The sequence below is a fragment of the Camelus bactrianus genome, chromosome 35 (assembly GCF_048773025.1).
Source record: "Camelus bactrianus isolate YW-2024 breed Bactrian camel chromosome 35, ASM4877302v1, whole genome shotgun sequence".
NCBI lineage: Eukaryota > Metazoa > Chordata > Mammalia > Artiodactyla > Camelidae > Camelus > Camelus bactrianus.
Window position 1 is genome coordinate 20,841,716 of NC_133573.1, and position 288,358 is coordinate 21,130,073.

At 42.1% G+C, this 288,358-nt stretch overlaps 1 protein-coding gene and 2 pseudogenes across 2 annotated transcripts; 2 read left to right on the forward strand and 1 right to left on the reverse strand.

The window, feature by feature from the left end:
• The first annotated feature begins 13,568 nt into the window (after positions 1–13,568).
• Positions 13,569–15,068, forward strand: LOC105079283 (interferon regulatory factor 7-like; annotated as a pseudogene).
• A 57,953-nt stretch (positions 15,069–73,021) lies between these two features.
• PIP4K2A (phosphatidylinositol-5-phosphate 4-kinase type 2 alpha) lies at positions 73,022–231,955 on the forward strand. 2 transcript variants are annotated; one of them, XM_074358485.1, is made up of 10 exons: positions 73,024–73,463; positions 169,648–169,745; positions 171,046–171,142; positions 185,161–185,313; positions 197,832–197,978; positions 202,386–202,424; positions 216,630–216,743; positions 225,365–225,608; positions 227,106–227,209; positions 229,737–231,955. In XM_074358485.1, the coding sequence occupies exons 1-10, from the start codon at positions 73,320–73,322 to the stop codon at positions 229,815–229,817; spliced, it is 1,221 nt and encodes a 406-aa protein (XP_074214586.1). In that variant the 5' UTR covers positions 73,024–73,319; the 3' UTR covers positions 229,818–231,955. The 2 variants fall into 2 exon arrangements, with proteins under 2 accessions (XP_074214587.1, XP_074214586.1); XM_074358486.1 differs by lacking the exon at positions 185,161–185,313 and having other exon boundaries at positions 73,022–73,463.
• A 17,995-nt stretch (positions 231,956–249,950) lies between these two features.
• On the reverse strand, positions 249,951–251,632 carry LOC105063391 (importin subunit alpha-1 pseudogene; annotated as a pseudogene).
• Between the last annotated feature and the right edge of the window lie 36,726 nt (positions 251,633–288,358).

The window sequence follows — 288,358 nt, forward strand, 5'->3', positions numbered from 1 at the left end:
AGGTTGTTCTAAAAGTCCTTAGCAACTTTTTTTTACGAGAATTAGTTAATACCCTGCACCTCTGGTTCTTTATTCAACTTCGTTCAGCCTGAATCATCAATTCCATATATTATCTGAAATCTGAATTAACATTTTTGCTGCCTCTTCATCTGAGGCAATGTAAACTGTAGAGTCCTCAAGAGCAATGGTTACCCCTTATTTTAATTTTTTTAATTGAAGGATAGTCGATTTACAATGTTGTGTTAATTTCTGGTGTATGGCAAAGTGATTCAATTGTATATATACATACATTCTTTTTCATATTCTTTTTTATTATAGGCTATTACAAGATATTGAATATGATCACCTGTCCTATACAGTAGGACCTTGTTGTTTGTCTATTTTATATATATGGTGGTTAGTATTTGCAAATCCCGAACTCCCAATTTATCCCTCCCTACCCCCTTTCCCACTCTGGTAACCATAAGTTTGTTTTCTATGTCTGTGAGTCTTTCTGTTTTGTAAATAAGTTCATTTGTGTCATTTTTTAGATTCCACATATAAGTGATATCATGTCCTTCTGGCTTACTTCACTTAGTATGACAATCTCGAGGTCCATCCATGTTTCTGCAAATGGCATTATTTCATTCTTTTTTATGGCTGAGTAGTATTCCATTGTGTACATATACCACAGTTTCTTTATCCAATTATCCATTAATGGACATTTAGGTTGCTTCCATGTCTTGGTTATTGTATATAGTGCTGCTGTGAACATTGGGGTGTATCTTTTTGAATTAGAGTTTCCTCCAGATATATGCCCAGGAGTCAGATCGCTGGTTCATATGGTAATTCTATTTTTAGTTTTCTAAGGATGCTTCATACTGTTTTCCATAATGCCTGCACCAAACTGCATTCCCACCATTTACTCTACTTAGTTTTTTTCATAACAATAGTTTATAAATTGGCAGGTCTCCATAACTGCCTCTTTATTCAAATTTTTTTGCTTCAGAAGAAAACATAGAAGAATTAACTTTGTGACTTAGAGTTAGGCAAAGATTTCTTAGATGAGGTATAAAAAGCACAAACTATAAAAGAAAAATTTGATAAATTGAACTCCATCAAAATAATGTTTGTTTCTTGGAAAGTAACATTAAAAAAGGAAAGGATACAACATTTACCCACAAAGGACTTGTAGCTGGAATATTAAAGAACTCTTAAAATTCAATAAGAAGAAGACACACAGTCTGACTGAAAATGGACACAGAAGTTTGACTAGACATTGGCAAAAGGAGAATACTTGAATGGGCAACAGGCAGATGGAAAGATGTTTAGCATCATTGGTCAGTAGGGAAATACAAATTAAATCCAAAATGAGATGCCACTACCTAGCCACTAGTATGGCTAAAATTTAAATGACTGATAATACCAAGTGTCAGTGAGGATGTGGTACCAGCTGGAATCCTCGTGTTGTTGGTGAGGATGTAACATAGTGCAGCCCTTTTGAAAACAGTTTGACAGTTTCTTTAAAAGTTAGGTATACAATTACCATATATATGTACCAACTTACCAATGTATGTACCAACATTTTCATTTCTAGGTGCCTAAGAAAAATGAAAACCCGTGTCCATGTTTCACTGTTATGTGAATTCTATGTGAATGCTCATAGTAACATTATTCATAATAACCCCCAAAATGGAAACCACAGAAATGTTTATCTATGGATAAACACAACGTGGAATGTCCATACAAGGGATCCAGCCATCAAAGAAATGAATGATTGAAATACACAATAGCATGAATGAATGAAAAACATCATGCTAAGTGAAAGAAGCCAGACACAAAACAGTATATACTATAAGATTCCATTCATAAACATTTCTATGAAAGGCAAAAACTAGGATGACAGAAAGCTGATCTGTGGTTCCCTGGGACTAGGGGCTGAGGCGGGCACGGAGATTGAGTACAAAGGGGCACAAAGAAGGTCTTGGGGTGATAAAAATGTTCTACAACCTGAGTGTGATTGCACACCTGTGTCCATTTACAACAGCCATCAAACTGCATGCCTACCATGGGCAGGCAATTTTATTGTGTGTAAATTATATCTCAGTGATGCTGTAAAAAAAAAAAATTTCCTTCACATCCTTAAGCTAGTCACCTACACGGGGTTCAATTTTCTACAGTGTTAGCTAGAACTACACTTTTTATTGCTTTCAGTTAAAGTTTTATTCCAGTTGTGTGTATGTGTTTATTCCAAATATCCTTTTTTATTGAGAACTAAGGAAATATTAGTCTTCTGTTTCATGAGCAAGTCTATTTCATGGGGATGTGGGGGGAGATTCTTCTCATAGCATTTATAAATTATATTTATAAACAGCATATATAAATTATAAATTTGCTGGTGAACTTGTTCACAGTTCCATTTATTTTTGGCTGCCTTATTTCAGAGTGATTTGTTGGTCTTTGATGGATATGTTGGGAAGCCTGGCAGACTGGATGGGAAGGCTCAGGATGGGTGGAGAAGAGGGTCTGTGGGACTTGGATCTCCAAGCAGAAAGCTGGAGAGGGCTGGGGCTTGCCCACCACCCCCTGCATGTGGAGGGCAGAACTCTGTGGCCCAAGAACAGGGAAGTGGGACAGTTATGTCCAGGTCCTGATCATCAGGCATACAGTGCAGAGCCTGGAGGCCAGCTGAGGAGATCTGGGGCTGCAGGAGAAGGCCAGCGCAGGGGCTAGGTGGGTGGAGCTGCCTCTTGTCTTCCCCTAAGGGCGGAGAATTACCTACATAATTTGGCCCAGCTCCAACTCTGATTCTCACAGTGGCTCCTGGGAATTCTCTCCTTTACAGATGTACAGATGGGAGGATGGGAGAAGAGGCTCAGAGCTCCTATGCCTCACCCCCCTCCTCCAAGGCCTCCAGGTACTCCCCATGGTGGCCCCTGACTCCCTAAGTCACACTGGTTCCTCCTGAGCTCTCAAGATGCCCACAGGCTTCAGGAACATATATATTCTTTCAAAGGAAAGAAAATGTAAAAGCTTCCTTAGGTCTCCAAAGGTAACGTGCCTCTGGTTCTCTCCAGGTGTGCTATGTATTTTTTTTTTTACCTTTTTTATTGAGTTATGTATTCTTAACAGACAATGAAACGATTAATTTACCAAGTTGCACCTTTGGAGCAACTGCTTTTAGAAAAGGCTTGTTAAAATCCAATTCTTCTCATATAAATTCCATCCTCATCCTCCCTCCACCCCCTTCCTCCTTTCTCTTTTCTTACACCAAACAGCCGCATGCCTGCACCCCACTACGGGTCTGTCCACTGAGATGTCCCCTCTGCAGAACGCGGACCGCATTAAAGAGCAGGTTTGTGTTTCCAGTGGTCTTTAGGACTGCCTTGCCCTTAGTGATTGCTGTGGCACTGTTGTTCAATTACATTTAATTGAGCTGGAATTAATACCGTTTGGGAAGAGGCAGTGGGGTGTTGGAGATGCAGAAGCTTCTCAGTAGACCTTCAAATGGAGGTGGGAAGGGAGAAAAAGGAATGTATTAGAGGATAATTCCAGAAAGCAGGAGGGAGCAAAGGACTTGAAGAACAGATAGGCTCTGAGAGAGTCTTATGAGAACAGTGGCATCCATGGATTGCTGCAGAAAGGAAGAGATGGTTATTATCTGAAGACTCAGAAAGACTGGCATCTTGTTCTGGCCCAGTGCCAAGCACACACGATGCTCTGGCGAGGATTATCAGTGCTTTTCTGTTAAAGCGTGGAGCACATGTGTGCTGAAAATGTGTTCTTTCTCTGGGTTTGAGGTGACAGACAGCCACATCACACACCATCCCTTTTTCCATCCCGGTTCCAGCCAAGCAATAAACCCAATCATCACCCAGTCTGTCTCAACCATGTGGTTTCCCCAGCCAGCTGAACAAAATATTTTCAGAATGTGGAATGTAAACAAGGTTCCCACTGTTAGCAATTCTGTGTCATTTACTTGTGGTTATTTTATTTTACTTTAAGTCACATTTAAATTCAAAAGATTGCCAGCCCTCACGGTGCATGTAAACAAATCAGAAATATAGATTAGAATTGCAACTGATTAGTTAGCTGTGAAAGCGTCTGTGTAAATGTAAGGAGAGGGGGAAGAAAATCTATTATGCCCCTGGGATATTGCTTCACCACAGGAAATTCAATTGTGAAAAGGGCTTTAAAAGCAATGACTTTAGTCATCTGGGCTTTCTACACACTGGTTACAGTAAATGCTAATAGAATACCCAGGCAGATGCTCCGCCAGTGATCACGTGACACAGCTTCACAAAGGAAAACAGGGAGTGATTCTGAGAAGGAAAAAAAAAAGTCCTGGGAATCTGCCTTAGCAGACGGTGATCACAAAATATGTGTCTCTCAAGCTATTGAAGGTGTTTTTCAAGAAAACGCAATTTCCCAGGTCCATTATTTCCTGTTTGAAAGTCTATGTCTGCAGTGTCTGCTTTTCAGTGATAAAGATGGTGTGAACCTCCTGCTACTCACGGAGAATCCAAATCAAGACTTGCCTTCATTTGTACATTTCCTCTGAAACATACTCTGTCTTCCAAATCGACAGGGAGCTAAATGAGGCATAGCAATTTCCTTACTTACCCACAGGCCTACAGGAGTGATGTTTTCCAGGAACAGTGCTGTGAATACTACATTTTCTAAGATTTTGCTGACCCTCTAGGTTTACATTACCCACCTTTCTGGTATTATTTGGGAGCTGCTAAGCTAACATGAACATTAGCTAAAAAAAGACATTTCTTTGAATTTTTCAGGGTACCTTCTGAATTGTGGTAGCAACCCAGGGGTCACAGATCAGTCAGGCAGCGGCAGACACACCCCTGCGAGCTCACTGTATCCATCTTCCCTGGCTGCTTCCTCCTTCACGCAAAAGTAATTGATTTCCAGTTCACCCAATTAGTCTCATCACACTTTCTCAAGTGATACCAGCCGTATCATGACTCGCAGAATAATCTGCCTCTGAATAAAGCCCCATGGAATAAGGTTGTATGCCTTGTAAGATTAGCACCTGGAGGATTGGAGGAACAATCGCCTTGAACCACACATTATTTGGATCATTTGGCAAAAGGAAAAGCAACTTCCTCTAACAGGTGAGGTTTGAAAAAGTTTTCACCTGAGAAGGAGAAGTGGATAGCTGGAGAATGGGGACTGAAGGCTCGCTGGGAGATATGGGGAGAGGATAATCCATGTTTTGAGTTGAGTGGCTCTACAGATAGATTTTTGGTCCCACACCTGAGCACTCTGACAAAGACGTGTGAAAGTTCATTGTTATCAAATAAAGCCCAGAAACCTCCCCCTCCCATGGGACACATGGAAGTTTAATCTTCCCATTCATTTCTGGTTCCTTTAAAAAAATTTTTTTTAATTGAAGTATAGTCGATTTACAATGTTGTGTTAGTTTCTGGTGTACAGTATGATGATTCAGTTATATCTCTCTATATATTCCTTTTCATACTCTTTTTCAATACAAGTTATTATGAGATATTGAATATAGTTCCCTGTGCTGTGCCGTATGACGTTATCTGTTTTATATATGGTAGTTAGTATCTGCAAATCCCCAAATCCCAATTTATCCCTCCTCACCCTCTTTCCCCCTCTGGTTCCTTTTAGAAACATAAATTTCAACTCAATCTCTCATTCACTTGTTCTGAAAACAAATCATTTATGACCAGTTATGGAATCATGACTGTCAATCTCGCTGGAGTACTGTGCTACACTTTCCTATGTTTTCTGTGTCTTGAACCTCCTATTTTTCCACTGCATGTGCCCCTTCTAATTCCTTCCAGCACACTCATGGACAATATGGAAGCCTGGCTTTAATTAGGCATCTGCTTAAAAGCCACATCTTGAGCATTTTTGTGAGAAACTGTTTTCATTGTGAGTAATTCTCACTGGGAGGAGAATCTTTCTTCATCTCACTTGACTCTCCTTGATCTAAATTAAAACCATGCCTGCCCATTTTATTATGGGGAGAAATATTTATTATCCCCACTCATAATTCCAATTTGGCCCATGGAGGAAAGGACATCTACTTGCATCCTTAAAGGGGTGTTGGGGGGAACCCTGGAGAGCTTGGCATCCATCAGCCATGCTGGACTCATTTGAAGGGTCCCTGTGTCCTGTCTGGCCTGAATCCTCCCTTCCTGGATGGATGAGAAGGACCAGTGCTCTCCTCTGCTTCCAGTCCCCCGAGGGTCCCTATGTGTGCTGAAGCCCACCCTCTGCCCTTCTCCCCAAAGGTACTCTAGGGCCTGAAAATCTTCAAGGAAAGGAGTCAGGATCCCTACTTTAGCCCCATATTGTAATCCCATTCTGTCACATAGCTTTCCTGTGTTGAGGTGGTGGGGAAGTACGAGAGAGGAGGATCTTTGATCTGACCATTTTTAAAAAATGTACCTATTGGTCCCCATAAAATAGGTCTTAATTAAGGGCATCTGCCAGAAGCTGGAGGAGACAGTGGTCCTAGGCCATGCTATGGTCTGAGTGTTTGTGTCCCTGCCAAACTTTGGATGTTGAAATCTTCATGCCCAATGTGGTGCTGTTACAAGGTGGGGTCTTTGGAAGGTGCTAAGTCAGGAGGGTGGAGCCCTCATGAATGGCATTAGTGCTCTTACAAAAGAGGCTCCAGACTCTCCTTGATCTAGATTTAAAACCACGCCTTCCCATTTTATTATGTGAGGACACAGCAGGAAACCTGCAACCTGAAAGGGGACCCTCACCAATCTTGCTGGCACCCTGATCTCAGACTTCCAGCCTCCAGAACTGTGAGAAATAAATTTCTATTGTTTATAAGCCACCTAGTAGGTGGTATTTTTGTTTTAACATCCTGAATGGAGTAAAACTGCCCCAACACCTAATATTAGTGTATTCTCTGTAGAGATTATTGTTCTTATAACTGTGTCAAATGCAAAACAAGTCCTTGGAGTGACCAAAAAGGAACATGCCCTGATCTCCATTCTCAAGAAGTTATCATATTTGAGTCTGTTGGATGAATGATTCCAGGATTCCTCCCATTTCCTGTAGGTCTTATTTTGTAAGATATTAATAATTATATAGCTTCTCTTCTGGACATTTCTAGGTTCTTTTTTTTTTTTAATTGAAGTGCAGTCAGTTACAGTGTGTCAATTTCTGGTGTACAGTACAATGCCCCAGTCAAGTATATACATACATGTATTTGTTTTCATGTTACATTCCTAGTTTCTAAACTGTGATTTCCTGAGAAGGCACAGAGCATGCTATTGGGGTCCCATCAAAATGAAAAACTACTTTCTGATCTTGCAGAGTCAAAGCTTTGCGTTTGTGTTAAGCATTAAAAATAGCATCCTTGTCTAAACAAGGGGCACCACTCTGGCTGTTCACGGAGCATCTGTGAATGTGTTGTGCTTTCTGCCAGGCTCACACTTCTAGTGTAATCCAGCTGGGAGCAGCTCTAAAAAATTCACACATATGCCACACGCATTTTTGCACTCAGCCATTCTCTCTTGGTGTGTAGTTCAAGAACAGCACCCAGGTCAGGGAGCCAAATTACCCAAGGAGTTAAATTAAACGTCATTGGCCAGTTCAAACCTTAGTGCTATAGAGAAGTTTGGTCATTACAGTGTCCCCAGATTTTGTCTTTCAGTTTTTGGTAAAAATGGCTCAAAGTTATATTGATAGTACACTGTGGTACTACCCTGTTCCAGCTTTCTGAACCCTATTCTTAAAATTTGATTTGTTACTTCTATTAGTTTATCATTGGGTAGTGTTCTCTCAAGCTGAACTAATAGTGTTTAGGATGATGTAGGAAAATTATTTTTCCTTCTCAAAGGCAATTGACAGTTGCCAAAAAAAAAAAAAAAATTCTATCAAGGGACTCATAAAGAAAATTTATGTTATTTTTTTATTTGAAAGGGAGCACATGCTATTCACACAGTGTTTAAATTAGGAAGAGAATAAAGTACTTTATTCATAATAACAACAAACAATTAAAATGTATACATTGATTCTATATTATAGACTAATTAAAAGACCCAAAGACAGAAGAAGCATAGAAAGAGTCCTTTTCCTTTTTCTATTTCTATTGACTTGGGAGAACCAATTATTAAAGTTGCAGGAATTGTGCCAACTGATTGCTGAACACAACCATTATTAAAAATCAAATGATACAAATGCACAAGTAAATTATATGAAAATCAATAGGTATAAATACTCAAAACTCATCATTTCCCAGTGATTTTCCTACCGTTTACTTTTGCCTCTGCTCGTGTGGTCAGGTCTTCGCTGTACCTGTGTGGTGGCAATACGGTCATGGTGTGCACTTCTCTCCCCAGTTGCACACTTAGCGAGTCACATTGGTAGCTTGAACTCAGCCACGTGTGAGTATTCACACCCCGGAAAGCAGCAAATGCTGCACATCAGGGCTTTGTGTTTTTCAGAGAACTAGTCATTGAACGTTTACCAACACACCGCTGGATGGAAGGCAGAGTCAAATGCCATTGCCAGATTTCCCAGAGAAACCTAAAGTTCTGGAACTACTGAAATGTACTGGAATGGTCAAAAACTATTATATAAAAACAACTACACACACACACACACACACACACACTATATAATGTACCATATATAGTATACTATATAAAATTTACTGTATACTATATGTGTCATAACATATAGCATGCATACTATAGTATAGTATATACTATATTGTATATAATACATACATTATAACATATACTATAGTATACTGTATATATTATGTATACTATATACTAGTATACAATATACTGTGTATTCTGTATTAAAACAATTACTAAGTTATGAGTATAAATCAGTTTCATTTGTTCTACCACAAATGTAGAAGTTGCTATTTTGTGTGAAGATAGAAAATAAGGGACAAAAAGGAAAAGACGAGAGTTAGCAGTGTCCCAGGTCTGCGTTAATGGCTTTCGCTGTGACTGCTGCATCGTGTTGGCCACTGAGCCACTGGTCAAAATAAGTCACATTGCTGCCAAGCCCAGAGCGAACACGGGTTAGATGTGAGCACCTTGGAACCATTCCTGACATCAACCCACTGCCCAACCAAACCAGAAGTGCTAACATCTTGATGTTTCCTCCATAGAACTTATCCAGTATCCTCCATCTGTGCAATGATAACAGCTGTGAACTTTAAAAAGGAAATCAACCATAAAAATCAATATGGTGTTCGTGTGTGTGTGTGTGTTTTACAAATAGATGGATTCTGATATTAAAAAAAACCACATAGAATGCTAGTTTAAAATAGATACTACAAGATAATTAGGCACATTTTGCCAATTACACATATCAGCCATTTCTTCTCGACACACACTATCTTTTTTTTCAGTGTTTCTCCTTTCTTTATTACTCAGCCTTTAAGCATATCTCTGTAAAGCTACAGTTGATTGGATTGATAGACAGATGATATAGCTAGATGGATAATAGGTAGGTAGGTAGATAGATAGATATTCTCCTGGAATATAACATTTTGTACTCAGTTTATCCCAATAGACTCTTAAGTTCTCAAGGAATATTTTCCCCTTTCTTAAAAACTAAACACTTAAAAACACTGGACCCAGTAGCTCATGTATATATGGGGCTATGAGAAGGACACCACCTGCTATATGATGTATTATGAAGGGGACCAGGAAACCCTCTTTACTGCCCAAAGACTCCCTCACTTCCCTGAAACACAGGATACTTGTTTAATAATTCTAAGTAAAACTCTTATGAGTAATGGTTGGGCTAACTGGAAGCCCAACAAAATGATGTACGCCTAGGTACTTGGAGTAGGGCAAAAAAGATGAGGGGTATCAGAAGCAGAGAGAAAATCTTTGAAAAGAGATGGGAAGAGATTGTTTTAAGGCATCCTTTGATTATTTTAAAATGTAGCTGAAGTTCATTTAAAAATTAACTAAGTAATCTGTTGACTGATGTGGATTTTCCTGGGGTGTAACTTGAAGCCTGCAGTATCCCCAGGTGCCACGTGGGTGACATCCTATCTGGGGTCTGCCATAAAGTGTGCTTTGGTTCTCAAGAGGCTACAGTTCTATCTAGTCATGTTCTGAGTCATTGCAACATATTAAGGAAGCTCAACATGGTAGGGGGAGAGGTATCACCTATCACAGGAGCGCCGGAGCCAGCTTGAGGGGCTCCACTGGCCAAAGCAGGGGCAATTTGAGCATGATTACAATTACAGCTGTGAATTATAAATCATTGAAAAAAATAGGTTTTCATGAGCCCATACCTATAATAAATACATAAAGAAAGAAAAGAAAAAAAGAAAGAAAGAAAAAAAAAGAGACCCAGAAAATTGTTCCCCTTAATAGGGAATGGGAAGATATAGATGACATTATTAAGGGAAAGATTTTCTAGCCTCACCTCAAGCTCTTCTTCCCAGGAGTAGGTCAGTGTTAACAGTTCTGTATGTATATTTCTAGATCCATTTCTATGCATTTTTTATTATATACACATAACATAAAATTTACTATATTAACCATTTTTAAGTGTATAGTTCAGTGTATTAAGTACAAAAAAGTGGAGTGCTTCTGGACTTGTGTGTCATCCTTGCACAGGGCCCATGCCAGTCTCCTCTGGGCGGTCCATGTGCTGCCAAAGCAAGCACACTATGCATCTCTAAATGTGCATGTTCCAGCGTTATAAGTGTAATCAGACTACAAAAAAAGGAAAAAAGGAAGGTGAAAGATAGGCTTTCCTGGCAAAACAAAAACAAAACATTTGTGGCCAGCAGAGCTGCAGGAATGTTAAAGGAACTCTTCAGGCAGAACAAAAATGATAACACACAGAAATTTTAATCCACATAGAGGAATAAAAATGCCAGAAATGGTAAATATGTGAGTAAATACAAAAACGTTCTTTCACCTACTTAATCTCTTTAAAAGATATTTGACTATTTAAAGTAAACATAATTGAGATGAGTGGGGTGTATAACATATGTAGAAGGGAAATGTGTGATAAATGCACAAGGGACGAGAGGAGGAAACTAGAAGTATGCTGTTGTAAGCTTCTTACACGTCACATGAAGTGATAAAGTATTATTTAAAGGTAGGGTATAATTGGTTATGATTAAATAACCCTACAGAAAAATACTAAAAAAAAAAGTTTAAAAGCGGTATAGCTGGTAAGCCAATAGTGGAGATAAAATGGAATCATAAAAAGATGAGATGACTACAAATGAATAAATAAACAAAGGAAAAAGAGAACAAAGAATAGACTGGGGACCAATGGAAAACAAGTACCAAAATGGTAAATATATGGTCTAAATACTCCATTATTACATCGACCAAATCATTATGTTGTACACCTGAAACTCATACAATGTTATCTATCAAGTATAATGCATTTTTTTTTAAAGCACTCCATGAAAAGACAGAGATTGTCAGATTGGATAAGAAAAATCAAGACCCAACTCTATGCTGTCTACAAGAAACTGACTTTAAAGACATGAGCAGGTTAAAAACAAAAGTATAATTTTAAAATTAACCAAAAAGTCTACAACATAGAGTAAAAAGATAAAGATATCTGCACAAGCTCTATGCAAAAGAAAGGGATTGACTATATTAGCATTAGACAAAGTAGATTTTAAGCAAGGGATCATAAAAATAAATGGATTGATTCATCAGGAAGGCAGCAGTGCTGGCAGAGCTTCAAATACATGAAGCAAAACCGATAGACGTCAAAGAAGAAACAGACAAAATATAATTGTAGATTTCAACACTCCACTCTCAAAAATTATTAAAATATGTGGGCAAAAAATCAGTAAGGATACAAACAACTTGAATAACATATCAACCAAGTTAAATTAACTGGCATTTACAAAACATTCCATCTAACAACAGCAGAATAAACATTGTTTTCAAGTGTGCATGGAACATTTATCAAGATAGACCATAGCTGTGGCCATAGAACAAGGCTCAATGAATTTTATAGGACTGAAATCATTCATACCATATTCTCTGACAACAATGGGGTTAATTAGAAATCAGTAATAGAAAGACATCTGGAAACACTCCTCTGGAAATTAAACAGCAAACTTCTAAATATACATAGACTATTTATATATTAAAAAAAAAAGGAACACATCATGACCAAGTGGGATTTATCTCAGGAATGCGATATTGATTCAACACCCCAAAAATTAATAAATGTAATTTGCCATATTAACAGACTAAAAAGAAGCTTTTTTGATCAGCTCAGTAGATGCAGAATAACATATGACAACTTTTAACACCCAATCATGATTTAAAAGTCTCAGCAAGCTAGAAATAGAAGGAAATTTTCTCAGTCTGGTAGAGGAAATCTGCCAAAACCTACAGCTAAAACCATACTTAATTATTTAAAACTTAATTATTTCCCCCTAAGATTGGGAAGAAAGCAAGAAGAGGTCCTCTCTTGCCATTTCTATTCAACAGGAGTTCCTAGTCCATGTTATAAGGCAAGAAACCAAAATAAAAGCCGTGCTGTTTGGAAAGGAAGAAATGAAAGTGTCATTATCCACTGGCTCTGTGGTTGTATGTATAGAAAATTCTAAAGAATCTACCAAAAAGTAACTACAACTTAGAACTAAATTTAACAAGGTCACAGGATACAAGGTCAACATATGAAAGTAATTGTATTTCTACACAGTGGCAACAAACAATTGGAAACTGACATTTTAAAAATATATTATTTACAATGGCATCACAAAGCATGAATCAGGGATAAATTTAACAACATATGTGTTGTATATTGAAAGCTCCAAGACTTTCCTGACATAAATTAAAGAAGATCTAAATAAACAATGAGATATATTTTGTTCCTAGTACAATATCATTAAGATGTCAATTCTCCCTTAATTGATCTATTAATGCAATGTCGATCCAAGTTCCAGCAGGATTTTTGTTTTTGCAGAAATTTATACAGAAGTGCAAAAAAACTAGAATAGCCAAAACAACTTTGGAAAAGAAGAACAATCACTATTTGAATTCAAGACTTACTATAAAGTGAAAATAATCGAGACAGTGTGATGTCTGTGTAAGAATAGACATATTGGTCCATGAAACTCAATCAAGAAATAGGCTCACAGATAAATGGTCAATTGGTTTTCAATAAAAGTGCCAAGATATCAACAAGGAAAAGATGATCTTTGTAACAAATGGTTGAAATCAAATCAGAAAAAGGTCTCTTCAGCAAATGGTTCTGGAAAATAACTGGATTTTCATAAGCAAAAAAGAAAAAGAAGGGGACGAGATTTCCTGCTCCACCTGTTCCTGCACCCGCTCCGTAGCGGCCCCGCAAAGCCTGCCCAGAGGCCGGCTCTGCACCTGTCGCCCCTTGTGCGCGCGCTCGCAGCATCTGTAGTCACACCTATCACCGCCTTGGCCAGGACTCACACCTGGACAACGTCATGGCCATCAGCCCTCAATTCCCATCTGTAGCCCTCAACACCGGTGACATTTGGCCACACTCGCAACCTTCTTCTCACCTGCGGTAATTCCTGACTCTGCGCCCGTGACCACAACCCTCACCCCACCCCGCCCAGCCCCTGCAGAGGGAGCATGGCCATGGCTCAGGACAGTGGGGCCCCACGTGTGCTCCTCGGAGACTGGCTTCTGGCCGAGGTCAGCAGTGGCCGCTGCGAGGGGCTGCGGTGGCTGGACGCGGCCTGAACGCGCTTCTGCGTCCCCTGGAAGCACTTCGTGCGAAAGGACCTGGGTGAGGCGGACTCTCGCATCTTTAAGGCCTGGGCCGTGGCCCGCGGCAGCTGGCCGCCCTGCAGCAGCGGTGCCCAGCCAACCAACGAGCGTGCGCTCCGAGCCTCCTGGAAAACCAACTTCCACTGCGCCTTGCAAAGCACTCGTGATGTTGCAAGACAACTGAGCAGACCCTACCAGCCCGCATAAGGTGTACGTGATCAGCCCTGAGGTGGGGTGAGGAGAAGGCCCAGGCATTAACCAGGAGGAGGACAAAACCCTTGAAGATGCCCCACCCACAAGGGATGGGCTTCCTGGGCCATGCTTGGCAACAGGTAACTGGTGAGAGGCCAGGGCATGAACTGGCCTGGCTAAGCCCTGAATCCTGCACCGCAAACCCAGCTGGACATGCTGGGGATCTCTTGCTCCAGGCTTTACAGCAGAGCTCCCTGGAGGACCATCTGTTGAAAGCTGTATTGGGGGCAGATCCGATCCCCCTAGAGGCTCCTGCTGCAGGCCCACCCCTGGCCCCAGAGCTCTGGCAGCTCCCAGAGGTGGAGCTTGTCACCACATCCTCCCCTGGTGCCTGCACCCCAACGGCAGGTGAGCAGCCGGCTGGTCCCAGCTGCTCACAGCTCTGTCTGCATGCAGAGCCCGGCCTGGAGGCCCTGACTTGACCATCATGTACAAGGGCCGAACAGTGCTGCAGGAGGTGGTGGGGCGCCCGGGCTGTGTGCTCCTGTGTGGCTCCCCCAGCCTGGCCACTGAGGCTGCAGAGCCCCAGCATGTGGCCTTCCCCAGCCCCACTGAGCTGCCCGACCAGAAGCAGCTGCACTACACAGAGAAGCTGCTGCAGCACGTGGCCCCTGGCCTGCAGCTGGAGCTCCAGGGGCCCTGGCTGTGGGCCCTGTGCCAGGGGAAGTGCAAAGTCTACTGGGAAGTGGGTGGGCCCCTGGGCTCTGCCAGCCCCTCCACCCCAGCTGGCCTGCTGCCCAGGGACTGCAACACCCCCATCTTTGACTTGGGTGCCTTCTTTCAAGAGCTGGGGGAGTTCTGTGTCTGCCAGCGCTGAGGCTCCCCACAGTACACCATCTACCTGGGCTTTGGCCAGGACCTGTCAGAGGGGAGGCCCAAGGAGAAGAACCTGGTCCTCAGGAAGCTGGAGCCGTGGCTGTGACGGGCATACCTGGAGGGCGTGCAGCGTGAAGGCATGTCCTCCCTGGACAGCTGCAGCCTCGGCCCCTGCCTGTCCAGCTCCCACAGCCTCTGTGACGACCTGGAGCACTTCCTGGAGCACTTCCTGATGGAGTGGCACAGCCCACCTAGGGCGGACCCCAGCCCCTTTGGGGTCCAGTAAAAACCCAAGAGCCAGCGTGGTGTCCTGACCAGAGGTGGGCTTGGGGCTGGGGCTCAGTGGAGGCACCGTGGACTGAAGCTCACCCCACTTCCTGGGGTCCCATGGATGGAGCACCCTGCTCTCCTCACAGTGAAGAAACTCAGGCCCCACTTTAGAGCCAACAAACTCTACTCAAAGATCCCAAGTGTCCCTCAGGACACAGACACTGCTTTCCCTGCCAGGTGGCAGCTGGGGCCCCTCCATCAGGAACAGGGCCTCTGTGCTGCACCTGAGGGGCTGTCCCTGGCCTTTGAAATCTGCCAACACTGCTCTGCCTCAGTGGAGCTGAGTATAGGCTTCAGCAACTCTTTACAGAGCGTAACAGGGACAGTACAAGGGCTCCCTGGACAAGGGCCAGGCACGCAGATGGCCACCTGGGGGAGGCTGTCTGTGAGGGGGGTCAAGGAAACCTCCTGCACCTCTGGCCCAGAACCTTCCTTGGTCACAAAGTTCACCTTTCAAGTACTGAGCCAATCGAGACATCTCTAAAGATAATCTATTTTTGATAAATTAGAACACAGTGGGAACAGTGTGTATCTATAATGCACAAATAAAAAAGTCTAGTTTAAAAAAAAAAAGAAAAGAAAGAAAATGAAGAACTTCAATTCTTATACCACATAAGAAAATTAACTTAAAATGTATTCTAGACTCTAATGGAAAATCTAAAACCACAAAACTTCTAGAACACAACAGGAGAAAAATCTCTGTGATTTGGGGCTAGACAAAATATCTCAGCACACAAAGCACAAACCATGAAGAAAAATAAATAAATTGGAGATATCATCAAAATTTAAAACTTTGGCTACTGAAAATACATTGGTGAGAAATTGAAAAGGCAAGCCACAGACTGCAAAATATACGTCTGCTAAAGGACTTGGATCCAGAATTTGTAAAGAATTCATAAAACAATAATAGGTCAAACAACCTGATTTTTCAAATGGGCAAAAGATTTGAAGAGACTTCAGCAAAGATGTTCTGATGGCAAATAAGCACATGGGAAAGAAAACACTCAACATTATCAATCATAAGGGAAGTAGATGAAAAGAAAACGCCAGTGGACTACCATTATGCATCCTTCACAATGACTAGAATTTTTTTAGATAGGCAACATCAAATGTGGACAAGGATGTGAAGCAGTTAAGAACTTCATACACAGCTGATAAGAATGCAAACTGGTACAGCCACTCTGGAAACCACTTTGTCTGTTTCTCGTGAAGTTATATATACATTTACCATATGATACCACAAGCCACTTCTAGATATTAACCCAAGAGAAATGAAAATGGGCATCCATGTGAAGATACGAATGTTCATAACAGCTGTCTTCATAATAGACCAAAACTGGAAACACACCACACGTCATCAACAGAGGACAAGAAGAACAAATTATAGGTCACTCCCTGGCAGTATAAAGGAACAAACTTCTGAGACGTGCAACGACGTGCCACACTGAAATTGTTCTGAGTCTTTCACTCCCTTAGCTGTGTACCACACACACACACACACACACACACACACACACACACACCGGCCACTGTGTACCCCTTAAGATCAGGAACTGTTTCCTCTTTTCCTTCATATTCCCAGTGCCTAGCACACATGGTGAGTGCTGAGGAATTATGTACTGAACAAAGGAAAGTTATTGCTTTTCAACATGCATGATGTTCGTATTGATCTTGCATGTTCTGGGGCACTGGGCTCTTTTCTCATGGACTCTGTTTGGTGGCGCACACCCTCCCCTTTGGCTTCGGGATGACAGGTCAGCCAAGTTAAGAAGGGCAGTAATGGAAGCTCCTGCACTCCCATTCTGGTCTTTCTTCTTCATCCTCAAGGGGTTTGAGCCAAGGTTTCTTCCATCCCTCCTGTGGGCTCAGGCACAGCGCCAGTCTCAGCCCCAGTGTTTGAATCATATGCTCCTTTGGCCAGATTTTAAGAGCCAACTTGCAATTTGGCTGTTGCAATATGTTCTGGCTCCTTCGTGTGTGGTTTGGGCTCATTTATATTCATGAACTTGCAAACAGGAGACCCATCTCACCAGGGAGGCTGGGCCATGGATGAAGGGCCCTTTCCTGGTCTCCCTGTGACATTGGCCAGGCTACTGTCCCCATTGAGAATATTCTAGATGCCTCTAGAGGAATTCCTTAAGTTCCTGTCCAGATGGAGCAGATCTTTCATTCTCGAGTTTTGAGTGTTTTGGCCTCCAGAGATGTGTACCTAGGTGTCCATGTCACCCTGGAAGACAGTGACTACATTTTCACCTCTTGGGGACCCTGATGCATATTTGATTCAGTTAAAAAATGTGTTCCCAGATCCAGTGTCCCACAGCAGCTATGAAGGAATGCCAGAGCAGAGAGTAATGTCCACGGTGGCACAGGTCACTGCCATCCTGTGGGTCAGCAGCCAAGGAGATTGCTTTTTCTTGGAATAGGTTACTATTTCTGCTCTTTTTTTTTTTTTTTTCTAGTTAGGTCATGGGCTCATAATACAAGCATGCCTTTGCCATTAACTGGTGTATGCACATGTGTGCATATGTGTATATGTGTGTGTGTGCAAACACAGGGGCCTCACCTATATGACCCACACGTTTGAGGGCTTCCAGCACATGAGGGCCTCCTGCTAGCTGTAGTAAAATCTTAGTACTGGAATTTTTATATTCAGATTTATAGTACATGTGACGTGCCAGGCATTGCGTTCAATACTTTTCAAGGTTTATCTCCTTAAATCCTTATGGTGGCTATGTGAGTTGGCCAGTCACAGCCCCACTTCACAAATGAGGGAACTGAGGTGTACCAAGGTGAAGTAATTTGCCCAAAGTCCCATCTCCAGAAGTGATGGAACTGATTTTCAGTGCCAGCAATCTGACTTCAGAACCATGCTTTTTATCTCCACGTGTTGAGATTGATGGGTTAGCCCTTGGAATAACACCATCAAATATAAAGCAGATGAACAGTTGCCAACTCTCATTTTATAGCATTGGCTGTAAATGGACCACCTTCTGCTCAAAGGTAAGGGCTGAAGTGTCTGGGCTCTGACTTACAGCGCTGGTTAACGTTTTGCAAAAAAGACTGTTTGGTGTTTCTTCAACATTTTCTAACCTAGACCGACAGGAACTTGACTGAGGTTCCTTGAGGTGGGAAGAGGGTTGTGATTTTCTGGGAGCCTGTTAAGAACTGTAACTCTGGTGGGAAGAGAGCCCTCCCAGCTTCTGAGAAAGCAATGGAAGGAGCCATTCCTTCATGTCTTCATACAACATTTTTAAGCACCTCTTTGTTGGGGGAGAAAGGCAGCCACAGACCTGCCTTCAAAGAGCTTACAGTCTGGCAGGGAAGATGACGATGAGCAATTACAATAAGGTGCCTTGAGAGCAATGTTTGTGGACATGCTGGGAGGGGTGATGGACGCGTGGGCCGTGGAGGACACTGTCTCCCATTAAGAAGTAACTTCAAGGTCCAGGTCGGGAGCCATAGAAGGACATGAAAACAAACATTAGAATCAGCCCAACAATGAGGAAACACAGATTAAGACCACAGAGGACTGAGAAGAGCCTCATTGGAGCTTATCCCCAGATGTTTTAAGTGACCATCAAAGACATTGTGTTAGCCCTCAGGGCACCAGAGCAAAAGGCATGGGGAGTTTCAGGGTTCTATTGTTTCTGCTGGCGGCAGGCAGAGCCAAAACATTTCTTGTCCTCATTGCTAATGTCAACTGCTCTGCTGACTGGCTCTGATCTCTAGAAGCTTGATGACATCCAGCCGTTGCTAAAAGAAGTTTCTTTTTTTCCCTGAATATCTTTTTTTTTTTTCTTCACATATTGGCTTTGCCATCCTCCCAGGGAGATTAATTCATTTTCCAAAGTTGATTTTTCTAAGAAGTAAATTCTCATTGACTTTGAAAGCCTACCACGAAGGGACTTGGCAAATCCCAGGGAACAATTGCAAGAATCAAAGAGAACACCCCAGGGTTTCTCCAACTTTTCATCAAGCACCCCTACAACAGAGAAGAGCCAAACCCTGCCCCTAGGAAGTTTAGAACATCCCTACAGCTCTCAGGAATTTCTTCGAAGTTTGTTGTTTTGTTTTAAAATGTTATACGAACAATAATGAATTTTGCATTAACTGTGTAACATATAAGAGATTATTTTAATATGGAAAAAGTATATTGCAGGTGAAATCCTGCCATTTGTGACAATAGTGGATGGACCTTAAAGGTATGATGCTAAGTGAAATAGACAGAGAAAGACAAATGCCATGTGATTTCATCCATATGTGGAATATAAAAAACAAACAACATAAATGAACAAAGCAAACCAAATGAAAACAAACATATAGATACAGAGAACAGAGTAGTAGAGAGGATGGGGTGGTGGGGAGGGTGAAAGGGATAAAAGAGATCAACTGTGTGGTAATTGACAGAAACTCAGCTTTGGGTGGTGAGCATGCTGCAGTGTATACGGAAGTAGAAATATAATGTTGTACATGTGAAACTTACACAATGTCATAAATCAACATTGCCTCAAGAAAAGAAAAGATAACTGTGTTTGCCTCCAAATTATTGAGTAATTGATGCTCCAGGAAAATGAGCAGGCTGCATGCCCTAGAGCAAGAAAATCCTTTTCACTACTTCTCATTATGAAGTGCCTTCTTTTTTTAACCATAAAAACCAGTAAGTACAAAAAAATTATAGTAAAATTTGAAAATATTCCACAACACTTAACAGTGGTTTCCTCCCCACTTTGGGCTGGTGATCCCAAATCTAAACCAGAAGGCTGCAATTCATCCTAGATCTCTTGGAATCTGTTTTTGTGTTTAATCTGTAAAATAGGGACAAAAACATTTGCCACACAGGAATGACATAAGGACTAATATTTACATGCATTTATTCAATAATGGATTCCCCATAGAAATCTGTTTCTTTCTCAAAGGTGCATCTCAGTGCAGTTTAGAAATACTGCAAAGAAAAAAAAAATCAGTCTTGCTAAATCAAGACAGAATTCTTCATAGAATTATCTGAAAGTCAAAATTATGTTTTAAATGGATGATCAAGATTGCAGAACTTCTAAACAACTTTCTACTTCATAGCCAAGAAAAAAAAGAAGAAGAAGATGGGAAAAAAAAAAAAAAAAAAGATTGTGGAACTTTCACTTCTGCTTTCAACTCCCCTGCTGACTTTAGAAATTCATTAATTCTTTCTATGCTGCAGTCTTACTTACCATCCAAAAGTTACATTGCTGATACTGGCTCCTCAGGGAAGTCATAAATGGGATGGAAGACACATAAAACATACATCAGTGACTGCTCTGGTACCATCTTGCTCAGGGTACCATCCTTGACGGTGGTTTTCTAAGTGCATTTCAGAAGTTTGATGAGCACCATCCTGACAGAATGAGAACTACTCTTTTCCTAGGAGCAGATGACAAATATGAGGAAAGGGGATGAGCAGACTTGCCCCAGGTGATGTCATAACACTGAGCTGGCCATTATTAGAACATCAATGGTCCTGACTTCCACACATCCCAGAGACCAGCACATCTCTAAAGTTATTCTGCTCAGCTGATGTTAGGCTGACAATTTGGAAGAGATGATCAAAGACTCCCTGAGTGTCTTTTTTCAAATTACTGCACAAGAAGACTGAAAAAGGGAAAGGAAAAAATGTCCCTGGCCGCAAATCTATAATTTGTTTTTAAAGTCACAATATGGAATTCTGTACCATCAAATGACATTTAAATGGAGAATCAGTGGTCATGTATTATTAAATTATATATATGTAGTCTATTTTTTAAAAGCACAATGAGATCTAACATGAGCTATGTAATGTGAGAAATAAATTTGGTAGGAATATAAACTAGAATATATGAATGAGAGTAACCTTCATGTTAAATTTTTGCCCAGTAAGTTGCAATGTGTTGTTATTTCCTTATAAACAACAAAAGAATTTTTAAACATTTAGGTATAAGTCACTAAGAATTATTTTTATAGCCGTATTCCTTTAAAAGTAAATGTGTTAACTTTAATCATCTTAAATAAAGGACTGTTGCAAAAGATTTGTTAGACAGTATTAAAAATAAATAAAACCCTATTACTAAGGCAAATTCCCCTCGCCTTGATAAAGAGAGGAAAATATTGCATAAATTACTATGAAACCCTGAAGAATGATTACATTTCTTTGATAACTATGATAGATAGAAATGGCCTAGGAAACAATAAGCTAGATATACAGGGTGACATTTTATTGTGCACATAGAATTCTCATTAGTTACGTGTTAGATGTGTTTAGATCATACAACTATCATTGGCATTTTCCTTAATCTATTTTGTTCATTTACTGCCTTTATAATAACCACTGTGCCCTGCAAGTAGTCTCACAAATTTAATCTTTTCCTATTTGATTGCATTTTCATATTTACAAAGCTATTTGGAGAAAAAGAAGACCAGAGGAAAACCTGGATGCCAGATTGTCACACGAAATTAAATCTATGTCCTTAAAAATGAAATGGTGCACTCAGCACATGGCTGTGCTCTTTGCAGAATCAGATCTAGCATTGTTTCTGGTTTTGCATGTTGCCAAGAACTATTTCTCACTGTCTGGAAAATTCCTTTCTGAAATGATCTATGCCATGTTTCATTTAAATTGCAAGATAGGATAATCTTCTGCATTTCACCAACGTTTCTAGAATGACTGTGTACATAGATACATCAGCCTAAAGACAGAACACTAGCTGATGAATAGTAAGAGAGGCATAAATAGAAAGAGCACTGTGTTTCTGTGTAGCCGTCGAAGGCTAATTATAAAGGACAATCTTTTGTCTTGATTTGAGCTGTTAACACTTGAAAATCTATTTCCTGAAATTGTCTTCTTGTTGTGAATATCAAGGCATGTGAATTTCAGATAAACGAGGAGGAGGCAGAACCATTTTCATTTCCTAAGAGTTTCAATCAGATGCCTTTATATATGTGTATGTTTATATCATATTAACATAAAAGAATGTTAGTAATAGCAGCAATGATGTGAGTTTGTCGAACTCCCTCTGTGTGCCAGGCCTTGTGCTCAGTATTTTTCATGACTTGATCTCCTTTAATCTACAAAATTCTATGAAGTAAACACTCTCATCCCCATTTCACAGATGAGGAAACTGAGGTTTCGTGCTATTAAATAACTTGCCCAAGGTTGTATATGGTCAGTAAGTGGTGAAGCAAGGATTTGAAATGAGACATTTTAACTCTAGCTCCTATGTCCTTAAACTACTATTCTTCCTCAAATAAAAAAAAAAAAAAAATAGGGTAGCTTTGAAAGATACATACTTCATATTAGAAGTACATGAATTTGGAGCAAATGAAAAAGAGAACAGAGAAGAGGGCTGTCAGTGGGGCCAGGAATTAGGCCAGTGATTGAAATGGGCAGGATTTGCTTAACTTGAACCACAGATTTATTCTAAGCTTCCTGGCAATCTTTGCAGAGACCAAAGATGGAACCTCTATTATAAAGTCATACCATTTTATCAAGAAAACACAACTATTCTTTATAGTAAGACAATAAAGACAGCCTCTTAAAGATCCTCACAAACAGAACACCATGTAATGTAATGAAGCCCATTTTCAACAATACCCCGACAGCAGATGTGACGGTGAATTTCCTAGGGCCGGTTTGTACTGCTCTGCCAACACTGGCAAATAGCACAATTCATTTAAAGCAGTTCTCCAGAAGGCCAGTACCACATGGTTCAGATATCCAAGGGCCATAAGCAAGACCGAGGGCTTTCATGAAGCCAAGCAATTGCTTTTGAAATAGAAAGCTAAATTGAAACACAAATAATAAATTTACTGCCGAGTTTTCCTTCACTAAAGATAACAACTCCACTTTTGTCTGTAGTCGTGACATAACTACAATATTTTTCAAGAAGTAATGAAACATAGAACTTACATCTTAAGCGAGAGGGAATTAAAAATTAAAATAGGTGTTTGCCTTTACAGCTATCTATGACTTAGAAACAAACACCTGATTTTTACATCCACTGCTACCCATTCCCTGCTTGTTTTATCCATCTCTTCTGTGCTACTGTGACAAGAAATATTGTGGAAAAGCACATGGAGCTTCTAGAAAACATGAAGATACAAAGAAGGAAAAAAAAGTTATAAAGATCAGTTTTAAAAAAACCTGCTTACAAGAATCATACCATAAAGTCAGATTTCAAGACAAAGCTGACTTTCTGTATAATCTTTATCCTCAGATTATCTTGCCCCATACTATCTAAATTGTTTTATTTCATTTGTTAAGACTGCAAAATATACCCAGAAGAAATGGTTTGGGGCTAGCAAGCACCCTCTTTTTGAAATGATGGTTTCTTCTGGCTGAGTTAATAATCTCTGAGTCATTCCTACCTAAGTAGGAATTAGTTGAGTCAACTGCTGTTCTTCTATCCCTTAGCCCAGGAAATTTTCCTGGGGAAATGCAGACACACATGGTGAGCCCTTTCCATACCCCAGAGACTTCAACCTTTATAACAACTCAGTGAGCAAGACATAGTACTCTCCCCATTTCACAGGTGAAGGAATTGAGGTACCAAAGGTAAAACGGCTGGCCCAGTGTCCCACAGAGAGCAAGTGTCAGAGCAAATGACAGCATTTCCATTGCAGTCAGTATTATAAGTGACCTAGAGATGATTTAAGTGTATGAGAGGATGTATGTAGGTTACATGCAATACTAGGCCATGTTATATGAGAGACTTGAGCATCTGTGGAGCCTGGTGTCCTCAGGGGGGGTCCTGGAGCCAATCCCCCATGGGGACCAAGGACCAACTGTACACTCACAGTGGTCACCAATGACCTGAAGGTTCTCAGCTCAGGAAGACATTTTCTGTCTTTTCCTGACTTCTAGGTTGTATCAGCAACTCCTGACCCCTCTCTCCCTCTGGAAACAATCCCTTCCCTTGGGTTTCTGTTTCTCTTTCTCTCTTGTTGGCTGCTCCCTCATCTCCTTAGTTTTCTATCTGCCTTCATCCTCCTTCCACCCACCCCACCCCCTGCCCCAGTTCAGTTCCTAACATTCTTCTCTTTTCCCTCGAGGCCTTTTCCTAGGGCGTCTCCTCCACTCCCAATTATTTCTTTCCAGCCTAGATACTACTTTTGACCTCAACACCCACATAACCAGGGGTTCCTGCCCCCTCCTTCTGTCCTTCTGTGTAGACCTTTATCATAGCACTTCTCTTTTATTTTTTTCTTACAGCAGGTGTTCCATAATTTTTTTTAAATATGAGAACTTACATAAAACAAGGTTGGAGGGTGTTTTGGTAAATTAGGCCAAAGTGATTATGCTATAAACTGTAAAACTCTCCTGGAGAAGAAACTGGATTTAAAGACAGAACAGGCTGGCCTTGGGGCTGATTAAATACTGAGCCAGGAGCAGGAGTCAAACGGAGCTTCCAGGTATCTCAGTGTCATGTGTGCAAAGAGAGAAGGTTGGCCCGCTTCTTTGATCAACGTTCCAGATAATTGCCAGTGTTTCCTTTTATTTCATTTTGTGCTGTGTAAGATAGAGCCAAGGGAGGAAGATCTCCCTGGGCCATTAGTTAACTGCACCCGTTCCACCAGCTTATGAGAACAGAGACCCTGTCTGTTTTGTCCTCAGTGCCTTGCTCAGTGACCAATACATCCTAGCCGTGTAACAAATATGTATCATCTTCTATTGAGCTTCTTCTCTGTACCAGGAACTGTGTATACTACATGCCTTTGCATATATTTTCTCCTTTAATACTCACTAAGATTCTGACATCAGGTTCTGATGCGTGGGGTTTTCACCCAACACCAAGCAATTCTTGGACCCTAGCAGGGTGTTCCCACAATTCATCTCAGTTCTGACACTATGTGGAGACAGTGTCAGATTCAGTAGGTGAAGGGCTTAGTCCTACAAGGCTGTTCCCTGCTTCAGATGCCAATTTCAAGCCCAGATTGTCACCTCTGCTTCTATTGGATCTGCTATGGAACCATGCTCCCCACAACCCACACTTTGGTCTGATGAGTTTCCTAGAGCAGCTTACAGAACTCGGAGAAACATTTCACTCACTAGATGACCAGTTTGTTATAAAGGGGTGTGACTCAAAAGAAACAGGTGGTAGAGATGCGTAGGGCAGGGAATGGGGAAAGGGCACAGAGATTCCAATGTTCTCCCTGAATCCCCAGTGTGTTCACCAACCTGGAAGCTGTCCAAATTCCAACCTTCAGAGTTTTTATAGTGGCCTCATTACTTCAGCATGATTGATTAAATCATTGGCCACCAGCAATTGATTTGACTTCCAGCCCCAATCCCCTCAGGGGTAAGACTGAAAGTTCCAAATTTCCAATCATGTGGTTGCTTCTGGCAATGAGCCTCCACTCTTAAGTGCAGTCCAAAAATCACCTCATTAACATAACAAAAGACACCTTTGTTGCTCTCCTCAGGAAATTCCACAGGTTTTAGGTGCTCTGTGCCAGGAACTGGACAATAACCAAATACAGGTATATTTTATTAAATATCACAGTATCACATGCACCAAAAAAATAAAAAAAGAAAAAGAAAAAGACTCATTTTAAGAGTGAACATGCTAAGGTTTGGAAAAGTTAAGTGTTTTGTTCAAGTTTATATTGCAAGTTAAGTAGCTAAGTTGGGAGTTAAACCTAAATGGGTCTAAACTATACTTCAATTTTTTAAAAATAATAAATTTTCTTAAATGTGGAGAAAAAAACCTACATGGGTCTGATACCAAAGGCTTCCTTTTATTATGATGCTATCTATGTATCTTTCCTATATGTAGTTAAAATTTCCAGGGGATAACATTATGTAATAGGGAAGAAATTTTGTAGTCTATTACAAGTTTTTTTTTAATAGGTTTATTTTACTTTTTTTTTTTTTTAGGTTTTTTTTGGAGGGGGAGGGAGGTAACTAGGTTTATTTATTTACTTTTTTTTTTTTTTAAGAGGAGGTACTGGGGATTGAACCCGGGACCTCATACATGCTAAGCTTGCACTCTACCACAATGAGCTATACCCTTCCCCCTTATTACAAGTTAATCACTAAAAGGATGTAGGCTGTAAATTTAAATTATACATAATAGCACATCTTTGGGAACCTTGCCTCCCAGGTAATGAGTATTAAGTGAAAGTACCTTTGTTTAATTCCCAGGAAACATCCTGGCCAGCCCAACTGTGAATGGCTGCAGGCAGAAAGTAATGAACACACCCCTTCCAGAGGCTGACTGGAAGCAGGACTTGATCCCCGCCCCTTCTGGTATAAAGAAGCCTGAGCTGTAACTCGGGAAAGATGCTTCTTGAGGACGGTACTCAGCTGTCTTCTTGGTCTGCTGGCTTTTGGAATAATGTCACTGATTTTCACCCCAATGCCTCACCTCGCAATTGATTGACCTGTCATGAGAAAAGCAGCTTGGACTTGGAAACAAGTTTTGGAGAAGCCAGCCAGGAGTTTTGCTGCTCATGGCCAGCTGGCCCCAGATAGGAGGATTTTTGAGTAAGGCCCTCGCAGCTGCTGGGACCACTTGTCCTGAGGGTCTGCCCTTCAGAATTCCCCCAGGTGGCACTGGCTGCCCCAGCACTTGGCAGTTGGAGAAAGGAATCAACATCTGGGGGCAGATGGATTCCATACAGTAGGATAAGTCACTCCCATGTGTACAGCTGAAAACTTTATTTCCTCTCTGTTTGGGAGGGTTTTTTTGTTTTTTTTCTCTGAACGAAGCCAATTTGTTTTGTAATTGAGTAGGGTACACTGGTGGAGAGAGGAAATAAGCTGAACTTTTACCCAATTTGTCAACTGGTTGGTTTTTCCTTGGGATGCTAGCATTTGTGTGCACTGTTTGTGTTTTGTTTTTCTGGTATTTAACAACGTGTGGCCACAGTACCTGTTGGGATCTCCACAAGGGGTGTAGGCAGGGTTATCTTGAGACCCAGTACACCATGTCTTGTCACTCTTACTGTGTTAATTATGTCCTTTGCAGTCTCCTGTGTCGTTGGTCTAGATCTGACAGCTCTCCAGGGACTCACATGGCATGGGGGCTGAGATGATGGTTCTTGTGATGTGTAAAACCCCAGGACCAAATTTGAGGGTTTATTTAAGGTTTTTGGTTTGTTCTTTGAGTTTTTCACTTCATTTTGTTTTGGTACCATTTCTTCCTTTACAGACTCATGTCAAATGGAGACAACCAAGAAACCTGTCTGTTCTTGTCCAAAAGTGGGACACTCCCAGGGAGAAGAGAAAGGCTACACTTGGTTCCTAAAGTCACCAAAAGCTCCAGCCCAGGATTCAGTCTGGTTGGTTGCTGCCAAGGCAAAAAGGCATCCTTTTAATGGTTAGAGATGATCAATTGCTATTTATGGTTTTACAGTGGACTTTGAATGGCTCTATAGCTATTCTGTGAAGAAACCGGGGAGAATGATGAAATCCTCTCTGTGCAGGCCTTTGTGCTATTACATCAGGGTGGCACAAAGTCAGACAGTTGTCACCTTGTGGTAAAAGGAAAACTCCGTCCTGTGGGAAGAAGCGAAAGGGAGCGAGGATGAGGCTATGTCACTTTATCCTCCAGCCGAGCTGGCTGTCCCAGGTGCTCCAGCCATTTTGCCAGTATATCCACCCCTTCCACTGCCGCCCGTTCCTATCCAGCCCCCATCCAGACCCTGGGGCTCAGGGAGTGTTCCTACCGGCTCCCCCTCCTTATAGGGACCAATTTGAAAATCTTGTGTTAGTTTCTGAGGCACAGGGACCTGGTCTGGTATTGCCACTTAAGACCCAACAGAAGCCACTCCCAGGGCAGGGCAATTTCCCTTAAGCCATCATCCAGTAGGGAGCCTAAATGCAGATGGCCAGCCAGCTGGGTTTCTCTGGATGCAGAGTCCTTTCTCCACCTCAGACGTGTCTAATTGGAAAGATCACAATCCTCATTATAGGGAGAATCCTCTCCAACTGACAGAATTGTTCACTTCAACTTCTGCTACCCACCACCCTTTGTGAGCAGACACATACGTTCTTCTCAATATGATGCCTACAGGAGATGAGGGTAGAAAGGTCACTGAGAAGGTCAGGGAAGAAGCACACCAGCCCCACCTAACAGACCCACATGCTACACTGAAGCCCACTTGGCAGGACCCACAACTGAACCCAAATGGGACCCCAGTGAGGGAGGAAGGCCCTTATTAGAGCACTACTGAAAGTGCATCTTGGCAGGGCTTTGACAAGGGGAACCAAAGCAAAACAGTTTGAACAAAATTCAAGAAATTCAGGGGTGGGGTGGGGGGAGAAACGAAGACCCCTTTGAATTTTTGGAAAGGATTTATCCAGTCTGCAGACATTTTACTAATGCCAATACCAAGGCCCCTCAAAATACTAGAATGGTAATCTTGGCCTTTGGGTAGAGTGCCTCAGGTATCAGGAGAAGGCTGCAAAAATGAGATGCTGCATTTGGAATGAACTCTTCTCAATTGGTAGATGTTGCTTTTAAAATGTTCAACAACAGGGGACAAGGACAGGAGAAGGAAGATGCAAAGCAGAATGCCATTTTTCTGGCTGGGGCATCAGATTCCCAAAAGGCAAGTCACCCAACAAGAGGTAAGCCACTCTTGGAGAAGGAGCAACGTGCTTACTATTAGGAGGAACAGCTTCAGAAAAATGATTGCCCTAGACTGAACAGGAAGGAAAAGAAAAGAAAGATGGGCGCCTCTGGTGTGATGAAAAGAGAGGAACACTCTGATGAATGAAGAGGCCCAGGGGTGACCTTGGACTTGAGGTGCCCAGTTCAATTTCCCCACCAGCGCCCTGGATGAAATTGACAGCAGGGAATAAACTGGATTAACTTTCTGATAGATGCAGGAGCAACAGACACTGTGCTAAAGACCAAGGGGGCACGGAAAACATCTCAGTCCATCCCCATCATGGGAGTCTCTGGAGGAGTACAAAATCATTCATTCTTGCAACCTCCAGAATGCCAGCTAGGGGACCTCACCCAGAAACATAGATTCTTATATATGTCAGAGTGTCCAATCCCTCTTGTGAGTCAGGATCTCCTTTGTAGAAAAAAACAAAGAGAGGGCCAAAGAGTGGGGTTTCACTCTTGATCGCACCTCTCCTGGCTGGAAATGGAGCAGATAAGGACCTGTTTTGACCCCTGAGTTACTCTTAGATGCTGTGCAGGAAAGATGTCACCTTAAAATGGATTCAAAAATATATAATAGGGCCTAGCCTACACAAGACCATGCAGAGAGTCACTCAGAATTGTGTGATTTGTGCTAAAAATAACACAGACAGCTGTCAGACCTCCCCAGGTGCAGGGGTGGGGGGACTCAACACAGAGGAACCTGGCCCAAGTACTGGTAAATAGACTTTGCTCAAATGCCTCGAGCTGCAGGCAATTCCAGATGCCTGCTAGTGTTGGCTCCCACCCAGCCTGGAAAGGTGTCCACATATCCCACCCAGACAGGAAAAGCCTCCCAGGTGGTGAAAGTCCTCCTTAAGGAAGTTAGGCCCTGATTTGATTGCACTGCAAACTACCTAATTCTGATGTGTTTTTCATTGAAAGAGCAATTTCTAAGAATGGGCCCATGAGAGGAAAACACATTTTTATCCTAGAAGAGTGAAACTGGAGAGCCTCCTAGGTCATTTCCTCTTTAAATGATCTCCTCCCTACCTTAAAAAAAAAAAAAAAAAGAAAGAAAAACAAAAACAAAAAAACCCTGTTGTTTAATGTCCCAGAAAGTTTTTTTTTTTTTAAACAAGCAGTTTGTCCCTTTTTCCTAAGCACAAGGCCAAAAATAGGAATTATTTGGCTTTCTCTTCTGAGGCAGATCAGTGTAAGCCCAGCCTGAAAAACTCCTCCTTGCCCATTGACTGAGGGAGCTGTCATGGAGGAATTCTGGGAGTCGTGATACACATTTCTACACAGACCGTCCAAATGGGAAACAAAGCGTGACCTGGTTTCCTTCAGAACCAGACCACACTTCTTTTTCTGTCCCTTTAGGGATGAGGCAGGGAAAACAGCTTCAGACCAACACTGCTATCTTCTTGATGCTGTCAACTTGAGTCACCCAACTTGGTCAGCTATTGGGTATAATCTGATTTTGTACATATTTTGCATCTTGATTGAGTAAAAACAGGTTGCTTATCAAGACATTTACTAATAACAGCTCATCTTTGGGTGCTTCCCATGCGCCTGGCTCTCCTGCCGAGCCCTGCGTGTGCTGTCTCATTCTCACACTTACTGACAATATTAAACCCAAGCAGTGGGACTAAGCCATCACTCTTGACCATGGGGCTCTAAACTTACAACTCAGTTATGGATCCAGGACAAGAACCTACAAATGCATTTTTAAAATTTTTTAAATTGAAGTATAGTTGATGGACAGTAATATATAAGTTACAGATGTACCATATAGTGGTACACAATATTTAAAGGTTATAATCCTTTTGTCGCTATAAAATATTGGCTGCATTCCTCATGCTGTACAATATGCCCTTGTAGCTTATTTTATATTGAGTAGTTTGCACCACTAACTCCCCTTCCCCTACATTGCCCCCACTGCACGCCTTCCCTCTCCCCCCTGGTAACCACTAGTTTGTTCTCTATATCTGTGAGTCTGCTTCTTTTTTGTTATATTCACTGATTTGTAATTTTTAGAGTCCACATATATGTGATATCAACAGTATTTGTCTTTCTGTCCCACTTATTTCACTAAGCACAAAACCCCCCAAATCCATCCATGTTGTTGTAAATGGTAAAGAAAAACCTACAAATGTTTACTAACACCAGTTGGTATGTGATTTATGCCAAATAAATGGAATGAACCACTATTTATATGGAGTCCAGAAAAGGGATGTTTTCAGCGCAGTGGAGACCAAAGACCAGAACGCAGGACTGGAGGGAAGGCTGGTGTTGACTAGAGTGGAGGTACTGATGCCTGTCCTCTGTGGACAGAGGAACAGTATTGAAACTATCTTTGGCAGACTAGGAGGGAGGTCATTTTTTCTAGAAACACTTTACGTTGTTCTTTACATTTGAAATGAGCTCAAAGAACAGACATTCAATCCCAGAAAATGTGTGTAGAGAAGCCCGTCAGTTTGCTGTTTGAAATCTCTCTAATTCTCCCCTTTCTTGCCACAAAAGGGTCAGGTTCTTGGATTTCAGGACCCTTCCACCAGGGCCATGAGTTTTCCAGGCTGTCAGTTTCTAGTGAAGGAAAGCCCAGAATAAATGTGACTGATTATATTTTGAAGAAGGATGAAAAGGTCTCCCTACCCCCCTTAAAATTGTCATGACCTCTCTGCAATTTTGGGCAGATCTTTCAGGAAATATTAAGTGAGGCTGAAAATTCAGAGATCCCAGTCACTTTCTGGGCTACTTTAAAACATCCACAGTATTATGAATACAGTCTAAAAGATCATGGAACCATTGATTCCACTTGTGTTAGTAAATACAGCAGCTGCCTAGAATCAGAATGAAGAAAAATAATCAACTGAGAAAAAAGGATGAATTTTTATGGGAGCTAAAATGTCTTATGTGATATATTTTAATAGCTGCTAAGCACCTCACCCCACACAAATATTGACTTCAAAGAAGACGTCACAGCATTAAAATTTGTTTTTACTTCCTCCTCGGTGTCCTACACAGAATATAAGACTTAACTCAAGGACAGCTGAATAAAAAGTTTACCACTTAACACAGCAACTACCCAGCCTGAGCTGCAAATAAGCACTTCCTCTGGGGGTGCATGGATAGCCTGCCTTCGGAGGACAGATTTGGAACAAAAGAAAAGGAAGTGGTGAAGACAACTTCAACCTCAGATGTAGCAACAGTGTGTAACCAACATGGAAACTTGAAGGGGTCTTGTATTTTACACAATATATCGCTCTTTGCTTTTCTGGGTCCATTTCAACAAGAATTACAGACAATTCACGTGAGAGATTTCTCTCACACCTAAATTCAAGCCTATGCCAATTGCACCCTGCTTCTTATCTCACCATTGATGGAATTCTTTGCCAGTCACTAAACTGCGACAAAGTGTGTCCTGTATTGAAATAACATGTTAGCATTTCATAAATGAGTCCCAAATATTCACAAACTATTTTCAGACATTGTTATTTATGAAACTGTTAAAAACTCATTACTCTTGCTGTCCCTTTCATGCGTTGAGTAGAAAATACAGTTTATTTCATGGCCCAGGGATACTGGTAATTTTGGAAGATATTTGCATTTAAGATGCATCACATAATGGGCATCAGTTTGTTTATTTAACATTATGTTTATGCACTTATCTGTTGGTAGTAATTCTAGTTGGTTCTTTTAAAGGGCTGTGTAGAGGGAACATATTTTGTGTTTATTTGATGAATATAGTTGAAGTGTCTTATGCTTAGAACTGAGAATGGAGTCATCCCAGGAAAAATCTTAGTTGGACATTTACTGTCTTTCCATTAAACTGAACCAGGAGGGAAACAGGACTGACCCCAGGACAAAAATTACCCTGAGTCCTTTCCCTCCGTAAAGTGTCTGACTTCCCATTCCGTGTGGAATTGATGGAGAACATGTTAGAACTGACATGTCCACATCACTGACAGAAAAAGAAACATCTTTCTGCACCCGAGGCCCCTGAGTGTGAGAACAACACCTAGTCCCTCTGGTTCTTATACACACTTTTTTTCCTACCAGTTAACTTCAAATGACACATCCTTGTGTGCGTGTGTGTATGCGTATGTGTGTGTGCACACGAGATGCCAGCCCTGTCCTTCGGAGGGGCTGAATGATCCTAATTTCCCTCTCCATGGGTCTGCTGTCTTATTTTTCAGAAGCTCTTGCCTGAGACTGGGTTTGAGCAGCAGCCAGAGTATGGGAAGGGGTTATGCTGACTAGTGCACAGCTATCTTAAAAACAGTCCGGGGTGAGGTGGACAGTGCTGGGCAGAACTGGTAGGAACCCCCAGTCTCGGCAGCCTGAGTCCCCTGTTCCTGGTGCCCTGGTTGTCTTCCTTGGTTCCTGACCCTCAGAACCTGATCCCTCTCTGTCCTGGATCATGGCCTGCAGCCATCACCTTGGACATCCTTAGGCTTCTTTGTCCATGTTATTGTTTTGATTTGCTAAGTAGGTCAAACCTGGCAATAACAGAGTGAATCCTAAATATTAAAACTGAATTATACAAATGACCCTAGACCTCTTTTTTTCCCCACCTGTCACATCCAGTTATCACCACGTCCTCCCAGTTCTACTTCCTGAGCGAGTGCGGGATCTGTCCCCTCCTCCCCCAGGGCTGCACTGTCACCATCACCTCACCTTAGGATCTTGGGGCCCTTTACTTGGGTAACTGCTCAGGGTACATCCGGCAGTCTCTGTCTGCGGCCCCTCCAGCCCCTCCTCCCCAGAATGCCAAAGGATGGATGCTCTGAAGCAGAACCACAATCACAGCTGTGCCCTGATAGGATACAGAGCTCTTCCTTGTTTTCCCATACCTTGCGAAGGATGTCAGCGCAGCTGGCTGGGCCCTTCAACCTCTTTCCAGTATCCCAGCCCCGCCCTGCCCTGTCAGCCCCCCAGCCACACCCACACAAATCACCACCTGCCTGGGCTCCTGTCCACACAGGCTCTGAGCTCTTTTTTCAGTAGGTCGCTTGCTCTTCTGTATGTGATATTCCCTGAGCCCTGGGACCCCTGCTCCCCGGAGTGGGGGGGGGGGGGGGATGTGCCTAGCTGCTGTAACTGTCAGGAATTCTGAGGAAAACACAGGCCACCATCAAAATCTCACCAGAAAGTGATGGTGTTATTGTTTCAAGCAAGGAAAAGAATAAAAATAAGGTGTTCAAAGACTTGAGTGTTTGAATTCTAGCCTCAAAAATAGTTTTCTGCTCAAACAAGTGACTGCTGTAATACCTCTCTGGCTGGTTCTCACCCCTGGAAGTACCTCTCTGAGCCCCTAATAACTACAAGATAACAATGAGTAAGAATTTTTTTCTTCCTGTCCTCAATCAACTTGGGTTTTACATGCACAGTGAGGCTACAGTCCCAGCTTTTATGTGGCCAGAATGAATTCAGGATGGACAGATCTTCTCCCTAGATATATAATCAGTTGATATCCACACAATCAATCAGATTGAAGGGCAGAAGAAGGGACAAAGGGTGATGTTCGGAGGCATGATGTTGAGGAAATGTCTATGTGACAAGGCAGATAGATACTCTGGCATTTCCATCTCTCACCTTCTGAAGGATTTGATTTCAGTACCTCCTTTGCCTTCAACCCTATCTCTCAATTTAGATGGAAGCAATGAAGAGATGGAAAGATCAAACAAATAGATCTTTGTGAAATGACAAAGAAGAAGCAGAGGAACAGTGGGGTCTTGGGGTGGGAGGAGGGGGCAGAGACTGGCTTGCCTTCCTGGCTGGTGGGGTTGTGTGGTGGGGTGGTTAAAGAAGAGATGTGGCAGCTCACAGGAGTTGGAGGAGGTCTGCCTACCTCCCCATCATCCCCTAGTCCCAGCCCGTGGTGATGGACTGCTCTTTAAATACAAGAGCGTTCAATTTAGAGAATCTTCTGCTGACATAGCAGAGTGACTCTGGAACCAGACAGCTCAGTGGGTCCTGGCACATCCATCTCCCAGCTACGTGATCCTGGACCAGTTTCTTAACCTTCCTGAACCTCAGTCTCCTTGTCTTTAAGATGGACATTTAAATTGCACCAACTTCCCAGGATTGCTCCGAGGATATAGATGAGTTAAGATAAACATAAAGTATGCGGGAGATTAAGTTTCAACAAATGTTAGATATTATTAAGTTAAGCCAGTTGCTTAATTGTCTTGTGCCTTGGTTTTTCAATGTGTAAACTTGAAAGGTCATTAAAAAAAATTAAGAATATTGTGAAAAAGCTGGAAAAATATGAACTAGCATGTCAACTTGGGAGACATATTTAGAAAGACTTCATTAACAAACAAGAAAAAAAAAAAACCTGTCCACACTTAGTCTTATTTCTTTTAAACACTTCTCCCTAAGGTATCATTAATTCTAGCTGCTCAGCACATCAGCAGGCAGACAAGAAAACTATCTGCCTTGAGGGGATAAAAATGGAGTTTCTTCATCGACTCTCCAAGTCCCTGTGAAATTCCAGTCCAGATGAGGCTGAGTTTCTGTTCTTTTGGGCAAACTGTCTGAAAATGTAGAAATTAAAAAATTAACTAGAATTTGTTAAGTATAGACGGTCCCCAAGTAAAGATGGTTTGACTTTACCATGGTGCAAAAGCGACCCAAATTCAGTAGAAACCATACTTCAAATTTTGAATTGTGACCTTTTCCAGGGCTAGTGGTACATGATCCAATCTGCTTTCAGGAGGCTGGGCAGTGGCCACAGCTCCCAGTCAGCCATGTGATCACGAGGGTGAACAGCCGATACATTTACAATAATTCTGGACCCAGACAACCATTCTGTTTTTCACTGTCAGTGCAGCGATCAATACGTTACATGAGATTTTCAACACTTTATTATAAAACAGGCTTTGTATTAGATGATTTTGCCCAACTGTTGGCTAAAATTTGTTCTCAGCGTGTTTAAGGTAGGCTAGATTAAATGCATTTTCAACTTAATGGTACTTTCAATTTATGATGGATTTATTGGAAAATGACTCCATTGTAAGTCGAGGAATTCTGTACATTTTACGTGCCAGATAATGGATTAGCTGCATTTCATGTCCACTGACAGGAACCTCGTGAGTAGAGCTATGGTTATTTCATCTTACAGAGCAAAGACCAAGGTGCAGAGAAAGCTGAGTAAATAGTCAGGTCTGTCTGACTCCAGACCCTATTGGCTCAACCACTGTATTATTCTACCTTGTTTGATCCCAAGCTTACTGGATAATGTTATTTTTCACCAAGTAAGTGTGTTGGGAGGGGCAAATTTTCCCCTCTACCCTTCTTGAGTTCTTGTGGCTAGATTAATAATACAATTGACACAAGACAGATTAACAGGAGAAAAAACAACAAATTTTCATTCACACACAAGGAGGACTCATAAAAATAGGACCTAAGAAGTGGTCAAAGCAGACAGATTTATACTTCTTAGACAAACAATAAATTTCTGAAGAACTGCTGACACAAAGAAACTTAGGTTTTAGGTGTTCAGTCAATAAAGAATCCAAACATTTTGGTCTTGGGGTCCTAAATAAAAGAAGTTTGTTTATACAAGCTTCTCAGCCTGAATCTCCTATCTTTACATCCAGATGCAGGGAGAGCACCTTTCTTATGGGAGGTTTATTTCCTGCTTTCAGGGAAACAGGAAGGAAGGTCACAGTGCCCCTCTTGCTTTGGTCATTTCGTAAGTAACTTTAATTCAAAGTAATCAATATGCTATTGTGGCATATTTTGGAGTGGGCCACCCTAAGTTCCAACAAGTGCAACATTTAACATGACTAATGTTGAAATATTTTTCAGTTATCAAATCCATATTCTTAGAAACATTTACAGATTTACTAAAATGTGTCTTCCTGGGAAGGCCTGTCATTCTGAGATGACATCTTTCCTCCATTTGTGGATTAATTGCCCTTCTGAAAATTAAATAATGGTCTCAGGCTGCACTATAGTCTGAGGGTTTCTGTCCCTTCAAAATTCCTATATTAAAATCCTAATCCCAACAGAATGCTCTCAGGAAGTGGGACCTCTGGGAGTGATGAGGTCGTGAGGGTGGAGCCCACATGAATGGGATTAGTGCCCTCATAAAAGAGGCCCCACCTCCAAATACCATCACATTAGGGGTTAAGTTCCAACATGTGAATCTTAAGAGGAAACAACCATTCAGTTCATAACATGGCCGTTAATAGATGGTAAATTTTCCTTCTTTTTGAAGAGCAAAACACAACCGAAAAAATAACTTCTCATGGATCTCGCCAATGATTTATTTTAATTGATAGACTAGAAAACTTGAGAACATTGCAGACTGCTTTGCAGAATCTTCACTAGTTATATAGGCTGAAGACCTTGTCTCTCTAACATTGCTCTGCTTTCTGGAATTGCAAGAACTTATGCAGTCATCTTATTAAAAATCATGCTCATAATTTGATTTGAATAAGCAAGTAAAGAAGATGTTTTTAAGTTAATTAAGGAAACTAATGATGGACTGACTCATATGATACCAATGAATTATTGTTACTTTATAAGGCATGATAATAGCATTGCTGATATTTTTAGAGACAGATACTGACATATGTAGATATAAAATGAGACACCCAGGGAGTTCCCTTCAAAATACTTCAGCAAATTGAAAAAGTTAAAAAAAAAAAAAAAAAAAGGAAGAGATGAAGCCAATACAACAGTCTTGATAATGTTTAATCAGGTTGATAGGGACATTTATAGTTATTTGAAATTTTTCATAATAAAGATGTATGCAATCATATGTAATATTCAAATCCTTTTGTCAAAGACCAGTCTGTTCTTTCTATCATTAACTATGTAGACTTGAATGATTTCCTCTTCTATAAAAATGTAGTTAGAATATCCAGTTTGCAGGTTGTTTGGGGGGTTAAATGAGATGCCTGGCCCAAAAGAGGTCATCAGTCAATGTTACTGCCCTACCCTCCAAATTGTCTCCCCCTCCCCCACACAGTGTACAATTTCAGAGCTGTAAACTTATATTTAGGTAGTAGTTATTCACATTTTACCAAATGAGATACCATGGAGTCTTAAAAACAACACACTTTTCTAGTGCAACTGTATGACTTCACTTACAACAAAACATAAAGACAACTTTTCAGAAACATAATTTGTATGAATTTAAGATATAGTCAGAACAAGAAATGACAATCACTTGACATGGTGGTTGTAAAAGTGTTGCTTAGAAATGAAATTTTTTTAGAAATTCTAAATCCTCTCAAAATTCTATTTTATTAAAATTTTTGTAATAATTATATTTCATTAGTTAATGTTTATGCAGTTAAGTTATAGCTTATTATACGGTACTGGAAAAATCCTTCAGCTTAGATACATTAAGTTGCTTAAATTTCTTTTTAATTTAATGTAATTTTATGGAACACTTTTGAAATTATAAATGATGTTGAAAATCTAGCAACTTTTTTCTGTAGCAAAAAAAAATTGGTTTCTCTATTATTTTAAGTCATTATTAGTAATTTTCATAGGTATATTTACTCTTTATTGGTGCAATATACTAAGGTTCTTAATGAAATAAGAAAGAATAATGTCTAAATTCAAGAAGACATCTTCAGAGGGTTTGATGAATCAAAGTTGCAAGGAACATGTTAAGAAGAAAACTGATCCAGAAGGTATATTTTTCCCTAGCTTATTTCTCAGATCACCCTATTATTGATTTTGAGTGTAAATTCGGTGCTACAAAAGGTACTCATTTTTGGAAATTTCTCAAAAGAGCAAATGTGTTTCCTGCGCTTTTTGCCACATGGATATTTTTTAAATTTTCAATTAAGACCTAACATTCATCATCTTCACTGGCACACTCATGTACCCAGACCCTTTTAAAGGCCATTGGAAAAATTTCATAAGTTAAACCCTGTCAAAAATAACCTATCAAGCCGATGACAAAAGGAACCTTTGCTTTGAAGCTTGGAACAAAAAAATTGCCTTTCACTCTGAAAAATCATCTGCCTTTAGGATCTGTTTCATGTTTCTTCAAACGTTTCATGTCAACCTTTTCCCAGAGCAAAATTTGAGATGAAGTTGAGTAATTTATTGTCAGCTTTAAACATACTGTATTTATTCTTCCCTTTGAGACCTTTCTTTCTCTGAGGTCCTCAGAAGCATTGAGATCACTGTGAATTGACTCTTCCGGTGGATGCTGGGAAAGGGGGCAGGATTGGAAGAAAGGGAGGAGGTGAAAGGAATACAAGGTAGGAGACCAATAATGGGGAAGTGGAAGGTAGCATTTCTGGACCTGAAAATAGGTCAACCCAGAAGTGAACACAACAAATATCAACAGCGGGTATGATCCTTGCATAGCTTCATGAAACCAAACCAAGTCCAATAGTCTGTTTCAAAGAAGAGAGGAAAGGGCCTATATGTTGGGTGTCCTGAACTGTGGTCATTAGGCTCTTTCCATGTTTATCTTATGTCCTCCTCATGACAATGCCATGAAATAGCCACCTCTTTCCCAATATACAGATCAGAGGCTGACACTCAGGAAAATTATGAAATAGCTCTCAAGTGACCTTTGTGCCACAGTGGAACTCCTGTCAGTGAATTCTAAAGCCTGTGATTCTCCCCCAATAGAAATCATCTTGCTAGAACATCAAAGTCCACTTCTCTCTATGGCCTGTTATTTTACTCAATTATGGTCCCAAATCAATCAACAGCATATGATAGAACCTGATGTAAGGAAATCCTGGGAGTTGAAGTCCTTTAAGCCATCAGTTAAAGAAAATCAGTGAGGCAATGCATCCAAATGGGGCAGAGACAAAAATCAGTAACTAGTTTAAATGACCCATTTATTATCTGAATTCTTGGTTCTACTTTTTTTTGAAGTACCATCAGTTACAATGTAGCAATTTCTGGTGTACAGCATGAAGTCCCAGTCATGCATATACATATATATATTTGTTTTCATTTTTTTAAATTAAAGATTATTATAAGATTGAACATAGTTCCTTGTGCTATTCAGAAGAAACTTTTTTTTTTTAAATCTGTTTTTATATATACTGGCTAACATTTGTAAATCTCAAGCTCCCAGATTTATCCCTTCCCACCTCTTTCCCTGGTAACCATTAAGATTTTTTTTTTAGTTGCAGTATAGTCAGTTTAAAATGTTGTGTCAATTTTTGGTATACATCACAATGCTTCAGTCATACAGGGATATACATATATTCATTTTCATATTCTTTTTCACCATTAGTTACTACAAAACATTGAATATAGTTCCCTGTGCTATACAGTATAAACTTGTTGTTTATTGGATTTTGTGAGAATCCTCCTGTATTTTGAAGTAAGAGATCTCTTCCCCAGAGTTCAGTAGGTGTTCTGTGTGATTCAGTGGGTTTGTAGATGTAATTCTTGATGTGTTTGTGGAAAAGGGTGAGCTTTGAGTCTCTCTAGGCTGCCATATTGGTTCAACCCCTCATAAGATTGTGTACTATGTCTGTGAGTCTGTTTTGTAAATGAGTTCATTGTGTCCCTTTACTTTTTTTTTTATTAGATTCCACATATAAGTGATATATGGTATTTTTCTTTCTCTTTCTGGCTTACTTCACTTAGAATGATGAGCTCCATGTCCATCCATGTTGCTGCAAGTAGCATTATTTTATTCTTTTTTATGGCTGAGTAGTATTCCATTGTATAAATATACCATAAATTCTTTATCCAGTCATCTGTCAATAAATGGACATTTAGGTTTCTTCCGTGTCTTGGCTATTGTATATAGTGCTGCTATGAATACTGGGGTACGTGTATCTTTTCAATAAGAGTTCCCTCTGCATATATACCCAGAAGTGGGATTGCTGGATCATATAGTAAGTCTATTTTTAGTTTTTTGAGAACTATCCATACTGTTTTCCATAATGGTTGCACCAAACTACATTCCTCTGAGCAGTGTAGGAGGGTTCCCTTTTCTCTACACCCTTTCCAGCATTTATCATTCATGGACTTTTGAATGATGGCCATTCTGAATGGTGTGAGGTGATACCTCATTATAGTTTTGATTTGCATTCCTCTGATAATTAGTGATATTAAGCATTTTTTCATGTGTCTATTGGCCATATGTACGTCCTCATTGGAGAATTTCTTGTTTAGGTCTTCTGCCCATTTTTGGATTGGGTTATTTTTGTTGTTGTTGTCATTAAGTTGTATGAGCTGTTTATATTCTGGAAATTAAGCCTTTGTCAGTTGCATCATTTGCAAATATTTTCTCCCATTCTTTAGGTTGTCGGTTTGTTTTGCTTATGGTTTCCTTTGCTGTGTGAAAGCATGTAAGTTTAATTAGGTCCCGTTTGTTTATTTTTGGTCTTATTTCTACTGCCTGGGTAGACTGCCCTAGGAGAAAATTGCCAAGATTTATATCGGAGAATGTTTTACCTATGTTTTCTTCTAGGAGATTTATCATGTTTTGTCTTATATTTAAGTCTTTAAACCATTTTGAGTTTATTTTTGTGTAGAGAGTGAGGGAGTGTTCTAACTTCATTGATTTACATGCTGCTGCCCAGTTTTCCCAACACCATCAATTCTTGGCTCTTTGTCTTTGTTTGGATCATAGGACCCTTTGAGATTCTAATGACAGCTATGAAATTGTACATTCACACCACCTTTCAGAGTGTTTAAGGACCACCACTCAAATTTATTTGGGTTAATAAACCCTACTCTATATTATTCAGAGTACAAAATGCATTTAAATGTGACAATGTTTATGCATATAAATTAAGGACTTTTCAGAGACTTTGATGTCCTCTGCAAAACAAATCACCTGAAAGTTGACTATTGGTAATTGTATAACTTTTGAATGGACCATTGGTGATTTGCATAATTTTGGACCCATCAGTGTCCAGTGTTACTTGGGGATTGGACCATAAGTCCATTCATCTTAAGGAAACTTTATTAGAAGGGGGTCATGTTAGAAGACTGTTGCTGGCATGTCAAAACAGTAAAAAGATCACACCCTTCAAAGGTCTGGGGGAATATACCGGAGAGTGAATGCAAATTCAGTTGTTAATTTCATTTTCACCTGTTAGATGAAGTGACATCCTAGTTATTTCATGTAAATTGGTACATGACAGGGCAGGCCCGGAACAAGCGTCTGAAGCCTGACAGCCTACCCACCCCTGCCCTCCCCAGCGCTGAATGCACTAGTTGGCCTCCTAAAGAAGAAAGTTGTGAGAGGGATAGGAACTTCACCACCCACCACCTCCTCTTGTCCCCGAAAAGTCAGAAGCAGCAAAAAAAAAAAAAAAAAAAAAAAAAAATAGCACAGGAGAAGAGTAAAGCAACAGACTGAGACAACAAAACAGCCACCCCGAGAACTTAAAAAAATGTGTGTGTGTGTGTGTATGGGAGTCAATAAAGTGGAGGGTATTAGTCAGCTCTACAGGCATTGTACACATTCTTAGGTTAGAGAAACTGCAAAAAAACTGGTTTACAAACACACCACTTTAGGAAAGTGAAACTGGCAAGTTAGTTTCTTTTTAGTCACTGTTATTTACTTAGCTTTCCATATCTTTATGCAAAGCATCTATTATTTAATAGACCACTAGCGAGTGGTTTCTAGCTTTGGCTCCACCACCAACTTACTGTGAAAAGTCAAGAATTGCTCTTACACGCAAAGGGAACTAAGCTCTTCCCGTTTTTCTAGTGTTCTAAGAGTCTGTAATGCAGTGCAGATACATATGGAAAATTTTCCAGTGGTGCAACAAAAACAGGAAATAGGAAACTGCTGGACCAATTAAGATGAGGATAATTCTTTGCCCCTCCCTGCCCGGAGGAAGGGGACCACTAGAAGTTGGTCTGACAGGGGGAAAACAGTTGGATGTTTGGATGGATAATTTTCTTTCCCTTCAAAGCCTTGAGACGTGGCCAGATGTAGACAAATTCTCAAAGTAGGCAGTTTATTCCTGGCACCATGCTACTCTCTCCTTCGAGGCTGACCAGACCTCTGAACTGCTTAACGCCTCAGAATTCTTCCATACTCCCAGCAAACTTGGTATCCTTTATTTTTTAGATACTTTAAGAAAAGCAACCTTATTGCGCCAGTTTACACTAAGATATGAATGACTAAGAATCTTTTAACACTCAAAGGCATTTGCATTTTTTAAACAATATCCTGCAGAGAGAGAGAGAGAGAAAGAGATTGAGAGGGAGAGAGCCCGCTTTTCAACAGGTAGGATGTTGGGGAAATTAAAATGAGATTTTTTTTTTTTAAGCCTTTAGTTTGAGATATCTGAGCATGTGAATGTGCCAAATACGCTGAAGTCAATTCTTATACCTGTTTTATACAGTCCCTTTTCCTCCTCCTTTTCCAAAACTGGAGAAGCTCTAAATGCTCCTTGCTGACCCCCTCCCTGCTGCATGACAGCTTTTATGGGAATAGGTGAGGCACCAGCATGGACATAAAGAATAAACATTTGCAACTGTCTGTTATTTAGAAGTTGGGGACTGTTTCTGAGCATTCTAAAATTCCACTCCTAAAATTGTGTCTAGTAATTCCTTTCTCAAATATCATATTACTGTTTAAAAAGCAAATCAAGAAATGCAAAGCATCCTCTTTGAATCATTTTGTTTTTATACGGTTTCTGATCTTTTGAAAAAAAAAAAAAAGGTGGAGGAGAAAAAGACACAAGTTAAAAGAGATCCCTAATACTTGATTAGTTAAGAATCACCAAGCACACACTTTAGGAAACCACCTATATTGCCATGGTTTTATGTCCCTTTAAGCTTTTTAAAAAGTGATTTGAAAGTAATGAAAACAGGATCTGCAATTTTCTAAAAATTCCCTAATATTGAAAAATATATGTGTATATATACACCCCCACATATATGTGGAAAGTATATGTGTATGTGAATACATACATGTGCGTAAGTATCTGTATACATATATATGCATTTGAGTGTGTATACTTATGCAGACATACGTTCATATATAGCTGGATTTTATTCTAAATCTGTATCATCCAACTTACCCTACTCATATTAATTGATAACATCATTTTTTAATCCTTTGCATTAGCATGCCAACATTTTAAAGCTATTAGACACAGGAGATCAAAAACAGTGAATATTCTTAACATTGGGCTGAACCTGAAAGTTATAGCTTTTATCCTTACCATACAGTTCAATTAACACCAAAAGTTTTAAACTATTCTGTAAATAACTGTCAACAGAAATAAAATAGGCAATTGCTATTTCTCACAACCTGATTGGAGAGCTGATTCAATCTGTGGTCTAACAAATGTTGTGTCTACTATAGGCCATAGGAGCAATAAGCAGAATACCAGACACACGCACTATGTTTCCAAATATTTGGAATCATCCTAATCTGAACTATTAAAGGGTCCTTCTCTACTGGATCAGCAAGAGGTCAAGTTACTAGACAGGAAAACTTTTAAGATGACAGAGTCTTTGTAAAAAACTTTAGAGAAAACAATATAATTTTTCCTTGTCTTTTTTTTTTTTTTTTGATAAGACTTCATCCTCAATCATAGCAGTGACATGAAGAAGATTTAGGAAATTATTAGTAGTAAAGCAAAAATGTACAGAAGAAGAAAGGAAAATAGAAAAGATCCCAAGGCATCCCTTGGTCTATGAAAAGCTGTTTTTTTTCTAGTGGTGTAACCTTCCCTTTGGCTTTGGGTTAGATCACCATTTAATGAACATACCATCTCCTCTCCAACAGAACCATGTGCTCTGAAATTCACACTGTCAACATCAGGAAGACATGCATTTTCTCTGCACAATCCAAACAAGAGAGGATCAAGGGAGGCAGACTTGGGGAGGAGAAAGACTCTGAAGTCAGAGGTAGCTGAATTCACATCCCACTTTTGCCATTCATGAGTTGTGTGATCAAGAGTACTTTTCTGAGCCTCCGTTTTTCCATCTGTATAATGGGGACAAGAGAGGCTATCTCACAGGTTGTTGTTATATTAATATGTGTGATGCATCTAGCATCTAGCAATATAGTGGCTGTGGTTTTTAGAAGGGCCATGATACAGTGATATAAAAGCTCTAATCTACCCTAATCTACTCTTTATAATCTGTGAGGATTTCATGGCTTTTGTGCACAGGTCTGTTCTTCTGGCTGAGGTGTGATATGATGGAATAACTGAGGTGCCCTTTATAGGCTCTTCAAACAAGCAGCATTCTGAGCAGGAGTGGGGCAAGGTGATATACTAGGTTTGAACTTGCACCTCATGAATATCTTTTTGAATGTTAGCAAAATGGTGGGGAGGGTATAGCTCAGTGGTAGAGTGCATGCTTAGCAGGCACAAGGTTCTGGGTTCAATTCCCAGTACCTCCATTAAATTTTTTTTTAATAAAATAGAAATAATGTACATAAAAGAGCTGTGTAAACTGTACAGTTCTAAACAAATATGATTATATTTGTAACAAAAATTATTCATTCAGCAATAGTAGTCAAAATTTACTATAAAATTACTCACTAATCACAGAATTTAATATATGCCAGATCTTTCTCAAGGCTCATCAAAGATAATTTATGTAAAGAAATACCTCACTGACCTCATTTTAAGGGAATATGGACTATGGATTAGGGCTGCTGTATCGGAAGGCTCTCCTTACTTACCATGTCATGTGACAGAGCTGCTTTTCATATTTGAACTTTAAAAATAATACAAATCCAATGATGAACTCATTGACTATGACTGCTAGTTAAAATGATTACCTTTTTAAAAATACTTTTTCGCTTTATTTCGAAACACTTATGTATGTACATACATACATACACACACCCACACACACATACACACTCATGTGTTTTTGGAAGAAACTTTAGAAAATACAAATAAGTAAAAATTCTTAAAATCACTTAGAATCTCACTACTCTGAGGTAACCATTATTAATATTTTAGATTACAGATTTCATGTCTTTTTAATTTATATAAATATATAAAGTGATAGAAATAGAGGTATCAGCTATAGAGTTTATTAAAATGTTGTCTGGAATTTATCTCATAACATGACTTTTTTGTTTAATAGTCCAACCCAAATATTTCCATGCCATTGCAATATATTTTTTAATTTATTTTTTATTGAAGTATAGTTAATTTACAATGTTAGTTTCAAGTATACAGCAAAGCAATTCAGTTATACATATACATATATTTTTTTCTGTATTACATGTTAATACAAGAAATTGAATATGGTTCCCTGGGCTACACAGTAGATCTTTGTTATTTATCTGTTTTATATACAGTAGTGTGTATCATTAATCCCAAACTCTTAATTTATCCCTCCCCACCCTTTCCCCTTTGGTAACAATAGTTTGTTTTCTATGTCCAAGAGTCTAAATAAAATTTGTATCTTTTTTTTAGATTCCATGTATAAGTGATATCATATGGTATTTGTCTTTCTCTGTCTGACTTACTTCACTTAGGATGATCATCTCTAGGTCCATCCGTGTTGCTGCAAGTGGCATTATGTCATTCTTTTTATGGCTGAGTAGTATTCCATTGTGTGTGTATGTGTATATATATATATACCACATGTTCTTTATCCATCCATCCATCAATGGGCATGCAATCCCATTTTAATGGCTTTCTAACATTTCATTGAGGACACAGCTCACACTGATCCAGTCTAGCCTATACTGTGAAATCTTTTGTTTATTTTCATTTCTTTCTGTTTTGAGCAGCAATGTCATGAACATTCTTATAGCTTCATTTTTCTTACATATTCCTGATTATTTCCTTAGAATAAATTGCTGGAAAAACAATTACTGATTCAAAGAGTGTGTGAAACATTACAACTTCTGGTAAATATTGCTAAATTCCCCTCTGAGGTGATATGCCAATTTGATGCTTTCATTATTATTTTATTAGAGTGTATATTTCCTTCTATTTCTTCTTTTTTAAACTATTATTACATATTTTTATAACCTATTCATTGAAGACTACTTAGAAAACATAAGCAAACAGATTAAAATTTTTATAATCTCACTACATGATTGATCATTGTCAGCATTTTGCTGACATATCTTTTCAGTCTTTATAAATATTTATATTTGCATTTATGTTTCAATATGTATATTGTGTTTTTTTTAATTCTTTGATATATTTATTTTTCTTGTGAATTTGTAAAGGTCCTTTTACAAAATACAAGTTACAGATTTTTTTTCCCTGTTTTTTTTTTTATCCTTTAAAATTTTGTTTGTGGTGTATTTTGATGTAAGTTCTTGGTGTAGGTTCTTAGTCTCATTACCCAAATCTATGCTCTTATCTTCACTGTTATGCTTGAAAAGGCCTCCACATCTGATAAAATTTTCTTTTTTAATATTTATTTTTTTGTTTGTTTTTTAATTTCACTTCTTAATAAACTTGGAATCAATTTGGCATCTAGTGTAAGGCTGAGAATCAATTTTTTTTTGTAAATAGCTAGCCAATTGCTGGAACACATTTTTTAAAAACATCACCCTTTCCTGATCAATAAGAAGGCTCTTAATTTCCCTTGAACTTTCATGCAGTCTTACTTTACTTAATTTATCTTTCTGGCTAGTACTGTACCACTGGTTACATTATTTCAGCTTCATCATAAAATTGCATAGAGGAACACAGCAAATTATGTCTCAATATTTCTCCTTGGGAATTTTTCTTGGCTTTGCTAGAATGCTCCTATTACCAAAATAATGATTGCCTTTAAGAAGCATTTTAACAGCATGTTTAGAGTCTTATGATGTCATGCTGAAAGAGAAAATCTTTTTTCTAATTAGAAATAAGTATGTAATTGCTCCCCCCCCCCCCCCGTCTTCTCATTGTGTCCTGTGCACCACCCTAGATGGTACCTAGGTCTTTGTTTCAGCAGGTTCCTGATGCCAGTGTCTCCCCGAGGATGACCCTCCTGAAAGGAAGAGATTTTGTTTCTTATCATGATTTCCCCACCACACGGCACTTCTCACATTGTAGGCAATCCAAAAAATTTTGAAAGCTTGTTGAATAAATACCTAATTAGACTACAGCACTTTAAATATTTCATTACCCTCTAAGAGATCTTTTTGTTGTAAACTCTGCTTCCATTTCCTTCCTTTTAAAGAGTAGATGTAAAAACAAATACACACACATATGCACACACATACACTCTAAGGATCATACACAAACAGGATTGAGAGCTTCAGGGAGTGATTCATGAGTCACTCCAACTTCCCAACTGAGAAAAAAAAAAAAAGTGACAGAGGAAAAAAGATCTTCCAAAAGTATATGGGAGACCAATTATATATGAAAGAGAGGCAAGTTTTTTCAGTTTTCTCTAATAAATTACATTGCTCATTTTCATGAAGATAGAAAAACAAAGCAAGGAAAAAGCTGGCCCCTTTGTTGTAACTCAACTGCTGGTGACACTGGAGTTGCATCAGCTCTGTCAAGCTGGTGTTCTGCCAACCCAGAGACACACACTGTGGATTCCTCTTGGGACACGCAGGGCTGGTGCTAATTGATTCACAGATTTCTTACCCGAATGCAGTGGTTCTTATGGTTTCTTTATTGGTCACTCTAATTTTGGAAAACTATTTTTAAAGAAATTACTCTACCCATTTTCCACCAAAAAAAAATTCTAAACATTTCTTCCCCTCCCCACCCCTCTGTCCATCAAGTGGAATTCCAAATAGTAGGAGTCTAGAATAATCTAGCATTTCATTTTCTTCAATAACTAATCATTGTACATCTACAATTGATATACATTAGAACTTTATGCAGTTTAAAGCCAGGATCTTATCCATGGTTTGAAATTCATTAAAATTAAGTGACGGATAATAACAAACAGAAGTTACCTACAAAGTACAAAAGGGTTTTTGCAACTCAAAATGTTTTTAAAAGCTCTGGTATTTAGATTTCTATGTTTGAAATGCAACATTATACATGAAGCCAACACTTATATAGTGTTTACCACGTGCCAAGAATTGTTTTAAGTGCTTTTCTCATCCTTAAGATGAAAGCTAAAGATGAATACTAAGATGCATGTACTAGTATTACTCCCATTTTACAGATGAGAAGATGGAAGAATAACAAGGTTAATTGACCAGTTCAATGGCACAAAGCCAGGAATAGAGCTGGGGTTCAAACTGAGGTAGCCAGGTCCAGCATCCATGCACTTAACCATTACACTGTTTACCAATTCTGGCTTTAAAATGCAGAAGCATTCAAAGACCATGAAAGCAGTGAATTTTATTTGACGTAACTGCGTTGGCTTGAAGGTGGTGATGAAAGTTGACTGATAAATTTGGAAATTAGAGTCCCTGAAACTCAGAGCTGAAATTTTTTTTCTATTTTAAACCAGTGTTTTACTGAGAATAAAAGTGATAGGTTGGAGACTTGGAAATACTCAAGAAAGTAAAAATATATACTTATTGAAAGGTAGGAATTGTTGAAATAAAATATTTGGAAGAATAAAGACAGAAATGTCACAGGGCATTGTCAATGAACTCAGTGTTCCTAAGCTTAGTCAAAGAAATGCCATGAGAGGTGAGTGACAGGAGGCAGGAACAGCTGTGGATGCGTAACCCATATCCAGCAGGCATCCCAGGCCACATCAATAAAACTCAGCCTTTAAATACATCGCCGTGCGGCTGCCCTACAAGGCTCTACCTCATTGACAGCAAATCAGACTTGATTTGAATTACAACAGATGGCTGGCCAAATGAAGTCAATGCCAACAGGAGGGGACATTTTAAGAATTAAGTGCAAGGAAGAAGAGCCAAGAACTTTAAATGAGCATTGTCAGTCAATGGACCTAATGATCACCAGCGTTCGTGAGAATATTTAAAAACTTAAAAGACTTTCAATAACCTTAATACTATTTACAACATTATTTGCCCATCTGCAAAGAAATTGCCAACTTTTAAAGATAATGATATATGGAATACAGGTATAAAAATGCCATATACTTTAGAAAAAAACCTATTGGACACTATACCATTGTGTTTTATGAACTGTGTCTGAGAAGCTTCTGGAGATTATTAAAACACTGGGAATTGTGTCATAGAGATTTTCACACAGGTGTGCAGTGAATCCGGGGCTTGACTGATCATTGCCTTCCAGATTTGGATTTATCCTTTGCTTCCCAATTTTTATGATGCGCTAACATTACAGAAACTCTTTCTCAAGAACTTCATAATGAAACTAAAGCTATTTCTCTTTGTTTTCTAAATCTAAGGCAGGATTTTGATGCTTACCATCTGAGAGAAACGATGAATATTTTAAAGTCATCTAGAACAGAACTGGTGAGTAACGCCAAAGTGATCCTGAAGGGTTTAAAAGTAAAATAAATCCTTCCTTTCAGAGGAAAAACAAATTCCAAGAAAAATAAATATATAGTGGCTATTTGTAGAAAACATTTCTCTACTTCCTAAGAATGGAATAAAACTATTAGTCATAACTAGGAACTGAGTACTGGAGGATGGAATTTAAATTTTTTAGAGAGCGATTATAAGTGACATGAAAGAAATTTTAGTTCACTATTTAAACGGAGTGAGCCATGAAATGCAGCAATAACCAAATAGGTGTAACAAGTTTATAAGCATGAAGCAAATGTGCTTCTGGAACTTCGATCTGAAGGCAGCTACTGAAAGTTCAATTTCTGCCACCATGATATCAATTTAAGCAACCCTGGTGGTTTATTGACATAATCTTTTAGCAGTGCTTTTGTGCCTGCTCAGAGCTATTATTTACTGCTTTGATTTGGCCACTCACTAAAGCAGGTGCAAGCTACTCTATATGCTTTTCTTCCTAAAAACCTATTTTAGAGAATCAGGATAGGCAGGGGAATGAAGGCAGTTCTACAAGATTTGGGCAGAAGTGGGAAGTCAGCAGCAAGACAAGCTGGGGAAAGCCCATGGCTGCAGGCAGAAAGCTTTTGAAAGCTGTCCCAGGAGTTGGCACTTTGTCCTGAGAGTACTTTAGGACAGTGATATGGTCAGATAGGCATTTTAGAAAAAGCACTCTGGCAGCCATCTGAAAAATGTATTCGGGGAAATACACTACTAAGGCAAAGAGGCAAATGAGACCCGAAATAGACAAGAAAGATACGATGAGGGAATATATTCAAGGGAAGGGCAACTGTTAGGAGCTGTTACACAGTGGGTTGGAGATATAAGCTGAACAGGACATAACTCCTGAGTTTTTTAGTGTGTCATTGTAAGGAATTGTACAAAAGTGATTGTTTTGGTGTGCCCCCCAAATTCCAGCTAGATGAATGGCATCCAGTCCAGTGGTTTTAAAAACAGCACCATTTGTATTATTTATTTGGGATTAAATAATACACAAAGAAGATAGTAACCCACCATTGGTAGGAAGAGATGATGTGTGAATCTCACATTCAGAAATAATTTCTGGGAACAAAAGTCCCAAGAACTCAGCGAACATCTCTGAAGGCATCAGGAACTTTGAACCAGTTTGAACTAAATCCTAGTGAGATTCTCAAAGATAATGTCTTTAAAGCCTTTGGGCACCATATACACAGATGGCTCAATAGTATGTTTCCAGCCAGACCTCTCATCTACCCAACTGCCTGCTTGGATATCTTTTCAGGATTCTCAAAGGCGTTTCAAAATCAACATGTCCAAATCCAAACTTAGGATAATTCTCTCCAAATTTGATCTTTCATTGTTATCTACATCTCAATGATTTGTTTCATCCACTAAGAAAGGAACCTAGGAGTCAAATCTGAAGAGGCTGCATACTATATAATCCCATCTATAGCACATTCTGGAAAAGGCAAAACTATGAAAACAATAAAAAGATCACTGGTTGTCGGGGGTTGGGAGGGGAGAGAGGATAAACAGGTAGAGAACAGAGGATTTTTAGGGCACTGAAAATGCTCCTTATGACACTTAAATGATGGATATATATTATTATATATTTATCCAAACCCACAGAAGGTACAATACCAAGAATGAGCCCTAATGTAAACCATGGACTTCGGGTGATTATGTTGTGTTAGTGCAGGTTTATCAGTTGTGGAAACTGCTGCACTGCCAGGCAGAATGTTGATCATAGGAGAGGCTAGGCATGTATGGGGTAGAGGGCATAAAGAATTTTCCTATCAACCCAACATTGCTCTTTTAAAAAGAGTCTTTTAAAAATAGACCCTAAAACATATTTTTAAAAATGAAAAAATTAATTGTAATGCTCTTTAGACTTTGTACATTGGCAAATAAATAATTTGTAAATAAATAAAAAGAAAGAAAGCTAGCAGTCCTTTGCCATGTCCCTTGAAACCTGCCATGTGCAATATCGTATCAATCAAAACACCATAATCTTACTTCCTGACCACCCCTTGCGTCCATCCAGTTCTCCCCATGCCCAGCTCCCATGGGATGCACTACACACATCTAGGGACGGCCACTTTTGTAAACCACAGAGTGAACAGTGATGCTGCTGGAGTTGGGCACGGTTGTGGCCCTACCACCATCACCATCCTGGTGTTGCTATTATGGTCTGTCACCTGGCTGCTGTCACACTTCCCCTGTTCTATTCTGTTCCTGTTGAATTGTTCTTCATGCTTCAAGACAAAATCCAAACCTCACATCTAGTCATGCTTAAAACCCTTGTGTGGTCTCGCTCTGCTCTTAGAATTGAGACTCAAGTCTTTAACACAGTCTCCCAGGCTCTGCACAGTCCTGTCCCTACCCACTCAGGCCCAGCTCACGTCGTCTTCCCAAGCTGTCTGTGCTCCATCCCCATGGCCTCCGTTCAGTCCCGGAACCTGCCACGCTCTCTCCTCACACAGGGATTTTCACGTGCAGTCCTCTGGGTATAACATACAGCTCTGTGCCTAGTTAATCCCCACCCACCTGGATCAGTTAGCCGCTACGGCTAATAAATATTTCAAAACTCAGTCTCGTAAAACTGCAAACCCTGATCACGCCTGGAGGTCGGCGGGGCAGCTGGGCGGCCCAGCTGCCCTGGGCCGGGCTTGTCTGATCTCAGCTGGCTAGCCCAGGGGCCTGTGCTTGCTCAGCAGGTCAGCTGGGGCCTGGCAGGTCTCGGATGGCCACATTCACGTGTCTGGCAGTTAGCTGGTCATTAGTTAAGGGGTCAGGGGAGACTGGGCTGTGGGTCTCTCAACATCCAGCAGCTTATTTATAGAGCAATGTCAGAATTTTCAGAGGGTGAACTGTGAAACCGCTTAAGGACCGAGTTCAGAACTGATTCAACATCATTCTTCCGCATTCTGTGGGCTAAGGTATGTCACAGCGTCAGCCCAGATAAAAATGGCCAGGGAATCGCTTCTCCTGATAGGAGGGGTTGTGCCTCACCTTGTAAAAGGACAGAAATAATGGGAACAATTTTGTAATCATCTACCAGGTTATCTTCTAGATACTGGCTCTGGGTAATCTTCCTCAGGGGAAACCTATCATGGGCTCCCTGCCTAGATTAAATCACACTATTACAGACTCGCTCTAGGAATCCCCCCTTCATTGCACCTGTCACAGTTGGAATTTCATGTGCCTTTGTGTGAGTTTTTGCTTAAGGGCTGTTTCTCCCCCTTCCGACCCACATCACTTCTTCCCAGACTTAGAGGCCAATTAAATCCAAATGTCCCCTTTCACTCGCTCTGATATTCCCAGCACCTGGCTGAGCAGGTGCTCAATAAACATTTGCTTAGTGACTTACCCCACTTGTTATTTTGAGAACATAGTCCCTGTCTCCTAATGAAATGCTTTTAAAAGTGACCATTTGCTTATTTGGGGGAGGCAGCCAGAGGCTACTGAGTGAACCCCCAAGAGATAGAGTATTATCATCTCTTTGGGACATATGATAAAGAAAGAAGTGCGTGGGGAGCCATTGGGGGCTGGAAAGTAACTTTAGAACTTAACATATGAAGATTCATGTAAGGTCATTAACTGAGGCAACATATGCACACATGCACACATGTGCACAGGAAAAGCAGCAGGTTGTTGGGGACAGAAAATGAGTTCCATTGTAGGTTTGCCGAGAACATCTGTAAACCTAACCCCGAGAGAGGGTGCAAGATTGAGAAGGAGATTGGGGACTTTACATTGCCCACACGGGTAGGAATTGCAGCCGTCAAAGTAGAAGTCGATGAGCTTGGACGGGGAAGGAAGGGAAGGCTAAGGATGGACCCAAAGGACAATGACATTTAAGAGGCAAGAGGAACAAGCGAGGTGAGGGGCAGTGAGGAGCACTCAGAGAAAGGAAAGCAGAAGTAAGAAACAGCCAGTCACAGAAGTTAAAGGAAGAAGGAGCCTCAAGAAGAAGGAAGTGGCCACAAGCACCAAATGCGGCGGAGAGGTCAAGAAGATAAGGTGCGAGAAAGACTGGTTTCAAAATGGCACAGGCTTTAAGGTTATGAATTCTTTTCCCTCGAAGGATTCTTTCCACTGATGAGTTTATTCTAAAAGTCTCAAATATTGTGTAAGTTGCAGGAAGGCATTTTACAAGCCCTGCAATCCACATATTGTCCATTTTGTGGAGAGACTTTCTGCTCTAGATGATTAGACAAGCCCTGGTCAAGCTCCTGCCACCTTTGCCCCATGCTGTTTGGCCTCTCATGTGTATGCTTAGGTGAAATTAGTTGTTTTGGAAATGCTCACTGCCACTCACATCAGTTAAAAAAAACAGTATCGCTTAAGTGTCATTGATTCCAATCCTCCACTTAAGTTCAGTGACATCATTGTGGCAAAATGCCTCTAAGAACAACAAGAACAAAAAAGCAACACTATCTAATAAAGCAAAATAGGACATGTTAGATCTCTACCACCAAGTGGGGGAGTTGTTGCCAAACCTGGTACAGGTTCATTCATTTCTTAAATAAATGTTGGCTGGCAAGATATCAACTGAAAGTTGTATAGAATTTTCTCTAAATTCTGTCTTTTCAGGGAATTGTGGTAAAATCAGATTATAAAATCAATGAAAAAAAAAGGAACTGTTAAGAGATACTGAACGTCCTAAGTGTTAAGGATGCTCGTGTCTTTGTAGGTAGTTTTCTAATGTTGAGCTAATCATAATCACAATTGTTTAGCAATTTTTAAAAAAGCTTTCTAGAAATTGTTCTATCAGAGGGTTTTTCAGATCCATTATTCCATTTTATTATATTTTAAATAGGATTGAACTGTGACAAAATGGGCTACGTAAAGAAGTGGTTTGACTTTTACCTACAACCAGGTAGCTAAACAAGAATTTTCCCCATAATTTTCAGTAATTGAGGCTCTAGCTAAAGACTTGATAGTCCTATTCTTGTGTATACCCAGGTTTTGTTTTTGCCATAGATTTGTTCCGGAAGAAAGAATCTGTAATTTTAATGCTGAAATGAAACAAAGATCTTTTTCCCCAGAGCATCTATTGTTTCAATAAAGAAACTGAGCCTTCAAGAGAGTAGGTGATTTGCCTAAGATTGCAAAAGATGAGAGGCAAAACTAAGACGAGCCCCCAAGTCTTTTACCTCTTGGTTTCCCCACTGCACCATATAAGTATTTGTAGTAATATGTAAATAAATTCAGTAAATTGAACTTTATTTTTTCTTTATTTTTAAATTTTTATTTATTTATTTACTTATATTTTTTGGTGGGGGTGGGTAATTAGGTTTATTTGTTTATTTTTGGAGGAAGTACTGGGGATTGAACCCAGGACCTCATGCACTCTACTGCTTGAGCTATACCCTACCCACAAAATGTTATTTTAATCTAATAGGATAACATTAAGATGAGTAACTTTTAAACAAAGAAAAATTTTACAGTGTTGATATTTGTCATTTTGAGGTGGTTGTTGTGGTCTTTATTTGCTTCAACAAGGTACATCAGTAAAAGATTACATAGTGTTTGCATTTCACAGGAGTTCATTAGAAAACACTTCAATATTTACACTCAAGCAGATGTTCTGAGAACATAATTTAACATTGAAAATGTTAATGAGAACTTTGTGCTATACTACAGTGAATAATACTTCATATCAACATAATGTTCATCTTTTAGAGGCTGGATAGATTGTGAAAATAGCCACAAATTCTTCCCTCCCTTCATGGATGCCCTTGTGAAGTGACTTTCCAGATTCTCCTATTGAGAAAATGGAGTCTATTCTTCACTCCTTGACTCTGGGCTTGGTCGTGTCACTTGCTTTGGCCAATGTAACATTAGCAAATGTGACACCAATGGAGACTTGAAAAGCATTTGCACATGAGAGCCTGCTGCTCTTTTTCAGCTCCTAGGGAATCCACCACTGTGAAGCAAAGCCTCGGATATTCTACTGGATAATAAGAGACTAGGTGATGTGGTCCCAGCTAAGAGAGGAGCCATCCTAGCTCAGCCTCCAAGACTGACTGGCCCCCAGAGTCCCTGGAAGCTGACCACAAAATTTCCTTTTGTATTAAAGCAGTTCTTACTGACATATTTTTGAGAAATAAAATGCCACAAATACAGCTGTCCTTTCTTATCCCATTTATCTCTATTCCTCCCTAGAGGTAACAACTAATCTTACTACAGTGGAATTTCCCACCCTGTTTTTATATTTTTATTACATATATATGTCTGCATAAATAATGTATAGGATTGTTTTATGTATTTTTAATACATGCCCTGTAAGGGAGGAAAAAACACTGTTTCCTCTGTCCCCCTCTGTCCCCCTCTGTGGCTGGGTCTCTGGAAATTGAACTGACAAAGACAAATCAATAAGAGAAAAGCATATACATCAAATCATTATGTTGTACACACCTTAAACTAATACAATGTTATATGTCAATTGTATCCCAATAAAGCTGGGAAATTTTTAAAAAATAATAAAAAATAGAAGAGTTCTCCTCCTGGTACTGGAGAGAAGGACACCTTTACAACTGGAAATGTATGTCTTGCTTTTAGCCAGACACGGGGAAGACAGAGACATTTTCTTCCTGTGTCTGCTCTTTTTTTAATTTACTTAAATGAGTATCTTTCTGCAGTATTTTAAAAATTCAAAATAAAGTAGCCAAGCTATATCCATTTATTTCTTCTCAGCTTTACTGGGATATATTTGATTAATAATGTATCTGTTTAAATATGTAAGATTCAGTGCATTCATTTTAGCTGCTGTGAAGCCTTTAATTCAGTGATCCATTCTCCTACTGATAAAATTTAGGTTGCTTCTTATTTTTTGCCATTGCAGTAATTCTTCCATGTACACCTTTGTGTGCACTTTTGTAGGTTTAGGTAAAAGCATTTCCCAGTGAAGTAGGGTTGCTGAGTCATAGGGAATTTACATCATCAGTTTTGCTAGCTATTTTCAGATACTAAGAAGTTACACCAAGTTACATTCCACCAGTGTGGAATGCAGTGGCTGAGATTTATTTCCCCAAATCTTCACCAATTCTTTGTATAGTTAGATTTTTAAAAACTTGGGCCAATCAGATGTAAGAGATGTGGTACAGTTTAGTTTAGAAGACAGTCCTAGGTTGATAGTTACCTTGACCCAGTAATCTGTTGTCATATGTCATCTAATGTTGCAACATTATTGGTTTAAATTATCAGTTAAAGTTATCAGTTTAGCTGTCATCCTTTTTAGATGACTTATTTCTTTATCTTTAATATTTTTCTTTGTCTTTGACGTTAGGCAGTTTACCATAATGTGAATAGGTGTTGATGTTCCAATTCATTCTGCTCTAGACTAAGTATCCTTAAATTAGAGCTTTTATGAACTTATAATGATTGAAAATTTCTCAATCATTATCTTTTGAAACATTGTCTCCTGACTTCTGTTTTCTGCAATGGGGCAATATTTTAGCAAAATTTAACCTTTTCTTATAAAGGATGGATGGATGATGGATAAAAACAGGGAAGAAAAATGTTTGTTTTGAAAAGATGTTTCTCTGCTGTCAAGAAAGTAAGGGAAAACAGTCAGAGGCTGTGAAGCACTTGAAAGCACAATTTCAAATCACTCAAACCAGTGTTTAACCTGAGGGCATCTGCAGGTTCCTGATGGCCGGAATCTGAAGGCCACGCTGAGTAAAGGGCAGACGAGAGGGTGCCCAAGAAAGCCAGGACCTTCCCCTAAAAATGATATTGTAACTGAGTGAACCTGAAAAGATATACTTCAAGAAAGAGTATTTTCCTGCTTTGGCCTTGACTCTGGGCAGCCTAATAAGAGAGGGATGACAATTCTCTAGCATTTTAGCCACAGTGTGAATCAGCCACCCTGGGGAGCCAAATTTGCACTATTTGTACAGCTGAAAAAAGGTCCAAGCTGGAATTCTTTCTGGAGGAACATGCTTTAAGCATAGGTCTCAAGGAATGCCAAAATAGTAAGTTCCAAACGCATAGTTCTAACACCTTGAGTTTAGCCCAGTGAAATCCATTTCAGACTTCTGACCTCCAGAACTGCAAGATAATAAATTTTGTTGTTTTAAGCCACTGATTTGTTACACTCCCCACATTCTTAATCCAAGCTCTCTTGGAGGGACTGCTGGCTTGATCTGATATGACGGAGAAGCAACCACCTGACAACAACAGTGTTCAGTCAGATTTACTGTAATTTGTTACAGCATCAAGACGAAACTAAAAGTCTGGCAGAAATATTTAAGTTTTCCCATGGACTTAGTAGATTTGCGGAAAGTCACCTGCCCAGCACTCACCTAGATAAATGGTGAACTTCTTAGTTGCTGCCCCACCCCACCCCATCACCAGGGTTAGGGTTTCAGGCAACTGAGTGGAGTTCTATTATCCTTTTCATGAAGGGAGGGGGAGACTTTTGAGGTCAGGTTTATTATGCACACAACTCAGGTCTATCTTTCAAACCTGGGGAGAGCCAAGGTCAGGACTCCTAGGATTTGAAAACCTTAGCAGACTGTCCCACAGGCCTTTTGCCTATCAGCTGCAGGCATCATTCTTACCTACTTACATCATTTCATTTTTTAATTTCTGGACTCTAGAGATTTCTTCTTCATTTCTGCTGAGCTATTTAGTAAAAACATTTTTGCTATATTTTGTTATTTCATTTCTAAATCATATTAGTTTCAAAGGGGCATTCAAAATAAAATTACACACTATTTAGAAAAGAACCCCAAATGAGGAAACATTAAACCTGTGAGAGGTAGGCAGAGTGGTAACCAGAAAAGTTATGGACATAAAAGCATATATTAGAAAAGAGGAAGGATTAGAAATTAATAAACAAAACATCCAATCATTAAATTCAAGAATCTAGAAAAAGAATAAAATAATCCACAGAAAAGAATTACTCTAAAACATGAAATTAAAGATATAAAACTCATTTAATCAATAAAACCAATAAAACTTTTTTTGAAAGGACGGATAAAACACCTGGAATTTTGTCAAATAAGATCAAGAAAAAAAACAAAAATACAGCTTGAAATTGTATGTAACTCCAAGTATAAAATATATTAATTTATAGATGATTACTATGTAGAAATTTATATCAATAAAATATAAAACCTAAGTGGTTAATTTTCTAAAAACAGGCATATAATCAAAATTGAGTCCAGAAGACAGAAAACTGAAGAGGGAAATAACTAACAAAAAAACCCTGAGATAGACACTATGATGAGAGTTTTATGAATGGATTCTGCTATATTGTTAATGAACAGATGCATCAGATTTTATTTAAATATAATAGAAAAAAATTTAAAATTTGCTAACTGATCTGTTACCAAAACTAGGTAAGATTTATTAATAAGAATGTCATTATCAGTCAATCTCACTTATGGAGTTAGGCATAATAAAATGCTAGTAAACAAACCAGCAGAGTGTTACATGCATATCACTGGTAGGAAAAAAAAAACAAAATTCCATTGACAAAAGGTGGGGGGGATAAGCAAAATACTTAGAAGTAAACCTAACAAGAAATGTGTAAGTCCTATATGAGGGAAGTTATAAAAGTATACTAAAGGTAATAAAAAATCTTAGAGAGAAAAATGTTCTTAGTTGAGAAGTCTGTGTTGTAAAGTTGTAATGTTCCAATTTAGTCTGTGCCTTTAATGCAAACAATAAGACAGGTGTATTCTCAAGTTCATAGGAAGGAGAAAATGCTTAAATATAGCCAAAATTTGGGGGAAAAAATTGAGTCATGATGAAAAATTTGACCAACCAGATACCAAAACATAAAAATACAGTGATCTCAGTATACAGTCTTAAAAGAAAAATAGATGACAGATTACTGGAATTGCAGAGTCAAGAAATATTCCCTCTAGTTACACCAGCAGGAGCTGGGAGCCGTGCAGGGGTGGGGCTGGGCGCTGACTAGGGCAGGAGGAGAAAGGAATAGTGCTCCAGTAAGGCCGCAAGCAGAAGCGCTGGTCCCTTCCTGACCCCTCTATTCCTGGGCACAGGGCCCCGGGCCTGCTCGGAACCTCTTCTGGGGACAGTGGGTGCAGGGCCAGGGGACCAGGGGTGGGGGTGGGGGGTTATTGCCACTGGGAGTTGAAACACGCAAGTTACCAACAGTAAGTTTCATGATCAACAGGGTAAGGGGCCTGGGCCTTAGCTCCCTCCCATAGAGGAGGGTGTGGTCTGTGCCTACGTAAGCCTCCTGGCAAGGCCTCTGATGGGTGGCTCTGGGGCTCCAGAGCTCCCCAGGATCAGAGCCAGGCATGTAGATGCCAACCCTGCTCCCTCCTGGCCCTGTGACCTGTGGCTGGGGCTCTAGCCTGTGCCCAAGAAGGGAGAAGTACCCAGGCTGGGTTCTCTCCAGGTGTGGGTGTGGTGGGCTGACTCAGGGCTGACTCTGAGACCTTCTAGGCAGGAGGTATTTGTCCTCGTGATAAAGGTACACGTCTGGATGGAGGCTTTCTCGATTGGTCCTTATAAAGGCAGCGGGATGGTCAAGACAGAAGAGAGGAGGTGAGGCAGCAGAGACAGAGGATGTGGCGCTGCTGGCTGTGAGGACAGAGGAGGGGACGCTGGAGAAGGCCGGACAGAGTCTCTCCAGGAGCCTCCAGAGGGGCCAACCCTGCTGGCACCTGGAGAACTCGTCCTACAGAACTCAGTCTGCACTCCGGATTCTGGAACTACCGGGGAATAACCTTGTGTCGTGTTAAGCCACTGAGATGGTGGTAACTTGTTACAGCCACTCGGAAGGCATCCACCCCTAGTGGGGAACTAATCACTAATTTATCCCTGGAGAAGATGGTCAGTAGGTGAAACCAACAGATGTACAACCAAGTGGCAACCCTGGGCCCAGCAACCGCGGGATATGGTGGCTGTGCTCGCAAACATGTGTGCGATGGGCTCCCACCTCCTGAGGGAAGGACTGGTGCCCCGTGGTCAGAGCTCTCCCCTCTGCTCTGGAGAGGACCAAGGCAGATGTGGGTGCCTGATGTGACGACCGAAGCCCAAGAGCTAATATGTGACAGCAGCTTAGCATTGCTGATGACATAAACACCTCTTCAAGAACTTTAAAAAAAAAAAGAAAAGAAAAGAAAAAGAGAAATATTCTCTCTAAATGAAAGTTTTATTCCTAGTGTGTATGCTCATTTACCTCAGTCTATGGAGAATTGTCTATTAAGTATATGATCCTGGGACATCACATCTTCCCATGAACACAAAATAACCTCCAGAGGAATTAAAGAGCTATAGGTATATTTTAAAGCATAGAACTGTTCAAGGAAAATAGAGATATTTTTATAATCTTGGAGAAGAGAAATGGACAAATTTGATTATCTAAAAACATAATAAGTGTTCAAAATAAATGACCCCTTAACAATGTTGAAAATCAGCAGTAGACAGAGGTAAAATATTTGCAACACATATAATGTATAAAGGATGAACATCCAGAATAAAGCACCACTACAAATCAATTAAAAAAAACAAAACAGAAAGACTATGAACAGACCATTCACAAACTAATAAATGTGGTCAGTGTAATGCATGTGTGCCGTGCATCAGGCCTGGAGGATTTACTCCCCCAGCTGCTGAGAGGGTTGCTGGCTGACTGCCCTTAGCTGTCTGCCCTCTCTGGGAACCACCTTCTGTGGAAAAGGGTCAGCTTATCCAAGGGCATGCACCTTCCCGGGGCAGCCCTCATCCCCAGACTGGGGCCAGGGCACAGGAGTGTAAGGATCTGGCCACCATGCTCGAACACAGGGCAACTCCAAAGGGCCATCCTGGCTTCAGATGTCACTGCTTGATAGCCTCCTGCACCCTCATCTCCATCTCAGCATCTCTTCCCGGGACTTCACCTGCAACAGGTGGTGAACACGAAAAGATGTTTGCCCCCATTCTAATTTGAGAAATGAAAAAAAAATTTTTTTTTAAATCAAAGATCCTGTTTTGCTCGTTAGATTGGCAAGATTTTCAAAAACTCGTAGTACCCGGGGTTGGTGAGGGTGTGGGGGAAAGAGCATTTCATACAGTGTCAGAAAGTAAATTGGTAAAGTATCTTTGCAAAGCAATTTGCCATAACCTATCAATTCCACCGGTAGCTACCTATCTCAGAGAAATTCTAGTACGTTTGTATAAAGAGAGGTATGGATGTGTGTCTACATGTTTTATGGAAACATTTTCAATAGTCAAAAACTGCGAAGAACAGTACATGTGCTGTTTTGTAATGTGCTCAGCATGCCTTCCTTTGGGGAATCATCTTTCCATTACACTTAGGGTGGGTGGTGCTGTCAATCACAATAGGCCTCTGGTAGTTCATTTTGTGTGTGAACTTGACTGGGCTAAGGGATGCCCAGAGAGCTGGTAAAACGTGATTTCTGGGTGCGTCTGAAGGCGTTTGTGGAAGAGAGTAACATTGAAATTGGTGGACTGAGTAAAGATGTGTGTGGGCATCGTCCCATCCACTGAGGGTCTAAACAGAACAAAAAGAGGGAGGAAGGACAGATCTGCTCTCTGCTTGAGCTCTGAGAACCATCTTCTCCTGCCTTTGGACATCATTGTTCCTAATTTGGGGGCTTTTGGACTCATACGGGGACTTACACCATTGGCCCCTTCATTCTTAGGCCTTCAAGTATAGATTAGAACTATGCCCCCAACTTTCCTGGGTCAGTCATGGGACTTCTCAGCCTCCAGAATCTCATAAGCCAACCTCTCATAATAAACCTCTTTCTGTATATCTATATCTATGTGTATATCTATGTGTATGTGTATGTGTATGTCTGTATGTCTATGTGTCTCTGTCTATGTCTGTGTCTATATCTATGTCTGTGTCTATGTCTATATGTCTATGTTTGTGTCTATATCTATGTCTATGTCTGTGTCTATCTATACCTATCCTGTTTCTCTATTTCCCTGGAGAATTCTGACTAATACAAGCCCCTTCTTCTTTCTGGGCACAATGGGAGGCCATCTACTCTAGCACATGAAGAAAACCTATTGGTGTAATGAAACCAGCACACACACACACACACACACACACACACAGGCTGATCAAGAGACAGAAACACTGATCTTTGAAGCAAACATTCAGTCTCCACATCCAGCTATGCCTGAATCTTCCACTTCAGTGAACCAGCAGTTTCCCTCATTTTGCTAAAACTAGTTTAAAATGTCTGTAAATCTTGCAACCAAAAGAATAGAGGTTAGAAAATGACGTTCTTCTCAGGAGACTCATGTAGTAGGAGAATGTTTTGCATCATAAACCCATAGCTTTTCTTGTTTCTCCTTAGTTATTTTCCCCGTAGAACATATTCTATATTTTTCTACTCTGAACACTCTATGAGGACAGGTATTTTAATCTGTGTTATTCTCTATCCCAGGGCTTAAAACAGCGTCTGGCACATAGTAGATGCTCAAGATAATATTTGTTAAGTGAATGAATAATGATAACATTTATTGAGCACTTACTCTGTGCCAAGCATGTGGAAAGTGCTTTGTGTGCACTCATACTAATCCTCACAATAACGTGTCTACAGGGGGAGCCATGGTTATCTCTGTTTGATCTATATCTGGGCAGGGACAATGCTGGTGCTTAATGGCACAGAAAAAGGCCAAAGAGCAGAAAATATAAAGCCAAATTTCTCAGCTTTTCCTTCCAAAATAGGTACTTGAAACCCATAGCAAAGGTAATAGCCTTGAGAGCCAAAGTGTTTGCTTGCAAGAGCTGAACTTTAGTTTTTGGTTTTGGTGGGCGGTGGGGTAATTAGGTTTATTTATTTAGTTAGTTACTTTAATGGAGGTGTTGGGGCTTGAACCCAGGACCTCGTGCATGCTAAGCATAATCTCTACCACTGAGCTCTACCCTCCCTGCCAAGAGCTAAACTTTAAAAAAAAAAAAAAAGTAAGAAGGTTTTTGTGTAACTAACAGCCAAACATCCAAAGGATTTGAGCATAAAGTTCATCCTTAAGTAATAGATTGTAATGAGCATATGCCTCTTAGGAGATGGGGGAAAAAAACAAAAACACTTTTGGTGCAGCCAGGAGATTTTCTCAGAGTAGGAGCAGAAGGCTTGGCCCCTGTGTGGGTCAGGAGTCCCAGGTCAGAGAGGCTCTGGGGCTTGATTACTGGGTGTGTCACAGGAGGCTGAAAGCCTAAGAGAACAGCCAGGGAGGGACCAGGGCTTGGAGCAGTGCTGACTGACTGAGGTTCCAGGTGGAAGGGCTGGGTGGCCCAGAGCCCCAGGGATCTTCTCAAGGAGGCTGAAGCATCTGAGGGGGAAAGGGCAGACGGGAAGGGAAATGGAGTTGGGTGGGAAGTTTCCAGACCACAGGTCCCTGAGTAGAAGAGACCATGGTGTGATGGAGGTCATCTTGGCGGATCCCAGGAGGAGGGAACGCCTGCAATCCATCCTGGTCTCCAGCCCCAGGCCAGAACAGATAAGCCTCCCATCCGCATCCTAGGTCACCCCTAGCGAAAGGGGACTTGACGGTCACTGAGGATCTAATAGAGACTGAGGAAAACCCAGAATTGACTGTGTTTGTCTAGAAGGACTCAGTCAAGTTCTCTGCTGTTCAGCTAAACTAAGAACTAAAAGCTAAATGAAGTACAGGATGGATTAAGAAAATGACAGTTTTGTATACAGGAGGTGAGTGATAATGAGATCAGTCCTTGCTACTAAAATAGGGAAACATCTCCGAGGCATCGTGTTACGTAGAAAGGAAGCAAGTCATAAAACAGTATGGAAGGTTGATTCCCATTTACAGGAGTCCCTCCCCTTTATCCTCAGTTTTGCTTTCCATGTTTTCAATTACCTGTGGTCAACTGGGTACAAAATTATTAAATGGAAAGTTCCAGAAATAAAAAATTCATATGTTTTAAATTGTGCACCCTTCTGAGTATCATGATAAATCTTGCGTCTTCCCACTCTGTCCAGCTCGGGTCATGAATCATCTATTTGTCCAGCAGAGCCCGCCCGTAAATCACTTGGTAGCCATCCTGGTTATCATATTGACTGCTGCCTGATGGCAGTGCTTGTGTGTAAGTGACCCCTATTTCACTTAATGACAGCCCCAAAAGGCAAGAGTTGTGATGCTGGCAATTCGGATGATGCCAAAGAGAAGCTATAAAGAGCTTCCTGTAAGTGACAAGGTGAAAGTTCTTCACTTAATAAAGAAAGAAAGAAAAAAATCATATGCTGAGGTTGTGACAATCTGCGGTAAGTGCAAATCTATCCCTGAAATTGTGAAGAAGAAAAAAGAAACTGGTGCTAGTTTTGCTGTTGCTCCTCAGACTGCAAAAGGTAAGGACACAGTGGGTGATAAGTGCCTAGTTAAGATCGAAAAGGCATTATATTTGTACAATATTTTGAGAGAGAGGCCATAGAGTATATGGTTATAATTGGTTTATTTTATTGATCGATTGATCCATTGATGGATTGAATTCCCGTTGCTCCACATTCTCGCCAGCATTTGGAGCTGTCAGTGTTCCGGACTCAGGCCATTCTAATAGACGTGCAGTGGCATCTCGTTGTTGTTTGTACATCCAGGAACTGAGAGCAGTAAGGAGGAAGTGGGAACAGCCTGGGCAGGCCTGGGGCTCTCTTGGGAACCCCTTGTTCCTCTTTTCCACTTCAGTTCTTCCCACCTGGGGGAGGGATTAGACCTGCATGGGGTTAAGCCCTCCTCAGACCCCGGGTACCACCAGGATAGGAAGGTGTGTGTCCTCCGATTGGGAACCACCCATCTCTGACTGTGGGAAGCAGCAGCGCCAAGACAGCTGTGATCCTTTTCCTTATGCTGACCTCAGGGTACATTTCTTTGGATGTGTTTCACATTTACACATCAACCATTTCTCTGGGCTTTCTTTAGGGTCCCACCGGTATAGCGTATACTGTATGTGAGAGTTTGAACTTCCATTAATACAGATTTTAGGGGAGATTTCTCTTAAGTGAAATGAAGAGCAGTAGGCACTTAAATTGGGGTGCCCCTTGGTTGCAAGGATGTTAAGAAGGGCAACTGAAGCAGTGACTGAAGTCTTGCACTACGTGCTTCTTTAAAACTGAGGCCATGTCGGGGGTGGGGGCTGGGAGGAGGGTATAGCTCAAGTGGCAGAGCACATGCTTAGGATGCACGGGGTCCTGGGTTCCATCCCCATGTCGGCACTTTCTCCCCACCCATCCGTGTGAAAACACCACGGCCCCTCCTAGGTGAGTTTGTCCACTTGGCCCTTATCTTTCTTGTCAAGATGTGAGTCAAAGCCCCATTATCTCTCACCTGGATTCCTGTAATGGTTACCTTGTCTCTTCACTTTGACCTTTATGCTCCTTCAGTACATCAGAGGCATGAGATCTTTCTCTAACCAAATCCTCAGCTTCCCAAGGGCTCCCGCCGCACTTTGAATGAAATTTGAATCCTTGCCAGGGTCTGGGTGCTGCCCCCTGCCCCCCTCGCCAATCTAAGCCTCCTTCTTGATCTAGAACAGGAGTTCTCGCCTGGGTGGCCCGTCTTCACCCCACTCGCCATGTGGCTGGCTGCCCCTGGGCTTTCAGGCTGACGTATCTCTTCCTTGGAGAGGTTTTTCCTGACACGCTGCCTATTTTCTATCAATGTGCTGGTTTTATTGTCCTCAGAGCCCTTATCGCAATCTGTAATTATACGATTATCTGTTTACCGGCTTTTACCCTGCCCTCTTGGACTGTAAACTCTATGATGAAAGAAACCATACATGGTACCTACACTGTTCCGTGGCCCATAGTAGGTGCAATCAATCAATAAACGTGAATGCATTTTTCTGAAGTGTCAATAACAAAATAAATAACTGAGGAAAATAACCAAGCACCTTAACAACAGTCAGACCCAACTTACACTGCAGTTGTTAGGGTTTGGGGCAAATTCACAGGGAGCCTGTGGGGTTTCCTATCTTCCTAGTAGGATCCTTGCCAGCCTCCCCACAGCTGGGGTCCCCTTGCGTCCTGCACCTGGACAGCATGGAATTTTCCTTGAGCCACAACAAGAAGTTCAGGCTAAAATCTTCTAATTCTGGTCTTTTCATGTAGCTATGACTTCTGAAGCTTTGTATGGACCGATTTGTATCAACATTGTTTTTTGTTTTTGTTTTTGTTTTTGTTTTGGGGGGTGGAAATTTATATGAACGTTTATATATATATATGAGGGGTACAGCTTGGATGATACCTCCCTTCCTCCCAGAACATAAGTGCTGGGCATTCTTATTTTTGGAAGCTCCACCCTCATTGTATCAAACCTACTAACATGAATTCATATCCCACATTTAATACAATACTGTTACTGTAACATATATTAGAAAAGATGTTTATAATTTTGCTCTTGGAAATTTTGGCTATCTGACATTTAATTTTTGTTGGGCTTTTTATTATCTTTTTAATCAACCATTCTGTATACTTGTAAAACAAAGCCTAACTCACAAACAGCTTGTGTCATGACATTTTTTTACATTAAATCTAATAAACTTAGTAGTATTATGTTATGTGTTGTACACAGTTAATAAAATATTGATTAGAATATTAATTTTTCAGTTTTCATTTAGAGTCAGTCTTTTTTTTTCTTCTGATTTCAAACTTTTTCTAGAAAAAATGAAAAATCATAGGCCCTATGCATTGGGAATATGATATTTAAGAGATAAAAATAACACTTTTCTATTTTCCTCTTATTTTAGCCTTCCTGTCTCTTCAGGGCTCTGTGTGAACTCAGGGGGAGCTGCCCTTCCCCTCACATGTAGAAAAGTGGCCTGTTCCATTAAGACTTATTTTAACAATAGCTGTAATAAAGGAGTAAGTTAAAGCTGGAGTAAGTTAGAAAGCTGTTCTCTTATAGAAATTGGGCTACTATGTTAAATGCCAAAGCTGTGTTATTTATTTAATGAGGGAAGATGGTTGTGTCCTTAGAAATTATTATGAACATAAGACACATGAATTTTAGAAAATTTGGAAAATTTGGAAATGTATTTTAAAATCATCCAAACTATACTTCTCACATATTACATATGTATATATACATATATATGCTAACAGTATGACGTTTATAGTGTTTTACACATATACATACACATACACATTTTATGCTGATCCTAAAACCATACCTATACACAATTTTGTTCTCCTACTTTTTCACTTATATTAATATCATGATTATTTTACGTCCTTACATTACCATTTTTATTGGTGGCTTTATAGTCTGCCACGTGGATCTTTTGTAATTCATTTCATTGCTCTCCCAATGTTGGAAATCTTTATTATAAAGGCATACGTAATAAAGATAAAATCCCCCTACTTCAAAATGACACCTGCACCCCAATGTTCATAGCAGCACTATTTACAATAGCCAAGTCATGGAGACAGCCTAAATGTCCATCAACGGATGACTGGATAAAGAAGCTGTGGTATATTTATACAATGGAATACTACTCAGCCATAAATACCGACAACATAACGCCATTTGCAGCAACATGGATGTTCCTGGAGAGGTCATTCTAAGTGAAGTAAGCCAGAAAGAGAAGGAAAAAATACCATATGAGATTGCTCATATGTGGAATCTAAAAAAAACAAAAAACATAAATACAAAAGAGAAACAGACTCATAGACATAGAATACAAACTTGTGGTTGCCAAGGGGGCAGGGGGTGGGAATGGACAGACTAGGATTTCAAAATGTAGAACAGATAAACAAGATGATACTGTATAGCACAGGGAAATACATACAAGATCTTGTGGTAGCTCATAGTGAAAAAAAATGTGACAATGAATATACATATGTTCATGTATAAATGAAAAATTGTGCACTACACTGGAATTTGACACAACATTGTAAAATAACTATAACTCAAAAAAAAAGTTTAAAAAAAAAGATAAAATGCCATTTGAGATTGACTCCTGTCCTCCAGACAACTTCCTGTCTTCCAACGAGGTGACTGAAGTTCTCCTCCTTTGCGTGGGGAGTTGTGGGGTAGGGCGAGACTGGCTGAGAAATGAACATCCTATGTGTTGGCTTCTTTATATCCTGTCTTGCCCCAGTCCAGTCTCCCCAAGTCAGGCCAACAAAATAGCTGCCAGCCAAGTGGAAGATTCCTGGAATTGCTGCCACTGTCCTGGAAGTCCCAACCAGCTGCAGAAGCCAGAAGAATCACCATCAATATTTCAGCTGAGTGGACAACCCCTTCCAGCTGGTGCCAAACCACAGCCAGCCCTGGAGGGGTTCGGACAGCACCGCTAGACCCTCAGAACTCCCGATGGCAAGCAGTGCTGCATCATGTCAACACCCTGCCCCGCCCCAAAGTAACTCACATGTCACAACTGAATTCTTGGATCCTATTTATTACATTTTGGCTGGGTTCGACTGTATGCACTTTAATAATGGTTGTCCAAAATAATACCATTCTGGATGGCAAGGCTCTGGATTACACTACAGGAGACTGAATGACACTGTCTCACATCTTCATAAAGCAATGAAAAGCTTAAAAGCTTCCAAATAGCACTAAAGAAGTCACTGAGTTCCTTTACTTGAGGAAGAATTCTAATTGGAATGATTCAACTGAGGAAGTATTTTTTTGATGAAAAAGGTAATAAAATTAAAAAATCAGAGCATTCACCCTATTTCAGCCTCCATTTCTGGTACTGCATATTTAAGTGGTCATAAACACTTTCACCACACTCTTCTAAGAGACTAAATAAACTTGGTTACAGTAAAAGAACGTAAAAAAAAAAAAAGTAACAACAAGCAGAAACAAGTCAGTATCAGGGCCTTTCAATCTTCTCAACATTTTCCTTCCTTCTTCTTGATGAACTTGGCTGCTCGAGCATTTCTGGGCCTTGGCACCTGGACGGACAGACACCCCAACAGGACAAATGAAAAGAGTTGGGAACAACCTTCTCCCTGATTGACATGCCCACTTGCCCATGCGGAGGCGGAACTTCCTTCCCCTTCTCTACCCACCGTCCTCATTGAGACCGCTGTTGAATGCCAATGGTTGGAGTACTTCCTCCCTTGACTTCACAAGCAGCCTGAATTAAGTGCTGAACCAAAGACACACGTATTGTTTCATTAACACACAAACTCCAAAGGGAAACTGATCCAATTGCGAGGTTGTTAAATCCTCCATAGTATCTGACCCTCAGGTTTAAATATAATGTCTAACCTAACCTAATTTCCCTATAAAATATTTCTAAATGGAACTTTTCACACACATTTTCTGGGCGTGGAATCTTTACATGCAACTTTGATGTGAAGATGAAAATTTCCTTTTCATTTATTCACGAAAACTATGCCAGAGGTGCTGTGGGAAAGGGAGTATGTTCGGTTCATTGGAGGATACAGAGTGGGTACAACACTGACCCTGCCTTCGCAGAACGTATTGTCCCCCAACGAACGAGTCAGGAAATCACTTAAACTTCTCTGGATCGAGTGCAGGTAATTTGAGAACTGGATTAGGTACTTTCCGAGGTCATCTTTGTGATTCAAGAACTCCTGCACCACACACATCCTCTGCAGCGTACAAAATTAATGTGAAAGGTCATTGGTAAAAATCACTTAATGACCTATTCATGAAGAGCATTATATTAAGTGCCATTCAAAGCAAGTTCAATCACCAAAAATTCTGTCCCTTAACATTACTGTATTACAAACTTGAAGGTTGCTAAGAGAGTAAATCCTAAATGTTCTCATCACACACCCACACCCCCGCTCCACACATAAATGGTAATTATGAGTGATGTAGGTGTTAACTAAATTTATGGTGGTAATCATTTCACAGCGTATATGTGTATCAAATCATCAAGTTGTTCACCTTAAACTTACCCCATGTTATATGCCAATTTTATCTTAATAAAGTTCGGGGGTGAATCCTGTCCTAAATAGCTACAAGGCTCTTTTCTATTTGAAAATACCACGTGGATTTTCATCTCCCGGACTACGCCCCTGCCTGTCCCTAGGAGGGATGACACCTGTGCACTCATCTATACCTTGGCGCCCTCTTACGTGAAACCTCACCTGACAGTGCCCACAGGTATCCATTTCCCCTTCCTGTAGGCTCATTAAACACTTTGTCATCACTAAATTCAGCTTTTAAGTATTGACAGCAAGCCCATTGTCTTGCATTATTAATATACAGTTAAGTCCAATAGAGCTGTCACGGAACAAATAGAGCGCTATGGAAGCACGGAGGTGAACGGGTTAATTTCAACTAGGAGGACAGTGAAAGCGCCGGGGAAGAGGTACTATTTGAGCACAGCTGTTTTCAAGGACAGGACCTGGTAAAGGGGTTTATGTTGAGTGGTGAGGAGAGACAATAATCGATGATGATTCTCAGTGTCTGAGCCTGGGTCAATGAAAATTTGTTAAACAAATGAACTTTGAGCTGGAGTAACTGAGTGATATGATTGTCATTTCCAATATCATAGAAAAAAGAACCAACACGTGAGATGGAGGAAGATGTTGAACTTGGTTTTTGACAATTATTTTTTAGGTCCCGGTGAGCAATTGATGTAGAGATGTTCAACCAGGCACTTGGGAGAGTGTCTGGGTCCTCTGCAAGCACTGTGCATTTGCTCCTGTATCTACCTAGTGCTGTAAGATTTACAGAGGGCTTTTCAGAGCCACCATTGGCTGTTGATTTTGATTCTAACACACATCCTATTAGGTAGGGCAGGATTATAATGACCAGGCCCAGAGTAGTCCCTAAAGTGACATTTGTGTCTGATTATTCTGTTGTTAACACAAAGAACTGGAGGCTCACAGAGGTTCACTAATTCACTCATGTAAGTGGGAGAACTGGGCAACCCCATGTCTTCTCACTACAAATCTAGGTTATTTTTTTTTAACCACTAAGAATGGTGATAGTTGAGGCTGGGGGAGCAGATAACACTTTGGACAATAGAATGAAGCAAAAGAGAAATGGTAAGAGGATTTTGGGGGCAACCCTTATGTTCAAATAACAGTCAAAGAAAAAAGGTGCAAATGAAGGTGATCACATGACTTGTCACTTCCCACCCCAGGAGACTCTTCAAGCTCCTTAAGGGATAAGGGTCTGTCATCCTTTCCCTCCCTGACAGAACCACGCAGATTACCAAGCACACAGTAGGTAACCACTGTACTTGAGAGGAGTAATGATGATGACGGGTAGATAATGACTTGCCCAGTGGGCTGAGTAGGTAAGTGCGCAGGGCAGGATGCTGAGTAGGGGAGAAGGCATAGGGACAGCACGTTTTTAGACATGGGTCAGGTGTTCCCAGCGTTAAGGGCTAAATTAGGTGTACATGGATGAAGACAACTGAACAGATTTCCGCGAAAGGTCAGTGGGATGGCTAAAACGAAGGGATCCAAGAAACATCACGGAGGATTTGGCGTAGAACGTGCAGTTCGGGGCGTGATTCTCCTGGCCAAACCAAGGACTCTAGAGGAGGTATCTAGGGTCCTGTCTCTGGAGGGCGTTAGTGGAGGTGGGGGTCTCCCTTCTGCATGCGTGGGGGAAGGCCCAAGTTCAGGGCCCAAAAGACCTGATGGTTAAAGGCACAACGAGGTTAAAGTTAATCGCAGGGCCACTTTGGGGGGTGGCCAACGATGTGCTCAGGTCTTTTCCCTCGGTGCTGGGGAAGCCCTGGTCTCCACGCAGCTTTTCAGGTCTCACTAGCTCCCTTGGCACCGGTAAGCGGCGGTGCCATGAGCCTCCTTCCTTCGCCTGACCACCGCCTCTGGGGGCCCCTCTGCTCTGACCTCCCCGCTCTCCCCATCCTTCACTCTTTTCTCCTGGGCAGCAGAAGCGGACGCTCGCGGGAGCCCTCACACTCCCCGAGCCGCACGCCCACCCCGCGGCCTCCTCAACCGGCCGGGAACGGCCGCCCCAAAGTTGCCTGCGCCCCGGGGGCGGCCGGGCCGCCGCCGCGGAGCCGGAGCCGGGGCGCGAGGGCGCAGCTTAACGGTCCCGCGGCCACACCCCGCGCCCCGCCTGGCGGCGCCGCAGCTGCTGCCCGCCCGCCCCCTGCGTCAAGACGCCGGCGCCCAACGCGGAAGCCGCTCGCGGCGCGCTTGGTCCAGCCGCGGGCTGAGCGCCGAGCCGCGGCGGGCGCGGGATCCGGGCCGGATCGCGGACCAAGCGCAGCCTCTCTCGCCAGCCGGGCCGACCCGGCACAGCGGGCGGAGCGGAGCGAATACGTTGGCGGGCGGAGCGGGGCACGGCGCGCCGGCGCCGCCGCCGAGGGGGATGCGGCTGCCTCCCCGGGTCGGCGTGTAGAGAGGGCGGGTCCCCGGCCTCGGGAGCGCGGCGGTGGAGGGGACAGAGGCGGCGGCCATGGCGACCCCCGGCAACCTGGGGTCCTCTGTCCTGGCGAGCAAGACCAAGACCAAGAAGAAACACTTCGTAGCGCAGAAAGTGAAGCTCTTTCGGGCCAGCGATCCGCTGCTCAGCGTCCTGATGTGGGGAGTAAACCACTCGGTAAGGGCTCCGGCTGCGGCGCGCAGTCCCTTTCCTCCTCTTCCTCCTCCTCTTCCTCCTCGCTCCCCTCCTCCTCCTGCTGCAGCTGCTGCGGGGCGGGGAGCCTGAGCGGGGCCCCGGCCCTCTGGCTGCTCGCCCTCCCGGGTTGCCCGCTCGCCGCGGCTCGTCGGTGCCCCCAGACTCGCGCTGCGCTCCAACCCCTCGGCGCCGCCGGGTGCCACTTGGACTCCCTTGGACCTAGGGCTGGATGCAGGAGGAGGGGTCCCATCTGCCATTTGAGCCTTGCGGCCGTACCAGTGTCGGCCCCAGTCCGTCTGCTCGCGGCGGGTCTGTCCCCAAAGCCCAGGAACTGGGAAGTTTTTGCAGGGCACGACTCCGCCTGGGCTGTCACCCTCGGCAGGGGCTGTTGGGGTCCGATTCCTGGCGATCGCTTCCTCTGAGGGGGCGGCAGGGGCGGCCTGGTCCTCCGCGGTCTGGCAGGTGTACCTGTCCAAGGCTGGGAGCGTCCGGAGGCTCCCCGCACGGGGACGGTGGTGAGAATATTGGAGATCGGAGAGCTTTGGGCAGCGTTTTAGTGCTTAGGTTTTTTTTTTTTTTCCCCTTTAAAGGCAATGTTCTTAGACACACGGGATCTTTTTGGCAAAGAAAAAGCCAGTGTAAATACAGCATTGGTGTTTAGCATCTTCCTCTGCTCCTCTCCTGCATCGCCCTGCCGCTCTGCCTGCTGACGAGCCGCTTGGCGGGGAGTCTTGGTCCCCACACCTCCTCCCCCACCTTGGGGAGCCAGGCCGAAGTTACCGACTGCGGAAGGGCGGCCTGGGGGTGTCAGCAGGAGCGGGTCTCTGCGGGCGCGGTGGAAGGCGGTCGTGAGTTGACTGCACCGGTTCTGGGGGTTTGTTTCAAAGGCTGGAGGAGAACGCTTGGGAAGGTTAGCTGAACACACAGCCAGAGGTGCTGGAAGATGCCCCGCTGCAGGCTATGCGGACTGCGGTTTGAGGGTCCGAAATAGCCTCTTGCTGATTTTACAGCGAGAAACTCCTGCAGTTTTAATCTCCTTAGGATCAGGAAACACGATAGGAGCTGTTGGCTGAGCCATGAAAGTTTAAATGCGCCTGTGAATTTTGACCGTGACCTTACCCACTGCAGTCAGTCAGCGTCTGAGAAAAAGTGTAAGCTTGCCTTCGGTACTTTTGATTTACATGGATGTCTGTGGGTCCTTTTCGGCATAATAGAAATGACAGAAAATCATGTTGGTTTTTAAAAGGACATTCTCAGTTTAATGAAGTTGGTTGAAATGGTTCAAAAGCATCGTGTTTGTATGTTTCTTTCCCAAGCTGAGCTGGGGAAAAGGTGGAAACTGCATCAGGATTGATTGTGTTTGCAAGGAGTGGCTGTTTTTAAGAAGGTGGAGAAATGATTATTTCTATCAGCCTAATGCCTGACGCACTGAAGTTCATTTCAACTTCCTGACAACTTTTTTTTTTTTTTTTTTTTTTAGCATTTAGGTATGTAAGCTGTTACAACAGCAGACAGTATTGTACCAAAACTCACCTAAGTTTTATTAAGTAAAATGTTATTTTTCCTATGTAATAAGGGTACAGTTCAGACTTAGGTTCTAAATCTGTTAGGCTTTTTATTATTATGTTTTTAGTTGCTTTTAAAAAATAATGTTAGTCCTGCATGTATTGTTGCTTTTATTTCCTTTTAAGTTCTGGTGTTTGGGTCAGGAGAGTGTATCTGAGGGTTTAATCTAGTAAAGTAGTGGGGACAGATAATATGCCTCCGAAAGAGTGTGCTCTCTGGGAGTTAGTTTGAACTTCAGTTTACTTTAGAAAACCTTGTAATTGCATGTGTTTTACTGTCACCACTTATATCACTACTTTGTACTTTTGAATTGCTACTTTTGCATTAGAGTTTCTTGCTAATTGGAAATATTTTGAAATACTTATCACGTATAAAAATAATGTGATTTTTAGATAGTGCTTTTTCATTTGCTTTGAAGAAAAGTTAGCAATTCTAAGTGAAATCATCCAGAGGAGTCAAGTTTCCATAGAATGTTAAATAATCATGTTATTCATTCAACAAACAGGTATCATGCACATAGTGCCACCCCCAGCCTCTGTGCAAAAGATGGCTAAAAACGTCCCTCATGTTTTTGTCCAGATATCTTTATCTTGAGGGCACTGAGCTGACATAGAAAGGTCTGTTTCACAGCCTTCTTTTAAAACATGTCCATTTCCTTTATTATTTTTGGGAAAAAAAAAAGGCGGGGGAGGTGTATATAAAGATGAAATCTAAGCACTTAGATGCCATGTGTTTCTGATTGATTTCACTTTAGGTGACAAAGTCTTAGGTAAACGTTTTCATATGACCTTGCGTGCACCAAAGTCCATAGTATAATATGAGAATAAATTTATCAACATCATTAAGGAGAAAGCCTTGTGTTGTGTATGAATGGAGACATTTGAGGAAGCTTAGCAGAGAAGGAACAGACCATTCAAATCAGTCTTTCCCTGCGTTTCTAATGTGATCAGGATTAATGGGAAAAGATCTGTTATGAATATAGCAATTTCTTGCTTTTAAAATTCACTTGGATTTGTCTAAAGGACATTTAGAAATAACCATATAGTTAAGTAGTCATCTACTGCATGTAGTATCATGTCAGCATCTGAGACTGGGAATCTCCTGTGTACTATACTACATTAAAATCCTCATTGGATCTGTTTTCTAATTCTCTGATTCTGTTGACCTTGGGCCTGTTAACTATTTTTGCATCGATATTTGTGTTTGTGAAGTAAGATGATTGGATTGGATGATTTCCAAGTTTTTTTTCTAACTTCAAGATTCAACTCCTTTTACAGTCTGCTCAGTTCCTGATGTTAAGTTAGGATACCTGGAATAGTAACAGTATATACCAAAAGTTGCCTTACTATCATAACTTTGCCAATGAAGCTGTACTCGGGGAATTTTCAGGGCTGGGGCTGGAGGCAAGGAAGTCTGTGGTGATTGCAAGTGATTGTGTGAACTAAGAGTTTGTTGGATTGATTTTAGTTGGACTGCATTGCAGTCTATTAAGTCAAAGTCTATTTGATAGAAATGTAAAAACTTGCAATTAAGGTGGAAAATTTCAAGTCCATTGTGGTGGTAATTCTTAATGACAAGAGTAAGCTTGACTTTGTGTGGTTAATTTCATATATAACTGCTTTCTGACTTCAAATACCCATCAGTGAATGGATCACTGCCAATTTTTATTTTAAGTATTTTAAGCAGAGAATATAATTGAATACATAGAGGAAAAGACGACTTAAGAAGGCAATTTTGCCTTGTTAAATTCGGAATTAAACTAAAAAATGATCAGGCAGTTAGCTTCTACAATTATATTTGAATAGTGTGAGGAGCTTGTCTGAAGAGAGGTGCCAAGCCTTGTTTTAAAGAGATATTCTAAAAGATTTTTATGCGGAGTGAAATGCGAGCCTTTTAGAAATGAGTATTTAAAAGCCTATTTAAATATCTAAAGAAAGACTTTTAACGTAGTAAAAAAAATTTAAAGAACGTAAAACTTGCTTAAAACAAATGTAGTAGAAATAACCAGCCTTAATGTTAGTTTTTTAGTTGCAAGCTGTAGAAATGTGGATGAGCATAGGCAAAATTTTGAAATATTAGGAGGGTTTCGGAGGTCACAGTGGAAGGATGGAGTGGTGAGCAAACCAAGAGAAATGGGGCTGGGCTTCGGGGTTAAATTGGAACCAGGTGCTTGGGTGCTGTTGGGACTTTGCTGGCTGTTTTGGCTTTGTTCTCACTCATAGCTGTCTGGTTTCTTTCACAGGGTGGGGAACTAATGCTTCCTGAATTTCACATTTTGTGAATTCTGCCCCCCCCCCCCCCCCAAAGGGGCTTTCTGTCTCTGATTCAGTTATACAAATCCCATGGAAGGATTCTGACTGGTCCGGCTTCCATCAGTTGCAACTGGAATGAAAAGGTGGTAGCTCTTGCCTGTTGGAGTTGTAACTGCTCTTCCTAGAGCAGTTCCCCAAAGAAGGGAGAGGATCTGCCCAGGTGGTATCAGGCAGGTATCCATCCTAGTAATGCTGGCGTGATTATCTTGGTGCCTTGTTTTGGCAGATCTGCAGTTTGCTGGATAGGGCATCTGTAGCTTCTGTTATTAAATCCTCAGCAAGGTCTAGGACTTGAAATAACACTGGAGAAACAGTGATGTCTTTTAGATTCATGGGTTCATATATGGGCACTGAAAAAGATAAAGGAAGGAAACTAGAGTTTAAAAAAGAAATAAATGACTGAACTATTGACTGAATGGAATATAATGAGGCAATTAAATTAAAACAATAGTGAGCTAAACGTTAGATGAAACTCAGTGAATGGAACCCAAATAACCATTCATTCACGAATTAGTCTCGCACTGTTTTTTTCCTTCCCTTTACTTTAGAGAAAAGAAGAATGCCAAGTGCACACACATAAACAGTTTATTATTAGGGAAATATTTTTATACCCCCTACCACTTGGGATTATATTCTGAGAACCGAATACATTTTCTTCTCCATTTATTGAATACCTTATAGTGAACTTGAATATTCAGGATGCTAACTCATGTCAAGACAAGGGTTTCTCTTTCTACGACAGGATTGTCTGCTATGTCTTTAGAAAGATTTTCAGCAAGAATTGTAATAAATAAACAAATTCTTCCTTATGTTGATTAGAAAAATGCAGTCAACCAGAGCAATTAATTCTGCCAATATACCCTTGGAAATACAAATTCTGGAATTTAAGGGAATTGGTGCCGTTCAGCTAAATGGCTTGCGGTCAGACAGATTAGGTTCAAATTCTGCCTCCACCATTTATAGGCGCTCTAAGCAGATTTATTTAGACGATGTATTCACTTGAGCCTCAATTTACTCATTCTTAAAAGGGAGATGATGGTTACCTCACAGGGTAAGTTTGAGCGTTAGGTAAGCGAATGTATTTTAAGCCTAGCACTGTAATTGACACCTAATAAGGATTCAGTAATGAATAGCTGAAAATGAACACATTCAGATGCTCTGAGGCTGGTAGCATATTAATAAGCGCTAGACAAGTGCTGCTCAAAATTTAATGTGTGTGTGTGCGAATCACTTGGGGACATTTTTAAAATGCTGATTCTGACCCGGCAGGTTTGGGGCCAGTCCTGAGATTCTGCATCTGTCATGCTTTTAGATAATGTGATGCTGCTACACTTTGAGTAACAAGACAATAGAAGGAATATTGTTAAAAGTAAGAAGAAATATTCAGGATTTGTCCTGACAGCATGTGAAAGAATGGCAACCCTATGATCAAGTTAGAAGAGTTAAGAGGAGGAATTGTGTGTTGAAAGAGACTTTTGATTTGAGAAGTGTTGAGTTGCAGGTGATGGTGGGTGGATATTCCAGTGACACTTCGCACCCGTGGGGTGTTGGAAGGTGGCATTGGAACTCCCGAGAAAGTTAGGGCTGGGATGGAGAATTAACAGTTATCCATGCAGGACTGGTGGGTGAAGCCATGGGGGTAAATTAGATCTGTGAGGAAGAAGTCGGATCACTGGGGACACCAGGCTTTGAGGGAAGGATGGAGGAGGAAGAAACAGGAAACAAGAGAAAAGCAGGAAGTCTCTTAGATTCTCCAGAGACCACGATGGGCACGGATGTACTTTCTGAGAGAGTGGTTGATTGGGTGTGTGTGTGAGCACAAGCTTAAAGATTCATGGAGCAAATGAGTAGAAATGGGGCAGCTTTTCTTTTTAGAAGGTTAGACGCAGAAGGAAGGTGAAAGATGCCATTTTATTTAGGAATACCTGAGCTGCCTCCTTGATCTTTCCATTCTCACCTCTACCACCCTAATTAGATTTGTTTCCTTTCTTGAACTGTTAAAAATATCTCCTAGCTTACTTCCCTGTGTCTGCTCTTATCTATATTTCTTTTTGTGTGTGTGCCGTAGACCCCCATGGCAGTCCATTGAAGGCTGTGCACCCCTTCTAAGAATAACGCTCTTGAACAAATTAATGAAAATACATAGGATACATCCTACCCAGCTCACAGATCCCCTGAATTCTATCCATGGCCACTTTGGGGATTTGGGGAACCAGTTAAGAACCTCGCAGGAATAAGTTAGGGGTGGTGTGGAGCGGGAACCGGGGAGGGCACGCAGCAGCCAGGAAGAATGGTACATGGCAGGGATGGTCAGGGATTGAATTAATTACCGTCTGAGATCACAGTGGCAGTAGGTGGTGGGATTCAAACCATGGAACTAGGCCAGGCTGGGCCCATGAATTACTCATTTCTTGGAGGTCTTTTCTTTCCTTCCTTAGTCCTAAAAGCTTTGACAAAGTTTGCTGTTAATATGGAGGAAAACTGAAAATATTTTTCCTTTACAGAAAGAAAATGATTGCTTATATTCAAAGGTTGTAGGAAGAGAGCATACACATAACTCGTTCATGTAAAGCATTCTGGGAAGCTCAAAACAGTATCCTACCTAAAGATAAGCCTTTCCATTCAAAGTAAGGATAGTTTTTTACCTATCTACCAGGGTTAGGAGTTCAGGCTCTGAAGCCATATGGTCTGGTTGGCTGTGTGACCTTGGACAAGTTACTGAGTCTCAGTTCCTTTACCAAAGGAGATAATAATAGTGCCTATTACAGAGGTTTATTATGTGGGGTAAATATTACAGTTGGTACTTCTAAGATGCCTGAAGATGCACATGGCAAGTTTTTTTTTTTTTTTTTTTTTGTAAAGGTAGATTTATTTAGAGAGATACATACTGCATAGAGTGTAAGGCAAGAGAAAGGCAAGGAAAGAGGTGTGGGAGTTGGATGCTCAGGTTAAAGTAAAAGTAGGTACACACTCCATAGACAGAGTGCGGGCCGTCTCTGAAGGGGAGGGAGTGAAAAAGGGGCGGCAAGTTCTTAATAAACATTAGCTTTCATTACTATTATTTTTTAAATATTTTAAATGATAAAACACGGAAAATTACTACAGTGCATGTTAAATTAATTAATTGTTCCATTACCCTGGTTCTTAGATAGAATAGCACCATTGTATTTGGAATCCTTGTGCATCTTTGAGCTATAAATCAATCATTTTAAAATTATTTCTGTGCCCTTGCTTTAATGTCTTTTTCTAGTTTGTTGTAATGTTCTTTTCTGTATCTTTAACACTTGCACTAGTGATCAGGTTGTTTGAGGTCTCAAAAATTTAATTCAGATTCATTAGTTGCAAGTTATGTCAGCTATTGATTTGATATTTCACCTTTTTTTTTTTTTTTTTAAATATAAGAGACACTGCTTGGGATGCAAAGTGAATACACTGTGGACCCTACTCTCAAATTGCTCACAACTGCAGGGGAAATAGAGGTGTGCAAGGACATGTATAAACAAGTAGAGTAACAGGAATGCTGGGATGGAGGGTGTTACATAGGGTGGTGAGAGTATAAACCTCATAAAGAGGACATCTGAGTAGAGATAAAGGAGATGAAAGGCTTGGACATGAGGATATCTGGGGAAGGGCATTTTAGCCAGAAGGAACAGCCAGTGCAAAGGCCCTGAGGTTGGTGCTGACTTGGCATGTGTAGGAAACTGCAACGAAGCCTGAGTAGCTGGGGTAGAGTGAGGAAGGGGGAAAGTGCTGGGGGATGGGGGTTGGGACTGGATCATGATACTTCTGCCCAGGACTTTTGGAGAAGGTTCAAGAGGTGCTGACATTGAGAGTAGAATCTGCCAGCTAGGGAAGGCAAGGAAAGGTATATGTGGCCAAGGGGACAACAGTGGCAAAAGTAAGCAGTCCAAGCAGGCAATGGCCAGTGGTCTGGTGCGGTGGTGGCTTCGGGCCTCACCACTCACTCAGTGTAATTCACAGAGCCGTGGTGTCAGTCATCACCCAGGAGCCTGTTGGAAATGCAGAACTGTGAGCCTCTCTGCAGACCTTCTGGGGCAGAACGTGCATTTTAATGACAGGCGATTTGTAAGCACATTCCAGTTTGAGAAGGACTGTCTGGGGTAAAGCTTCGGTTTCAAACCCTGGGGTTCCCTGGAGGTGCCTCCGAGGCGAGGCCGAGGCCAAGGCTGAGGCTGGTGGGAGGGAGTGGAGCCCGTGGGGGGAATTTAGCCCCTCCCTCAGCTTCATCTGGAACAGCTTTTTTGTTGTTCTCATTGTCATCATCTTGTGTGTGTGTGTGTGTGTGTGTGTGTGTGTGTGTGTGTGTGTGTGTGTGTGTGTGTGTGTGTGTGTGTGTGTGAGGGCTGAATATATACTGTGCACACACAAGGGAAAAAAGGTTCTCCAACCAGGAAGGTTGAAAAGCACAGAGGTAAATGATGGGGAATGTTAGGAGATGGTTAAAAAGGTAATTTGAGGCCAGATTTTAAAAGGCCAAGTAGTTGATATTTGCCAGAGAAAAGCTTAACAAGAGTTCTGACAAGGGCCACTTTAAAATTTACCCTGAATCTCATATTTCTTACCTTTTCCCTCTCCTTAAACTTCCCTCTTGTGTTCTGTTCCTTTTGTCCCCCTAACCAACCCCTCCCCCTGTAGCTGATTACCTTTCATGCTTTAGAAAGCTTTGAACAAGTAGAAGCCACCGCCTTCCCCTCTCCCCACTACCCACCCAGTCCACTGAGTTTTGGGTACTGAATCCATCAGCCTACAGATGCGCTGATGGGGGCTGCACTGTCTAGTGTGGTAGCTACTGATCACACATGGAGAGTTAAATTTTACGTAATTAAACTTAAATCTTAGGATTCAGATTTTCCTATCCAGTGCTCGGTAGCCACATGGGGGTGGTGGCCACTGAACTGGAGAAACTGACTTTTTCCACTGTTGCTCACTTCCTATTGGACGTGCTCCCTGCTCCAGAACCTCCCACCTTGACAGCAAAATAAACAGGCATGATGACAAAAACCCTCCTTAGACCATGTAGCATCTCTCACTTCGGCCCCTCTGCGTCTCTGTTCCTTTTTATAGCAGAAGTTGAAAAGCCTCGTTCAGACCTGCTGTGTCCTGTTGTTAGCTGCTCCTCACCACTCCCAGGAAGCTGCTGTTTGAGCGTCCCCAGGGGACCTTCATGTTTTCACATCCAGGGCACCCCCTTTATTTTTGTTTTCTTCTTATCTTCCTTCACTCCTTAGGTGCCTTGTCGGACTCCTCCCCATTCTCAGTCTCTAAACCCCGGGATGCCCCAGGACTCCGTCCCTGTCCCCTGTGTGACTACAGAGCGTATTTTATCTACATGACGTTCTTTAGTTCCATGGCTTCTCTTGCTGGTAATTGAGCAATGTGTACCTTCAGTTCTGACTTCCCTATTCAATTTTTTACTAGACATCCTCCTTCGAATACCTAACAGGCATCTCAGGTGTGTCCCCACTGGGACTCTTGGTTCCTCCCTCCGCCCCACCCCATTGCCCGCCCTGCCCTAAACCCTAGTTTCTTCCTTATCTCAGTAAATGAACCACCATCTACCCAAATGCTCAAGCCCCAAACCCAGGGACCAACCTTGATTCTTCTCTTTTCCTCTCCTGCCCTCCCAAATCCCAATTTTGAGTCTGGACTCTGCCTACTCCTCTCTTCCAGCAGAAATTCTCTTTCTCTAGACCACGGTGGGAGCCCTCAGCTCTGCCCATGGTCACCTTGCCCTGTCTTAGTGCAGATTCTCAACAGTGGTGGCAGAGTGGTCTTTCTGAAATGCCAGTGGTACCATGTCGCTGTCTCAGTGCACACCTCCCAGAGGCTTCCCTTTGCATCGTGAATAAAACCCACACTCTTTCCTGGGGCTTGGAGGTCTCACCGGCCTCGCCCCTGCCTCCCTCTGTGCCTTCTCCCTTCCAGCCACTCTCGTCTTTTTCCTCTGTTCCTTCAGCAAACCAAGCTCAGAGCCACCACCGCGCTTCTGCACTTACTTTCCTCTCTGTCTGGAATGTTCTTCCCTCGGGTCTCTGAATGGCAAGCCCCTACTTGTCATGCTACTTTCTTAGCTCAAGGCTTGCCTTCTCTGATAACTTCCCTGACCTCATCTAAAGTGGCCCGCCCACTCTCACATTACCCTCATTCTCTCTGTGACACTTGACACAATTGGAAACTCAGTTGTTGGCAAGTTTATAATTTATCTCCCCAGACTAGTGTGTTAACCTGCTCACTTCAGGCCCACCGCAGCCGAGACTGGGTCTTATTTATAGCCGTGTCCCCGCACCCAGAACAGGGCTCGTATGTAGTCGGCGCCCAATAAATGTTGAATGAACAGGTAGAGCCAGGAAGTGCTCCGCAGGTGGGCCGTGAGCCCTTCCACGTTAAGTTTGCATCCACGTGTGCACTTGCTATTTGCTAGGATTGAGTAGAGTGTGTAGAGTGCTTTGCTGAGCGGGTTGTGCAATGCCTCAGGGAGCCGGGGAGAGCCTGCTGTGCGCTGGTGATAAGAGGTGTGGTGCAACCACCAGCTGATGACACAAGAGCTCACGTCTGCGGCTGCCTGCCCGCGAGAACTTTGCCTTGTGAACACAGCCGAGAAGGTTCAGGGAGTAAACAGCTTCTCCCCCAGAACATCGCCAAGTGAATGGTGTGAAGACTGTAAAAGCACCTCTAGACCACCTGAGACCTTGTCTTATAGAAGAGCTCACCGCAGTGTTATTTCTGGTTATTTCATGTAGCTGGGTCTTTTAATGGCTTCAGGGATGCCCCTGAAAGTTCTGCTGTTCAGAAGCCTGCCTTAAGTTAAATTTAAGGTTCTTCAAACGCTGTAAGAGAAGTGATGATACTCAGGTCTTCCGGGGTATCTTTCTCCTGCGTTACGTTGCTGCTGGTTCTCAGTCATGGTGCCTCGTTCCCATGTTCGCTTGGTTCTTTTGCCTCTGAGCTGCTCATTTACCTTGGACAGTTATTTGCGGGGGATTTTTGAGTCAAAGTGTGTCCCTCTAGAGAGGGTTGTTTCCTGTTGCCAGGTGGCTAGGGCATTACAGATCAAGGCTATTTTAAACTAAACTCACAGATTGGAATTTTGGGGATTTGCTGGTGACAAATTTAGGCTGCAGTCCCCTGGGGGTGGAATGGGTTTATTTCTGGTTCACCTTTACCCTAGGCTGTGACCCTTTTGGATCCTAGCCTCATGGTGAAAGGGTTAGATTCCCCCACCTTGGCCGGGCTCTGGGCTCTGACTTCTGTTGCCCTCAGCCCATGGGACCACCAAAGCCCTCAGAGCGAAGTGGCTTTGGTGGGAGCTGGCAGCTCTTGCACCCCACTTTCACTCAGGTTTTGCTGAGGTAACTCCTTCCTCTTCAGCACCTGGATGTCTTTAAGAAAATGTTTTAAAAAGTATTTTCTTGTTTTCAGTGACAGAGTTGATGGGAATAACCCAGTTCCACCCTATTAGCAGCAGTGGACATTGCCGGCATTCACGTTTCTGCAGAGACAGGATGATAGATGATAAGTGAGGAAGAGATTGGAGCCCCCAGTGGGTACTGGTTGGGTCCTTCTCGGGCTGTCCCAGGGTTGGGTCCTGCATCCAGAGGAGGCTCTGAGAAAGCCATTGGTGTCCTCTGGGTAAGAGGCCACCAGAGTCTGAACTAGGGCAGTTGCGTGGTGGCAAAGAGAGAGGGTGTGAGGGTGTGTCCAGGAGATGTTTGGGAAGTTGAATCAGCTGGATGTGGTAACCACGTGGGGGAACAGATAGGAAGAAATCAAGGGCAACCCCAGGTTTTCGAGTTTGGTACCTAGGTGGTTTCTTCATTCCTACTTTCGTAACATTAGTGGTTATCTTTTTGGTCTGTATTATCTGCATACATACATTATCTGTTACTCCTGCATGGAAATGGTTATATTTCCTGTTTTGAAGTTTTCACAAATGTTACAGTTTATAAGGCAAATCCAGCATTTGATGGATAATTTAGCATTTGATGTCCTCGATCTAAATAGATTCCTGATACATGGTTTAACTGTCTAGTTTTAACTAATATGTACTTCATTTTGTTAAAAAGGATTATCTTCATATCTAAAGTTCAACTACCAATAACCTGTAATTGGTTTAGATTTTTTTTTTAAGGTGTTTTCTTTAAGACTTTAGAGAAAGAACTCTGAAAAAGACAGTCTTCACTTACAAGGAGTTCATAGTCCTACTTGGAAGATAGGCATGTAATTATGTAAACAAGTTGCTAAATTGGTGAATTAACAGAACTGCCTTCAAGGTTTATTTGGTTGTAAGTGACAGTCACACAAGGCAGATCCGCTAAAGGAAAAAGCAGGAAGGGGTTTTGGGGTAATCGCTGGAACAGGACAGAACCTCAGCTGAGAGCCACACAGAGACCAGGATCCAAAGCACCTCATTGTTCACTTTCTGTCTGATCTTTGCATGACTTTTTGGGAACTTTTGTTCTAAGAATATGGTCTTTTCTCAGCTGCTTTATGCAAGTAGACCCTACCCAGATTCCAAGCTCACTTGCTTCCCGATCCAGGTCCATTCAGATGGCATTTAGCTACTCTGTGTCCTAATTTCTGATTTCTGATGAGTGACAGGGAGGGAGAGAGACGAAAAGTGAGTCAGTGGCCACGGGTCTCCTGTAGTCTGGGCTCGGCTGCTGGGTGGCACCCGGTTGGGGGGACAATGACAGTTCTCAAGCCCTTGGAATCCTTCTGGGCCAGGGACTGCTCTCCCCAGCGCATGTGCATGAATCTGCAGAGGATTCATAAACTGCCCAGGGAGAGTTAGTGCTGTTTGAGTTGGATCTTGGAGAATGAGTTGGAATTAACCTGATAAAGAGGCTGGAGAAAAAAGTCATAGACCGAGTTAAGTTTCCTAGACAAAGCATAATGGGTCAGTGTCATTTCCAGGGACATGCTAAACCTTTCTTACGCTTCTCATCTTCTGTTTTGACAGTTTTGTTTATTTCCATTCTCTCACACGTACTCCTATTTAAATGACTTCTGTTTGCACTAATTCCTTTGGGCTTGGTTATTTAGGATTTGAATCGTGTCTGCAAGTTGCTAGACATCCTAGCCTTCAGAGGTGAGTGCTATTTGTGATTGTAAGACACATGCTTTGTTTTTGTGTCCACCTGCATGTTGAGGAAGGTGTGCTGCATTAATTGACCCAAGAACGAGGGACCACGATGGCACCATGTGTCTGTCACGTAACCTGCACAGAGATGCTCGGGTGGGAGGGGCAGGGGGCCTGAGATCAGTTGCCACCTGCACGCCATGGCAAAGGGCTGCAGTGGCCAGAGACAGGCTCCCTTTTTGTAATTTGCCTGCACAGAGGGAGCTCATTTTCTAGTGTGCACAGAGGTGCCCTGTGTGCTAGCAGCTGCCCTGCTTTTCTTGGGTCATGCATCCAAAATTTCTCCTGTGAAATTCCTAAGTGCTGGTATCCTTGAGGAAGCTTTCAGGTGGTGGTTAGCCTGGACAGACAAAAAGAAAGTGGGGTTTCCTCTGCAGATTTGGATCTACTTTAGAAAATGCGTATTATGTAGACTTTCCACTACATGTGTGTTCCATAATGCAAATCAGTTTACACAAGATTGGTAAATGGGGAGTGGTGTTGTAGGAGGCAGAAATTGATCCATACGCAACTTTCCTTGGGTACATCACTGTTTAATGCCTCCAGGTAACAATAACTGGATGAAAAGATACACAACCTGGCCAAAGGCAGCAGAGCGGGTAGGATGATGGACACCTTGTCCCCTTATCCTTGCTCTTGTCTTGACCCAGGTGGCCAGGTACTAGGTCCTAGAGGAACTAATCTCACAGTTCTGTCCGTCTTTGTGCAGTTGGTTCTACTCTATCAAAGTTTTCATTCCTTATATTCTTTCCATCGATTGATCTTCATGATTGTATTTTTAAAGATAAAATTCCTCCTGTATTTCTTAGAAATTAACCCATTTTGAAGACTGATATGTATAGCATTTAGCATTTTATTATTTTTTTTAAACCTTCCACAGATTTTGAATGATCTGCCTAAAATCTATTTTTGGTGTATATACAGAACCTGAAGTTTTTCAGGAACATATATATTGCATTATAAACAGAAAAATTTGTATTTACAATTTGTTCTGTGTAGCTGGATGCCCAGGTTGGAATCTCCCTCCTCGTGTTACTTCCAGGGATAATCAGGTGGAAATGGGGTTGGAAGCCTTGTTCACTGAGTCATCCATAGTCTTAAAAAATTTGAAGGTGCTGATCTAAATAAGCAGAAGGTGAATTTCTTTACTCTGGAATTTCCCAAGTTATCCTTCTGCCCGAATACATTGCCCTTTCCCTGCTCTCACACTCACAGGGTCTGGGGTATTCATGTGTCTTTCACAAGTCTGCCCTGCCTGCCTCTATCAGTTTCCAAAATGACTGTGTCATTTTGCTGTGCACATTTTCACTGTGGGGCTAATCAGCTGTACCTTTCTGAAAATTTCCTCCAGCTTTCTTCTGTGCCTGGGAGCCTGAGAAGAAGCTTTCTTTTCAACTGACCCCTCCCTCATAGAACCAAGGCCCCAGGCTTTTACTGTGTTAGGACTTGGAATATGTTTCCTCATCAACCCAAACAGCCACCTTCCAAGTGAACGTTGGAACACAACCCATTCATGCATTAGATTCTGCCAGCACATGGCTGAAAAGTTCAAGTGCTCTGGCATAGAAAGAACTGTTCAGAAACAATTATGGTAAACCTGTAAGGCTTTTTTTTTTTTTTTGGAAAATTGAGCCAAAGGTATAGGACAAAGGCAAATTTAAGAGACATTTTAGATGAACGATATAGGTTAAGAGAAGCTAGTGTGCCCCTCTGACTTATTTACTTTTCTCTTGTAGTTTTGGCATCAGGTATTCACAAATTTAAAATGTGCCAATGAAGATTTGATCCAGTAAATCAGCAATAGTGAATATTTTTATTTTGTGTTAGATGGAGCTTCTTTGTTCTTAAGTTTGTTTAGGTGAAGTAGAGATGTTCACGGCTTCAGTGGAATTTAAGTTCTAATAAGAAGAGAGACACGTATATGTGTGTATGGCATATTTTCTGTATGAAAAAATATTGACAAAAATAGGAATTACTATGATCATTCTATCCAGAAGCAACAAGCAATGTTAATGTTTTAGTGGGTATCTTTCCAGTGTCTTTTTGAAAAATCTCTCTGAGACTATACTGTCTATGTATTTCCTCATATCATTATGTATTCTTCACAGCGGTCTTTTTTAACAACTGCCTAATAGTCCAATGCAGGGTTAATAGTCTATACATTGGTTCCAGTTTTTTGCTACCATAAATAATGTTGCTGTCAACATCTCTCTATATAAAATGTTTTCTTTTATTGGGTGATTTTCTTTGAACAAATTCCCCTTTTGGGGAGTGACTTGCTAAGAGGGTATGACTATGTTAAGGCTCTTGGTAGATGTTGCCAGGTTGCTTTCAGAGAGGGCTGAACCCCTTAATGATCCCCATGATGTAGGTGATAGCCCCTTTACCACATCTCCTACTCTGTACTCTGAGTACCTCTAAGTTGAATGGCAAAGATTTGAATAAAAAGATACATTTATCTTCTTTGTTTCTTTTATTTCTTTTTCCTTTTTTTTTTTTTTGAGTAAAGGTAGATTTATTCAGAGAGATACATACTTCATAGACAGAGTGCAGGCTGTTTTAGAAGGCAAGAGAAAGGCCTCTCAGTGTGGGGGTTGGGTGCTCAGTTTAAAGTAAAAGAAAGAGAAAGAAAAATACCATATGATGTCACTTATACGTGGAATCTAAAAAAAAAGACAAACAAACTTATTTACAAAACAGAAACAGACTCATAGACAGAAAACATGCTTATGGTTACCAGAGGGGGAAGAGGGTGGGAAGGGATAAATTGGGAGTCTGAGATTTGCAGATACTAACTACTATATATAAAATAGATAAACAAGTTTATACTATAGAGCACAGGGAACTATATTCAGTATCTTGTAGTAACTTATGGGTAAAAAGAATATGAAAATCAATATATGTATGTTCCTATATGACTGAAATATTGTGCTATACACAACATTGTAAACTTACTGTACTTCAATAAAAATATATTTAAAAAAATAAAATAAAAGTAGATACTCCATAGAGTGTGGGCCATCTCACTCAGAAGGCAAAGTGGCCAAGATACGCTTTTTTTTTTTTTTTAAACATATTTTTTTAAGAGGGTGCTTTTAGCTCATCTCAAGTTCTATTCAGAGGAGCTGTAGGTAGTCTAATAAAAGAGCCACACATGTGGGCAGGGAGGGGGCAGCAGGTCTGGGGCGTGGAGAACAGGCTGCATGGAGGACTGTGTAGTCTCCGTCCAAGGAGAGCTGCTTTCAGCTGGCCCGCTTTTCACAAGTTTGTTCTTCCTTCTGCTGTACAGTCCTCGGGTTCCCTGCAAACAGAGCTGGATGATTTTCCTTCTTTCTTTCTTCTCCTCTCCTCTCCTTCCCTTTCTTTCCTCCCTTCCTTCCTTCAGAGCCGCAAGATCAAATTGTTGCTTTCCTCCAAGTCTGGAAGTTGGGGTCGAGACAGAGTGGGACAGCAGCGGTGTGGGTCACTGGAACTTGGTGATGTGTCGGGCAGAGGGTCCTCGGATCCCAGAAGCAGCGTAGTGTCCACTGCTTATGGTTAACTCATTTCAAGTAGTCATCCCCCACCCCGGAACTTAGACTACACCCACCCTGAGAACGCTAATCAGCAGGCAGGATTCTTCAGCTGGAAGTATCCCAGTCAGGAGTTTGTAGTTAGTTGTTCAGTCTTGCTGCTTCACATTAGACTTGACCTCTGGATGATGCAGATGGATCTGTTCAGAAAATGCAGTGGACGTCCACTGGAGTCTGTCAGCAGAGTGTGTGTGTTTGCTTTGTAAAGGCTGAGTCTTATCACCCACCTGCTGTCCTGTCTGGCTGGGAGCTTGATTCCGCACGCTGTCCCCTCTGCCCGTTATCTGATGTAAATATGTCAGTCACCTGTGCTGACTTTACAAACATTCTGCAGCCTGGCAAGGCCAGGCAGGGGAAGGGGAGCTTCGCCCGATCCCTGTGAGTGCCTGGCTCCTCTCTGCTTGGATAACTGGGATTCAGAAAGGAGAAAGCAGTGGGATGTTTCCTTTCAGCAGAAGCGAATGAGTGTACTGCGTATTTTCGTAGCAGAATACAACTCCCTATTTTAACTAACTCTTTTACGTACTATAAAAAATAACATCGCTCTTTCACAAAAGAAAAAGAACTCCAGAGAACATTTAAAAAAAATTCAAGGAACAAAGGCAGAGCTCTTGGCAGGAAAGGAAAGGTCAGGTTTGTAAGCCAAAGCCACCCAGATAAACTATTATTTCCACTTTATATAGATGTTTCATTATGACGGTAGTGGTTACAGTTGTCAGTTTTCAGGAGGCCTAAATTACTGACTAGTTCAGATGAATGCAGGCTTTAAAATTAGCCCCTGGAGAATGCATTTATTTAAAAATTGGACTTTAATTTTTCTTTTTTTAAAGCTTGAATTAAGTAGAAAGTTAGAGGCCTTTTATAAAAGATGGTAATATATATCTAACTTGGGTGATCGACTACCTAAGAAAGGATTATTCCTATCCTATTATTTTAAAATATTAAATGTTTGACACAAAAATACAAAATATTCTATCTTATTAAAGAAATCTCTTTAATTCATATTTTTTTTATATTTTATAAGTCACAGACCGTCCTGAATAGGCCTTGGGAAGTGTGCTGAATGAGAGTGTAGTCAGTATGACTTCAGCTTAATACACAATGTGCAATTTTTCATTAATTTCAAAATAAGGACTTTTAGGATTATAAATATAAGTCTTTTAGGCTCTTCCTGTTTTTAAGAAAATACCTTGTTTCCTCATGTGAAAAATTTCTTCAAGAGTTCCAAAAAATCTTCAGTGCATGTAACATTTTGAATGCAGTTGTCATTTTCCACTTAACCAGAGTGGCTGAATACTATTTTAGAACAAAATGATGCCCCTTTCTGAACCTCCAAAACAAGAAACCATTTAAGAATTCATTTCAACTTGGTAATTTATAAGAAGAAAAGACTGTTCTGATGATATGTGGGATAGTCCAAAATAGTGAGCTAAAAGCTAGAAATGTTTACTTAAAATGATTGGATACACCAGCTGAGGAGAGAACTTTTATCTTGTGTTTCCTTAAAAAACAAAAATCAAAACACAGATCTTTCATAATAACAAACAGATTGGAAGTAATATAAATGTCGATTAGTGTGATAGTTAGGATGAATGAAATACGATGTATCTGTATATTGAAGTGCATTGTAGCTACTGAACATGTTCTGAGAGGTGAGTGTTCTGCTACGGAGAAGTGACCGTGGAGTAAGAAAGTAGCCAGTGTGTTTTGAAAGTATTATATGTCTCTCTGAGGAGGGGAGGGATTACAGATAACTTTCCTTTTTCTACTTGGATCTTTTTGTGTATGTGATTACCTATCTCTCTTTATAGTTTGATTTTTTCCCCCCACTACTGAGCATGCGGTACTTTTATAATTAGGCAACCAAAGCATGTACTTAGGTGTGATGGGTGGAAAGAAATCTTCTACGTATTGAATTTGATGAGGCAGAAATAACTTGTAAATTTCTGTTTGTGAAGTAAATATACTTGCTTGAAATAGGGATATTTTTCTTTGGGCAGCTGTCCCAGGAAATCCTTTGATGAAAGACATTTTTGATTGTATTGGGAGAAATGATTAAGTAAACAGTGATTCTAAAAGTTCTCACCTTTTTGTGAGGTTGGGAAAAACAAAGATACACTGGCGTGATTACCACCGACTTGCCAGGTATCCAAGTTTTAATTGTGTATCACATCAGTGAAAAAATCTGAGCATATATCCTCAATATTTGAATTTTTATTTATACATTTCATGTGTGGACTATTGCATTATTTTGTTTTACAATACAGAAGTTTTAAAAGGTTGCAGTAAAGATAAATATTAACAGCTAAAAACTTGCTCTTGTTAAAAGTTATCGTTAATTTTTTTTTTTTTGAATGAAGGTAATGGGGATGAATTTCTATCAGTTTTTAACAATCTTGGTGAACACTTTGTGATAAAGCAACTTGAAAGTCTAGTCCTACATTCAGTTTATCTTGCTATTTGGCTTTAAAACTTACAATAGCTGAAAAAAAGTTACCTCACAAAGGTTTATGGGTCCAAATGTATGAAGAGCATTATTGACTAAATTTATTAACTAGTGATTCTCATTTTCAAACCATCTACCAGTAATACAAAACCTTCGGTTAAAATCTGGTAAATTTCTATTTTCATTACATTCTCACAAAAGTTATTAGAGGTTATATTAATAAAGATGAAGAGTTCAAAACAAAAGCTTTTTGTAGTTATTGAAAATGTTCAATTAGACTAGAAAAGTATTTCTAAGTTCTCTGTAGAAACAAAAGCACATCTCTTTTCAAAATATTTTTTCCATAGTATATTTCTTTCCAAACGCCAACTCTTTTCCTGCACTTGTTAAAGCCTCATCTTTACCTTGAAGGGGTTGAGTAAGCTCATTAAAAGAAAAAAAATTACCAGCCACCTGTGATCATAAAGTAGGTGAATAAATTTAGAACAAATTCTTCTATGTATTGTGTCATGAAATAACTCTAACACCTCCGTATAGTGCAAAATATTTTTGTGTTTTGTCTTCACTCTCCACCTCATTACTTAAAGTTTTTTTTTGTTTTTGTTTTTTTAATAAAACCACAAAGATGACCTCCTACCGTAAATAAACCAAACACTTGACATAGGGCCATGGAACACGTGAACCCAAAGGAAGGTGCTGGTGTTGATAATAAGATGCATTTCTTACCATTTAAGGTAAAAAGAATGAGGTGTTCTGGTCATTTGTTTCTTGCACCCAGTAAACTGCCTTGCTTACTCCTCTCCCTTTCACACCCCCTGGGAGATTCTTTTGAGCCCAGTATACAAATGAAGGTGTGACTCCAGAGTTATACCTCTTTGATCATCAGGTTCTCTTCATTTCTTAGATTCCACCTCAAAAATCAGAAAACATTACAACCAGATAGTACCTTGGCTCCCCCCCCCCCGCCCCATAATCTCTTTATTTTACAGATGAGAAGACAGACACAGGATTAGAGAGAGCACTGGGTGATAGGGCTGGACTAGAATGACGGCTCCCAGCTCGGCACCAGGCTAGCTGTTCCTTTAAGTTCATCTCTGGATCCTGTGTGTATGACCAGCAGCTGCCGGATATGAACTAGTAAAGATCTGCTGATAACTGGCTTCCTAAAGATGAATTTCCTTCTCAGATCCTTCTGCTCTGTTCTTTTGCTTCCCAAGCATCTGGCCTTGGAATCATCATTTTTTTTTCTCTTTTTCCTCCCCTTTCATCATAGACACACATGCTTCATCCACGTGTTATCACGTCTCCTTTCCTGAGAAGTGGCTTCTAAGTGAATCAAGATGTGGTGCATCATCACTCTTTGATTCCTTTTAGGAATGAAGATGAGCTCTTTATAACATGTCAAACTCTCCAAAAGCCTTTGAGACTTTTAACAATGAAAATATAGGTAGAATAAAACAGAAAGCAAGCAGGGTAAAAATATCAAGCTGTAAAGAAGGAGAAGGACATACATATTTACCGTAATTTTTTTGCAGCCTTGGCTAAAGACACTGGGACATTTGAACTTGAGACCTAGGTCTGAATTTCATAGCAGCCCTGAGAAAGCTCTCGTGTGACTGTCCTTGTCTACTCAGAGAAGAGATACTGCTTTATTTTCCCTCCATGGTCCTGAGGGGAATTTGCTATGAAAGGGAGTTAAAAGACAAAATGAATGATCCCCAACTGATTAAAAGAGGACAGAAATTATTAGATATGCATAACTGTTTATTACTGACTTTTGTGAAAGCCAAGGGCAGAATGTGACACGGGGCCTCAGTGATGTGTATGGCCCCCTCCTAATCCGGCATTCTACAGAGATAAAGCTTGAATAAATGATTGCTTCAGGAATCAGTTTTTCCAGTCCGACTTGGTGACAGTATGAGGTCATTACTGAGTGGCTTAAGGATGTGTTTTCTACATCACTGACTGAGAGAAGATTCAGACACATAGACATTGATAGGTAGGTAGTGAAGACCATGTTTTATTAGCAAAATGAGAACCTGACTTGTGGACTGATCATAATGAAGGGGTGTATCTGTCTCAGACAAGGTCACAGGCAGGACCAGGATCTTTCTCGGAAGTGTTCAATAGCAATACTTAGTTCAAGTCCCCAAATTCTGAGCTCCAGGACAGGAAAGAGAATGTTTAGGGTAAGAGGTAGCAAGTACCTACCTTTGTAAGAGAAGAATCTAAATACAGGTCCCATAATATGCTTCTTTAGAAGCATATCTGGGGATGAGTATAGCTCAGTGGTAGAGCATATGCTTAGTGTGCTCAGGGTCCTGGGTTCAATCCCCAGCACCTCTGCCAGGAAAAAAAAAAAAGGGAAGCATACTCTACCTTCTGTTGAGCTGTTTCTCAAGTGCTCTGGTGTAGATTTTAGATTATTTTCAGTTGCCTAAGAAACTGATGGGTTTCTGATACCTCCGTGGTCCAGATTGACAACAACAAGGAATTTAGTCTTCACTCTAGTTCTAAAATGCTTTCAGCAGCTCTTCCTCTTCAGTAATTATTACAAATGTTATTAAGAAAGCTCATTTTTGAGACAGAGTTGTACTGCTTTAAAGTTTGTTCTTGAAAGTCACTTACGGAAGCCTTGTGGTCTTGGTACTTGCTGAGAGCAGGTTTCCTTTCTGTCGGGAGCTCACAAGTGAAAACACAGGAAATGACATCCAACTGTCACAATAATGGACAAGCCGCCTCATCTTCTGTGACATCGAGTCAGTCAGGCGCACATAAATAAGGAACAGTTCTAAGTGTCAGAGTACTTCTATTTTGCACAAGTGATGGTGTAAGGACTTATATTTGATAATGAAAAATAAGGAGAAAGAAATTTTTAAAACTTTGTAATCAAAAAGTTCTATGAGTACTTCTGGTGGAGATAAAAACCCAACATTCTCTTTCTGCTGTGATGGTGCATTTACAAAGAAATACACTGGGATGGAAATCGGTAACCCTGAGAAGGAGGAGAGGGTTCAAGAGAATAAGAAGAAACCTGGGGCACCGTCATACCAGATGTGGTGAGAAAAGTGATGGATCCAGAAAAGCACTGCAGGTTTTTGACCTCTAATGTCCTGGGAGACAGTGCTGGATGGAGGGTGACAAGGACGGAGGAGGGTGCCAGCCTGATCTAGCCGGGCTAAGGGCAGGATGGCCAGGGAAAGACCTCTGGGTTTGGCTGAATCATAACCAGCCTGACCGCTCCTAGTAAACAGGGACTGTCGTGCATGGACGGTGTGGACAGCTGCTGTCCTCTGGCACAGATACAGAACAACAGCGTCTTAAGCGTCTTCTGAGCCTCTGGCATTTCTTCAGGCTTCCCCGAAGCTACTCAGTTTTCTGATTTGTAGTCTATGAATTCCACCCCCTCTTCTGCCTCCCCCAGGGTGTTCCTTGGGGAACCATAAGATGATGTGTGCCCAAAGGTTAAGGACACTTTCATCCTTGAGCATGGAGTGAGTGCTGGGCAAGGGGGTGGGTGGTGGAGATGTTTGCTCTGGTGCCCCACAGCCAGTTTGTACCCGCTGCTCTTGTGGTTGCATGTTTGTCTTTGTTAGTTTTTTTCTTGTTTAGAGGAAATACATATATATTGATTTTACAATCAAGGCAGCATTGCATAATAAATGAAAGGCTGGCATTGGAACCAGACTGTTTCAGATTCTGGCCCTTCTCTTTGCCTCGGACAAGTTATTTATCCTTTCAAGCTCAGTTTTCTCATCCATAAAATGGAGTTGATGTTTTTCTTGCCATATTGTTAATGAGGACAAAATGAGATAAAGAATATAAAAGCATCTGGCAGTATTAATAATAGTCATAGTGCTCTCAGTAAATGTTCATTTTTTCTCCTCTTCTTCTGTATTTGTGCTCACTGAAGAAACATTCTCTTGAAAGAGGAGATAACTTTAGTTCTATATCACTCTTCCACAAGAGAGGAAATGAAAATCTTTCAAGATTGTATTTAAAATCTTCCAGTGTGTGGAATACACAGTAAGATGGTAAATAATCTGAGGAAATCTGAGGAGTTGAATGATTTCCAAGGAGGGGGTACCCTAATGATATAAACAGGACCTGACCCTGTATTGAGGACTTATGAGAGACAGTCCTATAAGTGCCCATGAGTTCAGACTTAAGAGCGAGACTGAGTTCAAAGCCTGGCCCCACCACTTATTAGCTTTGGGATCTTGGGCCAGTTGATTAATCTCTCTGTGGCTCAGTTTCCTCATTTGTTATTTGTACAGTGGGGTAGGGGGATAATACCAGCACTTAGCTCATAGGGTCATTCTCCCCACCCCCACCCCCCAGAAGAAGGTAGTTTGGAGGATTCAGTGTGTACACACAAAACCCCTGGGGCAGCGCCTGGTGCTGGCTGCTCTTTGCGTTATTATGGTGATTTTTCCACTGCTGTTGATATAATACTAATAAGATCAAGATTAATACACCTTTAAAGAAACAACTAGGATAAAATATTTTCTTGGGATAAGCCATTACAAGACTCCTTTTTTCCCTTCTTCAGAGTTCAAGTGTCCAAAAAGAGTAGTAAGCAAATTCTGGCCTTGTTCAAGGATGTCCTTAGAGTGATCCATCCATCTTTTTTGACATGAAAGCTTTGCTGAAGAAAAGCTTGAGCCGTCAGTGAAGCCCCTGTGGGGTGTTGTGCCAGCTCCATGCACTTGCAGTGGTCATGCTTTGTTTGCGGCCCTTGAGGGCCACTTTTCCCAAGGTCATGCCTTTATGAGCCAAAGCCAGATTATTCCTTCCATGGTGTTTCCAGAGAAATGCTTGTGTCTGTTTCACCTGAGGAATTAGTGAATTTGCAGACCTATTGGCTTGTTAACATTTTTAGGTGTGTCAAAGGGGAAAGGCTCTGGGAGGGGCAGCCTGGAGAAATGGGGTGGAGGGAAGACCCAGACCTCAAGGGGGTTCTCCCTGAGCGGTTCCAGCAAGCCCCGCTTTGTGAACTCTCCTGGAGGAAAAACATGCCGGGAAAGAAGAAAAGGGCTGGTCGGTGTCTTTCAAGCTATTGACAGGCATATAGATCAATCTGTCATTGACTCCTTTCTTGAATCTAAGTCTTGACTATAACTGATTATTTTGAGATGTGTGATGCATTATAACAAGCCCAGATCTTTCGCTCTGGGTATGCACATATGTAGGGAGCTGAATGGAGCTGGAATGCCTCAGCTTTTGAGAGTAAAACTTTTCACACCTTGAGAGACCGTGCACCTTCCCACCATATGGAATAAACACACAGGTAAATTCTATAAGGTGGTTCTCACCTCTGTGCTTGATATCTGAGGCTGGGAACAGGTTTGTTAGATACTGTCCTTCATTTTAAGTCTGTACAGAATCCTGTTCTCTTTTGCTACTGTATTTTAACTCGTTTGTGTTACGCTATCAACTTTAACTTTTTCTATTCCTAAGGCTTCCTTAATGTAGTCAGAAAATTTTCTTCTTTGAAAGTGTTTCACATTGTTTCCACTTTGGTGGGCCCTTTACTCATCTCTAATGAAATGCGAACTGTATTCATTTTCAGATTTAAACCTTTGAAATGATGCTGACCTGCTTGTTGCCACGCTTGCCTTTATTCCTAGGTTAAAACAGAAAGAAGAGCTTGCTTGCTTCAATTATTCATTGGCTCCTTAATCTAGAGGAGCTGCCAGGAAGAGAACAGTCTTTTCAACACCCATTTATATCACTCCTCTGGTCTCTGAAAGGAACCCAGGGGTTCAGTGTCTTCTCCCTCAGCTCCTTGGTGGGGTTTGATTAAGATGGAATAGGTGGGAATGACTGGGAGATTAATTCCCTTGGGTAGATAAGAACGACTGTCTAGGAGTTCAGGTTGTCCAGGGGTGAAGTCAGCTGCCCAGGAATAATGAGTTTCCTGTTCCCGAAATTATCCGACTCTGTTGCTGGGTCAGTGTATTTCAAAGTTTTGGGGTTTTTTGTTTGTTTGTTTGTTTGTTTTTCCATGGTGGTAGACAAGATGCATAAACATTCCCAAGCAGAGCAACTCCTGCAGGCAGGCAGAATTGGGTTTGGGCAGCATCCTGACCCACCAGCTCTAAGCCCATCCCTACCCCTCAGTCAAGAATGGATATCAAAGCGAGAGGCAAAGATATACAAAGAGATACTCACATTCACATATAAAAAGTGAATTATTTCAGAGCTATAATTATTATTGGTGTCAAATGACCAGGAACACAGTTGCTATCTGAGCATTGCCCAGCTACCAATGTGTGGGTGGCTGGAATTGAGAAGCCCCCTAAAGCCTGTCCTTGGCCAGGAGTGCCGGCGCGAAGTGGGTGATACGTTAGGTAGCTTTTAACTTTCTTTTTTAAATTGAAGTGCAGTTAACTTATAATATTATATTAGTCTCAGGTGTACAACATGGTGATTGGATGCTTTTAGAAATTATACTCCATTTAAAGTTATAAAATTTGGCTGTATTCCCTGCACTATGCAATATATCCTTGTAGCTTATTTATTGTATATATGGTAGTTTGTACTGCCTTTAGCTTTCTTGACCCTGGGACTTTGAATCTGAATCATGACCAAAAATTCACAAGGAGAATTTTATTTTAATGACTCACCTTTCTTCTGAAACTTGTTACAGTTGACATTATGACTCAGAGAAGTAAAGATTTACTAGGACGTCCTAGCCTGTTCAACACTAAGTCCTTGACCCAATACTATGAAAATCATTAGGTAAATCAAAGAAAATCAATTGAACATATCTTTAAATCCTCTCAGATTAAAGCAGAACCATTTTAAGAATAAAAATTCTATTGAAAATGTAAACCTTAGAATTCCAGGAAAAAAAAAGAAAAACATGGCCTGTCTGCCGTAGTTTTCATTAACTGACAAGACTGTCACCAATAATGAGGATTTTTTGTTTCTTTGTGTCTGTCGCACAAGCGTGAAAATAATGCTAGCTAACCCAGTGTTTTACTAGGCTGGACATTTGCCGAAACAGCCAACAATACGAGAAGGGAAGCAGCTGTGCGTGGCGAGCGAAAGAGAAACAGCTGTGAGCAAGATGGGCATTAAGAAATGCTATAAGGACCCAGCAGAGCACAACTCGAAATGATTTGGCAGGGTGGTGCAATGCTAGGAAACGGCAGTAATAGACTGGGCTTTTTCCCAGAAGTTTTCAAAGAACTTGAGGGTACTTTACAAATGGTCACTTTGCTATCTGCCTGAGACATGGTAACTGTTTTTAGCAGGTGAGTCTGCTTCCAAGGATGATGCCCAAGGTGACTGTGGTATCCCATGGACCAGGGATCCCTTTGATAATGGAGCTCGAGCTGATGCTGTGTATTGGGAGGGAGCTTCCAGTTTTCTGATAGACATAAATGATGTTTTACTAATATAGTTTTTTTTTTTGAGGTAGGAAATATCTTTAAGAGGGTAAGGAGAGCTGGTAGGTATATATTTTTTATTATAAATATATGTACACAAAAGAATATAATGACACAAGTACAGTTCAAAGAATAATGGTAAACACACACTAGATGTAAGCTTTGGTTGGGGGGGCACAGAGAGATAAACTTTGACAGTTTTTTGACAATTTTCTTCGGCAAAAGAAGCAGAGAGACCAACTATGAGAGAAGGAACAAGGGATGGGGACAAATTGTACTTAGTGTTGACTGTTAATACCACAGACATTGATGCTGAATTTTAATAAAAGACCCAGCCAGTAATGTCTTTGAATTGCCTAAATTTACATTTTGAGGGCAAGCATTTATAGATAGGAAAACAGGAAACCAATGGTAAAGGTAAAGTGAAAGATGATCTGGCACAGATCTGAACATGCACGACAGGGTGAGTCACTGTACTACGTTGGGTACAGAAAAATGTAAAATGGTGCATTTAGAAAACCACACCAAAAAAGAGTCTATGTTATTCGTAGAAAGTATTGGGGTCCAGACTTAATAGTCTTTCAGAACAGGATCGTTCAGACTGTTTCTGGTGGGTGTTTGGACCATGTGATGACAGAGAGGCGCAGTGCTGGCCAGTTCCTGGACAGTTACATTGCAGGGCCTTCTACTTTGAGTCGTGTGCATGCGCCTTTGCTGTTCGGTGGGAGGGCGACCGTAGAGCTGGGGGAAGGGGTTAAGGGGAGCAGCTGAAAGACGTGCCAAACCCCAGGAAGAAGTTAAGATCTGAAAGGACTCCTCAGTCTTGAAAGATGAAGCTGTGATAAAAAACCAAAACAAAGACATCGGCTAAATGGACTTCTTTACCAGAACCTACAGAACCAAACAAAAGACTGTTGTTGGTGCTGGAGGAGGAAGGTTGATGATAACAGTAAATAGGCTCTGCTTGACCGTTTACAGAGCAGTTGTACCTCTGTCACTGGTGTGACCTTTACACAGTGCTGAGAGGCCAGAGGGCACAGGTCATCACTCACATTTGGCAGATGAGAGAACAGCTCAGAGAGCCAGCTGGCCCAGGTTGCCCCTGGAAGGGATCGGGGTGGGAGGGATGGGGCCAGGGGGGTACAAGCCCAGCTATAACTCAGGTCCCAGGCGCTAGTCCCCCCTCTGTGTTTGGGAAACTCAGGATGAGAGTGCCCCAAGTGTGGAGTCTCTCCACAGTGACTTAAAATGTGATGGCACACTATACATCATGAAGGAAAAATGTAAAATGTGAATAGTATCAAGATCCTAAAGGAAAGCCTTGACCCTGTATTAGCATCACTCTGGAGAGTTGAGGTATAGAGAGTCATCTGTCATCCCATAGCTTCCCTGGTGAGACGCTAGGGATTGAACGGGTTAAGTTTATTGACTTGACCCACTATAAAGTTTCCTTATTTTTATTTGTACCATACAATCATGTAAAATAAGCTCTTTTTTTGTATCAGAGATGGCCTCTGCTAGGCCAAAAAAAGGCAGGAGGATCCAAAAAATCAGTCTTGTGTGAAAAAAGGACCACAGGTAACATTGTAGATGGTTGCACACTGTTCGTTTCCTGGGTTGGGGGTAATGCCAGCATTTTCAGAGGCAGATGATGCGTATTTAAAGATTACTGGACCATCTGTGTCTCTTCAGATGCCTGGTGAGAATACCAAGTGTTCCAGACAAGGGTTAATGTGAAATGTTGACCCTTGCTAACGTCAGGTTATAGCCGTCCCTCCCTGAGTAAAGACTGAGAGCCAAATTCAGATCTGAAGGAGTTCACAAATCAGGCAGGTTTACTGTCAGAGCAGACACTCTTACTATTGTACAGGCTGGCTGTCGTTCTGTTTGTACTTAACAGCTCAGTCCTGCTGCCACCCCCACCACCAATAGTGTTGTTTGTTCCTTTTGTATGTTTTTAGCTAAACTGACAAGAGTTTACTTGCCTACACTTTTTTATTTGGTTTGTGGATACTGTTAATGTGATCACCGTTTCGTAAATTCTTTTTTCTTTTGCAGCAACAATTAATTTCATGGAGGTGCTGGGGATTGAACCCAGGACCTTGGGCATGCTAAGCATGCGCTCTGCCACTGAGTTTTATCCACCTCCCCCTAACGCTGTTTTTTTTTTTTTTTTTAATCAGTTAAACAAAACTATACTAGGAATAAAATGACCAGAATTGGATAGTTTTGTCATTTTTAGATTACAAGCATTTTCTGCTAAATAGAGGTGAAGTGTGCTTCCTTGAGGTTTGAAGGCTGTAATTATTTCCTGGCAAAGGAAATGAAGAGGCCTTACTGTTGTTAGCAACACAATAAGGTAAAAGAAATTAAGAGTTGAAGTAATGAGAAAAGTTGAACAGAAGGTAAAATGGCTCTTAAGTAGAGCAATTTGAGGGCAGTGAAAGATTCAGTAGGTACAGGTTGAACATTCCACACAGGAAGTGTATGTGGTTGGGTGTATATGGTCCTCAGCAGAGTATTTCCTCTTTGAGCATTTTTATTATATATTTTGAATTAACTCTCGCACAGGGATTGGCAAACTGTAGCCTGTGGGCCAGACCTGGCCCACTGCCTATTTCTCTAGGGCCCTTGAATTAGGCATGGTTTTTGCATACAACCTAAGAGTGATTTAAAAAAAAAAAATTAAAAGACTATTTTGTGATAGGTGAAAATTAGATGACATGCGAATTTCAGTGTCCCTAAGTAAGTTTCATTGGCGCATAGCTCCACTCATTTTGTCTGCATATGGCCTGTGGCTGCTGTTGTATTACAGAGCTGACTAGTCGTGACAGTCACCACGTGGCCCACAAAGCCTAGGACGTTTGCTGTATAACTCTGCTATAGCTGAATATTATTCAAATCATAAATTAGCATTTCACCCCCTTCTTTTCTGGGATTTTTTTTTTTTTAATAGTAAAGTTTTAGCAAAAGGAATGTGATTTTTATTCAATAAAGGGGCTGGCATGTTCTCAGTGGAGTGAATCTCGTTTTGTAAGAAAGAACAGTAGAAAAGAGGGGCCGGATGAGAGCCTTTCACCCAGCACAAAGTTGATCTGTTGTGTATCCATCTCTGCCACCAAGGGCTCACTCTTCTGGAAGCTGCTTTCTTCGGGGTGCATGTCTCTAGACCCTCTGCAGCTCCCCCCCCCCCCACTCATGCCTGCACGCACTGCTGCTCTCCTCTGGAGGTGGTCTGCCCCTCTTCCCTTTGAGTCTGGGCTGGCCCCTCTGACTTGCTGTGATCCATGGGATGTGCTCTGGGCCTTCAGGCATAGGCCTCCTTGCAGTTCAGTTTTGCCCTCTTGGCAACCAGCCACCAGGTAAAAGGGGCTTGGGCTGGACCCTCCGGGGATGAGAAGGGATGTGGAAGACAGGAAGGGTGCTCCAGCTGGCAGCCATCCCCACGACCCAGAGGGCAAGAGCGGGGTCATCTTGGAGAACTGAGCTGAGACCTTCTCAAATCCTTGACCCTTGAAGTTGTGAGCCAATAAAAAGATGATGGTTTTCAACCATTCCATTCTGGAGTGCTTTGTTATGCAGTATTATCCAATGGAAAAAGTTGGGGGATGTGTGTGACTTTCTACCATAAAAGATGAGAGGGAAAAAATATTTTGTAATACATGATGTGATTTATAAAGGACTCCAGTTAAATAACAGTACAGTTGCATGCTTGAGTTCCTGGTGCATGTGGATCATCTGAAAAATTAAATGGTTATTTTGTTTTTGTTCTTGTTTTGGGGTTTTTTTGGGGGGAGCGTATTTAGATTTATTTATTCCTTTATTTTTAGAGGACGTACTGGGGATTGAACCCAGGACCTCATGCATGCTAAGCATGCACTCTACCACTTGAGCTATACTCTCTCTACCTAAATGATTATTTTTATGATTGTAAAAATACTGCATGTTTATTGGAGAAAACTTAGGAAAGGGATAGAAAATTGTACAGCACAATATTTATAAATTACTCACAATCCTGCTATTTAGAGAGAATCTGTATTAGTTCCAGCTTTTTTTTAACAAATAAATTCTTATTTTATGACATTATACTTTATGTAGTTTTGTCCTCTGCCTTATTTGTGCAATATTTATACCATCATTAAGTATACTTGAAAAACATGATTTTTTTTATTGAGCTGTAGTCAGTTTACAATGTTGTGTCAATTTCTGGTGTACAGCATAATTTTTCAGTCATACATGAGTCTACATATACTCATTTTCATATTCTTTTTCACCATGAGCTACTACAAAATCTTGAATATATTTCCCTGTGCTATACAGTATAAGCTTGTTTATCTATTCTATATATACCTGTCAGTATCTACAAATCTCGAACTCCCAGTCTGTCCCTTCCCACCCCCTTCCCCCCGGCAACCACAAGTTGGAGTCTGTTTCTGAAAAACATGATTTTTAATGGCCACAGCAAACTATTTAAGTGGATTATGAAAAATTCAACTAATTCAAGGATATTTACTACAAGGGCTTCATTTTCTATTTCTAAATTTGCTAGTTAGGGAATTTTTTTTAAAGCAATCTTTTTTTAAACAGCTTTATCGAGCTATAATTTGTGTACCATACAAATGTACAATTCACTGTCTTCTAGCATATTCACAGGATTCTGTAACCATTATCACAGTCTAATTTGAGAACATTTTTGTTCCCTGTAGAAGAAACCAAACCTCGTCTCCCTCCCGACACCCACTCCCAGCCCTAGGCAACCATGAATCTACTTCCTGTGTCTGTAGATTTCTATGTGGCCTTTTGTGACTGACTTCTTTCACTGAGCAGAATGTTTTCAAGGTTCATCTATGTTGTAGCTTTAGCAGTACTTCATTCCTTCTTCTGGTCCAATAATATTCTGTTGTATGGATAGACCACACGTTATTTATCCATTCTTCAATTGATAGATATTTGGATTGCTTCCATGTTTTGGCTATTATGAATAATACTGCTATGAACGAATGTCATCTACAAGTTTTTGTGTGGACATACTTTTTTATTTTTCTGGGGCATATACCTAGGAGCAGAATTCTTCAGTCATGCCAGTAACTCTGTTCAACTTTCTGAGGAATTGCCAAACTGTTTTCCAAAGCAGTTCTGTCTTTTTACATTCTTACCACCAGTGTAGGAAGTTTCTATTCACTGCATCCTTGCCAACACTTAATATCGTCTTTCTGATTATAGCCGTCCTAGTGGGTGTACAGTGGTATCTCATTGTGGTTTTGATTTACCTTTTCTTAACCGCTAATGATGCTGAGCACCTTTTGATATGCTTATTGGCCACTTTTATAACTTTTTTTTGAGAAATCTCTCTTCAGGTATTTTGCCCTTTTTTTTTTTTGGTTGGTTAATATTCCTTTTTTTTTTTTTAACATTTTTTATTGATTTATAATCATTTTACGATGTTGTGTCAAATTCCAGTGTAGAGCACAATTTTTCAGTTATACATGAACATATATATATTCATTGTCACATTTTTTTCTGTGAGCTACCATAAGATCTTGTATATGTTTCCCTGTGCTATACAGTATAATCTTGTTTATCTATTCTACAATTTTGAAATCCCAGTCTATCTCTTCCCACCCCCCGACCCCCTCCATTTTTAAATTAGGTTGTCTGTTTATTATTGAGTTGTCAGAATTCTTCCAGATGCAAGTCCGTTACCAGAAATGTACTTTGCAAATCTTGTCTCACATTTTGTAGGTTTTCTTTCACTTTCTTGATAGCATCTCTTCACAGCATTAAAGTTTTCAACTTTGATGTAGTCCATTTTATCTATTTTTTGCTGTTGTTGTTGCTTCTGCCTGTGGTGTTGAATTTTCTAAGAAATGATTGCCTAAGCCAAGGTCAGAAAGATTTTTAGAAAAATTTAAAATATGTTATTTCATTCATTGATGTTTAACTCTGCAGCTAGTACTGCCAGGTTGTTTTTGGTTTTGTTCTTTTAAATGCAGACCCCCCCCCCCCCAGGACAATACATCCAGAGCACATTGTTTTAAATAGCTGCATAATGGTCTATAGTGGGAGAACAGACAACTTTCCATAGAGCAAGAGAGTGAAAGAAAGGCAGACAGTTTTGGAAATAGCCACTAAGAAATGTATCTCAGTGTGTCCTATCTTCCATTCGGATTTATTTTGAGGGAGCATAGAAGATACACACACACCCAGAGTATGTTGATGTCAAAACCGATGGGATGCCTCTGGGGAAAGTAAGCCTGTACTGGCTTTTTGCAGAGGTCTTATATTTTATTTCTTATGTATTGGGTTTTTTTTTTTCCATTTAAAAAAAATTGAAGTATAAGTCTTTATGTGTTGTCGAAAAGGAGATTGGCAGGGCTGAAAAGGATGCGCCTGATGTTTTTCAGGCACTTGTGACAAAATAAGACATTTAAAAAATAAAATCAAACAATTAAAATTGAATATAATTTTTTATATCATTTATTTCTACCGGTCTAAAAGGAGTGAAAAACAGAGGAGTTTAACTGATGTCCTGGCCCTGTAAAATCTATTTTAACATAATTACTGGTCAGCTTTTCATTTGAAAGAACCAGAGTGGCAGGGTGTGTTTTAGTATTTTTAGATTCTTTTAAGAGCCCTTAGTGGCCTTAGATATTTGACTCTACAGTGGCACAGACTCAGCCTCCTTTTAATAAATCTTCATATCATTGCTGTTACTTAAGACTCCAGTGAGAGGGCTACTTTGTTGCCATAGTGACTGATGGAGATTTGAAGTTATATTTTAGCTTTATTTGAAAGCTTTATTTTTTTCCTGATGCTTTTAGGATCTGTTATTGCTTGGTATGAGTTAAAGGAAGGAAATAATTTGCAGGAAACTGACAACTAAAGATGTTTTTGAGGGCATTTTAAAAAGAACTTTCTATTAATGGAAACTTTAGGACTTTTCAAAAGTAGAGAGAATAGTGCACTGTACCTCCACGAACCATGAACCCATTCCTCATCTTCAGCCTTTAGCATCTCAGAGCCACTTCTGTCTCATCATTCTGCACAGTCATCCAGCATGACAGTCGCCAGGGCTGTGGCTGTTGGACACGTGAACTGTGGCCAGTTGGAATTGAGATGAGCCTCGAATGTAAAATGCCACTTCGCAGCCCATTTGGACGCTCTCCCTCCTAGGGGCTCCTCAGGGAATTCCTCCCTGACCCTGATATCTAAACCGACCTCCTCCCAACCCTATTCTCTATAAACCCCTTGGTTGTTTCCTTTATAACCACAATTTTACAACTGGTACTTATTTAATTGTTTGACTTGCCTGGTAAGTTTCTGACTTCCCATGATAATGTAACTTTCCAGGAGGGGCGGTCCCAGCATGGACTCGCCAGTGAGCGAACGCTCAGCAATAGGAATGTTCAACACGGATAGATCCAACACCTCCTTCTTTGTAAAACATGTATTGTCATTTCCTTTACTGTCTTGATGTGAAACTCACAGGTTATAAAAACTATCTACACGCTTTTTTTTTTAATGGACAGAATGACCTAACTAGACTGTCAAAGAGAGATGTAAGGAATTTGTAATAAAGTCATGTGCATTTTTTTTTCCTATTTCTAGTATCATCAGGGTGATTTGTATCAGACTAACCTAATACCAGATGCAGTCCTAAACTCTGGCTAATGTCTTTATAAAACACACACACACACACACACACACACACACACACACACACGGCAATAATCATCCTGAACTGCTTGTCCCCTTGGTTACTTCCAGTATCCTCTAAAGAGTTACTAGAGAGGCCTGTCTAAGTCCTGTGTACAGAATTGTAACCCTCATTTCTCCCACCCCTCTTGCCTATGAAAAGCTGGACTGTGGGCACTTGTCAAAAAAAAGGCGTCCCTCTTTGGCCCATGTTTGGGTCCAAAAATTCCCTCAGGTCAGTGTCTCTCCCTGGTTCTTCCATGCTGGGATGATGTATCAGATGAAGGGACTCACCACCTATAACTTTTTCTTGTCACATTCAGATTTGTATAGAACGCCCCTCTTAATCTGGTTGTGTGTGCATTAAATGCCATTCTGTAGAGGTACTGAGGCAGAAAGCTGAGAGATGATCAGTTTGATGGTTGAACTGTAGATTCTGATTCAGGCTGACTGATACTTGACATCTTGGGGCCATCATATTTCCCTGGGAACGATGTGTCATTAGTGGAAAGTTCTGTTGGTGCTAGTTCCTAAAAGAAGGGGATCTGTTTTGATTAATTTAGATGCAGTCTTACCATTATTTGCTATTTAGTGCCAGTTGGTAAAGAGTTTCATCAATAGAAGAAACTTCTGTGACATGAAAATGCACATGATCCGGACCATTGTCCTTGAGCCTCTGCTGCCAGTGGAATAAGACATTCGAAAAATGTTCTCCGAGGACCCTTAGGAGAAGATGGAGAGGCATGAGGAAGAGAAAGACTCGAAGTGCAAACCACCAGTCCAGAGCATGGGGATGGCATGGTGTCCGTGAACTGCCATAGTCTGCCCACCTGCCTGTGAATGGTAGTTGAGAAATACTGACCAGCATTCCCAGAGTATGTAAGTAACAGATCAGGGACAGTAAATTATGTTAGTTTATCAAAATGTAAATCAGTTTCCTTCTTCTAAGTTGAGAAATTATCAAAGAGCATTTAAGGATGACGTTCAAGGACCAGTAAGGCTTTACCTCTTCCTGGCCTGGTCTCTCATCCCTGGATACGACATAGAATGGACGGGGCAGCTTGTTGAAGGGAACCCACCTGCTTCTGCAGGAGACCCCTCCTCTCTTAAATGGCTGGTTTATTGGCCTGCCTTCTTTACTGATTTTTTTCTGAGAGTCAAAGCAAAGGTGTCAGGTAAGTATACTTCATTGTATTGGCAGCCCTGATAGAATATCATTTGCTTGTTACTTTCTCCACTCCTGTATTAGTACACATTCCCATAATCAACGTGCATAAATAATAGGGTCAGTTCTAAGAACGAAGGGCCAGAAAGGTGCCTCCTTGCCCATGGTGAGCACCCTGAGCTATGTCCTCTAAGGTGATTGAAGTTCTCCTTGTGTTCCCTTGGCAATTTTATAACTGTCAAAGTAAAGCATAGTTGGAAATTTCTTACTAACGCAAAACTGGTTGGTAGTCCAAATAAATTTTTGTAATGCTTTAAGGAATCTATAATTACAAAATTACATTTTCAGAAAATGTTTCCATCTGTTTGCTGAAGCTAAGAATAAGAACTGCACCGAACTTAGTGACCAGCTTAAAGTACATGCAACGATAAATACCTATTGAATGCACAACTGGGTGTTGAAGGAACAGGACTTGAAGAGTAAAAGCAGCTAGCCTTCCCTTCTTTATTTCCATATCCCTGTCTCTGTATCTGTCTCTGATTGCTGTAGCATGATTCTTAGGAGTAGAAGTGTCTGAGAAGCATGGAAACTGCTTCTAACGGGGTAATTCACCAAAAGAAAATGATACGAGATGAAAGGGGTTATTAATAGAGAAACGGGTCAATACAGATGTTCAGGTTAGTTAACGTTTTGTAAATACTCTCGCTGTGAGCAAAGAAGGCTGTACCAGTTGCTCTAAATCTAAGATGTTAGGGAAAGTCAAAGTCCGCGTCCCTGCGGTTAAATGTTCGGTTGTCAGCATGTGTGCAAAGCAGATATGACACCACACTGGAAACAGGAAGCAGCATCAGCAAAGCTCAGGTTCCGTGTGGAGAGGGTGGAGCAGAGAGGGCTTGCTTGCACAGCACATTCTGTAGAAAATAAGTTGGGCTTTAGTTGGTGGAATGACTTTTCATTTGACTGTAATATTCCTCTGTGGCGGCTCTGTGAATTCAATAAAACAAAGCTGAAGAAAAACCTATTCTGTTTGAGGGAATATATAACTAACCCATAGAAATTAGTGCCATCCAGTGTATTACAGAGGGAAAAGGATTAAATACTGGTATGAATAAAAATAGTATCTATTATTGTTCTCCGTGGGATAAAATTATAAGGACTGTCAATCATCGTGTGTAAGGGTCTAGTTTATTATTGGCTGGGCTGGGAACAGTGCCTTCCATCTCCCTATTACATAATAGTCCACAATTAGATGATAGTAGGATTTTTTTTTTTCCTGAAGGGTTTGGTCTGAGGTATTAAAGGAACAGAAAAGGCAGCTATGGTTGTTTTGGGATTGTGTTTGGTGTGTGGCTAAGTGCTATTAGAATGATTTATATACCTTTCAAAATTTCTTCATGGGTATTGCATGCTACTTTTGAGTTTAATATGCTCCCAACTTGAAACTAGACCCTTGGACCAGAACTGGGACACCTGGTTTTAATTCTAGGTCTACCTTTGATTGTTATGGTCATTTAAAGTAATTAATTCATAAGCATTGATTGTGTTTTTCTGCATGAAGTTCTGGAATGGACTCTAGTTCCTGCCCTCAAAAAATCAGTTTAGTTGGAGGATCATCCTTATAACATAGTGATAATGTGTATGAACTACTTTGTGACATACGGAAGGAACCAAAATCATCTTTGGTGGGGAGCAGTGGGGAAGACTTCCTGGAGGAGGTGATAACTGAACTCAGTGAAAGGTGCCTCTTTGGAGGAATCAGGTGATTTGTAGGGCATTCAGGCCAGAGGCAATTGCACAGCATATCAAATTGTACCCAGGGATGTTCAGGAGTTACTGATCTAGGGCCGCCTCCTGGACCCAGAGGCAGGACGTGAGGCTGTAGGAATGAGTTCCCTGAGTGTGTTTCTATTCCTGAAAATGGGATTGTGTTGATGTTAGAAGATGTCTAAGGAACTCATTCATTTTCTTGAAGAATATGATATTACCCTTATAGGGAAAGAAACACATCTTTTTTCCCCCTTTACTCATCATAGGTTCATTGACTGGGCCCTGTAAATTAGGCAAAAGGCAGATGAGCAGGAGAAAAACATACACAAGTTTATTAACATGTGCATGGTGCACACACGTGTCAGTCCCCGGTGATGAGTAACTCAAGGGAGCAGTTGAATTTGGGGTCTATATCCCTAATTTAAGAGGGAGAAAGGGTCCTTTTGGAAAAGCAGATGACTTTTTGGAAGTCACTGGAAGTGGCCATCTAGAAGGATGGATTAAGATACGATAGTTTGTGACCACGAAGTCTGGGTGTGGGGCTGACCTCTCTCTTCCAAGAAGGGAAGATCAGAGTTGCCGCCAGGGATGGGCTTCAGGAGAGCTGAGGTCTTCTGAGAGGTAGGTACAGGATTTCAGGAGCTCAAATGCCTTTCAGCTCAAAATAATTCTTATGTCAAAGTGGCATATTTGGGGGTGTCATAGCCTGATCCCCTTTGCTGCTTCTTGTTTAATAACATATTAACCTGTCGGCCCACCTTTTTAGGATGTTGATGGCTGGGTATTTACTGTCCAGACTTTGGCAACATGTCAGATAGGGACATCCCGAATCAGAGTTGGCATGACTCACGTTTGAGTTATCGGATGCTTCCTCGTGTTTCCCTGCCTGTTGGCCTTATCTCCGTGTCTGTCTGGTATGATAAGCCTCTACGTATCTTTTTCTGCCCCTCCTGATCTCTTCTTCTGGAATTTATCTCTGCATCTTCTGGACATAAACATTCATTTCTGTTTTCTCTAGTCCTTGCCCAGATCCCATGTCCCGTACGTGTAGATTTCCCCCAACAGGGCTGGATGTGTCCCCAGGCATATTCTCAGGTACACTCTTGTATTTTCAAACATTTGTGCTCGTGGAGAAATATGCATGTAAAGAAACTGAAGTGAACGTGTTTTTTAAGGTTAAATCACTATGGATAAAGAATCTCTTTATCCATTTTGGAAATTCTCTGGAAACTGGTGTGAAAGTGTAAACAGATGCAAGGACAGTGTCTCGGATTCTGACTGTGCTTTTAGCCCCATCCCTCCCTGAAGGGCAGCTGTGTCTCCCAGGGCCCAGGCTGTTATGTTATTCATGGTGTATTGGAATTACAGGCATTAGATGGCTAGGCTTCTTTTTTCTTTCTTAACAATAACTGCATATTGTTCATTGGTCTTTATTAAAAGAATTAAGAATTACAAGGAGTCTTTTTGAGGAAGAACCTTTGCTTTAAGTTGAGATCTACCTTAAATGGTTTCTGTTGGTAGACAGTATATGCAAAACCTAGCTGCATATTTTCGAAATCGTTTTGACCCACCTTGGAGCTTTGGTTGCCAAAAGAAATTATTTCATATTAACACGTTGAGTTATTTCGATAATTTATTCTTCCCAGTGGGCGCTGTTCCAAACATTTTTAATGTTTCTTAATGGTAATGGGGCAGGTCTAGTCCCAGAAGGAGAAGCTTTCCTACATTTAGCTAGAAGAATATTCTTGGATGAGAGTCCTGCTAGTTTGTGCGTGTGCAGATATGTGTGTAGGTGTTGAGGATCCTCGCTAAATCTAGAAATTAAGGTAATTTAGAGAACTGTCTCTTCTCGGTAACCTTTTTTCAAGTCTCAAATGTCATTTCATCAAGAAGGCCTGCCCTGGCCCCTTAGATGTGGTTGCACCCCTTTGCCCATCTCCCCCCTGGCATCCCGTTTGCCTGCATCAGCCCTGACTGCTTACATTACACACATGATGACTCAAACAGCCTCAAAGCTCCATGGGGCAGCACCTTGCTGTCTTGTTTCTCACTCTATCTCCAGCAATGCCAGGTGCCCAGGCTGACCCCTTCTACCTGCATGCCCTCATCATGTGGTCGCTAGGGTGAAATGAGATAGTTTAGGTCAACGCCTTGGAACAATGGCTGATGACAGTCCAGAATCAATGAACATCAGCTCTTATTAAAAATTGATCAGTGTGTTGTCTCCATCCAGAAGGGACCAGTCATTAAGATTCACTAGATCTTTCTTTCCCCTTCTTTCTTTGCATCTTTATTTATTCATATTTATTTCTACAATTGTTTATTGCCAAGGTCATTCAATAGATAGTACTGAGTTAGCTATTTTGATAATATTTTAGACTCATATATTTTTATTTCATAGATATGTGTATATATTTAAAAATATGTATGTATTATACATACATGCATATGTATATACCTATAAACGTACATGTATTGTGTATACATTGGTAGATATAAAACGTTTTCCCCAACTCTTCTCCGAGAAATTATTGCAAACACCAGTGTTCACCACAGTGCCAAGACTGGACTCAGTAAAGGCAAAGGCATTCACGTAACAGTCATTAGGTGCTTGCTACCCAGTGTGATGATGCCAGGATGAGGTTTTCTCTCTCACTCTGAGTCCATTCATTTTGGGACCTTTGTGCTCACTGCAGCTAAGACTGTGCTTGCAATCAAATAATAGTTTCCAGTGTCACACTTATATCAGAAACTAATCAACTCTTTTGCCATTAAAAAAAAATTAAATGTTAGATTATGTTTCTATCCCTAATGAAAAATTTTAGTGGAAAAAGTGAAGCATTTTTTAGAATTAATGATAAGTACCAGTTCATTGTAATGTGTCAAGTAATCAGTATTTTTTAAGATTTCTGTGGTGTGAAGTGAACTGTTTTTAGGTACCATGGAAAATTATAAAAGTTCTTACTGCTTTAGCTTTAAAAGTTATATAAACAATATATTCTCATGGAAAAAGCAGAAAATATGGATGAGCAAAAAATATAAAAATTACAATCGTTATTAATTGCACTAGTCAGCCCCTAGGATAGAACCTGGTACACAGTGTACACACACAAGAAATAGTTATTGAGTGAGAAGGTGAATAAATGAGCCCGTGGACTTTATAGAAGGGACCCTGCAGAGGAAGTAACAGTTTACATCTGGGAGGAATTAATCAGTTGGCTGGAACTTGGAGAATGGGCATGCAGTCTTACCTTTAGTTGTCAGAATTTATTAAATTACGTGTGTTGTGATCACCCTGTTAAGAATGCACTTGATGGAAACAGTCAGAGACAGTATGGGTCATTGTCATGTTGGACAGTCATTTGTATCTGGATAAATACTGAGACCCCCTCCCACACTGGGATGAAGCCTCGGCTCTTGGTGGAAGGGCAGCCTACCTTTCTGTAACCATGGTCCCTACCTTAGCAAACAGATCATGCTCATTTACCCTGTGCTTCGGCAGATGAACAGATGTGCAGGTTAGAAATCAGAAAACTTGCCCTATTTTTTGCGAGTGATGATGCTTTGGCAAAAATTGAAAAAGCAAACATATCGAATGTTCCAGTCCTACCCTGGCCCAGTGTCTGCACCTGGAACTTTGCGAATTAAAAACCATCAGTATCCTGGCTGTTCTCTGAGTTGTGACCTCCGTTCCAGCAGGCCCACGAGGTCTGGGCTGAGTGTACGCAGTTTTGCCTCTTTCGAGAGCAAGCCTTGCTGTCTTAACTCAGTGGAGATGAAGTGTGCAGCCCAAGTTGTCCTTTCATGGCTTAGTTTCCACTTCAGAGAGGTTTTATTTATTTTTTTTTAATACAAACATACCTTCCCTTCCTTCTTTTTTGATCTTCAGCCTCTCCTCTTTTCCTTTTTATTCTTTCTCTTTGGGTACCAAAACATCTCCCCTGACTAGAGTTGAAAAACATATGGTTAGCACTTGTGACGCCCATGAGAGAATTTCAGAACCATACGTTTTTAAGTAAAGGGAGGCTTAAGTAGCGTCTTCCATCTCTGGAGCTCTTGAAAGCTTCACAGAATTGTTTAAATCAGTCTTTCTCTCCAGTTAAACATGCTTTTCCTGAACAAATTTATACTGATAATTTTCTATATGATAGTAGTGTATTATCAACCAGCAGCGAAAGAATGAGTATTGATACCAAGAATGTTTTAGTAAAAAGAAAACCTATAACACAGATAATAGAGTTAACAGAAACCAGACTTGAAGACACATCCCCCCACATTTGCTATTAAATCATCTTGTTCGTTTGTTTTTACAAAAACAGCCCAAATGGTGTTTTCCTTCAAACCAGGCTTCATGAGCAGTAACAACTTCTTATATAACTTCCATTAGTGTTTTGTTTTTGTTTATTGTCTAATGTTGATGATAAAATGTAGACTGCAAAGGGAATTATTTTCTGCACTGAAACACATGTAATAGCATGTTATTTACATATGGGTCATAGAATTTTGTGGATTGGGAAACCAACTTCTAGTTATAACATTAAATTTGGGGGAAAATGCATTCTGAGTTGGAAGCTACCTAACTTTGTAAGCCTAAAATGGGCTTTTTACTTTGTATCATATTGAAATGCAAGCCAGAAACATCTAGTTCATTTAGCAGACAAAGGAAGGAAAGGGTTTTTTTTTTGTTTTGTTTTGGGTTTTTTTTTTTTTTTTTTTTTTTTTTTGCTAATTACAGGAAAGGCCTTAGTTTTCATCTGAAATCGACCAGATGTCTTTCAGTTAGTTACAGTTGCTGATGAAAACACCTACCAAGAAACTTTTTGAGAATAAAAAAAAATTTTAAAGCAGAGATTTTAAGAGACCAATTTAAAAATATTACTTGTCTAAATCCACTGCAAACCTCAGGATTTTCCAAGGCTAAGAGTCATGTCAATCATGAAAGTGTGACCTACTTCTGAAATATTTCAGAGGGGTTTTAAAACTGGTGTTCAGTGTTTTTTTGTTTGTTTGTTTTTAACGTTCTTTTTACAAGTGGTGAAAACTGAAAGACATGTATCTTTTCTAATTAAGAAATACAAGTAAAGGATTTGTTTTTGAAGAGAGTTTTCATCTTATAACCCTCCCATATTAATGTTTTGGTGTGAAAATGTGTGTCCAGGGAAACACATGTAACATGAGAACTCCTTCCTTTGTTAGGTGTTAATTGTTTTTATGACCGTCAGTCTTACAAATGATCCTTTGTTGAAGAATGATTGAAACCCCATAGATGTGACTTTCCCCTTAAAACTTTTGGATGAAAGCCAAAACATTTAAAGGCAAGGAGTTTATAATGGGATCTTAAGGTATTTGCTACCATAATTGTGATTTGACATTTTCTGAAATAATCACACAGTATTTCAAGAGTAGTATGCTGTATTTGAATATCCACATCAAAATTCACTGGTTACTTTCTTTTTCCTATATGAGAAGTTGATTTCAAGGCTATTTAGTGGAATGTAGTTGAATGCAAGTTATTTTAATTTCCTTGCTACTTGATCAAAATCTTGCTCTTCTAAGCATCGCGTGAAACCACTATTCCCCACACTCTTACGTGTAAAAGTAAGGTGTTTTACATGATGTGGAAAATATTACCTTCAATCTGATGAAGAATTTCTGTGCCAGTCAACACATTATTATTTTTTACAAAGTTATAATCTGTGAGTTAGAAACATGAATATTTTTTCTTCTCACTTTGTTTGGTATAATTATGAATATTGTCAGTGTCTTTTACCTAAGAGTAAGTTTTCCTAAAGCAAGTAGTGAATTGGATTCACCTGCCCTTTCTACTTAGAATGGCATCAGCCAATCATTAACTTCCTTGCAGAGATGCGAATGTCGGTTATCCTGATGCTGTACTGGCATATGGATCTTATCAGCATGGAACTGTTAAAAACTTTTTACAAAGGTCATGGGAAAATGTGGATTTGGGGAGCAAAGGGTCCTAGGGTTTATCAAATGCAAGTGACTGCTTGAAAAGCTCTGTTTTCAGATGGGGCTTCAACTCTGTTTCTGGCTGGGCCTGTGGAAGAGTAAGTGCCCGGAAACAGTGCAGCGAGCTCTCAGATGCCTGAGCAGGACGCAGTTGGGGGTTGTGTAGACTGAAGGCAGCGTTTGATGATAAGCCAGCCACAAGATGCTGACAGAAGTTTCTGTTGGCTTTTGGGTTTGGAGTTGCCTTCTTAGTTGAATTTTAGAGCAGCTCCTTGGTTTTCCCTCAGTTTTTGATTATATCTTTTTGGACTGATAAAATTTCAACATAGACTTTCTAAATTAATGCCTTCCTGCAGCGTAAAAACTATTCTTTAGATAAATTGGGGGGAGGCACCCTGAAGGTTCCTGGTTTCCCTTGTGACTTCTGTATGTACTCAGTGTTTTCCCTGTAGTTCAGAGGCCCAGCCTAAAAACTGTGGTTGATCATCAGTAAGTTTTTCAATGTATTTTAAAGTCAGAATAGCACCCCAGATCTTTCAGATATTTATTTTGAAATCCATGGTGGAAAATTTTATATTATTTTCTGTGTTCCTTAAGTAGTATCAACAGTTAGACAAGAGTGTTAGTGGGAGACAAAGATACTATTAAAAGGAACACAAACCGTAGCATGAGAATTTAGGGAGGATAATTAAAATGTGGTCAGTGGGCATTTAATTTTTTCCACAGGATATAAATGATAAATCAGTCTTTACTTGGTCAAGTTTACTAGAAACGTGTCTCAAACACTGTAAGAGAATGTTATATGTCTACAGTCTTTCTGGAAAATGATCTAGAAATACCTATCAAAATTAAAAGTATATATAGATTATACCCACAGTCCCACTCCTGATAATCTATTCCCTAGAAATAAAAGCACTGGTTAGTAAGGTTTTATATATGCAAGTACATTTATTGCATTATTGTATATAGTGTCAAAATATTGGGAACAACGTGAATAACCTTCAGTGCTGGAATGACCAAATACATGGTAGGGCAGTCAGACTCTGGGGTGTTGAGTAGCTAATAAAAGTGAGTTAGACCAGTTGGGTGAACTCTATGATGTAGTTTAGGGAAAGGAAGTTTCGGAGAAGTACATGTAATAAGATTCTGTATTTTAAAAGCACAAAGTATTTCAGCATTGCTTTTTTTTTTTAATGTAAATAAGTTTTTTTTTCCCTCTGAGCTTCTTTTATTGTCCTGCCTACCAGCACAGCTGTCAACATTGGCTGTGAGGTTTGGGAGGGGTAGGAAGGTTAGGGGAAAAAAGTGAAGTAATGAGATGGGTATATGTACATATATGTGTCTCTATATAAATGTATTGAACATATGCATAAAATATGTATATTAAAATGTTCAAACTATTAATGGTGGTTATCTTAGGTGTTTGTAATTCAGTAATGTTTTTCTATTTTTTTCCTAATTTTTCTCTAAATTTTTTTCCCAAGAACCCCATGTCTATATAATGGGAACCAAAGTAAAACTTCATACAGTAGGGAATGAAAGAACAATGATGTCTAATCTTTTGTGTTTTTATCATTATGGTGTAGGCCCCAAACCTTTCATAGAATGTTCTACCTACACACAGATCCATTTCTTATTTTACAAAGGAAAATGATTTGTGGCTCTGAGAGGATAATGTGTATTAACATAAAACTTTCTTTTGTGTCGAATCTGAAAAACATCTATTAGTATTAAAAATTAAAATAAAACTTCCAAAATTGTAGTTCTTTTTTAAAAACACATGGACACCAAGCTGAAAATATAAAGGGAAAGACTGATAGATGTAAAATAAAAATATCTGATAATAAAAATAAAAATGAAAATATCTGATCATCAGTGCTTATTATAGAAAAAGCAAAAGAAATAAATGGAGAAAATATGTGTACAATCAAGAAAAAACAATTCAGTAGAAGGTGGATAAACATCAACAAGAAAAACCACAGGAAAAGAGATTTAAATAGCCAGTAAACATGAAAATGTTCAGCTACAGTAGTAATCAATGTAAATTAAAATAACAGTTACACATTGCTGATAAGAATATAATAAAGTCTTTTCTGGGCAACAGTTTGGTATATACTTGGTGCCTCAAAATATGAGTATCTCTGACCCAGTAATTCCACTCCTAGGAATTTATTATGATTTAGCTAATTAGAAACATCTTCAAAATATGTATGTACAGTGATTTTATCATGCAGCTCTGTATATAATGGCCAAATATGAAAATTATAAGTGCACAACAGGAAGGATGGTTAAATTATAGCATGGCTATACAGTTGAGTCTTATTAATACTAATCATGATATAACTGTATTTATATATAAAACAGGTAAAGAATTTATTTGCAAAATAATGTATATAGTATGATTTCCATTTTTATAAAATAAATACATATTTATAGAGCATTGCATGGAAAAAAGCCTGGAGGAATACATGTCAAAACACGGTGATAGTAATATCCCTGGATGACTGGAATGAGTGATTTTTTTTAAATCACTTTGTAATAACCTTAAACTTTTAATGAAATATGGTGCTTACATACAAATACATTTCTGTTTGCAAATGTAATATGTAAAATGTTCACTTTCTACAATGAATATGTGCTACTTTTATAATTAGAATGAAATGAGGTTGTTCATTTGATACATTAAAGAAAAGCCAAACAGAAAACCACATGGAAAATATACACAAAGTTTCTTCAGTGTTCGAGAGGAAGAGGAGGGTCAAAGTAGTGAACATCGATTAAGCAACAGTTGTGTGCCAGTTCTTTGCGTCCTTATTTCAATTAAGCATTCCTTTATTTGCTCATTTAGCAAATACATGTTGAATACCTACCATTGTGTTACAGTCACAACAAACAGGCCTCTACTGAAGAGGCAGTAGGCTCAGAAGCACGTCCTTTGAGCTCACACAGCAAGTTAACTGGAAAGCCAAGGATTTAAATCCAGCTAGAATTGCCAGGATCCTCTCAATAAATTGACATGAAGCTCATATGGTTAATCTGTTGGTGGTCACCAGACTGCTGGCAGGATTAGCATCCTAATTCCAGGCGGGTACCAGGATACCGGGGTCTGCCAGTTGCCTCCCCTCTCTCCTCATCCAGGGCACTGTGTTTTGCAGGTTGCAGAACTGCAGACAGGCTGCACTGCTTGTCCCAGGCCCTCCTTCGTGTGTGCGTTCTGCCCTATGCTTGGGCTTGCAGATTCCTATCTTGGTCAGATGGTCAGATTTGTATCCCTGTCTTTAGATGTCCCCACCATGGGCCTTTAGCCATTTCCCCATCTCCTTGTGTCCAGATACACTCTATTAGTAGTATAATTTCTCCATTTCCTGGCTGGGGGTGGGGATGGGGCTAGAGTACCGTGCATTTCTAAGCAATTCAAGTGGTCATCAGATCAGGCCAAAATTTCCTTTTCACATCTTGTGAAAAGCTTTTAATCTAGCTCAGGAGTGTATTTTTCCCCCCAGATGAACAATGATGTGCCCTGCATATTAAAGGGCAAAGCTGAACACTGGAGGCAAGGATCCTTAATTATGTGCAAAATGTTTTCCGTTGCGTCTCTTGGCATGCTCACAGATATCAAATTGAGGTTGCCTTTTGGAAACCTCACAGCATAACGTTTCAGAAATCCTCTTCAGCCTCTAGCGGAATCTCGCTGAAATGTTGGACCCAAACCAGAGAGAAAACTCTTCTGATCTTACAAAAGGCTCTTGGTTCTTTGAATTACATTTAGGAAAGGATTTGGAGTGTGGGAAGAGAGGAGGTAGAACTGATGGAACAATGCAGTCTGATAGAAAAACAAGATTAAATGATTTTAATCTATAAAAATGAAAACATGGTGGAAATGGGAAGTGGAGAATGTAGTCAGTAAGAAGTAGTGCAAACCCGATATTGATGAGATAACTGATATTGATTTGGTCCAGAGATTGGGTAGCTTTTCATTTCTGCTTCCTTCAGCATCAGCATTGGGTACTTGGGTTTTCCTCTTGTCATCCCTTGAGCCCAGCTTTTCCAAGTCAGATGTCAAGGCTGTTGTTTCTACTGGTTAAGGAATTTTTATCCTTACACACTGTGAGCTCCATTTTGGCCTGTGGCTGAATTTCATAGGATTCTTTCCACTTTCCATCCCCCTTCCTCATTTTCCCCAGTGTTTGTGCTTTTCCTCCTGTGACTAGTTCTCTCGTTTTCAGCCTCTTCTCTTTGGTCCTCAGCCCTCGATTCTGCATCAAGTATCTGCAGATCCCTTCTTAGTGACCCTGAAAACAGTATATTCATTTACCGATTCATCCATTCAGACAGCATTTGTTAGGTACCTACTACCTCTACCCAGTATCAGGGGAAGAGCATCAGTAAAAGCAAGTTCCTTGCCCTGAAGGAGCTTATGGCTTAACTTAAAGTACACACTGATTTAGACCATTAGATTCATATGATTAGAAAGAGGTGTAAAGAAAAGTGTTCCAGAATATGAAGGGCAGTGAGCAGGGGAGCAGCTGGGAGAGGGGAAGGCTGAGTGGCTGAGGGCATTCTGTGAGCCTTGAGCTTCTGTCCAGTGGTGATCTCATCACCCTGTTGGGCAAGGAATCCCTTTGCCGTCTAGTCACTCTGCTTTTCTGCTTCCTCATTTATCTTGTTAGTGCTGCCCTTGCATCAGGGAACATTGCTCCCATAGTCTCTTTCCTTCTGACTCAGACTCAGTTTAAAATGCCCTCCTCTGAAGGCTTCTTGATTGGTTCCACCTTGGGGGTGGGGTCATGGAGGGAGGAGGGTGTCCCTGATGTCGGGGTTCCATAGCTCGATGGAACACATTCCATAACTCGTGACATTTCTTATCTTTGTCCTCATGTGTTAAAAGCATTCATACAGATAGATATGATGTAATATACACAAACCTGAATTAAAAACAAGATGAATTTGGAGGATACATATGTATCTTTCATGGAGAAACTTCATCTGATTCATTTTAGGCCCTTGCAGATAACAAATGACTGTGTCATGTTTATGGTTTGCAACTGTAGGGATAAATAAATGGTCTAAATTAAAACACTCCTGTCTTTAACAATGTAGATTAACTGGGTGGTGTCCAGATTCCATGACACTTTTTTTTTTTCTTTAAAAAAGTCCTGCAAATTTTCTTGAGTTACAGAGGCTCTCTGGTATATAAGTATTTATTGTTGTCGGGAGCTGGAGGATGAACAGATAATTAAAGAAAAATTTAAGGAAATGCTCCATTTGAGATTAAGATTCTTCAAAATTGTTAGCAAGGTGAATCAGTATATAAATCTTCTTACCTTTCAGGAATAGGTCTTTTGGGCAAAATGAGACAGGCTTATACTTGGTATGTGTTCAGTGAGATCCTTGAGTCATAAAGCATATAGATCACCAAGATGGTTTTTCTCTTACCTGCCTTCCTCCCTGCCTTAAAAAAAAAAAAAAAAAAAGGAAAGAAAGAAAAAGAAAAATTCAGTGTTCAAGTGGACATTTATTGAACACTCATTTTGTGCCCGGCAGTGTTGCAGGGACAAGAGAATGTTCATGCTCTTAAGGAGCCCACATCTTACAAGGCAGACAGTCACTGAAACAGTCATCAAAGCATGCAGGGCATGGTAAGGATGCAATGTCTGTATCTTGGCAGCTGCTAGGGACTGAGTTCTGCTGTGGCTGGGAGGTGTGTGGGCTTCATAAGATGTGGGACGTTTCAGCTGCACGAGATTTCCCAATACCCCTGTCCTTTCTGGCTGTAAAATGGAGGCCTTCTTTCCAGTTGGTCCTCAGGGTAATTGAGTCATTCTGTGACTAAAAATTATATGGGGTGATATATGCCTAGGAAAAGAGAAAGAAAATCGTTGACACCTGGTTAAAGCTAGGTTTCTCAAATTGAATTCAGCTGTTAGAACCAGAAGGCTCCAGGACCCACGCAGTCCAGCCTCCCCAAGAGCCAAGGCTGGAGGGCTGGAGGTGGGTCTGGCTCCAGATCACTGAGATTCTGGTTGGTGCACATTCCACAGTGCTGAGCTGCCCCCAGCCGCCTCTGGGAGCCTGGAGATCTGCTTCGGGGCCTTATGGAGCCCTGATCAAAAGGGCCTGAAAAGCTTTGGGTTTGGTTGTGTGATTAAATATGACCTTGTGATCTTGGGCAAGTTATTTAACTTTTCTGAACTGCGTTTCCTCTTCTTTAAAATGGAGGTAAAAATTCATCTCTAATGGAATTATTCCACAGGCTTTATGAGAAAATATATGTAAAATGCCTAGGATATTACTAGGTTTAGTATAGCGGCTTAGAGTTAATTAAAAAGGAGGACATCCTCATTTGCATTCCTATGGGATCTTTAGCTACGCAGCAACTATATAATCCCCGGGGGTTGATGAGTTGGAGATTTGGTAAAAATCTAGTGTAAGAAGCTTCTTTTTTTGGAGTTTTTTTTTTTTTTTTTTTTTTTTTAAACACATAGGTTTGGAATTCTTTGAATTGTGATTCTTGAATTTGAGTTGTTTTCACTGTGTCATCGTATTTTGACCTTTTTGTAGTTTAAACTGATTATCCTTGTTTTTCTTCTCAGTATGTTTGCATCAATTCAACATAATTTTTTTTTAAGTCCTCAGATTTCCTATATGTATATAAAACATTAATGGACCGGGGCTGATTTCTCCAGCAGGGCACGTACTTCAAGTGTAAAAGATGGTATTAGGTTGTAAAGTGTTGTAATTCTTTCCAGGAAAAAAATCTCTTTCATTGCTGTTCATGTCACAGGCAACACTTTGAGTCATTTTTTCATAATTGTTGCATGTTCTAATTGGCAATATTTTTGTAAAATGATTTATGTTGTTGGCCTGACAGTTGGTTGCCACACGTTCAGCTTAGAGCAAACCCTTGAATACCTAATTCTGAAGAGATCAACAAACATTTATAGAAAACAGTTCTCCTCTAGGGTGAGTCAAGTATTTTTGCATTTTACACATAGCTGATTACTTAGAAAAAATTACACGTTTCTTTTCCTGTCTGTACTTTTGGTGCCACATATTTCTGTAGTAGTGACCTCTGTATGGTTTGTAACCCCCAAAATAGGTATGTCCCTTTTGTAAGTCCAGTTGAAAATGATTTCTCGGTGGGGGGGCACACAACTCAAGTGGTAGAATACATCCCTAGCCGTGCACAAGCCCTGGGTTCAATCTCCAGTATCTCCTCTAAAAATAAGTAAATAAATGAACCTAATTACCTTCCCCCTCCAAAAAAAATTAAAAAGGAAAACATTAAAAAAAGAAAAGAAGAAAATGATTTCTCAACAGTGCTAGCTTACATCCATAAAATATATATACTGCATCTGAAGTTTAGCATGATTGCACCCATTTAAAAAGTCATAGCAATGCTAACAGTGTTCCCATTTATTCTCTCCTATCTCATGCCTAGGCTTTGGGCTTTAAGCTTTGCCAGTGGACAGGCCAGCTTTACCATATGCGTATGTGATAGAAAAACACATTCCCAAAATTCAAGCTGTGGCATCAAGTCTTACTTTCCTTGGTGGGCATATTCTTTTAGAAGATACTTATAACAAGAGCAAAGAGCAAGGTGGTTAAGTTCCAGAGCTCTGCTGTACAACATGGTACTCGTAGTTAACGATCTTGTACGCTTAAAAATTTAAGAGGGTAGACCTCATTTTAAGTGTTTTATTCCACAATTTAAAAAAAAGAAGAAGAAATATATGATGTTTATTGCTGTAGAATCTAAATTACTTACAGTTTTTAGCTTTTTGGTGTTTTTTTTTTGTAAAAATGGTCTTTAGATGACACAGGTCTTTTTCTTTGCTTTGGAGTGTGGAGATTAAAGACATCCTTTTGGAATCCTTCAGGTGAAGAGAGAAATCTGAAATTGCTCTTGGAGGAATTGTAGAGCCGCATGAAAGTAAAAAATAAATCCAAGAAGTTCTTTGAAAAGGCAAATATTTGTCCCTTGAAATTCGGAGGTATTGACAGAAGACTGGTGCTTTGTTCCCAAGAACCACTCATTGTCTTAAGTGATTTGGGGTTATTCCCACCTGTTCTTCTGGGAGGTCCCGAGAGATAGGCAGAGGGTGGGGGGGTACAGCATTACCAGCAGCACAGTCTCCCCCAGCAGGCTGTGATGGGATCGGTACTTAAGAAAGTGTCTTCTTCCATTTGGAAGCCTGAGTCCTGAGAAGTAACAGATGTTTGATGTGTCATCACAGTATTGGGTGCTGGGACAGAAACAAAGTGAAATAAAACATGACCCTGGACCCAAGGTGTACATTAAACATTTGAACCCTGTTCTTGGTACTGTTGGGAACCAGAGGACACTTCATCAGGCTCGGGGATTTTAAAATTCAATTGGCAAATGATTTAGGACTCTATTTTTTTAAACTGGTTTTAATAACTCAAGCTGATTAATCAAGAAGGGAACTTACCAACCTTCGTGTACAAAATCCAGGTGTCGTTCAGCCTAGAAGCTCACAGAGTTTGCGGCTCCATTTCTTTCTTTCCATCTCAATGCCTCTTGCTTGGTGTTGGCTTTATCTTTACCCTCATGGTGGTAAGATGGCTTCAACTGCCCCAGCCAGAGACATTTTTCATCATTGAGTCTAGCAGGAAAGTGTCTTTTGCTCTAATAATAGTTTGAATAGAAGTCTTGGGGCCTGACTGTCACGGGTTCAAACTGGGTCCTGTGTCTGCCTCTGATGCAGTCACCACATCCAGGGGACGGAAAGTGCTTATTTCTTAAGGACAGTTCACGTGTTCCCCTTGTGGGGCTGGGCTGGGAGTCAGAGAGGGGCTGGTTGCCCCAGTTAAGGACACGGGTTGCTGTCACCAGAAGGAGCTGAATAGATAGATACTGACTGGCAGGAACAGCAGGTGTCTGTCACCGGAAGACAGGGCTAACCCAGGAGGAAAAAAAATAATGCGACATTAAACAGAGGTGATTATATAATTGTTTCATTATGTGAAAGCTTCTTAGAGTAGAGGCACATGAACTCTATTCTTAAGGCTGCGTAGGGTTTTTGGTTTGTCTCCTAAGATGCTGACGAGTCTGATGACAGTGATGCTGATGTTGTCAGAACTGATGGTTTCCATTCCAATCCTTTGTGAGTCTCCAGTGGAACGATGCAACACTGTGTAACAGACTCAGCCCTTAGCCTGATAAAGGAACCAAGAATCTAAACCCTCCATCTGAGCAAATCATGGGTTTATGACAAAATATGGGGGTCAACAACATTAAAAAAGAAAAGGGAAAAAAGAAGGATGAATTATGGTACAGGTGCTGCATGTTAGAATATTTTCTAGCTATTTAGGCATGTTTACATTTCAGTTAATATTTACTGAGCACCTACTCACCATGGTATTTTGAAGAATATTTACATGAGAAAAAGCAGGCTGCGGAATGGTTTACTGTATGGGCTGAGACATCTGCAAACTACTTTAAACCCCAAAAGCCTAGAAGGAAATCCCATTAAAATGATATGTGGTTGTCTCTGTTCTTGAGACTCAGCTGTATTTTCAAAACAAATAAAGTAGACCGTGCAGCTGGGAACCGGCTAAGTCAAGAGAAACACGGGGCATCCGGCTTCTGCAGGGGCAGAGCAGGAGTTGCAGTTCTGAAAGCAAGGGCAGCGGTCACAGGCAGGCCTCCCACTCCTGCAGGGAGCTCCAGCCCAGAGGATGCTCTCCGTCCACGTGTGTAGACACAGCAGTGACAGCCGAACTTTCTACAGTGCCCATTGGTTTAAGAGCTTCTTTTTCCCTAAAACTCTAGGGAACGCTGGCTCCTTGGTGTTGGGTCTAATTATTTTTCCACCCGGTAGTACCCCAAGACCTCCATCTACTTATCTGGCCTGCGCCCCACCTCCACCATCTCATGAGGCATGATTCCCTTCATCCACTCATTTCTTTTTTTTGTTTTAATTGAAACACCATCAGTTACAATGTGTCAATTTCTGGTGTACAGCACAATGTCCCAGTCATGTATGTATATACATATATTAATTTTCATATTCTTTTTCATTAAAGGTAATTACCAGATATTGGACATAGTTCCCTGTGCTATACAGCAGAAACTTTTTTTAAAAGCTGTTTTTATATATAGGGGCTAACATTTGTAAATCTCAAACTCCCAAATTTATCCCTTCACACCGCCTTTCCCCGGTAACCATAAGATTGTTTACTATGTCTGCAAGTCTGTTTCTGTTTTGTAGATGAGTTCATAGTGTTTTTTTTTTTTCAGATTCCACATATAAGTGATATAATATGGCATTTTTCTTTCTCTTTCTGGCTTACTTCACTTAGAATGATGATCTCTAGGTCCATCCATGTTGCTGCAAATGGCATTATTTTAGTCTTTTTTATGGCTGAGTAGTATTCCATTGTAGAAATAAACCACAGCTTTTTTTATCCAATCACCTCCATTCATTTCTTTCTCCTGCCTTTTCCTCAGTGAAGCTCCAGAGCCATCCTGGCAGAGCCTCCCTCTTTGGCTTTAACTGGAAGATTCACAGGCATAACCCTTCCAGGTTTTCAATCTCACGTATCTCATTGGATACCTTGGGGTGTACTGGATCATATTCTAACCCCTGTTACCCAGTGTGAGTAGAGGGTTTTAACTCACTTGGAATTACATATCCAGATCTTGTGGCTCCATTTTCTCCAGCATGGGGTTGCTTCAAACTTCTGCGATGTTTGAGTCTAACCAGCAGAAGGACCAGATACTGTGTTGGGAATTACATGATGACCACCCCTGCATCTCTCTTTATAACTTACCTTTTTTTGAAGGCTTTGCTTCTCAGAGACAACTCAAATAGTTCTGTCCATTCTAGCTAAGCACCTTCCCTCCTACCGCCTTTTAAATTCTGAAATTGGAGCTCATGTCAAGAACACCTTTCACAGGTATAGTTATTCATAGAATTCTCTAATTTATAATTTTTTGCACTGAGTTGAATCATTCATCCACTGTAAGGATCAGTGTTTCTCTATTTTTCTTTTTCCCTCCTCACACTGTAAATTCCTGGAAAGCGGGAGCTGTGTTTTCCACTCCCTTCCCAGCCGATGGTTCTCCTAGGGGGTGAGTGACTGACCGGCTGACCTTGAGGAAATAAAATAATTTTCATCCTTCAGGAGCATTTTCATGGCATTTTCTGGAAATAATTACGAGATTAAATTTTCCTGAAAAATTTACGGAAACATCTGTTTTCCAAAATTAAATTGGAACGAGGAATGGCCTAGGGCATCTGTGCCCTGCAGAAAGTCATTTACCATTCCAGAACTCCCGGCCCGGGACTTCCCTTTCTTCCCCTGTTGTTAAATCTACTCCCGGTGGCAGGCAAGCAGGGGACACCACTGCACTTGCCAAAACACCCACCCTTTACAAATGCACAGTCACTTCAGAGGCAGCAGCTGCTCCGTCTTGGCATTAATACTGACCTCCAGACTCGTCCAACCCACACTTATTCTCAGACTGATAGTTAGAGCACTGCCTCACCGTGTTATTCTTCAAGCCACCCAAAGAGGTGTCCCTGCAGGTGTATCCCTGCCAGTGGGCCGTTCTTTCACCGCTGATGACAGGCGGGAACCCTCTTCCTATTTTCTCTTGTCTCCTGGCCCCTACGCGCACCGTGTCTCTGCTGAATTTGAGCCGTTAAGAAAAGATGAAGGTGGATGGATGAAATCTGTGGGCCTGCTGATGCTAACACTTCACCTCCCCAGTGAAATGGGCTGTGCAGAGAAGACAAAAGGATTCAGAAGTTTGAGAGTCAATTTTCTTCATCGCCCTGGCCCCAGGGCATGGATCCTTCACTGTGACTCAGGTGGGAGGGGGAGGATGGGGGAGGAAACGGCTTCACTTTGCAGAAAGTCATCCGCCTGCCTTTGCTTTCTTATCTCCCACGTCCTCCCCCACCCCGAACCAGGTCTGAGACAAGAGGGAAGGATGCTCCTCCTTTTCCATACATTCTCCCTTATCTACCCTTTAAGCCATATTTTCCTTCTCAGAGTTGTCCTTGGAGTGGCCCTGACCTTCACTTACATCCAGTGTGATCCACACCCCCCGGGCGTGGCCCTTCTCATCAACATTTTAAAGCAACATTGAAGTAGAGCAAGAAGCAGCATTTTCCACTGAGAATTACTTGTATATTGTTTGTCATTGGACCAAATATCATTTTCCATTTCCCTGTGTTGCACATATTGAATATAACGGGAGTTCAGAGAATGAATTGCCCACTTGGTCGACTTTTTCGATTTTGATTTTTAAGACACATTTGACTGTCTTCAAAGCAAATGTTAACCTTTGAAACATGAAACCATGAACTAATAGGCTTGATGACTCTTATCACAGATATTTAAACTTTCTGATTTTAATTATTTCTTATGTGAACTATAACCACAGTGTTGATCACTCTGAAGACATTGCTTTGCAAAAGGAATTGCCCCACAAAATACCACATTTCAGTGGTCTGTAAGAAAGTGGGCAGTTAAAAATTGTCCTGTGTGTAGGTTATAAATTTGATCATGAATGTCAAGTGGTCATTTATCCTGTGTCAAGCACCATCCAGGTCAGGGCTTAGTTACAAAAACCGGAAGCTCCTGCAGCTGATCTAGATAATAAGAAATTAAATGGATTAGTGAGTATTAACAATGGCTCAAAGAATCTTTGCAAATGCAGAAGCAGCAGCTCTAGGTTGAGCTGGAGGTTGGGTTGTGGTTTTAGATCCAGATGGCTGCTGTCAAGGAAGTTTGAGAAATGTAATTCTTCGCCCCCAGCCTGGGCAGGACAGGAAGAAGGCGCATGGGAAGGAAGAGGGAATGAGGGATGGGTGCCGGCCAGGCCTTCCGCTCCGCTGAGCTTGAATCCGAGCTGGCGCCTGGGTGGCGCTACACTTAAGAGTCATGGTCTGCTCTCCTGGGGAGACACTCCAAACACATCACACAAATAGCAATAATGACAGTCACAGTGAGGCTGCAAAGGGCACATACATGATGCTTGAAAGTGACTTAGTAATAAGGGACTTAATCTGAACTGGAGGTGGGGGTGGGGTGCTGGGACGACCCCTCAGGGAAGATGCCTTTCAGCCTTAAAGGTGAAGGCGAGTTTGCCAGGTGAAGCAGGAAGTGGGGTGGGCAAGGAAATTCTGGGCATGAAGCCTGAGGCTCATTGGAAGGAGGGGAGAAGGCCAGTTGGGTGAGTGACCGGTGTCCAGGCTGCAGAGTTGGGTAGCGTCCTAGCACGTAGGGCTTTGAGGTCCCAAGAACGACTGTTTCCCTAAAAGCAATCAGAAGTCACCTTTTGAGAATGAGAATGAGAGCGGATGAGTGTTTTTAAATGATCCCAGGAGAGACCAGTTGGGAGCCTGGTGCCGTAGGTAGAGCAGGTGGAAGGGATGGCTTGGATTAGGGTGGTGGCTGCCGAGATGGAGAGATACAGGCTTGGATGTGTATTTAGGAGACAACCCTTCAGGACTCAGGGAGTGATTGAGTGTTGGGTGTAAGAATGAAAGGAGTGTCAAGAATAAAACATCCTGGGTTCTGGCATTATTAACTGAGTAAGTAGCCAGTGCCTTTGAGCCATCCATGTGGAGCTCTCAAGAAAGCCATGGGATCTAGAGGTCGAGCTCAGAGGAGAGTGTAAGCTTTGGTTACAAATCTGGAGGTGGTCACATCTTGCAGTGGAACATGAGAGGGCTTGAACCCAGCCAACTATGACAGGCAGAAATGGGCTAGAGCAGAGGCAGCCAGTACAAGGCAGAAAAGAGATCAAGTAAAATCAATGAATTTTCAAAAAAGAGGAAACTCTTCATCAGGTTTAGTGGGGAAAACCTTTATTTTTAAAAATTAGACCACTTTTTAAAAAACTGTAGAGATTCGTGTGTCCAATTCTGCCACCAGCTATACCATGCCTAGAAAAGTTCATTTAAAATTGTGAATTTATTTCTGTTCTGTTAACTGGCATGCCATACCATGAGTGATACCTAAATGAGAGACTACACTTTTGAGACCGGAAACCCGGATTATTAACAGAATCTAAGACCTTACACTGATAGAGCACTGATGTATTGTACCTTGATATTTCACGGTGAATTGTGGAGGCAAATGTGCCTATTTCCATTTTATAGTTGAGAAAACTGGGACTGAAAAAAGAGTGAGTGACCTGACAGCCAAACATTTACACCCACTGATAAATTCCTCCGATGGATTGTCAGGTCAGCTGTCTGTCACCTGAGAAGTCCCCAAGGGATGGACAAGAACAGATACAGTAAACAGTGAGACTGGATGCTCTTGTCAGTTTCCTGCAGCCAGTACAGGGGACCTTTTGTGACCTGAAGGGAGGGGAGGTGGTATGAATGACCTTGAGGGAAACACAGAAAAGAAGTGGCTGAAGAATAAACCTACTTAAGTGTTGTGTCCAGGGCCAGCCCTCCTTCATATGCTGCACAAGGCACTGAGGGGTCATGTTTTACTCCTCCTATTGAGTTAATCCCCCGTTTTGTTGTGTAGCTATGGCCTCTGGGGCCAGACATGGTACCAGATGCAACATGGCACTTGCATAGAAAAGAAATGGCAATTTGACATGTATTTTGGCTCAGAATATTTTCTCACATTCAGCAGTGACTCCTGTCACTCTGCCCTTTTTATGCAGAACATGAATCATTTGATAGCCAAGTTAACATTTTCAAAATGGGAACCTAACAAAGAAACTTTTTTTGAATCAAAAAATTACAAAGGAGAGAGAAACTTAGAGACATTATAGACTCATCTGATAGTCAGTGGAATACGGGAAAATGTTAAATTATTCATAAGTTGCTTGATAACTGGTGAATAAATGCATGATGGAATGTTTAGCATTTGGCAAAGCCTTCTAGAGAATCCATTAGACAAACACGTGCATGTTCAATCTCATATTTGCAAGAACTTCTGGAGAAATTTTCTGAAAGATTGCATCACATGTAGCTAAATGCCAGTTAACACTCTGAATGAAAATATTCTAATGCCTGTATTAGTGGGATTTTTGTTGTTTGTTTGTTTGATTTTCTTTGATTATTTAAAATTTTTTACACCTTTATTGTGGTATAATTCCTGCACATTAAAGTATACATATTTTGGATGTAGAATTTGATGAATTTTGATAGATGTATACAGCTATGAAACCACCACCATAATCAAGACAGCTAACATTTCCATCACTCCCCAAGAGGTGCAAATTCTGAACTCCTGATTTATCCTTTCCCACCCTCGTATACCCCCTGCTAACGAAGTTTGTTCTCTATATTTGAGAGTCTGTTTCTGTTTTGCATATAAGTTCATTTGTGTATTTTTTTTAGATTCCACATGTAAGCAGTATCAAGTGATATTTTTCTTTCTCTTTCTGGCTTCACTTAGAATGACAGTCTCCAGGTCCATCCATGTTGTTACAAATGACATTGTTTTATTCTTTTTTATGGCTGAGTAGTATTCCATTGTACACGTACACCACATCTCCTTTATCCAGTCATCTGTCAATGGACGTTTGAGTTGTTTCCATGTCTTAGCTATTGCAAATAGTGCTGCTGTGAGCATTGGGGTGCATATATCTTTTCGAATTATATTTTCCTCTGGATATATGCCCAAGAATGGGATTGCTGGATCATATGGTAGGTTTTATTTTTAGTTCTTTAAGGAACCTCCATACTGTCCTTCATAGTGGCTGCAGCAATTACATTCTGACCCGCAGTGTAGAAGAGGTCCTTTTTCTTATCAGGGCTTTCTGACTTGTAAAAGTGAGATTTTGAGGGAAGTCAGATGATGGCTTCTTGATGGTAAGAGATTAGTATCAAAGATGTGTTTACTGCCCCCAAGCAAATATCTTTGATCCATATTCTCGGATCAGAAATATCTTTTTGCTTTCTTATTTCAGGAATGTGTCCCTAGCTTTTACTGGCCAAACTGACCTCTCAATGATGTTGTGGTCTAGCTAAGGCTTTTCTTGCTAGTTAGGCTTGGAAGATGTTTTAAACAGTTACATTCAATTATATTTGTTGCCTTGAAGCATGTGGAGAAAACCCGCTGGTTTCAGACCACAAAGAGCAAGGGATTTTTTTAAATGTTTGATTGTGGTTAATCAGTTTTCTCTTCTTCCTGGAGATAAACTGCATTTAAAAAAAAAAAAAGATAAATGTTTCAGGGTCCCCTCCCATAAAATTAGAGAGATGTACGAGTCAAACTCAAATTAATGAGTGTTTTTCAGTCTGAGGGAAAATACTTGGAACAGGCAGAGAGTTCATTGTCTGGAACAAGTGGTTAAAGATTTTCAAAGATATCCATAAAAATCTGAATAAGAAGAATGATGAAAAGAAGCTGTTCCATGGAATAAATTTCCTTGAGATTACTTTTCCTCTTTGATACAGTGATAACCTCGGGGCCAATCTCAGGGTTAATCTTAGTTAACAGAATATTCACAGAATGACTATATTATGCAGATTTGTGCCTTAAATTCAATGAGGGATAGTTTTTTGGTTGTCTGAATATGTCCTATTATCACTCATTATTTGGTGCCTTTTTTTTTTTTTTTTTTTTTTTTTGCCCTTTCTACTTCACTCAGTGTATTTTAAGATACAACCTTTGCAGGAAAAGAGAGAGAAAACCATATATATAAACACCCCAAACGGTCTATTGTATCCTGCAGAGGCTCCGAGACCCACAGGAAGGTCAGTCAGGCTGGAATATCCCAGGATGGCTTTGAAGGGGAAGGAGATCAAAATTGAACAGCCTGGAAGATTGGATAGATGTAAAAAAGGATTTGGAAGGGTTTTTAGATAAGAGAGGTTCACCAGGAGTTAAAGATATGGCTGAGATGTTCTCCTTCATGTTTTATTTTTATCTTCTAACTGCTTTTCTTGGAACATAATTCTTTTCACACATTGTTTTTGTTTTGTTATTCTCAGCCCTCTGTTTCCAGGGCTAAGGCTGAATTCTCTTGCTACTAACAGGAGATGTTATTGTGTGAAATCCCAAAGGGTCACTTCGCATATACTTGGTGTTGGTAGCATGTTTTCTTCGGGTTATTTACTGTAGCTTAATTCACCAGCTTCCTCAGTGGACCCGATGTGCACAGAAACTCTCCACAATGCTGTCCTCTGTGACCTTACAGGGCAGTTCCCTTGTTACTGGGAACACAGATGCAATGGCCAGTTGTGGGAAGAGGCATTCCCTATCACCCATCGCACTTGTCACTTTGTGTTTTTGTTTTTCCATGTAGTTGAAGTCACCCTGAATTCTTGCCATTTTTTTTCTGCGTTATTGTCCTTCACGCTGTATAGATCAGATGGGTCTCGGGGTTTAGGCGGGGATGCCTGGGCCATCAAATGGCAGGAGCGTGTGTTTATCTCTAACTAAACCCTCCTCATGCTCCTTTCATTTTCTTATCTGTGTCCCTGCGTCTACCTCCATTCCAAACCTTTTCACAAAATAATGACACATGTACTTTATGAAAAACCAGGAAAACACACATACACAGACACACACACACACTATTTAGGCACCAAATTATCTGGAAAGACTTAGAGTGTGATTCTCCCTCCCTGCAGGTGCTACTGAAAGGCAGGCGTGTGGATGGACGGACACACACACACACACACACACACATACACACACACACACAGCTTCTTGGAGCTCAGGAAACCATGGGAAAAGTAATGAAAATAGGAGTTATGAAGCCTTGTATTTTTTCTTCTGCTTTTGCCAGAGAGCCATAAAGCCTCTTTTGGAAAGTGAGTCTCTTTCCTGGTTTGGAAAATCTTTGTAGTGTAAGTAAACATTATTGTTTATTTATTTTAAGGAGAGGAAACATCCTTGGGTCAACTGAGTTTAGCCTAGTCAATTTTCATCATCCCATTTTTTTTTTTTGCCCCTTCAGATGCTTTTCTGTAAGAAGACTGCATCTACATACATAGAAGGCAGTAATTAAAGAGAAGTGCATGTCAGCCAACTTATCTTGAGAACAATCTTGCTAGATGTTCTCCATCTTTCTTTGATACGTATGTTTAGCACTTTGAGTCAGTCCTGACTCTTGTGCTCTGTGGTTGGGGGGTAAAGAGACCAGCTTCCTGGAGATGCTTCCAGGAAGTCCGCATTGGCTCTGACCCCTGCTCAGGTTCAAAAGGGGAGGAAGACATGTCCCTTCTATGTTAGAAGCTCAGTGTGTGTACTATAGCTTTTACTGTCTGATAAACAGATGGCACTCACAACAATTATTCTCGGCAGAAGTAAGGGTGGTCTTGGTTTTTGCCATCCAAACTAATCTGCTTCCTGCCTCTCAGAGCCCAAGACTGATTGTAAGAAAAATAAGTGTGCTTAAAACCACCACCTATTAGCTGTGTGCAAGATATGTAGAAGCAAAATGTGAGTTCTTAGCTTCTTTTGTGTGAGATGGAAGAATAAAAATGCAGTATTAGACCGTCTGAGTGATTTTTTTAAAGTAAGAATAGAGTCAGAAGTCCAAGGACATCTCAGCCTTCCTTGTCTTCTCTCATCTCTTGGCTCTTTCTCCAGCTGCTTTTGGGGACAGATACTGTCTTCACTGGGAGGCACGTCATGATCCAGGGGTGGGCCCTTCGTGACCAAAGAGCCAGCCTGCAGAAAACAGAGATGATGTCTCTTGATTATGTCTACGGAAAGTTGGCTTTCAGATGTAGTTCTGATAATTCACTGCCAGGGTGATCGGTTTCCTAGGGCAGTTGATCATGAAATTAAAAGTGTTTTACCTGGGTTAATTATATTATTAAATATTATACGCAATTTTAGCTGAGGAAAAGGAGAGCTTTGTCTCGAGGATACTGGGGTGCATTCTGGAGGCCAAAGCCTGCAGCGTGGTGGGAACCAGGGCTGCCCACACTGCCAGGACCTCTCTGTTTCATCTCTGCTTTTGTCAGCACCTCTGCCTCCTCTGGGCCCGATTGTGGAGGACGCTGACGGCCTCCGTTCTTTATATCTTATCATTTCAACCATGGGGAGAGGCCGGCCCTGGCCCGGGCAGCTGTGGCAGGGAGGAGGGAACTCTGAAGGCTGGGGATAGGGTCACAGTATATAGGGTCTTCACTCTGGTGGTAACCAGCTGGGTGTGGGGAGGGACGTGGGTGGTGAGCTGGGCATTCAAAAGAGAGGGCTGAGTGTACCTTAGATGAGTAAATATCAGGTCTCTTGAAGAGAACAAAATTTCACTTTTTATGCCAATGTCATCACCTTAATGGGATCTCTGAGGATCCCTTTTCTGAGACTGTTTGGCGGTGAGCTCAGGGCCATTTACAAAGGGCTGTAAGTAAACACAGAGACCTGGCTGGGCAGTCAGGTGTAGATCAACTTTTCCATAAATGTCCTTGAGCCTCAGTTTCTTTTATAAAATGAGTTAGATGAGAGGGTCTGCAGGGTACTGGCTACCCTCCAAGACTTAAAACTGCTCTTCTGTCCACAGCATCCTTGTCAGAGAATATAATGCATTTACCAGGAGATTTGATGACACATTTTTAAAAAGCTGCTGCCCTATAAGCGTATGATGTGCTTGGCTATTTGATAAGGTTTGATCTTATAGGATAGAGGCATTAAATATTCTTTTCAAAATGGAATGTGAAAAAGATTAGTATTTTCCCCCCAGATCTTTCTCTTGCTTATTGGACTTGTGTATTGCTTTTTTGCTTGATTTTTTTTTTCCACTTTGCATCAGGGAATACAAAACTGAGCCATGCTTAAGCAACTTAGTGTCAATCACTGGAGTCTACATTCCATTTTCCCACAGGCTGAGAAGAAGGTAAATAAATTAGATCCAGCAAGAAGCCTGAATATTAGGATGTGCCCATAATTGTCTTTTTCAGCAGAACTCCATGAAGAGGGCAGGCAAACCCCCAAGGTGGTGCCCAGGTCACGGGGAGTCCTGCTTTATTACAGGGCATCAGCATAATCCATCCCAGGGTCCTTTGTGGGGCAGGGGGTGTCGGCCAGCCCGTCTTCCTGCCACAGCTGTCATCCTTTCATTGACTCTGCTGCTCCCTTTCATGTAATTTTTTATTCCCATAAAAAAGACATGTTAGCCAACAAGCTGACACATAGGCAGGATGACTCTCATTTCTCCTTCTGCCCCGCCCCGTCACTGGGAGTGCCCCTGTGTCTGCAGAAAGGGCACCTGACTCTGAAACACCTGGTGCTTCTTGCTACCACGGGAGACGCGGAAGGCGTGAATTTCCCAGATGGAAATTCATCAACCATCATCATTCTGCCGTGATTTATGAGTCCCTATTATGTTAAGCCAAATAAACATTTTCTTTCAATATTTTAGACCTAATAAAAGATCCAGTGAGCTTCATGTAAAGGATTGTGTTTTAATAAAAGTGGTAATTCAAAACACCTGTTTAACTCGTGGCTCTCAATTCTCATCAAAGCTCTGTTAATCCTTTGCTTGGGACATCCTGATTTTTTTCCTTTTGCCTTTGCTTTAAAAAAAAAAAAAAGACCACATACCCATTTAACTGAAATTTGATTCTTCTTAGTAAAACTGCCAGTTTTAATTAAGTTTGAAAATTGGAATACGGCTGGTAGTTGGATGGCAGTCAGCATAGTAATTTCTTTCACATGTTCTTCATGTTCTGCTGGAGGGACTGTGAATTTGTGCAGAGGAAGACATTACATGACAAATTTTTCCCACTTCTATGAGTTAAACAGAACTCTTTCGTTGGTGTTCATAAAAAATCCTTTTAAGCACATTGAAGTAAGAGATCACTACAAAAGATGTTCAGTTTTAAGCTCTGGCTACTTCTTTTTATTAGCTATAGCAAATAAGCAATTTTAATTAGGAAGATTAGAGGCATTTTGGGTTGTGAAAAATTGTGCTAATTTTAAAGAGATTTTAGATACGGTATCCTTCTGTGATGGTGCAGGACCCTCTGTCTGTGCTTTTACCAGTTTGTGTTCTTGGGTACATTATCCACTTTTTTCCTGGCTCATTTCTAAGTCTATTTGGGCCTAATAAAAGTTGAGGATGTCCTTACCCCTTGATTCTGACTCTTGAATGGATGAAGTAAGAGAAATACATTTGTTTTGTATCTCTCAATTAATTAAAATGTTATTTCTTTTAAAACTTCCTTTGATTTCTCTTAAGCATTAAAAAGGAAGCCCAGGAGGGCATTTTTGGCAAGCTGAGCTGTATTTTCTCTGAGTAATACCTTTTGGTTTGCATATTTTTCATGGTAAAAATTGACAATGACCTAAATATTCTCCAGGTATTCTTTCCTGGCCTCACTGGATTATCTCTATTTACCTTTTATTGACTAATTGACATACATTCTTTTTTTCCCTCTGATATCTTTGATTTGGTGGGTGTCCTTTTACTGAGGATTCCCCCCGCCCTCTTTCTCTTGGTCATATTTGACCATGAGTAATTGGTTTTCCTCTCAATATAATGGAACTATTTATTTATGTACTTATCTGTTTTTTATTGAGATTGATTTACAGTGTTGTGTCAGTTTCTGGTGGACAGCATAGTGATTCAGTTATATATATATATATATATATATATATATATTCCAGATTCTTTTCCATTACAGCTTATTACAAAATATTGAATACAGTTCCCTGTGCTATACAGTAGGACCTTGTTGTTTATCTATTCCATATATAGTAGTGTGTATTTGTTAATCCCAAATGCCTAATTTATCCCCCGCCTCCCTTTTCCCCTTTGGTAATCATAAGTTTGTTTCCTATGTCTGTTAATCAAACTAATTTGATTTTGCCGCCTCTTGTTGAAGATACGGGCCAGTGTGTCTGGCTCTGGCCTCAAGAATATACCTTCCAGCTTAGCTGCCCTGTTAGTCACAGGACACCCTCAGGGTGGTGTTAACAAAAATACTATTATTTATTTTTAAACAGGTGCCAGAGATCTGTGAAGATGAAAAAATGTGGATAGTCAAGAAAGATTCTTACTCGGGTGTACTCCTTCTGATCTTTAAGAAAAAAACCCGTAATAATGATTCCAAGTCCTCATGAGTTTTTAGACCTTCTCTGAACTTGAAGGTCGCACAGAATTCTTTTAAAACAAAAACCAAAAAATTGTGTCAGATAATTTCTTGTGATTGAATGCAGAAGAACAGTAGAAAAGTCTTTTTTTTTTTTCCTTTTTTCTTCCCTTTAAAAAATGGATTCCTGCTCACTTAGGGAAATGGTAGTATTTTTAAACACTATTTTAAAATGTTTAATTTGAAAAATGTTTAAGTGGGGTCAAGAGAAAGTAGGGAAAAAGAGGGAAGGATGAATATGAGTTATGGTAGAACCTCCCTGCCCCTTCCTTTTGGTTTCATACTTAAGTATATGTAATACTTTTTAAGACATACTTCAAGGATAATTGAAGACAAGATAATTGATTCTTTGAGAGAGGAGGAGAGGAGTTAATTGAGAGAGGTTATAAGCTTAGGTCAGATTAACCAAAGAACATGGCCGTATGTACATAGAAGCCTAATAGGGAGGTATAAAGAGATTATCCAAAGGAAAGGGACAGTGTGGTAGGGACAATGGAGTTCATTTAAACTGATGTGCATTTTAATATCCCTACATCTAATTTTATATCATATGGTGCTTTAAAAGTCAGGACCTAATGATTTTATTTTAATATATTAACTTATTCTTAGCAAGTACAGTCAACCAGAAAGATGAAATCTGCTTCAAAATGCCAGTTATGAAGGGACAAATTGGAAGTTCAATATTTGCAGATACTGACTAGTATATATAAAATAGATAAACAAGTTTATACTGTATAGCACAGGGAACTATATTTGATATTTTATAGTAGCTTATGGTAAAAAAGAATATGAAAATGAATGCATTCATGTATGACTGAAGCATTGTGCTGCACACGAGAAATTGACACAACACTGTAAACTGACTATACTTCCAATTTTAAAAAAGTGAAAAAAAAATGCAGGTTATTACCCAAAATGCAGCCCTCCTGGAGCCCCATGGAGGATCATTAGTGCAAATTCCATGGTAGGTTTTGTTCCCCAGGGACTGTTCAGGGAACGGGGTGACGAAATAAGGCAGCCAAATCTCGGAGCTCTAGATCTCCAAAGGGCAGATTTTCCAGAGACGATGTTTGCTTGTGGATCCATCACAGAACTGCCTTCACACTTATTTTCAGATTATCCATTCAAATCATCCTGTGAATCAGAAATGCCTGTTTCAAAGTGGAATGTGAGACCCTTCCAGTAAAGAAGCACCACACATCCTGAGACTCAGCGTACATCGAGGCTTAGAGTGGATGGAGCCTGGTTTGCAATTAGTTTGGTGCTGGTGGCCTGAGTTCTGTTCTTGTCTCAGCCACGTGGCGACCATGACCCTGCAGCCTGGGTGCTTCATGCGCCTTGCCTTGCTCTTTGTTGCTTCGCTGAGCACCACCTGGATGGTTCCATCCAACCATGGAGCCTGACTTGACAAAGAAAAAAGACCAGGCGCCCCATGTGCACTAGGGCATGAGAAAGGCTGGCTTTCTTGGGGACGGTGAATCTATGAATAGAGTCCTTACGGGCTAAATTCTGCCAAGAGTGTCGTTCTGACGGGGCAGGTTTTTCCAGCCCACAGCATGTGTGGCTGAGCTCTGGATTCTGGTTTTGACACTAGAAGTAATTAGTTTGTGGTGCTTTAGAAATGAGTCAGTTCTTTGGTTTTAATTTCCTCATTTTTTTGGTCATCTGTAAGACCTTTTGGTTCTGAAATTCGGAAATCTCTATTTGTGGATTTTTATGGATGCAAATGACAGGTTAGAATGTAACAGTTTAAAAAGAGCTGTCTGGACAAAGTGCTCAGTGCCAGAGGGACAACCCCCAGTTTCAAACTATGGGGCTATTTTCCATCTTCTGTGGGTGGAGAGATGGACTGATGGCCTTTCATTCTGAACCTTGAACTTCTTCCACATTTGCTCTTTCTCATCTCCCCATCTATGTGTGCTTTGCCCCCACCTTTAAAATGTCCTGCAGTGGTTAGTTATTGCTGTCCAATAAATCACCCCAAAACCTAGTGACTTAAAAACAACAGTTCCTTATTTGCTCATTCTGCAGTTTGGGCTAGCCTCTGCTGGGTGGTGTTTCTGGTCTTCTGTGGCTGCAGTCCCCTAGGGAACTGCTGGCTGGCCCTTGGTGGCCCCTCTCAAATGCCTAGCGCTCAGCTGAGGCTGTCACATGAGACACATCCCAGAAGGACAAGCCCAGGGCACAGAATGCTGTCAGGCTTGTGCGTACGGTCCCATCTCCTCTGCCAATAATGTTCCTCTGGCCAAAAGAAACCTCATGCATGGCCAAGACCAGAGTCACTGAGGGATGGGGTCAGGATGCTCTAAGGATCCTTACCTAAGATTGTGGATACAGGAGATGGGATTCACTGAGGACCATTAAAATGCAGTCTCCCACATCTTTATCCCCTGAACTTGTATTTTCCCAGTCTGTACTTCAAATTTGAAGTACACATCTGTATTCCCTGTCCTGGATTGTAAGCGTCCACAGAGTAACACTAGTTTTTGCCCCACAGCTCAGCGCTCTGTCATGAAATGGGGAGGGAGCATAATGAATTCTTGGCAATGGTAGAGATAGGCATCTGTGTGCCCCGAGTGTGGCCAGGTGGGAACATTGCCTGTTCCTTCTGGTTCTTCTATCTCTAAATATTGCTTTTCAGACTCCTTTGCTGAGTCCTCTTCCTGAGGATTCTGGCCATTTTCTTTTCTTTCCCTCTAATAGGATTTTCCTTGCAACAGTATCAGTTTCTGTAACTACAGCTCCTCCTCAGTCTTTTATTAATATCTCTTTGGAGGTGACCTCTAAATTCTTTTGGCCGCTGAACCACATTTGTAGCTGCATGTTAGACCTCTCCACTTGAATGATCTGTGCACACCCAAAATAATACATCTTCTATGTACCCGAAATCTACTTCTCTTTCTACATTTCCTATTTTCAGCAATGGCTTCACTGTTCTAGTCTCAAAGGCTCCAAACCTCTTAAGCATTCTTAGCCCCTCCCTTCCTCCCCTCCTGGGTCCTAGCCACCACATCCTGTGCCCCAGCTTGTGGCCTCAAGCCCGCAGGGTGATGATCTCCGGACCCCAGACTTCATCCTTGCTCCAAATTCCATCCCACACTTTAAGGAGCTGAATCCTTAGAGGGTCCTTGTCTTAAAACCCCCTGGCTCAGAACCTTCCATGACTCCTCACTGCCCACAGAACAGAAACCAGCCTTCTCAGCCTAGCATTTTAAGTCCTGTCAGTTGGTCCCTTGAAGTCCTCTACGTCATCCCCCAAGCTGGGGGTGCATTGTCTCGTTCCAAACCCAAGTCCCTTCCCTCCTCCAGGCTCCAGTATCTTTTCAAACTCCATGAATAACAGCCTCTTCCTGCTCGACGCTGTTACAGCATTTTGTACTGATCGCACTTATTAAAAAATTTTTGATAGACTTTATATTTTGGAGATGTTTTAGGTTCAGAGCAAAACTGAGGGAAAAGTATGGAGAGTTCGCACACACCCCTCCTCCCCGACCACCATCGACATCCTGCACCAGGCAGTAGATGTGTAAGTCGATGAAATGGTCAACACTGGCACCTCGTTACCAGCCAGAGTCCATAGTTTACAGTAGGGTTCACTCTGTGTCATACATTGTATTGGTTTTGACAAATGTACAATGACATGTATCCACCATCAGAGTATCACCCAGAGTATTTTCACTGCCCTGAAGCCCCCTCCCCTGGGCTCTACCTCTTTCTGCATCTCTCCCCACACAGCTGCTGCCACTTTTCCCTCATATATGTCGCTTCCTGTGACTTGGTTTTGAACCCCCCATCTTACTCTCCCTTTACTCCATTGATCTCTAATAAAAGATACGGATACCTAGATTACATCTTTAAAATCTCACTTCAAAAGCAGTAGTTATCACCTGTGAAAGGTCTGGATTTTACACAAATTGGAATTTTTTTTTGTTGGTGGGGGGAATTGGGGATGGACATACCACCAGGTTTAGAGGCTGCTTTTGGGAAAGAACCGTGAACCTTGGCGGGGAGACATTCTTCAGCTTAATCCATGTCAACAAGTGTTTGGTGAAATTAGAGGCCATCATCACTTCATGTAATAGTTGGATGTGCTCCTTCCTAAACGGTTTCTCCAGAGATAAAAAAAAAAAAAATCTGTGTTTCCTAAAAAACTTTGCAGTCAGTTAAGTGGAGAAGCAGAGAATTGGGCTGTGGCAAAGAACTCTTCAGTGCATCCTTCTTTAAAGCAATCTTCTTTTATAATGTGGAATAAGCACCTCTTAATTAGTTTGCTAAATTCGGAGTTTTTAAAGATGCTCTTTAATTGTAATTAAACAGCGAGTCAGTACCGAGCAGGTTAGCAGTAATGTCTGCAGAGCATGATACGGTTGCAGAGAGCCAACAAAAACGTGTACAGCGCTCTAACATCGAACAGCCTTGTCAGCAAGTGTCTAAATGCTCTGCACACCTGCAACCACTAAGGAAATGAAGGCGCGCAGAGAACGGGAGGTACTACGGGAAAGGAAAGTGATACAGCAGAGAAAGACATCACAGTTTCTCAGAACAAAACGTGTGATGTACCGTTGTCTGACGTTTGCTAATGGTCACGAAGGGAAACAGGCAGCGAGCACTGCTTCTGGAACGTGGTCCTGTTTTGGTCAAGCCTCCTTCCCCCATCCTCTTGGGCTGAGTTCCTTGGTCTGGGCTGTAATTTGTGGTGAGACATTTTCCAGGCGCTTGAGCTTGCCTCTGACTCAGCTGCAGTGTCTCTGCTCTGCGGAACGTCAGCTGTAGTTTCTCACTTAAGTCTCAGGCTTGTCAGGTCCCTAAGCCAAATAACCATTTTTTTCTTTCACTTTTATTGAGATATAACTGACATACAGCACTGTATAAGTTTAAGGTGTACCACATAATGATCTGACTTACGTACATCATGAGTGATGATCACAGGAAGTGTGGTGAACATCTGTTATCTCATAGACACGAAATTAAAGAAATAGAAAAAAAATTTTTTTTCTTGTAATGAGAACTCTTAGGATTTACTCTCCTGACAACTTTCATATATCACATACACCCGTGTTAATTATATTTATCATGTGTACATTACAGCCCTAGTACTTACTTATCTGAATAATCACATTTTGATTTCACCCCATTTTGTTTTAAATGCAAGTCAGTTAAGATTTACTAAGGGTCTCCTCTGGAGCAGCACCCCGGGGATACTGATGACAATGACAGCAAGGCACACTGTCTGGGTGCCAGGCAGTGTTGTAGACTCCGTGGGCCCTCCCAGCAACCCCCAGGCACATGGGCTCAAAATCCGTGCTCTGAACCCTGCATCTGAGATGCCTTACACTGTTTGCCTACGTGTGGAACTTTCACTTCCTATGCCTGCTTGCCCTCACGCTGGGGTGAAGATCTGAGGAAACAAAACAACCCGAAAATGCTCAGTATTTGTTGTCTTGCTTCGTTGGTTATCTCTTTTATGAAATGTTTTTAGAGCATAAAATTATGAACAGCTTTTGGGTGTGGCATCAAGGAATGACAGTCCAGTAGAGAAGGGATCAGGACCACCCAGGAGGGGAAATTTCCCCCTCTGCCCTTACAAGTTCTTGTGGCTGCGCTCATAATAGAGTTGACACAAGACAGATTCACAGGAGAAACAAACATTTTAATTCACATGCATGGAGGAATGGGACCTAGGAAGTGGCCAAGCCAGGCAGCCTTTATACATCTCAGACAAGAAATTATAAATATGTGAGGAATTCACGAGACAAAGAAATTTAGGTTTGGGGTATTCGACTCGTAAAGAATCTAAACAGATTTTTGGCTTGAGGTCGTCAGTTAGGGAAGTCACCAGGTTTGTTTCCATCGGCTTCTCTGCCCGAATTCCCAGTCTTTGGTGATAAGGGTGTCTTACTTCCAGATACAGAGAGGGCACCTTTCATGAGAAATTAACTTCTTGCTTTCAGGGGGACATAAGGGAAAGTTGGAGTGTCCCTCTTGGGTTGACTGTCTTCTTGAGTAGCTTTAATTCAAAATAATCACTATGCCATTGAGACACATTGGGGGGTGGTCTACCCTGGGCCCCAGCAGCGCCCCTTCCCTCTTGGGCTTCTTGCCCCCATGCCTGCCCCCACCCCCACCTGGCCCTTTCCCCCTGCACCCTTTCCTCCAGGCCTCGAGGGCTGCCCAGAAGCCGCAGCCTAGGCTGAGTGATGACTGTCACAGTGTATTTTCCCTGTCTTCCCAGCAGATGAGGCAAACCTGGGATTTTTTTTTTTTTTTTTCCATGAGGAATTTTCACTGTGGGTGACTGGGGAAAATAAGAGCAGGAAATTGCGTAAATGTAAAGAAAGTAGACAAGTGTACTTTCTTTTTTGGTTTGTTTTAAATTTTTAAAAAATTGAAACAAGTATACTTTCTATCGAGCTTTTGTGTTTGTTTTATCTAGTTGCCATCTGTCCCTTAAGCAGTTTTTCTCTTGTTACTTTAATTGGACAGGTGGGCTTTTGTTTTGGTTTTTGTTTTCTTTTAAAAATTTATGTCCTTTTTATTTGTTTATGTGTATATAAGACAAGAGGCAGTTGAGTGCCCTGGCTGAGAGCCTGGGTTATGGAGTTTGACCGACCAGGTAAACAGAATCAGACCACACCATGTAGAGGTGATTCTGACCTTGAGTCAGTTACTTAACTGCTCTCAGCCTCAGTTTCCTTACCTGAGGGGGGTTGAGGAGAGTAACAGTCCTGTTCATTTCACAGGGTTGTTAAAATGATTACATGAGAAAGACTGTGAAGCAATTTGCAGATCCCTGACATATCATAGTAAGCCCTAAATAAGTGTGAACCTTGGGGTTGTGTCGTTACAGTTAATTTTTACAAATGATGACTACTGAGGATGAAAAGGTGCTGCACTGTCAGAATGGCCATCATTCAAAAATCCACAAATGACAGATGCTGGAGAGGCTGTGGAGAAAGGGGAACCCTCCTACACTGCTGGTGGGAATGCAGTTTGGTGCAGCCACTGTGGAAAACAGCATGGAGGTTCCTCAAAAGTCTAGGAATAGATTAACCATATGACCCAGGAATCCCACTCCTGGGCATACATCCAGAAGGAACCCTACTTCAGGATGACACCTGCACCCCAATGTTCATAGCAGCACTATTTACAATAGCCAAGACATGGAGACAGCCTAAATGTCCATCAGTGGGTGAATGGATAAAGAAGATGTGGTATATTTATACAATGGAATACTACTCAGCCATAAAAACCGACAACATAATGCCATTTGCAGCAACATGGATGTTCCTGGAGAATGTCATTCTAAGTGAAGTAAGCCAGAAAGAGAAAGAAAAATACCATATGAGATTGCTCATGTGTGGAATCTAAAAACAAAAACAAAAACAAAAAACCCACAAACAGCATAAATACAAAACAGAAATAGACTCATAGACATAGAATACAAACTTGTGGTTGCCAAGGGGGCGGAGGGTGGGAAGGGATAGACTGGGATTTCAAAATTTTAGGACAGATAAACAAGATGATACTGTATAGCACAGGGAAATATACACAAGATCTTATGGTAGCTCATGGAGAAAAAAATGTGACAATGAATATATATATGTTCATGTATAACTGAAAAATTGTGCTCTACACTGGAATTTGATACAATGTTGTAAAATGATTATAAATCAATAAAAAATGTTTAAAAAAAAAAAGAAAGAAAGAAAAGGTGCTGCACAAACAGAAAACCAAATAGGTTAAAAGGAAAAGAAAACAAAAATGAAAAACCCAACTACTTTCCAAAAGTAAGGCTTTTGTTTTTTTCCCTCTTGACTGTGGATTATACAATTTGATGATGTAACAGAATCAAGAATATTTCATGCCCAATCCCCTTGTCTTTTTTCCCATAGTTTTAATTTTTAAAAGATAAGCTTTCAGGATTCATTCTTGCACTCAACACTGAACCAGGCACTGAGCCTGGTGCCCGGGATGTAAGTAGATGTCTTAGCACCAAGGGACATGCTTCTTGCTCATGGGATAGAACAGATGGTCCTGTTTATCCCAATGGGGCGTGAGAGAAATATTCCAGTTAATACTGTACACAGTGCAGGTGTCGGGTGAGAGCCACACACTGAGGCAAGACCAGGTTAACTTCAGTAAGCAGGGTGCAGATGACTGGGGAGAGAAACAGCGATGGATGATCTGTACTAAAAACACAATTTTAATGGTCTTTTTTTAACTTTTTATTTTGAAATAATTTCAGACATGTAAAAGTGTTGCAAAAAATCGTACAACAAACCCTGCAGACCCTTTATCCAGATGTTATTGTCATACATTAGCAAGAGTACAGTTAATGAAGATCAGAGCATTAACACCGGTGTGATATTATTATGAAAGTGATGGATCTTATTCACATTTCCCCACATGTCCCACTTTGGTTTCCTTTCTGGTCCAGGATCACATGTTGTGTCTGGTTGTCTTGTCTTCTTAGCCTCCTTCCATCTGGACCAGTTTCTCTGGCTTTATATGACTTTCTGGATCTTTATATTTTTGGTGAAGAACACTGACCCATTGTTTTAGAGAATGGCTCTCAATTAGGGTGTTTTTCCTAATGACTGGGTTCAGATTATGTGTTTTTCATTAGAACACCAGGTCATCGATGCCATGTCCGTCACAGTGCCACATCAGCGGACACGTGGTGGTGATTTATCTCATTACTGATGATGTTAACTTTGATCTGTTGATTATGGTGGTATTGCTCCTCCACTGTACAGTTACTGTTTTCTCCATTGTTCTTAATATTTTATGGGAAGATACTTGGAGACTATGTAAATATCCTGTTTCTCACCATACTTTTGCTCATTCACTTTAGCATCCATTGATGATTCTTTCCTTAAACAATTATTACTGTAGTATTTGCCAATCGGTGATTTTTAAAAACAAATTTCCATCATTCCATTTACATTTATTAGTTGGAACTGTATAAGAAATCACTTCCTCTTCTCTTCTGTCTGTGTATCTATCTTAGCACAAAGTCATAGGTCCTTATTCTATGGGTTACAATCTATTATTGTCATTATTTACATAAAGGTTATTTAAAGATAGTCAGGAGTGGGATTTGCAATACCGCCGGCACGTGCACATCACTTGGTGTGCGGAGTGCGCCGTGGTCTTACTGTGCTGCTTTCCTGGCAGCCTGTACGACTTGGCTCCTGACCTGTGAGAAGTTGTCATCTTATTTCCTGCCAACCTGTCCCACCCGTTTCCATCTCACCATTCATTAGTGTTGACTCTTATAAAAAAGAGTGAGAGAACGGATGTGTCAAACTTGGCCTGACTCTGCTGGCTCAGTTGGGATGGATGGCAGAGGGAAGTGAGCGGACTCAGAACTCAGGTACGTCACCGTCATTGGCAGGTGATGACTCAGACCTCAAATTGGCACATCCTGTCTGAGTTTTAGTGCATGTTGTAGTTCCTGAAGCGAAGATTTGTAGAACATGAGTTTTTTTGTTAGTTGTGTTTGAGTTTTTTTATTTTTTGCTCTCCTTTCTGGCTCATGCTTATGTTTTGCTGATAATGATACACTTGCCAATGTCTAAAAACAGAACACTAGGGTCATTGGTGTGAAGTGAACAAACATAGCAGTTCTAGAAGCTGCTGGCTTGGTAGACTTACATTTTTACAAAGTAAAGCAGTTTGCATTGTCAGAACTCCATTTCATGTGTTTTCCCAGTTATGTTTTTTACAGTCATTTAGTAATTCTGTATTTTAATATCTAAGTAGCAATATGTAACATTCTGAATGGGTACAAAGTAGAGCACTTGGAACAATCTTTGTAACATCACAGAATACAATGAACACTGCCAGGACTCAGTTTTAGTGTTCTGTGTCAGAGGGTTAGAGGAGAGAGTAGAAGCTACATGATTGAACTGTTACTGTGCTCATCAGGGGCACTGTAAGTCATTATTGAAACTGGCAATTGGATGGAGGAAATGGTATGGTATCATTAACAGCTGATCAAACAATAAGGCAGTCTGTCCTCCAAACTCTATTCATGCAGTGGCCTCTGGTTGGAAACCCACCCTAGTGGGCAAGCAGGTTAGTCAGGCAGAACCTTGTTACCAAGCACAGAGCATCATGTATGCAGTCCAGTCAACTGAAAGTTCAGGCTTCTGGGGACAACACCTGTCTTAGTCCATTTGGGCTGCTGTATCAAAATACCATGTACAGAATGGCTTAAAAATGGCTGGAATTTACTTTTCACAGTTCTGGAAGCTGGAAATCCAAGATCAAGGCACCACTGTGGTCTTGTTTGGGTGAAGGCCCTCTTCCTGGTTCAGAGCTGGCATCTCTTCTCTGCGTCCTCCCTTGGCGGAAGCCCCTACAGGGATCTCTGTGGGGTCTCTTACAAGGGCACCAATCCCATTCATGGGGGCTCCACCCTCATGACTTATGCTCCTCCCAAAGGCCTCACCTTGGATCTCATCATATTTAGGGGTTAAGATTTCAAAATATGCATTTTGGGGAGACACACAAAAAAGTAATACTTTACATAGGAAGTGTATTCCCTCACTAGAGTATGTTTAAACAAGACAGGAGAAATTAGTGAGATTCGTTAACAAATCAACAGATTAGGGAAATGATACTTTTCTAAAGCTTTGGTGAGGTTAGGCCTGTCGCCTCAGTGAAAATGGGAAACCACCTGAAATTTCACATTTGGCTGTGTTATTATTTGTATTTTAAATTTATCTTCAGTATTGTCTACATATTATCTTAAAGTCACTCTCGCTTTTTGAAATATAATAATAGAATTTTTTTTTAATTGACAGCCTAGTTTATAGTTAACTTGGTTGATACATTGCTTTCCTTGACATAAAAATGGTCATTCCCCCTCTAGCTTCTGTGCCACTTGGAATATTTGTTTCCTGGTCTTAGAGTAATGCATTGTCTAGTGAGCTCTTTATGAATCCACATTTTTAAAGAATGCAAGGAAGTAACATTTAACTGCGTGTAAGTAAAGGGCTAAGTAAAGCATACATATAATAGCTGGCTTCTTTTTCTTTTTCCTTCCCCCTCTCCCCCAGGCTTTCAATGGTGTTTATTTAGAGATGGTGAGATTAAAGGAGTTTATGTATTAAAACAATACATTCTTAAGCACTATTGAACTAAGTCTGATAAATGTTCTGTTCTGACAACAAATTATGTGGGAGTGAGAGAGTAACTTATTTTTGGTTTTTTTTTTTTTTAGGGTGAGGAATTACTGTTTCCTTCATGTACAGTAACACTTCAGAGCACTTAGGGTACCATTTTTCCTGTGATTTTTAGGCCTTTAGATGATGACAGAGGTTCATCTATTATCATGATGATTTAAAAAAGAGGTGTGAACATTCTTTGTAAATTTGAAATGCTGTGCAAATATGCCAAAACAAACATTATCTTCCTCAAGGTTGGCCGAGCTGGTTGAATGAGATAGTGTATGGAGAAGAATTAATTTATTTTATGGCAGTAAAATAATCTTTCCGTAAGTCATCTTGCATTCTTTCACTCCAAACGTTGAGAACTTGGTAAATAAGAATTTCATCATTGGTTAAATTGTAGCTTTTGCTCTTCTGAGGGATCGAGCTGAATGTCACCATTTTTCTTTGTTAGATAAAATAGTAAAGTCCATTTTAAGTTTCTAAGTGAAATTTGTTCAGCACCTGTTTCTTGTAGTTGGTCTCTAGGGTGGACAGGAATGTACAAAGATAAAGAAATTCTAGTTCCCATTCTTAACATGCTTATCATCTATTAGGGGGAACAATGACTTTAGGTCAACTTTTCATATTATGAGAAGTTTTGTTTCATTCAGCTGTCACACCAAATGCCTATAGTCTCATAGTTTCTTTAGTTTGTCTTCAGATAAGGTTCATCTGGGCCCTTGAATAATTGCAATCCCTAAGTGGGAGGATTCTTACATTCAACTATAAAAGGCCTTGCTCATAGTTAGCAGACTTTGTCACATATCATAGCAAAGTTTTAAGTGGCTTTCCTTCTCTTTCTTCACATATTTGATTTTGGTTTAACAAATGCAGGTTTATTTCAAATATTTCTTAGATCTCACACCCTTGATGGGCAGAAAAAGAAAATGCAACAATTTTTGGCCGCCTTCCTGTTTGCAGTCTACCACAGAGAGTTTGGTTTTGGTTTTGGTTTTGATCCTGAATCAGTACCAGTGAGCAATGGTTAAAGCTCTCACTCTTCACTCTCAAAGGTATAAGTGGTTCCTGCGTGTGATCATGGAACATTTCTGTGGCCTCAGTGGCTTGCTTGTGGCCAAAAATGTCCTTTCTTGCTACTGAAGGACATAGTAAATTCAGGTCCTTTGGCCTCTCCTGAGATGCATGTGATGACATGTGACAAAAGGGAGGAAAAGGAGAGCATGAGAAAAAGTAATTATTAACAATGAAATAATAAAATTATGGTTTTCCTATGCTAGGATTGAAAAAATGTTCATAATTTGCATGGAATTTCACACAGCATTCCCTTGATTTTACCTTAAATATGTTCAGAGGTAGAAAAAACGAATTACTAGGAATGAACTTGTTTGGAGCTGACGGCACATCAGCCTGGAGTTATCGAAATCACATTGTTCTCTTATAAATGTACTTTCTAACTGAGAGGTGACTGATAAACTTCGTTTGGCTCTTTAAATCATGTTTTCCAAAGGCAATCATGCTTCAGACTCTGAACTTCTAGCCTTTAAGATCAAGGAGGATAATATATCTGAATGCAGAAGTCGACTCCTGAAGTGAAGGTAGAAAAAGACATTCCTGAGGAAATATTTAGGAACTGCACCAAAATACATCATGGAAGAACCATTTTGGGCAGCCCTGAGTCCTCTATGGTCCCTGGGAATATATTTGTAATCCTGGCGCAGGGACTGGGTTAAATGCCCACCGTGGTCTGCTCTGTGTCCTCATGAACACTGTTATCCTCAAATGATTGAGAAGAAAGATGATTGAAATACAAGAAGGAAAGAAACATTTTGATCTTTTGTAACAGCAAAGATTACCTTTTAGAAATTTCTCTGTCTGGCCTTTTAGAAATTTCCATATTTAAAATCCAGTGAGAAGTGTCTGGATTAAATCTGGTGTGTCACAGCCTTAATTCATGCTCCTAGCATATGAGAATGAGAAACTCATGTCAGTTGATCTAATTAGGAACTAAGCTTCTCCGTCATCTAATCCTCTGGGGAGGCTTGCCAACTATTTTTATAGTTAGTAGAATACATAGAATATAGTGGGAGGAGGTGGGAAAAGGGGAGATTCACTGATGTAAAACCCAGGAGATGGCAAGTTCTCTTTTTCTTAAAATAATGAAAACAAACAGCATTTTTTTTGTTGATAGTCTGTGAATTAGGAGTATTTGTGGATGGGAGATATATATTAATTGGTGTGACTTTTTTTGAAAAGAAATCATGACATGGTGACTTTTTTTTATGCAGGTTAAAAAAGAAGTGTTTGTTATTTTTATTATTTGTAACATACTTCAGGGGAGTATATATGCATCTAAGTAAAGGGTTAAAAAAGATCCTGTTTTCAGTCATGAATTAGAAATTAGCTGAGCTAATAATTCTTGAAACCTACCCTGGTACTTTACAGCAAAATAGAAAATAAGCTCATATCTCTGCAAAAAAAAAAAAAAAAAAAAAAGATTCTCTGCAGTTCAGTGTGATGGAAGTGGAGGTATTCTAAAAACCTCAGCTGAAATCTAAGTTGTGCTTATCTTCAAATTTCAGAAACGTTTTTAGTGACAAAAGAAAATTATATAAGAAGTGGAGTTTGGTATGTCTTAGAAACAATATCCTCTTGTTCTGAATAAAATAGCTTTGGACTATTGTTTGCTAAACAATTATTTCTTTTTTGGGCAAAACTTGCGTTGCCTGTTGGCTTTCATTTTTTAGAAAAAATACATTTACACATGCTTGAAATAGTCTTTTAGGTTAAGAATGTAACTCACTAGGAAAACATGACTAATTCAGTACATCGGCTACAGCAGCTCAGAGGCAAGTTACTCTAAAGTTTTTGAACAAAATATATTTCAGAAATGGGGGAGGGGAGGAGAAATTAACCTAGGAGATTGTGATTTAGATACCAAAACTGCTGTTGATCCCTTGCAATCATTGGATATAATTTTTTTTCTTTAATGGAGGCACTGAGGATTGAACCCAGTGCATGCTAGGCATGCACTCGACCACTGAGCTATACCCTCTCCACTGGATGTAAATTTATATTCCCAACTTTCAAAAGTTTTTGCAAACACCTAGCATGTAACCTCCCACCTGTGACTCCAGGGCACATCCTTGCACAGACCCACAAATGGGTGCTCAGCTGGACCCTTGCTTCCTTGTAAAATACAGGACCACTCTGGTGGCTGTAATGCCATCGCTTTCCAAGGGGCACCCTCTTGAGGACTGTGGGGTCCAATGTCAAAAGTGGGTATGTGAGGTTGATGAGAGCACAAGACTTAGCAGAGAGGAGTCCACTTCTTTTTTCATGATCTAAGGGAGGTCATTTACCCTCTCTGCTGAGTTGCTTAACTTTCTCATCTGTTTAGTGGGAATAATCCTACATCATTGTTATGAGGCAAAAAACAGGTGTATGTAAACTTTTGGGGGAGACAGTCTTTAAAATGAGCTGTGGCTGAGTCTAAGTGGATGCTGTGTTGTATGCCTGCCTCTGGCAGCACGAATAAATCAGAATTAAAATTTCTTTCTCAGTCGTGCTTACTGAATGCTCAGAGCACACAGAGGGCCTACTGCGTCCAAGAGTGGGGGTGAGGGGAAGCAAAGGAGGAGAGGAGTCTGTCAAAAATATCTGGGGACTTTTTATTCTCCAAACACAGCCTAATTCCTGTCCCGGCCAAAGGGCTAGTAGGTGAGTTAAGATTTGTGTATCTTTTGAAAAATCACCCGTAAAACAGTGGACTCCAAATATTTTTTATCACATTTCTTGGATGAAATTTAAACATCCTAACATGTATACTTATTAATATGTTATATTTGTATGGAAATATTAATGTGTACATGTTACAGCATGTCTAAAACTAAAAATGGTAAGATTAAATATTTTAAAATAATTTTTAACACGATAACAAGTCTTTTGCTCTCATTAATAATGGTTAAATTTTTTAGGGAGAGCAGTATATTTTGTGTATTTGAAAAAAATTTGTTTTAATATTGAGTTTTTTAAAGCTACCTCTAAGGTTCTATGTATTTTAATTCTTGATTTTAAAGGCTGTTGCTTAATGGCAGAAAATCATACTCACAAAGATGTATAAATATATATAGAAGAACTGTATCCCTGTCTCAGCCCATCCTACCAGTTTTATTTGACTTGACAAAAGCTTTTAGTTGACTTTCAGATGTTACATTTTAATTTCCCTGAAACCTTCTAAATTTACTGGAAGGTACTGTGATTTTTAAAGTTCTTAACAAATGGGTTCAAAACCCAGTAACAAACAAGCTTTGAAACCCTTTGGCAAGATTTCTAATAGGCTAGAATATTCTATTTCCAAGTTTTCTAGTGTGCTGATAGAGGAGTTTCCAGATGACACAGTTACATTGTTTTTGGCTACAAGATCACAAAACGGTGGAAACATTCCCCAACATCTGGTGTTTTTTTGTTTTGTTTTGTTTTGTTTTTTTTAAAGAATCTTCTCTTTTGAAAGCTTTGGTTTCTCTGGAAAAGGAGTTATTTTTCTGACTCAGTGTTGAGTCTCACCTTTACTTTGAAAGGAAGCTTAACATGAGTTGATTTTTTTTTTTTTTTTTTTGCTGCCAGGTACCATGCTACTGATACACACCTCTGACCCCTGCAAAAGCCATGATTTGCAACACTTGTCTTTTTGCAAAGGAAAAGAGTGTGACTCATGCCTTAAATTTCACACCTTTTTAAAGCACTCGGGCTCTCCTTCCCTTTCAACCACACAGTAGTTCTTTGAACATATGGGATAATTTAGCAAATACCCACAGAAGCAATATGGTAGGCTCCTCTGCATTTTGAGCTATAATGCAAGTCACCCAGGCTATGTCCTTTGCTCTCATCCTCAAGTCTTCAAATATTGACCAGTATTTTCTATGTCTTTGCCGGTAGTGTTTGCTGACAAAAGAACTCATTTGGGTTTGGTACCATGTTGGTTTTCATGTACTTTTGGCCTTTTTTTTTTTTTTTTTTTTAACCTTGGTAGGAATAATGAGTGGTATGTGCTTTTTAGTCTTTGGCTTTTGAAGGAACCTAGAAAGAAACTTATGTACATTAATTGTAGAATCAGTAACATTTTGTGGAGTGCTAAATTTGGTAGTTTACTATTACATGATGTCAGACATCATTGAAAAAACCATGGCCATTTGTCTTCGGTTGAGTGCTTAGATTTTAAATGACTCGCCCATTTTGATAGCTTTACTATCATTGCCTTATGTCTCAAAACACAATGTACATTTAGGGAAGTACACCGACATCAGTCAACCAAAGTGGATGGGAGCCCACGTTTTAAATAGTCTTCTCAGTAATTTCAGTGGTTTTTGAATGTCTTGTCACATCTGATTAAATCATCAGTTCTTTATTTGACCCCATGATTGGCCAACAGAGAGAGAACGTACTAGAAGCTCGGCCATATTCTTGTTAACTGACACTTATGTTTTTGGTATTTGCTCCAGTTGGTGGTTTCTTTTCAGGTGTGCTCTCCAGCACATGTCTGTTTTTTGAGGGTTGATTTAGCTTGTTAAATCTGGATGGTACATTCTGTAAACCCACTCAGGTGGGCATGTGTAAAATGCAGTCCATTGTGATACACTGGGCGTGGACTGCCTGGGGTTTCCCACTGCCAGCTCCTCCAAGGTGTGGTTTCCTACCATTTCTTCAGGTTATCTCCCCTACAGTGTGACTGTTTGACATATGGGCTACGGAGGCCACATGTCTAACTGGATAATACATTTTACAAACATTGATTTTCTTAGATATAAAATAAATAAAAATAGAAATTCTCCAAACTCCTTGCAGGAAAACATGCACCCCTTGCTGGGAACCTCTCACTTGGGGTTATAGGATATGCCCCTGAGGTAGAAACTTTGAGAAGGCTTTGGTTTTTCCCTTCAGCATTATTAGGAAAATAACCATGAGAGGAACTTCACCTCCACCCCAGATCCCCAAACCTGTTCCTCCAGCTTTTAGTTCCTTCCTGTAAGTTTCCTATACAAATATATGAATGCCTGACATTTCTCAAAAATGTAAATGGAGGCATATTAAAGATATTTGGCTTTTTTTTTTAACTTCATACTGTTTCTTAGAGAATTTTCCATATTAGCACGCACAGATATACGTGATAATTTCCCTTATGTTTACCCCTATGTTTCTAGGCTTATACGCTTTTTTTTTTCATTGAACAATTACTTAGGCAAATTTATTTTTATCTTAGAAATTATTAGTCACGTAGGTTCTTAAATTCACCATGAAAATGATATTATTTAGAATGCATTTTAAACACACCCCCACAAAGTCCACTTACTTTGCTGGTTACATTTCTCAGTGTTCAGGGCATTGGGCTAATACTCTAGTTTCTCAATTTGTCAGTTACATTCTCTGTTGACTTTCTGCCTTGATAGAGAATGTTGCAGCTTCCCTGCACCTTTTCATTTCTCCTCTCATCCCTCCCTTTGGCTAAAATAATACACAGCTTTTGGGTAACTAATAGTATTTACTTTAATGTCTCAGTTTATTTTGAGTACTTTATGAAGTATTGAATTTGGGAATTTAATATCGTGTGATGTTCAGTATCACTAAAAAATTATCGATTTCTTTCAGCCATTCTCTTCCATTTTAGAAGCTTTCCTCCCACACCTGGCAGGTCACTGCTACCCCTTCAGATGTCAGAAGAAGACGTCAGGAAAGGCCCCAAGTTCTGGGTAAATGGAGGGGCAATGCTTGGCCTGCTGGGTTTGTACATGCAGGTGGTTGGCGGCAGGCCAGCCTTTCTCTGGGGGCTTTCCCCCTGAGAGGAGTCCTCCAGTGTCCCCGGAGAGCATGGCCCCAGGCTGCAGGTGTGATTGTACCAGAGCAGGGGGTAAGGGCTGAGCTCCCAGGGGTGGGAGTGGAGATTTCCACCCCTCCTGTGCCCCAGCCGGGCTCTGCTCTTTGCCTGGTGTTCCCAGGACAGCAGGCCCCCTGGGCTCAGTTCTCTAAGGAATTGATGGGGTTGGCAACAGGCAATGCACTTTCTGTTACCTGATCTCCAGGCGCTTGGAAACTGAGAGCGAACTGGCTACGGGCTCTTAGGCGGCTTCTTTCTCGCCTTGCCTGTCAGTTAACAACCCTCTCTCCAGTTTTTAATCTTTTAAAGATTCTTTGAAATTTCTCCTCCTCTGCTGTCTACATGACAGTTTTCTTTGTCTTCATTGTTTTTTCCATCTCAAGCTTCCTTTCTTGTCATTTTAGCAGGGTTTCTGGAAGGGAAGGAGATAAAAATGCACGGTCAATTCATCACTTGAAACGGGAATCCGAGAAAGCTCTATAAACTGCATAATGGTAACCTTCCTCATATTGTTCAGGAAAACAAGCTGCCCCTCCGTTCTGTCGAGGGAAAGGAAAACAGAAGTCCAGCCCTAACTGAATCAGGAATTGGGTACTTCCCTTCTGGAATCTTAATATAGGTCCCAACTGCTGAAGAAATCTTTTTTTTTTTAATTCAAAAATGCTGAACTATACGTGTCCACCCCCTTCTGCATCCTCTCATTGGTCTTATTGATCCTGTGTGAGTGATGGGGATAGGTTTTCTAAATGCAAGGTGGACTCTCATTGATTTTCTAGCAGATGTGGTCCTCTGGGTATGCTGGTGAGACAGCCACCTGTCTTGTATATCAGACTCTTTCCCGTCTTCTCCAAGGCCAGCCAGACCCCATTCCCCAGAGGGCTGTGGGAGTTAGGGCCTCCTGCCAGAATTGCTGACAGCACTGGTTCTTCCAAGGCCCTATGGAAGCCTCCTTTTCACAACCCATTTGGGGGACTGTATACTTTTAGGGTGATATCATTGCAGGATGAATACACAGAAAGCCATCAGGAAGTATTACATTATTTTGGCATGTTAGATATCTGACTATGGAAAGTAAAATACGTTCATTTGAAACTTTCATGATCAGTTTCTTGGGGTTGTGTCATTGCTGCTTCCATCCACCCCCCCACCCCCCGATGAAGGAAATTTGTATACATTCCATCTTCATGGAGTATTTGAGGGTTGTGTTTGGATGTCTTCAATTGCCAGTGTGAGAAACCTAACCTCCACTGGCTTAAAGGGTTGGTTGGTTGGTGAATCTGGGAAGGACGGCAGGGGTGGGCTGGCCTCCAGACCCACTGGGTCATCTCCACCTAGTTCTTGTCTCTCTCACCCGAACTTTCCTGCGTGCCCACCTTGGTGCCCCTCTGGAGACAGGCTGAAGACATAATCACAGGCAGCTGCAGGCGTGCTGTCTCGTTTAGCATCCCTTCCGTGTCTTTATGTCAATTTCAAGGAAGGCCCAAGATCATGCCGTGTCCTTGCTTATATAATATTGGAGCCATGGCTTCTCTTTCTTGCTCTCCTGTACCCATATTAACACCACCCTTCCTGAGGTCATCCGTTACTTCTAGGGATAAAGAGAACCTCCGTGGACAGTGGTTTCATGATTCATTTGTATTTGGGAGACTGTCTCCTGCATGGCAGGCACTGGAGCCCAGGGGTGTCTGAAACCCTGAAATGAACAAAGACATCTAGGCTGAAGGCTGTAGGGAATGGTCGGGCCTGTGCCCAGCTAGAGGGTGCATCCTCGCCACTACTCAGCACCGGGTGAGTGATGCCAGGCAGGATGCCAGATCTTCCCATTTTTCAAAGAAGCCAGAAATCCAAATCTGTATGTAGATTTCCTCCAGTCTGAAAAAAATTGGTACTCAGTGCAAGCATTTTCTAAGTCACTGTCTCGGCCAGACTCTACGTCATTTGTAACCTCTTTATCTTCTCCAGTTCATTTTTTAAAACTGTAAAGTGAGATCAAGAGAGCTGGAGTGATTTGCTCAAGGTTAGGTGGTGATGAAATGGCAGGAGGCTGAGGGCTCTGTCAGAGATCTCCTGAGTCCATGCCTGGGGTCCTTTAGACTGGACCACACTCACAGTGTAAGATCTTGTTTTCATTGGCAAAATTTTTCTTGAATTTTTTAAAGATTTGCATTACCTCTGTAATAGCCTATAAATCTTTGGCCGACTTCAATAGTTTCGTGTCAGATTCTTTGGGAGGTAAATTTTAATGTGACTTCATTCTTTTGAATAATTTTGGCCATGGGCCAGCCAGTGAGGAAAACTCATCAGAAGCCTGTGATTGAGCTTGAAGATACCAGGTTGACAGATGGTCTGCGGTAGAGTGTATGTCTGTGTTACAAAGTAGATTCTAAGCAAGAGTTTAAATATTCCTAATGATGTTTTAATTTTAGTCAAGGAGCCATTAATCAAAAGATTGATTTAATGGTCTGTGTTCAACAGAAAAAAAAGTCCCCTTAAGCATATTAACTTGGGCTTTGAGTTGAGAGATGTGGAATGGCAGAACTTTGTACTCTGATTCACATCTCCACCCAGCTATCAGAACAGTTTTATTTGGCTCGTCAAAATAAAACATTTATTTTCTAGACATCTGAAGTTGGCTCACATTTCAAAAGAAGGCTTTCATTAAAATATACTTGCATCTTTGATTTTGTCTTATCTGCACATAGAGAAATATTAACTTTTAAAATATGGTCTTAGAAAGTGAGTCGTGATGGAGCAGGTGTAGAAAATTGACCTCTTGCCTCAAGACAAATAAAGACACTTCACAAACATTTTCAACTGCTTGTTTTTTCCTACCTTTGTAATTGACTCTAATTTGCTGTGCCTGCCCCCTCTGAAAGCTCGGAACTTTCAAATTGCCATTCAATTTGCAGTGTAAGTGGTAGTGAGAGCCACACCATTCCAAGAGTGGGCTTCATGCTAGAGTCACATTGAGACATCATTTCTTAAAATTTTTAATTATTTCAACCTATATTCACTACAAGATTATAAAATTATTTCCAAATGAGAGCTGACGTTCATGTTAATATATATATTTTTAAAATATGGAATGAGAAATAATAAATAGTTATCAAATAGTAAAAATCAGATAAAAAAATTTAGGTGCTCTTTCCCCACCCCCATCGCCACAAACTTGCTAAGAAAATTAGTAGAAAAAAGGAAGAGAAAATGGTGCCTTTATGATATTCTTTGTTCTACAGACATGATGGTTGCTACCACAATCTAAAATAGGAACTGTGTAAGTGTGCGATGGTATCCCCATTGTACAAATTGATGCAATACAAGAATGTTTTAGAAGTCATCCTAGGAGGTACTTGGCAGGGATGGTCATAGTTATTGCACCTAATTTGGACAGTTCAGTGTAAGCCAGGCAGTCTACTTAATTTCTTAAAGTTTATTATTATAACCCTTAATGTTATTATATCTCTTTGCTTCCTTGCTCCTCCCCAAGCTCCCGCTCCCCACCCACTCCAGAAATAGTGAGTGCAGATGGTCTGGACAGGAGCATGGAGAGGCACGGACAATCTTGGTGACCTTTTCTAGGTCACGCTATGGAAAATACTCTTAGAAATAATCCTGAGGTCATTTTGTACACCTTTGGGGGGAGAACCAGTTTAAAGTCCCGATTCACATTTAAATGGCCCCTGCTGTTTGTGGAAACAGGGACCTCAGCGTTAGAACTTCCAGCTGTGATTTGTCCCAATAGCTCTTGGAATACCCTCAAGTCTTATCTCTGGTAGTAGCTATTTTAGTTTTCTACTCCTTCACTTCCTAAAGCTAATGAACCCTAGGGCAGAAATCTTGAGAGTAAATTATTTGGTGGGAGGAATCCTATGCTCATCAACCATAGAGTCACAAAGGAATTCTTTTTTTAACCCAGTAAGTGGGAAGTATCTATTTTCAGACACTGATATGAAGAAATATGGAGGGAGGAAAGAGTTGTTTTGTTTTGTTTTTTAATTAGTGGTACATTTGTATCCCTTTTTATATTGTGAAGTTGGGATCCTTTTGTAGAAGCTGGATGCAGTTGGAAAACTGATAAAGTTTAGGGAATCTGGTATGACATATTTATTGTTTGATTTCCCTAAGAAATTAATTAAAGTTAAAACAACAGCATCCAAAATTATAGTAGTGTCAAGTTATGCTTTACAGTTCTTTCTCCCGTTGGGTCTGTGCCCATCTTAAGTCCTTTGGGTTCATCTAGCTCAGTTTTATCAGTGTTCAGTCTCGCCCTTTATTGTTATTACAATTGAATTGTGTTTCAAAATATGCACTCCTGTTTAAGTGGTAGGAAATGTTGTTTGGGAGATAAAGCCCTCTCCAGTATGTGTCTTGAGATTTTTGAGGAGAAGTAAATAGGCCTTTTAAGATAATTCCCACTCTTGCCACATCAGTCTTTCCCCCAACCTGGTACCCAGCAGCGCCCTCTGTGGCTTCACGTGCTGCCTGCCTCCCATTTCATCTGAATTTGGCTTAATTTGTAGTGAATTGTCTTTATAAACAGATTAAATATCTCAGTGTCTACTACAAGTGAGAGATTTCCTTTTCTGGGTTTGTCTTGTGTTTTGCTGATCCTTTTTGTTTAAGCTTGGCTAAATGAAAACCAGTACAATTCTGTTAGTCTAGGAACATGGTGTTTAGGGTGAATGTATCTGAATTAATTGCCATTAATAATGCCTCACAATTTATAAACATATTCTTGATTTAGTCATATGAATGTGGAAAGTTGATTTTTTAAATGTCTCAGTGTGAAATGCTATGGTGGTGGTGGGGAGGCACTTCTGTATGCCTTGATTTCAGAACTATTACCAGCTGGGTCTCATTTATTCCTTGTCCAGTAGCTATTTATTATTCCCATTTTAGCAACTTAACTGCAAACTCAGTTTTCTTGCCAGTGTGAATTCAGTGTTACATCTGCAGGAATGACACTCGTTGCAGTCAGCAGATTTAATCCACAAACAAACAAACAAAACCCGTTTTACAGTGTTGGAGGTAACTTGAGTGCGATAGAAATTTGAATGTTTTGCTGAAGACAGGAATCAAGATACCTTTTCTGAGTTGGGACATACAGTATTGTAAAAGGAAAAGTCACATGAATTTTACTCTATCGTGTGTTAATCATATTTTTCATAAAGGGAAACTCAGTAAGTTGCTTTAATAAATAATTGCTTTGGAAATTGATTTTGTATCATTTAAAGATATTATTTATGAGTCATTAAGATTTAGTGGAACTTTGAGGAATATTTATTTCCCGCCCACCCTTTTTTGTATTTTTAATTGAAGTATAGTTGACTTACAATATTTTCCCTTTTTTTGAAATATCAAGGAATGTCAGAGAAATGAAAACTTTTCAGTGACACAGGTCTTTCCAAATTTAGCTTGCACTTAACAAAATCACAGCTGATCGCAGTGCATATTCGATTACACATGCATTAAATCACTGACTCTAAACATCTATGTAATTACTCCTTAAAGAAAAAAGGAAAGGACTCCTTTGGAAGTTTTTAAGACAATGAAGACTTGAATTTCAGGCAGGTGTCTTCTGAAGTTGTTGTGACCCTTACCTCATAGGCTGTCAGGATCTCCAATGGATCTTAGGGTCAGCCAGCCCCAGTCTCTGAATTGCGTATTTGAGGTAACTCAAGTGAGTTGCCTGACTGAGGAAGATTTAGGCTGAATTAGTTTACCTAATTTCACAAAGCCTGTTTTCTTATCTGGAAAATGGAGATAATAATAGTACTTACACCATTTGGTTGTAAAAATCACATAAGATACTATGTCTAAAGTGTTTAATGTGATGCTCGGCTGGTGTCCGTTAAGTATAAGCAGCAAGGTTAACAACAAGTGTTAACGTGCATTAAGGCCAAGGGGGGCCTGGACCTCAGTGGCTCCCTCCGCCCCCCACCCCATGTGAACAATACCTTCCCCTCTACACACTGTATCCCGATCAGGAACATTTGAGTACTTTGTACAAAACCTTGGACTCACCCTCCCCACCCCAACTTGGCCCTTGTGTCAACTGATGTTAACAACAGAGCTTCTTTATTTAACAACTTATGTTGGGCCCCAGCACTGTCCACACTGATGCCCAGTGGCTAAGCGGAAAGTCTGGGCTGGTGCATGCCAGGCTGGTTGGGGGTGACTGGCACAGCATAACCAGGAACAGGCAGCTGTCCCCGGGGCACCGGGGGACCCAGCCTGCAGCCTTTCTGTGTGGGGGCATCTACAGTGTATTTTTCCCATCATGAGCTGTGTAGGTCTGTGAATGTGAGAAAAGAAAGAGAAAATGAAAAACTATTTGCCCAAGTGGTTTGACAACTATTAAGTACTTCACAAGTTTAAAGTGATATTGCACATTTGTTGTGAGAGTCTATTAAATATTTGCAAACTGAAGGAACCTTAAATGTGGCCTTAATAATAGATCTAGTGCTTTCAGTTTATTATTTAACTAACCTAATAGTTTAATAAGTAAACTCCAAAAGCAGTTTTGTTTCCATAAATTAGAAACTATTTGGATTTCATGATACGTGCTTAGTCCAATGGTGGTGTGGCTTTCTTTCTTCAAAATGGTAATGGTTAACACAAATCTTTTTGTTTTCTTTCATGAATATTAATGTCCCATCTATAAACGAAATTATATATGTGTGTGTGTGTTTCCTATGTATCTATAAAGCATCTTTAAAGAAAGAAAGAAAAGTATAAATGCTTTAATAAAATACTGTTATAAGCTAATCATGATAAATGATTATTAGTTTTGCTGCCAATTTTGAAGTAGGCCATATACAGTGGTTGGGCTAGGCAGAACATCAAACCAGTAAATTAAAATTTTCTCAGACTGAAGACTTTGAAACCCAGGAATTTTGTCCTGAGGTCTGCAAATTCACAGCCCCATTCCTGTGTGTAACATAGGCATTAACAAATAGGATTAACTCAGTTTTATTCAACATTAATAGCTTACTGTCGTTATCTGCATCAGTTCATTCAAGTGAATTAGAGACAAGGATATGTTTTAGTTTGTGTGATGTCAAAGTCATAGGCTACAGGGGAGAATTATCCAGGAAGTTAAATGGCTTTCAGTTTGTTATCAGGAAGCACTATAGTTAATACATTTTGGTAAAACTGATGATTGACTCATGAGCCCCCATATTAAAAAACTAATAAAATGTGCTTATAGGAAGAAGAAATAGGGGCTTATGGATACATTCTTGAAAAATGTTGTTTTTACTAATTAAGAGCTTCATTTAAGTGGTAGATCCCCTGGTTTGTGAAAAATTTGTTTACAAGTCATTAAATCTAGCTACTCACCTGACCAAGGGGCGTGGGGAGAGAATTTGGGGGCAAAAGAGAAGCCCAAAGGAAATGTGAAGCCATTGTGAAGGAAAGACAGCCTGGGAGAAAGTCAAAATGCCCACGGCTACTGCTGTCTCATAAACTCAGTGTCAAGTTCGTCCTTGACCATAAAGGTACAGACAGACCAGGATGTATTGTAATCTGCAAAACGAAGGGTTAGAGTGGGATCACTGAGTCTCTTTTGATTTCATCATCTTTGATTTCTCATGCCTTTTCTCCCCTAACAAGGGCCAAATGTTCCCTCCTTCCTGGGGAACTCTTGATTTGTGAAGGTGGAACCTTCTTCTCTTTGTGTTGAGAGTCGCATTCATAGACCCACGAAGCTCGTGACTGGAAAATAAAACACGAGTCACATCTCTCCATCTTTCAACAGCCACCACGGGCTTCACTCCCTCCCAGACGCCCTTCCGCACGCCTGTCCCTGAGTTCCTGGGACACTCGCTGGCCAGCCTCCAGCTTTCCTTCTCTGCTGCTTTGTCCTTCCCTCTGTGTACATGACACCCCTCCAGCTACAGTGGGGAGCTCTTTATGGTCAGCGATAAGTGTTTGGTACTGACTTTTCACCCTGTGATTATCCTAGAATGATTTCCATTGCTCTTCCTGTGACATTTCATAGCTTCATGTCTTTTTCTGGCCCACCTGACTAGCAAAGACCTCAAACCCAAAAAAGCCCAGTCATCTCCATCAACCCTACACCCTGCGGCCGAGCTCTGCTGGAATGTCTGTGCCTCCAGGAGTCTGCTCGGTTCCCTGTAAATTAACCATCACGGCCTCCCCATGCTGCCCCAAAGCCCAGCCACATTTCTCTCTTCAGACTTGTCCTCCCACATTCTGCAATCACTTTTTCAAGTTCTCTGTGTTCTCCCTGAGCCCCTGAGCCCCTGAGCCTGCCCTCATCCTCAGCTGATGGTCATGGCTCCTTACTTCCCAGAGATACAGGGAGCCAGGGATGGGGGCCGCCCGTCTCCCCTCAGTCAGCTTCTGCCCCTGCCACCCAGCCCCAGTCTCTTTTCCCTCTTCCTGGTGGAGGAGTTGCCTCCCCAAAGCCTTGTCCTTCAGGCGGGCTCGGATCCCAGCCCCTTCCACTTTCCCCACAGGTGCCTTGGAAGGGTTGTCCCTTCTGTGGACTCAGCCCCTTCCTCCATCCCTTAGGCCTCCTCCTCTCTCTCCTCCCAGACTTCTGAACACCTAGGCTGATCCAGGTGTGCACTCTCCCACGTGCCCCAGCCTCGTTTCCACTGCTGTGCTCCATCAACCCTCCCCCCCCCAGGTCCCCAGAGATCCCCCACCTGTTGCTCAGCCCAGCTGCCGTTTTCCAATCACTGTCCCACTCCACGTCTCAGAAGCTGTCAACATGTTGTTCTCAACGCGCTCTCTCCTGCATGTCCAGGAGGTGACTGCTTCTGGGCCCTCCCGCCCTGTTCTCAGTCCTTCCTGCTCTCCTTTGCAGGCTCATCCTCCCCTTCCCGGCGTTCTCCAAGACTGCTCCTGGGCCCTCCCGCCCTCTTATTCTGTCCCCTCTCCAGGCTGCCTCCTTCACCCCGTGGAGTGACCCTTACACACAGGTGTACGTAGTTTTACCTCCTGCCCCTGCCTCCCCTGGGGATGTCAGATCCACACGTCCACCTGCCCACCTGACACACTCAAGATGTCTCAAGAGCACGTCAAATTTAACAAGTTCACAACTGAACCCTTCCCTTGAAATGCTCTCAGTAGATGGAACCATGGTCTGCCTTGTCACAGCAGCCCGTGTTTCCTGGATCTTCCTCCTTCACCCCTACACCTTCTGTCCTCTCTTGGAGTCCCCTGTGGCCACTCACAGTCCTCTAAGGCTGTTCAGCCACATCCCATCACGTGCCCCCTGGATTTCTGCAGCCAGAACACACTGATCTCTCATCTCTCCTGTTAATTGTACCCCCCACCCTGCCACAAGGCCTTTGTACCTGCAACCCTACTTTCTGGGACCCCTGTCCCCCTGCCTTGTCCTGCTCCAGGCTGGCCCCCCTCACCTCCGTCACCACCATGGTCCACAGCCTGGTGACCTCCTCCCTCTTGCCACCTGTCACTGTTGGCATTTTCCATCTTGCACTTCTTCAGTCAATGTGTGTGCTCCTCTAGACTGTAAACACCGTGAGCATGAACACCGGGCTTTGCCCAGTGCCTGACCGAGTGGATGCGTGCACACTGCACTCATGGAAGGATGGGTGTGGGATAAATATCTATAAGGGAAATTTGCAGCTTACACATTCCATTTTGGCCGGAAGGTGTTCATGTTTTTACCAGAAAACATTTTTCAGAGCAGAAACTACATAGAGCAAAAAAGATCCCCAAAGTTTCTCTTTTCCTGCTTGCGTTCTAAAGATTCTGTCACCAGTACAGATGTCAGTGGCATGAGGGAGGAAGGACAGACTTGGACGTCCCTGCTTCCACATCCGGTTTTGCTTTCTCAGTAGCCACGGGAAGCAGAGATGTGACAGGTATCACCTATTATGTTCTTTGCAACTTTCTTCTGTGTAATTTGGTGAAAGTAATATAGAGTTGATTGCTCCTTAATTTTTCCTTGTCACCCTGTGAACTTCCTTTGTTTTTACTCGTTCTCTCCTAGTTCCACAAGGTCTTGAGAAATTGATTTAACTGCCACCAACCTCGGTCTAACTGTGCTTGTCACAAGGCTTGGGTTTCAGTTCTGATTCTTTCTTTTTTTTTTTCTTTCAAACTTTGATATTTCAGTGCTAGCATAAAGATACGTAGATTTTAATTTTTCACAAACATATGCTGAAAATTATTTAGTATTGCAAGATACTTGAGTAAACTGAATGGGAGAGATTATTTTAAATTAGTCTAGTGTTGTGGCTGAGTAGAAGTTTCACACACTTCTATGGGCTATAACATGAAGGAGATTCTAATAATATAGTATAAAATAAAATTGGCTAAAAGTGATGTCTGATTAAGTTACTGCCATTATCTGAGAGGAACAGAATTGTAATTTGGCTTTGCACAAATGCAGTTGATACAGCGCTATCCCAAGAAAACTATTTGCTTGGAAGGGTTATAAGGACCATCAGTATATAAGGGTTAAGGATTAACTGATGCTTGTAATTAAAATTGTTTGGGATGAATATAAAGTGGCTATAGGTTATAATCCAATACAATGCACAGTAGGGGATGATTCTGATTATCTTCTTCCATAATTAGATTATATCATTTGCTGTTTTAAACATCTGCTGCTGTTTATATCTGTGGTCCCCAAACTGCCCAGGTAGCCTAGGGCATTGCAGCAAATTCAGGAGGCAGGCCACGGGACACTTCAAAATTTCAAGGGAAGCATGCTGATCTCAACATCTGTAAGACACCACGCAAACTATAGTGTGAGGGAGTTGTCGATTTCAACTTGGTACTCCCTCCCGTGGCACAATGATTGTCTTTGGAAAGCTGAATTCTCAACAGTTCTATGGAAAAAAGCAGGTACCACAAGGAAATCAACGCGAATCAGGAAATGAGGGCGGTAGTATCCAATCTGATTTGTTAGGTTTGAAGATTTGTGCAGTGCCCAGCATAATATAACCCTGTACTAATTATTATAAATATTAAGTAATATGTGAATATAGTAGTCTTCTTCTTGTATCTCAGACCTTCCACCCACAATGTTTACCTTCTTTCTGAAGTATGTCCTCAGAGTTTAAATAATGTGCTTTTCAGGCTTGTAAGTTCCTTTAGTGAGGCATGTTGTGGGGTAGTTCTCAGTTGAGAGCCTTTATTTTGCTCTCATTTTTTGGTAGTTTTGATGGGTTTATGCCACATGAGTTCTTTCCAGTACCACGAGGCAGTACGTCAGTTCTGGCACTGTCTTCCTGGAGCTCACATCAGACCCCACAGGTTAAGGGCCCAGGCGCACAAGACTGCCCTTCTCCCCCACTTCAGATGCCAACCACAAGTCAAGGTTGTTACCTGTGCTTCTGACCTACTGGCTGTAAAATCAGAGGTTCCCACAGCCCCCTCCTCAGATTCCGTTAATTCGCTAAGCAGTACACAGAACTCAGAAAAACATGTATATATGTTTACCAGTTTATTACAGAAGAGGTTATAAAGGATACAGATGGAGCAGTACATAGGGCAAGGCTCAGAAGGGTCCCAGTGCAGGAGGGTCTGTCTGTGGACTGGGGTTCATCACCCTCCTGGCACATGGATGTGCTCACCAACCCAGAAGCTCACCAACTCTTACTGTTCAAAAACATTCCATGTCAGGGATGCTTTCTTCCAGGCACCATTTGCATTTACTTCTGCCAGGTGCTGGGACCCCTTTTGCTTCCTTCAAAGGTCTCAGTTTAAGCGGGGAGGGTATAACTCTAGTGGTAAAGTGCATACTTAGTATGCATCGAGGTCCTGGGTTCAATCCCCAGTACCTCCATTAAAATAAACAAGTAAAAAAACCAATAAACCTAATTACCTACCCCCCCAAATTTTTTTTAAAAAGATCTTAGTTCAATGTCGAAGTCTTGGGTTGAGCTCCCCAGCTACGCTCTGACACCTAGTGTGAAACTGGCATTTATCTTCAGAGAAGCCCCTCCTTCCACGCTTCCTTGATGGTCACCGCACACCCTGTGGATTAAACTCACTGTCAGGGAAGGAAGGCGCCTTGACGAGTCCCCTACTTTCTATGAACCCAGCAAAAGGTTAACAACTCTGTCTATCAAAGAACTCATACTTTTGGTTTGTTTTTTGTTTTTGTAACTGAGAGCCCTTCCGAGTATCTTCCATTTACTGGAAGCATAAACCTTTAAAGTGGCTTTTATTACTAGCAACTAGGGAGTTATAGCTTGGGAACTGAGATGAAAAATAACTGACCAAGAGAAAGTTCAGCTCTCATGAAGTCAGGTGTCCAAAGCTGTCCCTGCCACTCGTGGGAATGTAAATGGAACTGGGCTTAACCTTTTGTTGGCTATAACCACATAAAGATGTGCTTTCGTCTTGACCCATGGGCAACCCACCTCCCTCTGATTTAATCCCAGGGCCATATGTTTCCTTCTTTTCCTTCATGAAGGTTCCTCTTCTGGTAAACTCATGCCCCACCCCAATACTTTCTTTTAAATTTAGTTCCTATAAGGTAAAGATCATATGACTGACAGCGCTGCCTTTTGAATACCCAAAAGTGTAAAGAAATAGTCATAGCCATTAATTCAACAAATATTAATATCAGACATTTAAAAACCCTCTTTCTCAGATAGTATTTTCTTTACAAAGGAAAGTTGACCTGGACGTGTGATTGAAGGAGCCCTGGGTTGAGGCTCTGGAGGGGAAGTAGGAGGAGGGATGGGGGAAGCAGGGACAGCTGGCCATGAGGGGTCACCCTCCAGAATCCCTCCCATCACTGCCATCCAGGAGGCCCAGCAGCAGGCAGGGGTGAGCAGTGGGAGTTAGAACTGGAGGTGAGGTGGGAGGCAGTGGGGGATTCTGCTGAGACAGGACAGCACCGAGAGAGATGATGTGGGACAGGAACAGTGGGGAAGGTGGGCTGGGAAGTCCTAGCACCCACCATATTTTCTCAGTAAATTACACGTTCAAGTCAAGCACTGTCCACCTGGATAGTAACAACCTGTGCCATTTATTTTATATTTTTCTAGATCAATGAACTGAGCCATGTTCAAATCCCTGTCATGTTGATGCCAGATGACTTCAAAGCCTATTCAAAGATAAAGGTGGACAATCACCTTTTTAACAAGTAAGTACCAGCACCACCTTTTTATAAGAACTGGCGTGGCTGCCAGGAGTATGATTTTTGTGAATTTCTAGAATCACATTATTTTTCAATGGGTGGGAGTAAAGTTTTGCTGATGAAGTAAATCCTGTGATAAACATAACCATCTGTCATTTTCAGAAAAGCAACAGCAGGCCCTCTTGGGTAATATCTTTTTGCCATATGGCATATTGTTCTCTATGAATATCTTATATGTTAAAAGTGATATTCTCATTACAATTTAAATGTTTGAAGCTGTAAATTGCTTGGATTTTTTTTTTTTTTTTAGCAGCTATGGACCTCAGCTCTCTTACACAAAACCCCACTAATGATTACTTTATGAACAGAGATGACTAATTCCTAGAGCAATAAAGAATTAAGGTGTACTTATATCAAATGTAATTGGATGCCATAGTGGGCATTGAGACTGTTTCTCCTTTTCAATGTCAAGTTAGATGTCATGGAACACCGTCTGTGGGGGGCAGTTCATTGACAGTGGGAGATACACGGATGTATAAGAAACAGTACAGCCCTTAGTGGGGGCGGTTCACAGTCGGGTGGGGTGTTGAAAATGGACACACATACAAATCACCATCATTTGTGCACAGAGTCCCACAACAGAGGGGAATGTGTGTCTCTGAACACGAAGGAGGAAGCAATTCTGAAAGAGTGGGCTGAGCCCCAGTGAAACCCCTCCCACGTGAGGACCCATTGTGAAATTTCTTAATGGGGCCATTGTTCTAAGGTGAAGCTGATGTGTTAATTATTCTCACAATGCCGTTTAAAGGGTGACCTTTTAAGGGGACCATTTCTGTATGGTTTTAGAATGCAGTATTTATATAAAAGATAAAACAGGTGGTTCCAGGAGTGACAGGCAGTCTTGTTTTTTTTTTCCCCCTTGACGGAGGCCTAGAACCCAGCACACCAAGCACGTGCTCTACCGCTGAGCCCTACCCCCAACCTGCACCTGACAGTCTTGTTTTGTACACTTCCATTAGCAGGTAACCCAGGATGAGTGTAGGGGGCACTGTTGGTGGCTCTCTGCTGCCCTTCCCTGACTCACCAAGCAATTTGTTTTGCCTTCACCAATCCCCTTGTATGTCTGTCCCTTCTGTCCCCCAGATCTTAATGTGGGTTATAGTTGGTCCCTCGCAGCACACCTGTGCCTCCTGTGGGTGGGAACCCTAATCTCTTCTGTGGCTACAGGGAAACAAGACGGCAGCCCATCCAAGGCCAGTTCCCCCTCTGCACGTCTGAGCTTTCTTCCACCATTTGCCTATTTCAGAGAAAACATGCCGAGCCACTTCAAGTTTAAGGAATACTGCCCGATGGTTTTCCGTAACCTGCGGGAGAGGTTTGGAATCGACGATCAGGATTTCCAGGTGAGTCGCTTTTGTAACATTTGTTTCACCCTGTAAAATGGAAAATGGGATTCATGCCCTTGTCACAGCAAGTCATTAGATAATAGTCATTTTCATTCTGTATAAGAATTTTTTCAAGAGTTCTGTCTGCCTTTTGATTTCTGCCCTGCAGCGTGTTGCCAGCCCGTGAGATTGTGTATGTGTGTCGCACTCGCATTTCCTGTACTTGGAGAGGCCACTGAGGAACCTTAGAGATTTATTTTTCATCCTTGCTGAAGTGCTGCTTTCTGAATCGGGCCACCCTGACTTGGCCACTGCATTTTGTCGGAGGCCCCCTCTTACGGCTCTGCTGTGCGGAGTGGTATAGTGACCACAGCACCGCTGTCACCACCAGGCGCCCACCAGTCCCAGGGACACTTCTTTGCGTCTCCTGTTCCGCCCTGGGGACCTACCATGCGGAAATGTGTCCTGTGGCTTTGCTCCCTATGTTTGCCTCGTTCTCAGTTTTGACTTTTAAAACAGAGCTCGTGCACTGTCAGGTCTGCTAGTCCGTGCAGGTCTGGCCTCAGTGACCTAATTTTCACAGAGCTGGCCAGATTCCTAAAAACCAAGGATTTCTTTAAGAGCAGAAATCTGAGTCCGGAGCCACAAGCACTACTTTCTGGTCTTTTACGACAGTCCATTCATTTCACTGTGAGAGTACTGACATTTTAAGTCTAATAAACACTTTCTCTCATTTGCTTCAAACCAGAAATCCTAATTTATCCCCCATTGCATGTCCTCTTGCTGCCCTGGGTGCCCTTCCAAGGTGAATATTGGCCCAGGCCCCTAAGGCAGATCCAGCTTAGTTGGTACATTTTCCTGTAGATCTGTGAGCCTGCCCACTCTGCCCTGTTGTTGAAAATTTGCAAGAATTTCTCACAGGCTCACTCAGGCAAGAGAAACCTCCAAGCTTGCCATATTTTGAAAAGGCAAGGCCTACAGGGCTGCCAGTGACGTCCCTCTTCTGGGGACCAGGACCGCGGTTTCCACGGAGCCCCAGGTTCTGAACAGAGGCTCAGGTGTGCCCGGGAGAGAGCTGAGGGGAAGTGGGCAGGGAGGATGTGGCCACCCAGTTTGCTTTTAAAAACTGTGGTGGAGCCAACATTTGGGTCTGGGCTTCATGTGTCACAGAGAAATAACTTCGATCACACTTAGACTTGATATTTACTGCTGTGAAAATAAGTCACTTCTAAAGAATTAAATATTGGAATGGTAAAAGATGTAAATCATATAAAATAAAAAGGAATAATTCTACATTATATAATAATTCTACATTATGTAAAGAGGCCGTAGGAAAACACACTGTGTACTTTAAAAGGAATGAACAGCTGATAACTTTGATGTCCTAAGAAAATCTCCTCCCTGACTCTCTGCTGCTACACTCAAGGGTGTGCTTTCCTTTGTTCCCTCCACCTCCTTTTTAAAAAAATTAACCTGCTACACTGGCATTTCACAGAAACCAACTTTCAGAGCTTATGCTATTGGATCTGGTTTGATTCCTGAATTCATTACCACAAAGAAGTCATTCTATTTCTCAAGAACCAGCCCTCTTTAAGTGAGCTCCAAAACAGATCCATTAGATCCTTAGATGCTGAAATATTAGGACAGGAGGTGGGGTGCCTTCCTTTTTGTGCCCCCTAAAAACAAACCATGTAAGTTGGTATTTAAGGAAGTGCAGATTGCCAAGCACTAACTTCAAAGGCAAATTAGGCAAGTGGAGGATGATTCACACGTAACTAATTGGCAAGTTTGTTAAGCTCTCGGAGTGAGAGATCAGTGTAAGGGAGAAACGGTGTGAGTGTAATTAATCATTTGAACACCACTCCTTCCCTCAGCTATGCCTGGTGCTTTTGGCATTTAGATTGCTACTTTCTGTTTGGCAACTGTATTTCTTTTTTTTTTTATTAAGTGGGTGTTTAAAGTAACTTTAATAAACCAGAGATGCACAGTCCCTTGACATCTGCGGAGTCCACAAACTGCGGGTCAAATTGCGGGTAGTGGAATCCACGGGTACAGAGGGCCGACGGTACTGGCCTCCCTCCTCATTTCTACACTCCTTTCCCAGCGTCTATACTTCCTACAAATTTTTCAGCAAGGTCAGGACCAGAGGGGTGGTCACGTCAGCTGCACGGCACATCGATTCACCACTGCCCAGACACTTCGTTCGTTGTGGCCAAAACATGTAACAGGTTTCAGAGACACCTAGTACCAAACTGAAGTCACTTTCTCAATCTGGTTTGAAAAATGGGATCAATGACCTGGGGTCCAATCATCTTTGCGGGCAATGGATTGCTCAGGGGGACCAGGCTCCTCACTGTCCCCCTTTCTTTCTCTGTTTATTTTTCTGAAGTGCTTGCTTACTGGACAAATGGCTTTAAATCATTGTGATGATAAGAAGCCCCGCTGTCCGATTCCTTTAGTATTCAAACCTTCACATCGAGTCAGATGGGTGAATGTTCTCCACCTGCCTTGTGTGCGTGACTGCGTTTTTGCTGCACCTGAAAAAAAAGTCAGTATTGATCAATCTGATCAACATAGAACCTAGTAATTAGCCTACTTAATTGACCCCCATCAGCCAACTTAAACTTCTGGAAAGGAACTGAACAGCTTCCCTGCTGTCTTCGTAAACATTTGTGTCTTTCCTCTGGCTTTGATTTCTTGAATGTCTTTTAAAAATAGAGCTTCTTTCTCTTGCTGTTAAAGATGAATTCAAGCAACAGTTCTAGAATATTCATCACTAATAACAGTATCACTTAACATACATATATACACCTGTGTGTGTGTCTGTCCAGTGCTTCCAGATTCAGAATGCTCGCTGACTTATTAGCGCTTCTTTAAATTACTTCATTGGTTTGCAACAGGCTCAGAGTTGAATTATGTTCTTCTGATCACTGTAGGGACAATATGACTCCCCATTACCGCTCTTTTAAGATAAGATATCTAAGATAACTCCTCCCACAGAGGCTGCCACTTTAAGCTCTGGTCCCCTTAGGTGAGAGATTTCATGCACAATTATCAACTCCAGGTGTGTTTATTTGCACCTACTGTGTGTCAGGCTCTGTGACAGACATTATAGGGAGTGCAGAAAAGAAGAAAGGACGACGGGATTCTTTTTTAAACTATTACATGATAGATGCTGTATTGGATGGTAATGAGATTTACAGAGACCCAGGCATCTTGGTTTTCAATGTTCTTCAAGGAAGCCTGCTTCCCTCTTTCTGGTCTCTCTGAGGATCAGAACCTCTTCTTACAGACCTGGAAAGTCAACTGCAGGCTTCAGTTAAAGTTTCTGAGTTTCGAGAGAGAATGGCCCACCAGAAACCAGAAAGTTAAGCAGGACGCCAATGATGCGATTAAAGCTGAACTCACCACACAGTTGAAATGGAGCCCTCCAGTTCTTTGTAGAGGGTAATACCCTGTTCACTTTTCCCCTGTCACATCTCCTGAGTTGGAATCCCTTATTATTTGCATTTGATGCACTTTCTTCTTTGTGCTGGTAACAGAGACTTCTAATTTTAAAATAATTAATTTTAAAAGCTAACGTTTTAAACATTTGATATTCTCGTTTCAAGTTAAAAATAAAATTCTCAAGTGTTGAAATCCTTTAGAGTATGCTAAACTTTATTTTAAAAAAAGCGTATATTGTGCCTGTATCTCTAGAATATAAAGTCTATCAGGTGTTTTCAAATGTTGATTTCCCAAATATAATTTAAACCATCAGAAGGCAGGAGATGAGCGGAGCTGGTTTACCAGGGCTGCAGGCCAAGAGGTTAGCACTAGCCCAGCTTTTGGCAGACACTTAAGAAATATTTGTGGAGGAAAAGAGGGAGGGCTGAGAAGGGCATCCCCGGAGAAGTGAGCCTTCTGGGCCAAAGCATGGAGGCCTGAGAGCTCAGGAAATGAGAAGCGGCTGGACGGTGGCCAGATAGGGGGAGATGAAGATGGGAACTGGCCTGAAGACCTCAACTGGATTCTGCAGCCCCAGGGTGGCCCCGCGGATCTCACACAGGGGGTGACGTGAGAACATGTGGTCGTGTCTAGAATGCATACAAGGGAGACAGAGAAGTTAGGATGCTGTGAAACATCCCAATGAGTGAAGAAGAGGCATGAACCAGGGCCCTCAGCAGTGACAAGGTCCAGCAGAAAGCAGCTCCCCGGGACAGAGAGAAGAGAGAACTCAGGAGCTGGGGGTGTTGGACCCTGAGAGATGGGGCGAGGGGTGCCGGTGACTGGGGGAGGGAAGTGTGGGAACAAGGGAGGAGAGAGAGGAAGTTGAATTTTTAGCCTTGAACGTGCAGGTGACCCGGAGGCACCTGTGAGGCCGGTCATCATCACCGTCCTGGGGTTGGGGGCAGGCGTGGGCCAGGAGCAGAGGACCAGGGAGTGCTGAGCACAGAGGTCCCCACTCTGAATTTGCTTCCTTTATTCCAGCATAAATGCCTGTCGTCTCTCGGGTTCGCCCTGTCTCCTCACACTCTTTGGCCTCTCAGCTGAGCTACTGTGAACCTCACTGTGAATATCAGGCAAATACTCTGCCTGGGCTGAGAACCAACACCCCCCCCCCCCCCAGATTGGACGAGTCTCTTGAAAGACTTTTGGGAAAACTCCTTCCCAGCCCATCAGCATCCTCAGACTTTTTGTTCCTAGTGCTTCTTCCACTGCTTCTGAAGTGTTGGACCAATTACTGCCCCATCTTGTCCCCCAAATGTCCCCACCTGGCAGCTCTGGCTTCCGGTGGGCCCGCATTTTCCACTCCTAAACCCACGTCCGGCTACATCTGGTGATTTTCAGCCGAGCGCTGACTGTCAATCATCTGCCCCCGGGGGGCTCCTGTCCGGGTCTTAATCGGGAGTCTGGGACATAGGCCTGTGGTATGTTCATCTCTGTCAAGTACCAACTCGAGATTTAAAAGGATCTCTTGCTCTATGATGGTCCTGCAACTCTCCCTTCTCAGCAGCTCATTACCATTCATTTTTGTGTCCTTTTCTGATTAGTTGGTTCATTATTGATAAGTGTTCAACTGCACTGTCTTGCCGCCCCCTCCACCCCCACAATGAAAGCCATCCCATGCCTGGGCTCACAGCTCAGACTTTCTTTGAAATTCCCCAGGAGAGTTAACACAGGGCTTGAAACACAGTGGGCATTTAATGAATCCTTGATGATGGTGATGTTCATGTAAGCGTGTTGGTCTTTCCCTCCCTGACAAGGTCAGAGGACCATCTGTTCCATCAAATGTGGGGCTTCTGGCTCCTGGCTGTGTGATTGGAGGCCTGAGTTGTCTGCAGGGCAGCGATTGGCTTCTAGGTTTCAGGCCTGTGAAATAGGTAGCCCAGGTTGGGAATTTTCCTGGGAATTGGGAAGCTGATTTGAGTCTTGAATCTTCAGTGGCAGATCCTGTGCCTTAATCCAGTCACTTAACCCTGGTGGGTCTCAGTCTTCTCATCTGTGAGTGGGGAAGAAGGGTGCCAGGCTCTCTGAGGCCCTCCCAACTGTCAAACCTCTGAATCTATTAAGTCCCGGGGTCGGTGACTGTCACTCAGTTTCTTGTACATGATATTGTTGTGTCTCCCTTGTAAGGGGCCAGCTTTTACATGTTTGAGCAGGGCAGACTTGGTTGTCAGTGGCCTTTCTGTTGACTAAACAGACTTTCATACACAATTTTTAACAGAAACACAAACTCATATTAAAACGGAAGGGGAAAAAAAACCCAAATGTATATGCATAAAAGAACTAAATGTTCAAAATGCTTGGGTATTTTAAAGATGGATAGGGGATCCTAAGGGTTGATAAATCATGACATTTTTATGAGAAGTATGGAAAGATGGGTGGTAAGGGTGAGCTAATTAAATTGACATTTCCTCCACCTCCCTGGGGGCCCCAGTAATCCCGGACCTCCCACTGTGGAAATAGCCTCGGTGCAGACCATCAGAGGAGTGGGGAGGAAGGCGAGCACCATTAATCCCTTTCTTTAGGGAAAGGAAATAGATGTCCAATTATAAATGTGAGAGAGCCATTCAAGAGTGAGCATCATCTCTCATTAGCTGCCTTTATTTCCTACTGAGGGCTCACGTGGCCCCCAAGCTTCAAACACAGCCACTGAGGTTTGAGATGGGGTGTTGTAAGATCCGTGATGTATTTGTCTATGGAAAATGGAAGTGGTGGAAAATGAGTTTACTTATCTGGTGGCAAGATCGTCAGGCAAAATGGGCTGAATTGTCCTATTCTTACCTGCCCAACATCTGGTAGCTTTGCCCTAGAACTTTAACTTGTGTCCAACAGTTTGTCCTATCCCCAACTCCCCAGAAGTGGCATTGGCTGGCCATTGGCTGTCACATGTCTGCCACGCTGAACTGAAAAGAGAGGACCCACGATGTCACCTCCCTCACCCAGAGACAGCCCAGGCTCTCCAGCTGACCCAGTGGGTCCCTCAGGGTGAGGAGTTTGCTCAGGAGACCTGCAGGAAGAGCGTTTGGACGAGCTGCAAATGCCTGCAGTGCTGTGTGATTGCGTTATATGAAACATCCAAAATAGGCAAATCTATAAGACAAAAAGTAGATATTAGCTGAGGGGAGAATGGGTGTGACTGGGTGCTGATGGGTACAGGGTTTCTTTCTGAGGTGATGAAAATGTTCTAAAATTCACTGTGGTGGGGAGGGTATAGCTCAAGTGGTAGATAGAGCGCATGCTTAGCATGCATGAGGTCCTGGGTTCAATCCCCAGTACCTCCTCTAAGAATAAATAAATAAACATAGTTACTATCCCCACCAAAAAAATAAATAAAATAAAATAAAATTCACTGTAGTTTAACTTTGTAACCACACTAAAAACCATCGGTTTGTATGCTTTAAATAGGTGAATTGTCTGGTATGGAAATTACAGCTCGGTAAAGCCATTAAGGAAGACTATTTGGGGTTTAAGATTAGTTTATATTCAGTATGAGACCTCTTTCACCTTCCACCATGGATTTTGGCTGCCTTTTTATTGATGTCAGGGCTTATGATAATAGTATTTCTGCTTAGAACAAGTGAATTTAAGGAATTACATAGTGCATAATACACAACCGTCACACGTACAGATGAAAAGGGTGGCCAGTGAATAAAAGCATGATTTTTGCAGTTTGTGTACATTTATCATTAGGTTCCCTCCCAACTGATAGCAAATGATTGTGTGTTTTCTAAGTCTCTCCTGAAAGCAGTAACTCCTAGTGAACACTAACCAGTAGAGCAAGAGGGAAGCCTAGAGACCATTAAGTCTGACTGTCTTTGCAGATCCTTAACAGAGTAAGGTGGGGGGCGGTGGGGGTGGGGGCTGATGGCCTTGGACCTGTCCCTGCTTCTCTTTCTAGCACACGTGCCGAGACCCAAAAGCCTGAAAAGCAAAGAAAGGAAGGCCATTGTGACTGCCGTAGGCAGCTGCCATGTCGGGTTTCTGTTACATCTGTGTTTTAAATGTGGAATTGAGTCTTTTAAGGCTCTGCACTGAAGGGGACTGTGGACTGTGTGGTTGCCCAGCCTGTTACGTAAGTGACTTCCCAGACTGACAGTCCCGAGGTTGCTTTTCCAAACCTTCATCTCTCCCTTCGAGCCCTCATCCAGCCCCTGCTCACCCTCCTCATCCTTGCTGCTACACCGAGGTCACCCAAGGCCCAGACATCAGGCTCCCTGATGTTCCCAAGTTCGCTGGCAACTTCAGGCAGCCTACTTTGCTCCCCTCCTCCTCCTCCTCTGGGAAGGGGTCCCCCCAGCCCTCCAGGCTGCCTCCTTTTGCACTTTCTCCTTCCTTTAGAGAAATGACCGTTCCTCCACCATCCCTCTTGCCCTGTGGCTGGAGAGGATGCTGGGCTGTGAGCAGGGGCCAAGGATGGAAGGAAGACCTTGTGGGGTAGGAATTTATGACTTCAAACCTCTTTGTGTAAAAAGTTTTAAGTTCTTTTTTAAACTGTAAGTGGTGGTTATTGAGAGCTATAGAAAGTAAACTGTGAAATGGAGACTATGTGAAGGGGGAGGGGGAGGTTCTTGATTTTTCACTGAGTACAAACCAGAGGCTTGGCCAGGGTGGGGAGGAAAGGAATCAAGGGCCAACCGGAAGAACTCATTCTACAAGTCCGTCTTCATTTTTGACTGACCACCTTACAGAATAGTTTGTTAATATTGAGCTGCACCTCTAAAATGTCTTCGGGATTGAAATTTGCTATTTACAGTAATAGCTACCATTCATGAGTGCTACTGTGTTGTGGGCAGTATTACCGGAACTTTGTATTAGCTAATTTAACCCTCAGGCAGACTTTTGATGGTGATGACTTTCGTCATCAACAGGTACAGAAACTGCGGCACAAAGAGCTTAAATAACTTGCCCAAATCCCACAGCCTTGACTCAAAGCTCTCGTGTCTGGTGCTGCATTACACTGTCTTCCAGCTTCAACATCAGTGCCATTTGGAACTTGAAAGGTCCTCAGCCCTCTGCTTATGGTGGTGTGGACCTGAGAAAATATGAATAAACTAAACAAGAGTGCGAATAAACTAAACATAACAGAGAAAGATGGTTTTGATGTTCAGAACCCTCAGATGAGTGTGTGTGTTGTGGATTTAGAGTCTCCGCTCTTCTCCTGGCTCCTAGACTTGGGCGGTTCTGTTAGGACATTTTAGAAAACCAGTGGAAATTTTTACTTCCAACTTCCATGTGTATTTGTTGCCCTCATATTTTATTGTGACTTTGACCTCAAATATCTACTGTGTTTTGCACTTTTACACTTTTGAACTGAGAAGTTCAGAATCTCAGATTTTGAATTTTTTTTAAATGTCAACTAATTATAAGAGTATATAACCCCCTAAACTTTGTCCATGGCGAGGAATTTATTTTCGAATGAGAGTAGATCTTTCCAAACTCTCTGCAGATTTCACTGGGTAATTTTACCTGGCAGCTCTCTCATAAAGACAGACAGGTACGTAAGGGTGAAGGTTCCCGAGAATGAATATTTAATTTGGAAATGGGAATTATCTTGATGATGACTAAGCCAACCCTATACGTGGTGCTTTTTAGGCCTTTGGTTGGATCAGATCTTCATCTCAGACTTGGCCTTTTAAATTAAGTGGTTAAGATGAGAAAGAATATTTTAGAACGGTCCCTTCAGCTCGACCTTCTTTCTTCCATGCAAATCTTGTCCTAACTTGTGAATGTGTCTTAACTTCTTTTTCTCTCTTTTTCTGTTTGCTTGTTTATTTTTACTTTAGTATTGTAGAGAGTAACCCAGAGCATTCGCAATATAAAAAGATGATTCCTTTCAGCCTTGGCTTTCTTTGCCAAGAAAACCCATAGGGTTGTAAGCAGGGAAAGGCAGAGGATGGGATAGTCTTCTGAAGGTAAAGCCTGTGTCCATGAGAGACTGAAAACCTCCAGCAAGTCTCAGATCCCATGAATTAATTCGAACAGACACAGAGAACAGTGCCACATGGTTAGAAATGGGAAGCATTCATAGGACTGACATTGTCCGACTGTCTCCAGGATTGGAGGAAGTGCTGAGACCAGGCAACTTTCCACCCCATCTTTGCACAGGCTGTCGGACCCTGAGCCCGGGACACAGCCACACTAAAGCCTGTCCTCACACACACACATCTGTCTCAGCTCTGGCCTGGGGACAAGGTGGCTCCTACTGCCGACTGACCTCCTCAGTTAAAGTCAGGTAATAAACAGTCCTGGAATGAGTCAGGAGGGCTCTGTGCACACGTTAGCAGAAGCGTAAGTTGAGGACTCTGGGTTGTGCTAGCACTGAGGCTGTTGCTGATGACATTTTTACATGTTTTGCTTGGCAGAACTGAAAACAAAGGCAGCTCTGGCTCTGTGCCAGCTGGCTCAGGCTTTAAATTGTGATCAGAAGGTGTTGGTCACCACGGAGAAGTCTGCAGCAAGGATCTCAGTGTGGTGGCCATCAGACTCGAGCCCAGGCGGGGAGGCAGGCCGGTGGGAGGCGTGGGGCGGCTGCAGAGCCTGCCACGTGTCCCGCCCACCCCACTAGGACGTTAAAGAACTGAGACAGGCGAGGCATTTCGGCTAGTTGTGTCTCTGTTTCCTGGTCTGTAAATTGGATGCTTTGGGATGATCTCCAGGGTTACTTCCAACTGTCACGCTCTTTGATTATGAGATTTATTTACAAACAAGGGGGCCTTTGGGGGCTCCTGGAGGTCACTCCCAGGCTGTTTCTGGCCTCACAGACATCCCGTGTGAGGTCACAGTGCTCTTTTTCTTTAGAACAAAGGGCGCTGAGGAATTTCAGTATTCGGTTTCCCTAAGATTGCAGATTTTTCAGCCACCTGATGGCTACGTTCGATGTATATCCATGTCCTCGTTCTTTCTGGAGTCATCCCGAGTGCCCCTGGGAACTCTAATGTGTTATTTCCATGCTTCTCGAAGAAGTATCGTCATCTCCTCTTTAACACTGGCCCAGGTGCCCTGAGCCACCCTTATGCTCCTGCTGAGATGGCGCGTGGTGGCTGGACTCTCTTCTGACTGGACTTTGTTGGCAAACATCAAATCACCATCGAAGGGCCATGTGTGCCGTGTCTTCGAGGAAATACATTCTCAGAGTTGCAGGAGGTCTGAGGGAGAGATCCAGCTCAGCCCGCCCTCTCCCTTGGGCTTACCCTCCCTCACTTCACAGTCCCAGGAACTGAGGTTCAAAGAGGCTGAATGACGTCTCCAAGGGCTGATGAGTGGAGAGAATTTCCTAGGTCCCAGACCAGCAGCCTGCCTTACTCAGCACTGCCTTTACACACACACACACACACACACACACACACACACACACACACACACACACACACACACACACACACACACACACACACACACACACACACACACCCCTGCCTTATTTCAGAGGTTTCAAAAGTCGATGATTGTGGAATTAATTAAAGGCAAACGCTTAGCCTTGTCTTTGTAAATTGCCCTTTTTGGTTACCTCCCAGGAAGGAGCCTTAGGCATGTCACTTCACCCCACTGTACCCCAGTTTCATTATCTTCAAGTGTGAAAATGCACCTGACTTTTTCTGTTTCATATGTTGTGGAAAGAAATACGAATGTGGATGTTTTTTTCCAGGCCTTAGAGTCATTCTAAGGATCACACATTTTGTGTAAAATTGCGTTCACTCTTCTGATTGTCTACTTGCCTAAGGCTTTCAGTAGGTTTGATTCATGTATTTTTATATTCATAGTGATTATGAAAGATATGTTCTAAATTTTGACAAAGTGTGTCTGTTCCTAACTTCACTAGTTACTGGAAACCCGAGAGCCTTGAAAAAAATTCTTCCACCCATTGAAGTAGAGATTGTGGCTTGGTACTACTTAGGTGATTATGGAAAACTTGAGTTAGGGCAGAATGAAGATTAGAATTTGTAGTTTTGTATTCCAGGCCATTACGGGAGGCCAGTATCCTGTGCAAAGTCATTAATAAATAATTATCAATGTCTTTGAATCTGAAGAGAAAGGTGAAGAATTTGGAAGGAGGTAGCATCTGAGCTAAGGAGTTAGTCCATTTTCAACTCTGCCTTCTAGCCCTTTTCCTAAGCCCATATATTGCTTTGAACATGGTATTATTAGACATTTTTTGAATGAATGAATCCAGTGAATGCAATGAATTATTAATCTTCACTGTAGAATTTCCCATTTTAACCAAACCAGGGTTGGAGAGACTATAATGGGAAAGGTGAGGTTCAGACAGGTGCATTTGTATAGAAAGCAGTTAATACACTGGACTCCCCATGCTCTGCACCAGACAGACCACGTCGAGCCGCTGTCCGGGTGCTCTTGGTTCTCACGTGCACTCTGCAGACCCACTGTATTGGCATCATCTGCTTCTTCAGATGCCCCCCCACACACCCCTGAATCAGAATCTGCATTCTCACCTGATCACCTCCACCCGCAGTTACTCAGGTGCTTGTTAAAGTTTGAGAAGCACTGATGCTGCAGCTTTCACCCCTCTTCTCTCCCCTGGTCCACGAGGGAACACTGCACTTTTGTATCTAATAACACTTGAGAAAAAGTCTGTGGAACTGATGCTGCTCTGATTCTGTCCTTTGCTGAATATAAGTACCCTTTACTAATCCCCCCTCCCCCCCAAAAGTTAACTTACATGTATTGTCAGTTTTACAATGTTTATAACCTGGTCCACCTGGCTTTCATAAAGTTGATTGTTCTCGCTTTGATTTTTTTTTTATGCCTGAAAATAATTTGTAGTCTTACCATTCCTAGTGTTCTTGTTTTAATGCTTGGGAGGAAAAATTCAGACCTTTAGCTAAGAGCAGTCATTGCTTTTTTTGGCTAGTGTTTAAAACCCCAAAAAGATGCATTCGCTTTGATTTTTTTCCTTTTTATTCTTCATAGGAAGTGGTGTAAAGGAGACTTTTATTTCTGAGGGAAAAGCCAATATAAAGAACTAAACTTTTTTAATATCTCCATTTTCATCCTGAAAATCCTTTTTGTGATTCTCAGGCTAGCTAATGAATTTCAGTTGTCTTAATCAATGAACACGGCCAGATCCTGCTACTTAAAGTCATCGGGGGTTACATTGATTTTCCTCCCCTTCTCTCGAGTTTTCTAATGAGCTAAGGAAAGCACATTCAGTTAACTGGCAAGTGTGTTCACTCACATCAGATCAGGATATGCTGTCTCAGAAAGTAAGGGCAGTGGCTGCAAGGCTGGGGTCCTGGAAACGGGAACACGTTCCTTTCCCTCTGCCCAAAAAGGGCGTCCACCAGCTCCTGCACCACGGCAGTGTAATTAGACCTCATACGGCCAAATCCTGTTGAAGTTCATCTGGAAAAGAGGGAAAGGATAAGGAGGCTTGAGTATACTGGACAGATAGGAACTCTTTCCTTGACAGTCAAGATGAGGTGATACCACCTGCCTCTCGAAAGGCATCTGTGTCCCCTTAACTAGACAGGGTTTGATTCACTAGTGTTTCTGAATGCCCACTTTTGGAGAAAGTGAAGAGGGATGTCTTTCCCTTTGAATCCCTCATACGCCATCCAGTGGGGCCAGGCGGGGAGTGAATTTAGTACTCAAGCACAGGTAGCAGAGGCGAAGACCGGAATCCCTTGGATGCTTAGGGTTTGCTAATCCCAATAGTCCAAGTGACCAGTGTAAAATGGTTGGGGGAAAGCAGGGTAGACTTCCTGGAGGCTCTAAGAAAGCAGGAGATTCAAACAGGAGAGTCACCTGTGAGAGGAGGGTAGCCTTGGCTAGCTGGAGTGTGGATAGTGTGAACCTGGGATGAAATAACTAGATATTGGAGTGAAATATGCCAGAGGAGCCCCACCTCATCCCCTCCAGGAGATGAATCATGCTCAGAAAAATGGCTGAGATGGGGTGGAGGAGGGACCAGAACATAGTCTTCTGACACCTGCTGAGGCCCTCCCAGGGCAGCCACAGGCAGTGTAGTTTACTGATGGAGTCATCTACTGCTTGAGTAGTTGACTAGTTGAGAATTTGGGTTCTGAGCCAGCCACACTGGAGATGGAATTCTGTCTCTTCCTGCTACTAGCTGTGTGACCTCCGCCTGATTGTTCTACCTCTCTGATCTGCATGGTGATATCAATAGTGACCGTTTCATGGGAAGGTTCTCAGAATTGGGAGAAGTCCCTGGTGCATAATGCTTCACAGAATACCTGTCGTGTAGGGAAGCATTCAGTGAATGTCAAGGGTTCTTTCGTGGCTGGAGCCTAATTTTATCCAGAAGGAAAACTGAACTTTTGTCCAAGTCAAAAGAACAAGGTGAACAAAATAACTTTGGTTATAATTCTAGACATCAGAATCACTGTTTTCATTTCATTTGAAAACCTTACCATTTGGGTATTGATGAGTAGAAAATGTTGTCATCCTACTTATCAACTTTTTCCAAACACAAATGATTTTGAAAACTTGTGGGGACAACAAATTACCCAGAAATTAGAAAGCTGCATCTTTAACCGGTTCTCTCTTCCCTCGCCCACCCATCCCATGGGAAGAATTCCTTAACCAGGAGCGCACCCCTTCCCAACGACTCCCAGGCCCGCAGCGGAGCTCGGTTCCACACCTCCTACGACAAGAGATATATCATCAAGACCATCACAAGTGAAGATGTGGCCGAAATGCACAACATCCTGAAGAAATACCACCAGGTACCTTTTCTCTGTCTTCATTCGAAACTCTGAGAAGGCTGACACTTGTGACAAATTATCCTTAAGGCCAGAGATTTAAATATCTAGTTAATAAACAGCACACATTTGACACAGTTATTCAATCTAGCTGTGTTTTTAAAAATTACTGTGGCCAGATTTACCAGCAGTTAACATTTGGGAATGAGAGATTCATTAGTTATACATGTAACACTTTTAGTCTAAATACCCTTCTATACAGTAGTTTCAGCGACTCCCATTCTGATTTTAAAATCACTCCGCTGAAGATTTGGCAGCAGGTCAGAAGTTTTTTGCACAGGACGGAAGCGGGGTGTTGAAAGTGGGTGTTTGTCTGCTTACCACCTCCTTTTCACCCCTCAGTGTTATCCTTTCATAATCACCTGGGGATAAGTGAAACTAGCCCTGTCTCATCTCCTGTCTGTCTGTTTGTCTCTCGAGGAATTCTAGCACGAGTGCCTGGTAGAGCACACATTCACAGGTCCCTACCAGAGTCGTAAGAGGTCTTCCTTCCTTTGAAATAGTAACAGCATGATGTCCAGCATCAGGCAATCCTGGGTTTAGACCCCAGCCCTGTCACTAACTAACCACGTGACTTCCAGACTTTGAAGCCTCAGTTTCTTAATTTATGCAATGGAGATAATAACACCAACCTAACACCGAGCCCTGAAGATTGTAGGTCAGGCTCTCAGCACAGTGCCTGCCACACACCGGGCTCTGGTATGTGGGGGTGGTGGTAGCCTTCAGCAGGTCGTACAGCAGGAACCGGGACAACTGTGTCACCTTGGGAAAGCGGAGTCTTCGTGGGGTGAATCTGACCTCTGATCGCAGTACTGCAGCAACCACCTTCAGAACTGGTGGTTAAACCACACGCTGAAACATACACACACACTGTTGCTTTAACCAGAGGATTCTCAAAAGTGTTTCAACCATCACGTCAAGCATCAGCCTCTCCAGGTAGCTGCTTCGAAGGTGCTGCTCAGTTGGATTTGCAGGCTCTGGGCTGTCTGTATGAGCTTCCTTACCTGGCGGGCGTGCTTTCTGCTGTAAACTTCAGGAGTTATTTCTTGGCACTTGCTTATTCTTCTAATCTTCCCAGAGCGTGATCAGCTGAGTTTTGCTTGCAGTGAGGTCTGTAAATATCTCTAAGCTACATTCTGTTTCTGGAAGCTGGGGGCTGCCCCTGATTTGTTTTTGAAAAACATGAGTCTGCCTCTAAATTCATTTAGCATCTAATAAATCTTTTATAACACCTATTCCTTTTGAAGTCTGTGCTCTGGTGCTTATGCTGTGCCTATTATGAAGGAGATTTTAAAGTGCTGGATTAGTACCCTTGAGTGAGGGTGAAAATGCTAAGGCATTGGCTTCTGAATGAATTGAATTACAGGACGCAGCTCTCAACCATCCACCTTTTAAACTGAATGCTACTTCATTGCTCCCCCTCTGGAACTTAATGTCGTACTGATGCATTCTTTTTCTACTTTCCTTAAATTGTCTCAGAACTTTCAAAGCAATGTGATGCCTCAGTGACTGATGAAGACATATTATTCCGATAAGTGACTATGATACCATTCTAATAAAACGTGACATGCAATTCAGACATCAACTTCTTGATGACATCTTTGAGTTCAGACTTTTCTGACTTTACAGAAATCAGTTTGAGACATTTCCCCTGGGGTACTTACTGTAACCGAACGTGCAGATCTGACATATCAGCATTACATAAAATATGTTAGCGATCACAATAAGTCTATTAACATGCTCCGTGGGCTGTCACCATACTAAATAATTTCCTTTCATTCAACTCCTACAAAGTGGTTATTTTCTTGGTATGTTCTTTATCCAGGAAAAAATCTCATTTCTTCAACATCTATATTTTTCTTTCTGTTAATAAACAGTATTTTAAATATAGTTAAAGGGTCTCAGTGTTGCCCTTACAACAGAGTGTTGCAGGTCAATTATTCTTCAAAAACAAACTCATAGAAAAAGGGATCAGATTTGTGGTTACCCGAGGTAAGGGAATTGGATGAAGGCAGACAAAAGGCACAAACTTCCAGTTATAAGATAAGTATGTAGTAGGGCTGGAATGTGTAACGTGATAAATATTATTAACATGGCTGCATGTCATATGAACATTGTTAAGAGAGTAAATCCTGAGAGTTCTCATCACAAGAAAAACATTTTTTTCTTTGTCTTTTCTTTTGTATCCATATGAGATGAGGGATGTTCACTAAACTTACTGGGGTCATCATTTCATGATGTCTGTAAGACAAGTCACTATCCTGTACACCTTAAACATGAACAGTGCTGTATACTGATCATATCTCAATAAAACTGGAAGAAAAAAAATTTTTTAATAAATGGAGTCTTAAAAGATTGAGAATCACCATTACTAATATGATTTATTAAAGGACCCTAGGTTGAAGGTCAGGAGACCTAGATCCCGGCTTGTCCTGAACTGGATGCTGTAGCAGTCTCTGACCCTCAGCTTTCCCATCTGCATTTCATTCATTCACTCATTCATTCGTTCATGTGTTTACTTTATTTTTAACTGAAGTATAGTTGACTTACAATTTTATAGTAGTTTCAGGCATGTAACATAGTGCTGTGGTATTTCTGTAGGTTACACAGCACACAAGGTGATGATAATATTGTTGACCTTATTCCCTGTGCTGTGTGTTTACTAACTGACCTAATTCCACAGAGGCTGTCAGGTGGCTTAAACTAGTTGTAAGATTTATGTCTAGTCTTAAATGTTTTCTGTCTCCTGCTTCGGTGATGACTGTCAGTTCTTCTATTTCTACTTGCTTTTTGTTGCTTTTCCCTTCTGATGTGCTTTTGCTTCTGTACTGTCTAGTCTGGACAAGTCATTAGGCTGATTCAAATTGATTGATTCAAATCAACTTTGAATTGATAATCTAAATGGTCAAACAGGTGGGGCAGGCCCTCAGGGACGTTGTCTCCTGTGGAGTAAACTGGACGGACTTCCTGGTGGCTCTGGTTACTCTGTGGCACTTGACTTCTCTTTTTCCTTCTCTTTCACTGTGTTTTGTCTTAGTGAAATAGATCCAGAGCTGCAGCTCTATTCTGGAAGGTTAAAATTATCATAAGGCCAGCCTATGGAGAGCAGAACATTGCCAGATATTTGAATAAATTCTTCCTGGGATTAATCTGATGAGCCAAGCTCACCAGCAGTGCAGGGTGGCAGGTGGTTCAGAACCGGGACTCTGGAGTGGACTGCTTTGTCCCCACCAACCGGGGGACCTTGGGCAAATCACTTAACCTCCTACACCTGCTTCTGTGTCTCTAAAATTTGGATAATAGCACCTCCTTCATTCGGTGTTGTGCTTATTATGTGAATTGATGTTTATAACCTGCTCAGAGCAGTGTCTGCTGTATGATCAGTGTGGTTATGAATGACTGAATCACCAAAAACCTTTCTTCCACATACTCACTTTCCTGTATCTCAGTGTTGAAATCATTAACTCTTTGGATCCACTAGGGGGCCTGGTTTCTAGTAGAGTGTTGCACTGATGCAGAATCATGAAGATTCAAACCGACCGTAGGGAGTTAGATGTTTCCCAAGCTCTAGCATCTTGCCTTAGTCTTCACTTGTGGTGCAGATCCTACCCCGATTTCCACTGTGCGCCAAGAAGGGAACGCGTCATCTTTCAGACCAGAGGGAAATTTATCTTAAGCAGAGCAAAATTCTATAGGTTTCTTCTTTTTCTCTTTTCTATAGTTGGGAAAATAACTATTTTTGTTCTGGTGTAAATATCCTTTTCCTCAAATTTCTATTAGACTAGAACAAATGCAGGTCTTATAAATAATGATTATCAGCTGATTCACTTAGTAAAGCAGAAAAGCATTCCAGAAAGGAAAAAAATGGTCATGAACCTACTTGAATGTCTTATTTCTCCTAAAGTGACTGATTTTTTTTCTTTCCTTACTGACCTGAATTCATTGAGAGTTTTGGTATCATGTGGCTTCAGCTTTAATTAAAATTTAAAGTCAATGTCAGTAAAATTTTAGAAATTTTAGGGGAGGGAACAAGTTCCAATGTAGATGATCAAGAAATGCCTTATGAAAACGGCATTAAGAACTATCTTTAAAGTTTTTGAAATGTGGGGTTTAAATTTGTTTTTTATTTCAAAGAGACAGAATTGACAAACTGACAAAATTGATAAAAGTTAACTTAAAAATCCTTTCTTATCTTTGTTATTTGGGAGGCAGTTAGTAACTTGAGCAGAATCTAGAAGTCAGCCTAAAAATCTGAAATCCTTGTTGAAAAAGCTAGCTGGTACCTCACCTTTCAGTAAAGGGTTTGGGGGTGAATGTCTGCCCTTTTTGGACCCTCCCTGGAGTACATCTTTTCATCCTCCCATGAAGGACAGTGGCAGTCATTGGCCAATGAATAGGGACAAACTGAAAAAACAGGCACTGTAAAGGCCCAAAATTAAAATTAACAAATGGAGGGTGTGGTGCTGAGAAAAAGTCACACCCTCCCTCAGGGCTTCCCAAGCTGCTGGTTAAAGACAGAGCAGCACGCACTGGGTGAAGTTCACGTCCTGGCTCGGCGGCGCTCCTGGGAGATGCCGACAGAGCCCCGCGCTGCAGCATGGAACCTGCTTTCAGGAGGAGGAACGCTCCGAGCCTGCTCTTTTTGGCTTTTTCATTCTCTCTGGAGGAGAGGTCTGTCAAAATGTGCAAAGTACACTGACGCTTTAGGCCCCAGAAGCACCTGGAGCTGTGCAGTAAAGGCCGCTCCCAGCAGAGCCCCTTCACCAACAGACGCAGCACATGCATTTCTTGCTTCTCTCTTAGAAATGTCAGGAAGATGGCCTCCTTTTTCCTTTTTATGTCACCTGCCTCCCCTCCTCTCTCTTCTGTCTCTCCAGCAGCTCTGGATGTGGCAGCCTCCTTCCTCCACATCTCTTGACCTTCCTTTCCCATTTTACCTCTGCAAACATCTCCACTCAGTTTGGGGTAAATTCCTCAGCTGAATCACCCACTCCTAATGCTCTCTTCAGCTGTTCTGTTGTCTCCCCGGTCTAGTGATTTTTTTACTTCAAAAATATGTTTTTCCTTCTAAAAGTTCCATTTTAAATAATCTCATTTTTTGTTATATGCTCATTTCTGAAATTGCACCCTTTATTTGTTTGGATGCTTTCTGCATAGCTGTGCACATTCTGTTTCTGGCAGTCCTAACTTCTGCCATTCCTGGGGGCCCTGAATTTGTTGCCCCTGCTGTCTGCTGTCTCTCAGAAGAGGCCAGCCCAAGCAGAAGGCCACGCAGAGTGTGGGGTCGGGATATTGGTGAGGGATGGAAGCTGGTGCGGGAAAAGGAAGGAAGTAGGGTTGGATGGGGGGTGGGAGAGGGCAGCCTGCCCAACATGTCCCCCAAGTTGCAGGCTACCCGGTGGGGGCCCTTTGGGGTCCTCCTCCCAGAAGATGCCATGTTGGGCCAAAGTGACAGGAAGGCAGACCCAGAGGGAGCTGTGACCACAGCTGGGCACACCGCCTCCTGGAGCACGTCCCCACCATGATGCTTGGGGCAGCCATTCTGCACTTCAGTTCTAGTCACTGAGTGAACGGCATCTGGCTGCATTTATGATAGTGGTTTTTATAAACTCATTTCGTCTTTCATGATGATTTTATTTATGGGTTTTTATTATAGTGTAACAAACAGAATTAGGAGCACCAGTTTGTGCATTCAGGTATAGCCTACAATATTTCAGAAGTAAGACTGTTTGTAAATAGTGCAGAGGAATGTTGGTTCCTTTTAAGCCTGATTTTATTAAGTTTAAGGAAAGTGGTAAATTTTGTTCTTACATTAGCTTAAATGGAGTCATTTTTGACTTTTTACATTCTTTTTTGACTTCATAACTATATGAAACCAAAATAAATTATATTAACTGACACATCATTATCCCAAAATATCAGTTCAAGGAATGTTTGGATTATTTGTTTGGTCATTCTAAAACAAAGCAATTCTGAATTTCAGGCTGGCTTCTTTTTTTTTTCCTTTCTTCACCCCCCCCCCATAAAGAATGTTGTTGGAGAGATCTGTAAACATAGTCAGAGGCACAATAAGGATTACAGACAATTTAACCTTTCGAAAACATTAACTGAAACAAGACTTTATATTGAAGTATTAATTTGATGCTATATTAAATTGTCACTTCAAGCCTCTTAAAAAAAATGAGTGAAACATGATAATAACAGCAATTTCCAAGAGCCAGAGCCCAGGTTCACGCTATCACACGGAGATATAAATACTTATCTGTGGCAGTGCATCACTTAGTATCCTCTCTGCTAAAGCCTTCAGTCAGCTGTGAATCCTTTAATGGCATTTCATTTTGCACAAGAGCAACAAATGGGGGCTTCATAAAACTTGTTATGCTTGTTGTGCGCCCAAGAACAAAGGAAACTCAGATCTCCTGGCCTTTGCATTTTATGTTTTAAAATTCCGATTTCACCACATCAGTTCATCATTACATTACAATTCTGACAAGCCAGTAACACAGGGAAGAGTTGTAAGGGAGACTGATGAAGAGAGAAAATTTGCCTCTATTGGTGACACCATGGAATCATTTCCAAGAAGATTTTTTTGAAGACAAAAAAAAAGTAAAAGCCGTTAGTGTTGGAAACACAGGTTACAGACAAACATTCCTGGCAGATACATGTATCTGAGAGCACTCCTTTAAAAAGCAGAAGCTGCTGCTTGATAAATAACATTGCGAGGTGACACGGGGCATCCAGCTACAAAAATGCAAACATGAAAAATACTTAATAAAAACAGTATTTTAAAAATGCAAACGTAGGTAATGCAGTGAGTTTAACACTGAGAATGTGGACATGGATTCCAAGGATGCTTGCAATGGTTTTACCTCCAGGCAGTGAGGAGAACTGATGATCATCACGGTCGCTGTTTACAAATTAGGGACCAACTATTCCATGCCTTGTTCAGATGAAACCTCTGTGAAAGCCGCCACTCCAGGTGCCAGAGAGACCTTCCCTGTTTGATGTGAGAGAAGAGCTTGGCTGCAGGTGACCCAGGGAGCCCGGGGAGGGGGAAAGAAAAGGCAGGCTTTGTGCGGCATATCCAAGTGCTGGGGGAAAGGGCTGGTTCTGAAAGGATGCTGTGCAGGACTGCATAGCGGGGCAGAGAAGCACCCCTCTCTTCTGGTGTGTGTGCTCTTCAGTCCTGAGCCACGCACGGATGACCAGCACTGCGGAGTGTTTGGTCCATTTGTGGCCTCTTATCTCCCATCGGACCTCCGGGGAAGGGGCTACCAGGTGGCAGGAGGGCAATGCACCTGTTGAGTCTGTAAACAGAGATACTGACACAGCAGGTCGGAAACAGCCGCGTTGACTTTGTCTGTTGCCAGTGGGGGAGGACTGACTGCCTTGGAGCCACATCCAGACGGTGGTTGAAAGTGAAAGAAATATCTTCACCATATTTCTCCATTTTTGTAATCTTATAAAATTTTGTAAAATTAAGCATGGAGAACGGAGGGAGCAAATGTTCACCCTTAGATTGTCTTACGAGAGAATCAATGTCACAAAGGGATTAACATGCTGAGGATGTTTTTAACTGTTAAAAAGAGAGAGGGTGCTCATGCCAAAAAACCGATCATGATACTGTAGTGTCTCCAGTACATCCTTTAAAAATAATTTTCGAAGCACTTATTGACAGGTGGTTTTGTTAATTTGACAGTGATGTTTTTCAGCTTTTGAAGGTGCTAGATTTCTGATCCTGAAAGCAACCAACATAAGTGAGAAATAGAATTTTTTAGTGTTTCTTTTATATTTACAAAAATATTACCTTACTTTCTAAACAACTACATACACACACGTGCAACATTATTCATTTTTGGAGTCTTTGTTCTATGGAGATTTTAGGAATTCCAATGCATTTAATTTTTTTTTAATGGAGACTGAGGATTGAACCCAGGATCTCATGCTTGCTAAGCAAACACTCTACCACTGAACTATACCCTCCCCTCTCCCCATCATGTATTTAAAATAGAATCTGTTTCTCGGGGAGCATTTTAGGAGTACAGCAGGTGGAAACCTGCCTCCCTTACCCTTGCCCTGCCTTCCTGTCCCACCCCTTACCCCAGGGTCTTGGTTTCATCCTGGTCTTGCTTGAGTCATTGGCAGTCCCCCCAGTACCATTTCCCTGATTGTCACATCCTTCACAAAACCCCTTTGTGCTCAGTACTAATATTACCCCCTCCAAATGCAGAGACACAGAGAGGTTGACTAATTCACCCAAGGTCACATAGCTAGTGCATGTGGAGCTGGACCAGGAGGGCTCGAGCAGCATGGTGTGGCTGTGAGCTTACAATCTCCCCAGATGTTTGTATGTGTGGTGGGGAAGGGGTTGGATTCCTTATAGATGTGCCCACTGCTGTTAGGGTTTGTGCACAGCATTTCCTGGGTCAGCTGGCAAAGAATCTGAGAGGATTCATTGTTTGGGCTTTTGAATCAACTCCCACATGCAGGGACCCCCTCAATCTACAGTACGGTGGTCCCCCAATGGTGGCGTTTGTAGACCCAGTGAGCTGTTCCTCCACTGAAATGAAACTATTCTTTTCCAAGTGCCCCCACCCAGAAATTCGATTAATGGGGAGAATTTTGTCTTCTGCAAAGTTTTCACCCATAAATGCTTTTCTAAACCTTTGCTCCCAGCTGCTGCTGGTCAGCACTGGGATCTAACAGGACAGGCTTTTTAGGGTTGTGGTTTTGGACATATTTATAAACTCAGGAGTTTTAAGTTTATGAAATATGTATTTTTCAAGGTGTTCATGAAAAAGCCTTATAGGTGAGCCTTCCCTTTGAGAATGAGTGCATGTAGAAACTTGATGAAGTGGATCAAATTTAATGTATTTTTAATATGTAGTAATGTATTTAACCTTAAAGATAGAGGCGGTGTAGAATGTGATCTGTGTGTTTTTCCCTGGGGGAAAAAAGCTTGTCAGCGATTTCCTGTATAGTATTCAGGTTTCTTTGACATGTTCATCCACGTGAATAGTGGTTAGTGTCTACTCTGTCCCGTGGCACTCTGTGGCTCTGGACAGATTTTGATCAAAGACATCTCTTACCATGAGGACTTTTAAAAGAGAGACCGTGATAAGCATAATCTGAGCAGAACAGCATGAAGGGGAGGGAGATGGATGGTCAGACAGAAACCCATGGGCTCCTACAGGGCAGGAGACATGTCCTGTCGGTCCCAGAATCACCTGTGCAGAACCTCCCTCCAAACAGACCACAGATCATGTCTGGGGTCAGTTGGGAGCACAAAGCAGAGAGGCATAACATTAAAATTTCTTATCAACGTTTTGAATAAAATGACTATGATCATTGTCCTCTGCAGTAGGAGAAAGCACGGGCCAGACACGGGCATGGTGGGAAGTATTCTGACACACTGTTCCTGGAATCCTCACAATAATCTTCTTGGTAGGAATCACGGTGCTCACTTTCCAGCAAGTGGAACTAAAATGACAAGTGCTTTAGTGACTTGCTCAGGACCCCACAGCGAGCGGGTGGAGGTGCCAGGGCACATCTGCATCTCTTTTTGGCTCACGAACCTATGTTCTTTCTGCAGAGCTTACACGGCTAGACCCCGTAGCCTCCGTGCTTCTAAGTTTTATCCAGCTGTCTCTCTTCAGAAGCACAAGACAACCACTCTTTTTATTTCTTTACGTCAGACCGTAGAAATCTTTTCAGCTAAGAGCTCTTTACCGCCTGTTTTGTATTAGCAAAACCTACATTAATTTACTAATTGTTTAAGTTGAAATATAGTCAGTTTACAATGTTGTGTCAATTTCTGGTGTACAGCATAATAGAGTTCAGTCATACATATACATGCATAATTTACTAATTTTTGAAAGGAGAGAAACAGAAAAGGTTCTTGTGGTCTGATTTCAAATTAAGAACAGGTTGGGGGTGAAACCCTACTCAGAAAAATCCATGAAATTGAAATACATAACTCAATTATGGTAAGGCTTTTAAAAAGGACAGGAGCATTTTTAAAATCTGCCAAAACTCTGGGTGGCAAATACTAAACTCCTGTACTGACACTGTTAATCTTTTCTTTAATGATAAAAACTAAAGACTTTAAAAAAAATTCTTAAGATGGTTTAGTATTATCAGAGTTGACTGTGTTTACCACTAGTTTGAAAGGGCATTCTGATTACTTATTTTTATAAAATGCTCATTGTAAAACAAAAATTCAAGCAGTATAATTTCTTTTTTAAAAAAGGAAGAAAGCAGTTACCCTAAATTTCACCATTACCATGGTGACCATTCTTTCAGACATCTCTGTAAAGAGGCCCAATGGGTACAGGTTTTACAATTTTGGAATACTGTTCATGCTGACATGCATGATGACATCCTAGAGATTTCACACACATGTCATGGACATAAAAGAATTTTTTTGAACTCTTCTTTCCACCCCTTATATTTTTATTTTTTTAATTGAAGAACAGTCAATTACAGTGTGTCAATTTCTGGTGTACAGCACAGTGTCTCAGTCATACATATACATACATGTATTTGTTCTCATATTCTTTTTCACTAAGTGTTATTACAGGATATTGAATATAGTTCTCTGTGCTGTACAGAAGAAACTTTAATCTATTTTTATATATAGTGGCTAACATTTACAAATCTCAAACTCCCCAATTTATCCCTTCCCACTCCCTTTCCCCCGGTAAGCATAAGTAAGCGAATCTGTTTCTGTTTTGTAGATGAGTTCATGTTTTTTTTTCTTTTAGGTTCCACATATAAGTGTTATCAAGTGGTATTTTTCTTTCTCTTTCTGGCTTACTTCACTTAGAATGATGATCTCTAGGTCCATCCATGTTGCTGCAAATAGCATTATTTTATTCTTTTTATGGCTGAGTAGTATTCCATTCTATAAATATACCACAACTTCTTTATCCAGTCATCTGTCGATGGACATTTAGGTTGTTTCCATGTCTTAGCTATTGTATACAGTGCTGCTGTGAACATTGGGGTGCATGTATCTTTTTAAGGTTCCCTCTGGATATATGCCCAGGAGTAGGATTTCTGGATCATATGGTAAGTCTATTTTTAGCTTTTTGAGAACTCTCCATGCTGTTTTCCATAGTGGCTGCAACAAACTGCATTCCTACCAGCAGTGTAGGAAGGTTCACTTTTCTCCACACCCTCTCCAGCATTTATTGTTCTTTGACTTTTGAATGATGGCCATTCTGACTGGTGTAAGGTGATACCTTATTGTAGTTTTGATTTGCATTTCTCTGATAACTAGTGATTCTGAGCATTTTTTCATGTGCCTGTTCATTGGAGAATTGCTTGTTTAGGTCTTTGCTCACTTTTGGATTGGGTTATTTGTTTTTTTCTTATTAAGTTGTATGAGCTGCTAATATATTCTGGAAATTAAATCTCTATCCTTCGCATCATTTGCAGATATTTTCTCCCATTCTGTAGGTTGTCATTTTGTTTTGCTTATGGTTTCCTTTGCTAAAGCTTTTAGTGTAATTAGGTCCCATTTGTTAATTTTTGCTTTTATTTCTATTTCCTGGATAGACTGCCCTCGGAGAACATTACTAAGATTTATGGAAAAGAATGTTTTACCTATGTTTTCTTCTAGGAGGTTTATCATATCTTAAGTCTTTAAGCCATTTTAGGAAAACCTAACTTTCCTTTGGAAAGTGCAGTGGGACCCAGTTTATAGAGATCATCTTTTGAGAAGTGTCTCCATCTTGTGGCCTTTTAGAGTATGGTCATTAAAGACTAATAAATTCATGTTGTGTTTTTGCAACTCTCATTGGAAGTGGGGTCATTGCTAGGGCTTGTCCAGTGGACTTGATGGAAACCAATATGGGGCCAAAGAATCTCCAGCTTTCTGTAGAGCACGAGCGAGCCCTGCTTTACACCGCTGCTGTGGTGGGCAGCGTAGCTCGAGACATTTGCGTCTCATTGAGAGGCAAGAAAACCAGGACTAGAGCCCGACTCTCCCAGCTTCTAACACCAAGCTTTTGCCAGTTTCCTCTTTAATCTCAACTTTAACACTATTAAAGGGGATAATCTTAGAGGCCAAGGGATGCTGCCTCAACCTCATAAAAATCATCATCAGGCCTTCTGAGGAAGATGGACCCCAGGTGGAATGTGGTTTTACTTTAAAGGAATTACAGAAAGGACCAGTCACTTGTCCAGTCACCTTACGCCATTATATACAGTTTCTGACTTTACAGATCAGTTCAGAATGTTAGGAAAAGAGTATCTCTACAGATAAAGTTGAATTTTCTTATCTGTGTGTGCACGGTAGACCCATAACTGGTCTTCAGCAGCACAAATTTGGTCATTTTCTATAAATAGGGCATTAATAGTTGTATAAGTCTTTTATCACTTTTTATAAACACCACAGGCAGAAGAGTTATATTTTGCATCTGATCGAACACATTTTAACTAGATCTTTTTTTTCCCTTTTTTCTTTCTCTCTGATGCAGTATATAGTGGAATGTCATGGGATCACCCTTCTTCCCCAATTCCTGGGCATGTACCGGCTTAATGTTGATGGAGTTGAAATATATGTGATTGTTACAAGAAATGTGTTCAGCCACCGTTTATCTGTATATAGGAAATATGACTTAAAGGTGAGATTTTTTTTCATTTTCAATCTTATTAGGTAGCATTGTTACAGTTTTCACATATACAGTGTATTGCATGTAAATACATATACACAATATACTGCACATTTTTTTAAGTTTACATATATGTACTGTTCATTGTTTCTAAGAACATTTAGAGCTTTAGCTTTTTAAACTTACATAGTTATCAAAGGAATAAAGCCAATGATGAGGTAAGAATTCCAAAAGATATATATACCCCGCTGTTAATGGCAACATTATTTATAATTGCCAAGATATGGAAGCACCCTAAGTGCACATCAATAGATGAATGGAAAAAGAAGATGCAGCATATATATGTAATGCAATACAACAAGGTGGGCTTGATTTTTATTAGGTAATTGAGCTTGTTTGTCCATGTTGTAAATGTTGTAATTGATCGTGAACACTTGGGAGGCACTCAGGGCTTAAGCCACCAGGCAACCAGCAGTGCACTCCTTTGTGTTAAGCAGGGATCACTTGTACCTGTGAGAGTTCATGTCTAGTATGAACTGAACGTCAGTGTGCCAGGCACTGCTTTAGGTGCTGGGAATAGGGTGATCAACAAAACAGAACTTGCACTCAATGAGCTGACGTTCTGGTGGGTAAAGAGAGGCGACAGATGGTAAGTGCTAAGTACATCATGTATTGGGCAGTGACAGTGCCATGGACAGAAGTAAAGACAGGAAGGGTGGGGCCCGGAGGCAGGCTGTTTCAAAGACCTGGAGTGAGAGGTGACCACTGGAACTTCCAAGGGGGAGTGAGGTGATCTGACTTCTGGGATCAGTGCCCTAGAGAATGTCCAGGTTGGGAGCTGGCAAACTATGACCTGCCAGCATGGCAGATCCAACATGGCCATTTCTGCAAATAGCGTTAGTGGAATACCGCCAGTGCCCATGGTTTCTGTAGTGTGCGTGGTTGCAAAATGAAGGCCTAGTTGAGTAGTTACAGAGACCGCTCTGAGCCACAAAGCCTGAAACACTTATCCTCTGACCCTGTTCAGAAAAACTCTGCCAACTTTTGGTCTCGGTCAGTGGCTCAAGTTTTTTGATCTGACTCCTTCACATCCTTAAAAGAGGACCCCCCCCCCAAAAAAAGCTTTTGCTTGCATAGTATATGTCTACTGATGTTTACAATGTTAGAAATTGAGAAATTGATAAAAACTTAGTAAAACCATGACATGTTAGCATATTTTTATGAAAAATCACTACCTTCCAAATCAAAACCTTGAGTGGGACAGGTGGCACTGTTTTACAGCTCTGCATATCTCTTTAATGTCTGGCTTAGTATGAGATACTTGTAGTGTCCAGGCTGGTTCTGCTGTCAGTCTGTTGCCGTGTTATTTGATTGAAATGTATAAAGAAAATCAGACCTTACACAAATATGCTGTGTATTTGGGGAGGATGGATTTTTTTAAATAACTTTTTCAGAAATTTGTGGATATTTTTCTTTGACGTTACACCTAAACCTGACCAGTGGTGACTTCTCAAAGCGGAATTTCAGTGTGGAATCTGAAGTCACATTAGTGAACTTTTTAAAATCCACCGGTCTGTCTGCATGCCCTGGTCTGAATACATCAGGCTGTTGTCATTTGGAATGATGGCATCACTGAGGTCATGCTCTTCCAAATGCTAACACATTTCATTAATCACGAAGCCACGCTACTATCACCACCAGTATCAGAAAAGTCTTTACATACTGAGAAGCTGTCAAGCTCAGGGTGGTGGGTACAAGTTTTAAGAATTTTTCATTTGTACTTGAAAGCTCACATTTTACCACTGGCCTGTCCAGGGCCTGCCGGCTGTTTGCTGGAAAGTCACAGCGCTCAGCCACACCAGCAGCTCTGCTCCTCTTTGACCGAATACCTGCCTGATGCCCAGATCTGAATAAGCAGATTCCCAGTTGTTCATTCATGTAAAAATGTTTTGTGAAAAAAGTGGCTAGCCCAGCTCATAACTCAAACATCACAAAAATGGCTGTTTTTAAACATACCTGCTTTAAATAGAATGCTTTATGCATACTTCCCACACAGAATATGGAAAAGATGTGCACCAAGATGTAATAAAGCAATGTCACTGCTTTGGTGAGGACATTCATGTATTTGATGGCAAACTACTTGTACCATTTTGTGCCACAGCTGGATTTGTGCTAAACTGCCAACAGTTTTTTGCCCACCTTTTGTTTTTAACAAGACAGTGAAAAAGGCAAATAGTGTTATTATAAAGAGTTTTGTGTTTACAGACCCCCTGAAAGGGTCTTGGGGCCCCTGAGTGCTGAACTACACCTTGAGAAATGCAAGTCTGTGGGAGGGGAAGCATCCAGAGTTCAGATAAACCACACCAGCTTCCCCAGTACGGCCTTGCTCTGTGCTGCCTCCCAGTCGAAGCTCTTTTTTTCCCTGGAAACCCCAGCCCCCCACAGTGCTCTCTGGACCCATCTTGCTCATGAAGCACCTGCTTAGCTTCTGCTGCTGAGGACGGTGTAGGCCTGGCCCGTGGTCTGACTCACCCACATAAGAAGCCAGATGACTTCTGAAGCCACAGGTCCCATGTTACTGCCTGGCACCTGTGTGTGAGGTGCTGGACCTTTATGGGCCTCAGTTTCTTCAGCTGTAGAACAAACACATTATTTTATCTACCTTGCTGGTTGTTGTGAGGACTGAGTGAGATCTGTGTGGGCACATCCAGAGTCTCACCCAGCCTGTGGGTGGTGGCGAGTGAATGGTGGTTATCTCATCCATTCTATGCGAGTAAATCCCTGAAAGGCAATTTTTTGTGTGTCCTACACACTTTTTTTTTAATCCTCCTAAAATGCTTACGATGGTGTCTCGTTCAAGCAGGCATCTAGTGAACATCCTGATGTAAGTTATGCTTGTAGATCGGATGTTATAGTTAAATTAAAACTAACCTTGTAAAGTTAAATTTAAAATGAACCTTGGCCTTCACAATTTCATCTCCCTTTTCAGCCTGCAGAATAAACAAACTCTTTTCTTGCCAGTACTTTTGGTTGTGGGGGAGCCTGGATGTCTGGCATCGTTTCATGGCTCAAACGCTTGGCCTTGACTGAATTACCTTTCTAACAGTGTTTTAATTTTTAAAATTCTGAACAAATTTAAATCTGGATGAGGTTTTTCCAGGCTGATGATCTGCATTTACATAGAGAGGTTTCACTGAGAATCAGAAGCAGAGTAAATTATATTGTAGGGAGAAAACACACACACACTAAAAAGTTGGTTAAATTTCCTTTGCTATACACTAGAAATTGACACAACATTGTAACTGACTATACTTCAATTAAAAAAAAGTATGTACATATAACTGAATGACTATGCTGTACACCAGAAACTAACACAATACTGTAAATCAACTATACTTCAATTAAAAAAAAATGGTGGTCAAGTAGACAGATTGCTCCACTGTCCTATGGTCCAGCACTAGAGGGCCCCAGGAGGGGCAGCAGACCGGGCTGTTCCTTCCCTGATCATTTATCAGTGACCGCTGGGTGCTGCTGTGTGGGACACTGTGATGGTCACCAGGGAGCACCAGGAACAAACACTCATTGTTGTATGAACAAAGTTGGGAACTCACTGGCTGTTTGTTTCCCAGTCTTTCTTTCGCACTAAGATCTTCCACAAAGGACTGTGTCTCTTCCGGGACGCCACCCCAGGCCCCCCCCCCCCCAGCATCTGAGGTGGACTCAGTCATTTTGGACACCGCCAGAGCTGAGGGCAGAGTTTTGAGAACGAGTGCAGTAGAGTAGAAATTCTGAGACCAAGAACTGTGTTTTCTCCCACTTTATACCTCTGTGCTCAGCCTAGATTCTGGCACAAAAAGGGTACAAGTAAATGTGTGTTTGAAGGGCCCTCCGAAGGGAAGGGGGACAGAAAGTACCCAGTGGGTGGTTCTCATGGTGAGGAAGGCACATTCATCTAACCCTAAACCCTGGGAGAAGGGCCGTCGGGGCTAGGGCCCCACCTAGAAGACACGATGTGGGAAGGAGGCCTTCAATGCTTCCGGGTCACTGCGGCCAGCTGATGGCCCACTTGACATTGAAGACCCGCAGGCCAACCCTTTCTGGCAGCTGGTGTAAGGAGAGCGTGGTTTGACCCCACGTTTAGTAAGTTGCCGGTCATGTGACTCAGGTTTTCTATTTCCAGCAGGAGGACAAGAAGCAGGGAGAAGGCAGCACAGGTGGCACAGCGAGGGACGGGTTGGGGAAGGGTGGACAGAAACACCTGCAGAGGGCGCCGCGCCCTCAGGGAGGGGACAGCGCGGACTCCGGGGGCGGCTCCAAAGCAAAACTTTATTTCCGCACCCTGCCCTAAACGTCTGCCGACGAGCCATGTGAGACCAGCGCCCCGCGTGTGCACGTTTTCATTCCTTCTTTCTGTTTCAGGGCTCTACCGTGGCTAGAGAAGCCAGTGACAAAGAAAAGGTAAGTGCCTGGTGTGTCTCACCTCAGTCTGGGGTGAGCTTGCTCAGCGCCTCTGGTTTCCCTTCTTCTAGTCCTCCTCCACCGCCATCCTTCCCGGTCCCCCTCTGCTGCCCCGCAACTGAGGGACGCCCTCCGCCAGTTCTCCTCCTCAGGCTTGCTGCCCTGTTGGATCACGCAGGAGTTAGCAGTTTGCAGTGCGGGTGCAACATTTCACACCAACGTGGTCTTGAAAACACAGCCACCGCTGCGGTCGTGATGACCCAGACCAGCAGGTGCAGCTCCGCACCTGGGTCCTAACCCCTTAGGACTAACAAGCTGGGTGTGACCTTGAGTCAGTTTCTTTGCCTCTTTGAGCCCCAATTTTCTCACCTGTAAAAATGACGATGTTGAGCTTCAAATGCACCTATAAAATGTTGGCTTAAAGGAGTTTCAAACTCCTGACCAAAAAAAATGTTAAGACCTGATTCGAGTCTTTTCCGTGTAAAGACTTAGGGACAAGGAGACTTCTTACCTTTTTCTGAGTCACTGGCTAGTAGGTAGTATTTGAACCAGTCTGTTGATTATGAAAGACTATAGGCAGATTCCACTGCAGTCCGTTTAAGAATTTGGGAAGCAGCTTTCTGTATGTAACCCTAAACTGCCCCCACCTGGAATCTGCTCATGTGAAAGGCACCTCTACACTCTCAGCTGTTCCTCCTTGTCACTTTGGGAAGTGCCTTTTCTTGACCAAACCATTTGAGAGCTGGGCTCAAGGTTTTTGTTTTTAAATTCTTTTAGGATGATATCAGTTTGGGTTTGAATTTTATAGATTTGGAAATCTCCTTTTACTTACTCATCCAGAAGTGTTTGTGGATGTCTCTTTGGTTACTGTCCTCGCTTCAAGGGCTAAAATAATGAACCACATAGACACATCAGCAAAGTGATACAGACATTAAATAGGAGATGACAGTATCATGTGATAAGCGCCTTGCTAGGGAGCAGGTAGCAAGGGCACCTAAATCTGGCCTGGTGGTCTTCCTGGAAGAGGTGATGTTTACAAACCTGAAGGCTAAGCAGGAGACAGCTAGAGAAAGAGGTGAGAAAGAGCTGTGTGTGCAAGAGTGCCGAGGGGGAGCGCCTGGTGCTCTAGTTAGAGGGTGAGATGAGGCCACAGAGGTAAGCAGGACCATTTGGAGAGGCTGTCGAAATAACCCAGAGTAGATGGTGGCCTGACCTGAGGTGCTGGAGGGGATACAGAGAGATTTGGGCAGAAGGATCCACAGAACTCAAAGACGGAGTGTGGTGTGTGTGGAGGGAGGGCGGGGTAGGGTGAAGGATGACTCCCAAATTTCCAGCTTGGACAATGACAGAGGGAGCAGAGCGGGTGGAGTAGTTTGAAAGCTCAGTGCAGCATCAGAGTAGAAATGTCCAACAGGCATGAGAGGCTGCAGAGAGGGCTTCAGCCAGAAGGAAAGGGCTTGGGAAACCTCCGGGGAAGGATGATCAGGAGAGACGGGGACGCGTGGATGAGGTCACCCAGGCCGGGCGCATCAGTTGGAGAGAAGCGTGTCTGGCGGCGGCCCAGGAGAGCGTCGTCATGGAAGAAGCGGCTAAAGGAACGGAGTCCTGCAAAGGATCAGCCACAGAGATAGGCGACAAGCCAGGAAAGCCTGGCTCATTTGTTCAGATACTGACCGAGCATCTATTAAGAGCAAGCATCTTGCCAGACGTGAGAAACGTCTCAGTGCATGGTGCCCTGCTCTTAAGAAACTTGCACTCCAGGGGCATCCCAGAAACCAGAGGAAGAGGACTTTCCCAGAATCAAGGGCCTCTTCCAGGGCAGGTGGGATGAACACTGAGAAGTATCTGTTGGATTCATCAACAGAAAAATCACTGGTGACCTTGTCAGTGATGCAGGTAGAGCAGAAGCCTGGTAGCGGGTTAAGAAGTGAGGCAGAGAAAGGAAATGGTGGCTCTTCCTTTGGCAGTTTGTATTTTTACTGTGCACCACTGAATATACTTTCACACTTCCAACTGCCACGTGAATCACTCTGAAGGCACCAGATCTGGTCAAGAGCAGCAGAAACGATGGACTGTCAACTTCCACGTTGCTCTGTAAACATTTCTTCCAGGTGCCAGAGACTCAAGTAGGTATTGTTTTCATCCATGAGAAACTCAGAGGCTTATTATTACTGGGATTTTCTCAGAGGAAGTATCTGGGCTGTTTAAAGAGCCCCACAGCAGCATCAAAAGAAGCCACTTCAGCATCGTCAAAAGCAGCCAGCCCCAGAGTCAGAGCCATGGGGGTACCATGCGCTTCTCCACGCTGGTGGCTCTGTTCTCCCTTTGTTCCCAAGTCCCTTGAGCCTGCTGCTAGCAGCCTTTTCCCCACTTCTGTTCATTTCGATTTCTTCAAGTTTCATCCCCAAGGGCTCTCAGTCTGCTCTGACAGTAACCAATGCCAAGAAAGACAGTTACAGCCAACAGGGTGATTACAGCAGAATCCTAAGTCATGAAACAAGGACACGTGTGGTGGGAAGCCAGTGTTTGGTGTAGCTGTAATATTTCACCATCAGAAGCAGAACATCATTACTGTCTGTCCCTCCACTGCTCTGCCTGTAGGACCACACACTTTCCAGGAATCCCCCGGCTCTCACCACAGTTCCACTCCTCGCCTCTCCAAGAATGTTTAGCCCTGTGTTGGTGTAGGTTACTATGAAAAGACATGAAGTGACAGAATATGTCTGGCAGAAACCCACTTTTCTAAGGATGCTGCTAGGATGCTTTTATCGTATATTGAATGTGGGCACATTGTTCCTCAGAACATTTCCCTTGGAGGTGGACTTAGAGAAGTCAGAGATGGGAGGGACCTTAGCAGGTCAGAGTCCAGTTTCCCCACCTCATGTGGGACAGATTTGAGACCCAGAAGCTCCTATTCCCAAGCTGCATCACACAGTCCGTGGCAGAAGCAAAACCTTACCTTAGTCCGGGTTTTTTAAATTATTAATCTTGATGTATTGGGATTGTAGAAAGGTGAGTAATAACTGGCATTTGTTTAACGTCAACTGTATGCCAGATCTGTTTTAAATTTCACACACACTTGGTCACATAACCCTGACAGCCACCTTTGAGGCAGGCGCTATTATTACTTCGAGTAAATGAAGTTACTTGACAGACAGGCCCAAGGACCCACAGTCATGGCACGACACAGCCAGGGGTCCAGCCCACAGCTCACATTTCTAACCATGATGTGGTACTACCTCCTGAATGGGACTTCTTTTTTTTAAAAAAAAAAATTCATATTAATTCCATGAATCATGAAGATGAACAAGGCAACATTTCACTACAATGTTTCACTGACAAAAACTGTGTTTTTTGGAGTTACATATGAACTAAGGCAGTTCATTGAATCTTGATTTCAAAGTGGAAAAAAAAAAACTGTTCAGCCCCATAAGATGTTGGCAAACCAATTCACATTTTCTCCATTTGAGGAATTAGGTATTTCTGTAAATACAGTCTGTGTCACTAGTGTCTCCCACTGTGTAAACATTAAAATTGTCCACACAGTAGCCCCAAGGAGGAATTCAATGCTATCTACTTTTTTTCTGGGCTTGGGGTTCCTGATAGCTCTTCTTCCAAAAGGAGCAGCTCCAAAAGACCATCGACCTGTCCTCCTAGATTACAGGTGCTCACTGGGAAGGGTCTCAAGGAAGTAGCTTGAAGATGTGGGAGTGAAAGTAACTAACACTGGTAATTGATGGAGACTGTGCCTGCCTTGACAACAGGACATCATGTGTCTCTGATGTGGCAGTTTGTTTACAGTCTAGCAGCAACCAAGGTAACATTCACTAAACTGTAACACTTAAAAATAAATGAAATGTATTAATGGAGCTGAACTCTTAAAAACCTTGGGTTTTTAAGTTCTAAAAATTTCTTTTGCTTTTCTTGTCCTGACAATTTTCAGGTTTTCTTTCCATGATCAATTAATATTTTTGACTCTTCCAAAAAGCATGCTGTTCTTCACAAACAAAACCGCAAATGTTATCAAAACAATCCCTGTTACCTTTGGTTAGAAATATTTGGAGAAGGCTGAAAATACTTATTTTCTACACTTTAGCCTCTTACAAATGAAACCACATGGTTTGCAAGATTATTCTCTTTGCCGTCATTGTGCTACCCATATTCTCTCTAAAAAGTGATTACAAAATTGCAAAGAACAATTCTCACAGAGAATCTCCATTGATGTGGCTTAATTAGCAATCTGAATTCTTAGTTTCTTTCATTTGAGTCATTATAGCTGTTTTAATGTCCCACACTTTTCACTTGTTGATGACAAGTTTTAAAACTGTCATTTCAAATATTTCCTGATATAGGTGCATACAAGTCCCATCCCTCTGATTTGAGCTTGACATGTAATAAGTGTGATTTGCATTAGCATAATAATGAAGATGGAACTGAAGGAAATAAGTTCTGTTGCAACAATCACGGAATCACTTTCACGGCAGCAAGTATCAGAACATGCGTGTACAGATGTCTTGAATTTTTTTTTTTAAAGAACAGTGTTTTGTTGTTTTTTTTTTAAACCATTGTCAAGTTCTGACAGCTGCTATGACTTGTTTTCTTTAATTCTTTCCTTTATTAATGGAAGGGCATCTTCCATTCACGGCTCCAGCAGTGTAGCTCCCTCTAAATGAGACTGAAATGCGAATCTCCCTGGTGGTCGATCTTTTCACAGCTGCGCTGCAATTCCAGTGTGACATCAAATTAGTAATTATAGCTGAGCGGACCACTCTTACAAATGACAGCCTTAGCATGCTGCCAGCAAGCATGCTACTCAGCAGGGAAACCGAGCAAGGAAAAGAAAACGTAACTGGACTCACTTGATTTCTGGAGGATTTGACCTGACTCTTTAAAGAGCCCATGTTCTTGAGAGAGAGAGAGAGAGTCCTGGGGATTTATACAAATATGCATTTTGTTCATCGTTCGACACAGTTCTCAAAACTCATGGCTGGTTTCATTACGTAAAGTAAAGCTGGGGTAATGGAGTCATAGGGTCACAAGAAGAAGATTCCTTGTAACAAGTAACCTCCCTGGAACCCATTTGAAAGGGAACAGCTGCCCTGCAATTGGCATTTGTGTTACTATATTGGCAATAATCTTTGTTGACACTTGGATAATGGGCTACAAAAAGCCGCCTCGTCAATTCTTAGGGATTGTGAATGGCACTAGCAATTAAGTGACTGCCACCATCTCTGACATTTTACCTGTTACTGACTAAAGGCTCAGGAAAATTCATCCCATATACCCTCACATCCAAAAAAAAAAGCTTCCTTAAACCAGTTTTCAGCATTTCTTTTGTGATATTTATGTTGTAACAAATTTTGTTAATTACCACCTCCATCTGGTTCTTCAGGCTGAGTTAAAAATAACAGCAGTGTGTCCTGGGAATCTTTCTTAGCTGTCAGTTAAAAGGTGCTTCCTTTTTTGTCATTAGCAGATCATCAGTTAAAGGGAGACTGTTAAGGTTTTTAGGCCCTAAACTCAACTCATGCTTTAACCCTCTGTAAAATTCCTTCTCCAGATAGAAGTGAATTATTTCCCTCTGCCAACCAGTGGTAGACACGCTTGTCTCAGAACCCAAAGTGCAGGGGAAAGTTTCCCATCAGGGCAGAAGCAAGGCCATCTGCCTCCTGGCCCAGAGATGTTTTATAAGAGGGGGTTTGGAGGGGAAAGACACCAAACAAGAGCCTTAGCAAATCTGAGTCCCAGCCGCCACTCTGGCATTAATGGAAGTTTGGGGATAAGTCATTTGACTTTGTCCTCATTTGTAAAATTAAAGGGCTTCATTGAATCATTGGTTCTCATGCCTTAATGTTTGCCAAGAATCTCGCTTCAAATGAAGATTTCCCTCCCACAGAGGTAGACTTCAACAGACCTGACTTTGAAGAGTCCTGGACTTGACAATCACTAAAATCCTGTCTGTTCTAGGTATGGGTTATGATGGTTGCTATTATTATTGAAAAAATGTTCCAAACTGTTAGCCAGTCTGCAGATGGCTGAGCAAAGTGTTAAGACCCCTATCATGTAAACCATGGGGATTATTCTGGGCAGTGGAGTTAAGTTTGATTCCTTTGGAATTTGGTTGGAGTGGCAGGTGAAAGAGAAGATAACATGCAGTAACTCCTGTGAGCATCTCCCAGGTGACAGCATTAGAGTCCTCAGGCCAGTCTAGTTTATGGTGGTGCATAATCTCTCAATTTCACTGGAATGAGCTCAGCTTAGATTATCCCAAGCACACATGAAGCAGTGCTGTTAGATACGGGAACTTCTAAGCAGACAGCTCTTACTCGATTCCAGAAAGAGTTGGGGGGAGAGAGGACTTCCACGTGTAGTGTGTGGCTTGAATTTAAGCCAACCTGCTACAGATGTATCATTATTAAAACAATAAAAATTATGATGTTTACCAGACAAGCACTAAACCAGAAACTCCAGGATTTGGCAAACGTCTCAAGTTTTCAGACTTTGACATTTCTTAGATTATCACCATCACCATCCATGCAAACAGAATCTTCCAATCAGATGGAAACAAACCAATTCTGCACATCTTGCACATGGCTTAACTGTCACGTCACAGCCCGTGGGAGGAACCAAACCTAAGTCACTTAGAGTTAAAGGGCCAGTCTGAGAAGTATGAGAGTATTAGAAAAGGAATAAATTTCACTTTCTAAATAGCAGCTTGAAAACTATAGGGAAAATAAAGAACCAGCAGCTGGGTTCTGCCAGCCTTACCGATTCGATGTAGAATTACAATAGGGCTTACCCAGTTTTGTGCTTCTTATTTGCAGCGGTTTCTACAAGTATGTTGAGATACACTGTCATTCTACATTTACACATAGACAAGGAGGTTCAGAATAAAAATGAGCCCTTCACGTCCAGATGCTGGTCGTACATGTACACATTCTCATCGTGGAAACTGCCAGTTATTAATGATGTGCTGGATCATTTCCCCAGCCGTGAACTTGTAGAGACATTCCCACTTATGTTGTTAAAGGCATTAGATGGACTTTTTGTGAGAAAACACCTGTTCTCTTTGCTCCTTCTGTCTGAACTTTACCCGTATTCACTGATTTGCCTTTTCATGTATCAAGTTTGTGGCGTGGATGTTTTGAGAAGCAGAACTGATTTTATTATAAAATCTTTACCATCTCTTATTACCCCAAGATTGGTCCCACATATGTGATGTTATTTGATCAAATCATCTTTATCCTAACTCCCACGTAAGGATTACCTAAAAAGTCTCTCTCTTACAGGAATATTTCTGGAGTATATCTTCAGCCCCACAGACTGATTTTTTATGAAGTTATTTTGGCAAGCCTTTGTTTTTGGTTTTGTTGTTTTGGGGGTTGTTTTTTTTTTTTTTGCAAGTTTATTTTCTTTTAGGTGAGCCTGGAGTAACAAGCAAATCAGGAACATCCACAGTCCCAAACATTAGACAGTAATTAGGATATACTTTTTTCTTGGGTATTCAGCTCTGAGCGTCACAATGTGGCCCAGCAAAGGGACACCAGGCAGAGGTCTTTGACATCAAGGCTTACAATTTGACTTTTAAAAACAAGTTGCCAAGTGAGCACATTGAACAAAAATTTGTTTCTTTCTGAAACACAAGTCCTTTAATCACAGAGTGCTATGCTGTGTATTATCCTTTGCATGGTTCCAGAATCCTGTTTGTATTAAACACTCGGATGTGACAGAAGTACATCCCATCTTCCTGTGAACATTTCCATCCAAGCCAAAATTAAAATGTGGCTCTGTATTATAATAAATTTTGGCTCTGGGCATTTTAAGTACTTTTTTTTAAAAAGTTTCCTGTTGTTTACTGGCAGTTTAAAATACACTTTGGGGGAGGGTATAGCTCAGTGGTAGAGCTTAGCATGCATGAGGTCCTGGGTTCAATCCCCAGTACCTCCATTAAATAAGTAATTCTTATTACCTCCCTCCCCCAAAAATAATAATAAAATATAGACTCTTTGTGTAATTTAATTGTAGGATGATTATAAAATCCAGTATTATTTTAGTTTGAATTCTGTATTTTTTACCAGTTTTTGTTTTTGAATTCCATATTTGAAGTTAGGTTTTGACTTTATATACAGATTTTAAGTATTTGTGATTTTAAAACTTTGAGTCATCCAAAAAATAACTAGATTTTTCATCTAAGATTTCCATGTAATTTCTGGCTTTACTTAACTCTTATTATCTAGGATTACTAAACTCCGTGCAAATGACAGCAATCATACATTAAGTTACAGAACCCAATGAAACAATTATATTACAAGTAGGTTAACTTCTATTTGAAACAGAGAACTTAAATCCTTTTGTTAAAAGTTTTTTGGGGGGAGTTGTTTTCAGAAAAAAAATGCAAAATTTTTAGTAATTTGGAATTCTAAAGTTTGTATAAAGAGAACTAAGTATTTTTATGTTAGAAGGGAAGCTCTAATGCCTTGCTTTTTTGTCTGCTTTCTGTTGTTCTAACGGGAGGAAGCAGAGTCCTGAGCTTCCTTTGCCCTCCCAGGATCCCTAATTTCTCTCCAACCACTGCCTTCACTCCCGGGTCTCCGTCTGCTGAGCTGGCCATGGAGGCTCAGGTTCATTCTAAAAATGAAAGCTCTAGACTTTGTGGCTCTTACTTCTGAATATTTTTTCCTGTTTTAAATCTCAAAACCGTGGCCAAATGTCCTTAGAGATCATTTATATCTTTTACTGAGCCCGAGGGGATAATACTTATATTCAGTATTTATACATTTAAAATATGATCCACATGTTGGTTTTATCTTCAAGTTCTTATCTAGCTGTGTGTACACCTCAGCTCACGTCCATTGTTCATTTGTGTCTTTGTAACACAGAAACCATTTCTGACCATGACCGATAACCATTAATAGTGTGTTTCTTAGTCCTGAGTATAGACTTCCTGAGAGACAAGCCTATAATACTTTACTTCAAAAGTAACCAAAAACTTTTCACCGAATAGTGTAGTCACAAAAAGAGAGGGAGGGAACATTTATAATGAAAACAATTTTCTTTTTACAGCTCATAGCAAATGAAATGTTCCCAAGGAGCTTCTCTCTCTCATTTTTTGGTTGTTTTCTAGCCACCGAGATTTCAGTTACTGAATTTGTGCTGTAGGTCAGCAAATTCACATTCGCTAAATTACTCACAATTATAATCCACTCACTGAGAAAAACTAAACCCATGAAAAGTCAGCTAAGAAAAAAAAATCAGCAAATTTCTATCTTTGGCCGTATATATAAAACTATTAAATTGTATTCCATATTTAATAAATATAAAATGTAGATACTTGGTTACTCTAGAAACTTACCCAACTTTTATTATTACAAAGCAGTGTTTTCTCCTCACTTGTGTTTCAGTGAGGTTTTTCTGGCCAGGGAGAGTTTTCCAGTGATCAGAGGTTTTTCTGGCCGGGAAAATTCAATCCAGGTTTGGAGAGCAGCCAGGACAGGGGTTTATGCCAATGTTGCCTTTAATGCGCCTTCTCTGGTGTCCCCTCTGTTCTCCCGTGTCTGATGCAGTGAAGTGAAATAACCTTGCACTTGTGTATGCTAGATGTGCGTGCAGTAAGGAAAGTATCTTCAAAACTTAAAGGTAATACACAGAGAAGTTGCAGGAGACATTTGTTCCTAATGGTAAACCCTGAAAACATAGGCAATTGTAAACATGGTTTAGTTTACTGATATCCCAAATTTAAAGAGCCTATTTCTTTAAAAAAAAAAAATCAAGAAGGATAAAAGATGACGGGCAAGTCTAATATATATTCTTTAGTAGGAGCACTGTGTAACAATGTTGGTCACGGTCAGAAATGGCTGATGTGAAACTAAGATGCAAACTAATACACAGCAAGTCCTCATTGCCAAGTAGTGTGTGTTTCATGTCATTTCGTTCACTTGCTAACCATATTGGAAGATATTACTGATTTCCCATAATACAGATGAGGAAACAGGTTTGGACAGATTAAGCTACTGGTTCTAAACATCCCAGCAGTTATTTAAAAAAATAAAAGGGCATACTTAAATCCAGAGCAAGACTTAAAATGTTATCAGTGATTCACTTTTCTCTACATACACACACCACGCTTGTAAGCATAACCAGCAAATAACGAGAATATTTATATGTAACTTTCCACATGACAAGCACAACCCTAAGCTTTTTAGGTAATGAACTTGTATAATTCTCATGACACTGCTGTTTGCTAATCCCCATCTAAAGATCAGGAAGCCAAGTCACAGAGAGGTTAAGTAACTTACTCAAAGTCACACAGTGGATAGTTGGAGTGGAGATACAACCCAGGCAGCCTGGATCCAGTCTGTGCTCAGAAGCTCATGATTCAGCCTGTGTCCCAAATAGAAACCTGAGCCATACTGAATCCACCCGGGGTCTGGCATCACCCAGTGGGAAAGTGCCAGGGTGAATATCACTCTGACTTTATCCAAACAACGGAAGCAGGAGAGCTGGCTTGCCGGGGGACTGGCATCACTGCTCATGCCTCGGCTGTGTTTGTACATTGTACATTTGTCACATTAGAGATGAGTGCCATCGCTAGTCTAGCCCCCGGGTAGTAGTACTTCCTGCAAAAGGGAAATAGCCTTAGACGTGGGCAGTGCCGGGCTTGGTGCCGAGTCTGCTTGCACACAGCCTCACTCCCTTTGCCAGGGCCTGGGTGCTGACGAGGGCAGGCCGGGCTGGGGAGGTGGGGTGGCAAGAGCAGGCCTTCCCACGCCTCGTCCTTGGGGTCGCCTCCCAGTAAGTCCCGAGTGAGGTGCTGCAACGCCCCCTCACACGTGGAGGCTCCCAATCTACCCAAAACTGGCCAAAACTTAATTCAGAACGAATAAAGACTTAAAATCTCTGACCACTTGAAAGGTGGCTGACCGCTGGTGGGAAGCCAGCCTCCGAGTCCACAGTTCAGAAGTTGTTTCTGACCTGATGACTTTCACTCTGATGGTTTCCTCCGCCCTCTGGCTGGCTCTGCATTGAGGGTGTGGAAGATGCCCATTAAAGAACCAGACCCAGTGACTGACGTCAAGGCTTTCAAAACTCCCATAAGAGCAAATAATCTGTTGCTGCCCACAGTTCTTTGTGCTGCTCTGCAGACATCAGCTCTGTGGGCAGTGGCATGCCAAGAGGTTATCATGTCCATTAATTCACAGCAAAATAGTTTCCCTCACTTAAAAAAAAAAAAAGGTGCATCTTTAATATAAACGCTGCTGATTATCAGACGGATATTGAAATTTTAAAGACGATAAACAGCAAGGTTTTCCTGAGGGTGTGTCATTGTCAGGTGACTTCATCTTTGTCATTTAGTTCTTAGAAAACAGTTGAGTTCTGTTTTTAAAGAAGATATTTTATATGCAGTCTCTCAACCTACAAGACCAGTTTTCTATCCATACAAGTTACTGAATGCTCACAGCAATGACAACGATGACAGGTGTCTTATTTAAGTGTGTCATGGGTTTTGGTCGAATCTCAGCTCTACCTTTAGCAGGATGACTAAGGTTCAGGCAGCCCGGGTTCCCATCTCAGCGTGGGAACTGGCTTACCAGTTCCACTTACCAGGCTGTGAGACCTTTGTTAAGTTGTATAATCTCACTAAACCCAGTTTCCATGAAAATAGTAATAGTCGTTTCGAAGAGTCAGTGAGATGATGCGCTTGGATAAGCTGATGCACCAAGAGCTTAACAGCACCTAAGGCTGCTGCCGCCACCGCCACTGGGGGCCTCTGCCTTCCTCACACACACAGACAGCCTGGAGAGGTCCAGGAACTGGCCCCTGGCAAGGCGTGGACCTAGGATTCATGTCTCCAAAACCCCGGTGCTCCTACACCTCTGCCATTGCGTGGACACCGGGGGTGGCATTTCTGGACTAGTGTTGGGTTCCCTGCTAGCAGCTGCCCTGCAAAGGTTCCGCGCAGGCTTCTTGAGCCTCTCAATAAGCCCTTAAGTCTTTTAACCAATCTGGTTGCCCTTGTTTTGAACTAGATCCAATCTAAATATGTCCCTAGCGCCTGTGAAATTCACAAGTCAGCCTAGTAATAGAGTGCAAGGTGGCCAGAGTTTTACGATGTAGGATTAGACTTTCCCCATCACCCGAGGTAATTCTGCTGGGGTGAACCTGAAATGGCATTCCTCCTCACCAGTGTGACTTGCATCACCAACACGGATCCTGTGTCATCCCACACAAGCAAGACTCCCTCGCCCCGTCTTTGCTGACATGCAGAGAATGAGCTGTGGAGCTGAGACTGATCTTCATTCTTAATGCCCCCAACCCCACACACCCCTGCCCTGTACATGTAGACAGATGTCCACACTGTCTACCTGGAGAATCACAATCCTTCCTCCATCTCCCGTGTCTGTGCAGATCTGGCTTCAGCCCTTTCTAAACCACCCCAGTTTTGTATCTGGCATGTCGTCTGACTGCCCTCTGAGTTTGTTGAACTTCAGCTCCTAGTATTTCAGTCAATGAAATTTCAGGATGTTCTCAGTTCTAAGAAGAGAACAGCTTAGGGTCTATGATTGACTAAAACAATTCACACTAGTATGCTGTCTTCACATTCAGGGTTTTCTCTCACATTACATTTTAAAATGATTAGTGACAGATTTAGGGAGTTAGTCTACCAGGCCCCTCAGTTTTTGTGAAGCACGACCTTGCCTTTCCTTAGACTCAGACTCAGCATAAAAGTATAGAACCTCCTCCCAAGAATCCTATTTATCTGTAGGTCTTACAAACTCATGCTGCCTTGTTTTCCTATCTGCTTGCTTTGGTGTCACTCTTATACAAGATTAAACTCCTTTAAAACAGAAATGTTGACCTATTGTTGCCCTTGTGTACATGACAGTCATTCAGTAACTGGCTACTGCACTGGATCTTTGGGTTTCTGAGCTTCGCTACACCTGCTTTGTAAGGATAAGTATTTTGGCAGCAGTTATATCAAATTCAAAAACATCACAAAACTGCAGATTTTCTCAAAGATGATTCCCAAAGCTAATTTAGGATTGCATAATATGCATGTGTGTGCGTGTACAGAGAGATGTGGCTAGTTTACATGTGTGTACCTCATAAAATTGGAAGGGAACGTGAGCAAGTTGAGGCATCTGGACAGTGGTTCAGTAGATCTACCCAGTGAGTTATTTTATGATCCTGAGTAAGGGGGGAGGCAGTGTGGGGACCACGGAGGAGAGTATGTTCTTTCCTTGGATCTCTTTTCCATTTAGTTCACAGTCATGGAAAGGAGGCATTCGTTAGTGTACTAAGAAAGGCAGTGTATTATGTTGGATTCCTTTCAACTGGAAGGAATCAGCAGGAGTGATTGTTTCTTATAAGGTTGCCAAAAGCAGTGGGGAGGGGTTTTGAACCCTCACAGAATGCAGTTTGCACGAAGTTAAATAGAAGCAGCCACACTGTTGCAAAGCTGTATGCCTCTGTTACCCTATATGCTGTCTACAAGCTAAAGGTTTCTTGTTTCTGTGCTTTGAGATCCATATTTTGATAGTCACCCATTACTTTGGGTTGGCCAGCTCACTACCCACTTCTTTTAAGGGTAGAACTTACATGCTTTATGGATGATGTCAAAGGAAAATGGGATCTCCTTCTTGGGGGAGTGGTGTGTGTGCAGGTAGGCTTGGAAGGGCAGATGGCTAACCACGGGCTGCCTGTTTTGATTCAGAAATTAGATTGCGGGTGGTGCTTTTCTGAGACAAGATAACAGTTATCTGTAACGTGAACACAGCAAAGGCTACCCCAAAAGTGAGTGTGTTGTAGTGGGGTAGGGGGTGGGTTGTACTAGTAAGAAAATGGAGGGTTCCTGACAAAGAATTCTAAGAATACAGAGTCTATACTTAGAAGACTTCTTGTAAGAAAGTGAATCTAAGAAAGCAGCCAGGTTCATTTTTTATGAAACCATGAAATCTGTTACAAAAACCTCGTAATATGGAGTAGTTCTGACCCTCCATTCCTAGTGGGACTGCTTCCAGTGGCCATAGCTCACTGGTGCCCCCGTGCGGCAGTAGAGCCGCCTCGCATTTTATTGCCTCAGGTAAAACCCCGGCAGGGAATAGGGCAAACAGCTTCCCCGGGTGGAAACTCAGCCTCCAAGATTGGAAGGCGTACATGTTTTTTAGATTTTACTGTCTTTCTCATTCGCTTTCTCATTTGTTTTAGGCCAAAGAACTACCAACGTTAAAGGATAATGACTTCATTAACGAGGGCCAAAAGATTTACATCGATGACAACAACAAAAAGATATTCCTGGAAAAACTGAAAAAGGACGTTGAGGTAAGAAATAATATATATAAAGGGCAGCCCCACTGTATGAACATCAACACTGTTGGGTTTTTAGGAGCTTTGAAAACCGTCCATTTAAATCTGCAACCAAGGCAAAAATGTATATTGTACATTAATCAAAAGCAGATGAACAGGTGTATCTCATACGTGATATGGTTTAAAAGAGAAGTGTGCTGATTTAGCAGCTCCCTCCTCTAAAGAACAACCAACCAACTGGTTTCTTTGGCCGGTGTCCCCACCCTTAGGTTCCCATCTTCTCTGCTGGTGGGGGGAGCCTGTGTGTGGTTCGAGTGCATTCTGACAGAGAGAGCATTTCAACAACAGATGTTTTGTAACTATTTGAATTTGGGGGTTTCTCCATCTGAACCATGTCCCAGTGTTAGTAAACACAGCGTCAGTCACTTAATGCTTAATATTTCCACCAGCCTCTCTGAAATTAGTGTCATTAGGCCCACGAAGCCAGCCTTGCACATCGTGGGAACAGCACAAAGGCAGTTGGGGACACCAGGGTCATTGGGGAGGTTGTGAGAAATAAAATACGATGGGGAAATGGGCTTTTAGACTGTAATGAAGGAGTTCTTTGTAAATATTGTTTTAAGAATTAAGATATACCTTTCTCTATCTTTTATTGTAAACTGCATCACAGTTCTCCTGATGAACATCTTTATATAATTCTAGAAATAAATTCAAGAAAATCATTTTCTTAAAATGTTAGGTGACAAGACAGTGCAGAGAGAGTTCTAATGCAGACAGTTGCGAAACTACATTTTTCTTACTTTTGTTCTTGTGTGGGTTTTCCCCCCATTTAAAATACAGTTCCCCACGTACCAGTTCAGATCTGCTACTTAGAGACTTTGTGGAAAGATTCTTTCTCATGTCATTAAAAACAATTAAAATGACTTGAGCCAGAGAATGAATGTCAGGCATTAGACTATAACCCCCATGAGGGCAGAAGCAATATTAATAATTTCCTTTTAATCTTCTAACAGCTTTCATTGCAAGACATTCATACTGACCAAGTTAGTTCATAATTACTATTTTTTTTTTTTTTTTTACATTTTAACCTACATGGTATAAATGCTTTGCTTAGAACCTATTGGTTATTTATGAAGGATAAAAGTGTCCTTTTTAAAGTTTTTCTCCAATTTCTCATTAGTAAGCATTTATTTTTCCTCAGTTGTCAGTGGTTTTTCTTAAAATGCATATTAGTTGAGTATCTCGCTTTTATTTTTGGGTCAGCTTGAGCTGACAACCGACTGCCATGGGTAGAAATACTCTGGGAGTTTTATTATTCTGCAGGTGTTTGATCCCAAGAATAATATTGTTTTAGCAATTATGGTAAATAGCCCTTAGGGTTGTTTGATCTGCCAGAAACATGGTTTGCATCTTTTTTTTTTTTTTTTTTCTGTCGGCTGTGTATCACTATGACACTTAGACTCCAGAAATAATGTAACTGAAGCTGTTCAAGCTCACGGTTGAATTACATGAGTCTCTTTGCCCTTTCATTGTCTCTAATAGTTCCTTGATTAGAGAATCTGGATAATTTTAATCCCATCCATGGCTCTCACAGCCATTTTGTTGAAGTGGAGGTGGGGCATAAAGTGTCCTTTCATTTTATAAAATTCTCAATGGTTGATTAAGTGTCTAGTTTTGAAATTCATACAGAAGCATTATTAGATTTTAAGCAGGTAATTATGGTGAAGTAGCTTGACATCTGATCTTGATAGTGAGACGAGAATATAATCTAGTTTAATTTTTCCATCAGTTCCATGCTTTCTAATATAGCTGGCTGCCCTGTTTAAGTACAATGTGTTGGGGGGGGGTGGAGTGGTGAATGCTTAAAGTAAAAGATGAGTTTATTGCAGCTCAATAAATTTTTCTAGTAAAATAGAACCTAGTGGTTTTCTACAATTGAAATCCTATCCTACTCATATGCCATGAAAAGTACTTCATTCTGATAACATCACGCATGATATGTGAGCCCTTTTCTCCAAAAGAAAATGCTCTAATAGAGACTAAAAGTGCCTTTTGCCCTCTGACCTGCTTGTCACCCGCTCTGACCATGACTGGGGAGCTGACACTGACCTCCCCTCTCACTGGCTCACACTGGTACCCAGATGTCACAAGGATGTAAAACCACACTTTACCATGGTGTCCAGGAGCTGCCCCATCACAGGCCACCTCATCCCTCACATCTTGGAAATGGGTGGGAGGGGAGGGAGAGGCGGGGGGGCGCAGGGGTGGTTGGCAGCCAGCATTTACGGAGCAGGCAGAACACAAGTCCTTCCACTGCAGTCACTAGCTCTCTTCACTCTTCTAACTCCTTGAGGGTGGGTGCCATTATCCCAGTCTATGGATGAGAAGACTCAGCCCAGAGACACCGTGTAATTTGCTCAGAGACACACAGCTAACTAAATTCAGCCTGGGATTTGAGGTCATTGGATGCTGTACGCCTCAACTGCTCTGACATATAATGCAGATTAAGTGAGAGAGCACAGCTGAGACTGTTTTCTGAGAAAGGGCTCCAAGGGAGGATTGTTAGCGCTTTTAACAAGTGATAAAATGTAACTGTTAAATAGGGCTGGTTGGAATTTTAACTCCGCGTCACTGGTGCGTTGGGAGGTGGTAATTCAGTCGAACAACTGTATTAATAAAGTGAGCAAATAAAGTGAATTCAAATGTGTTGTGAAAGAGAGTTTATAAACAGCTCTGTAGACACACAGTTTTCTAGAAGGGCTTGTTTGTGACAGGGCTCATAAGGATCTTGAGGAAGATACCAGCTCAGAGTTGGCATGATGAGGAATTAACGATGAGGGTATCAGATTAGATGGGATATTCCAAGGGAAAAAGGCTGATCAAGGACTGGCAGATAATTATTAAGTAGCTGGAAAGCAGGGGACCCCAAAGATTATAAAAATTTTAAAGCCTTCATGCTTTGAAATCTTACGTACTTAAATCAGTAGATTTGAGTTAGAAGCTTAAAGGGAAGAACAGAAAACAGCAAATACATATTAAGTTCTTCACATTAGCCGGAGGCAAACCCTTCAGGGAGCCCTGGACCTCTTTTTCTCTTTTCAGCCTCTCATCTTCAGCCCACAGTAGTTTTGTGATGCCCGAGAGGAATTTTCTCTAGCAAGAATCTCAGATTTCCTGCCACGTTTTATTTCCTTCTACTTTAGAAGAGATTTTTAATGCAGTCTTGTAAAGAGAAGAGCTCAGGAATCAAAGGACTGTCCCACCTGTTTCTCCCCTGGGCCCACCTCACCTGAACCTGCCCCCCCATATTTAAATGACATACTTGATGAAAAAAAGGGTTTTACCATCACATGGACCATTATAGTAACCACTTCCGTTGTTACTTACAGGGCACTGTTTAACACCTCCACTGCACTGTCTCTTTAATCCTTTCCACATCCCTGTGCATTTAGTGGTATGTCCCATTTTATGGCTTGAAAAACTGAGGCTCAGAGAGGTGAACTCACTGTCAACACAGAGCTAGTAACAAATAAGATTTAATTGCCCTTCTGACTCCAAAACTTTTATTTCTTAAATTTTTTTTAGATTACCTGATACTTTAATGAGTCACCCTTCCCAGCAAAAGCTATACTCAACCCCTGTGCTGGCCTGGGCCTTCATTTCTGTCCCAGGCTCACAGATTTGAAGACAGGTATGACACCCACTTGGGGCTGCAGTTGGTTTCCTTGATCTGGGGTCTGTCAGAACAACTTTTTTTTTTTTTTAACCAAGAAATGCCTTTTCCATTTCACTGATGGTTTAGTGGGTGATGCTGGGAGCTGACTTCACTTTTATTTACTGAATACAAACATTTCCTTCCTGGGAGAGGAGCCTAGGCAGTGGTCTGACCACAGATCAGAGACCCAGAAAAGGCGCTCCCGGCCGGCCATGGCTGTGAGCAGCACAGGGGCCAGGGGAAGACTTGGGTCTGGAGACCCCCCACCTCATGTGGCTGTACAGCCCTGGTTGTCACCCCTTCCCTTTGGCAAGTTTGCTTTAGGCAGCCCTTTACTTTTGTACAGAAAGCACACTTGAAAGTATTTGAACATCAAACATCTGAAAGTCAAATGGTAAACCTGCACGTTAAAGAGATTCCATTCTGCAGAGCAAAGATAGATTGTAAGTGGTCACATTTTGCTTCCAGTAGATGCTGCTTCTTGCAGTCTCAAAGGTCTTGTTGCTCTATTTGTTTTTATTTGGTTTGGGGGATTTGTTTCTTAGAGGAAGGGGTTGGGGAAAATTAGGGAGAGGTAAAGGGAACTGGGGAAGCAGCACAGGTGTTTACTTGTTCAGTAAATAGCAAGTACCTCCATCACTTACCTGGGAGTCAGGGACCCAGCGAGGGTGTCACTGAGCCAGATCCGTTCTGCCCAACGTGCTGCAAGCCCAACGCTGAGACGCCAAGGTTTTCAGCCAAGAGAGGATTTATTCGCAAGGCAGCCAAGCGAGAAGATGCGGAAAACAAATTTCAAATCTGTCTTCCCAAGGCAAGGGGCTGGAGGTACTTGCTGGATAATGAATAAACCAGCAGGCTGGTCTGAGGCATGGGGAGCGTGGGGAAGGTGATTGGAAAAAGGTTCGGGAATCGTTGTTCTGTGCAGGTGTGATTAGGCTATTGGCCTCTGCACGACCGAAGGGTGGAGTTTTCCATCCTCTGCACGGGCAGAAAGACACTCACGCATGCCGAGTTGGAAGGTCTTAACAAGCTCAGCTCAAACCAGATGCAGCTGACTCCAAGTTCCTAGAAAACAACCAGGCAGACACCTTATTTAGGCTCTGTGCCCCTTGGAGGACATGGGAGTCTCAAAACAACCTTGATTAGTGAAGGCAGGTGAGATGGACTTGACTAATCATGACTCAGTTTCAAAGGCAAAAGCAGCCAGAGCCCCTGCCCTCATGTGGCTGCTGTGTTTGGGGAAGATAGATGTTACCCAAATAGTCTAATAAAATGAATGTGTGGCTAGGCCCTAAGCCAGGTGTCCTTAGTGAAAAGCGTGCAGAGCACACACGCCCGGACAGGAATCATATCGGGCTTCTGGAGCAAGTGCCCTGCAGCTGAGACCTGAAGGTCAAGTGGAAGGTGGCTGGGACCAGCAAGAGGGCCAGAAGGCAGGCCAGAACAGGTTTCAAGGTGGCCCGAGGGGTGACAGGGCCGAACTATCCAGGTCCCATGAGGCATGTTAGAGTTTGTTACACTCTGTGGGAAATGGGACTCCACTGCAAGGTCTTAAGCATGAGCGTGACGCGGTCAGGTTCTTCCCTTCCCAGAGGACTGCAGGGGGCCAGGTTAGGGCGGCATCCAGGCTTTGCCACTTCCCAGAGAGCTTCCAAAGGCCCAGAGGAGACAGGGTGGGAGAAGGGGCCTTTTGCCTTGCCACCCCACAAGCTGAGTGGGACCTGGCCTGTGCCCACTACACACCCGTGGGTGATTCCAGTGTCTCCAGTGGTGCCCAGACCTCTGGAGGGCATCCAGGATGGGCAGCAGGGGTGAGGTGGGCAGGCACTGTGCCAGGCATGGGAGGGGTGATGGGGGAGGCGGAGGCGGCGCTGGCCCTGAGCTCAGCCCCCGGCACAGCCTCCCGGGAGCCTTGAACAACAGGTGCGGCAGAAGCGGGGCCACTGGTGAGCATCCTGCCCAGTGCATCTCTGGGCATCTCTCTTGGAATATTTCCCAGATGTCTTGTTTCCAAAACACTTGGCCCACAGGGTGCGCCCAAGGGGAAAGACCCAGTTCCACAATCAAAGCGGGGTGAGGCGTGCTGCTGGCTGACACCCTCTCGGAGACCCAGTCGTGGGAACCTTGGGAGGTTTTCCCTCTCAGAAACCATTTGATTTGTCTGACTCACTATCTCCCTATGCTAGTGCTGTGAAGAACAAGATTTGGGGAAAGCTGCCTTAACCCGTCTTCCAGAGGCTTCACAATACAGCACAAAGAGCAAGAGCTTTGAACGTAGAATCCTGAATTCACGACTTCTTAAAGCTTTGAATCCTTGGGCAGGTTGTTTTTGAATCTTTCTGAGCCTGTTAGGAGCCCCCCTCATTGGAGGCTCCTAGTGCCCACCTCGGGCCAGACCGGCTGTCTCTCTACCCTGTGGGCCCATGGGGAGAACAGGTAGCCGAGATCAGCTACCTGGCTGGGTGACTGGCTCTGTGCTGATAAAAGATTCAAGCATTTGATGGTATTAATCTCTCAAGATGGGGAAAGCCACCCACAGGAGCACGTGATGGGGGATTTGGGGGGAAGCCTCGGGGAAAAGCAGAGGCACCTTCTCTCTGGGGCTCAGAAAACTGCTCAAGACTTGCCCATCAGTACTCTGCTTTGCTTGTTTAATAGAGTAACACCTCTAATTTTCCCAGCTTTACTGATAATATAATTGACAAATTTGTACAATATTTGATGATTTGATACACGTATCTGTCGTGAAAGGATTCCCCCCCCCCCGCCTTGAGTTACTTAAGACATCCATCACCTCAAATATTTTACCAATCTCTCCCTATTTCCCCCACTGTCCAGTTCCTGGCAACCACTTTCTCCCCTCTGTTTCTATGAGTTCAATTTGTTTTCTTTTTTGAAGATTCCACGTATAAGTGATACCATGAAGTATTTGTTCTTCTGTGATTGGCTTATTTCACTTAGCGTAATGCCCTCCAGGTCCATCCATGTTGCAGAATGTATGTCAGAATTTCCTCCTTTTTTAAGGCTTAATAGTTCATTGTGTGTGTGTGTATCTCCTTTATCCATTTATCCACTGGCAGACACTTGGGTTGTGTCCTTACCTTGGCTCTTGTGAACAACGCTGCAGTGAACATGGGAGTGCAGATAGCTCTCCAAGACGGTGTTTTCATTTCCTTTGGCTGTACACCCAGAAGTGGGATTGCTGGATCGCATAGTAGTTCTATTTTTAAGTTTCTAAGGCACCTCCAGACTATTTCCGGAGTATGTGCCAGTTTACATTCCCACCAACAGTGTACGAAAGTTCCGTTTTCTCCACATCCTCACTGACGCTTGTTATTTGTCTTAGGGAGAACAGCCATTCTAACAGGCATGAGGGGGCATCTCACTGTGGCTTTGATTTGCGTTTCCCTGCTTTGCATTTCCCTAATGAGTGATGATGAGCATCTTTTCTTGTCTGTGTTGGCTGCTCAGCCCTCCTTTTTGACAAAGGATTTTCTTCTATCTATTTTTAAATATGAAGTTTCTCTTACCTGGCTTAAATTTCTAAAGATAAAGATTTGTGTAGTTTCTCTTTTCTGAGCTCAGTACAAATGGAGGAAGTTAAACCTGGCCGCAGGGGATTCTTGGTGGGAAGACAAGGAAATGGGAGCTGAGGAGGGGGTATGCAGGCAGGAGGCCTGGGCAGGTGACCACTGAAGGCTTTGGGAAACAGCTGGGGCTTGAGGTCCTCTCCTCTGTGTCTTTCAGGGAGCGTGGCTTCCCTTTCACCTCAGACGCAGACTCTGAGAAAGAACTGGTTGCAGGTCTCTGCAAGTTGATTTTATTCTACTTGCAGCCAAAACTTCAAGACCTACCTTTTCATATGCTTCCCTCTATGTAAGGAAGTTTGTTTCCTAAATCCTGTCAGGGTGGCCCAGAGGCCCCTCAGCTGCTCTGCATCACTGAGCAAGGGTAGCCCCGAGCCCTCCCAGAGGCAGGGTCACGTGCCTGCTCAGACTGGGAACCCAGGCTCAGAGCAGCAGTGGGTTACCAAGCCACTTAGCTCCAGGTGGCAGATGGGCTGCCAGTTTTGCCCTCAATAATAGCAACCACATTTAATTGATCAATTAGAATATTGTGCTTCAGGTCATGTGTGTCTGGGTGCATATACTAAAAAAGAAGAAAAGGGGAAAAAAGCATGACGTGCACAGTCAGGAAAGAACTTGGCAAACAGGAGTGGCCAAACCCACAGAGCTAGGTCTTGCCCACATTGTCATTTGGGGGCTGGAACAGGAGAGGGAGGGAGGACACATCCTGGCCTGCGCTGCCTCCTGGAGAGTGAGCCGCCTTCAGCACCTCTGCGCCCCACTTCCATCAGAAGGAAAGCACCAGCAGGGCTGAAGGACAGTGTTATTCACCAGAGTGGTGACACAGGCATTTGTTGGTTGATTGGGACACTGTTGCTTTTACTGATGTGTGATGGACAGCATAATAATCTCCACAGTGTGCCGCATTTCAGAGTGCTTTCACAAGCCGTCCTGAGACTCCCCTGGAAGCGACTTGGGAGGTCCCTGGTTTCCCCATTAGTCAGTCTTAATTGTTGGGAGAAATGTTCTCTTCCCCTCTCCTCGCCAGTCCTGCTCTCTGCTCTCTGGTGCAAGCCAACCTCGACGTGATAAATGCATCCTTCAGCATCCAGTTTCGCATTTCAGGGAAAATGATCCCAGCTCTGTGCCAGCCCAAAACGTGAGGCTGCAGTTTTGGCCAGAGAAACTGCCTGGGACAGAGGAGGTGCCTGGCTGCCTCTTGGGAAAATCCTCTTCTCTTTCCTGCCTTCTCATCACTCACAGCCTTCCCCCGTGTGCATTTTTCTGAGCTTGTTTTCTTTAAATCTGGGGTTGCGTTTAAGGCATAACTGACCGTGTCACCTCCCACCCTCCAGTTTCTTGCCCAGTTAAAGCTCATGGACTACAGCCTCCTGGTGGGAATCCACGACGTGGAGAGAGCTGAACAGGAAGAGGTGGAGTGCGAAGAGAACGACGGGGAGGAGGAGGGGGAGAGCGACGGCACCCACCCCATCGGAACCCCTCCTGACAGTCCCGGAAATACTCTCAACAGCTCACCACCCTTGGCTCCCGGCGAGTTTGATCCAAACATTGACGTTTATGGAATTAAATGCCACGAAAGTAAGCTGAATTACTATCAACTGTTTTTACAATTAGTTGGATTTTTCTGCCTTGTTATCTACCAGAAACCATCACCCCAGCTGCCCTAGGAGACTCATTCTCCAGAGTTCCAAAATAAAGTGATTTCAGGGCAAGAGTATGTTAAAGGTAACTGTAATCTCTGGCTTTGAAATGTAATGTGATGAGGTTCTTGAATTTTGTGATGCTGAAGGAACAGAATGAAACCACACAACAGAGTGGTGTGTGTATACAACACACACATGCACATGCTTGTGTCAGTGTCCATACCATATGTAAGAAATGTTCTTAAACATTCTTTTCTTTGCTACATGTGGATCTCAAGTGTCGTGAGTCTGACCTGAGCTAGGTGCACATGCGGTCCATCCCAAACCTCTCGCGGACATCCTGTAGGGCAGGCATCTCACCGCTCAGCCCTCTCCTTGGAAGTGCTGAAGCTGGCACAGGGTGGGATGAGAATCTCTGATTTGCTGCAGGCCTGTCCTCTGCTCTCCCCTGGCCACCACCACCCTCCTGCCCCCTTAAGGGGTCTGTGGCCTTCTCTAAAGTGAAATCGATCTTAGTCCTCCAAATCTGGATGACTGGATATTTGTAGGAATATTACACGCTATCTTAGCTACTTACATATGAAAAAGCCAAAATAATTTAGAGTAAAAGCAGACCTCTTACTTTTTGAGTGGTAAAATTGTGGTTCATTGTTTAAAAAAAAAAAAAAAGTCTCACGGCACAGCAGCCAGGTGAATTTGAGTTGTGTTTTTTATTTTGCTCACCGAAACTGTTCCTTCAACACAGAAAATTAGATATAGTCAAATGCTCTTTTTCTTACTGTTGATAACTGGAAAAGCATCATATTTGTGGAAATACGTAGGAAACAGTTATTGTAGAGAATTAGGAACAATGTAGAGAATTGTTTTTGTTTTTTTGAGGGGAGGGAAATAATTAGGTTTATTTATTTATTTTTGGAGGAGGTACTGGGGATTGAACCCAGGACCTTGTGCATGCTAAACTAAGCACGTGCTCTACCCATTGAGCTATACCACACCCCCCTTGGAACAGTTGTATGTAATCGTAGAAAAGGATTAGGGAGCATAATTCTACTTGTTTTATAGAATATTTCTTAAACAGCATTTTTCTGTACACCAAAACAATACACCATCATTAAAGAAAATGCAGACTAACAAAAAATAAAAACTCGGTCTCACCCTTGGACCTCCAATGCTAATAAATATCCTGGGGTTATGTTCTTTTTACTTTTTAAACAGAGAGAACTGGGGACAGAAAGTTGAGCTGTTTTGCAGGGATAAGCCAGGCTGAAAGAGCCACTAGTGCCTGTTTTGTGACCCCCCCCTCCAGCCTCACCCTCCCGAGTCCCTGCCCCCAGCACGTCCTCCCTCCTCCGGTCCTCCCTCCTTCGCAGCTGGCAGCTCGAGTCTTTCCAGGCGTGTCATCTGACCTGTCATCGCTCTCATCCCTTTCCAGACTCGCCGAGGAAAGAGGTGTACTTTATGGCAATTATTGACATCCTGACTCATTATGATGCAAAAAAGAAAGCTGCCCACGCTGCAAAAACTGTTAAACACGGTGTAAGTACCTCCGCTGCATTTCCTTCCCTGCTCCTGGCCCCTTAATGTTGTCTGTGGTGCAGGGACCAGCTCGGTCCGCTCCTTTCCACTGAGCTGCCCAGAGTCCTTCAGTGGCTCTGGTTCCCCTCAAGGGTCACATTCTGAGGCCGGATTCAGAGCCGGCACGTGCTCCCCCGCCTCTCACTCAGCTTTTGGCAAATCACTTAAAGTCGGCCACAGCTTCTCTTTTTACCCACTGGGGATATTAACAGACACATGCATCATGAGAATATTACACAAATTCCTTTTTGTTCAAAAAACGGTTAAGGGCTGAGTGATGATAGGTAAGTGTTCCAGTATGAAATGTTCGGAACGGAAGCACTATTTTGTTCCCTGCTTCAGACACTTCCAAGATACGCAACATTGTATTCCTTTCCACCCGGGGAATTGTATTTTTTTCCACCTGGTGAATTGTATTTTTTTTCCATTACAGACATTTTTTGAGTGCAAGGTCAAAGTCTAATAGCACAAGTCCTGCACTTTTACTGTGCTGGCTTGGAATTCCTCTTCCAGGCCTGGTAACTTGTTGAATCCCCGTGACCAGCCTGTGAGAGGTAGCTAGTGGATCCCCCTCATCTGATGGAGAGACAGGAGGAGAGCTTCTTGTGGTAACTTGCTGGGATCACATCACTGGGAGGTGGTGGAGGGAGGACTGCACTCCAGGACCCAGCCTGGCCCCTTGCTCTGGGCCAGTTCCCCCACCCCCACCCACCAGTGAACCCCACTGGCCTGGCTGGACTTCAGAAGTCATGAGTCTTCACTAGGCTGTAGGGATCCATTCTGGCTTTCTAGGTGTGCTAGAAAAGCCTTAGAGCCCCTCCCCAAGATGAACTGGTGCCCGAGCTCACTCCTACCAGGAGGAGGAGGCAAGGTGCTTCCCACTCAGTGTGGAGCCAACCGAGATAGCCCAGAACATCAACCTCCACTAAAGGCCCTTTTTCTCTATTTTAAGTCATCCAGCAATGGAACCAGCCTAAAACTATACCCCACTTGCCATAGAAATATGTCAGTCACATCACCAGCTATTTATGGCATTCCTGCTGTGTACAAAGCACAAAGACCTCACTGGGCCCACCCGGTTTGGGAGGAGGGGACACAGTAGCTCTCACCCAGTGGGTGGCATCACAACCTTCTGAGCTCTGTTTGTAAGATAATGTGGTGCCAGATGCCCCGTCCCCTTTGCCTGATTCTCAGTCCAGTTTGGGAGGCTGGGGGACAGGTCTCTGAAAGGCTCTGTGGTAATTCTGACGCTCAGCTCTAGTTGAAAAGCCTGGGAGTATTGCAAAGACAGAACGAGGTCGGAACCCCTGTTTCACATTTCCAGTTGTGTGCCCTGGAGGAAACGCTTTGGAGCTTCAGTGCCCCCAGCTGATGAGGGGGGCCTGATGTCTTGCTGATGGGGCTTTGTGGTGAACAGGCAGAACAGTGGGGTGGTGCTGTGTGTCTCTTCCCACCCCTCCTCAAGCCTGCTGTGATCTGCTATACCATATGCAATTGGAAATGTGTCACAGCAAACGTGGCTCCATCTTAGTCAACCTTTAAGTCACCAGCTCAGCTCCATGATATAGCACACGGCCTAAAATCGTGTGCAGTTTGCAAGAGCAAGACATTACTCTTTGCAAAGGAATGTTGTGTTGAGCTGCTGCTGGGAACCATTTTCCGCCATCAAGACCTGGGCTCCTCTGTGCGGTGGAAGTTACAGGTTCCCCTGTGGGGTGCATGTGTAAAAACAGCACCTGGTGACTTAGTGAAACTCTGGTCCTGCACTTTGTAGCGCAGGAAACCAGCTGATAACTACCAAGGGTCTGCAGGCCAGCACTGTGCCTCTCGTAATAGGAAATCCCCACCGAGCCTCTGTGAAGGGGAACAGTGGCAGCCCTGTGCCCAGTGCTGCAGGGACCAGCTCCTGCCCCTCTGGGGAGGTGCAGTTACAGTGCTGTCTCACCTGGTTACGGTGCCAGGAAAGAGCCCGGGCAGCCGACATGACCTGACTGCTGCCGCCGTCATTTTTGAGCACTCAGCCACTCGCCTCGGTCCTGAAAAATGAGCACTGTTCTTGCCTCCTTGTCTTCGGAGTTTCCCTTTGGCTAAAGGTTGCTGTTTGTGTCATTCTCAAGGTATCTCCAATCGGCTCTCGTGGGAAACAGAAGTATTCTCCCCGTGGCTTCTGAATGTAGGTCACACAGATTCACGTTTGACAGGAGCACCCCAAAGCTAGCTGGTTGGGTTTTTTTTTTTTTTCAGTGGCAGCAGTCAGTGTGTCTGACAATGGCATCTGTTGTTCCCATGACTCTGCCTCATTTCATACCCAGAATCCTAAGAGCCTTGGTTATTCAGACACAATATCCAGGATATTCTGAGTTAGGTTTTAAGAGCAGAGAAGCTGCCCAGGTTTAAAAATGGTTGGCTTCATATTCAGCTGCAGCTGGAAGTTGCTGTAGGTGCTGACTAGTAACTGTGTCAACATTCCTCCTTTCACACTGCCCAGGCTGGCGCAGAGATCTCGACCGTGAACCCAGAACAGTATTCAAAGCGCTTTTTGGACTTTATTGGCCACATCTTGACGTAACGTCCTGCACAGCTGTGGATGGACGTGAGCATGGGAAGGACAGAGGTGTGTTCGGTGCAGGCAAAATGAAAACCAAACTCCGCGAAGCACACCTCCTCGTTTACATCTTCAGGCCAAGATGACTGATTTGGGGGCTACTTGCTTTAACAGCTACCTGATATTTCCCAGCATCATTCTAGCTATTTCTGACTTGTGTGTGTGTGCGTGTGCGTGTGCGTGCGTGTGTGCATCTCGAAAATAAATTGGTTAATTACTGAAAACCGACCAGCTTCAGTCAGAGTGTGTTTGGGGCCACAACCCCCCCGATTCCAGCTGTGGACGAATGACTGAACAGATGAGTGAGTGAGCGAGCACGTGCAGGGGGCGGGGGAGAAAGCAATGCATGTCAGACCAACCATCTACGCACCGCACGATAAACTGTGGATCAGTTTATCCTTTTGGAATTGAAAGATGTGAGACAGTATTCGTAATAATAATGAAGATAATAATAATGAAGATAATAATAATGATGGTGATTAAAAGGAAAAAAACTTACTGCAGATGTGACACTTCTACCACGCACGCTGACACTCCTTAATAGTTGTACCCCAGGCGCTGGACAGAGGAGGCTGGCATCTCCCGCACATCCTGGTTCAGGTGTGGGGATTCTTGGTGTCCGGGGACAAACGCCCCTCCTCCGGCAGGAAGCTGATGCCCCTGGTGACTTGTCTCTGTACATTTTCACCTCAGTAAATATGTCCAGGAAAACTGCTTACTTCTCTTTTCTTGCCTGGAGCTTCTTCACTGATACACTGTTATGTTGCGATATAGGAATTAATGCTACGAAATAAAAATAAAGCTTACCTGAAAAGTGCATAGTTTTGGGCAATGCTATCTACATCTCTCACAGTGGGAAGGTGAGCAAAGAATTTAGAACTCTCAATTCTGCCAAACAGTGGTATTTTGTTACGAATTGTCCCTTTAACTGAAACCCTCAATATTACTGTTTACATTATTAGGAAAACAGGGATATTTTTGAATCTAAAAATTTAATGTGCAGCATGTGATTTTTGAAGTTTACATGTAAAGTCATTTTACAGTGTAGGTGAAATAATGTTTGTCATATTTTGAAATATCCTGCAGTCATGTTTTGGGGTGAATGTTTTACTCAAATTACATGGCAGGCAGTCTTTTACAGTAAAAGGAAAAGGGTTGTTTTGTTTCCTCCGGATGTACATTTATCAACCTAATGGTTTTTTCTTTTAAGAAAATGTTTAACCCAGATCTGGTTATGTAAGTTCATTGCCCTAAACTGTGCTGTGTCTAGTCAAGTTACAAATTTCCAACACTGATCGTGTATTTACCAACTTTCTGGCATTTTCTGAAAGGCGTCAAGCTAAAATATTAGACTTGCTTAGAGTAGGTTATCAAGTTATACACTGTGCTAAAGCTGTGCCTTTGAAATCCTTTGTTTAAAACGTGAGATGATTGTTGTAGGCGGGTTCAGGAAAAAAAAAAATCCGCCCTTTGGTAATTATTTACAACTCAACAAACCCTCCCTGCCGTACTGCCTCTTCCAATGACTTGACTTCAGGGCTTATCAAGTCTGCAACTGTGCCCAACACATGTGAGTTTACTTCGGAAAACACGAGGTGACAGCAAGTCGGAGCCGTGGGAAGCCAGCAGCAAGGCCGTTCTACATCTCCTGACTTCACAGAGCTTGGGTATCCTCAACAGGCGATGTCGACAGCACTGGGACCTGGTTGTCTAATCTGTATTTTCTGTACTTAAGTTAACTGAGATGGTGATTTAGGTTTTCCCCCACCACTCATTCTGGCATCGAGTTCAGCGTTCTGGACTTTCAGTGTTCTGAAGTTAGGTGATGGTTCCTTTGATTCAGGATTACAAAAGTGAGACCCTGAAGTAGAGAGAAGGTACACGTACACTATTTGACTAACTATTTCCTTTGTGGCCAATCTGTTTATGCTTTTAGAAGTTTACAAAATGCTTTCTTTTTGTCTGTAACAGTCTCTGCCGTCCCTTTCTGTTGGCCACCTCTTCTGGCAGAGTGAGAAGTTTGCCTTGTATTTCCTAGAGCTAACAGTACACTCCAGTCATGAGCCGGGCTTTACAAAATAAAGCACTTTGATGACTCACAAGGTGGAGCCTTTGTGTCTCTCTCTCGATTGTGTTTCTGTTACAAATTTTAAATACTCGGTACTAAGAGTATCTTTTGCTGATCCCTGAAGAAGTAAAACTGAATCTTTCCACAAATTGGAGCTTTGCCTTCAACCCGTGAACTATTTTATTAGTAAATAATAGAAAATTTCCAGGACAAAATTGACCTACTGCAAGGTGGATAAAGAAAAGAAATCTCTTCAGTGAATACCCTCTAAAGTTTCTTAGTTTTATTTTTAATTTTTTCCAACCATAGTTCTGTGTATCACTGTTTTTTGAAATTTTACCGGGAAGGCATGGGTGGCTAGAGGCTTTTTATAGTGTTCCATTGTCCCTGGTGCGCAAACAGCTTACCTGTAGCGCTTGTTCTGAAAATGTGTAATTGTGCTAATTTGATCAGTATGTGAGGGAATTATTTGAGCGTAATGCACTTTTCACATTTGCTGTATTTACAGTAGCTCAAGAACACAAGATGAACACACAGAACTGCACCCAGCTGAACTGTGCCCATAGGAATTATACCAGACACACCCTCAGACATCGACCTCAGCTCTCCCTGCTGGGGGTCACACTGGCCCGAATCTGGAGGGACAACTTTCCTCCTGACTTCACATCACTCTCCTCCCCTTACTATCTGAGCCCGCCCCACGCCCATGACCCACTCCCGGCATCCCTCAGGGCTTCATCAAGATCACGTGCCACATTTACTGTGGTATTTATGCTGACCATTTAGCATGTTTTAAACTGCTACTGTTTTCATTAGGTTTTTTTTAGTGTTATCACTAATGATGCTTTTGGGTACTGTACCCCAATCCCATTATTCCCATGAGCTCTGTGGTTTTTACTGGGCAACTGCACAGAGGATGCATTTTTAGGAGCATACATGTTACATTACAGCAGAACCAACTGTGGTCAGCAGGAGCTTAAATTCTGTTTTCTCTGTGGACAGTTGGAACATAAACATTTTCATTTTGGTCACTTAATTTCGTGGGTTGAATGCACATCTGTCCCAGAAAATTGGTCATTGCTAACTCATAGAGGGACAACAGTTGGTAAGAAGCATTAATCCTTCATTCAGCTCTTTTGGACATAGTGGCTAAGGGTTAAATACAAGAGATTAGGAACTGTACATAATAATAATGAAGTGTTAATGTATATAATATATAAAAGTATAAAATGAAGTGGGTAGTGGAGTGAAGGCAAGGCCAAGAGATTGAACATGGAATTAGGCTCAGTTCTTAGCAAAGTGGACTCCGGAGGCCCTAGCACCACTGCACATGCCCCTCTAGGAATTTTTTACTTAGCACAAAACAGTGGTCTTAGTGTGTGTCCTGCATGTGGCTCTCAGAACCACACCCCATTCCTTCCTTTCTCCCATCTTAAATCACATTTTATTCCGCTCCGGTCATATGATTGCTCTGTTAAAAATAAAAGTTACCCCCTGAAGGGCGGGAACTTGCCGTGCCTTTTGAATTCCCATGCACAGCAAGAGCTAGCCGCCTAGCCTGGCCCGCCCTGGCCCACCCTGGCCCGCGGCCCTCAGGCCCCTGGCTGAACCGGGCCCTTCACGAGTCGGTGCAAGGATGAGGTGCTTGTGGTAAAGCGGCTCAGAAGACCCGAGAAGTGTCTGGAAAAGCAGACTTGACAAGTTCCCTGGAGCGGTTACTCAAAGTTCCTTCATAAAAGGAAACCCCATCATGGAAACCAAATGTCCTTCAACTGTTTAGTCCTTTTTTGTGTGTGATTCTGTGAGATTCCTGCCAAAGGGCCGTTAACATGCCCTGGTCTGTCATTTTCTCTCACCCTTCAACACTTGTGTTTAGTTTAACTTCATAAAAAGAGGGACAAAAGGTTAGGATTTCTCAGAGTCCACTGTTTTATAGACTCCTATACCTGTTGCTGGCAGAGGTGTCACAGATGAGGAAGCCTTGGCCCAGAGAAGCTAAGGGACTTGTCCAAGGTTATTACCTGATAGTTCAGGGCGAAGCCAGGGTCGGGACTCTGCGGCAACTCAGGATTGAAAGCTGAATGCCTGGGCGAGGGCCCTCGCACTCCCTGGGGCTGGAGACCTCACCACCACCCGTCCTTTGTCAAAGCTCTTTTCACCAGTCCCCTCAGCTGCGTCTGCAGAGCCCTGTCTGGCATTCACCCCTCTGGATTTTACAGCAGCTGTTCCACACACTTCACTTTATGAGAGTCAATCTATATTATTCCATTTTCTCTATCATTTTCTTAGCCCAACAGCGTTTATTACTGTCACTGGACTTTTTAAATCAAAGGGTCTCACTAGGGGATATAGAAATACTCCTAGACCTACCAAAAGGCAGTCTCTGGAGATGGAACTTGAAAATCTATAATTTAAATGTTTCCCAGGGCTTCCATGAATGGCCCAGTTTGGAAAACACTGTCTTAAGCGGTTAACTCCTCCTACTGCACTGATCACTAATTTGAAGACTTTTTGTAATATGCTTCCCTTCTGCTTTTTCTGTACTTACATGAACAAGATAGCTTCTTACTGATGAGCGCTGGGGCCAACCAACCACAGCCTGAGGGCCAAATCCAGGCCACAACATGATTTTTGCAAATAAAGTTTTATTCAAACACAGCCCATTCATTCACATATTTTCTATGGCTGCTTTCAAACCACGGTGACAGTCTGTAGAGTTGTGACTAAGACGGATGGCCCACAAAGTCTAATAAAACATTTTACTGTGTCACCCTTTTCAGAGAAAGTTCTCTGACCCCTGTAATAGAGCCTCATTTTCATATTGCAAAGTAATTTCTGCAATACCATGGACGTCAGCTACAATTGCTGTATTATCTACAGAGATCTTTGCCTCCCATCTGGAGACACTGAGGTTTCTTCCATTCTTTTACTAAAATTGTTGCAATTTCAAGATTGCCCTTGGTTTTTATTGAAGTTATACTGCCTTTTGAATTTTTGTTTTCAATAAATTGCTGTGGTTATTTAAATTAACACAATTACCAGTGGAGTTGACTACCTGAGAAACCCATTTATAAAAGGGTCATAACTTTAGGTCACTCGGTCAACCAGTTTGTTAAAGTCCTGTGAAAAAAGAGGGTTAAGCTCTTCAACATATGTGATATTTTATTTTCTTAAGAAACAACTTTAATATCTTCATACACACTGTAAAAACTTTTTTGGCCTTAGATAGTATTAGTTAAGGGTTCTGTGGCAACTAACATGTGCTATTTTTATTTAATTTTACCAAGGCTGATAGCACTAAAATACAAGAATTCTGTTGGACTGCGTTTACCCAGTGTTTTTTCCCCCTTACACTTCCTGGTGGTCTGGGGTCAGCAGCTCATTACCCTGTGGATTCAGTGCCTTAAGTGACCTCAGACAGTTTCCCCCAAATCCCAGAAAGTTCCTGCTTTGTTTTTACTTCCACATCCCCAAACCACAGTTTGATCAGGCAAAATAAGGGAGTTTTCCACTTAAGTTCTGAGAATTGAACCCCTCCTTCTCCCACCCTACCCTCCTCTTTTCCCCCAGATTGTGGAGTTGATTTCCCGAAAATTAGCAGGCCTGTCAAAGTCTCTAAAAATAAGTGAATAATCAGAGTGAGCAGAACATGTGACTGCAGTGAATGCAGATGCACTGCCGGGCATGTAGAGAGGAAGACCCTCACCTCATCAAACACGAGGCCCCCAGAATTGACCACTGAGTGTTAAACTGGGAAGCCATTCAGTTTTTCTTTTAATACTTTCTTATATGGGCTTAGTTTTTTATTAAACAAAATGCCATAAGCTAAGCATTGCCTCTTTTGACCAAAAATAAGCAGCAGCAAGAATGCTAAAAATGTACAAATGAATTGTGTGTACTGATCACAGCTCTAGAGGACCAGCCGCAGGGGCATCTGGGACTTGCTGCCTGGGCACATGTCCGCTGTCCCCATGTGGGTGTAAGATACGCATGTGCCACGGATGTACGGATGCACTGGGCTTTTTTCAGTCTTCTTGACTGTTCTAAATAGTCTTATGTAACATGCTGCTTACATCATCAGTGGGGTGAAATTTAATTTTGACAAAGTCTTTACATTATCTGAGGTGTCTGCATCATGCTTTACTGTTTATAAAGCATTTTCCTTCACTTCCTCTCATTTAAATCTTATACCCATGGTTTTATTTTGATACTATTCTCCTTTCACAGAGGAGAGCACTGAGGCCCAGACAGGTTGCTAACCTGCGGGGCAGTGAGTCACAGAGCCAGGCAGTCTGGTTCTCCACACTACATCAAGTGTTCTTGGCACTCAGTCCCGTTGCTTCTACTCTCAAGTCTCCCAAACTACTAGCTGCCCTATTCAATTTCCTTCCATTCCGTGCAAGTAGAGTCAGACTGCTTTCTGTAACTTTGTACTTCATCTTATCTGGACAGTCCCATTTGGCTTGTCTTATTTATAGCTCTTGAAACCTGTTGCCTTCTGACACTCATGGCTTCCCCAGAGATCAGATAAAAATATTCAATCAAACACTAATACAGGTGTTGCTGCGAAGGTATTTTCTAGATGCATTTAAGTCTATAATCAATTTACTTTAACTAAGGAAGATTATTGTAGATAATCTGGGTGGGCCTGACACAATTAAGTTAAAAAGCCTTAAGGGCAGAACTGAAGTTTCCCAGAAGAAACTCTGCCTGTGGACACCAGCTTCAGCTTGTGCCTGAGAGTTTCAGCCCACCCCTCCTGAGAGTCTGCACCGTGGGTTCTGGGCTTCCTAAACAGAGCCCACATTAATGCCTTGTGATATATCTCTTAATATATGGCTCCTACTAGATGTGTTCTGGGGATGGAACCCTGACTGATACAGATCTTCCAGAGTTTTTTCAATACCAAGGGGAGGAAGCACTTCTCCAACAGTGAGATAAAGACCTCCGAAAATCCACTCCTTCGTGAAAGCAGTCAGAACTAGCAGAAATTGTCATAATCAACTTTTTCAGAACCCTGGACGTTAGCCAAAAGCTTGCAGCAATCTGAAGAGCCTTATTCAAGAAAACAACTGAATCTGGGAAAGAACAGTGAGCTTTTTGTGTTTTATCTTACCTTATGTAAATACTAAACAAGGTCCTCCAAGTTAAAATGAGAGTGATGTCAGCAGGAGGGTGGAGTAGAAGCCCTGAACTCTCCTTCCCCACAAACATACGAATTCAGCAGCAATCCACAAAGTCTCTTTATGAGAAATCCAGAAACTAACTGAAAGGCTCCTGCAGCTGGGAAACACAAGACTAGACTCACTGACGTCAGTAGGGAGATTCAGGACTCCCTCTCGCTGGAGTCCCTGCACCCAGCACAGCACCACCTGCTCCGGAAGAGACCCCCTAAGCTCCCTGCTTAACCAGGTGAAGGAAGGGGTTGGTTTACACATTCAGCACCTGAACGCTCCCAGGGGGCCTCCTCAGAGGACCAGCTGCTGCCCTGCCAGTCTTGGAGCTGACAGGTCTGCAACAGGCTAGCTGCCTGGGGACAAAGAGACAAGGTGGCTTGGGCTGGCAGATGCCAGAGACCTTCCCCTTGCCTTGCGGGCAGTGAGTGGATGAGAAATTGCAACTGTCAGCACCCACTAGGGAGGGAAACTGTTGATCTGTATGGCCACCACCCCAACTTCTCCAGGGCTGCCTGAAGACCTAGCACCTGTCTCACCAGGCCTGAATCTCTGACAGGTGTGCACAGGCTAGCCACTGAGGGGAGAACACACATTGGTTTGGACGGAGAGATGCCATGGCTCCCCCCAACCCCCACTCAGCACAGAATGAGGTGACAAAAACAACAGCTACGTGCTTCCCCTTGAGGAGGGAAAAGGGCGATAGAGGTCCCCAGACTCTCTAACTGGGCTGATTGGGGAGGGTCTCCTGTACAAGACCAGTCCATGAAGATGGAAAGAGGTGCCTGTTTGTCTAATGCATAGACACCAACACAGAACATCAAGGAAAATGAACAACCAGGCAAAGATGTTCAAAAGAACAAGACATATCTAGAATTCATCAAGAACTTTCACAACTCAACAATAAAAGAGACACATTTTTAAACACGGAAAGAATTTGAACAGGCATTAGTTCAATGAAGATGCACAAATGGTCAATAAGCACATGGAAATGTGCTCAGCATCATTTGGTTAACAGGGAAATGTAAATTAAAGCCACAAAGCACTTCAACCCCTGCCCCCACAAAGATGGATATAATAAAAAATTCAGACAATAGCAAGTGTTGGTGAAGATGTGGAAAAACTGGAACGAACACTGGTGGAAATGCAAAGCGGTGCAGCCACTTTGGAAAACAGCCTGGCCATTCCTCAGATGGTTAAACATAGCTTTACCATATGACTCAGGAATTCCACTCGTAGGTTTATACCCAAAAGAAGGGCTGCCTTTTCCAGCGTCTAGAGACTGCCTGCACTGTGGGCTTGTGGCTCCTTCGCTAATCTCCAAAGCCAGCTGTACAGCATCTTCTAATCAATCTCTCTCTGACTCTGCTTCTGTCATCACCTCTCTTTCTTGATTAAATTAGCTAGTGGTCTCGTTTGTGCTTTTTCCCAAAGGACCAGGATTTTAATTAATAGATGTGATCTACTATTTTTCTGTGTTCACTATCAGTAATCTCTGCACTTATCTTTAAGTGCTTTCTTTTGGTTTATTGTTCTTTTTTCTAGATTTTTGGATGGGGAGTCTTATCCATTTATTTTCATTTTAAAATTGTACTTATTATCGGTGTTTAGGACTATGAGATTTTTCTCACCATTGTTTCTTATTGTAATATGCTCTTGAACTTAGCCTTGCATCATCATTACTTTTCAGAAATTCTGTCGTTTTTGTTTCTATTTCCCTTTTAACCCACGAGTTGTTTAATATAAATTTTGAAAAATTTCCAGGTGGAAGTGCCTTTTTTTGTTTTTAGTTTTGTCTTTAATTTCTAGCTTTACTGTATTGTATTCAGAAACTGTTAGTAACGTTTGCCTTTGATGAAATCTTTGAATGTTTTCTTTGTGCCCTAATATATGATAATTTTTCAGGAATGTTTGTATGTACTTAAAAAGAGTGCATGCACACGCTTACTATCCTGTACAAGGCATCCTTTGACTCCCGTTACGGATACAGCGACACGCAAGCTCAGGCTCCTTTCCTTACTCTTCCTTCTCTTCCCATTTTGAGTTGCATTCTTCCTGATTTCCCAGTGCATATGGTGTTGATATACACCCATAATCTCACCTTTATTTTAGTCTTGGCTCTGCAATTCAATATAGGAAGTGCTCACACATCAGTCCTTTTACCCAAGTGTCCCCAATCATCTGTTATTAGATGAAGCTCATCCAATTGAGCCTCAGGCGAGGCCCTGGGCAGACAACTTCATTGCAGCTTCATGAGAGATCTTTAGGCAGAGGCACCCAGCTAAGCTGCTGCTGGATTCCTGACCCACAGAATTTGTGAGATAGTAGTTGTTTGCTATTTTAAGCTGCTACATTTGGGAGTAACTTGTTGTACCATGATAGGTAACAAATGCCCCAGGGTATCTCAAAGTTGGTCATCCCAGATTCATTCCGTGTTTGCCCAGTTGTTCCTTTTTTTAAAAATCATGGTAACACACACATAACATAAAATTTGCCATCTTAGTAATTTTTAAGTGTCCAGTCCAATAGTGTTAAGTACCTTCATATGTACATTCACAGAGTTGTACAGCTTCCAGAACTCTTTTCATCTTATAAAACTCAAACTCTATAGCTATGAAACAACAACTCTCAGATGCCACCTCTCCCAGCCTCTGGCAACCATTTCAATTTCTGTCTCTATGAACTTGACTACTCTGGATTCTTTTTATTAGTGGAATCATAAAGTATTTATCTTTCTGTGCCTGGCTTATTTCACTTAACATAATATCCTCAAATTCACCCACGTTGTAGCATATGTCAGAATTTCCTTTTTTTCTAAGTACAGTATTCCATTGTATGTATATACCACATTCTATTTATCCAGTCATCCACTGACAGATTTGGGTAGCTTCCACCTTTTGACTATTGTGAGTAATGCTGCTGTGAACATGGGTGCCAGTGGGTCCTTTCAATAGATAGTTTCAGGGTTTTATTTTTTTCCCCCAGGATGTTTTCTTGGATTATAGGGGTTTTTTTTTTAATAATTCAATTAATTTATTAGGGTTCACTCAAAAAACTTCAGAGTTATAATTTAGCCCATGAGTCACACTGTTTCCTACCTAGTAACAAGAGCCAAAATTCCTACTCTCACATTTTAGAGTTCAGAATCCACCATTTATGACCAGTTGGATTATAGTTTTAAATACTAGTTTAGTTTCAATGCTTTGATCTTCTGCAGGGTCTCCAAGTATAACAACCTTGGACCTATTCTGCCCTCCATTTCAACCACTTTTTCTATGACCCATTTTACATCTTTATTTACCTAGTTTCCTGTCTCTTGACTTTCTTCCCTCTGTTTTTCTTCAATGTCCTTTATCAAAATTTCATTCACATCTACTCTCCCTTGGATACCTTGTAACTGAATCTTCATTTCTGAGAAGATTTTGTGTTTTTCTGCTGTTTTCCTGAGTTCGATCATCCCTTGTTTCATTTCTTGCCTTTTTCTTTTCATTTTTGTTCTTCATCTTTGTATTTCTAGTTCGAAATGTTTTGTCAAATCCCCAAATGCTGTTTGTTTGAACGTATCTAATCTGGTTTGAAGTATTACACTGTAGTTTTCTTCAGCTTCATGAGTGTTTTTCTGGAGAGCACTGTCAGTAGCTGGACTATTCTGTGTTTTCTAATCTGGCCATAGTTGTGCATGGATGCGGTCTGGTCTTTCCTGTTTTCATGCATTTCGTCCACAGGCTGGGAGGAGGCATTGGCATGCTTTTCATGTCCGCAGGATGCTTAAATTCCTCCTCTTTCTTTTCCTCACTGCCACGTCCCCAACAGGTACCTTCCCTTCTCTGTAGAGCTGAGTCTCCCCAGAAGCAGTGCTTCTCCAAGACGCCACTTCCTTTCCTGCACACTTTCAAGCTGTTTTGCTGAAGCCAGTGCTATGAATTACCAAGTCCTGATTTGCAGTCTGTGTTTGTTTTGGGCTTTGTCTTTCTGGTAACTCTTCTGTCTTCTGTACCTCTTCGCTCTTTTCTTATTAAGTCTCTTAAACTTCCTTTCCCCTGTGGTCCACACCCATTGGTTCACAGCGGTGAGTGGATACAGTGATGACAGGAGCGGTTGGAAATTGGGTAGTTTTTCTACTTACCAATTTAAGCATGAAACTGTCTCCTAGTATTGCAGAAGGGGTGAGTCATGTGTGGTTTTATTTGCTCTCCTTCTTGGATTTATAGATATTTGGGGAGGGTAAGTGGGAAGATTCAGAATTAGGCAGCCACCATCATCCTCCAAACCTCAGTTCCAACTGAGCTTTAAATTAGTTCCTTGGGGTTAGAACTGTATAAACTGTATAAATTAGTTCCGTGGGTCCCCTGCTCACTGTATAAACCAATTCGAGTTAATCTCAACTACTTTCATGACCCCACTTATCCACCCTACCATCATTAACTCCTACTTATATATCTCCTATCCATATGTCTCCTTTGAGATCCAGAACTTTAGCCAAGTGCCTACTCATCCTCTTCACTTGAATGTTTCGGAGGCCCTTAGTCTACAGATGCTGCAAATACCAAGCTAAAGTCATGCTACTGTCTGCCCCCAATCCCAGGTTTCCTCCAGTTTTTCGTGTCTTGCTCCCTTCCATTTAGGTATATAAGCCAAAATCTTGGGAGTCAGCCCTCCCCAACCTCAATTCCATCACCCCTCCGCACAGGCAATACTACCATGTCTGCCTCCTTCTCCCTCCTCAGTGTCCCTCAGATTCCCCCGCTTCCTCCACACCCACCCACCCTGTTTAAGTGCCCAGGCTTCATTCAGTTGCTCAGGCCAGAATCCTGGGAACGTCCGTTACTCATTTCTTTCCTTTACTACCACGTTCCATCAATTAGCAGATCTTGCTGATTTTTCTTTTAAAATATCTCATTCCATCAACTTCTCTCTTTTTCCACTGCTACCATTCTGGTCCAGGCCACCTTCATCCCTCCCTGGGCACCCCTTTGCAAAAAGGTATATTCTCTTCTTCCTAGAAGGAAAATCAAGGCCTATCACTCGCATATATGAAACCTTTCAATGGCTCTCGCTGTACTTATAATAATATCTCCACTCCTCCCATGGCCTGTCACATCTTAGATTATGTTGCCCCTGCCTGGGTTTTTTGCTTTTTTTTTTTTTTCTCTCTGTAATTTAGTATTGTCATAATCCTTCAAAAGAATAATTTTCTGTGAAAGTATAACAACATGTAACATTATATTAGTTTCAGGTGTAGAACGTAACGATTTGTTATTTGTATATGTTGTGAAATGATCACCACAATACGTCTAGTTAACATCCATCACCTTACATAGTTATAAATCCTTTTTCCCTTGTGATGAGAACTTTTAAGATCTACTCTCTTAGCAACTTTCAAATATACAATACAGTATCATTAACTTCAGTCACCATGACACCCCTATGACTTACTTATTTTATAGCTGGAAGTTTGTAGTTTTTGATCCCCTCTCCCATTGCTCCCCCCACCACCTCCCACCTCTGGCAACCACCAATGTGTTCTCTGTGTCTATGTGTTTGAATTTTTTAGAGTCCATGTATCATGAGATCATACAGTATTTATCTATCTCTGTCTGACTTATTTCACTTAGCATGATGCCCTCCAGGCCCATCCATGTTGCAAATGGCAAGATTTTTATTCTTTTTTATGGCTGAATAATATTCCACTGTGTATTTGCCCCTGCCTGTTTCTTAGACCTTATCTACCCTTCCCCCCGCAGCACCCTGTCCTCTAGCTAGGCCTGATTTGTTTCAGTTTTCCAAATAAGCCAAGTTCTTCCCAGGTAGTGCCTTCAACTTCCCACATCCCAGAATGCCCTTCCCTGAGTTCTTTGCATGACTCGTTCCTTCCTCACATCAAACGTCCTATGAAATGGAGGTTCTTCCACTATTCCCCATAATTCTCTATCCATTTCCATGACAGTCCGCCTCATGGTGTGTAGTTTTTTTCACATGTGTCAGTTTGTGAATCCATTTTTGGCTGTCTGTATGCTCTCCGCTATCAGGAGAGAGCTTGGGCGCTGTGGGTGCACCTACGGTGGCATTGATGCCATCTCTCAAGGGGACAGTAAGCTTCAAGAGGAAGTAGTGCTGTCTAGTTTGAGAGCCAAAGGATCAGGAGCCCCAAAAGAGGGTGGGATAAGTGAGTAAGAAGGTGGCTGAGGGGACAGTGAATAGAGAGGTTTGAGACAGCACAGCACTTCCACGTGCTTTTGTGCAGCTGGGGTAAAAGAGGCCAGGAGAAGATAAAAGACTGAACAAAGTGAGTGCGTATGCCTACAGCTGAGACTGATGCTATTTGAAACTTACTCCTTTGAGACACCAATTCCTCCAATAGGAATGTATCCTGAATAAATACTCAACTGTGTGAAGTAATGCCTTTGTTGAAGCACTGTTTATACTGGCAAAGATGGAAGGCAACTTAAATGCCTGGTAGAAAGAGAAGATAAGTAAATGAGAATTTATCCAACAAAGAGAATACCACACAGCCCTTAAGAAGATGGAGATGTTCTAAATGTGCTGATGTTGGAATGATCTTTCTAAGACAAACTGACAAATCAAGAACCAAAACAAAACAAAACATGGTGCCCAACAGTGTATAGAGGATAATTCCATTTGTGTTACACGTATATTGCTTATAGATAATTATGAGGGCCTCTGGGAGAAAACACAAGAAACCAGTTCCAATGGTTGCCTCTGGGAGGCGAAGCATACGACTTGGAGGCAGAAATGGGAAACTTCCTCTACATTATCTATACTCTTGGTGCCTTCTGTAAATACAGCCTACCAATTAAATCATAACTCTTTAAAAAAGTGTTGGAGGGGAGGGTAGAGCTCAGTGGTAGAGCACGTACTTACCATGCACAAGGTCCTGGGTTCAATCCCCACTACTGCCATTAAAATAAATGAGTAAATAAATAAATTACTTCCTAATTACCTCCCCCAAACAAAAACAATAACAAACAATAAAAGCGTGATGGGGCATTGAAATTGAGGAAAAGGGTTTGACTTTCTGAATTTTCTTTGCTGTCACATGGAGTTCTATCTCCCTTGTTCTAGGAATTCATCCCCATTAATGTAGAGAAGCCAGAGTGAGGCTTCAAGGGAGGTGAGCTGGGAGGTTTCCTGGATTCACCACTTCTACCTACATTGGCTACAACCCCCTCCCGGTGGGGAATACGTAACTTGTTCTCAGACTGGTTTAAGGTTTGACTTCTCTGAGCCTCCTCTGCAGTGGGGGACATGGTCGAGTGTTTATGCTTCAAAGGGCCTTCACAGAAAACAGTGGGACCAGAGGTGCCCACACAGCGGTCCAAGCACACAGCTCATTCTCCTTTCTCAGGGTGGCTGAGGACTTAGATATCTCCCTGCCTGCATATTAAGCAGATAAGGTAAACGCATGGCAGCTTTTAAAGCTCTTGTGTTTACAGAGAAAGTTGTAGGTTCACCCTGAGTTAAATTCTCACAACCACACTCTCCACTCCCCGGAACAGATTTCACTGAGTCTGTAAACACCAAGATGCTGGTTGGCTGGCTCTTCTGGTAGCAGAATTAAATAAATCACACGTGTCCATGATGGTACCAGATGTAGACCCACCTCCTCATTATTCTTTGAGTGAATGTCAATTCAATATGTATAACTCTACTTGTGAAAAACAGGAGGTGAAACTCACCCCTCGCTTCTTTCTCCATTTTTCCCCTCACTTATTTCCATGTATTTGTCATCCCCAACAAGAATTCTCACAGGGGCAAAAACAATTGAAACATGTGAATCAGATGTCAACAGCAAGCCCTGATGTTTGTCAGCGGAGGAAGGGAGGGGGCCGTGTGGGTGGGCTGTGTTGGTGCTGTCAGATTGGTGTCCCAGACGCTTATGAAAGCAGGCCTGAGACTGAGAAAGTGCTGCCAAGAAACCAGATCTCCCGATGAACGGAAAAGGCCAGCCTCTAGGGTTAGATGATACAGAATCTGCATCATAATCTCGCATCTAACAAATGGTGTGGCACGCTAAGCTTTGTGTGCACCACTGATGGGGTAAAGGTAAATGAACTAAAATCAAGGAGCTGCTGGGCTCGCATAAAAGGTAACTGCAGTGCCATGCCAGGACTAGGGGTACCGAGGAGGTGTGACCGTCCCCTGGGGACCATCGTGCTAAGGATCTGGGCCTCTGTCCTCTGCTCACTGCCTGTGGGTGGATAGATGTCTTCCTAGCACACTCTGCACTTGTAAATGGAAAGCCTCAAGGTTCTTCCTTCATAACCCATCGTGAGAAGAGCACCGCCTCTGAAATCACTGAGATCTGAGGTTGAATCTCAGCTCTGCAGCGGGACCCAGGGCGGCTCCTGAGCTTCCACTTCCGCATTTATAGAAAGTGGGGAATCGGCAGCTCCCACAGTTGTTTTGTGATTAAGGGAGCTAACATGCACTAGTTTTAGGACCCGGCACACAGTAGGTGCTTATGTCCCCCACATCACTCAGGACTCTGGATATCCATCAGCTATTCCTAATTTATTAATTAGAAGGAGTAATTGAATCCATTTCTATATAGTCATCTGACACAACAGGTGACAAAATTATCAGAAAACGGTCCTGCCCTCTGTCCATTCTTCCTTTCAAACTTCCTGTCTTTTGTATTCATATGACACCTTAGAGCAAGGTCAGTGTCTAATCTGTCAAAGCAAGGATCATATTGGGGGTTATGATTTGATGTGAGGTACAACAAGGTAGGTACCAAGGTAGGAGGAGCAAAGGGGTCACCAAACAGGATCAGGCTGTGCGCCAGATCAAGTGATGTCTTTTCAGGAAGTTACAGAAAGCAACAGAGTGATGAGCGGATCATAACTGCATGGGACTTGTGGCCTGTCTCAGGAGCCTGGGCTCTGGGGCAGGGCTGGGTGGGGAACAGGTGAGGAAGGAGGCTGACTGTTTCCCCTACACCCCAGCCTTCCCATGAGAGCTTTCTCCCAGGCAGATGAAGTGACAGACTCTCACCTCCAGGGACAGAAAAAACAGCTTTGCAGGACCTGGTGTACACACAGCTCTGATGGGTTTTCCACTGGGACTAGGAGCTTATCGAAAGGTGTCATAATCACACGTTAGATGTATTTTTCTTCCCCTTCACTTCACCTCAGCATCATCTACTTACTTGCTCAACATCCTCCTGAAACCTTCCTCCCTGCCTAAGGGTTTCCATCCTGATTTTTCTCTACAGGTAAAATGTATGCAGACCATCTGTCTTTAGTGGATCTATGATGCAACTCAAAAGAAAATAAGCTTCCTTGGAACTGAAATTTAGAGAAAGTGTGTTGAGGGGTGTGTTCTCTGTCTCGGGGAGACAGAGGGAAGGAAGGCAGGATGTGAGGGACAATAATCCCCAGCTTCTTGGATGTTGTGGGTAAGTGATCCTTAGATGTTTTACTAAATTAAAAAAGCTAAATAATAAAAATTTCCTTAAAATGTTTTTGAAGAGCAGTGGAAAAATTTTTTAAAGCATAGGGAGAAAAGATGTCAATCTCATTAAGTTGCAAATATAGTCAAGGTCACAAAGAGAAACTCAACGACTTAAATCCCCAAATCTCAGTTTTTGCTTATAGCTTAAATCAGCAGATTTTTCTCACTTTCAGAGGTTCCCATTCTCAGTGGCCCCAGCAGCCCACCAAACAGAATCCCACTTGGCAAAGGTCAAACCCATCAACCAAGATCAATGCTGTGGTGGCCCCTCCTGCAAAATTCTCCTCCTAAAACTTCAAGCACAGACTGGATAATAGCATGTTTCATAATCTAAAAGCAAGAATAAAAATGGAAGTCAAAGGAGTTCCTATTTACCAAAGTTATCTGACAACAAGAGTTTGCAGGATGCTTTTGCAGAACTGGGCAATGATAAATGATGCCCAGCACTGCCCTATCCTACAGGGCTTTACAACTCACCAAAGAGTCACATCAATCATGGCTGGCTTGGTCTGTGTGGTCTGAATGCTATTACAGACTTTGAACACTTTTTTGAAATTAAGTGGTTCATTTAGGGCATGTTAATCAACTTAATCAGAAATCTCCATTTCCCAATGATCCAAGGTGGTGGGGCTGGGGAGGGAGCAGTCTACAAGGGAAAGCACTGACTGCCCTTTATTTATAATCACAAAACCTTTCACTCCAACCATCCCATGCATGCAAATAACAAAGCCCTGTCCACACCTGTGTTACTACTGGGTGCTCTGAGGTTTTACAATTCCTCTCTTCAGCCAGCACCTCTGCTTGACCTATCTGTCCTTTTCTCCCCCTCCTCTGTTTCTAATCACCTTCTTGTCCAGTCATATGTGACAGAAATTGTGAAATAAAGGGATTCCCTGTTTCCCCCAAACTTCTCATAGGTGCACAAATTGACTATTAAATGCTCAGGGCTGAGCCATTTCCTCCAATGCACAACTTCCTATGAGAAATGTTAGAGGCTTTGATGAAACAAAGTATTCATTTATGCCCTGCTTCTCAAAAGTCATGTTTTTAAGGTGATTTCATGCTCGGAACCAAAGGCAGACATCACCTCATTTGACTGTCATGTGGGTCTCACATACTCACCCTCTGGTACCCGATGGTCAACCTGGGAGGAGCCTCTTCCCGAGACTGAGGCTGCTTAGATGTTACAACATCTGTCAAGTGCTTTTTCAAAAATAAATTTACCAGAGAATCTCACTTTCCCTTCATAGTCCTCAAATTAGGAAAAAGAATTCATTATGCATGAAATCTGAAATAATAAAATAATAGGATTAATTTCTAAGCAATTAAGTAGTTAACCATTTTAGCCCTATGGACGGGAAACCCAGCCAGATGTCTGTTTCACATGGAACAATATTTTAACAAGGTGATGGCAACTTCTTTTGATGGATACACTTTAGCAGAGCTCTAACATGGCTCCTTACTTGCAAACAGTAAGTGTAAACTGTATAGATTTCAGGCAGCTGCAAATCTTGTCTTTACTATTTTTTTCTTAACTAAGAATGTCCAGAGTCTTCTCTTTCTAACAGTAGCTGATACTTTTCTTCCTTTAAATAATTAATACTACTTTTAATTTTTTTTTTTAAATCACTGGAAAATGTATCCACATTCATCTCTGCTTTCTTTGCTAGTGGCTTCAGGCGCTTGTCAGCACGCACTGGCTCTGCTCTACATCTTCGAGTTCATCTGTCTTTCTCTCCTTGATTCTTAATACATGTTGACTTGGAGAAACTGGTCAAGTTATTTTAAGACATTTAAAAAATGTCAAGTGCTATCCTAGGGCAAATAAATAACCATGATGAGATGGAGAGAACCATAAAATTACAGCTAAATCCACTGCCCCCAAAGTGAGAGACCAGCCCATTTGCAAGGTGGCTGGAGGGAGGGGTTTGCTTGATACCCACCTCTACGAAAATCACCTTCCTGCTTTTTTTTTTTTTTTTTTGTATTTAGCTGCATCCAGACTATTTGGCCAATAATCAATAGCTCTTGAGTCTGTTTCATAATGATTTTTATGGACATGCATATCTCTAACTCTGGCCTGAATCAGCTAAGGGCACTGAGGCTTAGGGATAATCTGTAAAGAGTCCTGTAGGGGGATCGGATATGTCACAATATTTAAGCCACGTCTTCTGATTTTTTATGTGAAACTTACTAAAGTTTCCTAACACTCTTAGGAAAGGTGTCTTGCCCTGATTTCCAAAGAACAAACAAGGCACAGGAAGGTGAAGGGTTTCTCTAGTCATGCAAGAATCCTGGGGCTATGGTGAAGATCAGAAATGTGATGGGTCCAATTCCAAGTTTTTAAATTTCACCAGGAGAACATGCCCCCCCTCCCTTTAGACTAATAAGTCCTATTAACCCAGGACTTGATGTTGCTATTCCAATCCAAGCATAAAGGTCATTTTCAGTAATGGGAAAAGGACACATTTGCATACATCACTGGTAGTCCATTGTTCACTCCACTAGCTAAACAAAGGCCTCCTCTCCCAGTGTCATCTCAGGTGAATTCAGAATTCTTATCTGTCTCGATGGTCCTGAATACATGGTCCATGTCACAGTATAAAAATATGACTGTCAGCTCAGGGCAAGTTTGTGTTACTCTAAATGCCACACGAAGTGTCTGTGTGTTTCAAAAGTCATCATTTACTATAGACAAGCATTTTCCCCCCATGACCCTCTCTAAAAATCCTAATTTTAGGAGGTGAAGGGGAAACAGGATTACTTGTGTTGGTGGAAACGTGTGAGGCAAGTGCCAATGAACGTATTGATTATTGCAAATTGCAACGTTGAGTTGGGTTGGGTTTTTTAAGCAGCGGTTCCTTGTTGGCAGAAAACAACTCCTGACAGATAAGGAGATAAACGTCACTGAGAAGCACCACAAAATTCTGTCTCTTTTCAGCTTTTGTGGTGATGAATTGAAGGGCCAGCATCCTTCCCCCGAGGCTGGACCACTGGACACTGACTGCTTTCATCTTCCCCTCAAGCTATCCTCATGCAGCATCCATTCTAACATCTATTTCTTCCCAGTCTCCAGGTCAGTGTTAAACTTCAGATGCGGGAAAGGACTAGACTGGCTACTGGCACTGGAAACTTTTTGTTGTTGTTGTTGAAGAAAAGGGTGGAATATAATCTTTATTTTACAGGACACTGCAAGATATGAAATTCCACATAGAAATTAGAAACCCACAGACAGGAGAAGCTTCATACAGTATGTACAGCTTGGAAATGTTCAAGTATAGTTTTGTTGTAAAAAGTGCTACAGTAACAAACCACATTTAAAAAGAGTTCTTAGTAGAGAAACAGTAAGACAAACTTAAACCAAACATAGCACACAACAAACAACTTTACGCCTCAGCTGTACAATCTAAAAGTTAAAGGCCCCAGCAGTGCCATCCTGGACTTGGAATGTATAGACTTCAGAGGTAGTTTCTGGCACAACATTTTGATCTTCCTCTTCCTCTACAGAGAAATACTTCTCAATCAGATTTAATGAGGCTTTGTACAGACTCATTTTCATGGTTTTGTAGAGCTTCAGTTTTGTCCAAACCTCCACATTCTTCAATCATTATACTTAGTTTCTCAGTTTCACCTAATTTCTCAGCAGCCTGAAAGATATTTGAAATGGCATCCAGAGTAACCAGAATAATCTCGGTATCTTTCCCACTTAAGATGTTCATCAATGGTTCTATTGTTCCACCGCTTGTGTAATTGGTCACAGCCCATACAGCTTCCTTTTGCGTCTTAAAGTCTGCCTTGGAGAGAACGCCAACAAAGAACGGGACTAACCCATGGTCTACAACTTGCTGCATCTGGTCCTGGTGGCCAGCCGTGATGTTTGACATTGTCCACGTAGCTTCCTTCTGAATGTTAGTTTTGGAGTTTGTTAGCAGACTGGGAACGATGGCAAGTGCTCCCGCATCTATTACAACCTGAGTCTGCTCGTCTGTCCCAGGGACAATATTTCCTGTGGCTCTTAGCGCAGGAGTCACAGTTGGCAGTTCAGCAGCTCCTAAAAGCTTCACAAGTTGGGGTATAACCCCTGTCTTCACAACCATTTCAATTCGTTCATTTGGACCATCAGTAAGGTAGGAAATGGCCCAGCAGGTATCTGCTAATACTTCCGGATCATCATGATGCAGGAGACGAACTAAAGTTGGAAGAATCTGCTCAACAGCATCCGAGGGGGGTGCAGGATTCTTGTTGTGACAAAGATTTGAAAGTGTCCAGATAAGATTATGTAAGTAACCACATGCTAAAGATGACATATCAGGAACCACAAGAAGAGCTAACAGCGGGTCAACTGCACCAGACTTGATAACCAAGTCTCGAAACACTGATCCATCACCTGCAATGTTCCCTGGAGCCCACACAGCTTGTTCACTGATGTGAGCGTGGGGCGATACCAACAGAGAAATGACTGCTGGGACAGCACTGCCATCTACCACCGCCCTGGTCTGTTCTGTTGTCCCAGAAGCAATGTTAGTGAGGGCCCACGCAGATTCAAACTGAATGGGACTACAATCAGTTCTGCCCAAGAAGGACACAAGTTTTGGAATCAAACCAGCCCAGATTATGCTGTCTATGGGGGGCTGCTTTTCCCTAGAAAGCAGTTTCCTAGCAGCTTGACTAGCTTGGAGCTGGCTTTCCAAATTGTTGCTATTTATACCTTTGACAATATCATCAACAGACCAATTTACGGTCCCCTGGTTGTTGCAGTTTTCCTGCAGTGGAGAAGCAGCGTCATCAGGAAAAGAGCTGACATTTCTCCTTTTCAGCATCTGGTGGTCCTTCTTGGCTTTCCTCAGCTCCACATTAACTTCTATTCGGCGCCGCCTCATTTCTGTACTGTCTTTCCCCTTGTTCTTGAATCTGTTAAGGCGGGCAGCTGGTGAATTAGCATTCTCATTGGTGGACATGGTTATGAGACAAAGGGAGAAAGTTCCACAGCTGGCTCAGGCTTCCACAGGAGGCGGTGCGGTGCGCACAAGCTGCGGGTGAGCTGCCCTCAAAACGTCCACCACAGTCAGCCAGAAGATGGTGTCTGGAAACTTTTCTCCATGAATGATTTTTATATGGTTTTGGCAGAAACGTGTAACAGCGGAGAGAAAGATCCTGCTGGCAGGAGAAAATAAAACCTTAACATAACTGTAATGGCCTGAGTGGTGTTTTACATGTTCTGCTTGCTCAAGATTTATGTTAAAGTCAACCTTGCAAAAGAGGCTTTAAAAAAGTCTATCAAGCTGCCAAAATTTCAACAGCTCTTTCTTTCCTATCCAATGACAGTTGGTTTAACAACCTAAACGACCTGGTACGAACTGGCATTTCCCAGCAGTCAAAGACATTGCAGGCCTGGTCTAATTTCACCAAGTAATTTTTCCTTTACTTTGCAGATGCCTGAGTCCTTTTATTCCTCCCCTCCCTCTCCCTCCTCTCTCCCCCTTTCACTCTTATTCTAGCCTCATTCTGTCCAAACTTGGACAGGGCCCAAGGGAAGTGATAGTAATTAATCAAAAGTCATTGAAATTAATGTTTTAATTTGGAGACCACATTTGGAAATGCTCTTTCTTCACCCCATACCCCTCCCCTCAGGCATCCCTGCCAGGCCCTCATCTTGTCACGATCTCTCTGACACCACTAATTGCTGCTGGCTTCTTCCTGAGTTGCTAGTTGTCACTGCTCCATGGGCACCCCCTCCCCAGAGCAGCCTGCTGCCGTGGCCCCCCGGGGGATGGACCAGTCATCAGTGCTGCTCTGAGAACCCCTGCCTCCACCCTCCAGGACTTCTTCCACCCAGGAAGAAGAAACACCTCTGCACCTGCGTAACTCAGCAATATGCATCTCTCCCTCAGCTGCCTAGTTAATTTACCCTGCAACATACTCTTTTTCAATCTCTGCCTCTGAGCATCTCAGGAAACAAGTTATTTTCTGCCTAAAAATTTCCTTCTTATAATTTATACTATACTCACCTCGCATGAGGACTGTCTCTAATAAGAAGCTGGTCTAACAACAAATCAGGAAAGTTTTCTCTCTCTCTTTTTATTTTCTAATGTATTCATCATGGAGACGCCACCTGCTTCCAAGAAGGAGCTGAGGCAGCAGAACCGGGCGGGCAGGTAATGAGTTTTCATGCTGATGCAGTGCCTCAGATGCCCGGGAAGAGAGGAAGGGTTGCGAACAACAGAGGGAAAGTGCAGGAGGGCAAAAGTCAGGAACCACCTTCAAGGAGGAGGGAGATTGGCCAGCTGTTTTCCATTCTGAGTGTGGCCAGAAGAGAAAGGACTCAGCTGAGCTAATGACATCGCAAGAGAGGACAGACTTGCCTGGAAACATGAGTCCAGGTCCGAGGCTGCACTGCCTCCCTTGGGACCATCTCCGGGGGGGTGGGGGTGGGGGTGGGGGGGGGCTGATGAATCCCCATGGGAAGGACCAGGTGGGGCCCCTCCGGACACAGTGTTCTGTGCAGGGACTCAAATCCCTGCTTGGACTAGGAATCCTCTTGAGTTGACTTGAATTTATAGTGTTTTATATTTGCTTTAACAGTTTTTAAACAAAAGGCAATGGTGACGACCATCAAAACAAGGGAATACGGTACTTAATCGCTCGGGGCTGCTGTGGCTGCCAGCCCTGCGCCCCTGACTCGTGCCAGCTGTGCATGGTTATCAGGCATCCAAACAAGCAGTAAAGCCCACAGTGCCCTACGGGGGTGGCAGGGCTGTCATCACAGAATCTTCCTCACACGGGACTTTCAGGTGGGGGTTTCCTACTGTGAGAAGTGACAGTGGTTATTCCCGGAGAATATGGCATGTTGGAAAAGGACGCCTGTGTCCTGTGAGGATGAATCAAAGATTCAATGATGCAGAGGGTGCCATTGGTTCTCTCAGTCAGAATGACCCCTGCTCCAGTCCCCCAGGCCTTGCCCCACTTCTACCAAGGCATCTGCGAGCCACTGAATAGAATTTGGCCCTAGTCCTCCTGTCAAGAATTGGGTGACCTAAGCAGAGGAGTGACAAGATTAAATTTGTGCTTTAGGAAGTCACTCTGACAGCGGCAGGGACTGCCCCACCAGCTCTGGGGCTGTATGCACCAGACGAGGTGGCCAGTGCCCTCGATGACGAAAGAAGTGGTCCCTGTGCTTTATATGACTCACACCAGGAGGCAAGGCTCCTAACATGTGGCAACCAAACAGGGTCTAAGTGTTAACAGTGATTATCTCCAGATAGTAGGTCATGGATAATGTCCTTCTTTATAGCATTTTGTTTCCCAAATTATCTATAATAAGCATGTTTTACTTTCACAATTAGAAAAGTTCTCTTTTTTTCAGCAAACATATTACCAAAAAGTTTAAACTAGCTTCAAATTTCAAAAGAATTTTAAGACTCAGGCCTAGCCCCTTCACCTTGCATCTAGTCAGTGTAGTTCTAGAAAGTCATTCCTGGGACATCTGTGATCGCACCACTTGGCAGCACCTGCCATGCTGGCGGCCACCTTGTGGATGTTGGGCAACTCACCCAGGTGCTGTTTCAGCCTGCTGGCCTCAGCTGGCACACTGGCCATCCTGTGCTGGAGCTGTGACAACTGTCATCCCGTGGGAAAGGGGCCACAGGGGTAAGATCAGAGATAGAACAAAGATCCAAGAAACAGGATCTGCAAACTGAGTGCAAGGCAAACTGAAGGGACAAGCTGGGTTTAGGGGGCTTACAAGAGTCAAGAGGTGGTGGCTGAGGGGTGAGTCAACACTGCGCAACTCTCCCCACCCAGGTCTGGAGAACCCAAAGGTCACTACAGAGCTGAAAGTCAAAGCCAAATTAGTAATCATGGCAATGGCAGCTCCCAGAGACAGGAAGATCTTGATCTGGGCAAATCTTGACTCAAGTGTGAAAGCTTTTATACCCTTCCTGCTGTTGGAAGAAGGTGAAATGTTTGCAACAGCTCAGCGACTTGACATGCCAGGCAGATTCTGACATCCAACCAATCATTTGGTTGGGTTCATTCATTCAACTAATACTGCTGTAGGCTGACTATCTTCTCAAAATTCCTACATTGAAACTTAAACCCCAGTGTGATGGCATTAGGAGGAGGGGCCTTTGGGAGGTGATTAGGTCATGAGGGTGGAGGCCTGATGAATGAGATTAGTGGCCTTATCGAAGAGACCCCAGAGAGCTCCTTCACCCTTTCCTCCATGTTAGGTTACAGTGAGAAGCTGGAGGTGGGCTCTCACCAGACACTGCATCTGCTGGTGCCTTGATTTTGGACTTGCAGCCTCCAGAACTGTGAGAAATTAATTCCTGTTTATAAGCCACCTTGTCTATGGTACAGGGTACAGCAGCTCGAGCTGAGCAGGACACTTACTGAGCACCTACCATGTGGCAGGGACCACGCCTGGTGCTGCAGACAGAGAACCAGAAAAACAAGTTCCTGACATGCATTATGGTGGTCCTTGTATGCCACCCTGCAATAAGTCACTCATCATTTGCCAAAAGTTGGAGGATATTTCAATTGTCCTGAGGTGCTGCTTTTGTACTGTAATCTGAATTGTACCGGGTCTTACAGTTGCCAAATGATTCAATCAATGGGATGTCCTCCTGGCCTCTGTGGTAAGCAACATGGTGGGGGTGGTGAGTGCCATGTGATCTTTCCATTCCAGTCCCTTTCTCTGTGACTCAGATTTCTGTGGGTACATGAACTGGAATTTCCTAAAAAGTTAACTTGTCAAATAACACAACTCTGAGAAATCTATCTGGATCTTGATACAATCTTCAGCATCCCTCATTCTGGTCCACTGTGATGGTTGTGTATCAGTGATGATGGTCTGAGACTGATCTTAGGAGCTGACGAGAATCAATAGCATTATCAGTGCTTCTTTTTTTTTTTTATTTCTTTTTTTTAAATTTAATTTCTTTTTTTTTTTAATGGAGGCACTGGGGATTGAACCCAGGACCTCATGCATGCTAAGCACACACTCTACCATTGAGCTTTACACACCCCTGTCAGTGCTTCTTGATAAATCTGGAGGTTTTTGAGAAGTGATACTTTAATCACGGAGTTTTCAGGTGTTTTTGTTAGGTTAGGTGAAATCCTCCTTTTGTGCCTTCTTGAGAGACCCTGTACCCTCTCTTCCGTGGCATTAACCGCAGTTGAAATTTTACATTTCTGTGTGTGTTTATTTAGTTAATGTCTCTCACCGTTTCGATGGTAAGAGTCACGAGGGTAGTCACCATGGCTGTTTTCTCTCACCATCTTATCCCCTGAATCAAATATAGTGCCTGGAACCAAGTAAGTCCTCCACAGAGGTCTGTGAAAGCGTAAAGGGTCAGAGCAGGGAAGAGGAGAATGAGGAGGGATAGGAAACAAGAGAAAGGCTGAGAAGCCTGTCCTGCAGCTGCACAGCAATGTGTGTTTCCCATCTGAGGAAGTTAGTTTTGCATCAACTGAGTTAAGCTGAAACGGTTCCCCTGAACCCTTTTCCCAGCGAGGTACCAGGTGAGATCTGGCCACAAGACACACACACAGAGTTTGGACAGCAGAAGCGGACTCTGAAGATCAGGGTAGGAGGACAGCAGTGCCTGTCCATGACCTGCAGGCCCCCTTGTCAGACCGGAGCAGCACCTGGCCAGCAGCTCCTTCATTTCCCACCAGATCACCTACCTGCCTGACCTCCTTTGAGGCCTTGGCTAGGGGTGCACGCAGTTCCAAGGCAAAGGATGCCGACTCTTCTGCAGGCTTCCTGGGACTCAAGGTTACTGGTAGGGAAAGAAAATTCAGATTCCAGTTTGTCCCTGTGGGTTCCAGTTGATCCTCAATCTCCTCCATTTGCATCCAGATTTTCCTCCCAACTGCCCACCCTGCCTACCTGATGGGACATCCCATCGCTGCAGGCTCAGGCGGCAGGAGCCTGCAGTCAACTAAGCCCTATAATAAATCCTTTCTTCCAAGTCACTCCTGGGGCTGCAGCTTCCCTGAGAGCCCCCAGATGCACCATCAGAGCAGTTTGAGTCTCTTCCTTTTGGGGGCAGTTGCCCTTATGAATTAAGTGCTTTCGCTATTGACATTATAATCATCTGTGGTATTCGCTACCAATTTCTACGAGCCTTGCTGAGAATCCACCTTTTGTCACACAGCTGAGGCCAGGATTTGAGCCTAGATCTGCCTGCCTCTAGTATCTATATTCTTATTATCAAGCCATGCTTTCTTTTGCATTGGTAAGGTTTTAAGTTGGACACATGTCCCACTTAATTTTTCACCAATGAGCCCTGATAAGCTGAGGTTTCATTTGAGAAAAAAATACAACATGTAGGGCTGGTTTTGTTGGTTGGTTGGTTTTAGCAGATACCAGTTTATTCGACATAGTGCGTGATCCAAAGCATCTGATATCCCACAGCCAGCAAGATGTCCTCTGTCCCTATTACAAAGTACTTGATACCCTGAATATAGTTACTTCAAGGTTCTTGTTCTTTTTCTCCTATGTCTAGAATTAAACAGGTTTCCCCATGTAGTACACATTTCACATTCACAAAAGGCTCTGAGGAGAGGGGGAAATAGGGTTTATAACCGCCCCCAGAACCAAAGGCATTTAATGTTAAAAGATGAAGCACAGTAGCCTCGCCCCACAGACATTCTTGGAGGTTCAGAATCCTGAACTGAGTGCACCATCACTGGTCCCACATGGGATTCATCGTGACAAGATAAAAGACACTGATTTCCTTGAAAAAACAAAGTACAGAATGAATATAAAGACTCATCACCAACACCACCCATCCTTTTCTTGAAAATAATACGTGAGAAGAATTATTTTACATGATTAGTATCACCCAAGGTTCACACATGGAAAAAAACAGCTAAAAAATAATCTGTCATAAATTCTCACTATGAAATCACAATAGAGTTGCACATACTCAGAGAATTTTTGAATTTGCTAATTTATCTTCCATAGGGCTGCTCAGAGACACCAGGTGCAGTTTCTCCAGCACTCAAAGGATCCATATTCCACTTGCCTGTGATTTTTAACTGTGAGATGTCATGAAACAGGGACTTGAGGAAGCTGATTTTCCGAAAGTGAATTCCCAGAACTGTCTTCAAGGACCATCGGGCGCTTAAGCCCAATACAGCGCTTTTCAGGATGCAGGACGCTCCGGGCTCACCATGGTCGCCCCTGCACAGCAGCTCCGTCAGCTTCATATGGCTTCTCTTGCACCTACTACAGCACCTGGCAAACAGCAGGTGCCCAATAAATGTCTGTTGTTGAACAGATGGGGTGTGAGCAAATTTCATCTATCCCACCCAGCATTTCATCCCACCCAGCATACTGTTCTCTTTATTTCACCACAGCTCTATCAGCCTCTTGGAATATTTTGACACATTTTTAAGTGTAGCAATTCTTACTTCCCCATTAGGTTGATTAAACAGTGATATGCTTAGTAGTTACGGCCAGATTTGGGAAATCTTTATGACAAAGAAATGAGCTGCGTCTGCCCTGTCTGACTCAGATGTCTGCCATGAGCAAAACCCCAGAGTACATGAAATGATGTAATCAGAGTCGATTTTTTTAAATATATTTTACTTCTCATAAAAGACTCCCATTTTCATAGGTGGGAATTACATGGCTTCAAAATACCCTCAAAATTAAAGGGAAACTTTTGTACAGTCAGATGACAAATGGTTTTCTGAGATGTCACTGTTCAGGGATGGACCTAGGAAAGGATGCCGTGTATCAGAGAGCAATCTCTTTCCAAAGTGACACATGGTTTCTCTGACAGGCTCCGTCATCTGGCCGCTGGTGACAGGTTTTTTTTAAGGAAGTTGAACTGCGACTTTCCGTGCTTCCTGGCCATTTGGAATTTGACAGTGAATTTGCTAATTTATTTTCCATATAAAACATTTATTTGCTCTTTATGAACTATGGATTTTGTTTCTATCAGGCCGGCCCCTTTGGGGGATTAACAAACTGCCAGTGATTTTTGGTAAAGCCTTTCCACCTTCAGAGGTCTTGCTAGTCTCAGAGAACTTGATACACCGTGAAACTATTCAGCCCTTTTCACCTCTGTGATTGCTCAAAAGCAGTAAGTGGTGTTCCTACAGTTAGCAAATATTTATTAGGAACATACCACGTGCAAGGCACCAGAGAGACTACAAAAACAGTGGAGGAGAGAGGCCCTGCCCAGGTAGTGAAGGGGGAGCATGTGGTGAAAGGTGCAGGTGGTTGTGCTGGGTGATCCAGGAGGGCTCCTTGGAGGAGGTGGGCTAGATTTCCCTAACCCCTGGGCAGCTGCAGGCTGTGAACAGAGGCCAGTGGGGGCTGATGACCAGAGGCCTAGAACAATACCTTTACTACAATTTTAAAGCATAGATTGATGGCTTAGTAAATAAACAGGCAACAACAGGGTGGGATAATATGATCTAAAAATAAATCCGCAGCCGAAATCAAAAGGGCTGGAAAGGCCACAGAGTGACTTCAGTTCACACTTTCCATGATTTCCTCAGCTTCAACCATCTTATCTTTATTCCATTCTCAGTATGCTTTGGAAGGAGAACTTGTCTGGGACCTAAAGTGATTCCAGGCCCAAACTTGGAGTCAGGCCAAGTGGGGCCCCCGTCAGCTTGAGAGAGAGAAGCTTAGCAAGAGGGTCGTAACACCTGCTTGGACAGATTGTTCAGAACATTAACTAACTCGAGTGTGTCGAGGCCGAGGCACAGAGCTCCACGAAGGTAAGGTCTGATTCCTCCAATTCAGCAACTTTGGAGGGACAGAAAGGCGTGTCTTCCAGTGGGACCAGGCGACCGGCATGTGACGGTGAATGCCTACTGAAAGAATGACCAGATTCATGCAACAAGGGTCCTTCCATTCCACTTAAAGGCTGCTAACAATTAAATCAATGTGGCATTTGTTTTATATTCCAGTGACATTTGAGCTCAATTGCTTTGAAGAAATAGAACAGAAAGTGCGTTTATCTGCTTGACCTCATGGCAGATGCGTGAACAGTCCTGGTCGCCTACCCAGACTGCCAAGCATGGCAGATGAGGCCTTCCGTAAATGTGGGGAGCTAGAATGTAGTCAAGCTAATGCAACAAATACTTTGACATGACAAATATTTGGCTGTCCAGTTCAAACCCCCTTTTCCTCCCATAGGGTTTTCCTGGGTCTTTACAGTAAGTGCCCCACCTACCTCCATGTAAGAATGAGCTCAGGGGAATTTTTTAAAAATATAAACAATACATTGGTTTAAAATACACTGCTGTTCTTAAAAAGGAAGGTAAACCACCCAGCTGAGGACATGATTTCCAACTCCTCTTGCTCAAAGAAGGGGCTTTGCAAGTTGCTTTGATAGGTGAGTGTTGAAATTTATAAAGAGATATTTCAAGCCCCAAGTATGCAGTCAGCTTGTTGGCACATTTTAGGAAGAACAGTATCTGTAAAGACATCAAAACTGGCAAAGGAAGGCCAAAGGATTACAGAGTGCAGTGTATCAGAATATGAGAGCAAGAGGGAGAACACGAATGTTTGCAGTAAACCTGTCACCGTGTGATTCCTTGGTGCTCTGGACACCACGTGGGTCAAATTAACTTCACAGTTCAAGGATATCCTGTTTTCCAAAGCGACTGTGCTTTGAACAATATTGTAGCATCTGTAGGAAGTAAAATATAACCTGTACCAACTTACGTGTATTTTTTTTTTAACTTTGCCTCAGCAACACCTTCAGATGTTTGAAGAGTTGGCAGCAGAACTTTGGTAAAAGCTGACAGTCTCCAAGAGAAACAAGAGGCCCCTGCTCCAGGCCACGTGTCCGGGAAGGAAGAGCGGCTGGGCGAACACTAACGTGGCCACGAAGACAACGGCCAGTGATTGCCTGACACTCACAGAGAACAGACATTGCTCTAGAAATGTTTTCTTTCCCTGACTTCTTCTTAGATTTGTTCTCTGCCTATTTGCAGTTTAAAAAAAAAAATCCCTTTCAAGATGGCCACAGAAATATTCTCCTACGTTAAAACAGAACAAGTTGGGGGTTGTGATTCACTCATGGGGCCAGCTCTGGCTATAGCCCAGCCGTAGTGTTGCTCTTGGGGACCCTGGAGAACTGGGAATAATGCAGGGTGAACCTTTACAAAACAGGGGCTTTGTGTGCGGTGGAGGTGGGGAGGGAGGGGGAACTTGGCAGGGGAGAGTAACACCTTCTGATCAGACCACTTCTCTCCACCCCAGCTCATGGGTGTGTTCCTGGGCCCTGGTAACTCCCTAGGAGCAGATTTGTAAAACAAAACAAAAATAAAAAATCTCCATGAATGAGTATTAAAAGATTCAGTGTGTGTGTGTGTGTGTGTGTGTGTGTTGGGGGTGGAGGAGCGTGCTTGCTAAAATGTACATATTTAAGGTGTATAGCCAGAGATTATATTAAATTAGGAAAAATAACTGATGTGCACAGCCTTTCCACTTCAGAAAGCCTTTCTAATTAGGGGAGAACGGCCCTGTGTAGTCCCCAGAGGCTGTCTGGCAGACTACCTAGTAAGATTACAGAAAATTTTTCTTTTCCCTTTTGGGAAAGTACAGGGAGAGGGAAGTGAAGGCTAAGTCTGAGTTAACAACATAACCTATCCTTTCAGATCGCTCCTGTTAACTTGAATCAAATCTCGTTTCTGTTCTTAGCTTTAAAATGTTTTTCCAGCTAAAAACATAAAAATCAGAGATGCCTATGCCTGTTTCTGTTAAAATAAATGTACATTATTATTTTTAATGAGAAACATAGAGGTTATATAAGCTTACTTGTTACATTGTTCTATTTAAGTGTCTGAGTTCAGCGATAGAAAACGGCAGAAGCATGCTCCATGCCCCTTGAGCTGAGCTTGACCTGTTAGAGTTGAGGAAGTTCACCCCTAATTAACTTCAAATGATCAACTTCAATTATTTTTGATAAATAATACTGTGTAATCAAATTACCACTGAGTCATCTGGCAGTGCTGCAAAATGGATCACGTAAATCATGGAACTCCTTTTTTTTTAATGTAGTTTACAAAAAAAAAAAAAATCACAAAGTCAGCCACAGGCTAGGACAATATTTTAACCATCTCTGAAAGACAAGATTATCATGTATAAAACAGAAAGAGATCATTCAAATTCATAAGAAAAATATTGACTCCAATACATAAAAAGTATATTAACCACAATTTACATCTAAGAGGAAAGACAAAGGAGCAGACGTTTAAAAAATATATCTTTTCTCATTTGCAATCAAAGAAATACACATTGGAACAAACCGAGGATGCAATTTTACACCTGCCTGAGTAGCATCTTTTTAAAGCAATAACAACATCCAACGTTATCAAGGCAAAGGTGAGACTGGTTCTCTTTCTTCATTGCTGGAAGAGTTATATACAATTGCAACCCCTTCAGAGAGCAATATGAATGGGTCGAGGAAGAGCCGTAGAGTTTTTTTCTTCCCTGGAAATTGGTCAGTAAAAAGGCTAAAGGTGGAGGTGTGGCAGCCTTGATTGTCACAGAGTAACTGAGAGCCCATCAGGGGAGGGCACCGTGAGCTGACTCGGGACCCCAGCTCAGCACCTTCCTGTGTCTGCCACCACCACTCAATGCCTCAGCTTCCAAGTCTGTGGAATAAGATTAATAAAACCCATCTTCTGGGGCTTCTGGAAGCCTGAAGTGAAACCTTATATACTTTTAAAGTGACAATATAGTGCTTAAAAAGTGGCAGACTACAATATCATTATTAAAGACCAAAAAGTAAAATTGAAACAAGCTACTCTTTCTTTTCCAAGGCATGGTTTAATACATTATGGTAAATCAGTAAAACAATTTTCACAGCCATTTTCTTAGTTTGAAGTCTACAGAAATCATGAGATGTTTATACAATAATATACTTAATAAAATGTAAAGTAATATGCTTACTGATTGAAATTCTTCATGTGAATGCATTGTTCAAAAATAAAACAGTTGTATATGGGTAGGGGGATTGTGGTTAATTAAATGTGATTTTAATATTGCTACACTTCTATTTATAAAACTTAAATTGTGCACCAAAATCAGGCCACACAAGAATGATTCCACACTTTAGCACATACTTGGCATATTAAACCAAATGTACTTTGTAGAAGAAAAAAAGACTAAATCACTTTTCTAACCAATCATTTACTTAATTACTTAATTCAAAATATTTCTACTATAAGACAGTCTCTGTATTTCTACCAAACTAGCACTTAAGAAGTTGACTTATTCTATATGTATCTCATAGATAGATATATTCAGAAGAAACAAAGAGAAAATCTTGTTACTTTGACTAAATATGGAGACATTAAAAAATTACGGAGCTATACATTATTTGGAGCTATTAGACTATAACTTCTTGGTCTAATTAGCCTTTCAAAAGTTTTACTAACAACCAAAAGCATGAGAACAATGATACAATATGCTTTTTAGGAAATAAATATACTGAGAATATTACTAGCTAATTAACCAGTCTGCCTGGATTTCAGTTTCTTTATCTGTAAAGAGGAGCTGAGTTATCTGGGAAATAAATAAGAAAATACACATAAAACATGTAGCTCAATGCCTGGTACCCAGAAAACAGGTTTTCCTTTTCTTCCCCAATCCCACCTACTCATTTTTTTCTGAGAAAGGATAACATGCCCTGTCTAACTCTTTCAATGTGAGAAGAATAAATGAAATAATACACCAAAAAAAAAAAAAAAAGCTTTGAAAATAAAGAAGCACTCTAAAAATAGAGTACTGTCACTAAAAAATGTGTCTGTAGGACTAGTGGAAATACACACATGTATTTAAAAGATTCTGAACTATAGCAAGGTATTTAATAATTACTGAAACAAGATGATAGCTTGAGAGTCAAACAGTTCTCTGAAAGTCTTTCATTGGCATTGATAAAAAGCTATGTATATAGTAATCTAGCCATGCCCTCTCATTCCCTCTCTCTTTCTTGGTTTCAATGCTTTCGTTTTGTTCACATCTAGTTTCTCTAGTTTATTACATCGATTTCAGTTAGCTTTATTCCTGCTCCCTCTCTCATTTCCTCCAGTTTAAGAGAACAATAAATAAGACAGCAGTGCTGTGACAAGCTTGCTGAAGCTTGAGGCAAAAGGAGGTATCAGTCATACTGTTTTTTTTGAAAAAAAAATTTGTTATTTGTTCATCGTAGAATTTTTTGTGTTGATGTTGGGGGTTTTTTAGAAATATTGCATTAAAATACTTATCTTGATTACTGAGTTTCTTGGCACCTCCAGAAATTTTGTGCACAAGGCACACACCTCACTCACCTCCCCCCTAGTCCCAGCCTGCAAAAAAGGCAGCAGAAGGTCAGAAAGCCAGAAGTGGTCCTAACAGAACAGACAGCAAAGGGCACACGCCCACGTGGACCTAACTCAACTCCGGAAGAAAACTATCTGTGGGCCGTCCCACTTCCTTGCCAAAGACAGAGGAAAAGGAAGGAAAGAGAAAAAAGATGTCTGAATTAAACACACACACACACAAACACACACACACACACACACACACACACACACACACACACACACACATTCCCATTCTGGAAGAAATTACTGTGACATCCTGGATTCAGTCTCTGGGCTAAACATCACCCAAGAGCAGGATGGGTTGTTGGACAGAAGAGGCAACAGAGCATCTCTAGCCACACGGTGGGTTAGCCCTCAGACAGCAGGGTTTCCAACCTCTGATTTGTGGGGACAGGATACGAACAATTTAGGGAAAACACATTGAAATGTGAGCAATCAGAATGAGTTGTAATGAAGGGAAAACTCTGGAGGAAGTGTCTAGGTAAGACTGCCTCCATTTGATCCCGAGTCCGGCACATTTACATGTTTCTCTTTCTGGGGGCACAGCAAGTCACTGGCTTCTATGTGGGACAGGCCGGCCTGGCCTAGGATCTTTTCAACAAGGGAGCCAACCTTCCATTCCATATTTCGAGATAAGGTGCCAAGTGCCAAGAGGAAACATCTAAAATAAGAGACCGTGTGTGAATATGCTTTGTAGGCTAAAAACACACAGTTGTGTAAAAGGCACTATTGTCACTCACCTACAGCACACCAGGCATTGAATGGTGGATAACATGTATTTTCTTCGAACACTTCAGCCCAGCTGGATTCAGAGCCATTTGGGACATAATCAGGTTACAAGAGGAATGAATGGCAACAAATCAACCCATTTTCCTCCAGGTTCAACCACAGGAATCTCAACTCCAAGGCGGAAGGTGTAAGGATCAGGGAGGAGGGACAGGAAAAAAAAAAAAAAAAAAAAAAAAAAAACTTGAAATGTGTTCTTTCTCAGATAGTGAAGACTTACTGTCCAAATGAAGCTACTTGGCATGAATGACCACATGAGTGATTGATTGATGGCTTGAACTAATGTACTGGTGAACAAAATTTAGTCAGATCTTGACTCTGCTGTTTACCAGCACTATTACAGAACAGCTCTGTGCCTCAGTTCTCTTGTCGGTAAAGTGGATCTTGTCATAGTCACTACCCCGTAGGGATGTCATGAAGGTGAAATGAGTCAGTACATGTCAAGTGCTTAGCACAGTTGCCAGGTAATGAGTAAATGCTCATAGGTAACAGCTCTCATCACCATCACTGCTTTGGGCAACAACAGCTGAGCTGTAATTTTCATATATTTATAAGTAGTTTACAAAAATCTTCAAATGCTTGTTCCATTATTTTCCATGCCACTAGGCTGAAGACATGAGCAACTCTAAGGAACAAACACAAAGATCCAAGCAAAAAAGAGGAAGACTTCATTCAACTCTTCTAGATCCCAGTCTCATTTTCTCATGACCTAACCAGGTCAGAGATGTCGATTAGATTGGGTGTTCAGGACCATGAATGGCGGGTGTGTCTGGGTGTCTATGTGATATAAAATTCAAGAGGCATTACAGGTCTGAGGTTGTTGAATGTCTAGTGCTAATAAATGTCACACCCTGCAGCTTCTGAGGAGGCCAGTCCATGGCCTTCACTGATGATCAAGGCCAGTTGCCTGGGCCTGTGTCCACGGACAGAGGAAGGGAAGAGGAGAAGCAAGGGGACCCATCGCCACCTGGGGGGAATGCCATGTCCTGCCGCTGCCTCAGCAAGAAAGGGCTTCAGCTTACTCAGGGAATGTCCTCCAGCTGGAAGGCCATGTCCTATGGAAAGGGCTGGCTCCCACTTGTTCTTTGGCTCTGCACCCAGTTTCTTGTTAGGCACTCACTCATCCCTCTTTAGTTAAGAAATGTGTTTGCCAAACAAAGCGGAGATGCAATTTCAATTCCAGAGTAAATTACTGATTAGCGTTCATAATGTCTACTGCTGACTTTAAAGTGACAGGTGTGGTAGCAAGGGCCCCATGTCAGACCCCCTTTCTCTCCCCGTGACCTTGGCCCAAGCACTTAACCTCTCTGGGCTTCAGGTTCTTCATCTGTGAATGCAGATAGTAAAGAGTTGTTGTAAGGAGCCAACAAGGATATTACAGCTTCAAAGCCTGAAAAAACGGAAGGTGTTTTATTGTGATTCCTGTCACAGCTCCAGTTGACGGAGGATCACTCAACACTGCTCTTGTTTGGTCCAGTCTGGCACCTAGAGGCCAGACTTAGCCGGCTGGTGACAGACCAGCGGCTTTCCGGGCCCTGTGCTAGTGTTGCATCATCCCAGGAGGGACGGGGTGAGGCTTAGCCAGAATTTAAAAGCAGCTTCCAGACTTTTACTGCCAGAGAAGACTTGAGGTTGTGTGTAGGGTTCTGGAGAGACAAGCTGGTACGTGACTTTGATCTTTATCAAGCTAAAACATTTAACACAAAATACAAAGGGCAGATTTGTAGTGGGGGGGGATGGGGTGAGAAAGAGAGAGAGAGATCCCAAGACTAACATCAGCAAAGAACAACTTCTGAATGCTCATCTCAGCCTTGTGAAACCCTTCTTGGTGGAGATGTTTCCAAGTCAATCCGAGAGATACTCCCACTAGCAGACTTCCAGATGCCTTGCTGTGCTCTAAGAGACAGGAGGTCCTTGTAGCTGCCCATCTCCCACACTGCCTGTCTCCACCCACCACGGCAGAAAGAAAATTCAAGATAGAAAGAATGCCACACCTTGCAGCCTCTAGGCCTAATTCTAAATCAGGCAGCTCAAGCTAAATTTCTCTTTAGAGAAGGCCAACCCCACTTTGTCTTCGTGTAGGTCTGCATCTTCTAACATTTACTCAACACCTGCTGGGTGCTGGAATAATAATAAATGAAACCCATTCCTGTCCAGATGCCCACTGCTGCCTGCTCCGATTGTCCGGCAGCTCAAGTTCTCATCACCACCTCCTCCCATACAGGTGACCAGGGTGCTGTATGGTGGAGACATGGAGGGGAAGACACAAAACCACAGTGCTAACAGTGGTAGCAGTGACCCCCTGTCCTGACCACCAAAAGGGGACCCTCCCCAACTCTGGGCCTCAGTTAACTACTTGCTGCCAGAGCCTGGAGCCTGTTAATGTTACAGGAAATTAATTTGGTCAGCAAAAAAGCTGATCTCGCCTCTGGAGTGATTTGGAGAAACTGCCTACAATTCACATAGTTACAGTCCAAGCATCTGACCTCTGAGGTCGATTTCTTTTTGTCATTTCAGTGACATTTGTCATGGCAGTTAACGTTTATGAAACTCAGTGACCACTACAGGTTACAGTAATTGACACTTCCGGTAGGAGAGCACATACAAGCAGTGAGTGGCTTTTAATTGGATCTGATAAGTCTGCGTTTTTAACTTAACTGCTGTGGGTGCTTTACCTAAATCCTTATTTTGCATTTTAAACTTTCCTCTTGATGCAATTTAAATGGGAATGTATGGAGTAAATCACCATGAATATTTTCAAATGATCATAATACTCGCTAAGATGTGGACAGCACCTCTGTCATGCGCAGCTCCTTGTTGGCACATAACTCCTCGGGTAAACAGAAATAAGTGGACAAGAAATAATTCGGCAGCTTCTCTTGACCTTTGTTGGTGCTTTAGAAATCTGAAGGACAGGGTCCGTGCGCAGATGGCTGGGCCTTCTGGAGGCGAGGATGGGCGGTGCGTGCTCCCGACCCGGCAACGCGGCTGGGCTTCTCACGTGCCCCAGGGCCTTTAGGTCCCACAGAGCCCCCTCCCATGCCTGGTTCTCGAGCCTTGTGAGCGAGGAGGGGCCTCATTTGGCCTCCACGAGCTCCCAGGACACTCAACGGAGGCGCGGGCCGGAGTGTGGGCCTGGGATTTAGGAGCCAGCGGGCGCGGAGGCGGGACCCTCACTCCGGGGCTTTCCTGGCGACTCCCAGCGCCCCGCCGCCTGCAAGCCTGCAGCACAGGTCTGGGTATCCGGGGCGTCGCGCCGAAACCCCAGTTCTCAGCTTTGGTGGCGCGATGCGAGAACGTGCGGCGAATGGCAATAGCCCTTGTCCTCAACTCCTACCTCCGACCCAGAGGAGTGCGTGCTGAGCCACCAAACAGCAGCCCCCCGCAGCCGATGCCCCTTCTCCACCGCATGCGGCTCCTTAGGAGCACAAGGAGGAGCCCTCCGGGAAGGAGTCGGCTGGCGGGGCAGAGGCACCCGGACGCTGCGGGGCACCAGGTAGGCCGGGCCCGCGACCGGGAGCGTCCCGGCCGCTGAGGGGCCGCTGGGCTGCTCGCCTGGGCGCAGCGGGGCCGAGCCCTTCTGCTGCCCGCAGGGCTCGTCCCGGGCCGAGGCCGCCACAGGTGACTTCGGGTCAAACCCGGAGCGAATCCCACCCTCTCCAGGGGTCTCCCCCCTTGGTCCAACCCCTCAAACTGTTGCTGCTTAGCTTGAGGTCCCGGGGGAGGGCAGATGAAGGCGGGGTCCCCTGGTGGCGGGGAGAGAAATAGGTCGCACGAGGCGGCGATGCCCGCGAGAGAATGAAAAGCGAAGGGGCGTCAGCTCCAATCTCTCCGAGGGTGATTTTAACACGCGGAGAGGCGCAGCATATGGTTTCCATGTTGGGCAGCGGATACAAAGAACGACTTTGCGCCGAGGGAGTCTCTTGACACCAAAACCCAGCAATCCCGACATAGTGTGGCCTGAGTGGCAGGAGGCTGGATTTTTGGTTGAGTTGCAATTAAAGGGAGATAATTATGCCCAAGTCTCTCAGCTTATTAATATTTATAGCCTGGAGCGACAAGACCTTCCCTCCCTGGAGGCGGATTTTTCAGGCCTAGGCGTGGAGCCTGGATGTCTCTGGAGCCAGGGGTTTTGCCAGTGACCCGGGAGGAGAAAATGTGGTGGGTAAAATGGGGATCTTCCACCTTCTCCGTTTCTCCTAATTACTTGAACGTGGAAGCCGGGCCGAGGTGTGGACGCGCTCGGCAGGAACCGCTGTCCGTGCGTCCCGAAGGCGGCCGGACTGGGCCCAGCACCTCGCAGGGCCTCCCGTCCAGCCCGCGGCCCGGCTCCGGTCAGCGAGCTTTTCGGAAGCCCTGTTGTCTCTATTATTACCCAAACATTACTTCTGCAATATGTTTCTATCTCCCAGTGTGTTAGGGACATGTTCCAAAAAGTGGGACTCGGAGTAGATGCCCTTTATACTCCCTCCCAACCCTTGGAGAGCCTGCAGGGTGAGGGCGAGGAGCAGTAAACGCGGCCTGGCTTTGGGACTGCTCTGCAAAAACGCCCACGTCCGGCCTCTGACTGTCTCCACCTGCGGGGCGCTGCGCTGCGGTTCCTCCACCAGCGAAGCCCCAGCAGGCGAAAGGAGCTCTCTGCGCCCCGCATCTCGCCCCAGGCCTAGGGGACGCGCCGAAGCGGAGGGGAAGTGGGGACTGCGCTGACCGATCCCGCACGGGCCTCCACCCTGGGCGTCCGGCTCAGCCACCAGGCAACGCTTACGAAGCCTTTGCAACGGGTCCTTCACGCCGGGTCTGATTTCTGTGTTTCCCGCCGGGGTGACGCGGGACAGGAGGATGAGGGTCCCTCAGCTCCGGAGGCGGGGGCGCCGTCCCCGCGGTCGATTCTCCAGTAATAAACGCCAGGTTCCCATGGCAACGCGGCGCCTCGCAGCAGCCCCCGAGTCCTGGCTGCGGGAGGCTGCGCTGCGGCTGGAGCTCTTCGCTGTGGCCGCCGCGGTAGCCAGCCTCTTCCTACTCCTGGTCTTCCTCATCTTCATCTCAGTCTACGTCGGCTCTGGGCCTCTCCACCAGGCTCTGTCCCAGAACTGTTAACTGAAAGAAGAGGAATTTGTCGTCGCAAGGGGTGTTCCCGATGGAGCTGCGCGCCACAAAGGAAGAAGGTACCTGCTACATCCTATGGGTACCAAAGCAGTCCCCACCTCTGGCACCCGGGCCCAGATGTGGCGACATCAGACATTGCTCCGCAATTGTGCTCAGCCCACCCGATCGGCTCTGAGGGCTGGTTAGCACCGACACCAATAAATGAGGAAGACTCCCTGTGTATCAAAAGGGAGATCAACAGGATTTAATTATAATGATTATGGATTATAGCATAAAGGTGTATTTGTCAGAGACATGGATGGCATCGTAAGCGAGTTTCTTCACACACACTCTCCCTATATACACGCACTCACACCTGAGAAGAAAACGTTTGGGCAGGCACGAAATGAATTTTTCTATTTACTCACATAAAGAATGTGTGTAACTGAGGGTTGGTGGAGTTAAACAGGGCGGAACAGTGGCACTAGATAATTTTACAATGAGTAATATGCTACGTCGAAAATAAAAACTATACTGTTTATTCTGTCCATTGTCATTTGTGTGTATACAACCTTTTATAACATTAGCCCAGTATTTTAAAAAATCTAGTAATGATAACAATCTTCAGTTTTATCATGGGAAAGTAAATCTGTTAGAAGGGTAACCTATTCGTTGTCTGGTAGATTTAAAAACAAAACCCACTTGCTCTTTATGGCTAATTTACACTTATTGCTTGAAATAGATAATGTATTCTGATATTTTCTTGACCTTCCAGTAGGGTCTTTGGTGACTGCCATGTTATCCATCCCCCAACCCCCTTATCCTGCTTGTTTTTATTTTTTAAAATAAGCTTTTTAAATTTTGGAATAGTTTTAGGCTTGTAGAAATGTGGCAGTTTTCCTATACCCAGCCCCAAGTTTCCCCAATGTTAACATTTTGCATTGGTGTACATTTGTCATAACTAATGAACCAGTACTGATATGTTATTAACTAAACTCTATACTTCATTTGGATTTCATTCATTTTTTAAAAAAATTTTCCTTTTTTCTGTTCTTAGATCCCATCCAGGATATCATGTTACGTTTGATCCTCAAGTCTCTTTAGGCAGTGACAGTTTCTCAGATTTTCCTTGTTTTTGATGACCTCGAGAGTTTGAAGATTTATTTAACTCGAGGTATAATTTACATATAGTGAAATGCAGAGACTGCAATTTACACTTATGTGAGTTTTGACGATTACATATACCCACCATAATCTACTTTTGCATAGAAAACATCAAATCTTATATTTGAAATGTTATCACACAAGTATTGCAGATGTATTTGAATAGTTTCTCCCACATATATACATAATTTACTAGAAAATTTCCCCAAATCTTTCAACTCCAACAAAATATTTAAAGCTTTTCAGTTCCAAAGAATATTAAAGGGCTTTTAGCCTATTGTTATCTTAATGAACTGTTTATCATTTAGTTCAATAATCTTTTGGATACAATTTAAGCTACTGATTGTTCTCTATTCTAGAACATTTTCTTTTCTATATCTTGGCGAGTATAGTCTAGACACATCCCTTAAGAAACCAGACAAATTGGGAGATGAATCAGTCTGGGGAAGCTTACTGGGGTGGCTGAGCAATTTTAAAAAACAGTTTCTACATTTTTAAGTTAATATTAAAGCGATAATTATTTCACTCATGCACAGCTCTTGGGGGAATGGTTTTTAAGTACATTTAAGCAATTTTGTCATAACTCACTGATTCTCCTAATTGTAAAAAATTAAAAAAAAGTGTTCCACACTTCCTCAAGTCCTTGAGAATTTGATACATGGTATAACTCCCAAATATATATATATTTAAGTGATGTTAACAAACTCAGAACTGGGAAAGGAAAGGAAGGTCTTAAACCCTTGTGCACATGGGCACTAAAACCCAGAACTTGTGACTGGCAAGTTAGCAGGTGAGTGAAGCACTCAGTTACTGGCAGACCTTGTTCCCTTGCCCCTTACTTTACTGCACTCCACAGACACTGCATGTTTTTTAATTTTAATTTTAATTTTTTACAAATTGAAGGTTGTGGCAACCCTACACTGAGCCAGTCTGTCAGCACCCTTTTTCGAACAGCATTTGCTCACATCATGTCTCTGTGTCGTGTTTTGGTAAGTTTCACATTATTTCAAGCTTTTTCATTATTACTATATTTGTTACGGTGATCTGTGATCAGTGATCTTTGATGTTACTACTATGACTTGAAGGCTCAGATGATGGTTAGCATTTTTTAGCAATGAAGTACTTTTTAATTTAAAAAGTGTGTACATTATTTTTTTAGACATAAGGCTTTTGCCCACTTAATAGACTATAGTGTAAACATAACTTTTATATGTACTGGGAAAACAAAAATATTGTGTGACTTGTTATCTTGTGTTTTTTGCTTTATTGCAGTAGTGTGGAAGGGAACCTGCAGTATCTCTGAGGTCTGCTTGTAATAGAATCTAATTTCCCCTTCATTTCTGTGGTGCTTTATGCTAGTGGGCTCAGTGGATCATATTTTTATGGCTGGTAATATGGAGGAATGGACATCAGAGAGGAAACATAAACTTTAAGGCCAAATTTCTCCTCTCGGATAGTCAATATTCATGCACGACTATTTTTAAGAAGCCCAGTGGGGTAGACTTCTGACCACATTTAGTTGAAGGTGGTCATGTTAGTGGACGCTTCTGTCAGTAGTTCCAGGAGCTGCCTTTCAGAAGAAATTTTTGGCTAACACAGCTTTTAGTGTCAGGCCATGTTGTGCCAACACAATTCTGGGCCATCCTATCTCTCCCATTCCACAATGAAAACCAACCAGGGTAGAAGACTGTTCAAAAGGTGTGGGTAGCAACAAGTAGATGTTTTTCATTCTTTTACCATGACAAACGAAGATTCAAACATATATGTAATTAGAATACATATATTTTCTATCCATTCAAATAAACAAAGCCAAAACCAAAAAACTCAGTTCCTACCCAAACCAAGTAATATGAATAAATATCTTCCAGAAAGATAATTCTGGGAAGGAAGAGAATGAATTTTCTTTGAGGAGTAATGCCTTTTTCATGAAATCTACCTTTACTTATAGCTAAGAATAGACATAAAGTTGAACAAGTTAGTATGTATAATATTTTAAATTATTTTCCCAAATTTGGGTAAGCCGTGACTATCAGAAAGGATGTCAGAAACAACCAGTGTTTTTCTGCATGCTTACAAATCATATTTCAGCAGCTGTCACTCATGGCTGAGAGTCTGGCTGAGGAGAGCCAGAGTCATGTGTGCAGTGACTAACACACATGGCCTCTGAAATTAGACAGCCGGGTCCGTATCTGGTGGCATCACTGACTTGCAGGTGACCTTAAGCATGTCACTTAACTCCATGCCCTCAACTGTGAAGTGGGGATACGAATACCAACTTTATAAAATTGTTGTGAAGATTAAATGACATACACACATAACACTCAGAATAGGAAACACATAGGAAGCATTCAGTAAGTGATATTTTTCACTATTTTTATTGTAACTAATTTTTGAATGGCTGCTGTAGCCAGATAACTAATTTTTGAATGGCTGCTGTAGCCAGATAGTATATTATGTGTTGGGTTTCCAGTAATGTAGAAAACAGATGTATTACTGCATGAAGCCTAAAAACTGAATCCCGAGGTTTGAGCCCTGTGTGACCATTATAATTAAACAAGCTCTTATTTCTGGCCTATGATATTCATAACATTGTCCTAAATGCTGTTGATTTTGCTGTGTTCTTGTCCATTATCACAAAAGATACAAACAAAAGGGAAATGTAACTTCTGGTGAGCCTACCCCAAGCCCTGAATAGATTAAGCTGTGTAATCACACACCCGTCCCGACAAGATTCCCCCAGGACACTGAAGGCAGGACCACCGGAAAGTCTCCTCCACTTAGTCAGCAGACATTAATGAGTGATGACTGAGTGTCAGGCTCTGTTCAGAGCTGGCTATTCATAGATAAGACACAGTCCCCACCCTCAAGAAGCTTACAGTGCACTGGGGCAAGATACAAAAGAAAACATGCAATTAGGGGACGCAGGGTGAGTGTTGTGACAGAGGAAGGCACAAGACGCAGTGTGAATTCCTAGGCACTGAGCCCAGGCTGAGTGGCTGAAGGGTGTAGGAAGGCAAGAAAAACCTCCCAGAGAAGATGCCTAATGTGGGTGCTGAGGAAACACGTGGCATTGATGCAGGTGAGTAATAAGGAGAGCTGAGCTGAGAAGGATGGAGAGAAAAGATCAGGCTTCAGAGGAAGAAGCAGCAAAGGCTGGCCGCCAATTGGATGTGGGGAGAGCAGGTGGGGAGGAAGACCCCAGGTTTCCATTCGGGGGACTGGATGGATGGCGGAGCCATTGACCAAGGAGGAATCTTGCAGAAGGCAGGTTTGAGGAGGAAGGTGTCTTGTTTGACCTCAGATACAAGAGTTTGGGGTATCCAGGGGACATGAACGTGGAGATGTCCATGCTACAACGGACACTTGGACGTACCTGACTTAGAAACATGTTGAAAGCCTGCTGTGAGGTTTTCTAAGGTATCCTTTATGATCAGTCCTACAATCTTAACCCTTTTAGGTTGGGAAAATTTCCTGGGAAAAATAGACTTATGGTTTTCATCAATGGGAAAATAGCTTTCTCTGTGCATGAAGTCACTTTATAACTAAATTGAACACTTATTCCAGTCCTAAGACAAAGTACGCACAGACTTACAATTAGTTACTTCATTTAGCTTAAAATATTTAACTATTATAAAATTTCTAAAGGAGTTTTAAGAATTGTGAAAATGGATTATAATAAATACATTTCACTCCTGCCAAGCCCTTTGCTTATTCTTCTGGGCACACTAATAACCAAAATATGAAGTTCTAATACCCGCAAACAAAGAAATCACTCTCACTGACTCAAATAGCCTGACTGGGGTGGGTGCTGAGGGAGAGGGTAACCCAAAGCCTAGGAGAGATGCTGTGACATGGCAGGTGAGAGCTCGGGCACTAGACTGAGCAGGGGAATTTGAATCCTGGCAGGCTTCTCTGCTTGCTAGCTGTATGACCTTGGGGAAGGTCATATCTCCAAATCTCAGTTTCCTCCTCTAAAAACTAGATACCGCACCCATACTGTTCTTACTTGTGAAGATTCAATCAGGTGATCCATGTCATATCCTTAGCACAGTACTTGCAGCACAGCGCGTCTCAATACGGATATGTTATGAATAACACACTTAACTATCTTGGTGTCACGTTTTGTTTAGGATAAGTTGGTAGCTCTTGAGTTATTTACTTCTCAAAGTCCGGTTCTCCCAACAAGCCATCCCAGGATCTGCTATTTTCTGTGGAATTGTACCTGCATTTAAAATAAATTATACCAGGAGGAATGACCTTGCTGATTTCAGGGACAGTAATTTTACATCAATAAAAACCAATGCAAAGTTTTAGGCATCATTTCTTAGGTAAAATTGAGCCCTTGCTCCATGCTTCTCCTAAACTCATGGCAGCATCAACAAAAGGCTTCTTTCCTCTCAGACGAAAGCCATGCTTTTTGACTTTCGGTTTAGTTGACTTTTCCATCAGCTCTTCCAGCATTTCTGAAAGAGGCCTGAAGGGTGAACTCTGCAGACTAGAAAGTGAGGCCAGCCCTTGTGTCAGTGACTTTCTGTGGTATCATGAGCTTTGGTTAAACATGGGTATAAAAGCTACTTCTCTGAGAGCTCAAACTGGCACGCTAAAACACTGCTTCGAAGAAAAAAGCACAATTAAAAATTTTGTTTCTAGCAAGGAGTTGTATTTAATTTAGCAGAAAGCTGGCATTTGCAATAATGGCATTTGGCCAGCATCCCTGCCAGTTTGTGCCTAGGAGGAAAGACATCTGGGGACAGGGCCAGTGAGAGGTTGTGCCTTGTAGGTGACCACCACTCTGCATGGGAAGCCAGAGCATGGGAGGGGCTCGGGAGGGCACCCCAGGGTACAGGATCCAGGATGAGTGTTGTTCTCAAGTTCAAGCATTTTGTTCTCAAGCTCTTTGGCATCAACCATCCCACAGGACCTGTGAGGAGGCAGCAGACAAACCTCGCCTCCTTCTCACACATGAGTGTCGGCATGACTTCTGCCATTCTAACCTTTCTTGTGCACTAAGTGTATGTGATTTTCAGTCACCTGGTTATTATCCTTGAGTTAAAAGAGAGCCCTACAGTGAGTGAAGGTGTGTGGGGTTAGGAAGTAAAGAGTCCCAGAACCTGGAATAACATCCATGAATATTTTTGAGGCAGAAGAGGAAATATCAAATAAATATTTGTTGAATACTGAATCACTGCCTAGACACGTATCTGTATTTCCTAAGCATGAGAGTATATGAAGACTCATATAGTATCCCATTTTTGACAGGTTAAAGCAAGCCACACCAAATTAAGCAATTTCTCAATGACAGCAAAGAAATCAGTTAGCTGAATTGGAATTTCAGACCCCTTATGAGCTGCACCCCCTGCCACTACCCCCAACACACACTTCTCAGTATTGAGAATACTATTTATGTGCCATTTGCAGCAGCATGGATGGGCCTGGAGATCATCATTCTAAGTGAAGTAAGTCAGAAAGAAAAAGAAAAATACTGTGTAATATCACTCATATGTGGAATCTAAAAAAAAATAAAATAAAATAAGACACAAATGAACTTATCAACAAAACAGAAACAGACTCACAGATATAGTAAACAAACTTATGGTTATCAGAGGGGAAAGGGGGTGGGAAGGGGTGAACTGGGAGTTCGAGATCTGCAAATACTAACTACCATATATAAAATAAACAATAAGTTTCTTCTATATAGTGCAGGGAACTATGCTCAGTCTCTTGTAGTAACCTATAATGAAAAAGAATATGAAAACGAATATCTGTATGTATATGTATGACTGAAACATTACGCTGTACAGCAGACATTGACACATTGTAAACTGACTATACTTCAGTTTTAAAAAAGAATACCATTCATAGAATATTTCTTGACAAAAATGCAGAGAATAGGTGATGGGTGAGATATATGGTAAATGTTAAATTATTTCCTATATTTTTATATTAAGAAAAAAGGGCAGAGCAAATTACTGTACTTCTGATTGTTCACGTAAGTGCTTGCCTAGGGTTATTTCTAGTTCTCAGCAAACAGCTCAAACTATATGAGCTATACAGTTACTTTTCTTTAAAAAAAATCATTTTCAATATAATCCTAGCAACATCCTATGTGATACTTTCAATAATTGCTGTCACCTGGAATAAAATACAGAAAGAAGCACAGGCTTGTGTAAGAAGGACAAGTGTTGAGTCACGGGATGACTGTAATATTATTAGTCCACTGTGAAGTTACATTTTCTAAACCAAAACCTGGCCTCTGATCTGCTAAATACATGTGGGAGCCATAGGGCAAATATTTAAAACCAGAACCATCTAAGAAAATTTGGATGATCATTTTACTGTACTATTGTGAGGAAAGTATTTGGGGACAACTTGGAAATACCTGTACATTCTATTAATATTGATTTCAATTGTACCTTTCCAGTTCTTGTTTTGAATATTTGCCTCTCTTGGAAACCTAAAACAATGATTAGTAGTGGCAATTCAACTTAAGCATCTTAAATCTTAAAATATTAAACATTAAAAACCTCAAATAATATACTGCTATTTTTGCCTCAAGATAAACTCCAAAGACTACCTCTACAAAGGCACTGGGAAACTGTATACTGAATAACATCAATATGGGCAGACATAGTGGAAAATTAGACAGGAACATCTCTCCCCTTGACTTAAAAATCTGTATTTTCTCTGAAATGTGGCTGCTTTTATCTATCCTGAATTTCAGTCACAGCCAGATACATCATTATTTCCTTCATTTGAAAGAAAACTTTAAAAAACCCAGAGAATCATAATACCTGGAAAAAAATTACTGAGTACTTAACTCTGTGCCAGGTCCAGTGCTCAGACACAGAAAAAGAACAAACAGCCAAAACAATTCATGACAATTGGATCCTGGCCTCAAGGAGACTCTGAGGAAACAGATGAGTAAGAGGATGACTGCAGTACAAGGTGGGTAGGTTCTGACAGGGCAAGGGTACCTGCCAGGAGCTGAGGTCTGCCGCTCACCCTCCGTCACAAAGCCAGTAAGTGGTTGAGTGACATCACAGCATGGTGGCTACCTCGCTGCACTGCTTCTCAGGGATCAAACCTTCTAAAAGTTTCCACTGAAGGATATTGCTCAGGATTTAACAGAATATATATCATAGTTGAAAATATACTTTGTGGAGATAAAGATAGGTGGTCACCTTGGGGATGAATCTGAAATGACTTAGCATGCTTCTGATACCGATCTGTTTCTGCTCAATGACGTTTTAATGTCAAGTCTTAAGAGTAAGCACAGGACTGCAAAGCACAGGAAAGGAGATGCTGCTTGACAAGTTGCAAACTGTAAACTAACTGTGCCCCCATTTCAATGGTAGGATTAGCCCTGAATAGGAACTAAAATCAATGAACTTGCTCATTTACATATTCTAAGTGTTTGATATTGACCAAGCAACTAACTTCATCTGTAAAATGGGATGATAGTAGTATCTACCTCACAGGATTGTTGTGAGGATTAAATGAGATAATTCATGTAAAGAACTTAGAACACTGCCTGCTACATGGTGCTATTATATTGTAGGCCAAAATATAAATAGTGTCTAAGTAGAGATGTTAATAAAATGGAATAGATGCAGTTTAAATAATTTGGTTTAAGAGAAAGGCAGAATTTGTATTCTGAAATCTTCTTTTATCTTTACTTTTTACTTATTATCCATGTGGGAATCATTTGTTATAAATAGGGTCCTTACCTTTTAGAGATTCATACTGTGGTATTTGTGGATGAAATGATCTGATAGCTGAGATTAGTTTAAAAATAACACAGTGGGTGAGGGCTGGAGAAGGAGGGAGTGTAGGAATGAATCAAGATTGGCCATGTATTGATGATTGTCAAAGAGGGTAACAGACATGTGAAGCTTCATTAGACTTGCCTCTACTTTCGTACGTGTTCAAACCCATACTAAAAAATTTTTAAATAATAACAATAAAGTCAGAATATGTAGCTACTGTTTCTATGTATAAATTCTCTGGTGGAGACTGAATGTTCAATTTTTCTTTTCAAACCAGGCAAGCATGAATTTATGTCAACCTGATGCAGAAATCATGTTGCTACGGCAACTCTTCAGCACATTAAATGACTGTAGAGGCAAAGTGGCAGCAGGTTTTCTCCAGGAGATGATCTGAGTATTGGAGAGAGAAACCCATCCCAAAGACCCCTCCCAGCCACCCCCGTACCCTCAAAGGGCCTCCGCCCCCTGCCTGCCATAAGGGATCAAAGGGTGTAGCCTCCAACAGAGTTCTGAGCCCAGAAGATTAGGGGATGAGTCTGGTGCAGACTCTCAGAAGAAGCCACCTAAATTCTCACTCTGTCAACTGGACTTGATGTGAAGTCCTCACAGTCCACATGAGGGCCACTAGTTGACAAGCAATGAGTTCTTAGGGAAACACACCATCAATGAACATCTGTTTCTTTCTTTTTATGCTCTTTCTCAACATGTGCAACTGGGTCAACGACAAGAAACCGAGCCCAATCCCAACTTCCTGCACACAGAGCTATGTTTACATAGAGGCCCACTGTACACTTTTAGGACCACACGGAAGCCATCACGTGACCAGGGACCTCTGAGCATCATTAAGTCCATGGCCCTGCCTTCAGAAGACTTTCTCTAAATCGTTCCATATGGTGACTTGAAAAGCAACACGAGGGCAGAGGGACCCCAGGCAAGAGACAAGAGGATTCATTCCATAATTCAGAATGTCTTGGCTTTGCTCTTTGGAGGGATTGGCTGTGGTCCCCACTCCTTGATCTGTTTGCCACATCACTCTGGGCAAGTATTTTAACCTCTGTGTGTTCATCTCCCTGCTTTAAAAAAAAAGTTTCCCTCAAAGTTGTGATGAGAATGAAACAAGATAAAATAAGAGGAAAAGCCCTGAAGAATGTATGGGTGATTGTTACTCATGGGTATGGGGTGGGGGGAACTACAAAGCCACTGAAATCATCGCTTTCCCCCTTTTTTCCTCCCTCTCTCCCTCTTTCCTTCCTTCCTTTCTTGAAAATTCCACAAACCTGCCTGAGATTTTTTTTTAAAACCATGTTCTTTGAAGACAGTTTACTCACATTTTCAACAATTAATTTATTTTTAAGCTTCTGGGCATTGTCAGTAGGCACCTAATATGTGGCACACTAGTCCTTGGATTCAATCATCCATCATATTCCCTGCGAGGGTCTATCACACCACCTCACAGTGCTGTCTTTCTCCTTCAATCTCCTTCCAGCCAATCAAATTCAATACTCTATCATGTACACTATTATGCTGTGCTTCTGAAAACTGCCGACACAGTACAACCTGGAAAGCTAGCTATGTGGAATTTCATCTCCTCCATCAAGAAGTTGTCTTTATTATGGAAGTAATGAAATGTTTATTTTGGCTGAGTCAACATGGAGGGTTTGTTTTTTGGTTTTTGGTTTTTGATGTTTTCCCAACACTTGGTGCTGGCTGCAAGAAATCCCCAGCATCCTGCTTGGCATCAGGGATTCAAAACATTTTTAAAGTGATAGAACGTCTGTGCTGGTGTGTATTTTAATATATCTGCACGGTTCTGAACAGGCTGTTTTTCAAAAGGCTGCTTATGTTCTCTGTAGTTTTTTGTTTTTTGTTTTTTTCAAATTTCAGGTAGAAATAATCACAAATGTAAACAGTCCTTATTTGAAGCTTTTTGGTTTTTATTTTTTATTTTTCACTCTTGAAAACAGTCCTTCTAAATCCGGTCTTTGGTTTTCAGAAAGCGTGATGCTTGTCAGGCCTTTGAATGGTATGTTAATTACAAATTGATTGAGCATGTCTTCATTTAGTTGCCACAGCGTGCAGGCTGTGGGAAGGGAAGCTCATTCTCCTGAGAGCGCCCCACAGGGTGGAGGCCCCTGAGCGGAGGGGGCTGAGGCATGAAATGCAGCACACACTGTGGGGAGCCTGCATGAGGCAGAAGGATGAGAGGGTGGATCAGGCTCCCGTGAATCCAAAGGGCAACGGGGACCCACTGTAAGTCCTGGAGCACTCACACAACAAGAGTCTGTTTGGAGCCGCGTTTTGTGGTCTCCTCTTGTTACTCAGGAAGTCTATAACAATCCCATCAGCTCATAAAGCAATCTGCTTGATGGCCCGGCTGTCAAATGGCAAGTAATGGTCTAGATGGGGCTCAAACCCACTAAATCTAAGATGTGTCAGCATTACACAAAGGAACTAACACACTGTGAACATACTTAATGCAATTATTTAAAAATGGCAGTGGAACACCTCCCTCATTTCTAGGAAAAATATACCAGGGATTTGTTAGGGGGAGGGCCCTCCAGAATTAAAGGGCTTTGTGAGGAAGACCTCTGTCTCTAGTCATATTTGCCATCATCATAGAAAACAGACAAAACACCGAAATTCATGCAACACTGCAAAATCCTGAACAAAGAAGCGGGGGAAGCCTTTGCATAAAAGTTTGAACTCCAACTCGGAAAATACGTACACAGATGGGAAAGAGATACAAGATTCATTGGCCAAACAGACTATTCACATACTATAAATGTAAGACCTATTTCCCAGGCCCACCAGTTTGGGAGTAAACAGTGCCCAGTCAATAGCTGTAATCTTGTACTTCTCAAGACAAAGCATCACTCACTGGGCAGAAGCCCCAGCCCTCCCCTCAGATCCCCATCATCCTCCCAGGACTTGCCAGAACTTGTGGGAGCTGGGGAGGGATGGCCGGGGAGAGTGGAAGTTGTCTCTCTTGGTTCCCATGTCAATTGGACAGTTTTCCTTCTCTTCTGCCCCAGCTCACCGCAGGCTGTCGTGTGTGGCTGGGCATGGGGCAAGCTGGCAGCTGTGGGGCCAGCTCAGTGCACCCTGAGGCTCCATGTTAAGTGTGCCTCCATCTCCGTGGCAGCTAATGCTGCTTCTTTGCTGTCTGTGTTCTGTGGAAATCTTTCCCTCCCTTATCATCCACTCTAATTGTTAAAAGCAAGGGCTCTGAAGCCAGACAGACATGGAATTTGGTTCCCAGAGACCCTTCTCTCTCTCACTATGTGGTCTCGGCAAGTCACTGAGCCTTCAGTTTTTCAGCTATAAAATGAGGATGATCGTAACAGTGCCTATGTAATCAGGACATCCTCAGGGCTGAACTAATCGATCCATGTAAAAGGGCAATCGGGTGCCTGGTCTTGGTCAGGCTCCAGCAAACACAACCTGTTTCTGTCCATGTTGCTGTAGTTAATGTTGCTGCAGGTGTTCGGATGACAGTCCCCTTCATGCTGGTATTTGGTGATGAGTCCATGGGGACAGGCAAGAGAATGATCTGTGTGGCCCACACTAGGCTGTTGTAAGAAAACCCAGCCCCATAAAGCACCCAGCACAGTGCCTAGCACATGGCAACGGCTCACCAATGCTGACTTCCCCATTGAAATGGCCCTTCCCTTCTTTAAACACCAGCTGATCCAGTCACCTGTGGGCTGAAGGGCACACTTGACATATTCTTTCCTTGAGTTTTTTCCTTTCTTCTTTTTTCTTTTCCTTTTTTTCTTGTTTCTTTTCTTTTTCTTTCTTAACCATTTTTAAGCTTTTTAAAAAGCTTCAAAAATATCTTTGTGTTGCTGTTGTTTAACTTTCGTGTCCCTGGAACACCTAGCTTGCTCATGGAGAACTCCCCCCTCCCATCCCTGAAAATGGACCAGCTCAGGTCCTGCCTTCCGGCTCCACCAGGGCCACAGGAAGTGTGTAAGTCCTCAGCCGCCATAGCACCTACATCGGCCTGCTCCAGGCCCTCTCCTCCCCAGAGTCTCATCTGCTTGACACAACAGGCCCCAACTTGTCAAGAGTCTTCAAGACACTGAAAGGAGTCCTCAGACTCTTAAATATTTCCCAAAGTCCAAAAGCCATCAACATGGGCCTGCTGCAAGAGCCCCATGCGTGGTTGAAGCCCATGAGCTGTGGCATTTGGCTGGGACAACATTAGCACGCGGGGGTGTTACTTATCCCACCTGCTGATCAGGTGCTCTGAACCTAAAAAGTGCAAAACAAATTAATGATTACTTCTTTTTTTCCATGACTGGGGATACTAAAAAGAGTAAATATTGGGGAAAGGCTGGATGCCTCTGCTTTTGTCATTTTCATGAAAATTTAACCAAAGGGGGCAAAATAGTTTAGACAAGAATGTGAGAACATTATGAGCCTTTAAGGGCAAAGCCCAGTTTGCCTGAAGCCCCAAAATCTGGTGTCTTTTAGGCTGGAGGCCCATAGCCATGGTTGCTTTCCAAGAACAGCATATCCCAAAGCCCTTTTTAGATTTTTGACTACCTACTTGGTGGAGGGCAGAGACACCTGGATGAATGTGGGGAATCCCATTTCTTCACCACCCTCCAAACCCAGGTCCACTTCTGCCTCACTTCTGCCTGACAGCTGGCTTCACTGTGTTTGGCCAGTTATGGCAAACATGTGGACAGTCTCTCCTGCCCCAGAGCCCTGTGGGGAGCAGGTGGGGACGAGACTCCTCATCCATCCCTAAACCACAGAGTAGGGCAGAGGATAAGCTATTCTGACCACACGAATCCTTCTGTAAAGAAACTTTCATTATAGCTTTATATATATATATATATCTTAATGATGACTCTGAGCCTTAGGAACCAATACCACCATCAAACCAAAGAAGAGGTGGGTAGTCTGGAGGGGCTACTTCACAGTTTGGGCAAGGTGATGGCTATTTTTACTTTTGTGCTCTTAGGACTCATTAGTCCTCATTCTAATACTTTATTTTTCTCTGGATTATTCTTAAATAAAGCATGTGTAGGGAAAGATCTCTCCTAAAAGAGGAGCTCACTCATCTTTGAAAGTGTGTAGGATTTTTTTTTAAGTGTCTATTTGGGGAAATGCTGTGGGACCACTAATAGACAACAGTATTTTAGTTATGAATCTGAACACAGAACCTGGCAATTTCAACAGTAAAGCACTATGATTGTATGAAACACTAAGAAACTGCTGAAAATACGCACAAACCACATTAAGATTCAAATTCAGCTCTCGTTAGAAATATCAGATAACATTGGGTATGTCAGTTCTTTTAAAGTGTGTTCAACGCGACTAGGTTCTGTATTGTCAGAAATAATAGTGAGAGACACTATGCAGTCACTATCATGCATCCCACCCCGGCTCCTGACCCGTATGTGTCTAACCATAGAAGATTTATGTAACATTTTAATTTTCATTATGTCTTATCTTGATTGCCCTACAGACACTTGCTATATTTTCCTTTCCAGTGACCTTGGACTTGTCTGTTTAATATGAGACGGGGTCCAGCCTGCATAAACGCTGAGCACCAAGCCTAGGGTAGAGCTCGGGAGACCAGGGCACTGCCCCAAGTGCAGGTTCATGAGGCAGCTGCATCACTTCCAAGCCCCTTCTCTCACATGATCACTGGTTCTGCTACTACTGCTAGCCCTCATATCTAGGTCACAAGTATGAGTTTGTCACGCAACATGAGTTAAGACTTCAAACATAACTTTATGCCATTTTTGGCCGGATCATGAAGCACTGATTGCAAGCTTCCCTGGGACCTGCAGCAAGGGTCTGGGTACCTGTAACTCTTTGATTTTTTTCCTGAAAAACATTTCAGGGTGTGTTTAGTAAATACAATAAAACAATCACATGCTTTCCTCTTCTTGAGTATCTGGATGAATACAAAAAAAAAAAAATGAAAGTACATGAAAAATTAGAGCAGAAGGCAAGACCTTAAATGATCAACTTATGGCACAGAAAATGCTTGTCAAGAAGGACTGGGGGATGCCTTGAGACAGGGAAGGAAGAAGCATTTTCTGGGCAAGAGAACAGCACATGCAAAGGCCTAGAGGCAGAATGCACTGGAGAGCTGGCTGGGCTGACGGAAGCAGAACAGGGAGTGGAGGCGAGGCTGGGCCCAGACAGGAACTGCTTTAAATTTCAGAGTTTGGTCTTAAGGCCCTAAGCAGCCAGTAAAGGAAGGGGGTGGAAGTTGTCTCCAGAAACATATTTTATACATTAAAAAAAAAAGTTGCCTCTGCCCATATTCAGTGTTATAGCCTGCTTTATTCACTGAGTTGTCTATCATAAACATTTTCAATGCTCTTCATTAGAGCCATTTTTAATTGCAATATGGCCAGTCATTCAACGATTCCCATGTAACCAGATAGATTTTTTTCTACTTTTAAAAATTATTATAGAGTAGTTCTGAGTAACTTGTACATAAAACCTTTCCTCCTATTTAGAAGTAATTCTGTGTCAGGATATGTTCCTAGATGTCACACTAGCAATATGTGGCCACATTAGCTTCTTTGCTAACATGACTCTTTGATGGGAGAAAATCATTACCTTCTAGTTACATTCCTTTGATGACTAGGAAAACGTAATAGGTCTTCATATTTAACAACAAGTATTCTTAGGGCAATAGGTAAAGTCATAAAGTAATTTAGTGAACAGATAAAGAGAACATCAATTTGGAAATTTACACCCCAGTAAATCTATGGAATGTGCAGACAAGCAAAACAAATTTAGCCAGGCTAAAGTTCTTTTATAAAGCTATATAATTATTTAAAAATCAATGTGTTTTCTAAAGGCTAAATAAATTGTTCTTTGGAAGAAAGGCATTAAGACAAGCTAATAAGTTATATCTACAGACAGGTATAGATAGTGAAATCAAGTTATCTATATGGCTTAGATACCAGAGTAATCTCTTTTTGTGGTTTAAGCACAAATCTATACCTAAGTCAGTGTCCAAGTACCTGAGAACTTGTCTATTCCACTAACAGAAACACAGGCTCAAGTTCTTTTTATTGACCAGAAGAAGTGTCTGGAATGATCTCATTGGAGGGGGTGCTGTGTGGACCTCCAGTGGTTTTAAAATAGTGGTTTCACTGAGCCGCCCCACACAGGAAAACTGTGTTTTCCAGCCCATTTGGACAAACTCCCAAATCAATTTACAGTTCACAATGGTGTTCATGAAATGCTCAGAGCAAGATAGCTGGCAGAGTCCACTTCAAAGCTCAAGTTCTAAGAGAAAATCTGTCCCCTTCCAGCTGCCCCCAGGATAGGACCCTACTCTTAAAAGATCTGTTTGAAATTTACGCAAAATCAGACTGGTTCTCTGTGAAAGCATCATCATCACTGAGCCTCAGATGGCGCAGATGCCGGAGGTCTGCCTGACTCCACCACAGGGAAAGCCATCGGGCAAGAAAGGCTCTGGTGCTAAGTAGAACCAGCCTCTTCCAGGGGCTTGTTTCCCAGGGTTAAGGTGATGCATCTCAGAGGCCAGCCCTGGAGAGCCAGCCCTGGAAAGCCCCAGCAGACCAGTGCAGAGCTGGCCCCTGGCGGGCACACCCAGTAAAAAATCAGAACATAAACTCTGGAGGACTGGGGAACTCTGTGCTGAGGCCACTGAGATGTGGACAGGGAAAGCCTCTGGAATCCACAAACTGCCCTGGTGTGAAGTACTCTTCAGCCCTGATATGGGCCCGGGCAGTGGAGAAATGCACGTGGGCTCTTCTCTGATACAGAGCCATTCTTGCAGGTGGTGTAGACTGGAGACCACACACTTCACCATCAATGCCTCTACCCTGCAGTCATAAATTCAATGCTCATTTAATACCCTTGTAAAAGCCAGATGTTTATAACTGGTTTTAGAAAAGGCCATCAGAATTCTCTATGCCCCTCCAAACTGAAACATGGGAGGATAATCACTTGTTAAACCCAGTCAGCGTAGAGCCACTGGGGACAAGGTTCAGCCTCTTAGTCCTATCAGTTCATTCTTACTCTGGAGCCTCTGTCATGCTATTTTGAGTGACCTCCATATTCATCAGATTGAAGAAGAGAGAGCATTCTGCTGAAACCCTCCATGTGGAAAGCCAGCGTGGCTGGACAGAGCCTCCTCCACTTAATTATTATTTCAGGTAGAGTTGGTGAGTAGGGCAGTGCACAAAGGACCTGAGGAGAGATGGGAAGTCTCTCTAATGTACTTTCTGCCCCAGGAAAGAAGGGCTGTTCATCTGGGAGGGGCTCATTGTTCTCTTCTGAGCCCCTGAAGCTGGACACCACTCTGGTGAGGGATGAGGATGGAGAGCTGGGACAGCACAAAGGAAAGGATAATCAGGTCGCTACTTGGCTTACAGCCATAGCTTCCTTGGCAACACAGATCCGTCAGCTGTCAGCAATCAGTCTACAGACAACTTTCAATTATCAACGCTCTTGGAGGGGGCAGTGATGTGGATAATCCAAAACAGCAAATAATCCCTCCAAATCATTTAATTTATCTTTTGAATGGTTTTCACACGTACACATGTGCAAACACACATGATTCTTTCCTTCCTCATTATGTTCTGCTTAGGCCAAAAATCAAATTGATGTGCATTCCTGGGCATACACCAATTGATAAGAAGGTTGATTGAAGGAAGCTAGTTCTCAGATTAAACATTTTCTGTGGATCATCTACTCATGGATAATCAAGGGTTTAATATATTGATTGCATTCATAGACTCCCATGACTGGAAGGAAGCAGGGAATTAGTCAAGTCAAACCCTTTGCTTTGCAAATGAAAAAAATAAATCCCAAGGCACTTGCCTAAAACCTCATGTCTGGCTAATGCCCATGGGTTGTCATTATTTCATTCACAAGACTTGTCCTTCCATTGACTGTTCCTTTAACCAGTTTGTGACCAATGGGAAAAGCCACAGGAACCAAAGTGTAGTGTCTGCTCAAGAGCTTCTCATGAACTGCATAGTCGGATGCCGGGCCAAGACCAGAGGCCAACCCTGGCCATTCATTAGAATTTCCCAAGGAATATTAAAAAATTCCTGACCAATCAAATTAGAATCTGGAATTGGGGCTGGGCCTACTAGCTAAATAACCTCGAACAAATCCCCTCTCTTCTCTGTGTCTCAGTTTTCTCCCCTGCAAAATGGAATGATGAGGGTGATGGTTTAAGAGTTGCTTTACTGAGTTGTTGGCAGGATTAAGTGGCTTTATAGAAAACATTTACAACAGTTCTGTTATGGATGAAATGTTTGTAGCGCCCTACCCTCGCCAACTCACACATTGAAGTCCTAACCTCTAGTGTGATGATGTTAGGGCGGGGCCTTTGGGAGATGATTCATGGAGCCCTCATGAATGGGATTAGTGCCCTTATAAGAAGAGACACAAGAGAGCTTGCTTTCTTTCCTTCTGCTCCCCACCACATGAGGACACAAGAAGTCACCCATTCCCACTCCATGAAGTGGGATCTCACCAGGCCTTGAACATGGACTTCCCAGACTCCAGAACTATGAGAAATAAATGCTTATTGTTTAAGCCACCCAGCGTATGGTGGTATTCTGTTACAGCAACCTGAACGAGCTGACAAAACAAGTTCCCAGTGCACAGAAAACACTGTAC

Coding starts and splice junctions, on each gene's coding strand:
- PIP4K2A (XM_074358485.1), top strand. CDS start 73,320: ATGGCGACCCCCGGCAACCTGGGGTCCTCTGTCCTGGCGAGCAAGACC. Junction 169,746..171,045: donor GACAATCACCTTTTTAACAA/GTAAGTACCAGC, acceptor TGCCTATTTCAG/AGAAAACATGCCGAGCCACT. Junction 227,210..229,736: donor CAAAAACTGTTAAACACGGT/GTAAGTACCTCC, acceptor CACACTGCCCAG/GCTGGCGCAGAGATCTCGAC.